Here is a 286,951-nt window from a genome sequence, read left to right as displayed (position 1 = left end):
GAAGGGGAATGGAACGGGGGAGGGGAGGAATGGGGAGGACGAGGGGGCTGTGTGGGGAGGGGGAATGGAACGGGGGAGGGGAGGAATGGGGGAGGACGAGGGGGCTGTGTGGGAAGGGGGAATGGAAGGTGGGAGGGGAGGAATAGGGGAGGACGAGGGGGCTGTGTGGGGAGGGGGAATGGAATAGGGGAGGGGAGGAATGGAGGAGCACGGGGGGGCTGTGTGGGGAGGGGGAATGGAACTGGAGAGGGGAGGAATGGGGGAGGACGAGGGGGCTGTGTGGGGAGGGGGAATGGAACGGGGGAGGGGAGGAATGGGGGAGCACGGGGGCTGTGTGGGGAAGGGGAATGGAACGGGGGAGGAGAGGAATGGGGAGGACGAGGGGGCTGTGTGGGGAGGAGAAATGGAATAGGGGAAGGGAGGAATGGGGGAGGATGAGGGGGCTGTGTGGGGAGGGGGAATGGAACGGGGGAGGGGAGGAATGGGGGAGCACGGGGGGCTGTGTGGGGAGGGGAAAGGGAACGGGGGAGGGGAGGAATGGGGGAGCACGGGGGGCTGTGTGGGGAGGGGGAATGGAACGGGGATGTGACAAATGGGGGAGCACAGGGGGCTGTGTGGGGAGGGGGAATGGAACGGGGGAGGGGAGGAATGGAGGAGCACGGGGGGGCTGTGTGGGGAGGGGGGATGGAACGGGGGAAGGGAGGAATGGGGAGGACGACGGGGCTGTGTGGGGAGGGGGAATGGAATAGGGGTGGGGAGGAATGGGGGAGGATGAGGGGGCTGTGTGGGGAGGGGGACTGGAACGGGGGAGGGGACAAATGGGGGAGGACGAGCGGGCTGTGTGGGGAGGGGGAATGGAACTGGAGAGGGGAGGAATGGGGGAGGATGAGGGGGCTGTGTGGGGAGGGGGAATGGAACGGGGGAGGGGAGGAATGGGGGAGGACGAGGGGGCTGTGTGGGGAAGGGGGAATGGAATAGGGGAAGGGAGGAATGGGGGAGGACGAGGGGGCTGTGTGGGGAGGGGGAATGGAACGGGGGAGGGGAGGAATGGGGGAGCACGGGGGGCTGTGTGGGGAGGGGGAAGGGAATGGGGGAGGGGAGGAATGGGGGAGCACGGGGGGCTGTGTGGGGAAGGGGAATGGAACGGGGGAGGGGAGGAATGGGGAGGACGAGGGGGCTGTGTGGGGAGGAGGAATGGAATAGGGGTGGGGAGGAATGGGGAGGACGAGGGGGCTGTGTGGGGAGGAGGAATGGAATAGGGGTGGGGAGGAATGGGGGAGGACGAGGGGGCTGTGTGGGGAGGGGGAATGGAACGGGGGAGGGGAGGAATGGGGGAGGACGAGGGGGCTGTGTGGGGAAGGGGGAATGGAATAGGGGAAGGGAGGAATGGGGGAGGACGAGGGGGCTGTGTGGGGAGGAGGAATGGAATAGGGGTGGGGAGGAATGGGGGAGGATGAGGGGGCTGTGTGGGGAAGGGGAATGGAATAGGGGTGGGGAGGAATGGGGGAGCACGGGGGGCTGTGTGGGGAAGGGGAATGGAATAGGGGTGGGGAGGAATGGGGAGGACGAGGGGGCTGTGTGGGGAGGGGGAATGGAACGGGGGAGGGGAGGAATGGGGGAGCACAGGGGGGCTGTGTGGGCAGGGGGAATGGAATAGGGGTGGGGAGGAATGGCGGCGCACAGGGGGCTTTGTGTGGAGTGGGAATGGCATGGGGAAAGTGCCAGGGGATAGCGTGTCGTGACAGGCCGAGCGCTCTCCCTGCCACCTGGCACTCGGGTCACCTTGTCCTCCTGCCGGCTTTGGGCCCAGAGACTCGCATTCTGCTGCTCTTCTGCTCTCCTATTTCCACACTTAGGGGGATTGGCTGGCGTTTCACTTGTTTGCGTTAATTCTTCCTGCTCATAGGGCTGACTCCAGCACCCGCCCTGCCGGTGGAGGGGACACGCTGGCCGCCAGGGCTGGGGCTGGAGGGACGATGGGAGATTTGATGCGATCCCTGCACAGTGCCCAGAGGTAAGTGAAAGTCCAGCACCTTTGGGGGAAAGAGCATCTACAGCCCAGGGCCCCGCAGAGCACCAGCCATGCAATCTCGCTCAGGGGCAGCCAGCAATGACCGCGGCGAGACAGGCTTGGAGCCTGACACCATCTCGCTTGGCAACGCGACGAAGCCTTTGCCAACAGTTCTGGGAGGTGCACTGCAGGAAAATGAGCCAGTGGCAATTCCTGGCACTTCTGTTTGGGCCCGGATCCTTGGGGACCAGCCTGCATGGCTGGGTTGGGCAGTGCTGGAGTCTCCATGCTGCAGCTGCCAAATGGAAACAGCTCAATGGAGCACTCGGCAGCCAGGCTCCAGCCTGAGTCCGTGCCTGTTCTGTGGTTCAGCCTTTTTCCAGGCCCTATCCCTCCTGAGAGGTTCCCCAGTGCTTCTCCCAGAATATCCCGCTCCCGCTGCAGATACACGACCCGTCACACAGCGCTGCATGGTGCTCGATTGGCTGGGATCAGCACATGGGATGGTGGGAGCACCTCCAGGCAGGCGGCAGGTGCCAGGCATCTGCACCAGTTACTGGGGATCCGGACACTCGTTTTATGCTCGTTTAGTTTAGAAATAAAAAGGCTTCTTTTGAGAACTTAGAATTTGCCCAAGTTGTCCCAGGCCTTTGGCTTCCTGTGGCTTGAAGGATCCTGATATAGACACAACATTTGAAGCATCTGTGCACAGCAAGGGGACCTGCTGAGCCCGTCTGATGCTCCATCTCCTCCCATGGGCAGGCAACACAGATCACAGCCACCAACTGATCCCTCAGAGTTGCCTAGGCCCCTGGACAGCCAGGGTGCCACCACTCGCGATAGGTTTTTCTTAAAGTTCCAGCTCCTGGAGTCAGGTGATTATGGGAGACTCCACTGCCATTTAAAACAAACAAGAGAAAGTCCTCATGAGTGCAGAGAAAAGCCAGAAAACACAACCCCAATATCATGTCAGGAGGCAAAGGAAGAGAACAGTTAAAAATATAAATCTCATTACTTTGAAGCCACCGTCCCAGCCAGCACTGATTGGCCCTGTCCCGCTGGAGGATGCTCCCAGCCACAGGCCTGGGGATTTGATTGAGTGGATTCACGTGAACCACACTGGTGCTGTGACAAGCTGTCACGGAGTGTGGGGGAGACAAGGCCCTGCACCCCCGGCTTCCTGCGACTCAGCATGACTCTCAGCCAGCCAGTAAAACAGAAGGTTTATTTACACGACAGGAACACAGTCCAAGTCAGGCCTTGCAGATACAGACAACAGGGCCCCCTTTAGTTAGGTCCATCTGGGGGCCCCAGAGAGGCCTGAGCCCTGTCTGGGCTCCCCTCCATTTCCCCAGCCAGCGCCAAACTGAAACTCCCTCCAGCCTCTCACTCAGCCTCCCCTGGCTCCTCCCCCAGCCTTTGTCCATTTTCCCTGGGCAGAGGTGTCACCTGGCCTCCAACCCCCTTCCTGAGTTCTCATGTTACGTGCTCAGGTACCCTCCCTCAAGGAAAGTCTCCCATCCCCAAAGCAGCCAGTCCCAGCAACACTCCCCACTCAGTGTTCAAAGAAAACATTAAGAACATTCCCACTTCATCACATCAGCCCTCTGCAAAAGCCTCCAGACCTTTTCCAACACGGCCTTTGATGGGGCTTGGCAAGAGGTCCAGCAAGATCGGCCACATTCCTGGCCTTGCACGCAGAGCCCCAACCTCAGAGGGTGGTCATGTCCCTGCCCACGTCCCCAGAGCATCCGGAACCTGCCTCACTCACTCCCCTCTCTACAAAGCAGACTTACCCCGTGCCTCAGCTGAGCGAGCTCCTGCTGGCTGCCTGGCCCAGCTCTGTCTAGCGGGCTTTGCCAGTGCCCCTGTGTCACAGACTCACAGATCGTGCCCACTCTTGGCCCTGTGCGGTCTGTGGGGGGTGCCCCTTTTAGTGAGACAGCCCTTCTCGGGGGTCCACTCTCTCTTGGGGTCAGGCCCCTCCACCTCCTGGAGCCGCACCTCTCTGAGCCTCAGCACGTCTGTCTCTGCCGTGGGCCCCCTCAGGGAGTCCTCGCACTCTGGACGTCCAGGCCTCCACCTCTGAAGGGGTTGATGCCCCCCGCCCACCCCGTCCTCTAGACCGGAGTGACTCTCAGCCAGCGTAACACAGGAGGTTTATTGAGAGTTGATCACAGCACAGGAAACTCTCAGGGCCTCAGGCCTGGCCTCCCTCAGCCCAGCACATCCCAGTCTCCCCTGCAGCCAGGTGGGCTCTGCCTGCTCCCCCTCTCCAACCCCAAGCCCCCCTGCTTCCCAGCTGGGCCTCCGATACCCCCGGCCCCAAGCCCCATTTCTGTCCATTGTCTTCTCTCCAGGGAAACAGGGTCGTAAACAGGAAGGCCTGGGTCTCCTCTCCTCTCAGCTCTCCTCTGGCTGAAACCAGCTGGTCAGGTCACCGGGTCCTCTCTCTGCAGCCCATTGTCCTCCCACTGGCCAGATCCGCTTGTGTCTCCTGGGCTGGGGTCCTGAGTCCCTCTCCAGTCCTCTGTAACAACAAACTCCCTCTTCCCTCATCTCGTTAAACCAGTAACACCCAGGTACATTGAGTCCCACACCCTGTGCATGCAAACCCTGGAAAAGACAGAACCCCCCCTCCAAAAAAACCCCACTTCATCACATCCTGTCAGGCTCTCACATCCTGCAGATTAAGATAGATTTATTTAAAGTCCTTTTCACCCCATTAGATTTCTCTGGATTAACCTTGATCTTAGTAATAGATGCTATAAATGTAAGTCCCGCTCAGGGGGATTTTAGCCATATGTTCTTGGAAGGCAGTGAGTAGATAAATTCTTAGAGAAGGTCTTACTGAGTGATTAGAAAGATTTAACCTCTTCAGGGCTGGGCATCAAAGCTGTCATGTCTCAGGAACCTGCCTGCCCGGCTGCAGGACTCAACTCTGGGGCTGCCTCAGAGACCCATATCCATTCCAGCAGCCAGGGGTTAGCATGCCAGGTGTCCCCTCTTCGACCAAGCACACCCCTCTGCGGTGTCAGGTCAGACAGTCACCAGGGCGCTCGAGCGTCCCTCACCTGCCCTCTGTGCTACAGAAGCCAGGAGCCGTGATGAACGGACTGGTTACAGTCTGGAACAGGGGTGGCCAGCCTGAGCCAGAGAAGGAGCCAGAATTGACCAATATTACAGTAACATGTCAGCAGCCCTCAGTCAGCTCCCCCACAGCTCCCAGCACCTCCCGCCCCCCAGCAGCCCCACTGATCAGCGCCTCCCCCTCCCTCCCTGCACCTCCCAATCAGCTGTTTCCTGGCATGCTGGAGGCTCTGGGGGAGAGGGGGAGGAACGAGGGTACAGCAGGCTCAGGGGAGGGGGCAGGAAGGGCTGGAGTGGGGGCCAGGCCTGTGGCAGAGCCAGGGGTTGAGCAGTGAGCACCTCCCGGCACATTGGAAAGTTGGCACCTGTAGCTCCAGCCCCAGAATCGGTGCCCAGACAAGGAGCCTCATATTAACCTCTGAAGAGCTGCATGAGGCTCTGGTGCCCCGGGTTGGCCACCCCTGGTCTGGAAGAACCAAGAGTGGCGTGAGCTCCTAGGCAGCATCTCCCGCGCCAGGCTGGTGCAGTCAGTCGTGCTAGGAGACCCAGGGGGGATGGGCATGTGCTGCTGATCAGAACGACCCACTAGCCCTTCCCAAGCCCTGTGCCTGACCCAGGGATGCTGACGCGTGGAAGAGATGAGCAGCCCCAGCGTGTCTTTGCTCCAAGTGTCATATGGCGCTTTACGCTCCCCACCCAAGCCCAGGGAGTGCAGCTCTGCTTTCAGCCAGGGGAACGGGACTGCAGCGGAGCTAGACAGGAAGCTCTTCCCACCCCTGGGAGCAGGGGCAGTGTGACGACCCCCACAATGGGGTCCAGCATGGGAATGCAGACAGACGAGCAGATGAAACAGGCTCTGCAAGGTCCCACTTACACACAAACCACCGTCATGCTGATTGCACAGCCCTCTGCTGGGTCGATCAGCCCTAGGCCAATCAGAGCTGCAACTCACAGGGCAGCGTGGACAGGACCCTGGAGTTCTCAACTAACCCTGCTGAGAAGAGGCAGCAAAGAGCCCAGTTCTGCTACTCTGCCACTTCCACCAGCCTCTCCGGATGGAACGAGATGGGTCCGGATTTTCCTGGGCCCCCTCGGCAGCCCGGCAGTTCAACGAGATGGAGGTATTGGAACCAAAGGTTGAGCCAATGTTCCCCTGAAGGACAGGGCGTCTAAGAACACCGATGCCTGCACAACTGCCCTCCCCTCCCCGTGACGGGAACCGGGGCAGGGCTGTGGAGACGCCCAGGCCCGGGCCCCATCCCGGTTAGCCCTTCAGGATGCCACAGCACTAGTAGGTGTTGGGTCCTCTATTGCCTGCCGCAGGCACTCTTTGCCACCCTGCCATTGCAAATCACGTCTGGGAGCACGCGGTCACAGGACAGCAGGGCTACGTGGCCGTCACCAAGCTGTCTGGGCTGCCCCTGCTGGCTCACCAGACTGCTGTGAGCTGCTGGATCCCCGAGTCTGAATAGGACCCAGCCGTGCCCCCGGCTTGGGGTGCCCAGTGGCACCAGGGAGTGAGATCCTCTGTCTAGCATGAGTGCAAGCAGCCATTGGTCAGCCCTCGCCCCAGGACTGAGCCCTGAACACGCCACCCAAGGTGTAACCCTGCCGGCTTCCACTTCCCAGGGCCACGTGGTCACACAGCACAGCGCATCCACAACTCCGACCCATCATGACACACATCTCTCCCACACTAACAAATCCTGAGCACCTGTCTCTGGGTCAATCGCCAAGCTGGGGCTCCCTGCCCCGGCAGCTGCGAGACTTCTTCCAAAACACAGCACCTCTGCCCCAGGTCAGCTTGTGGCGTTGACCTGGCCAGTCAATGCCTGCTATCTCCTTTCCCTGCCCAAAGAGCCCATCTCTCTCTGGGGCCTCCCCGTGTCCATCCTATTACAACCTTTTGCTGTGGCCACTTGTCTTTGTCCCGCTTGGGTAACTTCATTCCTACTCTCCCCGCTTCCCCCCTTCCCCTCCCACAGGAGGAGGAAGCAGCTTCTCTCAGCTCCAGCAAACACTTTGTCCTAGGGTGCTTCTGGCTGAATAGCCTGTGCTGAGTTCTACCAATCCCATTCCATTGTCCTGGCCTGGCAGAGACACTGCCCTGCCCCCCAGGGTGGATACACACAACTCACAACCTCCTAACATCAACCAGGGAGCACTGGGATCAGCTAGTCTGACCTCCTGGCTCACATAGGCCAGGGCACTGCCCCACAGTGATTCCCGGAGCAGAGCTTTTAACAAAACTTCCAGTGCTGAGTACAAATTCCAGTGATGGCAAATCCAGCCTGACCTTGGTACACGTCCAACGGGTAATTATTCTCTTCATTAAACCCATACACCTTATTTCCCATCTGAATTTGCTTAGCTTCAACTTCCAGCCATTGGATGGTGTTAGCCTTTCCTCTGCTAGACAGAAGAGCTCATGACAAACCGTTTGCTCCCCAGGTAATCGTGCAGTTAGAACCTCAAATCACCCATTACCAGGGAGCAGTCGTTGAGCCAGAGAGAAACCAGTGTAAGTGCTCCAGGGCTCGTCTCCGGCGGCTCCCTGTCTCCCAGCTCCTTTGGCCCTTTCACAGCAAGGAATGCAGTGAATGTTAGCTAAGGGGGCCCTGGCTGCAGACCCCACTGCTGGCAGGCGCTGATCCCCCCTTGGGGCAGGGAGCACTGACAGTTTCCACTCCTCTCTGGGGAAGCTGAGGCTGCGCCACTCATGCCACTGGGCAGGGAGCAGAAACCCAGGAGAAGCCAGGGATCTGCCTAGGCTGAAACCCTTGTTTCCCAGCCCCGGAGTGCAGCTGCTAGGCAGGAGCAGCCCACACCAAAGCCTGGGTCCCTTCGGGCCAAGCCTGTCTAAGGGGGGGGCCTGCGGACAGGTCCTGTGTGGGCAGCCTGTGTCACCACCCCCCACAGCAGAGGCAGGTGTGTCGGGCACTCCCCTGTTGGGAAGGTAGGTTCACCTGGGGAGTGCTGCAGGGAGGGGCTCATTGACAGGTCAGCTTGGCTGAAATGTAGTTCCACAGGGACTGGGGGCTGGCTGAGTACTGGCTACCCCCATCCCCACGTGAAGACAGTTAATCACTGATTTGTTTCCTGTGTCTCTGGTGCTGACTTTCTGCCATCTGTCTTTGTAACCGAGCTCTGACTTTGCACCTGAGTGCGCGACGCTCACAGCAATTTCCTCACAAATCCCTCAGGATCACAAGTGCCCCAAACTGGATGATTAGTATCAAGCATCTGAGCTCTGCCTAGTATGTCCTGGACTGACTCTTCAGCGCGGAGAGGCCGTCTGGCTCTGAGCGCTGCCCTCGATTTGTGGCCAGGGTGCGCACCAGAGCTCCCTGCTTCGCCCACCACCAGGGAGAACAAAGTCTCTCCGATGGTGCTCGGCTGCGTTATTCGCTCAGCACTTGATGGCACCGAAACAGTTAATGCTCTGAGTGATGATGGGAAAATCACGGAGCTACTGGGAGGGGAGAAAAGAAGGGGAATATCTGTGATAACTGCAGCATGGGAAGCAGCATCTCCCCCAAATGCACACATGTGCACAAGCACACACAGAAGGGAGCATGTCAAAGCATGTCGGCTCTTTTCCCCGGCCCTTCCCCTGCTGCTGCTTTCAGTAAATGACTAGAAGCTCAGGCCGTTGCTAGGGACCAGGTGGCCCCTAGCCCTTGTCTGAGAATCCCCAGCAAGTTCCCCGCCGCTCACAGCTAACGCCAGAGAGACAAGGTGGGGCATGGCATTTAGTAGCGTAGTGAAGGCTGGGGAGAGAGACGAGCTGCCAGATACATAGAGAAGAGTAAGCTCGAAATTTCCTCTCTCCCCACAGCAGAACCGGATCCAGTAACTGCCATGTCCAGGGGCAGCTCCAGGCCCCAGCATGCCAAGCGCGTGCTTGGGGTGGCATGCTGTGGGGGGCGCTCTGCCGGTCGCTGGGAGGGCGGCAGGCAGGCAGCCTTCAGCAGCATGCCTGCAGAGGCTCTGCTGGTCCTGCGGCTCTGATGGACCTCTCGCAGGTGTGCCTGAGGAGGGTCCGCTGGTCCCACGGCTCCACCAAAGCTGCGGGACATGCCTGCGGGAGGCATGCCTGCGGGAGGTCCACCGGAGCCGCGGGACTGGCGACCGGCAGAGCACCCCCCGTGGCATGCCGCCATGCTTGGGGCGGCAACATGTCTAGAGCCGCCCCTGGCCATGTCAGCCCCCCTGCCCCATCTCTCTGATATCCAGGGACCCACTCTGCATGCAGCCAATACCAGAGTCTCATGTGCTGAGCTCAGCTGTCAGGTTAGGCTGGGGAGCGATGGTGGAGTGAGAATCCATTCAGACAGGGGGCAGGGGACTACACTGAACAGTAAGGAAAAGAGAAGGCATGGAGTGATCCGTCCTGGGGAGTCACCGGGTCTGAATTCTCAGGCTAGTTTGTTAACACACTGACACCCAGGAAGTAACTGGGTTTTTGCTGCTGATCTGCTGCAGAAATGCTCACAGATCTGAGTCCATGGTAAGGCCTGGGGCCACTAGTTTTCCACTCTTCTGCTCCTGTTCATCACTGGGTGCTTTGCAGGACCCAGCAGAGAAAGGTTTTGTGGGGTGCAAGGCTGAGCACAGTAATGCTTTGGCCAGGAACTCGGCTCTGGGAGAGTCAGACACATCCAGCCTGTTACAGCTCCCTGCTCCTTTCTAGAGCCTGCAAAATCCTCTCCCCAGCCCAGCCTCATGCCAGGCTGGAGTGACAGGGCTCCCGGCAGTTCACCCACTGTTGCTTTTGGGGGGATTCCACGGCACAGTTCAGCACAGCCAGTAGCCTGTGGGTCTCAGGCCAGTTCTGCAGAGGTTTTTATTTTCTCTGAGCTCAGCTGGGTGCTCTGAGCTTTTCTCCCTTGGTACCTGGTTCCCACATAGCTCGAGGCAGCTCTGTGCCACACTCCTAGGTTCACTGCAGTATCGTTTTACTGTATCACTGACCTTGCCATTGCTTTGTCCCTTGCTGATTCAGCCTGCTGTGGCCTTAGTATATTAGCCGCTCCATTTAGATTAGTATTTGCATTTCCAACTTTTAATCTGGTGCTTCAGACCCAGCGAGCTTTGCACAGCTTGGCTTTGCATGGCAGGAGCTCTTGGTATCATAGGTGCAGGAACTAGGGGTGCTGGAGGTGCAGGCACACCCCCTGGCTTGAGGTGGTTCCATCATATCCAGGCTTTACAGTTTGGGTCAATGGCTCGCAGCACAAATTGTTCCAGATCCCTGCCTGGTATGTCCTGTTGCAAAGGGCTCTCACTGAGCAGGATTGGGGGGATGCCAAGAGCTTGGGAGCACTGGCTGCTGTAAGGCTGTCCCTGTGGGGACACTGGGCTGGCACCAAGTGGCCAGTCCCTGCAGAGCTAAGGCATCTGGCCAGTCAGTCACCCACCCCAGGGCTTGCCAAACCAAGGGGATGGCATTGGCACTTCATGGTGCAAGGGCTGCTGGCTGGCTCAACACACCCTGTATGCAGAAGGGGGTACTTAGCGCATCAGTCTGCATGGTTATAAGATGCACACAAGGGAATAAAATGCAACACCTCATAAAAAGACTCTTTACAAAGTGTCCAACTGCAGAGACTGAGCCAGCCCCTCTGGGCCTGGTGTGCAGAGCCTGGCCATGCAGCTAGCCTGTCTCTGTCCCAACCCCAGGCACTGCACTGGCTCTCAGGCAGGGGCCTGCTGTGCAGACCAGCAGGAGAAAGGCAGGAGAAAGAATTCAGTGCAAGGGATACAGGGCACTGGGAGAGTCCAGGCAATGGAGACCTCACTGCCCTGCTTGCCTGGGTGCCAAGAGTAGATAATGGGGAGAACAGACCCAGCAGCTGCTATGCCCATTGGGGAGCCCCCTTTGTCAGTGGCCACAGGTGCTGCTATGAGCTTCTGGTGCAGGACCATGCTGGTTCCTCCCAGGAGCCTGGGCCCTCGGGCGCATACAGGATGGTACAGAGCTCGGGGGCCGGGGGGAGTCAGAAAAGGGCAACAAGAATGATCAAGGCTGGAAAATCTCTGCTATGGGGGGGAGATTGGGATTGGTACCTTTGTGAGGGGGTGGAGCTGAGGGGGCAGGATACCAGTCTATCCAGTCCTTGATGGGGCAGAGCAGTAAGAAAGGGGGCATCCGTTCTCCCTGTCCCCCAGCACAGAAACCAGGGAACGGCCACTGACAAGGTTTGATTCACCTGTGGAACTCACCCTTTGCAAGTCTCCAGACGGTCTCTGCAATCCTCCCCGCTGGTGTCTCTCTGGTCACCACGATGTGATCCCTCTGCTCCTGCAGTGCAAACTGACTCTCCTCTGTGCCCGCTGCCAGCCCTCAGGCTGCCCCAGCCACCTCTGCTCTACACTGCATGTCTGCATGGCAGACTAGGTGTCTGCAGCGCCTGTTTCTGAGCTCTCCAGGCCCCTTGGGGCTAGTCCTCTGGCTGCACTGGCACTTGGCCCTCCTCCCAGCTTGGTCTCCTGGCCTAGCACTGTGTCCTGGAACATTTGCAAAACACCCCACAAGAGAGGATGTGATTTCACTCTCACTTGCTTTGCTGGGCTGGGCACGTGTTCAGGCAGAGGACGGCAAGCCAGGCAACAGAGTGCCATGGGATCTGTGCTCTCTGGGACGCCCCCTGAAAGGGACTAGAGAGTCACCTGCTGAATGAACAGGATGTGGGCAGGAGGCAACGGCAGAGCCATGCACATTTCCATGGTTTCGTCAATGAGCGTCATTCTGGTCCTGACTGCCCAAGCTGCCCCACATGGGGACCGTGCACCTGGCAGCATATGGACTGCGAGCATGTGAGTCAGTGAGATTCCTCGCATGGTGCTGAGGCTGGGAAAGGCTGCCCCAGTCAACACTATGCCACACCCCTGTGGGGGAACTGTACCAGCGGGGAGCTCTTGGCAGGCTGGGCTTCTGCGACGCACTGACAGCACAGTGGGGAAAGTGGCACAGAATCAGGAGCGTGAGGCCTGGCCACGGCTTGTTGGCGCCAGGCTCCTATGGTGGCACCAACTCATTTAATCCCACCGTGACGTCTAAAGGTCTCTGCTGAGCTCCCCTTACCCTCTTGAGACCAAGATCCTGCAATGAAATGTGCAGAGAATGTTGCCTGCTGCCATGAGCTGTCACCTCGGATTCTGCTGAATATTTAAAACTGCTCTGAATCCAAAGTGACAAATCCATCATTGACCATCTGCCACTCTTCCTGGTTAGCCCGCAGCACTTCCTGGCATTTCCAGCTCGGCCCTGACACGAGCCAGTAGCTCCAAGATGAAAGGAATCAGCATCAGCAGCCTGACAGGGCGCTGCAGCCCTCTGCAGCCCCCAGCCTTCTTAGCATTGCTCTCCTACAAGGGTCAGCCCACCTTCACAGAGATCTGTGAGGTGTCTTTCCCGGCTTGCCTGGCAATGACTCTCAGCTGCATCTCAGCTGGCCGGGAGGAGCTCTCAGGGCACCGGGTGCAATGCACAGAGACGCTCTCCGCACAGGGAGAAGGGTATTCCCAGGACAGGGCTCTTGCCCATGTCCCAGCACAGGTGGGGCTCAGGGCCAAGCATGAGGCCAGTGGGACGGTCCCTCTGGGCTCCAAGGCAGTCTGAAGATGGGGATTCAGGCCGGACTCTTTCCCGATAACCTGCCCCAGCTGCACGAAGGGATGTTCAGGACCCAGGGGCGAGCCAACTGCACCATTGGAAGAGGGGCGAATGGGGAGGCCCAGCTCCGAGTGCTGAGGCTGAACAGGGAGCAGCAAGAAGGAGAAGGCCAGGTCTGGGCTAGCTGCCCCTCGTGGATCAGAGACACCACAAGCAGCAGCAGGGTCTGGCCCCCAAAGCTGGTCAGGGACGCCAAGGCAGTGCGTGGAGCCTTGGTGACCCACAGAGATTCTCGTCTGTCTGACAGAAAAGTGCTGCTGAATTTGTGCTGCTCCGATCACAATGCACCTTCCATGGTGTCTCCACCCACCAGGCTCCCCTGAGCATCGGAGCCGCAGTCCCAGCTCTGCTGCTGCACCAACCCTCTGGGACATTGCTGTCACTTTGATTCACTTGCTTCCTAAATGGACTGGAAGGAGTGGTGCTCGCTCACCCGGGAGGAGACGTCTGCTGCACGACCACTGGGTCCCAGCTTCTCTCCACTGTTAATTGGGTGGGGCGGGGGCTCTTTCCCAGGGGATCCATCCCCACTCTCTAGGCCCATGGGACAGCCTCACTCTGCAGACCCACAGACCCCTCTGTTCCCTGGCGGTTTAGGGTGAGAGTGCAGGGAGGCTGCAGCAGATGAGGTGAGAAGGACTTGTCTTGCACCAGCATGGCCTGAGAATAGAATAAAAAATACAGCCCCAGCCTCTCCCATCTGAAATCGCTAAAAGGAGTGGGACAGGAGTGCTGGCTGGTGTGGGGTGGGCTCCCAGCTACTTCAGTCCCAGCTTCTCCCAGCAGGGGGTGTTGTGGGGAGCGGGGCAGGAGCACTGCTGGTGGCGGGGAGCTCCCAGCTGGTGGGGACTCCTGGCTGTGCAGGGTGGGACAGGAGTGCTGGCTGGTGGGGGGATTCCCGGCTGGTGGGGAGTCCTGGAAACTCGAAGAACATGGAGGCCGTTGGTAAATCTGTGCTGTGAAGAGCTGCAGAACTGTACCTGGGGTGGTGAGCGGCTCCTGCATGCCCCCGGCAGAGCTATCCCTGGGAAAGGCCCAGGGTCCTGGTCCAGGGCGATGAACACCTGGGCTGCCCCATGTGCTTATTTGCTGTGGGGCACCTCTGCCTGCAGAGACCATCACAGCCGTCCCTTGCTCTCCGACAGTCAGCAAGTGGCAGTTGCTACATGGGAGTTGGCAGAATCCAGAGGCCACAGTCGCTGCTTGCTCTGTGTCCAGACTTAACACTGGTGGCAACGGGGCTCTGCCTGGAGATGGCGGCAGATGGTGCTGGCAGAGGCTGTCCCCTGTGTCCAGCGGGCTGGGGCTTCCCCTTTCTCGGGGAAGCAGGTCAGGAGGGGAGGGAGCCTGGAGGGTCTGTTCTGGCAGCATAGTCCCTCTATCAGTTCACACCTGAAGTTCACACTACCTGAGTATCTGGCACAGATCTGCAATTTCCAGTCAGACTGCTGCTTGAGCTAATTGTGCTGCAATTGCTGAGCTGTGTTCCCTCCTGTTCGACTGAGAATTGGGGTCCTTTCACTTGTTTTTTTGGCCAGAAGAGAAATCCCTCATCTGGACTCACAGCTCAGCCCCCAGCCCATCTTGACTAATGTAAACTCCAGGCAGAGGCAGCATTCATGACTGTCCCTTTGCTCACAGGCTCCCGCAGAGGCAGCCTCTCACCCTGATCCTCTGTGCTGTAAAGCCACTCGTCCGTCTGGGGGGAAGCCAGAGAGAATTGTTTCCTAGCCCCTACGTGTGTGTGAGGGGCTGCTGGGGCGGAGAGACTGGGAAATATAGCAACCACCCACAAAAAGCCCTTCCAGGAGCCAGTGCAAATAGAGGGCAGTGAGGGAGATCTGGGCCCAGAGGGGCAGTGCCAGAGGATGTGCCAGCAGCAGGCAGTCTAACCCATCCAAGCCCTGCTGCTAGCACATGCAGGGCTTGCCAAGCACCTGATGGCCGCTTCATCAGCAGAGTGACAGCCCTGGCTGCCCAACGCCACCGTGAAGGCAGGTTAGATGACACCTGTCAGGTATATGACTGGGGGAGGCCACATTGCCAAAGCAGGTCATTGTGCAGACGGACCCCATGTGTAGAGAGGCTGGCTGCACATATTCCCTGGCCAGTTTGGGACCTGTTCAGCAGAGTCCAAAGCTGACATGGCACGTCAAACCCTGGCAGCCGAACTGTCACACGAGCAAACCGTCCCAAACGACTTTAGCCCAAGCACTGGCCTCAGCCCATACGCCCCAGACTGGAGACGGGAGCCTGCAGCCAGAACAACGCAGATGCAGCAAGCTCAGCCAGGAATGTGAGAGGTCCCCTGCTGTGACTCGGGAAGGGACTCGGGTGTATTTACATTGGTTTCCATTTCACTAGAGAAAAATGTTCCCTGCCCCAGAATGGAAGGGGTCAATGGATACTCAGGTTCTGATGAGCTGGGCAGACCCAGGCAGACAAGGGCTGGACTCAGGTGCTCCTCTCCAGGTGGCTCAGTTGCCTCCTTGCTCCTGCTTTGCTCATCTCCTGATTAAAGAGAAACTTGCACAAATGGAGCCCAGCGTGGGGCACTTGGCTCCTGGAGAGCCTGGGGCATGAGCCTCCCACCAGGAACATGATGCTGATGGAAGAGGCAGTGGCGAGCACAAAGTGAAAGAAATGACCATTCTCATTTTAATTCAAAGGAGAACACGCTAGAGAAGGGGACAGGGCTGGCTCCCAGACAACTCCCTGTCCCTCCAGCATGCTGACACTGCAGGAGCATCATGTCCTCAGCACTATTAAACACTGCCAGCCCAAGTCGTTTTCCAGCTCCCGGGCCGGCCTGTATTCCCACAGGACAGGATGCCAAGGGGCATTGGACAAAAGGAGGAATCTGGCTTAAAGGGAACCCTGCTCTATAGAGAGACTGAGGCACAGGCTACACCCAGAGAGAACAGCCTGCGCACACACCTCTCCCTGCGCTCCTGGGTCTGCATGGACTGAGATCCCTGCTCCAAGGGCAAGGACTGTCATGCAGCCCCCACCCCTAGCGGCACCATGGTGGTCCCAGTGCATCTATTGCATGCTGCCCTGCACTTCTGATGGGAGCAGGTGTCATCTGCCCCAGCTCTGAGCATCCCAAATGCCTGGAGAATCCCAGCTGGCAGCATGCGTCTCTGTGGCCAGGGGAGGAAAAGGGCTGGGCCAAGCCAGGCTGATACTAGTGTCATAAACAGCTAAGGGTTAATGTTCTTTTACCTGTAAAGGGTTAACACAGGGAACCAAACACCTGACCAGAGGACCAATCAGGAAACAAGACTTTTTCAAATCTGGGTGGAGGGAAGTTTTGGGTGTGAGTCCTTTGTTCTTGGTTTTTCTCCTCTCTCGGCTCTGAGAGTGATTTTTCTATCTCCAGGCTTTCTAATCTTCTGTTTCCAAGTTGTAAGTACAAGGATAGTAAGACAATAGGTTTATATTGTTTTCTTTTGTATTTACATGTGTGTAGTTGCTGAAATGTGTTAAATTGTATTCTTTTTGGATAAGGCTGTCATAACATTTTTTTCCAGATCTGGACCGTAGTGTCCAAAATATGGGTGTTAGCATGAAAACCTCCAAGCTAAGTTACCAGCTTGGACCTGGTAATTGCTGCCACCAGCCAGGAATTATACAGTGCCTAGCTCACTGTGGTCTCCCCAAAATCTTCCCTGGGGGACCCCAAGACTCCTTGAGCCTCACAACAAAGGGGAATAAACTATTTCCCTTCCCTCTCCTCCCCTCCAGGTGTTCCCTCCCTGGGTTCCTGGAGAGATATATAGAAGCAAGCTCCGTGAATCTAAACAAAGGGATTTTACCCTCCCTGTTTCCAGTCCTGGAAACACAAGTACCGAGAGAGCTAATCTCTCTTCCCCCTCACCCAGAGGGTATGCAAAGTCAGGCTTAGTAAATCTAACACAAAGAGATTTTCCCCCTGACTTCTTCCTCCCACCAATTCCCTGGTGAGCTGCAGACTCAATTCCCTGGAGTCCCCACTAAAGAAAAACTCCAACAGGTCTTAAAAAGAAAGCTTTATATAAAAAGAATGAAGAAAAAAAGGACATAAAAGGATCTCTGTAATAAGGTGACAATATACAGGGTCAATTGCTTAAAGGAAAAAAATGAATAAACAGCCTTATCCAAAAAGAATACAATTGAACCACACCGACAAGAAACCCTACAACTGAGGGCAACCAAAGACCCCACCTACAACCCAAGGAAAGCCACAGGCACCCTATTCTTGCACCTCACCAGTCTCCAGTAACTCACCTCGACCCAGTGACCAGTCAGCTGGAAGATGCTTTAAGTGTAATGAACTAGGACATATCAAGGCCAACTGTCCAAAGAACACCATGCGAGTGCAATTCATTACACCACCATCACACCAAAGATCCCCAGGCCCAGATGCCTCTCAAATACACTTGGAGCGAAGGGAAAATTTGAGAGTGGGTGGAAAGAAGGTTACTGCATGGAGAGACACGGGGGCACAAGTGTCAGCTATCCACCAATCCTTCGTAGACCCCAAATTCATCAACCCAAAGGCCACAGTTACAATTTACCCCTTCATGTCACAAGCTGTAGACTTGCCTACAGCTCAACTGCCTGTCCAGTACAAAGGCTGGTCAGGAATGTGGACTTTTGCAGTTTATGACAATTATTCCATCCCCATGCTACTGGGGGAAGACTTGGCCAACCAGGTGAAGCGGGCCAAGAGAGTGGGAATGGTTACACGTAGCCAAACCAGGCAAGCTTCCAGACCCATTCCTGTTCCTGAGCCGTCCACAGAGGCCCCGTCTGTGTTACCAGAGACCCAGACAGAGGTAGTGGACCTGGATTCCATGCCTACCACTGAAACAGCCACAGCACCTCCAGTCCCAGGCCCGGAACTGGAACAGCAACCAGCACCAGCAAGTGCAACCACATCTTCAACCTCAACGCCAGAGGGCGCCAGCAAGCCAGAACTGGCAGAAGCAAAAGACAGCCATACCCAAAAGGCTCAGCCAGAGCCTGAAATACCCTCAGGTGCACCAGCGGAGAGCGGTTCACCAGCAACGGAAACAACCCCATCACCTACATCGCTTCCAGAGGGACCAAGCCCAAGTCCACAGTCTGAGGAAGAACTGGTGACCCCAGCCTCAAGGGAACAGTTCCAGACTGAGCAGGAAGCAGATGACAGCCTTCAGAAAGCTTGGGCGGCGGCACGGAGCACCCCACCGCCTCTCAGCTCTTCTAATCGATCCCGGTTTGTTATAGACCAAGGACTTTTATACAAGGAAATTCTTTCTGGTGGACACCAGGAAGACTGGCATCTGCAAAAACAGTTGGTGGTTCCAACTAAGTACCGGGGGAAGCTCTTAAGCTTAGCCCATGATCATCCCAGTGGCCATGCTGGGGTGAACAGAACCAAGGACCGCTTGGGGAAGTCCTTCCACTGGGAGGGGATGGGCAAGGACGTTGCCAAGTATGTCCGGTCTTGTGAGGTATGCCAAAGAGTGGGAAAACCCCAAGACCAGGTCAAGGCCCCTCTCCAGCCACTCCCCATAATTGAGGTCCCATTTCAGCGAGTAGCTGTGGATATTCTGGGTCCTTTCCCAAAAAAGACGCCCAGAGGAAAGCAGTACGTACTGACTTTCGTGGACTTTGCTACCCGATGGCCAGAAGCAGTAGCTCTAGGCAACACCAGGGCTAACACTGTGTGTCAGGCTCTAACAGACATTTTTGCCAGGGTAGGTTGGCCCTCCGACATCCTTACAGATTCAGGATCTAATTTCCTAGCAGGGACCATGTAAAAATTGTGGGAAACTCATGGGGTGAACCACTTGGTTGCCACCCCGTACCACCATCAAACCAATGGCCTGGTGGAAAGGTTTAATGGAACTTTGGGGGCCATGATATGTAAATTCGTCAACGAACACTCCAATAATTGGGACCTAGTGTTGCAGCAGTTGCTGTTTGCCTACAGGGCTGTACCACATCCCAGTTTAGGGTTTTCACCATTTGAACTTGTGTATGGCCACAAGGTTAAGGGGCCATTACAGTTGGTGAAGCAGCAATGGGAGGGGTTTACGCTTCTCCAGGAACTAACATTCTGGACTTTGTAAGCAACCTACAAAGCACCCTCCAACACTCTTTAGCCCTTGCTAAAGAAAACCTAAAGGATGCTCAGGAAGAGCAAAAGGCCTGGTATGACAAACATACCAGAGAGCGTTCCTTCAAGGTAGGAGACCAGGTTATGGTCTTGAAGGCGCAACAGGCCCATAAGATGGAAGCATCATGGAAAGGGCCATTCACAGTCCAAGAGCGCCTGGGAACTGTGAACTACCTCATAGCATTTCCCAATTCCTCACTAAAGCCCAGAGTGTACCATATTAATTCTCTCAAGCCTTTCTATTCCAGAGACTTACAGGTTTGTCAGTTTACAGTCCAGGGAGATGATGCTGAGTGGCCTGAAGGTGTCTACTACGACGGGAAAAAAGACGGTGGCGTGGAAGAGGTGAACCTCTCCACAACCCTGGAACGTCTGCAGTGGCAACAAATCAAGGAGCTGTGCACTAGCTTCGCCCCATTGTTCTCAGCCACCCCAGGACGGACTGAACGGGCATACCACCCATTGATACAGGTAATGCTCACCCAATTAGAACACAACCATACCGGGTTTCTCCTCATGCCCAAGCTGCTATAGAACGGGAGATCCAAAACATGCTACAGATGGGTATAATTCGCCCATCTACCACTGGAACGAGATCCAGACCTGCAACCAGAACGGTGCCGGGAGGTCGACCGAGAGCTCGAGGCTCGGGGAGAGGCTACAGGAGTCAAGGTACCTGTCGCGGTGCCGGGAGTCGGAACGGTGCCGATAGTGGGTCAGCAAACGGGATACCGACCGGTGCGGCGAGTGCGACCAGTACCGATGAGGAAAACAGCACCGGGACTGCAAGTGGTGTCGGGTGTGCCGACGGGACCTGGAGTGTCTGCGGGACCGTGATCATGAACGGTGCCACTCTGCTGTGCTGACAGAGGACGGTCATATGAAGAGACTGTATTACCCGCACCGGCGGTGCCAGGGTCAGGCAGCATCGACTCTGTCCTGGCAATGAGATCCCTCGCCGTTGGTAATGTCTCCGGCGTGGGGGGAACAGCAGGCTCAACCACAGTGCATACTGGGGAGCTGTCAGGCACCGGATTCGACGGCCCTCGTGGGACTGGGATCGATGGTACCGAGGTCGTCAGAGCTTCGGTAGGTGTCGGTGCCGGGCGATCCGACCTAGACGAGCTCTCTGGCTGCGGTGCCGTCGGCACGGAAGCAGCAGGAGCAATAAGCTCAACCACGGCGCGTGCCGGGGAGCCGTCAGGCACCGGATTTGACGGCCCTTGTGGGACTGGAATCGACGGTGCCGACGTTGTCGGTGCCTCAGAGGTGTCGGTACCGGGCGATCTGACTTAGACGAGCTCTCTGGCTGCGGTGCCGTTGGCACGGAAGCAGCAGGAGCATGGGGCTCAACCACGGCGCGTGCCGGGGAGCCGTCAGGCACCGGATTCGATGGCCCTTGTGGGACCGGGATCGACGGTGCCGACATCGTCGGTGCCTCAGCAGGTGTCGGTGCCGGGCGATCCGACTTAGACCAGCTCTCTGGCTGCGGTGCTGTTGGCACAGAAGCAGTGGGAGCAGTAAGCTCTACCACGGCACATGCTGGGGAGCTGTCAGGCACTGGATTCAATGGCCCTGGGGGACTGGAATCGACGGTGCCGATGTCATCGGTGCCTCTGCAGGTGTCGGTGCCGGGCAATCCGACTTAGATGAGCTCTCTGGCTGCGATGCAAGTGGCACGGAAGCAGCAGGAGCAGGGGGCTCAACCACGGCGCGTGCCGGGGAGCCGTCAGGCACCAGCAGGAATCGTAGGCTTTCTCGACCTCGGAGGAAGGGCGCGGTGCCAAGTCGACTTCGGTGCCGGCGACGGCCGGTGCCAAAAGGCCTTGGCGGTACCGGCGGGGTCTGGTGCCGAGGAGGCGCTTCTGCCAGCCGCTTGATCATCGCTCGGCGCCAAAGGTGGAGGGGTAAGTGAAAGTCCTGCTCCTTTTTGTTCTCGGCTTAAAAGCCTTGCAAATGGGGCACTTCGCTGTCAAGTGTGATTCCCTGAGGCACTTCAAACAGGAGTCGTGTGGATCTCCCTTCGGCATCAGCTTCTGGCAGGCTGAGCCCATTTTAAAAGCCGGTGAGCCGTGCATGGGCTCCGGCACCGGGTTCATGGAAGGGGCTACTTCCTGAACCCCGCTAACTTATTACTAAACTAACTATGTTAGCAAAGAAAAAACGTATAACTATACAAACATATATATAAAAGGATTATAACTGCATAACTATATACGAGAACTACGAGTAGCTAGGGAAGTGGAGGTCAGCTAAGCTGCGCTCCACTGTTCCAACGACCGACACGGGCGGTAAGAAGGAACTGAGGAGTGGGTGGGCTGGCAGGGGTATATATCGAGCACCATGACGGCGCCACTCTAGGGGGCGACCTGCTGGCCCACTGAGTTGGTAGGGTAAAAGTTTTCCAACGAATGTGCACACGCGGCGCACACACCTAACTGGAATGGATATGAGCAATCACTCGAAGAAGAACACCACCATACCGGGTGTCTCCTCATGCCCGAGCTGCTATAGAACGGAAGATCCAAAACATGCTACAGATGGGTATAATTCGCCCTTCTACCAGTGCATGGGCATCTCCAGTGGTTCTGGTACCCAAACTAGATGGGGAAATACGCTTTTGCATGGACTACCGTAAGCTAAATGTGGTAACTCGTCCGGACAACGATCCAATGCCTCACACCGATGAGCTATTGGAGAAGTTGGGACATGCCCAGTTCATCTCTACAATAGACTTAACCAAGGGGTACTGGCAAGTACGGCTAGACGAACCTGTCAAGGAAAGGTCAGCATTCGTCACCCATGCGGGGGTGTATGAATTTAATGTCCTTCCTTTCGGGCTTTGAAATGCACCCGCCACCTTCCAGAGGCTGGTAGATGGTCTACTAGCAGGACTGGGAGAATATGCAGTTGCCTACCTCGATGATGTGGCCATTTTTTCAGACTCCTGGCCCGAACACCTACTACACCTGGAAAAGGTCTTTGAGCGCATCAGGCAGGCCGGACTAACTGTTAAGGCCAAAAAGTGTCAAATAGGCCAAAACAGAGTGACTTACCTGGGGCACCAGGTGGGTCGAGGAACCATAAATCTCCTACAGGCCAAGGTGGATGCTATCCAAAAGTGGCCTGTCCCAAAGTCAAAGAAACAGGTCCAATCCTTCTTAGGCTTGGCCGGGTACTACAGGCGATTTCTACCACACTACAGCCAAATCGCTGCCCCACTGACCGACCTGACCAAAAAGACCCAGCCAAATGCAGTTAAGTGGACTGATGAGTGTCAAAAGGCCTTTACCCAACTTAAGGCGACGCTCATGTCTGACCCTGCGCTAATGGCCCCGGACTTTGACAAGCCATTCCTAGCAACCACGGATGCATCTGAGCGTGGTATAGGAGCAGTTCTCATGCAGGAAGCAATGGATCACAACTTCCATCCTGTCGTGTTTCTCAGCAAGAAACTGTCTGAGAGGGAAAGTCACTGGTCAGTCAGTGAAAAGGAATGCTATGCCATTGTGTATGCCCTTGAAAAGCTACGCCCATATGTTTGGGGACGGCGGTTCCAGCTACAAACTGACCATGCTGCGCTAAAGTGGCTTCATACTGCCAAGGGGAACAAGAAATTTCTTCATTGGAGTTTAGCTCTCCAAGATTTTGATTTTGGAATTCAGCACATCTCAGGAGCTTCTAACAAAGTAGCTGATGCTCTCTCCGGTGAGAGTTTCCCAGAATCCAGTAGTTAAAAAGTGTTCTTAAAATGTAAAAGTCTGTTAGTTATATACTTAGTGCTATATGTAAAGGTGCATGTGTTGTATTAATCTGTTTATTTTAAAGTTCTAGGAGGAAATCGCCACCAGTGAGGTTCCCCACTGTCTGCAATTTGGGGGGCGTGTCATAAACAGCTAAGGGTTAATGTTCTTTTACCTGTAAAGGGTTAACACAGGGAACCAAACACCTGACCAGAGGACCAATCAGGAAACAAGACTTTTTCAAATCTGGGTGGAGGGAAATTTTGGGTGTGAGCCCTTTGTTCTTGTTTTTTCTCTTCTCTCGGCTCTGAGAGTGATTTTTCTATCTCCAGGCTTTCTAATCTTCTGTTTCCAAGTTGTAAGTACAAGGATAGTAAGACAATAGGTTTATATTGTTTTCTTTTGTATTTACATGTGTGTAGTTGCTGGAATGTGTTAAATTGTATTCTTTTTGGATAAGGCTGTTTATTCATTTTTTTCCTTTAAGCAATTGACCCTGTATATTGTCACCTTATTACAGAGATCCTTTTATGTCCTTTTTTTCATTCTTTTTATATAAAGCTTTCTTTTTAAGACCTGTTGGAGTTTTTCTTTAGTGGGGACTCCAGGGAATTGAGTCTGCAGCTCACCAGGGAATTGGTGGGAGGAAGAAGTCAGGGGGAAAATCTCTCTGTGTTAGATTTACTAAGCCTGACTTTGCATACCCTCTGGGGGAGGGGGAAGAGAGATTAGCTCTCTCGGTACTTGTGTTTCCAGGACTGGAAACAGGGAGGGTAGAATCCCTTTGTTTAGATTCACGGAGCTTGCTTCTGTATATCTCTCCAGGAACCCAGGGAGGGAACACCTGGAGGGGAGGAGGGGGAAGGGAAATAGTTTATTCCCCTTTGTTGTGAGGCTCAAGGAGTCTTGGGGTCCCCCAGGGAAGGTTTTGGGGAGACCACAGTGAGCTAGGCACTGTATAATTCCTGGCTGGTGGTAGCAATTACCAGGTCCAAGCTGGTAACTAAGCTTGGAGGTTTTCATGCTAACACCCATATTTTGGACGCTAAGGTCCAGATCTGGAAAAAAATGTTATGACAACTAGCCACCTCTAGGCAAACCAGCGCAGAGATAAATGGAACAGCATGAGTGGCTCCAAAGCAGGGAGCTGTGTGAGCAAATGCCCATACGTAACCATTCATCCATGCACTTGCCAGCCATGCAGAGTTTGTAGGTGCAATTCAGATACCTAGTTCCTGGTTTCCTGATTCTGAAAATGTAGTCAAGCCACTGAAGCAGGGACAAGGGCCACTCCCGCACAGGTGCACACACACAAACTCACTCACAGAGACACACACGCTGATGTGCACACACACTGATGCATAGAAAAGACGGTTACTCACCTTTGTAACTGTTGTTCTTCGAGATGTGTTGCTCATATCCATTCCAGTTAGGTGTGCGCGCGTCACGTGCACGTTTGTCGGAAGATCTTTACCCCAGCAACACTCGGTGGGTCGCCCCCTGGAGTGGCGCCGCTATGGTGCTGGATATATACCCCTGCCGGACCAACTGCCCCTCAATTCCTTCTTGCCGGCTACTCTGACAGTGGGGAAGGAGGGCGGGTTTGGAATGGATATGAGCAACACATCTCAAAGAACAACAGTTACAAAGGTGAGTAACCGTCTTTTCTTCTTCGAGTGCTTGCTCATGTCCATTCCAGTTAGGTGATTCCCAAGCCTTACCTAGGTGGTGGGGTAGGAGTGAGACATTGCAGAATGCAAAACTGCTGAGCCAAAGGCTGCATCATCTCTGGACTGTTGAACCAATGCGTAATGTGCGGCAAAGGTGTGAATCGATGAGCAGGTCGCTGCCCGACATATTTCCTGCATGGGGACATGGGCCAGGAAGGCGGCGGATGAAGCTTGCGCCCAAGTAGAATGGGCGGTGAGGTGGCTAGCTGGAATGTGAGCCAATTCATAGCATGTGCGGATGCAGGATGTTACCCAAGATGAAATTTGTTGGGAAGAAACTAGTAGGCATTTCATCCGGTCTGCGACAGCTACAAAGAACTGAGGTGACCTTCGGAAGGGTTTGGTTCTCTCGATATAAAAGGCTAGAGCCCTGCGTACATCCAGGGCGTGTAGCTGCTGTTCCCGACGCGATGGGGGCGGCTTCAGGAAGAAGACTGGGAGGAAGATGTCTTGATTGACATGAAAGGCAGACACCACCTTAGGGAGGAAAGAGGGGCATGGTCGTAGCTGTACCTTGTCCTTATGGAATACCGTGTATGGGGGGTCCGCTGTCAAAGCCCGAAGCTCAGATACTCGTCTCGCCGAAGTAATAGCGACGAGGAAGGCTGTCTTCCAGGAAAGGTACAGCAGTGAGCAGGTAGCCAGTGGTTCGATGAGAGCACCCATAAGCTTGGCTAGCACCAGGTTTAGATCCCAGGTAGGTGTCGGGCGTCTAACTTCAGGATACAAACGTTCCAATCCCTTGAGGAACCTTGAAACTATAGGGTTAGAGAAGATTGATCGGTCATTTTCCCCTGGGTGGAAGGCGGAAATGGCTGCCAGATGCACCTTTATGGAAGAGACTGCTAGGCCCTGCTCTTTTAGGGACCAGAGGTAGTCCAGGACAGTGGGAACGGACACCTGTCTGGAGACTAAGTTATGCTGAGTGCACCGACAGGAGAAATGCTTCCACTTGGCGAGATATGTCATCCTAGTGGAAGGCTTCCTACTGCCCAACAGCACCTGTTGGACCGAGACAGAGCAACGCAGCTCAGACTGGCTCACCCACACAGCAACCACGCTGTGAGATGAAGGGACTGCAGGTCTGCATGGTGAAGCCTGCCAAAGTCCTGTGTTATGAGGTTCGGCCAGAGTGGCAGGGGAATCAGGTCTGCCACCGAGAGGTAGAACAACATGGTGTACCACTGCTGCCTCGGCCACGCTGGAGCAATCAGGATCAGGTGGGCGCTGTCCCTGCGGAGCTTGACTAGGACTCTGTGGACGAGTGGAAACGGAGGGAAGGCATAAAGTAGGTGCCTCTTCCACGGGATCAGGGATGTATCTGAAAGGGAGCCCGGGGAGCGTCCCTGGAAGGAGCAGAACACCGGCATTTCCTGTTCTCTCGGGAGGCAAAGAGGTCTATGTGGGGAAAGCCCACTTCCGGAAAACAGAATGGATGATGTCTTGGCAAACTGACCACTCGTGAGACAGGAAGGACCTGCTGAAGTGATCCACCAGAGTGTTCTGGACTCCTGGGAGAAAAGACGCTACCAATTCAATCAAGTGGGCTATGCGAAAGTTCCAAAGGTGGACGGCTTCTTGACAAAGGAGGGAGGAGCCCTGCTTCTTTTATGTAAAACGTGGCCGTTGTGTTGTCCGTGAACACTGATACACAACGGCCTTGGAGATGGTCTCGAAACACCTGGCATGCTATACGGACTGCTCTCAGCTCCCACACATTGATGTGTAAGGCCAGTTCTTGGGACGACCAGAGGCCTTGAGTGCGAAGGCCCCCGAGGTGGGCACCCCAACCCAGAGATGACGCGTCCGTGGTTAGGGCCATCGAGGGTTGTGGTGGGTGGAATGGCATCCCTGCACAGACTAGTGGGGTCTAGCCACTAGGTTAGGGAGCCCAGAATGTTCCTGGGGATAGCGAGCACCGAGTCCAGGCTGTCTCTGAGTGGTTGATATACTGAAGCAAGCCAGGTTTGGAAGGGACTGAGGCATAGCCAGGCATGCTTGGTCACTAGGCTGATGCAGGTGCGCACCGACGTTATCAGGAAGGTTTGAAGACTTCGGATTATTGAAGCCATTGCCTGAAAATGCGACTGTGGAAGGCAGGCTCTTGCCAGATTGGAGTCCAGAACCGCTCCAATGAAGTCTATTCTCTGCGTGGGTGTGAGAGTAGACTTTTCTGTGTTGATCATGAGGCCTAGGCTCCCGAAGAGGTCTCTGACGATGCGCAGGTGCTGTGATACTTACAACTGGGAAGTCCCTCGAATGAGCCAATCATCGAGATACGGGTAGACGTTTACTCGACAATGCCGGAGGGAGGCAGTGACTACAGCCATGCATTTTGTGAAGACACGCGGAACTGTAGAAAGGCCAAACGGAAGTACAGTGAACTGAAAGTGTTGGTGGTTGACCACGAAACGGAAGTACCGTCTGCATGGTGGATAAATTGCGATGTAGAAATATGCGTCCAGTCTCCCAGATCCAGGGACGGAATAATGGTCTCCAGGGATACCATGCGGAACTTCTGCTTTATCATGAATTTGTTGAGTTCTCGCAGGTCTAGGATCGGTTGTAGACCTCCTTTTGCCTTGGGGATTACGAAGTAGCAGGAATAAAACCTCTTTCCTCTCATGTCCTTTTGCACCTCCTCTATGGCTCCCATGGCTAGGAGCGACTGGACCTCTTGTAAGAGGAATTGCTCGTGAGAGGGGTCCCTGAAGAGGGACGCGTCGGGAGGGTGGGAAGGAAGGGTTGAAGCAAACTGGAGGTGGTATCCCGCTTCCACCGTGCGCAGGACCCAACGATCTGAAGTTAGTTTGGACCAGGCAGAGAGGAATTGGGAGAGGCGGTTGAAAAAGGGAGGAGAAGGATCTGGTAGGGTAACTGATGGGCCGTCCTCAGGTGTCCCATCAAAAGTTTTGCTTGGGCCCCGCTGGTGGTTTAAGGGGTGCCTGATTTTGAGCTCCTTGAGGGCCAGACTGTCTCCGATGAATCCCCCTGCCATGCCTTCTGGTAACGTCCTGATGCGGCCTAGGCTGGGCATAAGGACGGTGTAGCTGGGGCCGGAAGGTCCTACGTTGGGTCACTGGCGTGTGCATACCCAGCGAGCGCATTATAATGCCATTGTCCTTCAGACTTTGCAGCCTGGGGTCAGTCTCGTCTGAGAAAAGGCCCTGGCCTTCGAAGGGTAAATCCTGAAGAGTTTGTTGCAATTCAGGGGGAAGGCCTGAAACCTGGAGCCAGGAGATACGCCTCATCGTCACTCGTGACGCCGGAGTTCTGGCTGCAGAGTCTGCTGCATCCAGGGAGGCCTGGAGGGAGGTTCTCGCTACCTTTTTACCCTCCTCAAGTATGGCCGTGAATTCTTGACGGGACTCCTGGGGAAGAAGCTCCATAAACTTCCCCAAGGACACCCAAGTGTTAAAGTTATAACTGCTTAGGAGGGCTTGTTGGTTCACCACCCTAAGTGGGAGGCCCCCAGCCGAGTATATTTTGCGACCTAGGAGGTCCATGCGCCTAGCCTCCTTTGACTTAGGAGCCGGGGCTTGCTGGCCATGACGCTCCCTTTTGTTCACCGATTGGACAACTAGAGAGCAAGGAGGTGGGTGAGTGTAGAGATATTCATACCCCTTTGAGGGGACCATATATTTTCTCTCTACTCCCCTTGCTGTAGGTGGAATTGAAGCTGGGGATTGCCAAATGGTGTCCGCATTAGCCTGTATGGTGTGGATGAACGAAAGAGCGACTCTAGTAGGTGCATCAGCCAATAAGATGTCCACGACCGGGTCCTCTATTTCAGGGACCTCCTCCACCTGCAAGTTCAAATTCTGAGCCACTCGCCTCAAAAGGTCTTGATGGGCCCTGAGGTCAATTGGTGGAGGGCCTGAGGAGGATGTCGCCACCACCACCTCATCAGGCGAGGAGGAGGAGGAGAGGCCCGGGACCAAAGGGTCCTGTGGTGGCTTCTGTACTTGAGGGGCGTCATCTGCATCCGGTGGAACCTCGGCGACTGCAGATGGTATTGGAGCCTCATCTGTGCCCGTGGAGGGGGGGGGCGGCTTACTGTTGCCTCTGGTACCCAGTGTTCTGACGGGGCCAACCGTTGAACCACTGATGGTGCACCTTGCCTTTGGTGGTATGCCCACGGTGTCCAGAAGGACCAGTGATGAGGCCCTCACTCGTGGCTCTGTCTCTCTGGGAATATATGGCTGGGGACGTCAGAGTCACACTCCTGATGATAGGATGTGCTACCAGCCTGCGATGACACTGATGTGTGTCTGGAAGGCCACGGCAGTGCCGATAGGCCCTGGGAGGGCACCACTGTTCTCGATGCTCGAGCCCGGGGCGGTACTGGGGAGCGGTACCGGGAGCTATAGCGGTACCGCGAGCGAGACCGGGACCTTCTACCATATTGGTGCCAGGAGGTCGACCGAGATCTTGAGTCCCTTCGTCTGGAGCGACTGAGGGATACACAGTGCTGAGATAGGTGCCGTGAGTTGGATCGCTACCAGGAGTATCTGTCAGGTGAACGAGATGTCGAACGGTGCCGCGAGTGCGACCGGTACCACGATGGAGAGCAGTAACAGTGCAATTGAGAGTGTCTGCGAGACCGGGATCTTGAATGACATCTCTCTGGTGGACCAACGGAAGGAGGCCTTACCAGGGCCGGCTTGCCGATGGATTGTATGACCTGCACCGGCGGTGCCGGGGGTTGAGGCCGTGTTGACTCCATCATTGTGATGAGCTTCCTTGCCGTAGAGAAAGTCTCTGGCGTAGAAGGGAGGGCAAGCTCAACCACAGCATGAGCCGGAGAGCTGTCAGGCACTGGACTCAACGGCCGTTGGGGTCCAAAATCGATGGTGCTGCGCTTGGCGGAGCTGCAATCTGCGGTGCCACAGACGATGGTGCCACGGCAGATGGCGGTGCCGGAGGAACCACCTTGGAAAAGCGCTTCTTCCGTGGAGCTGAAGTTGGAGCACTATGTTACTTCCCGGGTCTCAGGGACAGGGAGTGGTGCCGAGCAGATGTCGGTGCCGGTAAGGGTCAGTGCCGGGACTCCTTCTCAGTACCGGAGCGGTCCAGGGCCGAAGGGGCGCTCCTGACCAAAGCAGTCTGTTGGGCGCTTGGTGCCGATGCTGCAGGACGAAGTGCCGACTCCATGAGGAGCTGCTTCAGTCGAAAGTCCTGCTCCTTCTTCGTCCTTGGTTTAAACGACCTGCAGATGCGACACTTATCAGCAAGGTGGGATTCCCCATGGCACTTGACGCAGGAGTCATGGGGATCCCCTATTGGCATCGGCTTTTGGCACGCCGAGCACGGTTTGAATCCCGGTGCCTTGGGCATGGGCCTGCACGGGGGAGGAGGAAAGGGGCTAATCCCCGATCCCCCCTTAAACTATGTACACTAACTATGAATAGAAGTACTAACACTAACTATAACTACAAGAACTCGAACTATACACACAGTAAACAGCAAAAAACTATGAGTAGCTAGGGATATGGAGATAGCAAAGCCGCGCTCCACCGTTCCAATGACCGTCACGCGCGGTAAGAAGGAACTGAAGGGCGGTTGGGCCGGCAGGAGTATATATCCAGCGCCATAATGGTGCCACTCCAGAGGGGCGCCCTGCCGGCCCACCAAGTGTTGCTAGAGTAAAAATCTTCGACGAATGTTCACGCGGCACGCGCACACCTAATTGGAATTGATATGAGCAAGCACTCGAAGAAGAACCATAGAATCTCAGAGTTGGAAGGGACCTCAGGAGCTCATCTGGTCCAATCCCCTGCTCAAACCATGACCAATCTCCAACTAAATCATCCCAGCCAGGGCTTTGTCAAGCCTGACCTTAAAAACCTCGAAGGAAGGAGATTCCACCACCTTCCTAGGTAACCCATTCCGGTGCTTCACCACCCTCCTAGTGAAAAAGTTTTTCCTAATATCCAACCTAAACCTCCCGCACTGCAACTTGAGACCATTGCTCCTTGTTCTGTCATCTGGTACCACTGAGAACAGTCTGGATCCACCCCCTTTGGAACCCCGTGCACACTCAGAGACACTGATGCACACACAGACATACACTGACGCATGCATACACACTGATACACTCACAGAGTCACATACACACACATTGAGATACTCACACATGAACATGGAGATACTGGCACTCTCCCACTCAGCCTGGCGGGGGTGCCCAGGGCCCATGCAGGGCTTAGAGAAATGCAGAGAGGGGCACAACTTCCTCAGAACTTAACCCAAACGAATTCTAAAAGAGGGAGGCAGGGAAGGGTCCTCTCAGACCCTTTCTTCCTCCTCACTCCACTTCTGTGGCTGGCAGGGGGCATGTAATCAGCACTAATCAGTTACTTAAATAATTGCTGAGCCCCCCTGCAGGGAAATTATGGCTAAAGTGCACCCAGAGCTGCAGTGTAACACAGGCAGCAGGTGATTTAAAGACAGTTTCCAAGAGTGAGGCAGGGGGTAAGCCGTGGGGAGCTGCATCTCACAGGAGATAGATAGAGAGATAGACAGACAGACAGACAGACAGGGGGTGTATGGGGCTAGATTAGATAGATAGATAATTTATTTTTAAATGGTCAAAATCAGAATGAAATGTTTTGACTCAGCTGAAATGAAATGCGTCAATCAACCCAATATATTCTCCCCAGGAATCAGGGAATTTCCCACGAAGCAGAGAAAGCAGTTCCTGCCCAGCTCCAGACATGTGTGTCTAGGCATGTGCGGGGCGTTGCATCCTCACTATCATGTCTATTGGATTCCCCAGGAGAACGAGTCTGGGAGTGTCACTGCTCAGAGCTGCTGTGTGACACCTTTGGGGTCTAGTGCCATGTGTGGCCATTTGGAGCACGCTCTGGAGGGCTGGCTGTATCAGCAACTGATCTAGGGCATGGTGTATAAGGAGTTCCTACCTCCCCCAGCCCCACCCAGGCTGTCCCAGCAGGATGCTCTAGAAAGCAGCCTTGAAGAAGCACCCCAATTTTCAGACATGTAGATGGGCGCTGGCTCATTCCTGCACACCCAAGTTCTCTCCAACAGACCGGAGTTCCAGTAAATCCCCCGCGTAATCACGCTGACAGCTATCACACTGGAAATAAATAGCTAAAGTGACTCTAGGTACATGCATAAATACTTCAGCTTTGTGCTGTACCCCATTGCTCTGCTCATCTGTAGCTGTAATGCACATTTAATAAGTACTTATTCATTGCATGGCTCACCCTAATACAGGAGTGCAGAGTACTTTGCTGAGTAAGCAGGAAAACAGCTTGGGCTGTAATAAAAAGGGAGGGAAGGGAGTTAAAAGAAAATTTACCAGGTAATTAATTATCAGGCTTTGAACAGCCATACTTTTTTATTAAACAAATATGCAAATATGGTTTAAATGGCTGTGTTAGTGCTTGGGTTATTTTGCTGCATGACAATTAATCTGTAATAAGGCAACTACTTTTCTCCTCTGTGCACGTGTGCATGTTGTGAGCGATTGGGTCTCTGTGTTTGAGTGCATGTCTGTGTGTCTGTGAGTGCAAGTTGGTGACTGTGAGTGCATATCTCTGTGAGTGTGAATGCGTGACTGAGTGTGTGTGTGTGTGTGCATGTCTCTGTGTGAGTGCATGTCATGGTGTGAGTGTGCAACTGAGTGTGAGTGCACATCTCTGAGTGTGAGTGTGCATCTGTGAGTGTGAGCACATCGGAGCGTGAGTGTGCACCTCTGAGTGAGTGCATATCTGTTGAGTGCTCTGTGGGCACGAGTGTGTGTGCACAAGTGCATGTGCATGCCCAGTACACTAGTCTCACCACTCTGCTGTGCTCAGTTGCTGTCTGTTGTGTCCACTGCTTTACTTCTGCCGATTTGCTGCGTGCATCATTTGCCCAGATCAATCTGGGGATCAGCACAATGCTGGCCTGGAGAGGCAGGGCTGGAAGAAGGCTGGACAGATGCTGCCAGTGCCCCGCCATGCAGAACCCTGCCTCTGAGGCTGGGCAGGGTGACAAGAGCATGTCACACTGATGCACCATACTGGCTGCCAGGCCATATATGTCGCCCCTGTCCAGCTATGGAGAAGGACCCATTGTGCCCAGTGCTTTAGCGACATTGAGCACAAAGCCAGCCCCTGCCCAGACAGCTCACAATCCCAAAGACAATAGGTGGGTACAACTGGCAGAGAGGAACATGAGGACACGACCCTGGCTGGCAAGCGAGGGAGTGGCCCCTGCCCCTGCTAGCCCCTGTGCAGCGCTGTGCAGGTGTCAGGGCCAATGGACATTTTAGGGCAAGAGTTGATGGACAATGAGGCGGCTCTGCAGAGGTTTGTGGAAGCTGCTTCCACAGTGAGGGTAGTGAGGGTTAAGATCCTAGCCTGGTAGCAGGAGACCTGGGCTGGATTCCTGGCTATGACACATCCTCCCTGTGAGCTTGGGCCAGGCACTGGATCTCTTTGGGCCTCATCTCCCGCCCTGTACCCCAGGGCGAATGATCTACCTGCCTCTGCCCTATCTGTTCGAACTGGCCGCCCTGGGTGCAGGGCCCCTCTAGTGCTGTGCAGCGCCTGGCGTGACAGGGCTCCAGTCCCGGCTGCTGCCATGATAAAACGATAACGATGGATGGTGGTGGCTGTACCTGAGTGAGGGGAGGAGACTTTGCTTCCTCTGGATGGAGACAGTGCTGAGTACACGGTGAGGGGCTCCTTTGCAATGCTGAGGAGAATACAAGGCAAGGCTTTAGAACAGCACTTTCTGGAGGTGGGGGGCCCTTCAGTGCTGGATGAGCGGCCACAGGCCCATCTCGGGGGGTAGCTGCAGGTAACTGGGGCTCGCACTATGCCAGTACCAGGTTTAAAGCAAACAGAGTGAAACAAAGGCTACTGGCCGGGGCCACAGAAAAACACACAGAGATGCTGGCAGCAGAGAGATCATCTCCCCATTAGTTCTAATTAGCATGTGGTTGAGAGACAAGAAGAGTTTAAATTAGGAAGACATCTCAATGGGTCCCAACTGTGTTAGTGCTGCGCTCATAGAACAGCCTGACAGCTGCAATTTAATACACGCCTAGGATGTCAAGGAGCGTGCTGGCATGTGTGCGTGTGGTGTGTGCATGTGCATGTTTGTGCGTATGTGTGGTGAGAGTGCCTCTATGCGTGGCATGAGTGTGCGTGGTGCATGTGCAAATTGTGGGGAGTAGCAGTGAACCAGCACGAATTCCCTGACCTGGCACGGGAGATTCGGGCTCTCCAGAAGCTGAGCAATGCTGTCCAGGGAAGGGTCTAGGGAGGGAGGCCTGGAGCCGTACTATTAGCACAGCCAGACACACGCTGAAGACCCCTCAGCACCGGGATGGTGGGGAAGCACCTGCCTATTGCCATGGGAGGAATGACAGGACTTGCACTTGGCTCTGGAGCGAGCCAGTGTTGGCCAGGCTGAGCCATGTGCTGTGACGAGGTGGGACTCGTGGGCTCCGAATGACCAACCTAGGAATTGCAATGGGAATTGGCACAAGCAGGTCAGCATCTGAAGTCCCAAGCACAGACTCTGGCCTGGTGTCTGCGCCCTGGGAATATCCCCCTCCCCGCCCCTCACCCCAGGTGCCTTCAGCACCCCCCGTAGCTCCTTCAGTGTGTGGCATGGTGCGGGCGCCGCCTTCCCTGCCATCCAGACTGGCAGCAGAGGAGCAAAATGGAGAGGGACAGGGGCCTGTCCACACTGCTCTGTCAGGGCACCTGGCTATGGATTGTGTGCGTCTCCGGGCCCAGCTACAGCAGGCCGCATGCAGGCTGCAGGGGAGCATTTTAACACTGCCCTACAGCCAGGTCAAACCCTTGGCTCAATCTCCACTACAGACTGTGACGGTGTCATGAGTTGGTATAAAAGGGGAGGGCAAGAAGAGCTCAGCTGAGCTGGGTAGGCATAAAGACCTGTCCAGTCAGCTTCTAGCTCCAGGCCTTGGTAGCAGCCTCCTGCCGGCAGCCTCCAAACATGACCCAGAGCCCCACAAAAGGGCAGGTGCAGAAAGGGGCAAAGCGAGCCACCCTGCAGCAGCCACAGCCCCCACTTCCCTGAAGGGACAGGAGTAACAAACACCAAACAGCCTCCCAGGGCACAGGGGGATCACTGTAGACTGACAGCCCAGCAGGAGCGGCTGTGCAGCATCTCACAGTCTTAGCCAGGTCACGTGCGCTGGCCAAGCTGACAAAGTGCCTCCAGCATCGGTATGAAATACAAATTGCACGAGGAGTGGTGTCTTCCAGGGAGACCCAGGAGCGGTCATGGACTCCCCAGAGGAGACGCCTCAGGTACCAGCAGCCTCACAGTGTACATCTACACTGCACATGGGAGCAAGGCCCAGGCCTGAGCTCCATCCCAAGTCAGGGCGATGAGCACTGTCTGCACAGCAACGCTCAGCACGCCAGCGGGTCCTTCCATCTCACGGCTCCTGGCACTGCCCCGCTATCCTCAGGCCCCAAGCGTGTCTACGCTGTGCAGTCCAGAGCCCGGGTCGGCTGACGCAGGCTCGCAGAGCTCAATCCAGTGTAGAGACTAGGGCAGGAGCCCAGGCGCTGAGACCATCTCCCCTCACGGGGTCTCAGCCACAGCCCCATCTCAGCTGACCTGGACCAGTCGCAGTGCAGACATACCCTGAAGCACAGCCTGAAAACTGGCCCCAGATCTCTGGCGTTCCAACCACAGCTTTAGCCAGTAGAGCATCGCCTACCCCCCGTTTCCTGTGCTCCCACCCCAGTGTGCAAGGGAACAGAGGGGCTGCAGGTCCTTTGGGGTCACTGATAAGTGTCTCAGGGAACGTGGTGGGGGCACCAGCATGACCCTGCTCAGCCTGCAGAAGGTCCTTGGTAGGAGGATGCTGATGGATCCCTCTGCAGCGCTGCAGAGGGACCGACATCCACGAGGGAGGCTGCAGTAAACCTTCAGCGAGCGCCTGTGGAAGGGAGAGGGAGCTCTCACCATCCAGGGCTCTAGGAGAGGGAGACCGTGGTTATGGATTAATCAGCTTCGCACCAGGTGATGCCGGAGCCACATGCAGGACACAAACCCCTGCTCCAGGGAGGGCTGCACTTGCTGGCGTACGAAGGAAACGTGTAGGCAGGGGCCTGTTCTGAGGACGCGTCTGAGTGTGTTCAGCTCTTAAGGATTTTATTCACTACGCTCACAAGGTCAATGTTCCTGCCCCTCTGCCAGCGAGTGCTGAGCATTGGGTGCGAGCCGAGAGCATGCACAGGACGGGAGCGCTGGGGGGCAGGCAGGGCTTTGTCCCGGAGCCCAAGCTGGGCAAGGGCACAGAGCGCTGGGGGAGCTGTGCACAATACCCTGAGTCGCTGCTGCACCCTCCCTGACCTGCCTTTCTTGTGCCAAGGTGTGCTCTGCTCCTGGCTGGCCAGGACCACCCCCTGCCCCCAGCAGAGACAGGGGCTGGCCCGCATCTCCCTCAGAGCAGGCCGAGTGAGCCATTATCTGGCTGGCTGCTCTCACTGGTCAGGCTGTAGGACGACCCTGGCATCATTTGGAGACGTGTGCAATATCCCTGTGCTGGGGCCGACGGGTCCTACCTCTCCCACTTAAGGGAGTGAACCCAGGGCTGCAGGAGGGGAAGGGGGACACGCTGGCCTAAGGGTTCAGGATAACATGGCAGATAAATAAACAAGCTGGCAGCCTGGGGCACAGCACTGGGCTCCCTCCCTTCGCTGTGCCTGAGCCCGGTGCGGGAAGGGTCAGCCGCCTTTGCCCACCTCCCTGGAGAAGGAGAGAGCTGAGCGCACAGACCTACTGCTTTCATTATTTATAGGTACCATGGGCAGAACATGTTCGAATGACATTTGCACTAGAACCTGGCAGCGCAGATCAGTGCTGAGCCAAAAGGAACATGTCAGAGACTTTATGGCTGGTTAAAACGGTGTCAATCACAGCGGTACACTCCCCTCCTCACCCCCACCCCTCGGCACACTCCCTCTGCCCTGCAGAGAGCCCGCCCGCAGCCCCACGGTAACAGATTGATAGGCAAACCCACTGACATCCAGTCGTAAGTCATCAGGCTGTTTTATGGGTAAATCACAAGTAATAAGCTTTCCCACTAGAATTAGAATGACATCCTGGAAAATTATGTTCTGGTTTAACAGAGGATGACGGAAAAGCAATGGGCTCCCGCAGAGAGGAGTCGCTGTCCTCTCTGCCCAAGATCCTGTCACCTGCAGACTCAGTGTGGGAGGAGCAGCTCCGTGCCAGACCGAGGGCAGTGAGGAGGGACATGGCTCTCCTGTCTGTCCAGCCAGCCAGCAACGCCTACCTTTCAATAGCCCCCCGACACCCAGGCTCCATCAGTGCAGAAGCTCCATGTTTATCCTTCAGCCACAGGGCAATGCAACCCAGGGTGCATGGAGTGAGGAGGGACATGGCTCTCCTGTCTGTCCAGCCAGCCAGCAACGCCTACCTTTCAATAGCCCCCCGACACCCAGGCTCCATCAGTGCAGAAGCTCCATGTTTATCCTTCAGCCACAGGGCAATGCAACCCAGGGTGCATGGAGTGAGGAGGGCACCTGCTCCAGATAGAAGTACAGAGCAGACATCAGGTCAGGAGGTGCTCCACTGGCCTGTGCCCTGGCCAGCCCAGTTGGGGTCCCCAGAGCAAACCAGGGAGCTTCCTGCTTTACTGCGTGCGCTAATCCTGAGGCACACACAGCCCTTCATTCTGTGGGAGCGTGGCCTTGCTTAGGGCCCCTTTCTGCAAACCTTGGAGCCAAGGGGGTGATGCACAATTGACTGTGCATGGGTGAAATTCAAGTCCCGTGTGTCCATGGGGTTTACATGGAGCACAGGCCTTGTCCTGCCTCCTACATAAGGGAGAATTTCTCCCCAGGTAAAAGCTACTCATGTGAGTGCAGGATGCAGAACTGGGTCCTAAACTCACAGGCCAAGCCAGGGCCCAGCTCCCCACTTGGTGCTGAGAGCTCCCATCTGAGCCCATTGTTGATGCTGGCAGAGAGAGACCCCCCGAGCTGTTATCCTCCTGCCCAACCTGGGGAGGCCAGTGCTTTATGCTTTAGTACCTTCCCAGGCTCCATAGAAGGATTTCTTCCCTACCCTGCCTGACAGCTTCTTATTCAACTCGGGCAGCTTGCGGCAGGCTCTGGAGTGCGCTGGTTCTGGGCAGCCTGTGGATCAGAGCAAGGTTCATTGCTGCACCTGCAGGAAACATGTGTCATTGGGTCCATCTTATTCCTCTTTCCTAACCTCATAATTTTGTGATCCATCTTCCTTCCAGCTTCTGCTGACAAAGGCTCAGCAGAATATATCTCCCCTCCCAGCTCCATCTGGAGGCAGCACAGGCCTCCAAATGAACAGGCAGAAGATGCATGATGTCAGTCCTAGCATTGATAATTCCTGCCACTTTGAGTAGGAGAATCCAGCATACAGAGCCCATGACTCCTGAAATGTCTCCATCTCTCCTGCACATTTGACAGTGCTCGCTGCTCTGGGATTTAAATCTAATTGATCCTAGTCTGTCTCTTACCATCTCTGCTTCTAGAATGTCATTTTCTTCAGAAAATGCTCCTTTGCAATTTACTGTGAATTGCAAATGAAATGCAAGCAACCACATATTGATCGGAGCCCAGGAAAAGCACTAGAGCCACTGGGACTAGATTAACTTTTTCTGGAAAATGGTTTCATGGTTATTTAAAGAGATTAATCACTTAATTCCAGGTCATTTACCACCATTCCTTTCCATGTGCTCCAGCCAGGTTCCCGTCCAAAGCATGGCCTGGGACGGGTCTTTCTCTGTACAGCTCTTTCTGCTGGCGTGAGCTCTGCAGCTGATGGGAGTCCAGAAAAAGAGAATAAAGCCCTGACTGTTTATGTGGAATAGCAGCAAAGAATCCCGTAGCACCTTATAGACTAACAGACATTTTGGAGCATGAGCTTTCGTGGGTGAATACCCACTTTGTCGGATGCATCTGACGAAGTTAGTATTCACCCACGAAAGCTCATGCTCCAAAATGTCTGTTAGTCTATAAGGTGCTACAGGATTCTTTGCTGCTTTTACAGATCCAGACTAACATGGCTACCCCTCTGATATGTGGAATAACAGAGCCTCCCCCTCCAATCCCTGCTGTCACAAGGTATAGCCGCCTGGCCTGGCCAGGAGGGTATTGCACTGAAATGGGGAGGTTACAATACATTACTCACCACTCAGAAGAAAGACTTGTGATTAACCTGAAGGGCAACACTTAGGAAGTGGCCCCCATTGTGAGCACACAGCTTTGCACATGCCTTTTGGGGCACTAAGAGCTGCAAGCACAGGTGACAGAATTCACACCCCAAACCTAGCTGGGACATGTCAACTCTAGCACATGGGCCTGCAGGTTTATAGATGGGAAGGGTCGGGGGGGGGGAGAGAGCCCACATCACACCCACCTCCTTAGTCAATGATGCCTTGAGATCCAATGCCTCTATCACCTTCATGTTGGCGTGAGCACCATGCTCACTGTCTTCACCACACAGGAGGGAGGCCGGGGGCATATTTACTGGACGCATCTCTCTGGGCTATGCATTGAGGATGACCTTGTTTCTCAGCGCAACGCCACTGCAGTTACACTGTGTAAATCCAGTGTCAAGAGACTCCATGGCCAACTTCCCTCTAGAAATTCCTTCTTTGTGCTTTACGAGAGCATGCACCAGAACATTTAGTGCTTTCCATCCCAGGTGGTGGTCACCATAGCCTGCCTGGCCAGTCACCTCCCGTCGTGCTGTGGTTCATGGGACAATGGAACAGAGCGGCACATCCACCTGGTTTCCCGCAGAACAATGGTTTCTTTCTGAAATATTTCAAAGCATTTTTTTCTTTGAGGAGAAAGTATAGAAGTCAAATGGCTCCTGAGGTAGAATACATTACAAATGTCAACACAATCTGTGCTACATTACGGCTAAATGTGATAATCTTAACGCCTGGCTTCTTACTGTCAGTGGCACGGAAGTCTGATGGATTGACAAACAGCCAGAAGGACATGCAGCCCTAGCTGATAAGGGCTCTCTCCAGGGAAATCACAGCTTTTTTAAGATGTTGGCAGCTACAAGCAACTACCTTTTATATTTAAAAGGATTACAAGCATTGATTGCACTTCCTGGGGTGAGGTTGTTGGGGGTTTTCTGGTCACCTTTCTGCACCAAAGTGAAGCCTGTGTAGCTAACTGAGCCTTTCCAACAATTATTTTGAAATAACGACGGTGTGTCATGTTGACGGTAATGAGTATTTTTAACGCCTTATTTCTGTGCAGTCTGAAGGGATTTCAAGTCAGAGGTGAGTGACTCCTGACCAGAAATGAAGCTGCAATTGGCTGATTCAGTGGGGGTTGTTAAGATAAGTTCCTGTCTGCATCCTAAAAGACTTGCCCATACCGGTATTGCCCTGGCCTCTTCCTTTGTCAGTCAGTGTTAAAGGCATTCTGAACTATATGCATTTCCTCACCTTTTGGGGGCGAAGCCAGACTTTCAGGCACCTGCTCCCCTACTTGGTGTAAACTTTGCTTGTACCAATCAGAAACGAACACACACAGTTTTTGGGCCCCGTCCTCTATGACACTTCTATGATGTCATAGTGGGTATTTTAGGCTGGTCTGCCATGTGCAGGCAGAAGAGGAGAAAGAAAAACGAATCCTGTGTACCTTGCGCACACCAGTAACCGAGCCTGATCACCTCGAAGCCTCTCTCAGCTCACGTGTTTTAAGCAGAGTTTCTACGTTTGCCGGTCGTTATGAGTTGGTTTGTATTCGTAAGTATTGGTTATTACTAAATGCTGCATCCGTGTTTATAAATATTGTTTACTGCATCTTTGTTTATAAATATTGTTTGATAGTAAATACTTTAGCCATTGTATGTTTTAAGTTCCATTAATCCTATTAGCTAATCATACGCTGCTCCCCTACCCCTTGTAACTATCCCCAATAAAACTTTTAATTAATTAATTTTAGTTGTGTGTGTGCCTGCAGTTTGCATCGTGACCCATACCCTCCTTGCATCCCTTACCTATATAGTCTCTTGCCACGTGCAGCCTGGTAAATAACAGGTCTGCATTTTTCTTTCGCCCCTAAAAGTACGTGGCAATCTACAGGGGTAAGTCAGGGTGGATCGTTCTGTTAGGGAGGCGTGCTTCCCCTGGTGAGGATGGGATTAGAACCTCGCCAGCTGCCATGGTTAAAGGGATGTGTTCCACTCAGAAGACCTTGGAGTCTTCTCCTTGAAATGAACATCTGGGTGAAGCGGAGCTCACCAGCACAGCTCTGCTATAGCAGTAAGACAGGGCAAAGCAAAAATACACATCTGTGTAAAGCCAAGTGCAGCCTGAGTCATTAACAATTCCTGTGCCATGAGCTGTTAGTTCTGCTTAGTGATGAATGGAAAACGTCAGTGGATAGCAGCTGGATGTGCTAACCACTATCTGGGAACAACGGGCGAGAACTTGGAAACAGCCATTTGCCACATAGCATGGGCCAGTAGATGTGGCCAAGGGTGGGGAGTCAAGAGCCATGGACTGTCACCAGCGCTGTCCCAGACTTGCTGTCTGGCCTTGTGGGAGTTGGTTCCCCTCTCTGGGTTGCAGGTTGCAGCGTGAGGATGCTGAACTCTCTCCTCTGCATGTGCCCAGTGATCTCCGGGGGAATGGCCGGAGCACTGCGTGCTACGTTTGCCAGAGGCATGTCGTTACTTAACTGCAACAGATGCATAACCCCGATAATCTCGCACTCTAGTGGCTTTTCCAGTTCCCTGGAAACTCTAACAGCTCTGCCGGCCCTGCCTTTCCCTCAAAGGCTCCTGGAGGGTCAGTAAACACTTGATTCTAGACAGCGGTTTCCCATCAGGAGCAGGGTGAGGCTCTTTGGAGCAGCAGAGTGAGGAAGCTGGAGACAATTTCTCTCTCACTGCAAGGGGGGCGGGGGGGGGGGATTTGCTGATGGAGCCAGGTGCAGAATGGCTGCCTAAGCCTGCTCAGTCTCTCTGCAGGAGTGGTGGGTCCCCGCAGGTTAGACAGGCAGCTGTTTGCATTCCTATCTCTGCAATACAGTCTGCTTTTCGGCTCAGATTCTTCCAAAAGCTCCTCAACAGCATCCATGAGCTAATTAGCTGCTGGGTGAGGCACACAGTGGAATGCTGTTCATTTAACTCCCCCAGCATGCTGGGAGCGTGGCTTGCCTGTTGGTCGGTCTGTGAATTCCGAGTACAGAGACCATAACAGCCTCCAGGCAGCAGACCAAGAATTAGCAGAAGCATTGTTCAACTACGACTGTACTCGATGCTGCTCTGCAGGATCTACCGTGTAGACACCTTTGGCATATTGGAGGTTGAATCTCCCAGATGCAGTGAGGATACAAGAATGGCTGTGACAATAAGACTAACGATAATGACACGCTCCTTGTGCAGTAACACTTCAGCGTAGCATGTGCAGCAGAGTAGGTGCACTCTGCAGATCCAAGTCCACCCAATGGTTACTTTCCATTGCCATTCTGCTGCAGGGCTGACTCCCTTTGCCACCGGGCTTGCACGGCAGCGTGTGCAGGAGATACACTCATGGAGCAGAGGCTGACATCCCAGCAGTGCACAGCACAGCCCAGGTCAGTGCCTGTTTTCCCAGGCTGCAGGCTCCGTACCTGCTAGTAACAGGAAGCTGTGACTTCCAGTCCTGACGGCACAGCTATTAATGAGCATTCAGCAAGGCGCAGGATGGAGTTTAATGGCAGTAAGTGACTGCCCAGGAGCAAGGTTTCAAGGCCAAATAAAATTTAATGATTTTGTTTCTCTCTGTGAATTCTCTGGGTATGGCGGTTCCTGGAGTAGTACCAGCTGCCTGGGACCTTCCCTGGAACTCAGGTTCAGCGGTTTCTGCTGCGGAATCCTAGCTCTGTATGGTGGAGAAATGGACAGGGATGCCTTTGACTGCTCGGAATCAGTTTAGTGTGCACAGTGAGAATGGCAGATAGGCCTCCCTGTGAGCCAGTCCCTGGTGATCCAATGCTCTGAAATGTGGAAGTTGCTCTGAGGAAAAGGCATAAATAAAATCCACTTGGAATGTTACGTCTAAATGTTCTCTGCCTAGACCATCTCCACAGCCCAAGGCTGCAGCCCACGTTCTGAGAGCTAGCAGCCTAGATGCTAAACTGAATACCTGCAAGGGATAAGATGAGAGCCTGGATGCTGGATGAAGCAGCGATTCGGCAGCTGAAGGAAGTGTGGGGCCCGGACCGTAACTGAAGTAGTTGTGATGCAGTAGGGACTGTCTGTGTGGGGAGTGGGAGAGCAGGGGAGGACTTTAGGGGATGGACGATGCCAGAGCCTGTAACCTGAGCTAGGTAAGGGAGGGGGAAGGTCAACACCTTTGCCCGGGAAGGGGACAAAGGAAGGGAGTGGCAGGAGGGAAGCAGTTTTGAGTCTGGGCTTGGGGCTGGATGGGCGGAATTCAGGGTATCCTGGCTAGGATCCAAGCACCCTGAAAGCCCAGAAGGACTCGATGGAGGGGTCCTGACTGTGCCTGCAAGCTCTGCTGTAACCTGTGTTCCTGTTGTCCAATAAACCTTCTGTTTTACTGGCTGGCCGAGAGTCACTGTGGGTCCCAGGAAGAGGAGTGCAGGGCCGGACTCCCCCACACTCCGTGACAACTGGTGTCAGCGGTGGGATATACTGCACCCTGTGGATGACGCTTCCTGTAGTAAGTGACTGGGGAGCAGTAAAACGAAGGGGTGATTAACCCCTGGGAGTGTGTGCCCAGTGAGAAGGACTTTGCAGTAACAGGGTCCCCCGGGGGATTGCAGCGAGCGGTCCCAGGGGTGGAGGAGGCTGCAGCTCGACCCTGGCAGAGAGGTGGTGACCTCACGAAGGGCTGGTGCACTAGGGGTCCCCCTGAAAACCGTGGGGAGCGGTGAGCACCCCGGCTGTGAGCGCCCAGCAGGAAGATGTATGCCAAGCGGCGCAAGTGTGACCTGCTGGAGCTATGCAAGCGGAGGGGGTTGCGCCCGGGGAGATGCACCAAGGACCAGCTGATTGCCCAGCTGGAGCAGGGAGACCGCATGAATGAACGGAGCCCTGTCTCTGAGGGAAGCAGCCGAGCAGATGCAGCGCAGGCACCAGTGTCTGTCCCCGCTGGGAGTGGACAGCCAGCGGACGAGGGCTTCCCGAGACCCCCCCCTCCTAGGCGTAGGGGAAGGGCGGGGAGGAGCCCAGTGTATACCGAGGGCACCGTGACCCCCCCGGCCAGCAGAGGATCCTCCCGGCGAAGCCCACCCCCCAGCAGGGGATCCTTCCGGCGACGCTCGGCATCCGTGGAGCGGATGCGGCTGGAATATGAAAGGGAGCTGAGACGGGAGGAGCTCGAGTTAAAGAGGCAAAAGCTGGAGGAGAAGGCGAAACAATGTGAACATGAGGAGAATCAGCGTAAACATGAGCGGGAGGAGAAGGAGAAACAGCGTAAACATGAGCTGGACCTGGCCCAGCTGAGGAGCAGTGAGGCCCTGGCTGCAGTGAGTGAGGGGGGACCCAAGCCTACAAAGAGCTTTGATAAGCACTTGCTGCCCCGGCGTAAGGAGGGGGAGGACATAGATACCTTCCTGGCGGCCTTTGAGAATGCCTGCGAGCTGCACAGGGTTGACCCTGCAGACAGGGTCGCAGTTCTCACCCCCTTACTAGACTCCACAGCCGTGGAGGTGTACAGCCGACTGAAAGGGGCGGAGGCAGGGGACTACGAACTGTTCAAACAGGCCCTGCTCCGCGAGTTTGGGCTGACTCCTGAGATGTACCGGAAAAAGTTCCGGAGCCAGCGTAAAACCCGTGAGGTCACATACCTACAACTGGTCAACTGGGAACAGGGGTCTGCCCGCAAGTGGACAGCTGGGGCCCAAACTAAAGAGGACCTGCTTGACCTATTCATACTGGAGCACCTGTACGAGCAGTGCCCGTCTGACTTGAGGCTGTGGTTGATGTGTGAGGAACTGGGAATGTTCTTAATGTTTTCTCTGAATACTGTGTTGGTGCCTCAGTGTCCCCACGGCAGTTCTTAAGTAAGAGCCAGTGCACCTAAATGCCTGACCCTCTGTCTCCTAGCAACTGATGGCCTGGGCCCCTCCCCTGCAAAGGTGCCAGCTGAAGGTGTTGGAGACAAAGGGATCAGGTGCCCTCCTGGCCCGGGAAAGGGGCTGAGCAGAGAGGAGGGGCTGGGAGGGGTTGTTAGTCTGGAGCTGGCTGGGGTCGAGGGTGGAGGGCAGACCTGGGGGTCTGGCTCACTGCCCCCCAGAATGGACCCAGCCGAGGGGTCCGGTTCGCTGTATCTACAAGCTCTGTTTTAGACCCTGTTCCTGTCATCGAATAAACCTCTGTTTTACTGGCTGGCTGAGAGTCACGTCTGACTGCGAAGTGGGGGTGCAGAACCCGGTGGCTTCCCCAGGACCCCGCTGGGGTGGACTCGCTGTGGGAAGCGCACGGAGGGGCAGAGGATGCTGAATGCTCCAAGGAGAGACCCAGGAGGTGAAGCTGTGTGAGCTTCTTGCCCTGAACAAGTCTGCTCCAAGGTAGAGGAGGCTCCCCAAAGTCCTGACTGGCTTGGTGGGGAGCAGTTCCAGAGCATCGCCCGGTGACTCCGTGACAACTGGTGGCAGCGGCGGGACGTACTGAATGGCACTGCTTGCAGTAAGTGACTGGGGAGCAGTAAAACAAAGGAGGGATAATGAGGACCAGGCGTGCTGAAGGCTCAGAGAGGGACGGTTTCAGGGGGCGGTTAACCTCTGGAAGTGTGTGACCAGCGAGAAGGACTGTTGGAGTAAGGGGGTCCCCCTGAGGACTGCAGCGAGCAGTCTCGGGGCGGAGGAGCTTGCCGCTCGACCCTGGGAGAGAGAAGGATTTTGCAGTAGCAGGGTTCCCCGGGGGATTGCAGGAGCAGTCCCAGGGGCGGAGGAGTCTGCAGCTCGACCCTGGCAAAGAGGGGGTGATCACGAGAAGGGCTGGCACACCAGGGGTTCTTCCTGGAAACCATGGGGGAGCCAAGAGCACACAGGCCTGTGAGTCCAGAGCCACTTGGGAACGATGAAGTGATGGCCTATCACCATCTCCTTGAGAAGGACATTGTGTTCCTGTGCACAAAGAGAGGGTTACGCATGGGAAAATTCACCAAGGCACAGTTAATCGTGCAGTTGGAGGAGAAGCACCGCTCTGAGGAGCAGATTCCTGGCCCAGATGGGGCTACAAGAGGATATGAGAGCAGCTGGAGCATCAGCCAGGCATCCCCGGGAGTCTGGTCCCCAATCAGACGAGGGTCTTCACGATTGGGTTCCCCATCAGGAGATTGGAGACAGATGGGATGGGAGCAGAGCCCAAGAGAGCGAGAGGATCATGAGAGAAAGGAAGAGCCCGAGGAAAAGCTGCAGGAGAAGCAGCAGCAGCATGGACTGGTGATGGTGGAGCAGAGAGACATAGGGGGCTGCCCAGGGGTCAGTGGGGAAACACGCCTGCGAGGGCGAGACCCTGGGACAGAGAGAACTGTGGTGGTGCAGCCCCAGATGCTGAGGGACTGGGGGACCTGGGTGAAGTTCCCTGGGGTGAGGCCCCTCGCCCTGCCTATGGCCCAGATCCCTGTGCAGACCCAGGAGGTGTCGGGCTGGCTGGTGGTTGGGGTTCTCCAGGATATCGGCTGGGAGGCCCTGTTGGGGGGTGACTGTCTCCCCATGGGACAGGATCCAGGCCCCGCTCCTGTAACGGCCGAGGGTTTGAATTCAAATCCAGGGAACCAATTGGCTAGGGTTGAAATGGTCAGTGAAAATGCAAATAACCTGGCTGGCAGTGGGGAGGGGCTGCTGGGCTCAGGATACCTGCCTACCTGTAACCAGCCCCCTGGGGCTGAGTGGGAGGGAGAGATGCTCTCCGCCCCCCTGCACACCGGAGAGGGGGCTCACGCTGGCTCTGATGCTGTGACCAGAGCAGAGAGCTCGCTGCCTGCCCCCACTGGGACAGCAAGGGCAGTGCTGAGCACGAGGGGAGCTGAGACCCCAGCTGAGTGGGGGGACACCCAGGCAGGGCAGGTCAGCTGCCAACCAGGTTTGCCTGGTCCAGACGTGCTGCTGGGAAGTGATTACACAGCAGGGAGGTTGCTATCAGGGACAGGGCTCAGGGGGGCTGTGACCCCAGGCCCAGCCAGCGAGAGGGAGCAGGTCCCACTCCCTGCCCCAGCTGCTGAATCCCAGACTGAGCTGCAAAAGGATCCCTCCTTGGAGAAGCTGAGAGAACTTGCTGGTCACAGCGCTGCAAACCTCCTTGGGGAAGGCTGCAGGGACAGAGTCCTGCAGGAGGAGGGATTCCTGTACCGGGAATGGGCTCCCCAAGGGGAAGTAGAACTGGGGGGAATCGGGAGGCAGCTAGTGGTGCCCCAGGAATCCACAGGGTTCTTCCCTTTCGAGCTGCTGGATGGGAGGAGAGTGAGGGGACCCCTGAACCTGAAGAGGGAGGATTGGATGAAGAAGGGGGAAGACCCCGGGGGGATCTCTTCCCTGAGATGGGAGCCAATCTCCCCATCAGGTGTTCCCCATTCAGAGTCACTGGGAAAGCAGCCCAGAACCTGGAGAGAGAGGTCAAGGACCTGCTGGCTTTAGATGGGATCCAGCCATTTTACAGCCCATGGGCCTCACCCGTGGGGCTGATCCCCAAGCGAGACAGGATGATCTGGTTTTATGGGGGCTCTCAGAAGCTTAAAGCCATCACAGCGTCCGATGCCGACCCCATGGCTAGGCCGGGGGAGATTCTAGACAAGCTGAGAGGGATGGAGAACTTGGCCCTGGCAGAGACTGATAACATGTGCATCTTTAGCCAGACCTGGGAGGAACAGGTGTCCCAGGTGAAGAGGGGGCTGGGCTGCCTCAAGGAGGTGGGACTGACGGTAAAAGCTGGAAAGTGCAAGGGGGGACGGCAGAGGTGTTGTGTCTGGGCCACAAAGTGGGAAGCGGCTGCCCAAGCCCAGAGCTGGCCAAGGCCAAGATGGGGGCTCTTAACCAAGAGAGCCCAAATCACAGACCAGAGGGCTGGGAAAAAGCCCAATCCCAGCTTGAACCCCAGGGGTATTGGGGTGGCAAAGGGTGTGGGCTGCATAAACCTTCCCACATGTGGCCTGCAAGTGCCATCAAGCACGCCCGACCTAAGGGAGGGCGTGAGACTGGACTGTCCTGGTGTAACTCACACCAAGGAATGGGAGAGAAGCTGGGGCATCCATGGGAAAGTTGGTGGGTTCAAACTTCCCTAGGTCACTGGCTGGAGTGACCTCGCTCAGTTCGGTCTCGAAGGGGGGAGAGATGTGAGGAACTGGGAATGTTCTTAATGTTTTCTCTGAATACTGTGTTGGTGCCTCAGTGTCCCCATGGCAGTTCTTAAGTATCTGGCAGAGCAAAGGGCCAGTGCACCTAAATGCCTGGCACTCTGTCTCCTAGCAACTGATGGCCTGGGCCCCTCCCCTGCAAAGGTGCCAGCTGAAGGTGTTGGAGACAAAGGGATCAGGTGACCTCCTGGCCCGGGAAAGGAGCTGAGGAGAGAGGAGGGCCTGGGAGGGGTTGTTAGTCTGGAGCTGGCTGGGGTCGAGGGTGGAGGGCAGACCTGGGGGTCTGGCTCACTGCCCCCCAGAATGGACCCAGCCGAGGGGTCCGGTTCGCTGTATCTACAAGCTCTGTTTTAGACCCTGTTCCTGTCATCGAATAAACCTCTGTTTTACTGGCTGGCTGAGAGTCACGTCTGACTGCGAAGTGGGGGTGCAGAACCCGGTGGCTTCCCCAGGACCCCGCTGGGGTGGACTCGCTGTGGGAAGCGCACGGAGGGGCAGAGGATGCTGAATGCTCCAAGGAGAGACCCAGGAGGTGAAGCTGTGTGAGCTTCTTGCCCTGAACAAGTCTGCTCCAAGGTAGAGGAGGCTCCCCTAAGTCCTGACTGGCTTGGTGGGGAGCAGTTCCAGAGCATCGCCCGGTGACTCCGTGACATGATGGACCAGAAGCCGGAGAACCCACAGCATGCAGGCCAGCTGGCCGACCAATTTGTGGACAGTCGGGCAGGGGATGGCAGGGAGGAGTCTCGAAGGAGCAGGCCTGCCTCAACGCAGAGAGTCATCATGGGACCTCCCAAAGGGGGCCTATGGAGAACCCCCCCAAAAGGGGACATCTAGCATCAGGTCCCTCTGACCCACTCAAGGGGACCCACGAGACATGGGCTGCTATCGCTGTGGCCAACGAGGTCAGATACGGGCCCAGTGCCCCAAGCTCAGGGACAGACCAAGCAGACCCAACCCGCAGAGGGTGGACTGGGTAAAAACCCAATCAGAGGAGTGGCTACATTCCCAGGGAAGGGGGGCTGGCAACATACCACCTGTGGATGCTCCAGGCTCCGGGTTTTTAATTTACCGGGTGGGCGCGGGGCTGCCCCTCCGGAAAGAGTGCATTGTTTCCCTGGAGGTAGTTGGGAGGAAGGTCACTGGGTACTGGGACATGGGCGCAGAGGTGACGCTGGCCCGGCCGGAGGTGGTGGCCTCAGATCGGATGGTGCCCGACACCTACCTGACCCTGATGGGTGTGGGCGGGACCCCATTCAAGGTGCCCGTGGCAAGGGTACACCTGAAATGGGGGGCCAAGGAGGGCTCCAAGGATATGGGGGTACACCGATATTTGCCCACTGACGTGTTAATGGGAGGGGACCTTGAGGACTGGCCTAGTAACACCCAGAGTGCCCTGGTCATGACTCGTAGTCAGAGTCGGCAAAGGGCACTGCACCCCGACAACGGGGAAGGTACTCGACCCGAGGTGCAGGACCCTAACCCAGGGAGCGGGAAACGCCCAGGGGCACGGTTCAGAGAGACTGTGGCCTCAGACCCAGCCAGCAAGAGAGAGCCGGTCCCCATCCCTGTCCCAGTTGCTGAGTTCCAGGCCGAGCTGCAGAAAGATCCCTCCTTGCGGAAGCACAGGGACCGGGCTGACCTTAGTGCGGTACAGACCATGAGGAGAGGTTGCAAGGAGAGGTTCCTGTGGGAGAAGGGGTTCCTGTACCGAGAATGGGCTCCCCCAGGGGAAGTAGAGTCATGGGGGATCAGGAGGCAGCTGGTGGTTCCCCAGAAGCTTTGCCACAAGCTGCTGTATCTGGCCCATGACATCCCTCTCGCAGGGCACCAGGGAATCTGGCGCACCAGGCAGAGGCTGCTACAGAACTTTTACTGGCCTGGGGTCTTTACCCATGTCCGACAGTACTGCCAATCCTGTGACCCCTGCCAGAGGGTGGGGAAGGCCCGGGACAAGGGGAAAGCGGGCCTTTACCCATCATAGAAGAACCTTTCCAGAAAGTAGCCATGGACATAGTGGGACCCCTCAGCAAGACAACCCGGTCAGGGAAGAAATACGTCCTGGTGGTGGTGGATTTTGCCACTCGCTACCCCGAGGCGGTGGCCTTGTCCTCTATCGAAGCAGACACAGTGGCAGATGCGCTGCTGACAATTTTCAGCCGGGTGGGGTTCCCCAAGGAGGTCTTAACGGACCAGGGGTCCAACTTCATGTCGGCCCTGCTCTGGTCCTTATGGCAGAAATGTGGGGTCCAGCACAACTGGGCCTCAGCATATCACCCCCAGTCCAACAGGCTGGTAGAAAGGTTCAACGGGATGCTGAAGATGATGCTAAAAACATTTATGAACCAGCACCCGCAGGATTGGGACAAGTACTTACCTCACCTGCTGTTCGCGTACAGGGAGGTACCACAGGAATCTACCAGGTTTTCACCTTTCGAACTGTTGTATGGAAGGCGGGTAAGGGGGCCCCTAGACCTGATGAGGGACGAATGGGAGGGGAAGGCCGCTCCCGAGGGAGAGTCAGTGGTGGAGTATGTCCTGACCTTCCAGGAAAGACTGGCCGAGCTCATGGGCCTGGCCAGGGAGAATCTGGCCCGAGCCCAGAGGAGGCAGAAGGTCTGGTATGACCGCACAGCACGAGCCCGTGCCTTCGCCACCGGGGATCAGGTGATGGTTCTCATCCCCGTGAGGAGAAACAAACTCCAGGCCGCCTGGGAAGGGCCCTTCAAGGTTGTCAAGCAACTGAATGAGGTAAACTATGTGGTGGAGCTGTCAAACCGGGCACATCACCGCCGGGTGTACCATGTGAACATGATGAAACCATACTATGACAGGGAGAATGTGGTGTTGGCTGTGTGTGGACATTGGGAGGGGCAGGGAGATGCCCCCTTAGTGGATCTATTCCCTGGGACAAAAGCTGGTTGCCCCCTGGAGGCGATTCCCCTCCCTGATCAACTGACCCCGGGCCAGCAAGCTGAGATCAGAGGGGTGCTGCATCTGTACCGACAGCTGTTTTCCAACCAGCCTGGACGCACTAATTTGACTGTCCACCGGGTGGAGACAGGGTCACATGCCCCTATAAGATGCTCCCTTTTTCGGGTCACTGGTAAAACTGCCCAGGATCTTGAAAGAGATGTCAGGGACATGCTGGCTTTGGGGGTGATCCAGCCGTCTTCCAGCCCTTGGGCCTCGCCAGTGGTGCTGGTCCCCAAGAAGGATGGGTCAATCCGGTTCTGTGTGGACTATTGAAAGCTCAGGGCCATCACCGTATCTGATGCCTACACCATACCCAGGCCTGACGAGCTCCTAGACAAGCTGGGAGGTGCTCGGTACCTCACCACTATGGATCTTACCAAAGGCTACTGGCAAGTGCCGCTGGACGCAGATGCCAGGCTGAAATCGGCCTTTACCACCCCTCTGGGGCTCTATGAGTTTCTGACCCTGCCCTTCGGCCTCAAGAAAGCACCGGCCACCTTCCAGCGCCTGGTGGATCAGCTACTGAGGGGGATGGAGAGTTTTGCCGTGGCGTATATTGACGACATCTGCGTCTTCAGCCAGACCTGGGAGGACCACATGTCCCAGGTTAAACAAGTCCTAGACCGACTCCAAGAGGCTGGGTTAACAGTAAAGGCTGAGAAGTGCAAGGTGGGGATGGCTGAAGTATCTTACCTGGGCCATCGGGTGGGGAGCGGCTGCCTGAAGCCGGAACCAGCCAAGGTGGAGGTGATCAGAGACTGGCCTGCTCCCCAAACCAAAAAGCAGCTCCAGGCCTTTATTGGGATGGCGGGGTACTATCGAAGGTTCGTGCCCCACTTTAGTGCCATAGCCGGCCCCATCACTGAACTGTGCAAAAAGGGGAAGCCAGACAAGGTGATCTGGACTGAGCAGTGCCAGGAGGCTTTCCAGGTGCTGAAGGAGGCTCTGGTTAGTGGCCCAGTTCTGGCAAACCCAGATTTTGACAAACCCTTTATGGTGTTCACCGATGCCTCAGACACGGGACTGGGGGCGGTGTTAATGCAGGAGGATGAAAAGGGGGAGAGACACCCCATCGTGTACCTGAGTAAGAAGCTGCTACCCCGGGAACAAAGCTACGTGGCCATCGAGAAGGAATGCCTGGCCATGGTGTGGGCCCTTAAGAAGCTAGAGCCATATCTCTTTGGGCGACACTTCACCGTGTACACCGACCACTCTCCCCTGACCTGGCTGCACCAGATGAAAGGAGCCAACGCCAAGCTCCTGAGGTGGAGCCTGCTCCTGCAGGACTATGACATGGACGTGGTCCATGTGAAGGGAAGTGCCAAACTGAGAGCGGATGCGTTGTCCCGGAGGGGGGGCCCTGAACTTCCCCAGGTCACTGGGCAGAGTGACCCTGCTCAGTTCCGTCTCGAAGGGGGGAGAGATGTGATGCAGTAGGGACTGTCTGTGTGGGGAGTGGGAGAGCAGGGGAGGACTTTAGGGGATGGACGATACAGGGCCTGTAACCTGAGCTAGGTAAGGGAGGGGAAAGGTCAACACCTTTGCCCGGGAAGGGGACAAAGGAAGGGAGTGGCAGGAAGGAAGCAGTTGGAGTTTGGGCTTGGGGCTGTGTGGGCGGAATTCAGGGGATCCTAGCTAGGATCCAAGCACCCTGAAAGCCCAGAAGGACTCGGTGGAGGGGTCCTGACTGTGCCTGCAAGCTCTGCTGTAACCTGTGTTCCTGTTGTCCAATAAACCTTCTGTTTTACTGGCTGGCTGAGAGTCACTGTGGGTCCCAGGAAGAGGGGTGCAGGGCCGGACTCCCCCACACTCCGTGACAGTAGTTATGGCTGAAAAGCGCTAGGGAGCCCAGATACTAGTGGAGGATAATACAGTTAGAGCAGCAATACTCAGACTGCAGCTCGCGAGCGGCAAATGGCTGTTTGATGTGTCTCCTGCAGCTCTTTGCAGCACATGAGGTTAGAACACTGTGTGATTTAATTATTAACCAGTCTAAGTTATTAACCAGTCAGGAAGTTTTTACTGAGTTATTAACAAACTGTAGTTAATAAACAATAAGACTTGGTCAGCCAAGTTCCCTCTAATTTGCACAGCCATGAGGAAGCTTATTAAACACTGCGCAGGTGCTAAGGGCTGTGGCAGGGAGAAATGCCTCTCTCCCAGCCCCAGAGCCTCTCCCCCGGCTGCAGCAGGTCCAGGGCTGGTCTGGGTCAAGGCCAGGGAACAGGCGTCCCTCTCCCCACCGGCCCCAGACCTGCCGTAGCTGTGGGGAGAGGTGCCTATCCTGCAGCCCAGCCCCAGAGCTGCTGCGAGGAAAGACTGCTGGGGGGAGGCCTCTCTCCCCACTGTAGCACCATGGCAGCCTGCACCCCAAACCCCTCATCCCCGGCCCCACCACAAGGCCTGCACCCCTAGCCGAAGCCTCACCCCCACCCCAACCCTCTGCCCCAGCCCTGAACCCCCACCCCCACTCCGAATCCGTCGGTTCCACCCCCACCACATAACAAAATTCATTCTGCACATGGGTGGGAAAACTTAGGGGGAACACTGTTGGTCAATCATTTTGCTGTGGGAATTTTATATATAAATAGTAAATGAAACAAGGAATTCACACACCTGTAGCTCTCTTGAACCACCGAGGTCTGAGTGTCACAGAGTTAAAGGACTCTTAGGCCTGGAAGCAGCCCCGCTGGAGGCTACAGGGAGGAAGCGGGTGTTGTTTTTTCTGAGTAGCTTATTACCAGACCTATCATTTCCTTCCCCATTTGTAAGGCCCAGCTCAAACTCTGGTTACCAGAGATGTATTTTCCTCCTGGGGTGTATAGACATCGCAATCTTTTTTTCATTTTCCCTTAATGATCCCAGCAGATCACATCCATCTTTTGTAAATAACTCTCTAGAGGAGGTTTGGACACCTTGCCTTCTGGAATTCAACATGGTACCAACATTATGCATAATGTGCGATCGTTACAGGTGATTCTGCTGCAGCATCTGCACTGATGGCTGGGGCAGGGAGCTGGGTGGTGCTCTGCTGCAGCGCCCTGACTTTACTGGACATCTGGAACACAAAGACAATGAACATGGCAGAGCTGGTGTCACAATGAGTTAGCTGCAAACACTATGGTTCTCCAGGCCTGCAAACCTCCTCTGTGCTTCACCTACACGGAGCAGGCAGTGCTATTCACTGCCCAGAGGAACACAGTGTCTCCTTAGCCCCTGCCTTGGTTGTTGTTGGTGACTGAGCGCCGGAGAAATCTGTACTTAGCTGTCTGGAACCCACCGCATTCAAAAATGGGAAAGGGGCAGAGCCCCAACTGGGGCAAGTCGGCCGCAGCGAGCCAATGGGGCCAGATCCCCAGCTGGCGTCCATCAGCCTCAGCTCCACTGGAGCCAATGGGGCCAGATCCCCAGCTGGTGTCCATCAATCAGCTGCAGCTCCACTGGAGCCAGTGCAGCAGAACATCTACCAGTCTTCGACAAAACAGGCTTCAAATAAAGTCGGCATCAGTGGAGCTGCGAGGCATTACCTCAGCTGAGAAGCAGGGCCGCCACAGGCTTCCTTCAAGACAGGTCAAAAAAACGAGTGTTTCAGAGTTACCAGAATGGTGACAACAGCAGCTTGATTTTCAAACACCCTTCGGACTATGAGCGTGCACAGGAATTTGGATCTTCAGAGATACCCACTCTGCATGCACCCACACAAATTCCCCTCTCTACACACATGCAAATAATTCCCTGCTCTACACACACACACACACACACACACACACACACACACACACACACACACACACACACACACAATTCCCCACTCTAAACACACACACACCATGCCCCACTCTGCAGGCACTCCCGGGATTTGCAGAAACTGACATTTTTGGCTATTTTAGGGGGTAGCATAGGCCCAGTCTGATACTGGCCCTGGGTATTGTCTGTGCACTGGAGACTGACTGGCCCTTTGTGAGGGCGCTGCCCTCTGACATCTAGAAAACACTGCAGAGTTTGAGGAGCACTTCACACTCCCCGTTTTTAGCAAAGTCAGCTGCCTCGCGTCGCTAGCCCCAGAGGAGGGGCAGGTTTGGGCTCTGGTGAAGCGTCAGTCTATGAAAATAGTCAAATGAGAAGGAAATAAGGCTTCTCTTGAAGACCCTCCGCCCTCCGCCAGGAGTCTCACTGCTGTTGAATTGTCCAAGCAAGAAGAAATAAAAAAAAGATGAGAGGAAACCAGTGTAGAATCTTCCAAGCCTGGCCTGTATTGTGGGAGGAGGGCTGGCATGAGAGCCCAGGGTGCACCTCAGCTGTGGTGTTGGAATCACAGCTCCTCCTTTTGCAAGCAGAGGGTCTGGTATCTTGCTGGGAATTTGATGTTCTGCTTATTCATCCACAATGTCAAAAACAAAATCCTCTGCACGTGTCTTGGCCTGGGCCTGTTTCTGTGCTGGCAGCTGAAACTGGCTTCTGGGAGTCCTGCATCCAGGATGTGAAGCCCCTTACAGCTAAGCGCCTCGGTTAAACACAAGAGACAGGATGGCATGTAGGAAACATCCATAGCTCTGTGCAAGACATAGGAATCGGCCACCAAGTCTGTAACTGTGCACACGTGCAGCTGGGAGCCTAATGTGCTCCAACATTTGCTGCGATTGTGCCGTTACCAGTGCTGCATGGACAAATGCCCAGTATAGTCTGATTGTTGCACATGCAATCACCATAACGGCAAGTGCAAATTTGTGATGCATCCACTGGGGCCATCCTATCGCCTAAGGTGAGCAAGGTGCACGTACCTGTTCCTGGCACATCCTGGAATCCCTTCTTTGGTTAAGCGTCGTGCTATCTGCTGTCTTAAACGTCCATCAGGAAGTGGATGATCTTGGGAACAAGATGGTGGGGGATGACTGGAGAGTAAAAGGGTCACATGAATGAATGATCCTACCAGATCCAATGAGAGATTGTTTCAGAGCAGGGACTTGGGGGCTGAGTCTGCCAGGCACCTGGTATGTTTGTGGCCAAGCTGAATTACTGAGAATGAACAGTGCGGATTGCACCTGGCTCCTCCTAGGCAAGAGGTAACTCTGGAAATGATCAGGCCAGAATGGAAGGATTTAGACTACAAATAGTTCTGGACTATGTTCAGGTGTCCAATGCCCTTTGCCTGGTGGGGCTCTGCTCTGGGCTGGAGTCTATCCAGACCTACTTGCACTGGAGGGGAAGATACATCTCTCTTGTGGCATCAGAGCAAGCTGCAACCTCTCTGCAGGTCTGGAGGAATTGGCCAGTCAGGGATGATGGCTTGTGCTTCATTTCGGGGGACTCAGAGAAAGTACCAAGTTCTCACTGGACTCATGTATCAGTCACTATGGAAGCCAGGACATATTTTTCTCCTTGCAGCCCCTTACCGAGATCAGACCCCCACTGCGCCAGGCCCAGACTCTGACCCTGACCGAGATCAGGTCCCCGCTGTGCCGGGCGCTGCCCAGACCCCGACCGAGATCAGGGCCTCGCTGTGCCGGGCGCTGCCCAGACCCCGACCGAGATCACGTCCCCACTGTGCCGGGCGCTGCCCAGACCCCGACCGAGATCACGTCCCCGCTGTGCCGGGCGCTGCCCAGACCCCGACCGAGATCACGTCCCCGCTGTGCCGGGCGCTGCCCAGACCCCGACCGAGATCACGTCCCCGCTGTGCCGGGCGCTGCTCAGACCCCGACTGAGATCACGTCCCCGCTGTGCCGGGCGCTGCCCAGACCCCGACCGAGATCAGGGCCCCGCTGTGCCGGGCGCTGCCCAGACCCCGACCGAGATCACATCCCCACTGTGCCGGGCGCTGCCCAGACCCCGACTGAGATCACATCCCCGCTGTGCCGGGTGCTGCCCAGACCCTGACCGAGATCACATCCCCGCTGTGCCGGGCGCTGCTCAGACCCCGACCGAGATCACGTCCCCGCTGTGCCGGGCGCTGCCCAGACCCCGACCGAGATCAGGGCCCCGCTGTGCCGGGCGCTGCCCAGACCCCGACCGAGATCAGGGCCCCGTCATGGCGGGCACTGCCCAGACCCCGACCGAGATCAGGGCCCCGTCATGGCGGGCACTGCCCAGACCCCGACCGAGATCATGTCCCCGCTGTGCCGGGCGCTGCCCAGACCCCGACCGAGATCACGTCCCCGCTGTGCCGGGCGCTGCCCAGACCCCGACCGAGATCACGTCCCCGCTGTGCCGGGCGCTGCTCAGACCCCGACTGAGATCACGTCCCCGCTGTGCCGGGCGCTGCTCAGACCCCGACCGAGATCACGTCCCCGCTGTGCCGGGCGCTGCCCAGACCCCGACCGAGATCAGGGCCCCGCTGTGCCGGGCGCTGCCCAGACCCCGACCGAGATCACATCCCCACTGTGCCGGGCTGCTGCCCAGACCCCTGACTGAGATCACATCCCCGCTGTGCCGGGTGCTGCCCAGACCCTGACCGAGATCACATCCCCGCTGTGCCGGGCGCTGCCCAGACCCCGACCGAGATCACGTCCCCGCTGTGCCGGGCGCTGCCCAGACCCCGACCGAGATCAGGGCCCCGTCATGTGCGGGCAGCTGCCCAGACCCCGACCTGAGATCAGGGCCCCGTCATGGCGGGCACTGCCCAGACCCCGACCGAGATCAGGGCCCCGTCATGGCGGGCACTGCCCAGACCCCGACCGAGATCATGTCCCCGCTGTGCCGGGCGCTGCCCAGACCCCGACCGAGATCACGTCCCCGCTGTGCCGGGCGCTGCCCAGACCCCGACCGAGATCACGTCCCCGCTGTGCCGGGCGCTGCCCAGACCCCGACCGAGATCAGGGCCCCGCTGTGCCGGGCGCTGCCCAGACCCCGACTGAGATCACGTCCCCGCTGTGCCGGGCGCTGCCCAGACCCCGACCGAGATCAGGGCCCCGCTGTGCCGGGCGCTGCCCAGACCCCGACCGAGATCACATCCCCGCTGTGCCGGGTGCTGCCCAGACCCTGACCGAGATCACATCCCCGCTGTGCCGGGCGCTGCCCAGACCCCGACCGAGATCACGTCCCCGCTGTGCCGGGCGCTGCCCAGACCCCGACCGAGATCAGGGCCCCGCTGTGCCGGGCGCTGCCCAGACCCCGACCGAGATCAGGGCCCCGTCATGGCGGGCACTGCCCAGACCCCGACCGAGATCAGGGCCCCGTCATGGCGGGCACTGCCCAGACCCCGACCGAGATCATGTCCCCGCTGTGCCGGGCGCTGCCCAGACCCCGACCGAGATCACGTCCCCGCTGTGCCGGGCGCTGCCCAGACCCCGACCGAGATCAGGGCCCCGCTGTGCCGGGCGCTGCTCAGACCCCGACTGAGATCACGTCCCCGCTGTGCCGGGCGCTGCCCAGACCCCGACCGAGATCAGGGCCCCGCTGTGCCGGGCGCTGCCCAGACCCCGACTGAGATCACATCCCCGCTGTGCCGGGTGCTGCCCAGACCCTGACCGAGATCACATCCCCGCTGTGCCGGGCGCTGCTCAGACCCCGACCGAGATCACGTCCCCGCTGTGCCGGGCGCTGCCCAGACCCCGACCGAGATCAGGGCCCCGCTGTGCCGGGCGCTGCCCAGACCCCGACCGAGATCAGGGCCCCGTCATGGCGGGCACTGCCCAGACCCCGACCGAAATCAGGGCCCCGTCATGGCGGGCACTGCCCAGACCCCGACCGAGATCATGTCCCCGCTGTGCCGGGCGCTGCCCAGACCCCGACCGAGATCACGTCCCCGCTGTGCCGGGCGCTGCCCAGACCCCGACCAAGATCACGTCCCCGCTGTGCCGGGCGCTGCCCAGACCCCGACCAAGATCAGGGCCCCGCTGTGCCGGGCGCTGCCCAGACCCCGACCGAGATCACGTCCCCGCTGTGCCGGGCGCTGCCCAGACCCCGACCGAGATCACGTCCCCGCTGTGCCGGGCGCTGCCCAGACCCCGACCGAGATCAGGGCCCCGTCATGGCGGGCACTGCCCAGACCCCGACCGAGATCAGGGCCCCGTCATGCTGGGTACTGCAGACACACAATGAGAATGCTTGACACAGAGATTACTATCAAAGCAGACAAAGGCAGGAGATTTACACCCCATCGTACAGACAGGCTCTGGGCCCAGTGAGAATCAGTGACTGGCAAAGTCACACACGAATTCATTGGCCAGGAACTGAACCCCGCTCTCCCAAGCTCAGCCGAGTGCCTTAACCACCAGGGCATCCTGCATGATCTTCCCTCTTTGGATTCCTGTTCCACTAATGGCATCACACTTGTTTGTGATTCTGTTTCCTACTTGCTCCATCTTTGGTTCGGATGCAACTTGAAATGCTGAGCTGAAGCTGTACACAGACAGGGGCTTTTCCCCTATGGTGTCTTTAAATGGGAGCAATTTTATGGGGAGGTTTAATTTCTACCCACGTTATCTGGTGACCTATATAGATGCCACCACAGAATTTAATGCATTCTCTCTCTGTGGGCCGTCCAGTTGCTGTGTGTTGCATCAGACTTTTTATGAAGATCTGACTGTTGCATCCCCTCACTGCAGGCAGGTGCTCTCTTTGCTGGACCTAGTGTGAAAAGGTCGAGCTCACCTGCCACCAGCTTGCTGCTCACGCCCTAATCTCTGGTGCTAATAAAAGCACTGCTGTTGGATTTATCCTGAACCAAAATGAACCATCATCTATCTGCACCATTTCAGTGTAAAACAGCCCTTTAAAAAGACCCGGACAGTTCTGCCCCAGCTAATAAATGAATACAGCAGCATTTCTATGATGCCGGGTGTGTGTGTGTGTGTGATGGGGTGTACAAACCCCACGCTGGAGAACAAGGGGTTAGGAAACAGTTCTGGGTCCAGGCGGCCCCACCAGGTGCAGCCACACCTGGAAAGCCTGCACAAGTTGGAAGTAGGGTTTAAAAGGCCCTGGAAGGGAGCGATTTGTTGCTCTGACCTGGTGGGGTGGGGGCAAAGGGCTGCCCATGAACTCATTGACTGAGACTGGACCACAAAGACCTTAGCAAATCTACAAGGAGAGGCAGGTGACTGATTTGAGATTCTTGATTTGAGATTCTTGGACTTACTCTGTGGGTAAAAAGGAGACTTGGGTAGGAAGGGGTCCCGGAGAGCAGCTGCTTAGCATTCCATGGTGCAGAGGATAGCTGGCCACCTCTGGGCCTTGGACCACAGTCCGGTGGAGCAGGTGGGGGTCTGGGCCCCCCTACCCTCTCCAAGAAGATGTGACAACAACAGGGGCTCCACTTTCATGGAGAAACCAGCAGGGGAAGACCCTGATCGGTCAAGGGCCCAGGCCCCAAAGACTCTGTGTGAAAGGGAAGGACTAGAAAGTCGGGGTGAGGGAGCGCTGAAGAACAGTATACACTGTATTTCAGGGGTGGGCAAACTATGGCCCGCGGGTCACATCCAACCCATCAGACCATTTAATGTGACCCTCAGCTCCCGCCAGGGAGTGAGGTTGGGGGTTTGCCCTGCTCCAGCCAGGGAGCAGCGTCGGGGGCCTGCCCTGCTCTGGGCGGCTCCCAGGAAGCAGCCGGCATGACCCCCCTCTGACTCCTATGTAGTACACGGAGGTATGTCCAGGTGGCTCTGCGCGCTGCCCTGTCAGCGGGTGCCGCCCCCGCAACTCCCATTGGCCATGTTTCCCAGCCAGTGGGAGCTGCAGGGGTGGCGCCTGCGGATAGGGCAGCGTGCAGAGCCACCTGGTTGCACCTCGGAGCTGGAGGATGGACACGCTTCCAGGAGCTGCATGCGGTAGGCACCGCCCGGAACCTGCATTCCTGATCCCCCTCCTGCCCTCTGAAACCCTTGATCCCAGCCCAGAGCCCCCTCCTGTACCCCCAACCCCTCATCCCCAGCCCCACCTCAGACATTTTTAGGTTCTGATCTTACAGAGATCCTCTGCTTGGACCCATCTGTCTCTGTAGAATCTCACTGGGACTCTGCACAGGTGAATTCCTTTGCATGGTCAGGTGCCAATGGTGGAATTTTTACACATTCAGCATTTTAGGGGTGTCCTTCCTGCACCAGTGCAGGGCACACTGTGTTGTCATCATTTGTTCAAATTAAGACAGAAAACTCAACCTTTTTCTGAGGAACAAAAACAGCGGTTTTTTTCATGCCAAGTGCCTGCGACAGGGGGGCAGGAACCTGTTGCGGCGGACACAGCAAGGTGCTTCAGTTCCACACTCTCTCATTGCTCAGGCACAGCAGAAGGATTTTGCTCAAACTTTCCAAACAAACTCACCTCTGGATGGCAGGGCCGGCTCCAGCATTTTTGCTGCCCCAAGTGGCGCAAAAAAAAAAAAAAAAGCCACGATCGGCGGCACTTCGGCAGCAGCTCTACCACTGCCGCTTCATTCTTCGGTGGCAATTCAGCGGCAGGTCCTTCCCTCCGAGAGGGACTGAGGGACCTGCCACCGAACTGCGGCTGAAGAGCCGGACATGGCACTCCTTTCCGTTGGCCGCCCCAGACACCTCCTTCCTGCGCTGGTGCCTGGAGCTGGCCCAGCTGGATGGCGCCTGGGAAGCTCATCCACTGAGCTCTGATGGTGAAAATGATACATGCATCTCCATGGCTGCACAGATCCATCCTGCTCCAATACCTCGGGTGCAACGTAGTAATAATACCTAGTACTTACGTGCCACGTTTCACCCCAAAGCGGCTCATGCACATGGCCAGGCAAGCAAAGGAGGCATAGTGCAGTACACAGAACAGAGGGGAAATGGTCCACATGCTCCACTGCAGGCACAACTGGCAACTTCAAAACGTGGGCCCCCTTGCGTGCACTCACAAAACCAATTGCAGGTGGAAATCACGTCCCTGTACACTCAATTGCTGGCTTGTGCCCACAGCCAGGTCAGAAGTACAAACATGCACATTTGTCTCTGAGGCTCAAAAAGTGAAAGAATAAATTACTCCAAGGACAAGCAGGCGGCCCAGTGGAAATGCACTCCATGAAGCAACAGACCATTCATTGTCTCCCGGTGTCACAGTGGCTCCTGTGGAGCAGCAAGGCCGACAGACGTGCGCTATAGGCTATTCACAACACACGCTGAATACCTGCTGTCACTCCAATGCAACAGGGCTTCCTCCTCCCAAAAAGCTGGAGTGAGACAGGTGCATTTTATCATCATCACTCGACCTTTTTCTGGGAGAAACTTTTTCTGAGGAGCATTTTAATAAAAAGCTGGAAATATCCAGTCAAGCAATGGCCTGTCGCTGGGAATCTGTAGAGAGAGCAAACTGATTCTGCAGACTGCTCTCTGCTGCAGCATGGCCTGGGCTTGGTGTGTCCATAGTTTGCATGACAGGATTTCTCTCCTGCTTGCTGGGTGCCCTGCCCCCCTTGGTGAGAAGACGGTTACTCACCTTTGTAACTGTTGTTCTTCGAGATGTGTTGCTCATATCCATTCCAGTTAGGTGTACGCGCCGCGCGTGCACATTCGTCGGAAAACTTTTACCCTAGCCACTCAGTGGGCCGGCAGGTCGCCCCCTAGAGTGGCGCCACCATGGCGCTCCATATATACTCCTGCCGGCCCACCCGCTCCTCAGTTCCTTCTTGCCGGCTACTCCGACAGTGGGGAAGGAGGGCGGGTGCGGAATGGATATGAGCAACACATCTCGAAGAACAACAGTTACAAAGGTGAGTAACCGTCTTTTCTTCTTCGAGTGATTGCTCATATCCATTCCAGTTAGGTGAATCCCAAGCCTTACAAAGGCGGTGGGGTCGGAGTGAAATATGGCAGAATAAAACTGCCGAGCCAGAGGCTACAGCCTCCCTTGACTGCTGAACCAGGGCATACTGCGAAGCAAAGGTAAGGACCGAGGACCAATGGAGCTTCGCGACAGGTCTCGTGGGTAGAAACACGAGCCAGCAAGGCGGCAGATGAAGCCTGAGCCCTGGTAGAATGCACGGTGATGTGGCTTGGTGAAATATGAGCCAAATCAGAACAAGTGGGGATGTCCGCCATCACCCAAGATGAGATCCTCTGAGAGGAAAACAAGCAAGCCCTCCCTTTGGCCCGCTACCGGGGCAGAGCTGGGGCACCTTAGGAAATGATTCAGTCAGCACAAGATAATGCGAGCACTCCACAGATGTCCAAGGAGTGCAAAGGTTATGCCCATTGCGTTGAGCTGTGGGTAACATGAAAGGCCAAAACACCTTAGGGAGGAAAGCCGGGTGCGGTCACAACTGCACCTTGTCTTTGTGGAACCTTCGTAAGAGCTCTGATCTCAGAGACCCGTCTGGCCAAGACTAGGTTGAGGCCCCAGGGCGGGGCTGGGCGGCGCACCCGAGGGTGCAAGCGCTCCAAGCCCTTGAGGGACCTCGAACCCATAGAGCGTGGGACACTGAACGTCCATCTTAGCCTGCTGGAAGGTAGGGACGGCTGCTGAGCGTATCCTCAGCGATGATACCGCCAGATCCTGCCGCTAAAGGCCAGAGGCATGCCAGAAAGAGGGGATCGAGACCTCAGCAGGAGCAAGATCGAGCGTACTGCAGCTGTAAAGGAAACGCTTCCACCTGGCTCGGTACGTTGACCAGGTGGAAGGCTGCCTGTCACCCCAACTCAGGTACGCAGGAGCCACCGTGAGGCGAAGAGGCTGCAGGTCCGAGTGACGAAGCCTGTCATTGCCCTGAGTGATGAGGTCTGGGCTGACAGGCCGAGCAACGTGGTATGTCAGTGCTGCCTGGACCACTCTGGAGTGATCATGATGACGCACGCTCCGCCCCTGCGGAATTTGAGCAGGACGTAACGAACCAGTGGGAACAGCGGGAAGGCATAATGCAGTTGGCCGTTCCACGGTATCAGGAATGCGTCCAAGATCGATTCCGAGGAGAGACCTTGGAAGGAGCAGGACACCTGGCATTTCCTGCACTCGCGGTGAGCGAACAGGTCTGTGTGAGAAACCATTTCCACTTCCGGAAAGCGGGACGCCTCACATGGGGCAGAGTGATGACTCGTAAGACAGGAAAGACCTGCTGAGTCAAAGAGATAAGACGTTCCGAACGCCTGGGAGAAAGGACGTCGCCAGCTCCATCGAGCGGGCCATGCAAAAGACCCGGAAATGGATGGCCTCCTGACAAAAAAGGGGGGAGGACTATGTCCCCCCTGAATGCTTATGAAGCACCTGGCCATTGTGTTGGCTGTAAACACCGAGATACAACGGCCTCGCAGCTGCCGCTGGAACCCCTGGCACGCCAGGCGGACTACTCTGATTTTTGGGGCATTAATGAGGAATGCCAGCTCTCTAGAAGACCGAAGGCCTTAAGCTCGGAGGTGACCATGAGCACCCGAGCAGAGAGATGATGCGTCCGCCGTCAGGGGCAGTGAGGGCTGGGGCGGATGAAACCGCATCCTGTCCACACCAAGGAGGGGGTTAGCCACCACTCTAGGGAGCCTAAGGCGTTCGAGGGAACGGTGACTACCATGACCATTGGCTCCCTGTCCAAGCGGTACGCCGAGGTGGGCCAGACTTGGAGAGGACGGAGGCGGAGCTTGGCGTGTTTGGTTACAAACTTGCGGGCAACCATGGACCCAGGAGACTGAGACAAGAACGAGCTGAGGTCGTTGGGAAAGCCTTCAGACCTCAGATGATTGATGCCATCGCCTAAAACCGCAGTTGCGATAAGCAGGCTCCGGCTAGGCAGGAGACCAAGATAGCCCCTAGGAAGCCCAACCTCTGCGTGGGAACCAGAGTGGATTGCTCTATAGTAATCATCAGGCCTTGATCTGTGAATAAGACCGTGACGATGCCCACGGCTGAGTGGGTTGTGTGTCAGAGTCTCCTCGGATAAGCGAATCGTCCCAATACGGAAAAACGCATATCCGACATAGCTACGGTAGGCGGCGACTATGGCCGTAAACCGGGAGTATTCACCGCTGGCTATAAAGCGGAGGCATCTCCCATGCGGAGGGAAGATGGCATTGCAAAAGTACGCGTCCTTCCTATCCAGGGCGGCATAGTAGCCCCCCGGAGGCAAGGATGGAATAATGGTTCCCAGGGATACCATGCAGAACTTCAACCTTATCCCAAACCGGTTGAGTCCATGCAGGACCAGGAAGGTCTGACCTGTGGTCGAGTGGGGGACTAGGGCATAACGGGAGTAAAACCGCTAGCCCCTTTTGTCCGCTGAAGGGGGACAGGGCTGGAGCAATTTTAAGGTGGTACCTATGCTCCATCGTGCGCAGGACCCAGCGACCTAAAAGTAACTGGGGCCATGCCAGGAGAAAGCGGGATCAGGATCCCGTCCTGCGACTGGTACACCGCCCTCCGGTGAACCTTGGAAGGTCCGTCTTTGGTCCCAGTGGTAATTGCGAGGGACCTCGACTTTGGCTTTTTAGGGGGCCTGACGTTTGTCTGCGACCACCTTGGCCTTGCCGTTTTCCAGAGTTCTGCCTCTGGCTAGGCACAGAGTATGGCGGCTGGGGCCATAAAGGCCTGCGTTTGGTCGCAGGCGTATACATGCTGAGACGCATTAGGACCCTATTGTCCAGCAGGCTTCGCAGTCTGGGGCTGTCTCTGCCGCGAAGATGCCTTTACCAACAAAGGGTAAATCCTTTCCCCCGTCCTCCAAGACGGCAGCGAACTCTAGGTGGGAGGTTCGAGGGAGAAACTCCTCCACCCAGGTGCTATAAGTATCGCAGCTAAGCAAGGCTTGTTGCTTCGCACCCCAGAGGTGCAGGGCCCCTGCAGAATACACCTTGCATTCGCCAAGGCTCTTTCCGCTTCGGGGCTGGCGCCCGCTGGCCATGATATCAGGATCGTGGTCCTGAGCATAAAATCCGCGCATATGGGGTGACACGGATGCGTGTCCGGACGGCCATGGAGGTACTAAAAGAGGGCACGGGCCGAGTCCCTGACTCACTCGGACCTTGCCCAACTCGGCACCGGGGACCGGCATCGGGAGGCGTATCGGTACCTGGAACGAGATCCAGACCCGCAACCAGAACGGTGTCGGGAGGTCGACCGAGATCTCGAGGCTCGGAGAAGAGCTACAGGAGTCAAGGTACCTGCCCCGGTGCCAGATGTCGGAACGGTGCCGATAGCGGGTCGGCGAACGGGATACCGACCGGTGCAGTGAGTGTGACCCGTACCGAGGAAAACAGTACCGGGACTGCCAGTGGTGTCCGGTGTGCCGACAGGACTTGGCGCGTCTGCGGGACCGTGATCATAGACGGTGCCGTTCTGCTGTACTGACAGGGGACAGTCCCTTGAAGAGACTGTATTACCCGTACCGGCGGTGCCCGGGTCAGGCAGCACTGACTCCGTCATGGCACTGAGAGCCCTCGCCGTTGGTAACATCTCCGGCGCGCAGGGAACAGCAGGCTCAACCACAGTGCGTACTGGGGAGCTGTCAGGCACCGGATTCGACGGCCCTCGTGGGGCCGGGATCCATGGTACCGAGGTCATCAGAGCTTCGGTAGGTGCCGGTGCCGGGAGAACCGAGTTAGATAAGCCGTCTGGCTGGGGTGCCGTCAGCACTGAAGCAGCGGGAGTAATACGCTCAACCACGGCGCGTGCCGGGGAGCCGTCGGACACCGGATTCTACGGCCCGTGCGGGACCGGGATCGACGGTGCCGAAGCAGGTGTCGGTGCCGGGCGATCCAACGTAGACGAGCTCTGGCTGCGGTGCCGTTGGCACGGAAGCAGCCGGAGCAATACGCTCAACCACGGCGCGTGCCGGGGAGCCGTCAGGCACCGGATTCTACGGCCCGTGTGGGACCGGGATCGACGGTGCCGACGCCATCGGTGCCGCAGCAGGTGTCGGTGCCGGGCGATCCGACGTAGACGAGCTCTGGCTGCGGTGCCGTTGGCACGGAAGCAGCCGGAGCAATACGCTCAACCACGGCGCGTGCCGGGGAGCCGTCAGGCACCGGATACTATGGCCCTTGCGGGACCGGGATCGACGGTGCCGACGTCATCGGTGCCGCAGCAGGTGTCGGTGCCGGGCGATCCGACGTAGACGAGCTCTGGCTGCGGTGCCGTTGGCACGGAAGCAGCCGGAGCAATACGCTCAACCACGGCGCGTGCCGGGGAGCCGTCAGGCACCGGATTCTACGGCCCGTGTGGGACCGGGATCGACGGTGCCGACGCCATCGGTGCCGCAGCAGGTGTCGGTGCCGGGCGATCCGACGTAGACGAGCCCTCAGGCTGCGGTGCCGTTGGCACGGAAGCAGCCGGAGCAAACGCTCAACCACGGCGCGTGCCGGGGAGCCGTCAGGCACCGGATTCCACGGCCCTTGTGGGACCGGGATCGACGGTGACGACGTCATCGGTGCCGTAGCAGGCGTCGGCGCCGGGCGATCCGACTAGACGAGCTCTCTGGCTGCGGTGCCGCTGGCACGGAAGCAGCAGGAGCAATACGCTCAACCACGGCGCGTGCCGGGGAGCCGTCAGGCACCGGATTCTACGGCCCTTATGGGACCGGGATCGACGGTGACGACGTCATCGGTGCCGTAGTAGGTGTCAGCGCATGGCGATCCGACTAGACGAGCTCTCTGGCTGCGGTGCCGCTGGCACGGAAGCAGCAGGAGCAATACGCTCAACCACGGCGCGTGCCGGGGAGCCGTCAGGCACCGGATTCTACGGCCCTCGTGGGACCGGGATCGACGGTGCCGACGTCGTCGGCGCCGGGCGAGCCATCTTAGACGAGCTGTCTAGCTGTGGTGCAGCTGACACAGAAGCAGCAGGAGCAGTAAGCTCTACCACGGCGCGAGCCGGGGAGCTGCCAGGCACCGGATTCCCCGGTCCTGGGGGACTGGAATCGACGGAGCCGAAGTCATCGGTGCCTCTGCAGGCCGGATAACGCAACTGAGGCGAGCTCTCTGGCTGCGATGCAGGTGGCACGGAAGTAGCGGGAGCAGGGGGCTCAACCACGGCGCGTGCCGGGGAGCCGCCAGGCACCAGCAGAAATCGTAGACTCTCTCGACCTCGGAAGAAGGGAACGGTGCCGAGTCGACATCGGTGCCGGCGACGGTCGGTGCCGGAAGGCCCTGGTGGTACCGGCGGGGTCCGGTGCCGAGGAGGCGCTTCTGCCCGCCGCTTGAACATCGCTCCGCGTCCAAGGTGGAGGGGCAAGTGAAAGTCCCGCACCTTTTTGTTCTCGGCTTAAAAGCCTTGCAAATGGGGCACTTATCTGTCAAGTGTGATTCTTCAAACAGGAGTCATGTAGATCTCTCTTCGGCCGCGGCTTCTGGTAAGCCGGGCCCCTTTTGAAAATCTGGTGAGCCATGCATGGCTCCGGCACTGGGCTCATGGAAGGGCTACTTCCTGAACCCCGCTAACTAAACTAACCATGTTAGCAAAGGAAAAACGTATAACCATACAAATATATATATATAAAAGTGTTATAACTGCATAATTATATACGAGAAAACGAGTAGCTAGGGAAGTGGAGGTCAGCTAAGCCGCGCTCCACTGTTCCAACGACCGACACGGGCGGTAAGAAGGAACTGAGGAGCGGGTGGGCCGGCAGGAGTATATATGGAGCGCCATGGTGGCGCCACTCTAGGGGGCGACCTGCCGGCCCACTGAGTGGCTAGGGTAAAAGTTTTCCGACGAATGTGCACGCGCGGCGCGTACACCTAACTGGAATGGATATGAGCAATCACTCGAAGAAGAACTGTCATTTACTAAGACCACATTAAAAATACCGTACAAGAAAAGGAAACGAAACAAGATAAACTAAATCAGACTTGGGCTAGATGACAAGGAAATAATTTATTTCCAGGTTCTAAAAAGACCTTGACAATATAACAAGGATGAGAAAATCAACCTCCTGATTTTGTTTGGATAGAGGGAAAAAAGCAAAGTGACGCCATCAAACACCCAAACAGTCTGCCAGCTCCTTCCTGTAGGGGGTGCTCATGAGCACGGTGTGGTGTGGGAGTGAAGCCAGCAGGGTTGCCTGGGCACCTCCCAACCTGATACCAGACAGGAGCTGAGCTGGGCTGCTCCAGACCATTGCATTTTCAGATGGAATTAAAAATAAAAATGCAGAAGAGGTTGTGTGTGTTGGGGAGGGGTTGGCTGGTTCAGGATGCATAAGTGGAAGCCAGTTTGGTAATTCAGAATACATACCCTGTAAAACTGCATCCTCTGCTTAGACAATCCCTGGCAATTGCATGAGGCCCTTCCTAAAGCAAAGACCAGTTCAGCAGGGGATTGGGCAGAGTGGTTCATTGTCCCAGAGGGAAAACACAAAAAAGTTCCTGAGGAAAGAGAGGCCTTTCTCCATTCTCTTACTCCTGGATTGGTGGCATTGTCTGGGAGTGACTGAGCGTGCTCAAAGGCGATGCTTTGGGGGCAGGAGGAACAGCTACCGAGTAAAGCCTGTCTGACTGCCTGGTAAACAAAACAGGCCATTTATCTGGCTGCTTCTCTAAAATCAGTGGGGAAAAATCACAGTAAAGGACTAACAAGACAATGTGTGGCATCCAGGACATGAGAGACTTGCACAGATACCAAGATAGGGGCAGCTCCTCCAGCCTTTGTAGCCATACTGAGACCCAGAGAGATGAGCAACTCTGCTTGTTCAAAGTTTAAATGCTGAATTCCGGCTGGCTTGGGAGTCTCCCAAAAACACCTGAGCTGGGGACTCAGATGCTCAATAGCATGTGAGCCTTGAGTGGCTGCACCAGGGGAGGGGGAACCTGTTGTTGCAGGAACAACAGGCAGAGACTATTATTTTTCTAACATGTCCTTCTAGCCCCCTCCATACCACAGCATGGGGCTTTCTCTGCAGCTCAGAGCAATACAAGCTACTGGAAAACAGAACACAATATGAAATGAACATGCACATACATTTATATTCAAATACGGTCTCCAAAGAATTGGCAACTGGGATAGAAAACACTATGGCTAGGCTAAGGGGACAAACCCAATGACTATGACAAGCCTTGGCAGGCCTTATCAGTTATGTATCAATTACAACATTGATTTTTCCCATATCAGCAGATAAGCTGCTGTAGCCAGCACTACACAAGAAGCTGCTTGTGTGCCCTGCTGAACAGGACTCCGAAACGTTAGCTGGGATTTACTCGGAGAATGTCACTGATCTGAAGACATCCCTGCGATACCCAGCATGTCCCTCAAATGCCATTTCAAGGACCATGGCATTCGGACAGCCTCTGCTTTACACCTCATTGACCCCAGTTCTCACCGTCCAGCACTGCTCTTTGCCAGGCAGCTCCGAATTAATCATCCTATGTTTCCTGGTACTACATTGTGCTCATACTTTGACCACCCCCTTGGGGACCGATGGCTCACACTGTCAGGTAAGTTTTCCTAAAGCCCCCTGCTCGCCCTGAAATATAAACAGAACTCTTCGGCCAGCAGTTTCTGTGGAAACCTGAAGGGACTTTCACTCTAGGGCAAACTTGCAACAACAGCAACAACAAAAAGCTGGGTTTGGGGGATAGCGTGGCTTGGCTTTGCTGATGGCGCGTGGTGTCTGGCACCTCCACAAGGCCTGCTCCCAGAGCTGGGGTGGACTTGTCATCAAAGGCTGTGATCAACTGACTGACATTCAGTGGCTGAGGTGAAATGAGTCGTTAGTGTTGTCAGGCCCGTGCCTGCTGGAAAGCGCATCCACCTCGCACCCACAAATGCAGCTGGCACTACTTGCCACTCTTGTTGGTTGCAGACTGTGGCTCCAGAACTGAATAGGGCAAGGAGGCTCACTCCCTCCTCAGCCATCCAGGCTACCTCATTTGGGGATGCTGCAGCAGGCCGGCTGAAGTGCTGTGCCTGTGAGAGTGTACACAGCAACCCATACGAACATGAGACATCAGGCCCTGGGGCTGACTGAGAACTTCCCACACAAAGCGCTGTCCTCTAGGGATGCGTTGCATTCCCTCTACTGTTACCTCTACGACATGGGCTCGAGAGCTTCCTCCTTCACATTTCAGCATCACTGCCCACAGTCCAGCCACAGTCATAATCCTGTATTAGGGATATCACAGTTTGTTGCCATGGGGATCATTGGGATGCCAGAGCCTCAGAACAATGACTTCACTGTGCATTAAGCAGGAGGGGTAGATGTTGGCATAAACACAAATATCTGTGATACATGGCAAAAATGGATAGGAAAATTCTAATAAAAACCATGAGGTGAAACCCAAGCCCAGAAGCAAAGTATGTTTGACCCTAATGTAAAAACCTCTCTTTAAAAGGACCTGACCTAGGAACTAGCACCCAGGACCTCCAAAACTCAGCAAACGTAAACTGCTCCGCTGAGTGTAAGCAGCTGGGATTATGCACAGAAACACCAGCTTGCCACAGCTAGAGGGACTGAAATACAAGGAAAGTCTGTAAATATAAGGGGGAGAAAACAGAACAAAAGTTAAAAGCTGGTTTCGTTCTGCAAGGAAAGCTCTTAAAAATCAAAGCACATCAAATGCTCTGAATCAAGTGACAAAAACAATTTAGACAACAAAAGGCTTCTCTTTCTTTCTTCCTCTCCTTAACTGGGCTCATTGGACTGATCGATTTAAATGATAATTTGTGGGGGAAAATCCCGTCCGAATTTTCTTGAATTAGATTTTCTCTTTCTTAAATTAACATGGAATGCTTTAATGGAGATTGCTATGAAAGCGATTAGGATGGTAACAACAGCTCCTTTGGGCACTTCAGCCTCGCTGTGTGTGTGCTACAGAGCCTCTAATGAGAGGCGGATAACGAAGAGCACATCATAAAGCCATCACTCGCCCTGTCCAAAATGGTCCTTGATGCCTCTCCTTCCATGCCAGGGTGTGTAGTGCAGGGACTCTGCTATCTAGATGACATATTGTCCTTATTGTTTGACCTGAGCTTGCTTCCGCAGCAGCCCTCGAAGACATGGGAAGCCTGGAGAATCCCCTAGTCCGTAAATCATTGTCTCCGTCTCATTGTGGGTTTTTGGTTAATTGTGGCTAGGATTCTTCGCTCTCCTCCTCACCTTTACGCCCGGTGTAGAGAGCCGCCAGCTGCCGGAAGTGTGGCCCCCAGCTGCTCAGATAGGAGAAGTCCTGTTCTGAGCTGGTGGACCAGGTGTTGATGGAGCTCAAGGACGGGAGAGAGGAGTCTGAGCCCTCGAAGGCGTAGGTTTGGAACGAGTCGTATGGTGGGACAGACAGATCCTCATCTGCCTGATCCACCTTCCTGCTGATGTAGTCTCTGAACATGGAGAAGTCCAGGTCTGGGTTCTGGAACCACTGTGGGAGGGCATGGAGCTCGGAGGGCAGGTTACTAGTCATGCCCCCATCTCCCGGCCCTCCCCCGCCGTCGCTGCCTTTGAGCTCACTGAAGTCATAGAGGCTGCGTAGGGCCGACATGTCGTAGGCCTCAGTGTCCTGCTCCCCACCCCCCTCATCATTGTACTTGATGACATTGTCCCTCATGTCCTCATCCTCCTCTGATGTCAGGTGGCTCTTGTGGTGTCGCTTCAGAGTGAGGATTAGGAGAACCAGCACTGGAGAGGGAAAGAGCCGTCAGTGGGGCAGTACGCCCGGGAGACGAACTAGGGGAGAGGGCAGAGCGTGAGCGTGAACGACTCCCTCTCTGGCAGTGAAGGTGCTGCCTGCATTCAGGGCTGGTGTGCAGGGCAAGGGACATGGCGCTCAAATGGCCCTTCATGGCGGAAGAACATGCCCCAGGGAGGGAAAGCCAGAGCTGCAGCCCTCTTGGCTGGTGGGAATTGGCATCACTGGCCAGTTCGCCAGTCGAGGGCCAGGCCCATAGCAATGACATTCCCTGGGTCCCCAGTGGGGGACAGTGCAGGCTGGAGCTAGTGCTGGTCTCTGGGCTGTGTTCCAGGGAACTGGGGCAGCCACATTCTCCGTGCTGCACAGCCACCAGGGCACTCACCCCCCAGGAGGGGAAAGTGCAACAAAGACGGAAGGATGGGTTCTGAGAGAGACAAGGAGGAAAAGGGGAGCAGGGCATGGCAGCAGCAGAATGGCTGGAGGGTGATTCTGGAGCAGATGGCACAGAGTGGGAGCAGCAAGATGCAGATCAGTCCTGGATTATCAACTATTTGAAACGAATGTAAAGTGCACCCTGTGGAAAGGGTTTTCTAAAGAGAGACTTTTCCAGCAACGCCTGGGGTCCTGCAAGTTCCCTGACAATGCTCAGCCAGCAGGGACACCGCAGGGTGGGAAGTGACTCTGTTGATCATCTCCGTTATTTTAAACATGAGCTCCTCCCTTGACATGTGCGAACAGGCCTATGTGTGCAGGCCTCCTTCTGCCTATAACCCAGTCTGTGCCTGCCCAGACCCAGGAGCCGGCCCAAACAAGGGAGGAGGAACGCTGTGTGGAGGGATCATCCTGCCCAATGTAAACACTGCCACCCCCAGAACAGGTCTCAGGAGCCGATGACACTCCCAGGCATGGAGCCTAACACTGAGGGAACAACTGATCAATCTGACCAACAGGAGAGACGGGGGCTCCTATGTATCAGAGTCATGACATGGACTCGGACAACAATCATATTCCTTGTTTATTTAGACCTTAACGCTGACCCACCTCCACAAGGCCTTTCACTGGACAATGTCTTGCTGTGTCCAAGCCTCCTGTCACTGTTACCTTCCCTGGCTTCCTCTGTGTGCTTGGGACCCTGCTTGTCTTCAGTTAGACTGTGAGCAACTCAGGGCAGGGCTCAGCTCTGGGCGCCATTGCAACAGAAACACTGTCCTTTCTCTGCATAAGGAGCTCTCTGCGATGCCAGTGTTAAAAAAACAGCTAGCACAACACTCCAGCTTTTGCCTGCGTACCATGTGGTGATGCAGGATGCTGGTCCATCTGCAGGTGGCTTGGGACACTTCCATAAACCAAGTTCTGGAGGCTCTCAGCCTGTTCCCTGGCAGAGGCCAGCCTGGGAGTTGGCATGGAATCAGGGCCACCCAGAGGATTCAGGGGGTCTGGGGTCTTCGGTGGCGGGGGGCCCCCACTGCCAAATAGCCGCCGAAGACCCGGCACTTCAGCAGCGGGTCCCAGAGTGGAAGGACCTCCCACTGCAGGTCTTCGGGGCACTTCGGCGGCAGGTCCCGAAGCGGAAGGACCTCCCACCGCCGAAGACTCGGAGCGGAAGAAGCTCCAGGAGCCCGGGCCCCGCAAGAGTTTTCCAGGGCCCCTGGAGCGAGTGAAGGACCCCACTCCAGGGGCCCCGAAAAATTCTTGTGGGGGCCCCTGTGGGGCCTGGGACAAATTGCCCCACTTGCCGCTCCCCTCGCCCCCCAGGCGGCCCTGCATGGAATGGGCTCCATGCAGGCTTCTCTGGATGGAGGGGTTCCTGTCTGAAATCAGCTCTGTCAGGCTTCTCCCTGCAGGACAGGTGAATTTACTGCAACTCCCGCTCTGCAGAAAACTATCAAGAGGTCAGGTGGCAAAGGTGAGAAGCTGCTGTCGGAGCGGGACATTCCAGCCCAGAGACAGCTGCACTCACTGATGTGTATGCAAGAGGATGGCAGAAAGAGAAGCGAGATGTAGCGGAGGGTGGAGGGAGGAGAGGAAGAGCATGGCTAAAGAGAGGCAGGCTGGGACACTCACCGATCAGGATGAGGATGCAAACCAAGAGTGCAATGAGTGCTCCGGGGCTCAGCGTTGCTGACATGACATAGGCGGTGCTGTTACAGGACTGGATGGCTCCTGTGCTGTCACAACCACACACCCGGATGGTCAGAGTCCCCGTGCTGCTCAGGGCAGGAGGCCCACTGTCCACCACCAGAATGGGAAGGAAGTAAATGTCCTGCTCCTGGCGGTTAAATCCCACTCTCTGCGTGTGCACCGCGGCTGTGTTGTCTGGAAAGGGCAAGAAACCGACAGGCAGTGTCACCGCCAGTGCCCACAGACAGCTTCACCAAACAGCCCGGCACCCTACTGCCAGCATGAGACAAGCATGCCATCCCAACCGCCCTCCTCACCATGCTGCTCCTCCCACACTTCATCTGGCTCTGCCATTGGAAAAATCAGCAATGCCTCTAATCCACCTGTGGGCCTGATATGCATTCTCAAACATGCAGAGCAGGTGCCTATGCACCTAGCATGCACCCAGCATGCACACTCCCGCAGGAGCTGGCCTCTTCAGACTGCACTGAAAATACAGCCTAGGAGTCTGGTTTGCCTGAATTCCCACACAAGCCCAGTGGCCTGTGGCAGTCTGGCACCCTAAACCAAGTGCATGGCACAAAAGTGAGACTAATGGTGACAGAGGGAGATGGGAGGCAGAAGCAGCACATGGTTATCAAACACTCAGGTAAATAACACAAGGAAAGCAGAGGAAGCACAAATATTTTCAGAAAACCTTCTGATCGCTCCAGTGTCCATGACAAGGTTCTCATGGAGCAAGTTACCAGGCCTCAGACACTGAGAGGGGATCAAAGATACAGCTCCTGGGCCAACTGGCTTCAGTCCCTTAGCCAGGCAGGACTCGGGGGAGGACAGGTGCAATGTGAAACAACGTTTTCCTTGTCCCCATGTGTCAACATGCACCTGGAGCCATGGGCCAGGCCTATTGAGAGATTCCAAGGGCAACAGGGGCCATTGTAATCGCCTAATCTGACCTTCTGCATAACACAGGCCACAGAACTTCCCCAGAACAATTTCTAGACCTGACCTAGGTCTTAGTCTGAGGTTCGAGAGTGCTTCAAGGCCACCTCCGAGCTTCCTAAGGGGCAGGAGGAACTCTTCGTAAGCTTCCAGCCAGTCATGTTTTCTGCCACCCCAGCCTCAAGGTGCTTTAACAATATTTAAAGAATACAATCCATACTGAGGAGAACAGAGAGTAACAACCAACCCCCAGGCAAACAGCAGCCATCCGTTGTAATGCCAGCTGCTTCCTGGGCACTGACACTGGCCTGGAAACTGGGAGAGTGATTCTGGCTCATGAGCCAAGCTATCTGGAGCAACAGGACTGGGGAAGGGGGAATGAGGGATGGCATGGCTGCCTTTCCCCACTTCTGGACAGTCCTCACCATGGGAAAGCAGAAGAGAAGAAATACAGGAGGAGGACCTGCACTACCAATGGAAGAATTGTAACCAAATGTCAGAAGTGGCTGCTGAATCTGCCTGCCCTCTTTACTGAAATGTAAATGGTCCACTGATAGCAGGGTGGCCTGCTGCATGCAAACTCCCTCCCTATCCCAGCTGATGTTTGCTGGCCTGAGTCCTTTCTGTATCAATCAGCTTTTTGATTGGCAAAGACATCTGCTCTAATTGTGGCTGTTGTGTCGCCTGCCAATATGGAAACAGGCATGTGGACTGGGAGCTGTGCGGTATGAGAAGTCACTGACGGGGTAGCATCTGTGCGAGTCAGGGACAATGTGCTGGCCATGCAAGAACCAGGAAGTCAGGAGTCCATGGAGCTTGGTGTTGTTCCTGCTTTGAGCAGGGGGTTGGACTAGGTGACCTCTGAGGTCTCTTCCAACCCTGATAGTCTATGATTCTATGAGCGGTGGGCATGGGAAAGGCCTATGACCAGGAGATCGGGACAGGCTTTAGAAAAGTTGTGAAAGAGCAAGAGGAGCACAACGGAAACAAACCAACAGGCAGAGAACATTATGGCGAGGGCAGAACCCACTAGCAGCCAGGGGTCGATTTCCGTCCTGATCCAGCGATGCAATGGGGCCAGAAACAAGAGAATATGGCCCCATGGGAACTGCCTCAGAGTTCTTGGGTTGCACAGAGCTGGTCTAGTGGCTCTATCGCTCCCCCTTGGCAGGCCTGGGAGTAGTTGGGGAAAATGAGGCATGGCAGGACTGTCTCAATGCCCCAGCTCTTCTTGGGATCCTGGAGTAGGCCCTTGATTAGGTAGAGGCTGGAGAAGCCAAGGCTGCTCTAACTTACATCAGGGACTATTGGCGCCACAAAGGGGGAACAAAGTCCTGTGCTGAGCAGTTTGGTCACACGCAAGAACTGGGGACAGGGCTCACTCTGCCACTGTCCTGATGTGTGTCAAAGCCATCACTTAGTCACACACACGTTGGCCTGAACACTTTCTGGCAAGGTCCCTGTTTTCCAGGACTTGGTCTCCTGAGTGAGACTCTGCAGCAGACTGAGGTACATTATGAGGTTTTTATTGACTAAATACACGAATGCTGGAAGTAGTCAGCACAGCTTCCCTTCTGGCACTTCTTGGGATATTCTGCTCCTCTCTCGTCACTTCCCTACTGAGGGCGGGTGACTTTTATAGCCTTCTTCCACCACTCGTGCTCATACTCCTGCCTGTTGCGCAGGCTGGTCGCCCCCGTGGTCGTCTTCCATCGACAATAACTGCAAGAGCCAGCTTACCGATCTAGCTCTCGCGTCTCATTGCCTAGCCTCACATCCCCCAACTGGTTCTTAACTGGAGCAACCTGCACTAGGCTCCTTACAACCTCATTTCATTTCCTGTCACAGTGCCAACTACTCGACCATGTCAACATCCTCATTTCCATTGCGGAGACATACTGATTTCCTTTCCTGGGGGTGCCCAAGTCGCAGTTCAGTACATTATGATGGGCTGAATTACAGCTTTATGTACTTTGCCTTTTAACTTTATTGGTATCCTTTTGCCACAGAGAACTGGGGTCTGCTCCCACCACGCAGCTATCACTCAGAAGGACACCATCAGCAGCAACCATTGACCCCAGAATTTAAATACTTTCATACTTCTAGGCAATTGGCCTGTGATGTCCTCTATGGTGAGTCCTCCTCCTGCAGTTAGCACAGCCTGTCTTACCAGCCTTGAGTCTAAGCCCAGCTCACTCACAACTACGTTGCCACTGTTCAAAGTTGGCCTGTAGGGTCTCTCAATCTTCCGCACGTAACTCTGAGTCCTCAGTGAACAGCATGTTCCCAAGCAGCTAGCTCCCTTCCTATCTTCTCGTTTATCACCTCCATGACAGGCACAAACTAAAAGGGGCGCAATGCTGACCTGAGCTCCAGTACTTACTGGAAAGTTTCTCCTGTAGCCCCCGTTAGTTGGCCAGTCCCACCATTGTACATATCCGGGGTCATACAAAAGGACCTTCTGGCACACTGGCTCTTGCAAACTCCACCAGGCTGGTTTGTTGGTACACAATCATACGCCTTTTCCAGGCCCACAAAGACCACACCCAGCTGCTGTCTCTTTTCTCTGAACTTCTCCATGAGTATTTGCAGCACAAATTCGGCATCAGATGTCCTCCTTCCTGACATGAATCCATATGGACTGATCCAAATTTAAACGATTCCACAGAGACGCTTTTCAACAGCCTTCTACCACACCTTCATAGCATGTGACATCAGCTTAAGTGAGGGATCATAAACACACAGTGTAATATCTCCTTTATGTTTAAAAACAGGCAACACAAAGCTTTGATGTCATTCACCTGGCGTTTTCCCTTTCTTCAGGGAGATTGCTCCCCTGTTATCAGTTTGCCACAGTTCTCTGTATTACCAGCGGATAACTGCACCGCAGACATTGTCAGGGGAGCCAGAGGCTTTGGCACCTGGGCAGGGGGCAGTTGGGATTTCCAGCACATGGGAAACAGGAAAAAGGCATCTCCTCTTCTCCTTAGGACACAGAACCTGCTTTAAGAGCTCACTCTCACTCAGAATGCGAAACACAGGGCAACAGATTAGCTATAGCACATGCCATAATGCTGACATTATTCTGAACTCAGACATGGCCAACATTCACAGGAATTCCTTTGAATAGACACTACACAAACAGATACTGGTTTTTTAACCATGTTTCAACGTGTTAGAATTTCCCCTAGGATATGTTGTCAATGTGTCCATGCGAGTGCCAAGCTGGGTGATGCCTCTCTGCAATTGAGCCCCACGAGCCTGCATCAGTGGCCGTGGCAGAGCAACCGAGTCTTTCACTGTGGTGTAGACGCACCCTTTATGACTCACGTGCCATGAGCTTTGTCATTCTCAAGTTGTTGCTCTTGTGGGATGGCCAGCCTCAAGGTATGTTACACTGCAATGGGGCTGGCCTGGGTCAGCTGGCTCAGGCTGCAGGGCTATTAAATTGCAGTGTAGATCTTGAAATTCAGGCTGGAGCTGGGGTCTGAGGTCACATGGGGGGAGCGTGTCTCAGAGCCTGGAGCTCCAACTTGAGCTCGAATGCCTACACTGCTATTTTGTAGCCCCACAGATCAAACACCAGGAGCCCTGTGTGATGAAGTGGGGCTGTTCTTAATGTTTCCTCTGAATACCATGTGGGTGCCTCCGTTTCTGGCCGACCCTCTGTCCCCTGGCAACTAATGGCCCGGGGCCTTCCCCTCTGCAAGGGGATGCTAAAGGTGTGGGAGAACAAAGAGGTCAGGTGACCTCCTGGCCCAGGAAAGGAACTCAGCAGAGAAGGAGAGGCTGGAGGGGGTTTCAGTTTAGAGCTGGCTGGGGACAAGGAGTGAGTGCAGACAGGGTTATCTGCCTCGCTGGGGCCCAGAATGGACCCGGCTGAGGGGTCCGGTTCTCTGTACCTACAAGCTCTGTTTTAGACCCTGTTCCTGTCATCTAATAAACCTCTGTGTTACTGGCTGGCTGAGAGTCATGTCTGACTGCAAAGTGGTGGTGCAGGACCCTCTGGCTTCCCCAGGACCCTGCTGGGGTAGGCTCACTGTGGGAAGCGCATGGAGGGGCAGAGGATGCTGAATGCTCCAAGGAGAGACCCAGGAAGGTGAAGCCGTGTGAGTTTCTTGTCCTGACTGGCTTTGTGGGGAGCAGTTCCAGAGCATCACCCGGGGACTCTGTGACACCCTGTCTCGTGACCAGGGCTCTGAGACTTGGTGCCGCAGCTTTTACTACAGTGTAGACGCACCCTCAGTTTCTGGGGTTGCCTGATAAAACATCTTGCATGAATGGGATGGAAAACGACATTTTTTAGAGGCGGGGGATGCTGTGAGAGGAAGCAGCAGCCTGTCTATAAGAGTAAATGCTGAGGAGCTGCCATGAGCTGTGAAGTTTTGTTTATTGTTATGCGAACCACTTGCATACAGGTAATAAGATCGTTAGCTTCCTGCTGCTGCCTCAGCTGGCTGTGATGTAGCAGGAGAAAGGGAGGTATAAACAATATTAACATCACTGTCATAGCAAGGGGCTAGGACCCCATCTCTGCCCTGTTTAGCTAGACACCAAGTTAGGTGTTTGGACACTTTGAAGTAACAGGATGGAGAAGCACGCTGTTATATTAATTTTAATAGAACACTTGCCAGTCCATGGGAAACTCAGAAGTTCTGCCCATCTGGACCCAATGGACATTATCAGGGGTTTGGGACATACCAGCAGGGAATATGCATAAGCCTACTAATAAGCCTGAGAACTTGGGGCAGAGAAATCTTGGCTGGGTCTGACCCTGGCCCCTGTCTGGGGCTTTCTGCTCACAGCCCGATCTGGGTGAGGGATGGTGCCAGGCCAGCTCTCGCTCCGAGATGTTTCTCAGATAGGAGTTCTGTACTTTGGCGCTGTTCCAGGGTCTCAGGCAGACACCTATTTAGCTCTTTGTAAATATGTACTTAGCACCAATTCCTAGCGTTTTTTGGGAAGCACATCAGAACGCTGACAACACCCATTTTGTTTACAGTCAGCTCCAGCTCACGTTAGAGAAAGACCTGCTACAACACACCGATTTCAAAATGATTTGTATAAATACAAAATACTCACTAGAAATACGTGAGTCCCTCAGTGAAAGGCAGCTACTAACTTCAGCTCTGATACTGATGGAACGACACATGCAGCACTTTGAATCACTACGTCCATCCAACATTACCCCCCACCCACCCCCTCAGAAGGCAAAGAGGAAGCATTTTGATTGTCCTGTCCACAAAGTCAAAACAAAAGCAGCCAACAACATTTAAATATTTCAGAGAGGCACAGCCCATAGAGGTGTTGGAGACCTTCCACAGACACACATAACTCAATGGCAGAGAGTGATACAAAATTAAAAGACGAATACAAAACTCTTTATTTCAAACTGCCAAACACAACATTTTCTCTCCCTGAGCAGGGCCAAGCAAGCACCGGATCCAGAGTGGAGACCCACACAGATCTTCACGGCTATAACAAAAGCAGAAAAGGCCTGGTAGTTTATTTAGCTCATCACCAAGCCAATGCTGGTCTATTGGTTAGACAGTCTGAGAGCTTCAACGTTAGGCACTTTTCCCAGATATTCAGCCTCCATTTCCCTTTGCTCAGTTTAATCCCATAACTAACCCCACATCCCCTCCTTCTCTCCTTGCTTGATGTTTACATCCTTCAGTAATTTGTAGACTGTTCTCCTGGCCCCTCTCCTCAGCTGTTGCATAGCCAAATAGTCACATGTATCCCTCTGTCTTCACAGGTCAGTCCTCTCCTCTGGCCCCATCGTCATTATCTTTGTAATGGCTCTTCTCTGAGCATCCTCACATTTCCTAATTCCATTGTAGAACTGAGATGCCTTGAGCAGAGGGCAGTATTCTCTCAGCAGGCACCATCCTACCAGTGCTGTGCCACAGATGATCATTGTGAATGTAGTCCCAAAGCCACCACAGGGTCAAAATTATCTTCTTGGTCCACAGCTTTTCAACTTTGAGGTGACAATGGGGTTATCTGTATGGTGAAGTATTTGGGGCTCTTCCATGCTTGCATGTGTTTGCTGCCTGGCACATGCTAGGCAGTAACTCTTGTATGCATCATCCTCTGCTTGTGAAGCCCACAAACCATTTTTTTCCCTTGCTACCGTCTTACATTTCAAGCACTTCCCTTCTGTGCGACATACTGCCCTCCTACTAATCACCTGGGCGATTACTTCCTACATACGCCACATCACTTTTCCAGAGAGAGTCCCCTGTTATTTCCTGCCCATGTCTCGCTCGCCTTGAGGACCAGACTAATAAAACAGGGCCCAAACCTGCGTGAACGAAGTGTCCAGAACTCAGCCCTTGTTACTGGTACAGAACAGGAAAGCTTGGGAACACGAGCTAGTGACAGTGATGCCCATGTCCTAACCAGTATAGTAAAACAGTTCAGTCTCTCTGAGTCTTTCTGCAAACAGACTCTGCTGATAGCAGCAATAGCTCTTTTTTCATAAGTCAAACGAAAATAGGAGAAAAAAGAAAGCAGATGAGAGCAATCAAATCTCCGGGTTGGATTTTCAGATCCTCGCTCCTCCTGCACTTGCTGGGCCAGAATAAGCATCTGTCTTCCCCTTCTCCATCAGCTCTTCCACAGCTTTAGCATCCCAGGACATGCAGACTTTTTATTGTATATAACTCCCAGTTCAGTGGGCAACCATACTGCAGTTGTAGCTTCCCTCTGCCTTAAAGGTTTCTCTGAAAGGAATACAATTCCCTTCTCTGACTTCCGTGGCAGGGCTCAGGTCTGGTGGGAAAGAATTCTTGTTGTTTGCATTTTACTTCTTCCTTACCCAAAATTCTCTGAGCTTCAGGCATCATTACTGCTCTGGCTCCACTGCCTTCTTCTTTGTCTGGGTGGGAATGAAGTGCTCCCTTTTCCTCTCTGTCAGATCCGTTTCTACATCATGCAGAGTGGGTAACAGAATCTCCACGGGAGCTGGAGTATGTGTTACCTCTATCCTCAGGCACTCCTAGAATCCTGATTGTTAAGATTTCCAAGTCTTCCATCACCCATTATGTTGCTCTTAATTAGACCTTTAGAGAGTTGAGACATCTGCTTGTCTAGCCCCTAAGCTTTGGAGTTGGCAGGCTCCATGTGTCACTCCGTATTATCTACCAGACTTTCCAGGCTGCTGAGATGAGATTCCATCTACTATCCCTTCCAATGCAGTTAGTATTTCTTGGAGGACATGATTTTTGGCCATAATTGTCTCAAATGCTTTTCTAATCAATTTGCTCAGGTCAGGCACAGCCAGCAGAGGAGAGGCAGGAGTCCTAGGATGGTGCTACATCTGGAAGGCCACAGACTGTACGGGGCAGAAAGTCGTCTTTTTCCATTCAATATTTGCCTTTAGGCATCTCAACTGTTGTTCCGCTTCCTTCTGGACATAGCCACCCACTGGCTGTGATGCTGCGAGGGGTGTAGAACAATGCCGCATAGCTGGAAAGGTTCACTTCAAAGCTTCATCTTTCAACATAGCGCTAGCAGATGATGCTAAGAGTGAAGCAGGCTCAGTCTGCGATGTTAGAAGAAGAGGGCCCATGTGGCTTTGTCAGGATGGACTCTGAAAGTCCTGTGGGATAGGAGCTTGTATGGGGACTGGATAAGAACAACACAACAAAGAAGCTAGCACAGAATGTGAGTAAGCGCTCAATGAGCTCCACCTCAATTTGCGGTTTTGCAGATCAGCAGTAAAGTGAGTGAGTGAGCGCCCTGAAAACACTCAGGAAGAGCAGCAGCAAAGCAGGGTGACCCCTGCGGATACAAACGAGGGAACCATTACCAAAGCCCCTGGCTCTCACAGACAGGATAAGTGGTAAGTCAGCAAAAGCAAATGCCTCCCTACTGGCTCTCGCTTTAGGCCTTTTCTTTCTCTGATCAAGAGGAGCATCAGCATTTCTGGAAGGCAACCAGGGCTCAGCCAGGGGGAGGCTGGGTCAATCGTAGCAAGAGAGTGGGTGTGGCAGAGTGTGGGTGTAGGAAGCAGTGAGTGTGGAGAGGGCAGGGGGAGTGGGAATATTAATCAGGGTCCTTATTTAAAAGGCACCTTGGCGGGTCTTGTCTGGGGGCCGGGCCACACGCCTTGGGAAGGGGGAGAAGGAACAGGTCCTGCAGAAAGGCCTGGCCCCTGGGTGGGGCAGGCTGTGTCTGTGCGGACTTGGCTCTTCTCTCACCTTTTTATTCACACCCTTGTAGATCAAGCTCATGGCTGGCTGGGCCCCTGTGAGATTCCAGACCAGCCCTAGAATCTGGGCCCCAAGCAGGGAGCCCCTCGGTGACTTTTCAGCTCCAGGGCTGAAGCATGGAGGGCAGGAGACTGTCTCTCCCCTCTGCTTTCAGTGACCACCAGTGAGGCCCAGCACCCTGGAGCCTCCAGGGAGGGTGGCAGAGGAAGGAGGGGCTTTGCCTGCTGTTCCAGCTGCTGGTGGATTAGCAACCCGGATTCAGTACTAGGGATTCAGTGAATGCCAGCTCTGGAGCATGGGATGGTGGGGCTGGCTGAGCTCATTTCCCATATGAAAGTGGGGCCTAAGGTAAAACGTTGGAGCTTCTGTGCTTTCTGGTTTGTGTTTCTGGTGCTGCAGAACAAGGACAGCGGGTCCTTTCAGTGGCTGCGCTGCAATGATGACGTCCCAGGGCGTTTCAAATTCCTTCTAGCACAGCATGGCTCAGAGTAGCCTCTTCTCTCCAGTCTGCTGCCACCCCACTGCACTTGCTCCATATGTTGGGAGGTGCAGGTGGTTACTGTGGGCGACTTGGGGCTGCACGTGCAGCGGTATCACATCTGAGCAGGGAACTTATCATCCCTCTCTGTGAAGGGCCTGCGAAATGGCCCCATGATCTTGCGTTCAGGACTGGGCACCTCAGCTCCAGAATGATGCTGATTAACTGGAAGGTTCAGAGAAAAGTAACAAAAATACCAGGAGGGCTGGAGGGGCCGAATAAGGATGAAAGAGGAACATGGCTGAGCGTGCCTCGCAGAGCCAGCTAATGCAAACCGGCAGCTCTGCTCAGAGCATAAACGTGCCTGTGGGGGAGCGGCATTGGGAACTGTTCAGAGTGGGACAAAGGGGTGTAAACTAGGAGCAAAGGGTGACAGCAGCAAAGGAAAATGGAGCCTGAGGCGACGTCATGTCTACAATGTGCGGCTGCCCCACAGCACAGACTATGGGGGGAGGGGTCAATTACACAGCACACCAAAGCGCTGAGCTCTAGCTCGGCCATGTGGATGCTGCGGGCACAAACTAAATGGTACCTTCTTCGCGTTAACGTCACCCTGGTTCAAACAGTGTCACACTTCGGTGTGCCCGGCACTTCACACCCTGTCGGCTGCACTGTGGCGCGGCATGGACATAGACAGACTCAGAGACTCCATTTTCCTTTCCTTTACGTCAGCCCTTTGCTCCTGGTTCATAGAATCATAGAACCACAGAATCTCAGGGTTGGAAGGGACCTCAGGAGGTATCTAGTCCAATCCCCTGCTCAAAGCAGGACCAATCCCCAACTAAATCATCCCAGCCAGGGCTTTGTCAAGCCTGACCTAAAAAACCTCTAAGGAAGGAGATTCTACCACCTCCCTAGGGAACCCATTCCAGTGCTTCACCACCCTCCTAGTGAAATAGTTTACACCCTCTTGTCCCACTGGCCCCATAGGCCACACTGTGGCACAGTGTAGACAAGCCCTGTGTGTCAGAGACCCCCCCGAGAAGAAGTGCCATCACTTGGGCCATTGAATGCAGTGCTGGAGAGAGCTCTAGAGAATGGACTGTGTGGTGCAGCTCCGCCTGGCCCCCGGGGGACAGGATGGCAGGGACAGACCCTGGCCTCTGAGGGACAGACTGGGCTGGGCTTTTGTCATTTTGACTCTCTGAGTCCTGCCTGGTTGGGCACTCTCCCATCCACGGTCACTGGCTGTACTGTCTCCTGCATGTCCTCTCTCCTCTGCTGGATGCTGTCTGGGGTCACTGATCATTAGCCATGCCCATTTGGGGACCTTGGCCAAATCACTGTCCTGGCTAACTAGAGACAGAAACCTCCTGCCTGAATGCCCCGGGGGAGCTGGCTCTGGGGATGGCAGGAGGAGGCCCAGGAGCCATCATGCTGCCATAGGCAAGATGGTTCAGGGGTGCCTGGAGACACCATTTCCTGCAGCACTCCGGCTCCCAAAAGCCTCCTGACAATTGTGGCGTGTATGTAAGAGGATGGACTGAGCCATGACCTCATCTCTGTGGGAGGCATGGTGACCGACTCCCCTTAAGCACTCAAGGGAGTGCAGGAGTATGCCCGGTCTGCTCCAGGGACTGGTTTCTAGGCTGGGAAAGGGGCTCTCCGCCCTCACAACACAGTATGCTGCCTCCTCTCCTGGCCGGTGTGCAGTGGTTGTGAGCAAAGCTATTGGCCCAGCCCCACTCCCCTCTGCAAAGCCCATGTAAATAGTCCCATGGGGGGAGGTTCAGCTAGGAGGGCACAGTCACCCCTCCAGAGCACACCCATGCAGGAGCGGGCCAAGAGAGATGCCTAACTGTGGATCCGAAGGGCAGACTGTCCCATCTCTCTGGGCCTGCCCCAAGAACCGCTGTCTCTGGAGCCTCCACAGGGTGCACTCTGGGTAGTCGGAACCTGCCTGCATTAACTCTCAGCATCCTGCTCCTCTCTGCACAGTGGGTCTTTGCTGCTCAGCTGCCATGCCTGCCTGCAGAAGTGGGGGCAGGATCCGGGCCATTAATTTTTAAAAGGAAATAAATGTTCACTCTGGGCCATTCTGTTTCCCCTGGTATTTTGCCATCTTCTGCAGAGTGTAATTTTAACTGGGTTAGATGCTACGGCTCAGTGGCCACCTTCCACCCCTCCCCTATTAGGTTTAGGCATATCCCCGCAGTTCTCAGCTCTCACACATCTCTGTAGGATCCCTGGAAGCTTCTCTCAGCTATTAGAATAGAGGCATGCCGATCCCCTCTTGCAGCTAGGGACAACACCTTTGCATTCTGCCGCTAGTGGGACAATTTGGCATTTGGTGTGTGCAAACAAATGTCACTTTCTAATAGCTGAAAATCTAATGCTCTTCTGACCACAGCCTCCTAATCCCATCCAGTTCCTCATCAAAATCCCACTGTCTCTGCCAGGAGCCTCTCTGCTCATCCTGACAAACTCTTACACAGGGTCAAAGATGGAGAACATTTCCTGGGAGGATTTTGGTCCCTGTCATGCTGAGAGGATGAGTTACGCTCCTGATGTTGCTTTCTGCTGCCTAACAGGAAGTGAGAGAAGTAGGTGCAAAAAGATTTAACCAAGAGCTTAGTGAATCCATCTGTGCTGACATCCATCAGTGTCACTCCTTGGCTGCAGAAGCAATATTTATAAATCACGTTTCAAAATGGCTACAAATTTGTACAAAGAAACAGATGGGCTAGTGGGTAGCAGTTTGTCACCACTGATATTTATATAGAGAAGGAGACAGAGTGCAAGAGGGGCCGAGCCTGAGAGAGAGACGGCAAGGAGGGGGGAGAGAAACTGAAGGAGGCTATAGCAAGGGAATGAGCAGGACCTGAAGGGAACCAAAGAAGAGAGTGCTGGGGAAATTAGATTGGTGGGGGCGGGGTGAAGAGGGGGAATTGGACAGAAGCAAAAGAGGGGAGACGGAGTGAAAGAGTGCAGTAATAATACATCCTCCAGCAGCCTCCGGTTCTTATTATCTAATAAGCCATTGCTCAGCGACGCATCCGTCAGGGTCTTCAGCAGCCCTCCGAACAAGCCCTGCAATTAAAGCTTGTTTCCAACCAAGGCAGAGAGGTGCTGGGTGATGCTGGCTTTTACTCCTTGCTTAGTGAGATGCCACAAGGAAAGTTTCGGGGATCACTAGCACGGAAGATTAATTTGCTCCAGCAGAGTGAGCCTCATGGTGCTCTCTGAGGAATCAGTAACTCCTTGCAGTACCAGAGCAGAGAGTCTGGAGAAGGAGCCATGTGCAAGCAAGCACAGGGCTGCCTGAACCCCTGGGTTCCTCTTGGTTTGAAGCCCGTTGGTGGAGAAGCCCAGAGCAACATGAACATGGAGCACAAATGCCCACACACTGTCTGGGGGAAGAGGGCGGCTTTTGCCAAGCTCTGATTATCTGAAATGTTTATACGCATGAAAATGAGGTTGGAAAATCACTAATGCAGGAAAGGGCCACAGTGGATGCTGGGAGCTACAGAGCAACCTCCTGTCAGGCAATGCGCTTGGAGAAGTGTAACCTGACTGGGTCAAACAGCCCTGGCTCCCGTGGGGGAGAATCCTGCCTCCCAGGCCTGTCAGAACATTTGGAAGACATTAATGAAGTAACAGACACAGGTGAATATAATTTACTTGGAGTTCAAAAAGTTTTTGATAAGGTCCCTCAGAAGAGGCTATGAAGGAGAACAACACAGGGCATGGGGCAAAATCTTAAGGAGGATTAAAAGCTGGTTAGATGATAAACACACAAAAAGACTCCATGAATAGCTGCCCCAAGAGTGGAGAGAGGTTAATTGAGGGTCACCTCGGGTCAGTAATTGGACCAGAGTTATTTAACATACAGTGAAGAGACATTCATTTCTCCACAGTTAAGAGTGAAGCTTTTAATTGCAACCTGGATTTTGATGCTCTGAACTAGGCCAAAACCAAACCAATCTGCCTGAAATGTCATAGACAGGATTTTAGGAGGGGATAGAGTTCTTCTGGAAGGCAAACTGGATCAAGTTATGGGGAGATGAAGGCTGCGAAAAGGGAGGTGGTTTCATTTTTTGAAAACTTCCTTTACCTTTTGTTTTGTCTCCCTCCAACATGGTGCCTTTGGCTAGTGGGCAAGCTTCAGGAGGTAAACGGAAGGTACATGTTTAGTAGAAGGGTTTTAAGATGCCCCCAGCCACTTGGGATCCTAGCTGAGCCTGCAGTGTGGCAGGTATCCCTCAGATCCACTTACAATTCGCAGTTGGACTCAGCAGAAATGTTAGTCAACCAATAGGAAACTTGATCTGATATCAGGCAGCACCCTCCACCACTCCAGAGGGCATCTCCCCAGGCAAACACAGGGACCTGAAGCTCATAGTGTTTAATGCCAAATCAACAGTAAATAAGACTGTGATTATCAACAAGATTCCAGATCTGCTGAGACCAGGTCCAACAACATTACAGCCCTGCTGGCCCTTGCCCATCCCACCCCCATGCTACTCAGTGCATTAGAACCAGAGATGAACACTCAGAATAGCAGAAGGCAGGATGTGTAGGCAGCAACCCTAATATTTCAGCTCACCCCAAAGGCAGCATGGGATCTCTTGGGCCCATGCATCTACCGTCTTTGTGAGGCCAGAAACTCTGACGCTGGGGTTCTGCTGTGCACAGGCCCCTGAAGGGTTGAATTTCCTAACAGAGATAGCAGGCAATGACTCTGGGGCAAACCTCCTCGATTTAATGAGACACATCAGTGCCCACAGACAGCACCTCTGGGCCCCTGAATGGAGAACTCATGTCTGCTCTTTTCACCGTGAGAGTCTCTCCAGTAGTACCAGACCTACCTATGTTTGACCATGAGATGCCACTGGAGCAGCTCAGACAACTAGCAGGAGCAAGTAGCAACATGTGATGGCTCTACTCCTCCTTTACGCACCATACTCAGGTCATATCAGGCAGCTGCACCCACCCCTACAGCTCTCACCTTCAGAGACTCACTAGCCTTTCGTCCGGTCTCTGCTAAATGCTGGAAGCTGCTGAGCTCACACAGCTTGAACAGACAGAGGATAGCATGTCTGCTGAAAACATTATTCTGACAGTCTGTAAAGCAAGGGGGCAGTCTGGGTCATGTCATCTGAGTCCTGAGAAGGGCAGTGGAGGGTTAGCCAAATGGCAAGATTGAACAGGTGGCAAGGTGCTTGAGTGCCGGAGTTATTTGGCCTGCAGTAGAGGAGAGTTAGCAGGGACTGACGGACAGATTCTGAATCATCAGCTGACCAAGCCCTCCAAAGAGATACTTGCTGAGATTAAGTGAAAGAGCAGAACAGTCAGACCCAATGAAAGGAAATGCTTCTTAGTGACCGTAGAGGGAGCGGGTGGAACCCATGCCACAGAAGGCCCCTTGAGTCAGTTACTCTGGCAGACTATGAATAGTGTTGAGAGGTTTGTAGGCTAAGAGCAGGTTAACACTAGCTTTGCCAGTGTAGCTATTCTGATTTACTACCACAGCAAAGCACTCCTAGTGTGGACACAGCTGCACTTTTGCCAGTAAAGCCTACTCCAGTCCCCCAAGCAAAATCAGCTACACTGGTAAAAGCACAGTTTTGCTAGTATAAATGCAAGAGGTGTTGCCAGCACCGCTCTGTCGCTCAGGGACCACATCTCTTCATACCCCAGTCAACAGAGCTATGACAGCAGAAGTTTGCAGTGTAGACCTGGCTGTACACTAAGGCTTTGTCCACACTACACAGCTTTTAGTGACACAGCTGTGTCGCTAAAAGTCGGGAAGTGTAAACGCTGCCAACAAAATACGTCCATCCCCTAGGAACCGAGTTTGCGTTGTCAACAGGAGAGCACTCCTGCTGAAAACGAGCCCTTTACACTGCCACTTGCCATGGCAAAACTATTGTCTTTCAGGGGAGGGCGGGGCTTTTTTAAGCACCTGTGAACGACAAAAGTGTTGTCGTTCAACTGGCAGTGTAGACCAAGCCTCAGTGTGAAAAGTTCGGTTTCAGGGCACACCCTGACATGCTGCAGGCAAAAGCAGAGCTTTTCCTGCCAGCTCTGAACAATTGGCCAGGCATGTTGAAGTTGTTTCCACCTCCCTCTGAAGTACTGACAATAGCAGCCAGTGCCAGAGGTACTATAACAGACTGGACAGACTGACAGGGTAGTGTGAGCTAGTAACTCCTTATGCTCCAAAAAGCAATAGACTGACATGTCTTAGGCCATGTCAACACTACGAGCTGACAGCAGCACAGCTCACTTGTGTAGTCACTCTATGCTGATGGGAGAGCGTCTCCTGCCGACATAGCACTGTCCTCAGCAGTGCTTCCGTCGGTGTCACTCGTGTGTATTTTTTCTAGGGCTGTCGACTAATCGCAGTTAACTCATGCAAGTAACTCGAAAAAATCATGATTAATCGCAATTTTAATCGCACTTTTAAACTGTTAAACAATAGTATACCAACTGAAATGTATTTAACATTTTGGATGTTTTTCTGCATTTTCATAAATACTGCATTCTGTGTTGCAATTGACATCAAAGTGTATATTATTTTTTACTACAAATATTTGTACTGTAAAAATGATAAAAAATAGTTTTTCAATTCACCTCATACAAGTACTGAAGTGCAATCCCTTTGTCGTGAAAGTGCAATTTACAAATGTAGATTTTTTTGTTACATAACTGCACTCAAAAACAAAACAATATAAAACTTTAGAGCCTACAAGTCCACTCAGTCCTACTTCTTGTTCAGCCAATCGCTAAGACAAACGAGTTTGTTTACATTTACAGTAGGTAATACTGCCCTCTTCTTATTTACAATGTCACCAGAAAGTGAGAACAGGCACTTGCATGGTGGCATTGCAAGGTATTTACGTGTCAGATATGCTAAACATTCGTATGCCCCTTCATGCTTTGGCCACCATTCCGGAGGACATGCTTCCATGCTGATGATGCTCGTTAAAAAAATAATTCATTAATTAAATTAGTGACTGAACTCCTTGGGGAGAGAATTGTATGTCCCCTGCTCTGTTTTACCCACATTCTGCCATATATTTCATGTTATAGCAGTCTCAGATGATGACCCAGCACATGTTCATTTTAAGAACACTTTCACTGCAGATTTGCTAAAACGCAGAGAAGGTACCAATGTGAAATTTCTAAAGATAGTTACAGCTCTCCACCCAACGTTTACGAATCTGAGGTGCCTTCAAAAATCTGAGAGGAAGGAAGTGTGGGGCATGCTTTCAGAAATCGTAAAAGAGCAATACTCCGATGCAGAAACCACAGAACCCGAACCACCAAAAAAGAAAATCAACCTTCTGTTGGTGGCATCTGACTCAGATGATGAAAATGAACAGGTGTTGGTCCGCACTGCTTTGGATTGCTATCAAGCAGAACCTGTCATCAGCATGGACGCATGTCCTCTGGAATGGTGGTTGAAGCACAAAGGGACATATGAATCTTAAGCGCACCTGGCACGTAAATATCTTGCAACGCCAGCTACAACAGTGCCATGAGAACATCTGATCTCATTTTCAAGTGACATTGTAAACAAGAAGTGGACTGGGGGCAGCATTATCTTCTGTAAATGTAAACAAACTTGTTTGTCTGAGCGATTGGCTGAACAAAAAGTAGGACTGAGTGGACTTGCAGGCTCTAAAATTTAACATTGTTTTATTTTTGAATGCAGTTTTTTTTTTACATAATTCCATATTTGTAAGTTCCAGTTTCATGATAAAGAGATAGCTCTACAATACTTGTATTAGGTGAATTGAAAAATACTATTTCTTTTGTTTTTACAGTGCAAATACTTGTAATAAATAAATATAAAGTGAGCACTATACACTTTGTACTCTGTGTTGTAACTGAAATCAAAATATTTGAAAATATAGAAAACATCCAAAAATATTTAAACAAATGGTATTCTATTATTAACAGTGCAATTAATCGCGCGATTTATCACAATTAATTCTTTTAATTGCTTGATGGCTCTAGCTTTTTCATGTCCCTGAGTGACACAAGTTATACCGACAAAAGTGGTAGTGTACATACAGCCTAGACCCAATGTGTGAGTGAAGCCCCCAGCCTCCCAGTGCATCTTTTCCAGGGGCATGGCCTGCTATTCTGCTCAGCGTGTCTCTGCTCCGGGTAGGGGGCTGCTTCACTGCGTGTGGGGGAAATCAAATATACATCATGGTGAGGCTGTGCCCCCTCTGCAGGACTGAGAAAGGAAAACAGGCCCTCCCACTGTCAGAGCCACAGAGCACCTAACAGGGGCTGAGAGACTGCTGGCTAGGAAGGAGCGAGGTGCAGCCTGCAGCAGCCAGACACAAAGCAGCTGGTGAGAGCTCCTGCTATTTGCTAGCAAAGAATTCTGGTGGGACAGGCTCCTAGGAAGGGCCGGTGGGGCTCACGCAGCTGCTCGGGAAGGGCTGGTTCCACATCAATCAGAGGTGAAAGGTCTTGTGGGGGAACAGTCCGGGGAGCCTGCTGCATCACACAGCACTTCCCATGGTGACCAGCCTTTCTTGCTCCCCGTTCTTGGCACAGGTCCCAGGCCATGCAGCCACCAACAGGAGAGGAAGGAAGAATAGGGCAGAAGGGAGTGGAAAGAAGGATGAAAGTGGAAAGAAGGATGACTCACCCTGGATATCCAGCAGAGAAAAGTGGTGGTTGTTGGTGGCTTCCAAGGCCAGTGTGAAGTAGAAGCGATGGCCACTCTGAGGCTCATCACGATCCACGACACTTATTGTCTGAATTAGCTACAGGAAGAAAGCAGTAGTCAGAGCTGCTTCCCTGGGGCTGATGGAGAGGTCTCTGCCTCGGGGCGTCTCACAGCACTGGGAATGGGCAGCATCTCCCTCAAGAGAGATGGAAAACCTTTTCCAATGCCATCAGATTCACCTATTCAGCATCTTCCATGCATCTGCAGCTGGGCAGGAAGGGAATGGCATTGCTCCCACCCCCACCCCCATCCCCGGGAACATAACAGCACCCTCCTCTTCCTGAAGGGTCAGCTCTCCTGGAGGGAGAGGCAACCGCAGCTCCACAAGCAGTGGCTGCCAGAGTAATTTTGAGATGAAAATTGCCCCCCAACGTCACACACTATCAGGGTGGAAGTTCTGTCTCAACCTGAGCAGTCAGAGAACAGTGCCAACTCCTTAACCCTGAGGCGGGCCTCACCACAGGCCTCACAGCTGCATGCGCTTCCCAGATACACAGACATCCGGTCAGGATGTGCCAGGCCTAATGCAGACGTTTCACCTGCAAACACTGCACGTGGCAAAATGCTGACTGGGACCCGGGCGTTCTGATTACCTGGCCGGGTTTGGCATCTTCACATACCGCAGCCTCGTATGGCATGGCCAGCACGGGTGGATTGTCGTTCACATCCAGGATTCGGATATGCAGAGATGCTCTAGACATCTGAGAACGATTGTCTGAAACAAAATAAACACACAATGTCATTGGTGAGCGTCCTCTGCCAGCAGCAGTGAACTTATCCCATCTCTTTGTTCTGTCGGCAACCCCTGTGGTCAGTGCCCTAAGTATTTATTTGATTTCTAACCACAACCATCAACACACCTTCCAGCTGCCTGGTACACAGATTAGCTCAAGTGTGATGCAAACATTTCCCCCACAACTCAGCAGCATCTATACAGACTCCCTCAGCAACACCAGCCGAATTTCCAGGTGTGAAACTCAACTGTTGAGGACTGCAGCTAACAAGGTGCCTCTCTCAGCAAGTTCTAGCTTTTATGGTGCATGTGAATTCCAGTGGCAAGAACCTGCCACTGATCCGATAGTGAAGATTTACCCCCTGGCCAACTCCCACAAGCTTCACTCTTCAGACTGACAGATGTGGGCATAGGAAGAGGGGATCTGTGAGACTCAACCATCAAGGGCTGAAGGCATCACCTCAGTGAAACTTCAGTAAAGATGAAATGAAAGCGCAGTTGGAACGGGAGAGAGCTACAAATCAATACAAAGATCGTGGCATTAACAAACCCCATAACATGTGTCACATTCAGTCTCTTCCCTTCCTGTGGCTCCCCACTTCCCAGCCCATGCCTGGACATTCATTAGAATGCCAGGTTCTTGGCCCCAGGGCTCCTGTGTTCACTGCTGGTGAGGCATCCAGTTCAGTTTGAGCTCTACAGGAATGATGGGTTTGTAGATAATCGCTGGCACCTGGAATCTTTCCTAGGTGTGACCTGCCAGGCAGTGTAGAGCACCGGGCACAGTAAAGTAAAAATAAAGTAAATAATTGGAGATATACCTATCTCCCAGAACTGGAAGGGACCTTGAAAGGTCACTGAGTCCAGCCCCCTGCCTTCACTAGCAGGACCAATTCTTGCCCCAGATCCCTAAGTGGCCCCCTCAAAGATTGAATTCACAACTCTGGGTTTAGCAGGCCAATGCTCAAACCACTGAGCTATCTCTCCCCAACGCTGCACCCACAGGTAATGTGTCTGCATGAGTGTGCCCGATCAGAAGGATATGGCGGAGGAGGAGAAGAAGGGAAAGTGCACTTCCACATGGTGTCGAGAGATTACACCTAGGTCTCAGAGATAACCTCTATGACAGTTACATCCCACTGGAACCAGGAAGCTGTTAATTGTTAACGGGAGGCTTGTGAGTACAGGAGGTATGTCCTTTATGGGAGCCAGACTTGGACTATGGAACTCACTGCCTGTCACGGAGTCCCTGAGCGATGCTCTGGAACTGCTCCCCATAAAGCCAGTCAGGACTCTGGGGAGCCTCCTCTCCCTTGGAGCAGACTTGTTCAGGGCAAGAAGCTCACATGGCTTCACCTCCTGGGTCTCTCCTTGGAGCATTCAGCATCCTCTGCCCCTCCGTGCGCTTTCCACAGCGAGTCCGCCCAGGCGGGGTCCTGGGGAAGCCACAGGGTCCTGCACGCACCCCCACTTCGCTTTGCAGTCAGATGTGACTCTTAGCCAGCCAGTAAAACAGAAGTTTATTAGATGACAGGAACAGGGTCTAAAACAGAGCTTGTAGGTACAGAGAATGGGACCCCTCAGCCAGGTCCATTCTGGGGCCCAGCAAGGCAGACAACCCCATCTACCCTCACTTCCCGTCCCCAGCCAGCTTCAAACTGAAACCCCCTCCAGCTCCTCCTCCTCTGGGCTTTGTCTCTTTCCCAGGCCAGGAGGTCACCTGATTTCTTTGTTCACCTTTAGCCACCCCCTTGCAGGGGGAAGGGCCCTGGCCATTTGTTGCCAGGATACAGAGTGTCGGCCATTTATGCACACTGGAGACTTAAGAAATGCATAAGGGAAACTGAGGCACCCACACAGATTCAGAGGAAACATTAAGAACAGCCCGACTTCGTCACACTGCCACAAGAGATAAGAGTCTCACCAGGTCTGGAGCTAAACGCAAAACTCAGCTCTGGGATTCAGTTTTCCTCCAATAAGCTTGTCCCATAGATACACACATGCACTGTTAAAATCAGTGCTATAAACCAGTCAAGCTGTGCTCCCAACAGACTGGCAAGTGGGAAACAGAGGTTGCCAACATTAATTCTATTTTTAAATCTTTGGAGGGCCCCAGATATGACGACAATGGGAGCTATGTACATCCTGGATAGAGAGATTCTAAGGCAGTCCAAGGGCCAGCTCGCTGCCCTCATCTAGCACAGGGCTTTGAGGCACTGATGACTGAGGCAGAGTCTGAGAGAAGAGAATGCAAACTCCTGGCAGAGGCATTCCTCCCCATTCCATTCAGGCTGGGCAGAGCCCAGGAGTGGCGAACCCCATTGGCAAGAGCTGAGCAGATGCCCTCACTCAGATTTCACCAGTTCCTCAAGCTTCTCCCCCTGCCAAAAAGCATCACACCTCTGCCTTATCTGGCTGGTATTTAAGCCAACTGGCTTTCATCCAGGCCCCTCTCTCAGTCTGGAGAGGATTGGAGGAAACAGCATTGCCCAGCTCTAGGGAAAGGGACCCCCCAGTGTGCAGCAGACACCGCAGCCCACCGCAGCTCACAGCTGTTCCAGAGGGTTGAAAGTAAATGCTGAAGCAAAGAAGGGCAGAAAAGGCCTTTCCACTTCCCACTCACTCAGCACTGGGGTCTCCAGGGCATGCCAGGTTAAGGGGAGGACTCAGTCTCTCTCTCCCAGAGACATCACTCTTCCTCTCAAGGAAAGAAGGGGAGTGTTATGTAAAAATTCTTCCAGAGCAACAAAACCTGGGGCAATTCCCACCTTACGGAGAGAAACCCCGACACACAAGTGGGAAGATCTATCAGATCGGCTTCACTCGGCCCTGGTCAGCATTAGTCATTTCAAGAGCTGATGCTCCAGGCCCTGAGGCTATAATGCCCATGTCAGAACAGGGATGCAGAGACAGGGAACAGGGCTCAGCTGCATTTCAGGTTGGCAATAAGTCTCCAGGGGTTCTTTGGTTCTGCCCCCTCAGAGACCTGCCCCGTGTCTGACCCTAGTGTGTTGAATACTGTGTGCAGATGTGATCACCCCATCTCAAAAATGATATATTGGAATTGGAAAGGTTCAGAAAAGGGCAACAAAAATGATTACGGATATGGAATGGCTTCCATATGAGGAGAGATTAATAAGGGTGGGATTTTTCAGCTTGGAAAAGAGACGACTAAAGGGGGATAAGATAGAGGTCTATACAATCATGACTGGTGTGGAGAAGGAAATAAGGAAGTGTTGTTCACTCCTTCTCATAACATAAGAACTAGAGGTCACCAAATGTAAGGTGACCAGATAGCAAGTGTGAAAAATTGGGTCGGGGATGGGGGGTAATTGGCACCTACATAAGAAAAAGCCCCAAATATCGGGACTGTCCCTATAAAATTGGGACATCTGGTCACCCTTAATGAAATGAATAGGCAGCAGGTTTAAAAACAAACAAAAGGAAGTATGTCTTCACACAACACACAGTCAGTCTGTGGAACCCTTTGCCAGAGGATGCCGTGAAGGCCAAGACTATGAACTAGGTAAATTCATGGAGAATAGGTCCATCAATGGCTATTGGACAGGGATGGTGTCCCTAGCCTCGGTCTGCCAGAGGCTGTGAATGAGCAACAGGTGATGGGTCACTTGATGATTACTGGTTCTGTTCATTCCCTCTGAAGCACATGGCACCAGCCACTGTCAGAAGACAGGAAACTGGGCTAGATGGCCTTTGGTTGACCAGTCTGGCTGTTCTTATGTTGCTGTTCTGAGCCCCTCCCGAGTCAGGGTTGGCTGAGCTGGTGCAGCCATGCAGCACTCCTCAAATGCCACATTGAACCTTTCCAGCTGTGCCAAGCCCCGGGCACTGCTAGGAAGCAGGGCACAGACTCAAACTGGCTGCGAGTTCTGCACATAGATTTCCCCAACCTATTACCAAGAGACCACTGCTCAGGGTCTCTGACAGCCTAAACATGGAGTCACAGGCAGGCCCCTTGGATTCTCTGGTCTATCTTGTCACTTAGGCAGCCTACTGTTGTGATAGCTGGTTGCTTGCACCACAAATTACAGCAATATTCAGGTTGCTTTTAGCCCCAAACGGCCAGTCACTTACCCCAGGTCAGCTGCACACCACACACTCATAGCCAACCCTATAATAAACTAAATACAGATCTATTATATAGCAAAAGGAAATAAGAGAGTTATTTTCAAGTGTAAAGCAGGTCAACAAACACATAAATGAGTTACAACCTCACGTTTCAAAAGATAAGCTTAGTACCAATGCAGACACAAGAACGAATGGGTATAAACTGGACACTAGGAAGTTTAGACTTGAAATCAGACAAAGGTTTCTAACCATTAGAGGAGTGAAGTTCTGGAACAGCCTTCCAAGGGGAGTAGTGGAGGCAAAAGAAATATCTGGCTTTAAGATTAAGCTTGATAAGTTTATGGAAGGGATGGTATGATGGGATAGCTTAATTTTGGCAACTGATCTTTGATTACCAGCAGATAAGTATGCCCAGTGGTCGGTGATGGGATGTTGGATGGGATGGGATCTGAGTTACTGCAGAGAATTCTTTCCTGAGTGCTGGCTGGTGAGTCTTGCCCACATGCTCAGGGTTTAGCTGATCGCCATATTTGGGGTCGGGAAGGAATTTTCCTCCGGGGCAGATTGGCAGAGGCCCTGGAAGTTTTTCGCCTTCCCCTGCAGCGTGGGGTATGGGTCACTTGCTGGTGGATTCTCTGCAGCTTGAGGTCTTCAGACCACAACTGGAAGACTTCAATAACTCAGGCATAGGTTAGAGGTTTGTTATAGAAGTGGATGGGTAGGGTTCTGTGGCCTGCTTTGTGCAGGAGGTCAGACTAGATGATCACATTGGTCCCTTCTGACCCTAAAGTCTATGAATCTATGAGTCTATGAATCTATAATAGAAGCTTCTATAATAAGCAGGCTCTAGATGTCATTTAGGGCTAACCCAGGCTGAGCACAGGGGATCTCTTGCTTATTATGCCTTAGAAATCTTGTCTGCAGAGTCCAAGAAGCAATGAGATCCAGTTCCTCTTTGTTAGGGGGTTTTTATTCCCTTCCTCCCTTCTGTTCTGAGCTGCAACTCAGCTGATGGGAGGAATTCACTTGCGACTCCTCTTCATGAGATGTGGGGGGGGGAGAGAGGGAAAGGGGAGAGTAAACAGTTCGTGTCCTCTCTAATGTTCCACTTCAGTCCATCTGGTATTGCTGGGCCTTCCCTGTCGGGCAGGACATAACATCTGCTGGAGACCAGCATTTCACACTGGTTAATGTCCCTCTCCTACCTGGAGAGTTACAATTACAATGGCTCACAATACAAATGCTCAATCACTACCTTACACGATGGGATGTTATAAGTGAAATTAATGCAGGCAGCCAGCCCCAGCCTTCAATGCAGTCTAAACACTAAACTCATTCTTCTACTTCCAACCCCTATTCTAACAATACTAACACCAGGTGAGCCGGACTGACTCCACCCATGTATTTATCAGGGTTCAGTTGAGACATGGGGAGCTTGACCTGAGCTGGCACCTGGTCTACCAGCATCACAAGCCCATCTTGGTGTCCCCCTGTTCCTGCTGCTACTATATACATATTCTAATATGACTGCATTATCCATGGCTTTGTACAGCCTGAGCCAACCCTCTCATTCCAGGATGAGCAAACAAAACCTCCTGGCTCCCCCGGAGCCTAGACAGCAGCTCTGCGCCTTGCTGCACCAGGCAGCTCCTGAACTTACTTCTGCCTGATAAGCTGTGTGAGCTTTATACATGTGGGATGTAGCTTGTAGGTAGCTTGGGAGCTCTGATTTGCTCCTTCTTGTTTCTGCCTCATGGCACGCACCGTAAAGGTACATTAATCCCTCTTTATAATATTATAAATCACTCCTGAAGGCCTAATGCCTTCCGAAGTGCCTCACATGCTTCCAGAAATGAAAAACCCTCATTCTCTGGCTCCTTTGTTCCCCCAGAAGTTATAGCTCTGGAGAGGCCCAGCATGGGAGGGAGCACTGCTTGTTGTTAAAGCAGGAGCCTGCTGCCTGTTTGTTGATAAAATTAACTCTGGTCTGTGAGTCAGGTGGAGTTGTACCCGGGGGAGAGAAGTATGAGCAATGCTCCATAATTATCTGAGAACCCAAACCCTCTCCCCAGAGCCCACCTTGGCCCCCCTCTCTGCTCTCCTGTTATCGCTTCCCTCACCCAGACCTGCTGCTTTGGTGATTAGATGGTGTTTTGTGGGGAAGGAGGCAGAAGTCGTGACTAAAAGCCTGGAACAATTTGTTATTTTTAAGAGCACGTTAGTGCAGCGAAATAAACTGCAATTGCTTTTAGGAAGAAAGGAAGCTAAAGGCAGCAGGGCAGGGAGGGAGCTGGGAGGCAGAAAATCTGAGGGGGTGGTAAAGAGGTGTGTCCGTCCGGTTCCATCTGAAGGGGTAAATGAGCGAGTAAGTGAGAGGGGTTTGATTCCAGCAAGTGATATGGTGAGAGTGTTTTATCTCCTTCCCCAGCAGCCTGGCTCGTCTTGCAGAAAGATGGATAACCTTTCCCTGAAGTTTGATTCTAAAGTAAGCTGGCATTGCCCTGAAGGTGATATACAGAGAAGGAGATGAGAAAAGGCAGAAAGAAAGGATGAGAGGAGGAAGAGAAAGGGGGAAGAGAGACACTCAGATCTTTCCTTGTCTCCCTCCTAACCTTACCCTGACTCCCATCACCCATTCAGAGCACACACAATTAGTGGGCAATACAGCATTCATTATCATGACTATTCTTAATCATTCTTATGTATTTTTACAGTGCTAGAGATACCATAAGAAAAAGACAGATGTGTGCCCCAAGGAGCCAGATCTTAACCCAGGATATTTAAATCTTTCCAAACCAGTCAGAAGACAGCATGTTTCCTACTATGCCATCCTTATGGAACTAGCTTGCAGCCCTTTAGCTGAGATTGCAATCAGCGTATGCTGATATTTAGAGTCAGAGAGAACAGCACGAACCCCTCCTATCATCACAGCCTCAAAGTCAAGGAGTCTGAGGAAATATACTATGAATGGGTGGTGGAGATATCCATGTGCTAAGATACATTTATTGAGCACATGTGACGGTCTCACCTGCACTTTGCCTGCGGACTAGTCTCCCCCAGAGCTGTCAATAACATTCTATGCCTGTGAGCAGCTTCAAAGACATATCATTAACAAAAAATCACCTGCCACACAAAGGTCTCCTCCCTGCCCCTCAACTCCCCCTCCCAAATCACCCTAAATCACTGAAGCTTGAGACCCTGGGTCTGATACCTCAAGAAATCTTGCCCACATACTCAGGGTTTGACTGATTGCCATATTTGGGGTCGGGAAGGAATTTTCTGGGGCAGATTGGCAGAGGCCCTGGAGGTTTTTCACCTTCCTCTGCAGCATGGGTCATGGGTCATGGGTCACTTGCTGGAGGATTCTCTGCTGCTTGAGGTCTTCAAACCCAAAATTTGAGGACTTCAGTAACTCAGACATAGGTTAGGGGGTTGTTACAGGAGTGGGCGAGTGAGATTCTGTGGCCTGCATTGTGCAGGAGGTCAGACTAGATGATCATAACGGTCCCTTCTGATCTTAAAGTCCATGAGTCTATAAGAAACGCTGGGGCTAGAAATGGGAGCATCATCTTATAGACTCATAGACTCATAGATCTAGGACTGGAAGGGACCTCGAGAGGTCATCGAGTCCAGTCCCCTGCCCTCATGGCAGGACCAAATACTGTCTAAACCATCCCTAATAGACATTTATCTAACCTATTCTTAAATATCTCCAGAGATGGAGATTCCACAACTTCCCTAGGCAATCTATTCCAGTGTTTAACTACCCTGACAGTTAGGACCTTTTTCCTAATGTCCAACCTAAATCTCCCTTGCTGCAGTTTAAGCCCATTGCTTCTTGTTCTATCATTGGAGGCTAAGGTGAACAAGTTTTCTCCCTCCTCCTGATGACACCCTTTTAGATACCTGAAAACTGCTATCATGTCCCCTCTCAGTCTTCTCTTTTCCAAGCTAAACAAATCCAATTCCTTCAGCCTTCCTTCATAGGTCATGTTCTCAAGACCTTTAATCATTCTCGTTGCTCTTCTCTGGACCCTCTCCAATTTCTCCACATCTTTCTTGAAATGCGGTGCCCAGAACTGGACACTATACTCCAGTTGAGGCCTAACCAGCGCAGAGTAAAGCGGAAGAATGACTTCTCATGTTTTGTTTACAACACACCTGTTAATGCATCCCAGAATCACGTTTGCTTTTTTTGCAACAGTATCACACTGTTGACTCATATGAAGCTTGTGGTCCACTATGACCCCTAGATCTCTTTCTGCCATACTCCTTCCTAGACAATCTCTTCCCATTCTGTATGTGTAAAACTGATTGTTCCTTCCTAAGTGGAGCACTTTGCATTTATCTTTATTGAACTTCATCCTGTTTACCTCCGACCATTTCTCCAATTTGTCCAGATCATTTTGAATTATGACCCTGTCCTCCAAAGCAGTTGCAATCCCTCCCAGTTTGGTATCGTCTGCAAACTTAATAAGTGTACTTCCTATGCCAACATCTAAATCGTTGATGAAGATATTGAACAGAACCGGTCCCAAAACAGACCCCTGCGGAACCCCACTTGTTATACCTTTCCAGCAGGATTGGGAGCCATTAATAACTACTCTCTGAGTACGGTTATCCAGCCAGTTATGCACCCACCTTATAGTAGCCCCATCTAAATTGTACTTTCCTAGTTTATCTATAAGAATATCATGCGAGACCGTATCAAATGCCTTACTAAAGTCTAGGTATATCACATCCACCACTTCTCCCTTATCCACAAGGCTCGTTATCCTATCAAAGAAAGCTATCAGATTAGTCTGACATGATTTGTTCTTTACAAATCCATGCTGGCTATTCCCTATCACCTTACCACCTTCCAAGTGTTTGCAGATGATGATCTTTGGGGACCCTTGCACAGGACACATGGTATTTCTTTTCTTTTTGGCCCTGCTGCATCACTTCCTGCTGGGCCTTTGAATAGAACATTGTAATATATTTTTAAAAAGCTGTTTAAGGGTCACTAAAATGTATTCTTTACAAAACTCTCCTCTCCCTCCGAGGCACCTGGTTTTACGGGGGGGGGGAGGGGGAGGAATATAAAAAGCAGCTTCAATAGATTTTTTAAAACCTCTCCTGATATGTATTTTCTGTAACTTATGGGGTAAGTAGAACCAACAATGGTCTGGGGTGGGTGGGATCGAGATGTTACTGCAGTGCATGTGTAATGAACTGCAAGATTCACTCCTCTTAAGTACTCCAAACCTCACGCACCAGCGCCCAAAAGAGCTTTGCAGTACCCCTTGCCCCCATGTGTACATGCAGAATGACACGCACACACAGAGACATGTGCAGACATGCCCACAAAGGCATAGCCACGTGCTAATGTGCATACAGCTGCATGCACACACAGACCCACAGGCAGAAAGAACCACATTTTCATGATATTAGCTAGACCGTCAATCTGAGCAAGAGAAGGCAGAGAAGTATGACATCATCAAACAGAGCCTGACAGAAAACAAAAATAGCAGTTGGTCCTCAGTGGCCAGGACTGAGGGGGAGAGTGTGATCAGTTTGAAGAGAGCATCATCTTTCACTGCTGCAACTCTACTCTGTATTCCAGCTCAGCTGACTGACATGCAAATTAGTTTAATTATTTCTTCTTCTAAAATAAATTATATTTTGCAGTGGCTGCAATATGTTGTGTCAGGCAAAATTACATTCAATATTTTTAAACTAATTGAAGTCAGCCTTGAGAAAACCTGACTGACAGCAGCAAGGAAACTAGGCTGCTACCTAAACGGTTTCCTAAATTAAAATTAAACATGCTGCTTTTCTGCATTTCCTCCAGGAGTCTGAATGCCATTAATCTGAAAAGATTGAGGAAGGAGATGGTAAAACCACACAGAGCAAGAGTGAGATGATCGAAGCACAGCAGTGCAGGGAAGGAATTGTGGACCTGTGATTGGCAGTTGCCTTTGCCAACCTGGGCAGAAGTATTTCCAGATCCACTTGAGTCTATTACAGTTCCAGCAGAAGTGCTCTGCAACAATATTTGCCTTCAGCAGAAGTGCACTGAAAGTGCATTCCTTCCCTGCCCCAGATAAATCGTTGGAGACCCAGGACAGGCAAGGTATTACTTTGCGTTGTGCACTTTTAACATGGGTTGCTGTCTTCCACGGCCCCATTGAGATCCAGTGCTCATGCAATGGAAAAGACTGGATGGAACATACATTAAACAGGGACTGCCTGTCACACTGACTAAGGCACACAGAACCCAGTTCTAAAGCATGGCCCCAATTCCTCCAGCACGATGGTGCTGAATTCTGAGGCACGTTTTGACATTTCTTCTCAGCTTCAAGTAAATTCCAAAATAAAGAGTTTTTTCAGTTATGAAAATAACCCAATCAGGGCACTTTTCCTGGTGTTATTTATTTAGATGCTAAATTATAATTATTCCATGCTGTCCCTGGTTCTCAATGTGCAGCAGATTCTTGTACTTATAGTAACTGTGCAGGCTGTTGTTGACGGAAGCTGGAAGTTTTGGTACCTGAGGCTTTTGGCACTGATGAGAAGATGCATCTCCTCTTTTCTTACTGCTGGCAGAAGAGGAAGTGATATGAGGTTTTTGTTGATGTTGGCTTGAACTCTTAGTTCCACAGCCCAGAAATCCTGGACAGCAACCAGCTGCCCCACAGGTCCCCAGCACATCCAGCAGCAGTGGATAAACATGCTAGTTGGACTTTTCTAATTAAAATGATCCCCACTAACAATATTTTTTACACTAAAACTGCCACCATTAGACTTCGGATTCAACCCACCAATGAATTGAAATATTTAATATTCACACTGCTATCATGATTTGAGGAAACGCTCTTCTCAGCGCTGGCTAAGCCTCAGCTGGAGTACTGTATCCAGTTTGGTCGCTGCTGTATTCAAAGGATGTAGACAAACTGGACAGGATCCAGAGGCAAGTGACAAAGATGATCAAAGGGATGGAATGCAAGTGATAGGCGCAAACGCCAAAGGAACTGAGTATGTTTAGTTTGGAAAAGAGGAGAGTAAGGGGAGGACATGATAGCAGTCTTCAACTGATGGAAGACCAACAAATTCTGAAATGTGTTTCCCTGGGAATGCCACTACATGACCGATGGTCATTTGGTTGCCAAAAAGTTTCAGTGACGCGAGAGGATTGCCAGTGATGGACATAGACTCAGTGTACAGCCAGGCCACCTTAAGGATCGAGCTAGAGCTTCATGCAGGCAGCGCTCAGTCTGCAAGGAGGCTACATCCCTGTGCGATTTGCCCTCATCCAGATGATGCACGGTGTTTTAGAATCCTTTGCAAAGTCTGTGCATGTCACTGTCATGTGCCCCATACAAGAAAATCTGCGCACCAGAAGGTTCACACCTTTGGTGGAATACTGGGGAATGTGCAAGAGCTGTTGGGTAGGCTTGGGGCAGACAGCATTAGTTTCAGGGTGCAGGCAACTAGTTGCAGGGTCCCGACTGCCAAGAGGGGTGTCAGTACCTGGAGATGTGCTGAGAGGTCTGGAGCCTGGAACAGTGTCTAAACTCTGCCCTGCCCCAGCCAGATAGGAGCTTGTGAGATTTAGCATTTGGATCCCTCCAAGCAGTCTAAAGAGTGTCCCATGGGGGAAGCTCAGCTAGATCTGTGATAACTTCCACCTCCAGGCTCAGGCATTGGTAGTTACAGTCAGGCCATGCTCTGAACGTTTCTCTGCAACCGTTTGTCTTTGTTCTTTTAAAGGAAGTTCCGCTCCTGCAGCACATCTCTGAAGACACAGATTCTGCAGCCAGTTCTGTCACCCCTGAATCTCAGGAAACACTGGGCCTCTCATCATGCTGAGTAGTCCTGGATGATCTAATATGTCTTTTCTGCAACAATGAACATAAGAACAGCTGTACTGGGTCAGACCAAAGGTCCATCTAGCCCAGTATCTGTCTACCGACAGTGACCAATGCCAGGTGCCCCAGAGGGAGTGAACCTAACAGACAATGATCAAGTGATCACTCTCCTGCCATCCATCTCCATCGTCTGACAAACAGAGGCTAGTGACACCGTTCTTTACCCATCCTGGCTAATAGCCATTTATGGACTTAACCACCATGAATTTATCCAGTTTTCTTTTAAACATTGTTATAGTCCTAGCCTTCACAACCTCCTCAGGTAAGGAGTTCCACAGTTTGACTGTGCGCTGAGTGAAGAACAACTTCCTTTTATTTGTTTTAAACCTGCTGCCTATTAATTTCATCTGGTGACCCCTAGTTCTTGTATTATGGGAATAAGTAAATAACTTTTCCTTATCCACTTTCTCAACATCACTGATGGTTTTATATACTTCTATCATATCCCCCTTTAGTCTCCTCTTTTCCAGGCTGAAGAGTCAAAGCCTCTTTAATCTTTCCTCATATGGGACTCTCTCCAAACCCCTAATCATTTTAGTTGCCCTTTTCTGAACCTTTTCTAGTGTCAGAATTATCTTTTTTGAGGTGAGGAGACCACATCTGTACACAGTATTCAAGATGTGGGGGTACCATGAATTTATATAAGGGCAATAATATATTCTCAGTCTTATTCTCTATCCCCTTTTTAATGATTCCTAACATCCTATTTGCTTTTTTGACTGCCTCTGCACACTGCGTGGACATCTTCAGAGAACTATCCACGATGACTCCAAGATCTTTTTCCTGACTCGATGTAGCTAAATTAGCCCCCATCATATTGTATGTATAGTTGGGGTTATTTTTTCCAATGTGCATTACTTTACATTTATCCACATTACATTTCATTTGCCATTTTGTTGTCCAATCACTTAGTTTTGTGAGATCTTTTTGAAGTTCTTTACAATCTGCTTTAGTCTTAACTATCTTGAGTAGTTTAGTATCATCTGCAAACTTTGTCACGTCCCTGTTTACCCCTTTCTCCAGATTATTTATGAATAAATTGAATAGGATTGGTCCTAGGACTGACCCTTGGGGAACACCACTAGTTACCCCTCTCCATTCTGAAAATTTACCATTAATTCCTACCCTCTGTTCCCTGTCTTTTAACCAGTTCTCAGTCCATGAAAGGACCTTCCCTTTTATCCCATGACAGCTTAGTTTACGTAAGAGTCTTTGGTGAGGGACCTTGTCAAAGACTTTCTGGAAATCTAAGTACACCATGTCCACTGGATCCCCCTTGTCCACATTTGTTGACCCCTTCAAAGAACTCTAATAGATTAGTAAGACACAATTTCCCTTTACAGAAACCATGTTGACTATTGCTCAACAGTTTATGTTTTTCTATGTGTCTGACAATTTTATTCTTAACTATTGTTTCAACTAATTTGCCCACTACTGACGTTAGACTTACCGGTCTGTAACTGCTGGGATCACCGCTACAGCCCTTTTTAAATATTGGCGTTACATTAGCTAACTTCCAGTCATTGGGTACCGAAGCTGGTTTAAAGGACAGGTTACAAACCTTAGTTAATAGTTCCGCAACTTCACATTTGAGTTCTTTCAGAACTCTTGGGTGAATGCCATCTGGTCCCAGTGACTTGTTAATGTTGAGTTTATCGATTCATTCCAAAACCTCCTCTAGTGACACTTCAATCTGTGACAGTTCCTCAGATTTGTCACCTACAAAGGTTGGCTCAGGTTTGGGAATCTCTCTAACATCCTCAGCTGCGAAGACTGAAGCAAAGAATCCATTTAGTTTCTCTGCAATGACTTTATCGTCTTTAAGCGCTCCTTTTGTATTTCGATTGTCAAGGGGCCCCACTGGTTGTTTAGCAGGCTTCCTGCTTCTGATGTACTTAAAAAACATTTTGTTATTACTTTTGGAGTTTTTGGCTAGCCGTTCTTCAAACTCCTCTTTGGCTTTTCTTATTACAGTCTTGCACTTAATTTGGCAGTATTTGTGCTCCTTTCTATTTGCCTCACTAGGATCTGACTTCCACTTTTTAAAGGATGTCTTTTTATCTCTCACTGCTTCTTTTACATGGTTGTTAAGCCACGGTGGCTCTTTTTTAGTTCTTTTACTGTGTTTCTTAATTTGGGGTATACATTGAAGTAGGGCCTCTATTATGATGTTTTTAAAAAACGACCATGCAGCTTGCAGGGATTTCACTTTAGTCACTGCACCTTTTAACTTTTGTTTAACTAACCCCCTTATTTTTGTATAGTTCCCCCTTTTGAAATTAAATGCCACAGTGTTGGGCTGTTGAGGTGTTCTTCCCACCACAGGGATGTTAAATGTTATTATATTATGGTCATTAATTGCAAGCAGTCCTGCTATAGTTACCTCTTGGACCAGCTCCTGTGCTCCACTCAGGATTAAATCTAGAGTTGCCTCTCCCCTTGTGGGTTCCCGTACCAGCTGCTCCATGAAGCAGTCATTTAAAGTATCGAGAAATTTTATCTCTGCATTTCGTCCTGAAGTGAAATTTTCCCAGCCAATGTGGAGATAATTGAAATCCCCCACTATTATTGGGTTCTTAATTTTGATAGCCTCTCTAATTTCCCTTAGCATTTCATCATCACTATTACTGTCCTGGTCAGGTGGTCGATAATAGATCCCTAATGTTATATTTTTATTAGAGCTTGATTTTTCTATCCATAGAGATTCTATGAAACATGTGGATTCGCTTAAGATTTTTACTTCATATGAATCTACATTTTCTTTCACGGATAGTGCCACTCCTCCCCCTGCATGACCTGTTCTGTCCTTCTGATATATTTTGTACCCTGGAATGATTGTGTCCCATTGATTGCTCTCAGTCCACCAGGTTTCTGTGATGCTTGTTACATCAATATCCTCCTTTATCACAAGGCACTCTAGTTCACCCAACTTATTATTTAGACTTCTAGCATTTGTGTACAAGCACTTTAAAAACTTGTCCCTGTTTATTTGTCTGCCAATGCTGAAATGGTGACATCACTATCATTTCCATAGCAACTGATTTTGAAATAAACCCAGGATTATTGTGTCACCGGAGAAACCAGATACATGAGGGAGCAACTCTTATTCCACCCATAATCTCAGTGGATTAGGAAGAGCAAAATGACATACAGCAGAATTTTAGGGCTGAATATTTGGCCTGCCAGTGTGTGCACAAGAGGGGTGCTAGAACAAGTGAGTGCGTAAGTGCGTACCCATTTTTCACAAGTGCAGACATGAGTGCAACTGCCTGACTATGCAGGCAAATGGCTGCTTGCACATTCACATTTGCAGGTACAAGCAAATGCAGGTGTCCTAAATAGGGGCACCTAAAATCAGAGTCCGGAGCTGAAAACGTGGCTCCGTAGTGAGTGGAAGCAGCATGTGAGACCAAGTAATGTATAAATGGCTCTTACCTCCCCTGAGTCCTGCCCTAGCTCAGCGGCATGAGAGTAATTAAATTGCATCCAAACACAATGCTCTGATTAAAGCTGGTCTCCAGCAGGAAGATTTATCATCTCAATTACCAGCAGTGGACACAGCAGTCAAGTCCTCCTCATTTTACATGAGCAGAGAGGAAAGCAGGAAGAGAATCACAAATATTAGCCTAAGGAAGGTAAACAGCTTGTGTGTGAAATGAAGATTTATCTCAGCAAACACTTGGCCAGATTTGCTGAACAATCCCCAGGTTTGCTGGTTGGCTGCACAGTTACCAAGGCCCAAATATTCTGCCCATTGCCAATTGGCATAGACAGGCCACCCTGGAACAGGGACTTTTTGCTTCTTTCTGGAAGAGAGATTCTGACTCTATTGTCTTCACCTCAGATAGTGCATATTCTTGGAGAGTTATGGGTGTGACCTTAGGCCCGTTCCTGCTTTTCCTGCTATTCCCCTGATGTGAATGTACCATTTGTGAGGAACTGTAACCGAGGCGCGGCCCCGGCCACATAGAGTGCTCAGGGAATCCCACAGGTGAACATGTATGGTGGTTCATTTGTAGTGCAGTATCACTTAAAGTCCCAGTCGGGATCAGGGCCCCATATCAATGCATGGAGAGTTCCTGCCTCAAGTTCCTCGCAATCTAGACAAGCCAGACAATGGGTCAGGGTTAGGGAGCTGGGGGGGCAGGAGGGTGCTGGCAAACATCACATTAGTGCCGTGCATTCAGTTTTTAATTTATCGTTGCTGGTGGTAATGGCAACTGTTTGATCTAAGAGCAGGAAATGGAGAAGGGGGAAAAGGGAGTGCAGGGAGACAGGTACAGGACTGAGGAGGGAGATAGTTAGGTCAAACAGACTGTAAGCAGACATGGAGAGCCCAGGGGGTCAGAAAAGCCACCACTACCCCAGGTCCTGAGTGGAAGGGGGATGGGGAGTCCCTTGGTTCCCTGGGCTGAGTGACTAGCATGGGGAGCTATGGACCTGATCCAGGGCAGAAGGGGGAGCTGTATGGATTTGTCTCCTCTCTGGACGTCTTGTGATGTCTTTAGTACAAAGCACTTGCTTATGAAAAATGGGGAAATACTCTGCCACCTGTTTGTACTGAGCCCCACTTCCTCACAACCCTCTCCCCTCGGCGCCAAGCCTCAGCGCAGGGCAGCCATGGCCCCCTCCTCTCGGCACCAACCCAAGCACAGGGCGGCCACGGCCCCCTCCCCTCGGCGCCAAGCCCCAGCACTGCTCTTGGTTCAGCCTGACATCTGTTATAAGGCCACATGCTGAAATTCCTTGTGTCACTTTGAAGCCTTACCTTTACAACTGCCCTTTCCATCAGAGAATTCAGACATAAATTGTCCTTTAAATTCAATATTGGCCATTAATATTTCATGATTACAAACCGTTAAGGGTAATGTCACTGGCAGGAACGTCTGGACAGTTAAAATGGATGAATCAGAACTTACTGACGGGGAGAAGTCAGAATACTAAAGAATCTCCCCAGCTTTTAAAGTAATCCAGTCTGACAGGCCTCCCTGCTGGAGGGAAACGGCAGCATTTACTGACTTGTTCTGAAATCCTAGCTGCTGTGTATAAATATTTTCCTTCTGATTCTTGTCACTTCAAGTTTGCTGTAGAAGCTGAGTTGTTCTGCACAACTAGCATCCTCTCCACTGGCCACCGCTAACACAACTTCATTTCCATGCCCTCAGGAGGCACATGCCCCTGCTCTGGTAACAATCTGTGCCAGCTGAATGCATTAAAGGTGTCTAGACACACAGCGGTGCAGGGCTGGGAAGACCAGCCTGGGCCCAGCCAGTGCTCACCACAAGGCCACAGTGGTGCAGCTTTCCCACGAACATACAGCTCACAACAGCCAGTGGAAATAAAAACTCACTGTAACTAGAGACAGGACTGAGCCAAAACCCTAGGTTCAGATGTCTCGGGACCATAGGGCTGCTCCAATCTGGGTCCAGTCTTTGTAGCTCTGGACCCCTCTCATTGCAATGACTGCAGCAGAGGTGGGGTTGGAAACAACAGAAGTGACACATGCTCGAGGATGCACACTGAGTCCCTCTGTGCCTAGGCATCTCAGCCCCAGAGCCAGGAAGGCAGGGCAAGGACAGGATTAATGCTAAGTGAAGTCCTGGCCTGCATCAGACCCAACAACGTGTCACCATGCAGCTTGGCAAGCGTGTGCACATCTTCCTTGACAAAAAATAACCCACAAAGACGTCCCTAAAGATGTCTCCTAAGCAAGACCTAGGCAAACTCCCCTGCTCAGATCAGACCTAGGCAGGTGCCCCTACCTGCACACACTGAGTGCAGAGAGAAAATTCCTTAGCTGAGACCTCTCTCTCATTTCAAAGGCACCCAGTGGACTGGAATGGAGCCGGGTGCTAACTGTGATGGTGGAAAGTGGAACGTGACCTGGTCTGCGTCTGGCCTGGAGATGCTGGTGTCTGTTACCATTCTGAGACATTAGACACGTGAGCGGAAGCGTTTGAAGATTGTGTTCGTGTTCTCTGTATTCCCCACTGTTCTGCTGCTTCTTGAAGCCTCTATCATTCTCAATGCTTGTGTGGAATGTGGAGGGAACCCAAGGCCTTACACCCGAGTCAAAAGGGTCAGATCCATTATCTTACAGGGAACAACCTGCTTAGCTCCACAGAATGAGACAAGGGCCTGAACATGCATTACAGAGAGTGGCAGCGCACTGAGGATAATCTTGCCAGTTTCCTATCCAGCAGCAGAACACCTGTGGTTTATCAAAGCTCTTTTTGCTATTATTTATTTTCTTTTCATTCCCCATGAGGAGTTTGTTCAAAGCCTCTGCAAGGCAGGACCAAGAGTTTGTTCTTTTCTGTCTTTAACTGAAGTAAAAAAGATGAACAGAACTTCTGCTGGGAAATTATTCTGCCTGAGTCAGGGCTTTGGCTGCTTAGCAATGTGCCAGCTATTTGTTCCATGTCGCTATGTTTTGGCGGAAGTGCAGATACCCGAAAAATCCTCTCAGATAAACAAACATGAAACCTGCACGTCTGCTAATGCATTTCCTCCTCGCTTTCCCCAGCTGGATGAGAGGGTTCTTCAGCAACTACAAATGAAGACTGGAAGGGCATCGCTGCCCTACGGAAAGAAAAGGCTATCACATGAGGATTGTATGTTAAGCTTCTAGAAGTAGCTTATTGAAAAAGAGGACAATGGAGTATGGAGAACAGGCAGGCTCCATCTACTGCCACAGGCCCTTCCTGTTAGTCCCCCAGGTCACTGCTACAGTCTGGCTATCAGCTCTGAATTCCTAGGCAGACGGAGTTCTCAGGCACAAGCTCCCTTTTCCACAATAGCCTTTAGGGAATCCAGTAGTTCCCTATCTCACAGCTACTTGGTTCTGCAAACCTCTACCCTTTAGGCGTCTCTCCTTCTTTCTCTTCTTCCTCTCAATCTTTCAGTCCCCGCCCTGAGTCTGGCTCTCGCCAATTCATTTGTATTCACACATAAGGCAGGTGCCCCTTTCTACTTGCCTTAGTGCTGAATATTTACTTCACCAACAAAAACGCCTTTCACTTAGCAGAACAGCACGTGCTGGCCCTCTTGGGGAGAAGCAGGAGAGCAACGTCAAGGGGCACGTTCAGAAATCCACTCTGTCGGCTATTGGCTCTTCCCTACTTTGTCTGCAGCCCTCCCAGCCCTAGTGAGGGAGCTCAAAGATTCATCAGAAGCAAAAGCTAACGTGACTGCTTGGGATTTTGTTTTCCCATTGTCTTTTTGAAGTTTAGAAGAGCAGTTTTTATAACATCATTTTCATCCTTCTGAGAAAGTGCATAGTATGGGAAGGGCAGAACCAGACAAACAGTAGGAAAGGGAATTAGCAGAGTGCAGGCATAAACATGGGGAGAAACAGGAGAAAAATCATCAGTAACAACCCCCCACAGGCCCCTTTCGAAAGATAAAAGCAAATCTAGCAGCGTCTTCAAACTTCCAAGTCCTTGAAGTTTGTCCATCGTCCACCCATCCATCTACCCATGTACTTAGATGTCCCACAGTATCTGACACTTCCCAAGTATTTACAAAACAGAAATTACACTGAGAATTTCTCTTGCTTCCTTCCCAGCCCACAGGAGAGAGAGCCTGATCGGTGGTTAATGGGTTTCTTTATACATGAGTAAGGGGTACAGTGGTCTGTGTGTGCAGAAATTATTGAGGGAAAAACAGTCACAGAGCTGAGTTTTGCATTTAGTGAAGCTCTTCTGCTGCTCTGGATCTGGAGGCAAGTGTTCTCCCTGTGAGCACAGCCTCGGGAAGGGCAATTCTCTGAGCTCATTGAAGCTGCCTCAGCTTCCTTGCTGCTTATTCCCAGTGTTTAATGAAGCCTTTGGAATCACCGAGGCTCTCACCCAGTGGTGCCAAGCAGAGAAATAACCTTGATGAAGCACAGACAGCATGGCTGCTGCATCACCGCAGCTGAGAGCAGATACCTGCTATAGCACAGAGAGCTGGGCCAAGACACAGAGCAGAGACAGCCTGCACAACTGTCTGGAAAAAAGGAAGAAGAGTGCAAGTGATGGGCCTTTCTGTCCATTTGTCGTATTTCATCTGTCAATCTGTCTGTCACTGTCATGGCCCTTTCCAGACACAATGCCCCAAATCTATTTGTTTTTATAAAATAACTGTTTGATGTAACACAGGACAAGCTGCTTCTGCTATTGGCCCGGCTCCTGTGTGTGTGAATGGGAGGTACATGGGTAGGAGGTGTAGATCACAAAATACCTAGCGGTGCAGGTGCAGGGGCCAGATTGAATTTTAAGTTACTGCAGAGTCCTCACAATGTAATTTTACTTCCCCATGGATGGCTGTGAGTGCTGCACATGTCTGAGGAGAGAGGCAGAGGCGGCCACGTCCCCAAGACCCAGGCAGTGAATCCAGAAACAGGATGGCATCTGAACTGAAGAGGAAACACATTATATAAACATGGGCTCTTAGCAGCCCCAGAGGTGTCTCATCAGGTGTGAAAGCAGCAAATGAGCAGCGTAGGGATGGCTGGTGGGGCTGCTGGGTAGATAACACGGCTTTTGATTAGTATTCATCAAAGGTACCATCCGACCACAGCTCCACTTCTCAGCACGAGACAGGAGGAGTATTTTTAGATTGTCTGGGGAGATGTTAGATTTCCCTTCCTGCATCTTCTCTTATATCACCTCTAGTTAATGCCTGCTTCCTTGAGGTGGTCACCTCTGCACCAGTGAGTGATACCCACCCCTCTCCAGAACTCTCCCCCTCACCTGCTTCCATTGCCAGGACCGTGATGTTGTGCCACCCTGCCGTCTCCCGATCCAGGACTTTGACTGTCACAATGGTGCCTGTGTTTGCATCAATGTCAAAGATCCTCTCCAGATCGGTGTTGTGATCGATGGCATATCTGAGCACAAAGCAGGAGAGAGCCATGAGGGACTAGGGAGGGACTAGCAAGACCTGCACTGACTCTCAGCCAGGTTGATTAGGCCCTGTTACAATCACTTCCCCTGTGACACTAACCTGTTCTCTGTCTGGCCTCTATCTCCAGGGACATAGGTAGTCCCATTACTATCTGACTGGAGGCCCTAGAGTTAAAGTGAGGGTACACGGGGGAAGGTTGTACCAAGAGTGCAAACTCCTTCCTTTGGAGAAGCAGGGACTACGGACAAGGGGAAACGTCTGTTCTGACTGTAACGCATCAGCTCAACACATTCATCCAATTGTAGAAATGTAGGACTGCGAAGGACCTCAACAGGTCACCTAGTCTAGTCCCCTAGCTACGGACACAGGACTAAGTATTATCTAGACCATCCCTGCCAGGGGTTTCTCTAACCTGCTCTTAAACACCTACAGCGACGGAGATTCCACAACCTGCCTGGGCAATTTGTTCCAGCACTTAACCACCCTGACAATTAGGAAGTTTTTCCTAATGTCCAACCTAAACCGCCCTTACTGCAATATAAGTCCATTGCTTCTTGTCCTGTCCTCAGTGGATAAGGAGAACAATTTATCACCCTCGTCTTTATAACAATCTTTGAGGTATGTGAAGATGGTTATCATATCCCCCCCTCAGTCTTCTCTTCTCCAGACTAAACAAACTCAAGTTTTTCAATCTTTTCTCATAGGTCATGTTTTTTAGACCTTTAATCATTTTTGTTGCTCTTCTCTGGACTTTCTTCAATTTGTCTACATCTTTCCTGAAGTGTGGTGCTCAGAACTGCACACAATACTCCAGCTGAGGTCTAATCAGTGCTGAGTAGAGCGGAAGAATTGCTCCTCATGTCTTGCTTTCAACATTCCTGCTAATATAGCTCAGAATGATGTTCACTTTTTTCTGCAACCGTATCACATTGTTGACTCATATTTAGTTTATGATCCACTATAACCCCCAGATCCTTTTCTGCAGTACTCCTTCCTAGGCAGTCCTTTCTCATTCTGTATTTGTGCAATTGATTATTCCTTCCCAAGTGGAATACTTTGCTTTTGTCCTTATTGAATTTCATACTGTTTATTTCTGACCATTTCTCCAGGTTGTCAAGATCATTCTGAATTCTAATCCTGTCCTCGGAAGCGCTCACGACCCCTCCCAGCTTGGTATCGCCCACGAACTTTATAAGTGTACTCTCTGTGCCATTACTCAAATCATTGATAAAGATACTGAACTGAACCGGACCCAGGACAGATCCCTGGTGGACACCACTAGATATGCCCTTCCAGTTTGACTGTGAACCATTGACAACTACCCTCTGAGTACGATTTTCCAGCCAGTTGTGCACCCACCTCACAGTAGCTCCATCTAGGCTGTATTGCCCTCGTTTGTTTCTGAGGTCATGAGACTGTAACAAAAACCTTACTGAAGTCGAGATATATCACACCTACTGCTGCCCACCCCCACCCCCACCCCCACCGCCCCATCCACAAGGCTTGGTACTCTGTCAGAGAAGGATATTAGGTTGGTTTGACATGATTTGTTCTTGACAAATCCACGTTGACTGTTACTTATCCCCTTATTTTCTTCTAGGTGCTTTCAAACTGATTGATTATTTGCTCCATTATCTTTCTGGGTACTGAAGTTAAGCTTTCTGGTCTATAATCACCTGGGTTGTCCTTATTCCCATTTTTATGGCTAGGTACTACAATTGCCGTTTTCCAGTCCTCTGGTACCTCTCCCCTCCTCTATGAGTTCGCAAAGATAATCGCTAATGGCTCCGAGAGCTATTCAAGGCAATAATGAAGCCATGAGTAACTCCCAGACCAGCACAACTGCACAGGAATGGATCCCCGGTTAGCAGCTCTCACCACTCGGGAATCTCTCTTTGGCTGCACTCATCTAAGTCAGGGTTACTGCAGGTCAGGAGCACTGTACAGTAGCAGAGCTGCATGGGGATAGGAGCCAAGGACAGCAATAGTGTAAATGTAAGTGCAGTCATAAAAATTAAAGGTGGCAAGGTCCAATTTGATCCCAGATCATGCATCCCTGAGGTCCACAAGCAAGGACCACAACCACTGTGAATGGTGCTAATGCAAACACCTAAACAGACAAACAGAAGATTGGCCCTTGACATTCCCTGTATTTTCCTATTTTATGTTGTCTAGTTTTAAAGAACTCAAATGAAAACTCGCCTGGTTTCCTGCAGGTGTCTATCCCACCATTTCTCAGGCCGCTGGCTGTTAGGAAGGGTTTTTACTGTTCAGTCTAACTTTCCCTTTTATTTCCGTCTTATCCTGTTTCTGAGAGTCCCATCCCTTGATACTGCCCCAATCAATCTTGCCCTGGTTCTTTAAGAAGGTGGATCGACCCCTGTGTCTCCCCTGCACAGCTAGCTCATGAATCAAGCCTCCCAGCACCCTGAGCACTCAGTTGTCCCTGTGAACCTTTTACAGGGACTTTCACTGAGCACAAGCTAGGGGAGCAATGAGACGGGGTAAGATTGGGATCCAGCCTCTTTCCAAATTCCTTCCTTTTCCAGTAGGCAGCCAAAGGGGCTGGGGAAGGAGGATGCTGCCGAGACAACAGCACTGTCCTATCAGAGGCAGGCCATGCCTCATGCCTGCTAGGCAGCAGCCCGGCAGCATGGCTGAATCTGGGAAGGTGTGGTCCTGTGGGGCTGGTGCCAGTGACGTGGAGCAGCCCAGTGCCAGGTATCTGATGGTTACAAAGAGCAAGAGAGACAGTATCACAGACCTAGCTGCTCCAAAGGCCAAAAGGGACCCACGACACGTCTCTTCACCAAGCAAGCCCTAGAGAGCCACTCCCCAAAGCTCTCCCAGCTGGGAGCTTCCCCGACAGGCCACTTCCACAGGGCGGGAGCCAGCACAGAGCCATAATCAAACCACACAGCGTAGAGGACAGCGCCCACAAGCAGGGTTCACATGCCAGAGAGAGTCCCGCTGCAACTGTCCAGCGTGTCAGGGAAGGGCACTTCCTGCCAGCCTAGCCCCCGAGCTGGATGCCCCTTGCCCAGAGCCTCAGCACAATACAAAATAGGACCATACAAATAGGAATCCTTTTCATTTCTCTGCCATCTTCCATCCGTGCAGCCTCACGTGCTTTAACAAAGAGGGGAGTTTAGCCTCATAATCCCTCTCCATATCCCAAGGCAATAGTGAAACAGTAGGCACCGTTATCCCCATTCTACACAGGGGTTACATGTCCTGTCCCAGATGTCGCAGAGTATGGGGGTGTCAAGGCCCTGTAGCCCTGGCCTCCTGCGATTCACCATCACTCTCAGCCAGCCAGTAAAACAGAAGGTTTATTTGGACGACAGAAACACAGTCCAAGACAGGTCTTGCAGGTACAGACAACAGGACCTCCTCAGTTAGGTACATCTGGGGGGCCAAGGAGGTCAGAGCCCCATCTGGGCTCCCCTCCATTCTCCCAGCCAGCTCCAAACTGAAACTCCCTCCAGCTGTCTCCCTCTGCCTTTTGTCCAGTTTCCAGGGCGGAGGTGTCACCTGGCCTCCAACCACCTTCCTGGGTTCTCACGTTACGTGCTCAGGTATCCTCCCTCAAGGAAAATCTCCCATCCCTCATGTAGACAGTCCCAGCAAAACTCCCCTGCAACCTTCCCAGGCCAACACTCCCCACTCAGCATTCAAAGACCACATTAAGAACATTCCCAGTTCGTCACACCTCTCCCCACTTCGAGACTGAACTGAGCAATGTCACTTCAGCCAGTGACCTGGGGAAGTTCGAACCCACCAATGTTCACATGGATGCCCCAGCATCCCCCTCCTTCGTGGGGGAGAATTATCCCAGGCCCTTCCAGTTTCATGCCCCCCTTTAGGTCAGGTGTGCTCGATGGCACTTGTAGTCCGCATGTGGGAAAGCTTATGCGGCCCGTGCCCTTTTTCCACCCCAATAGCCCTGTGGTTCAAACTGAGATGGGGTCTTCTCCCAGCGTTCCAGTCTGGAGGGCTGTGATTCGGGCTCTCTTGGTTAAGAGCCCCCCTTTTGACCTTGGCCACCCTCTGGAAAGGCTCCTCTATGATGGGCAAGGGTCCTAATGCCATTTTCCCCTTGTCCCGGGCCTTCTTCACCCTCTGGCAGGGGTCACAGGAGCAGCAGTACTGTCAGACAGTGGTAAAGACCCCAGGCCAGTAAAAGTTCTGTAGCAGCCTCTGTTGGATACGCCAGATTCCCTGGTGCCCTGAGAGGGGGATGTCACGGGCCAAGTATAGCAGCTGGCAGCGACACTTCCAGGGTACCACCAGCTGTCTCCTGATTCCCCAAGACTCCATTTCCCCTGGGAGAGCCCATTCTCGGTACAGGAACCCCTTCTCCCACGGGAAACCTTTCCGGCAACCTCCCTCCATGGTCTGTACCACACTGAGGTTGGCCAGGTCCCTTATCTTCCACAAGGAGCGATCTTTCTGCAACTCAGCCTGCAGCTTAGCAGCTGGGACAGGGATGGGGACCTGCTCTCTCTCGCCGGCTGGGTCTGAAGCCGCAGCCTCCCTGAGCCGTGTTCCTGGGCACTCCCTCCCCACCATGTCAGGGTCCTGCACCTCAGGGAAGGTACTCCCTTAGGTTAGGGCGCAGTGTCCCTTGCCAGCTTTGGCTATGGGTCATGACCCTGGGGGTTGTTTGGCCAGTCCTCCAAGTCCTCCCCCATTAACACCTCAGTGAGCAAGTGGTGCACCCCAACTTCCTTGGGGCCTTCCTTGGCCCCCCAATTCAGGTGTACTCTCACTACGGGCACCTTGAATGGGGTCCCGCCCACCCCCGTCAGGGTCAGATAGGTGTTAGGCGTCACCTCATTTGGAGATACCACCTGGAGCCAGGCCAGAGTCACCTCAGTGCCCGTGTCCCAGCATCCATTGACCTTCCTCCCACCCACCTCCAGGGGAACAAGGCACTCACTCTGCAGGGACAGCCCCACGCCCACCCTGTAAACAGAGAACCTTCAGTCTGAAGCATCCAACCCTGCAGAGGAGCTGGCCTGGGGCCCTCCTCCCTCCTGAGCTGGTGGAAAGCTGCCAGCCACCCTTGCCTGGGAAGCTTGCCTCTCGTCCAGCTGGGTCTCTATCAAGTTAACCCTCTGTGGGTTCGGTCTGCTCAATCTGTCCTTCAGCTTGGGGCACTGGGTCCGTATGTGACAATTGGCCCTCTTGAGCCGGTCAGTTGGTCCTGACACCGGATGTTCCCCTTGGGAGGGGGTTCTCCATGTTTCCCCTATGGGAGGTTGCAGGATCACTCTGTTTCTGCATCATGGCGGGTCTGTTCCTTTGGGACTCCTCCCTGCTACCCCTTGACCGTCTCTTCACAAACTCATCGGCTAACCACCCTGCATGTCACGGGTTCTCTGGCTTTTTGTCCACAACCACAGCCTCAGGTTGGATGGGCACCGCTCACACAGTTGCTTTAGTACGATCAGTTTAACCGGGGTCTTCTTTCGTCTGGGCCCCATCGGCCCACTTGCTGGCGTATCCCTCCATGCGGATGGCTAGCTGCAGATATGAGACCTCAGGGGTTTTATACTGACCCCGGAACCTTTCCCGGTACATCTCAGGAGTCAGCTCAAACTCGCATAGCAGGGCCTTTTAGAATAGCTCATAGTCCCCTCTCTCCGCCCCTTCCAGTGGGCAGTACAATGCCACGGCCTTGGGGTCCAGCAAGGGGGTGAGAACCCAGAGCCTGTCTGCAGGATCAACCTGGTGCAGCTCGCCGTCTGTCTCAAAGGCATCCAGCAAGTCATCCATGTCCTCCCGCTCCTTACGCTGGGCCAGGATGCACTTATCAAAGCTCCGCACATCCTGGGTCCCCTCTCACTCACCGCTCATGACCAACTCCAGCTCATGCTGCCTCTGCCTCTGTCTCTCTTCGTGCTGTTTCTGCTTCTTTTTCTCTTCAAGTTCATGCTGTCTCTGTTTTTCCCATTCTGCTCGCTCCTCCATCAGTTCCTGCTGCCTCAACTCCAGCTCTTTCAGCCTTAATTCCTTCTCCAATTGCAGCCACCTCAACTCCAGCGATGGGGAGCTCCGCCGGGAGGATCCCCTGCTGGCCAGGATTGTCACGGTGCCCTCGGTATTCGCTGGGCTCCTCTCAGCCCTTCCCTTAGGCACAGGAAGGAGAGGTCTTGGGAAGGTCTCCTCTCAGCAGCCGGCTGACCACTCTCAGCTGGGACAGACACTGGTGCCTGCCCTGCATCTGCCAGGCTGCTTCCCTCAGAGACAGGGATCAGTTCATTTGAGTGATCTCCCTCCTCCAGCTGGGCAATCAGCTGTTCATTGGTGAGCCTCCCACTGCACAGCCCCCTCTGCCTGCACAGCTCGACCAAGTCATTCTTAAGGCGCTTAGCATACCTATTCCTGCCGGTCACTCATATGCCTGTGTGCTCACTGCCCCTCACAGTTTCCAAGGAGCACCCCTAGTGTGACAGCCCTTCTCAAGGTCACCACCACTTTGCCAGGGTTGAACTGCAGACTCCTCTGCCCCTGGGACCGCTTGCTGCAATCCCCCAGGGGAACTGTTACTGCAAAAGTCCTTCTCGCTGACACACACACTCCCAGGGGTCAATTGTCCCCTGAAACCATCCGCGCTGACTCTTCAGCACGACTGGTCCCTGTCAATCCCCCTTCGTTTTACTGCTCCCCAGTCACTTACTGCAGGAAGTGACATCCACAGGGTGCAGTAGATCCCACCTCTGCCACCAGTTGTCATGGAGTGTGGGGGAGTCAAGGCCCTGCAGCCCCGGCCTTCTGCGATTCACCATCACTCTCAGCCAGCCAGTAAAACAGAAGGTTTATTTAGATGACAGGAACACAGTCCAAGACAGATCTTGCAGGTACAGACAACAGGGCCCCCTTTAGTTAGGTCCATCTGGGGGGCCAGGGAGGTCAGAGCCCCGTTGGGAGGCCAGAGCCCCATCTGGGCTCCCCTCCATTCTCCCAGCCAGCTCCAAACTGAAACTCCCCCAGCCTCTCACTCCACTCCCCCCGGCTCCTCCCCTACCCTTTCTCCAGTGTCCCAGGCAGAGGTGTCACCTGGCCTCCAACCCCTCCTTGGGTTCTCATGTTACGTGCTCAGGTATCCTCCCTCAAGGAAAGTCTCCCATCCCCAATGCAGACAGTCTCAGCAAAACTCCTCTACAACCTTGCCAGGCCAACACTCCCCACTCAGCATTCAAAGACCACATTAAGAACATTCCCAGTTTATCACACCAGGTCACAAAGCCAGTCTGTGGTTGAGCAGGGGGAGAACCCAGCCCTCCACTTTAACCACAGCTGGGATCTGTGCCCCTAGTCTCCCAGCACAGCATAATTTTTCCAATAACCATTTACTCGCAACCAAGCACGTTCGCATTAAATCACTGCACAATCGGACTGCAAGCTTTTCGGGGGCAGGGGCTGGTTCTGCAGTGCCAGCACGGCACAGCCCCAACTGACTGAGCCTCGGAGCACAGACACAACACAAATAATAAACTACAATAACACCACCAGATAAGAATTAGAAATCCAAGAGGCCAGCAAACCATCAGTAATACAATATAATTGTATTGTGTACAGTGTCTTTCATATGCAAGGCATCCCAAAGCGTTTTAAAGAATTAAATAATCCAAGACAACAAAAAGTACAAGGGATAAATTACCGAAAGGAGGGTGGTGAATAAATTAAAGCATTCAGGCCAATAACAGGGAAAGATAAACTGAGAGGCAGAGACAAGGGACCTGAGAGATGAAATGAACGGACAGCTGATGAAATAGGAAGGCACAGGAAGGCCATGACAGATGGCAGGGGCTGCAGAGGAGAAGAATCCAGGTGACTGCACGTGGATGAATTGTGGGGAGAAGATTCCTAGACCATGAGCTCTTCAGGGCAGGGATTGTTTTCCTATTTGTTTGTGCCCTGCCCAAAACAACCAGGCCCTGATGCAGCTGGAAGCCTCCAAGCAGCAATATCAATATTAGTAACCACACAGAGACAAAACCCAGGAGCTCCACCAGAGAGTTTTCAGACAAGGAAGGTGGTTCCCAGTGTGATCTCAAGGCCACAGATTCCTCTACTCACATACCAGCCTTGTTTAGCCACAGCTCAGCCATGGGACTAACCTCCTCAAGGATCATCAATGAACCTGCAGGTAACATTGGTGCATATCTGTCAGGCTAAGGTGCTTACAGAGCACCTTCCCACACAAGATTTTAGCTGCATGGTTTTCATTAAAACCAACACCCGCCCTTGGCTAAACCGCTATCCTGGTGCACAAATACCATGGGAAACTGCAAAATACAGAGAGGCAGACACACAGTAGCTTGAAAATTAAAGGACAAAACTCTCCAAAATCATCACCCATATATATGCACATGCCAATATATGTTCTGCCCATACAGTAACCTCCCCTGCCCACCTTTGCACCAGCAGAACGTAGTATGTGTCAGGAGACTGTGACCCAAAGCTGGCATGTAAAATTAAAAAGGTTGCAGAGGAGGTTTTAAACTATGGGCTGGGGGAAAACCAACACATGCAGAGGAGCACATGATTCGGACAAAGATGTTCCTTAGGGGAGGGTCTATTAATGTGGATTCTCTATGTCCTAGTAAAAAGGAGGAGACAGAAGTTGATAAAGTACAGGTAGGAACTGAAGAGAAACAGTCAAATGAAAAAGAGTCCCATTCAGTTACATTACATGAAGGTAGACAACTAAATATTGACAAATTTGATGAGTGATTATACAAATGCTAGAAGTCTAGGTAATAACATGGGTGAATTCAAGTGTCTGGTATTAAATGAAGATATAACAGGCATCACAGAAACTTGGTGGAACGATGATAATCAATTGGACATGGTAATATCAGGGTACAAAATATATAGGAATGACAGAGTAGGTCGTGCTGATGTGGCACTATATTCAAAAGAAAGCATAGAGCCAAATACAGTAAAAATCTCCAGTGAGACAAACTGCGTCACAGAACCTCTATGGATAGAAATTCTAATAAGAGTAGAGCAGTAGGGATATACTACCAGTCACCCGACCAAGATGGTGATGATGATTGCGAAATGCTCGGGGACATTAGAGAGCCTATAAAACTAGAAAACTCAGTAATAATAGGGGATTTCAGTGATCCCCATATAGACTGGGTACATGTCACCTCATGATAGGCTCCAGAGATAAATTTTCTAGACATGATTAATGACTGGTTCTTGGAGCAGCTAGTCCTGGAACCCACAAAGGGAGAGGCAATTCCTGACTTAGTTGTAAGTGTAGTACAGGATCTGGTCCAAGAAGTGAACATAGCTGAACTGCTCGATAAAATCATAATGCAATAAATTTAACATATGGGGGGGGCAGGAGGAGGGAGAGAGATACCAAAGAAACCCACCACAGTAGCATTCAACTTCAAGAAGGGGAACCACACAAAAATGAGGAAGCTAGTTAAACAGAAATTAAAAAGAGTAGTCACAAAAGTGAAATCCCTGCAAGCTGCATGGAAACTTAAAAAACCCCCACCATATTAGAGGCTCAAATTAAATGTATACCCCAAATTAAAAAAAATAATACTAAGACCAAAAAATGCCACCATGGCTAAACAACAGCGTAAAAGAAGCAGTTAGAGGCAAAAAGGTATCCTGTAAACACTGGATGTCAAATCCTACTGAGAAAAATAGAAAGGAGCAAATACTGTGGCAAATCGAGCATACAAATATAATTAGGCAGGGCAAAAAAGAATTTGGAGAGCAACTAGCAAAAGACACAAAAACTAAGAGCGAAAAAAAAACGGTTAAGTACATCTGAAGCAGGAATACTCCAAACAATGGGTGGGGCCACTGGATGATCAAGAAGCTAAAGGATCACGCTAAGGTAAATTGCAGAGAAGCTAGATGAATTCTTTGCATTGGTCTTCACTGCAGAGGATGTGAGGAGATTCCCACACCTCAGCCATTATTTTAGGTAACCTATCACTAAATTAGCCTCTGTACTGGATGACTGGGGGATAGCTAATGTGATGCCAATTTTTAAAAAAAGGCTCCAGAGGCAATCCTGGCAATTACTGGCCGGTAAGCCTAACTTCAGTACCAGACAAATTGGTTGACACTATAGTAAAGAACAGAATCATCAGACACATAGATGAACACAGTATGTTGGGGAAGAGTCAAAGTGGCTTTGTAAAGGGAAATAATGCTTCAACAATTTTTTATAATTCTTTGAGGGGGTCAACAAGCATGTGGACAAGGGTGATCCAGTGGATATAGTATATTTGGACTTTCAGAAAGTCCCTCACCAAAGCCTCTGAAGCAAACTACGCAGTCATAGGATAAGAGGGAAGGTCCTCTCATGGATCAGTAATTGGTTAAAAGACAAAAAGAAGGAGGAGTCACAAATACTCCTCCTTCTTTTTGCTGATACAGACGAACATGGCTACCACTCTAAACCTGGTTAAAAGACAAGAAACAAAGGATAAGAATAAATGGTCAGTTTTCGGAATGGAGAGAGATAAATAGTGGGGTCCTGCAGGGCTCTGTATCGGGACCTGTGCTGTTCAACATGCTCATAAGTGATCTGGAAAAAGGGGTAAACAGTGAGGTGGCAAAGTTTGCAGATGCTACAAAATTACTCAAAATGGTTAAGTCCAGAGCAGACTGTCAAGGGTTACAAAGGGACCTCACAAAATTGGGTAACTGGGCAACAAAATAGGAGATGAAATTAAATGGTGGTAAATGCAAAGTGAGGAACATTGGAAAACATGATGCCAACTACACATACAAAATGATGGGATCTAAATTAGCTGTTACCAAATAAGAAAGAGATTTGGAGTCATTGTGGATAGTTTTCACATCCACTCAATGTGCAGCGGCAGTCAAAAAAGCGAACAGAATGTTAGGAACATTGGGACAGGAATAGACAATAAGGAAGTAAATATCCTAATGCCACTATATAAATCTATGGTAGACCGACACCTTGAATACTGAGTGCTGTTCTGGTCACCCCATCTCGAAAAAGACATAGAAATTGAAAAAGGGCAACAAAAATGATAAGGGGTATGGAACAACTTCTGTATGAGAAGAGATTAATAAGACTGAGAGTGCTGATTTTGGAAAAGAGATGACTAAGGGGATATATGATAGAGGTCTATAAAATCATGAATGGTGTGGAGAAGGTGAATAGGAAGTGTTATTTATCCCTTCGCATAACATAGGAACCAGGGGTCACCAAATGAAATTAATAGGCAGCAGGTTTAAAACAAATAAAAGGAAGTATTTTTTCAAACAGCGCATAGTCAACCTATGGAATTCATTGCCAGGGGATGTTGTGGAGGTCAAAAGTATAATGGGGTTAAAAAAAGAACTAGATAAATTCCTGGAGGATAGGTTCCATCAATGGCTATTAGCCAAGATGGTCAGGGATGCAACCCAATGCTCTGGGCATCTCTGAGCCTCTGACTGCCAGAAGCTGGGACTGGACGACAGGAGGTGGATCATGCAATAACTGCCTGTTCTATTAATTCCCTCTGAAGTATCTGGCATTGGCCACTGTCAAAAGACAGGATACTGAGCTAGATGGACCACTGGTCTGATCCAGTATGGCCATTCTCATGTTCATAGACAGATGCTGATAATCTAAAAGAGCCATCGCAGCAAGTGGGCAGGACCCTGGTATGTCCTCATGTGGGATATGCTCCCATTTTCTGCCTTAGTTCCCAATGGAAGGACAGATCATGCCAAGGGCATTACCTTTTCCTTGATCCTCAGATATCTTCAGAGAGGCCTCTAACACCAACCTGGCCTGGATAGCAGCCTCCAGCACTCATTTGCCACTCTGTGCTTATTTGTTGCCAAAAAGGCAATTGCAAGGAAACGGGTGTCCAAACCAGCAAAAATCTCTCAGATGGAGACTGTCCTGCTGGAAGGAATAATAGAAACTGGTGCAAAAAATGTCAGTTCCTTCTGAAGGGTTAATCAAAATATTTACATAAGCATTCCATTATTCTTCCACATCCCCTCGCCTCTAGCACATCTCTCTCTTCTTCTCCAGTCCATATGTGGTTAGAGATGGAGATGGTACTTCATTCTCTTCTCCATATGTCTGCCTATTTCTGTGGTCGACATGAGATGTACACATCTGTTTTGTTTGTTCTCTTGTCTTTGCTGCATAAATAAAACACTTCTTTAATAAAAATAATTGGGGAGGAAAATCCAATCACCATGGAGAGAGAAACCCCTGAGTTTAGAAGCATCTGCCATCCACTGACTCTGTGAGAAGCCAGAGTGCAGGTATGAGTACAACTCTCTGCTGAGCCTCTCTTCTCACACTTGTAACTGCTTTGCTTGTGAGTGTATTTTAAATCATGTTTACTTTGTCTTTTAAGGATTGATTGTCCTTATCAAGCTCTGCAATAATTCCAGTCCCTTTACCATTTTGTTCCTCTCCCACAGAATCCAGTGGGAGGAGCTGGATTTCTGAGGAGCCCACGTGTCCAGCTCTCTACAGTGTGACAGGATTGAGTTTATTTTTCCTGGGTCTCAGCCTTGGATCTCTCCAGTCCTAGTAATTCTACAAAGCACCCTCAGCAAAAGACGGTTACTCACCTTGTAACTGTTGTTCTTCGAGATGTGTTGCTCATACCCATTCCAGTTAGGTGTGCGCGCGCCGCGTGCACGTTCGTCAGAAGATTTTTACCCTAGTAACACTCGGTGGGCCGGCTGGGTCGCCCCCTGGAGTGGCGCTGCTATGGTGCCGAATACATACCCCTGCCGGCCCAACTGCCCCTCAGTTCCTTCTTGTCAGCTACTCCGACAGAGGGGAAGGAGGGCGGGTTTGGAATGGATATGAGCCAACACATCTCAAAGAACAACAGTTACAAGGTGAGTAACCATCTTTACTTCTTTGTGTGCTTGCTCATATCGATTCCAATTAGGTGATTCCCAAGCCTTACCTAGGCGGTGGGTTCGGAGTGAGACGTTGCAAAATGCAAAACTGCTGAGCCAAAGGCTGCATCGTCTCTGGACTGCTGAACCAATGCGCAGTGTGAGCCAAAGGTGTGAATGGAAGACCAGGTAGCAGCACGACAGATTTCTTGGATGGGGACATGGGCCAGGAAAGCAGCAGACGAGGCTTGCGCCCGTGTAGAATGGGCAGTGAGATGGCTAGCCAGAATGTGAGCCAATTCATAGCATGTTCGGATGCAGGATGTCACCCAAGATGAAATTCTTTGGGAAGAGACCGGCATGCCTTTCATCCGGTCTGCCATGGCTACAAAGAGCTGGGGTGACCTTCGGAAGGGTTTGGTTCTCTCGATATAAAAGGCAAGAGCCCTGCGGACATCCAAGGTATGTAGTTGTTGTTCCCGAAGCAATGAATGTGGCTTCGGGAAAAAAACTGGGAGAAAGATGTCTTGATTAGCATGGAAAGCGGACACCACCTTAGGCAGGAATGCTGGGTGTGGTCGCAGCTGTACCTTGTCCTTATGGAATACTGTATACGGGGGATCCACTGTCAAGGCTCGAAGCTCTGATACTCATCTTGCCGAGGTGATAGTGACAAGGAAGGCTGTCTTCCAGGAGAGGTACAGCAGAAAGCAGGTGGCTAGAAGCTCGAAAGGGGAACCCATGAGTTTGGCTAGCACCAGGTTGAGATCCCAGGTGGGGGTCGGGCGTCTGACTTGGGGGTACAACCGCTCCAACCCCTTAAGGAACCTGGAAACTATGAGGTGAGAAAAGATTGAGCTGCCATTTTCCCCCGGGTGGAAGGCTGAAATAGCTGCGAGATGCACCCTTATAGAAGAGACCGCCAGGCCCTGCTCTTTGAGGGACTATAGGTAACCCAGGACAATGGGAACAGAAACCTATCCAGGGATTAAGTTACTCTGAGCACACCAGTGGGAGAAATGCTTCCACTTGGCAAGATATGTCATCCTCGTGGAAGGCTTCCTGCTGCCCACTAGCACCTGTTGTATCGAGACGGAACAATGCAATTCCGACTGGCTCAACCACATAGCAGCCATGCTGTCAGATGAAGGGACTGCAGGTCCAGATGGTGAAGCCTGCCGAAGTCCTGTGTTATGAGGTCCGGCCAGAGTGGCAAGGGGATCGGGTCTGCCATGGAGAGGTCAAACAACAGGGTGAACCAACGTTGCCTCGGCCATGCTGGGGCAATGAGGATCAGGTGGGCTCTGTCCCTGCGGAGTTTGAGTAGGACTCTGTGGACAAGCGGAAACGGCGGGAAGGCATGAAGTAGGTGCCTCTCCCACGGGATCAGAAATGCATCTGAGAGGGAGCCCGGGGAGCGTCCTTAGAAGGAGCAGAACACCTGGCATTTCCTGTTCTCTCGAGAGGCAAAGAGGTCTATGTGGGGAAAGCCCCACCTCCGGAAAACAGAATGGATAAAGTCCGGGCATATCGACCACTCGTGAGACAGGAAGGATCTGCTGAGGTGATCTGCCAGAGTGTTCTGGACTCCTGGGAGAAAAGACGCTACCAAATTGATAGAGTGGGCTATGCAAAATTCCCAGACGTCGATGGCTTCTACACAGAGGAGTGAGGGGCGTGCTCCGCCCTGCTTGTTTATGTAAAACATGGCCGTTGTGTTGTCTGTGAATACTGATAAACCACGGCCTTGGAGATGGTCCTGAAACATCTGGCAGGCTAGATGGACTGCTCTCAGTTCCCTCAGGTTGATGTGCAGGGACAGCTCTTGGGGCGACCAGAGGCCTTGAGTGTGTTGACTCCTGAGATGGGCACCCCAACCCAGAGATGATGTGTCTGTAGTTAGGGCTACCAAGGGTTGTGGTGGATGGAAAGGCATCCCTGCGCAGACAAGAGAGGGGTCTAACCACCAAGTGAGGGAGTCGATAACCTTCCTGACGACAGGGAGCACGGAATCCAGACTGTCTCTGTGAGGACGGTATAATGACGTCAGCCAGGTTTGGAAGGGACGAAGACGTAGCCTGGCGTACTTGGTCACGAATGTGCAGGAGGCCATGTGACCTACCAGGCTGAGGCAAGACCGCACTGACGTTGTCGGAAAGGATTGAAGACTGTGAATTAATGAAGCCATTGCTTGAAAACGAGACCAGGGGAGGCAGGCTCTGGCCAAAGTACAGTCCAGAACGGCTCCGATGAAGTCTATTCTCTGCGTGGACGTGAGAGTAGACGTTCCTGTGTTGATCATGAGACCTAAGCTGCCGAAGAGGTCTCTGACGATGCATAGGTACTGCGATACTTGTAAGTGAGAAGTCCCTCGAATAAGCTAATCGTCGCAATATGAGAAGACGTGTATTTGACGACGCCAGAGGGAGGTGGCTACTACAGCCATGCATTTGGTGAAGACCCTTGGAGCTGTAGAAAGGCCAAAGAGAAGTACCGTGAACTGAAAGTGTTGGTGGTTGACCACAAAACGGAGGTACTGTCTGTGTGGTGGATAGATGGCGATGTGGAAATAAGCGTCCTTCATATCGAGGGCAGCATACCAGTCTCCCGGATCCAGGGATGGGATGATGGTCCCCAGGGATACCATGCGGAACTTCTTTATCAGGAATTTGTTGAGTTCTTGCAGGTCTAGGATTGGTCGCAGACCTCCCTTTGCCTTGGGGATTAAAAAGTAACGGGAATAGAACCCCTTGCCCCTCATGTCTTTTGGTACCGCCTCTATGGCTCCCAGCTTTAGGAGCGCCTGGACCTCTTGCTAGAGGAATTGCTCGTGAGAGGGATCCCTAAAGAGGGACGGGTAGGGAGGGTGAGAGGGGTTGACACAAACTGTAGATGGTATCCCGTTTCCACTGTGTGAAGGACCCAGTGATTGGAGGTCAGTTGGGACCAGGTAGGGAGGAAATGGGAGACGCGGCTGAAAAAAGAGGGAGAAGGATCTGGTAGGATAACTGGTGGGCCATCCTCGGGCGTCCCGTCAAAAGTTTTGCTTAAGCCCCGCTGGTGGTTTAGGAGGCACTTGACTTTGGGATCGTTGAGGGCCAGACTGTCTGCGCCGATTCCCCCTGCCGCGCCGTCTGGTAGCATCCTGATGTGGCCTAGACTGGTTGTACGGGCGGTATGGGTGGGTCTGGAAGGACCTTCGCTGGGTCACTGGCATGTGCATACCCAGTGAGGGCATAATGACATGGGGGGAGGGATAGCTCAGTGGTTTGAGCATTGGCCTGCTAAACCCAGGGTTGTGAGTTCAATCCTTGAGGGGGCCACTTAGGGATCTGGGGCATGCATCAGTACTTGGTCCTGCTAGTGAAGGCAGGGGACTAGACTCAATGACCTTTCAAGGTCCCTTCCAGTGTAAGGAGATAGGATATCTCCATTTTAAAAAAAAAAAAAAATTGTCCTTGAGGCTTTGCAGCCTGGGGTCAGTTTTGTCTGAGAAGAGGCCCTGTCCCTCGAAAGGTAAATCCTAAATGGTCTACTGCAATTCAGGGGGAAAGCCTGAAGCCTGGAGCCAGGAAACACGCCTCATCATCACTCCAGTTGCCAGAGTTATGGCTGCCGAGTCTGCAGCATCCAGAGAGGACTGGAGCGAGGTTCTTGCCACCCTCTTCAAGCAGGGCCATAAACTCTGGACGGGAGTCCTAGGGAAGAAGCTCCGTAAACTTCTCTACTGACACCTAGGTGTTAAAATTGTACCGACTTAGGAGGGCCTGCTGATTTGCCATCCTAAGCTGAAGGCCCCCAGCCGAGTATATTTTGCGGCCTAGGAAGTCCATACGTCTAGCCTCCTTCGCCCTAGGAGCTGATGCTTGCTGACCGTGACGCTCCCGTTTGTTCACCGATTGGACAACCAGAGAGCAGGGAGGTGGATGAGTGTAGAGGTATTCGTACCCCTTTGAAGGGACCATATATTTCCTCTCTACTCCCCTAGCTGTAGGTGGAATTGAAGCTGGGGACTGCCAAATGGTGTCGGCACTGGCTTGTGTAGTGCGGATGAACGGGAGCGCCACTCTGGTAGGTGCATCAGCTGATAAGATGTCCAGGACTGGGTCCTCTATCTCAGTGACCTCCTCCACCTGCAAATTCATATTCTGGGCCAGCCACTTCAGAAGGTCTTGATGGGCCCTGAGATTGATTGGCGGAGGGCCTGAGGAGGATGTTCCTGCTACTGCCTCATCAGGTGAGGAAGAGGAGGAGAGGCCCAGGACCAATGGGTCCTGGGGTGGGTCGTGTACAGGAGGAGCATCAGCTGCATCAGGTGGAGCCTCTGTGCCCACCGATGGAACTGGACCTTCATCCGTCTCTGTAGGGGGAGGGGGAGGCTCACTGTCGCCTCTGGTACCCGGTGTTCTGAGGGGGCCGAGCGTTGAGCCACTGACGGGGCACCTTGGGCCTGGTGGTATGCCCATGGTGTCCAGAAGAACCAGTGATGAGGCCCTTGTTCGTGGCCTTGTCTCTCTGGATAGTGGCTGGGTACGTCAGAGTCAGCCTCCGGATGGTATGATGCACTTCCAGCCTGAGACGATACTGAAGCATGTCTCGAAGGTCATGGTGGTGCCGAGAGGCCCTGTGAGGACGGCACTGTTCTGGACGCTCGATCTCGGGGCGGTACTGGGGAGCGGTACTGGGGGCTATGGCAGTGCCGCAATCGAGACCAGGACCTTCTACCATAACGGTGCCAGGAGGTCGACCGGGATCTCGAGCCCCATCGCCTGGAGCGACTGCGGGATACACGGTACCGAGATCGGTGCCGAGAGGCCGATCGGTACTGGGAGTATCTATCCGGTGAGTGTGATGCCAAGCGGCCCCGCGAGTGCGACCGGTACCGCATAGAGAGCGGTGCTGGGACTGCGAGCGGCCCCAGGAGCGGGAGCGACGTGATCAAGAGCGTCTGCGAGAAAGCGATCTGGAACGACGTCTCTCTGGCGGGTCGACGGACGGAGGCCTTACCAGGGCCCGCTTGCCGATGGATTGAACAACCCACACCGCCGGTGCTGGGGGTTGAGAACATATCGGCTCCGTCATCGAAATGAGCTCCCTTCCCGTAGAGAAGGTCTCCGGCGTAGAAGGGAGAACAAGCTCAACCACAGCAGGAGGCGGGGAGCTGTCTGGCACCGGACTCAACCGCCCTTGTGGGACCAGAATCGACGGTGCCGTCCCAGGTGGAGCAGCTATCTGTTGTGCCGCAGCGGAAGACGGTGCCCAGCAAATCATCTTCGACGAGCACTCCTTCTGGGAGGCTGAAGTTGTAGCAGCATGTCATTTCCCAGTCGGGGAAAGGGAGCGGTGCCGAGGAGTCAGTGCCGGTAAAGGTCGGTGCCGAGAGTCCTTCTCGCTACCGGGGCAATCCAGAGCCGAAGGCGCGCTCCTTACTGACGCAGTCTGTTGGGTGCTCGGTACCGATGCTGCAGGACGAAGTGCCGACTCCATGAGGAGCTGCTTCAGTTGAAAGTCCCGCTCCTTCTTTGTCCTTGGTTTAAAGGACTTGCAAATGCGGCACTTGTCAACGAGGTGGGATTCCCCATGGCACTTGAGGCAGGAGTTGTGGGGATCCCCTATTGGCATCGGCTTCTGGCACGCCGAGCACGGTTTGAATCCCGGTGCCTTGGGCATGGGCCCGCACCAGGGCGGAGAAAAGGGGCTAATCCCCGATACCCTTTTCAACTATGCAACAAAAACTCAAACTATAAACACAGTGAGGAGTAGAGAACTACCAGTAGCTAGGCATGTGGAGGTCAGCAAAGCCGCGCTCCACAGTTCCAACGACCGACATGGGCGGTAAGAAGGAACTGAGGGGAGGCTGGGCCGGCAGGGGTATATATTCGGCACCATAGCTGTGCCACTCCAGGGGGCGCCCAGCTGGCCCACCGAGTGTTGCTAGGGTAAAAATCTTCGATGAACGTGCACGTGGCGCGCGCACACCTAACTGGAATGGATGTGAGCAAGCACTCGAAGAAGAACTGTTCTACTGCCTTAAATAACCTGGGAGCTCTCGGATACCCTGATTCTTACTGCCAGTTCTAGGATGAGTCACTTAATGTCTGTACAGCTTGTTGAAGACAAAAAGCCCGATCTAAGTGCTAGGTGATGGTGGTGTTATTGCTATTTAACCTAAATTCTCCTCCCCTCTTGCAGCTTGAATCCACTCCGTCTCATTCTGTCCTTGTTGGTTAGATAGAGTTACTGATCTTTCTCCTCTTCATAACATTCCTTTCTGTAGTTGGAGACTGTGAGTTTCCCCTCAGAGCACCCCCTACTGAACTCCCAACCCCACTTTCTGCAACACCTGAGTTTTTCTTCGGGCTCTTCTTCCAAATAGCAAAAAGTCCTGATCCTGCTTCACTTGTGGGAACTGGCCAGTCACAGCCTGAAGTGAGCTGGCTGGAGATGTAGCAAAAGGGACGCCAGGCAAGATGCCGAGCGGACTGCTTATGTCTAGAGAAAAGAAGGCTTCGCTCCACAGTCAGTGCTGAATCCAGAGCATCTGCATGGTGCTAAGTGGTCTTGGGGTGAGATGTAAAGTCGAGGCCCTGACCGTTAATGATCCCGCAGCATGTTTTCAATAGATGGGATGTTAACCCCAGCACTGTGGGCAATTCTCAACTGGAGTAAATGCTAGGGATGGGTGAACTGAACAGCAGGGACTTGGTGTAAACAAGAGAGGCGTGCCACTGGCAAGGTAGTGTGGTCAGGTAAACTACACACAAATACACCTTGCTGGCTGCATCACCATCACACAAGAGCCATAACACAGACACACGCAGCTACACATGTGCACACACACGCATCGCTAATGTGACATCTGTGCTCCTCTCACACTGAGGCGCCAGTGTGGTTAAGGGCAGCTTGCCCCACTGGAATGTGCTGTGGGATTGTGGTTCTGGAATGCTCAGGCTGAATCGAGGCCAGACAGCGACAGGATGTGAAGTTCTCTTTTCACCCCGGGGCCACGTCCATTCAGACAGCTGCCTGCCCTGTGCTGTTCCTACGTGTCCAGAGTTGAGATCAACAGGGAGAAAAGGTTCAGGACCACACAGCCCAGCCCAGAATTTCTAATGACCAGAAACTGCCAATTATGCTGAATTGATGCAGCATTTTTTTGTCACGTGGATCTTTGTCCACTGGGCACTGAGCTATAGCCACCAAACTCACCTGACATTACAAGCAAAGCATGACCCCTTCCTCCCAGTGTCTGGGCACCTGCATGTGATGCTGCAGTCCAACCCCACTGAGCTGATCAGGCCCATGTTCTCCACATTTCCTGGACTCTGGGATGTTCCTTGCTCCTCCGCCTGAAGCCTGAGCAGTGTTTGATATTCGGGACTTTATGCTGTCGCAGTCCCTGGTTCTGATTGGAATGCAGCCCTTGTCATTCATTTTCCTCTCTCCTGCTGGCATCGCCTGTTGTTTGGATGTTACAAGTGGCTGTTTCATTTAGACAGCTTTCTTGGTGCTCATCTTTCTGCATTTCTCAAGCAGGTTGTTTCATTCCTCCCCTGACCGCAATGAGGAGCACATTTGCTACCGTGTCTGTTGGCTTTTGTTAATGGTGGTTTTGTTAATGGGAAGCTTTTCAAACCCTATGAAAAGCTTTTTGTGATGTTTGTTTTTTTCTCTTCTCTCTTTTGTGCTGTGGCAAGTTGTAGTTCTTGCTGTGTTGTTGGAGTATATAAAATGCCCGTGTCCAACACTTGTCTCTGGATTTGGTGAATGCCAAACAAAAATATCTCTGAAAACCTTAAACCCCAAGCAACATCTTACCAGTGCTGATAAAGCCTGGATCGCAGGCAATCAGAACACAGGCTCTCGCTGCAGAGAGAGAAACAAAAGGCTCCCATACAAACAAGCTCACGTACACAGACAGTCTATCAATGCATTACCTAACACAATGGCGCGTCTGAGAAAAATCACACTGTGCACAGGAAATACAGCAGGAGCCGAAAAGCCAACTGGAAACAGAAAACTCCCATCTAAAAATGTCCCAGCCCATGCCTTTGTCAGACAGTGAACAAGAGCTGGAATGAAATTAAAAGCTCTTTCCCTTTAGATAAAGATTCCCTGCCATGTCCTGATGGGGTTTATGCTGCTTTTTAACCCTCCTTTCTGGCACAGCCACCTACATATGGACACACACAGGTTGCAGCTGTTTTTCACTGAGTGATGCCAGTCAAGCTGCCTAGGCTCTCATCTCCCATTGACATGAGAGGGGATGGCAGAGCCCACTTGGTGTGCTGTGGAGACCCACCTAGATGGCTGTGGAATCTAAATATACTCTTGGGCATCAGAATCCTGTCATTGCTGTAGGGCTTCGTGGAAGAGTGACCGCTTGCATTGGAGTGGCACTGAACTAGCAGCCTGGAGCCAGCCAGTGCCACACAAACTCACCATGGTACAGATGCAGAGATCCAATCTCAGCCTGCTACAGAGAGTGCTATGGGATCACTCTCCTCCTGCAGCCAGCTCTCCAAGGACGGGGGCTATTCAGAACTAGCCCGCTGGGAAGCTGAACCTGTCTAAGTCCCAGGTCAGTGAAGGTGTTTCTGCAGAATGGCACCAGGGTGAGTTCTGAGTCACCAGGATTACCCGAAGGTGCCTTGCCTGGTGCCAGCTGCTGGGAGCGAGGCAGGCATTCCATGGGGGACAGGGACCTGTTGGGTTGCTAATTCTGTCTGTAGAGAGAGGGCCCCGGCAGAGTCCAGAGAGTCATCCTGGCAGAGTTGGGAGGGAAGGATTAATTAACTCTCCAAGAGAATGATGAAACTCCTCTCTCCGCGCAGCTCTGGCACAGCCTTCACCAGCAAACTCTGTTCACCTGGGAAAGCCCAGACTGCAGCTCCTTCCCTTCATTCTCTCTATCCCCCTGGCCTCTGCATAGGCAGGGAGTTCCACAGCTTGGGGCAGGCTGCTGGCTTTTGAGGCGGTAGCATTTGGATGGATGTCAGCAGGCACTGGGGTCTGAAGTCATCCTGAAGCCTGACTTCAAATGTAGCATGAAAAAACAGAGTTTGCAGGGCTCCATCCTGTAACAAACCATCTGAGGGAATCTCTTGAGCTTGGGGAATGGGTTTGTTCCAGGGTGAAGTGGGCATGTTGGGGGCATGAATGACTTTCATTGTGATGCCTCATGGAAAGGAGGGCAGTGAGTACCCAGGCTGCCTCCATGTTGTGTCTGACTTGGACAACATTCCATGTACCAGATGGCGTCTCCCAGGAATCTGGAGGAAATCTCACAGCCCAGGCACAAAACCTGCTGCATGCACGTTGGGTTTATGGAACTGTGCTAGATATCCGTGCCTGCTGCTGCTCATTCCCATTGTCGTTGGAGGCATGAGCTGCCATGAGGAAGCGCCTCAGGAGTTATTCGGCCAGCCTGATGGAGTTGGGAAGTGATACGGCTCCACTCTGGGACTCTTTCCCCTCCTGTGCCTTTAATGCATGAGGTTCTTTGCGAGGGTGACAAACAGATGGAGGTCACATGGGTTTTGGCAGAGAACAGGAAGCCACAGAGATGGCCAGCCCTGTTAGAGGCTATGAACTGGCCAACAGGGGAAAGAAAGGGCCCTCCCCTCTGTGCTTCCAGTCTCTCCCAGCAGCATGGGGCAGAGCTGGGGTCCTGTCAGCTTTTCACAGGTAGGTGTACATGCAGGGTCTCACATCAGCTGCCCTGCACTGCCCCAAAATGAGGGAATAGAATTCACTCACCCATGTAACCAAACCTGCCAAGTTCATGAGCCAAACCCCATAACCAGCCCAGAGAACATCATGGCATGCCCAGGCACAGCGGCTCTTCAGCTCTTCGCATGACCAATGGGCTGTAGCAGCAGAGTCTAGGGACAAGCACTTTTGGCAGGTGGAAGGGACCACCTGGGGCTGAGGGCACCCGTGCCAGATATACTCTGGCTCTTCCTTTTCTGTTCCCCAAAGCTAGGCACTGGGAGCTTGGTACCAGTGGGAACTGGAAATGCTGATGAGGCCAATCTCAGCTCAGCTGCCTCCTGGGTTCCTTGGGATTCCTCACCTCCGGGGCAGAGTGTTTGTTCCCCTTCACTGCAAGGTGAGACTGCAGCTCCTCTGCCTTGTACATGGCACCAGGAAAGCCCAGCACACAAAGCAGAGTCAGGGGCAGGGGAGCCTCTTTCCTCTTTCTTTCTAGTAGCAAAGGATCAGACAGGTAAAGGGGATCCACCAAACTGCTGTGCCAGCAGAGAGGACTCAGCACTGACTTCGGTGGGCCTAGGATCGAACCCTGGAGTGCTGTCAGGACCAGTTGCTCTCCTCTGTGTCCAAGATGAAGAACAGATGCTGTGAGTCTAGTTGGAAGCTAATGCGAGGTGACGTCCTGCCGACAAGTGTGTCACCTCCTGGCGCGGCACCAGGAGGGTTAATATGTTAATGTTTGTGCAGCACTTGGAAGCCATGAAGAATTAAGTAAATGTTGAGGATTGTTACATTACTCGGGTGGCCAGAGGATGGAAGAGCAACAGAGGAATGGAGGCTCATGGGAAGGGGACATGCCATCTATTATGCTGCTAGGCACTGAAAAACCACAACCAGTGGACAGCCAGGTATGTAGGCCGGCAGAGTGCCCCAAGGGAGCATGACAGGACTCTGAGGAGCTGTCTGCCTAGGGGTTGCTGGAGGGAGAATTCGTAACTGAATGCATCAGGCATGACACGAGAATACACATTCTGATTTGTGGGGCTGAGGCCAGGGGATTTGGGTACCTCGGAGTCCCACTGGCCAAGCACTTGAGGCTGGACATGTGGTCACCTGATGAAATAAATAGGCAGCAAGTTTAAAGCAAACAAAAGGAAGTACCGGTACTTCACAAAATGCACAGTCAGCTGTCAAACTCATTATCGGGGGTGTTCTGAAGGCCAAAAGTAAAAATGGGTTAAAAAACTATTAGATAAGTTCCTGGAGGATAGGTCCATCAATGGCTATTAGCCAAAATTGTTAGGGACACAACCCCATTCTCTGGGTATTCCTTAACCTCTGACTGCCAGAAGCTGGGACTTGATGACAGGGGATCACTCAATAATTGCCCAGTTTTGTTCATTCCCTCTGAAGCATCAGGCACTAGCCACTGTCAGACACAAGATATTGGGCTAGGTGGACCATTGGTCTGACCCAGTGTGGCTGTTATGATGTTCTTATGTAATCAACTTTCCAGCAGCTTGGACTGGCAAATCATGGAACTGAGCTGGCCTCTTAAAAACAATGCATATACTGATAATATACTAATGCTGTTTAACACTGTGACGGGTTGAATAGCCTTCTAAAGGGAGCAGTGGAGGCAAAAGACATATCTGGCTTCATGGCTAAGCTTGATAAGTTCATGGAGGGGGTGGTATGATGGGATAGCCTAATTTTGGCAATTAATTGATCTTTGACTATTAGATGTAAATATGCCCAATGGCCTGTGATGGGACACTAGACAGGGTGGGATCTGAGTTACTACAGAGAATTCTTTCCTGGGTGCTGGCTGGTGAGTCTTGTCCACATGCTCAGAGTTTAGCTGATCATCATATTTGGGGTCGGGAAGGAAATTTCCTCCAGGGCAGATTGGCAGAGACCCTGGGGGGTTTTCGCCTTCTTCTGCCGCGTGGGGCACGGGTCACTTGCTGGAAGATTCTCTGCACCTTGAAGTCTTTAAACCACAAGTTGAGGACTTCAATAGCTCAGACATAGGTCAGAGGTTTGTTACAGGAGTAAGTGGGTGAGATTCTGTGGCCTGCGTTGTGCAGGAGGTCAGACTAGAAGATCATAATGGTCCTTTCTGACCTTAAAGTCTATAAGCCTATGAGATGTGGCTCTGTCTGGAGTGTGTTGTGCTGCTGTAACACCAGAGACACTTCTCCTGTTTCTCTCTGGTCCAAGCGCCCCTTCCCAAACATCGCCATCTCTCTCAACGGTCAGAAAGGCTCCTTCCTCTGCATTCACTTGTTCTTTCCGCAAATAATGCATCACTCCCCCACAGGGAAGCAGCACAAGAAGCAAGCGAGAGAGAGCAATTCCATCCCTAAGGCCCATTTCCTACCATTAAAGACCAGGAAATAAAATCTACATTCTGCAGCACTGCTAGCAAAGCCCCAGTAAGGCAGCAGATATGCACACGCAGTATGTGAGGAGAGAACGTGCACAGTATGTGTGTCTACACTGCAATCAGAGGTGTGACTGCAGCTCGGTTCAGCACATCCATGCTAACGTCAATCTAGCTAGTATGGCTACATAGCAGTGGAGACATGCATGGCCCCTGGTACAGTCCAGCAATGTAAATATGTCCCCAGCGTTCTGGCTTGGCTTGTACAGCCTACCCGGGGGCCCACACTGCCCCACCTTCACTGCTCTTTTTAGCCATGCTAGTTCAATTAAAGCTAGCATGGGGGTGCCTACACGAGCTGCAGTCACACCTCTGACCACAGCGTAGACACACCCTTGGGCCTACAGCATATCTGAGCTAAGGCTGCCCGGCACAGCGTACACGTGTCTGAGGCACAGCACGTACTTCGTGCACACACAGAGTCTATGCAGAGCTTGTTTGTGTGTGTATGTGCAGCTGTGTGTGTGTACTCTGGGAGTCTGAGTCATGTACCCTCTGTGGCTGATCCCAATAACTCCCCCCAGCAGGGCTCTCTCCCTGGCTGCCTTCCTAGCCCAACACTCTGTGCTGACTGCAGGAACTTGGCGGGCGGTGAGGGCGTTGTGGCGGTACCTGTTAAATCAGCTTAACTTCTATACCCCGAAAGATAATGGAGCAAATAATTACGCAATCAATTTGCAAACATCTAGAAGATAACAAGGTGATAAGTAACAGTCAGTATGGATTTGTCAAAAACAAATTGTGTCAAACCGATCTGATAGCTTCCTTTGACAGGGTAACAAGCCTTGTGGACGGGGGGAAGTGGTAGATGTGGTATATCTTGACTTTAGTAAGGTTTTTGATACTGTCTTGCATGACTTGCTCATAAATAAACTAGAGAAATCAAATGCAACCTAGATGGAGCAGTACACCATAAGCTGGGGGCAAAATTGGTTGGAAAACTGTTCCCAGAGAGTTGTTATCAGTGGTTCACAGTCATTCTGCAAGCACATAATGAGTGAGGTCCCGCAGGGATCAGTTCTGGGTCCTGTTCTGTTCAATATCTTCATCAATGATCTAGATAACAGCATACAGAGTACACTTACAAAGTTCCTGGATGATACCAATCTGGGAGGGGCTGCAAGTGCTTTGAGGATAGGATTGAAATTCAAAATGATCTGGCCAAACTGGAGAAATGGTCTGAAGTAAATAAGATGAAATTCAATAAGGACAAGTGCAAAGTGCTCCATTCAGGAAGGAACAATCAGTTGCACACATACAAAATGGGCAATGACTGCCTAGGAAGGATACTGAGGAAAGGGATCTGGGGGTCAGAGTGGATCACAAGCTAAATGAGTCAAAGTGTAACACTGTTGCAAAAAAAGCGAACTTCATTCTTGGCTATATCAGCAGGAGTGTTGTAAGCAAGAAGAGAAGTGATTCTTCTGCTCTACTCTGCTCTGATTAGGCCTCAACTGGAGTATTGTGTCCAGTTCTGGATGCCACATTTCAGGAAGGATGTGGACAAATTGGAGAGAGTCCAGAAAAGAGCAACAAAAAATGATTAATCGTCTAGAAAACATGACCTATGAGGGAAGACTGAAGAAATTGGGTTTGTTTAATCTGGAAAAGAGAGGACTGAGAGGGGACACGATAACAGTTTTCTTGTAAAAGGTTGTTATAAGGAAGATGAAGAAAAATTGTTTTTCTTAACCTCTGAGGCTAGGACAAGAAGCAATGGGCTTAAATTGCAGCAAGGGAGGTTTAGGTTGGACATTAGGAAAAACTTCCTAACTGTCAGAGTGGTTAAATGCTGAAATAAATTGCTTAGGGAGGTGGTGGAATCTCCATCACTGGAGACCTTTAAGAGCAGGCTACATAATTAGTCCTGCCACGAGTGCAGGGGACTGGACTAGATGGCCTCTCGAGGTCCCTTCCAGTTCTATGATTCTATGTTTAAAGTTTCCTGTGGGGATTCCTACATGGTTCTATGTTAATTCGAAGGTCCAGTGTGAGGCTTTGGGATGCTCCCTCCCCACCAAACAGCCAGGCACAGTTCATTCCCCATCACCTTGCTGTGGCCCTGAGCAGGCCTGTTAGAACATTATCTCTCTGTGTCATTCGCTGATTATATTCACAGGCTGTCATCAGCTATTTCCCCTTCCATACTGTGCGCTCCTCCCCGGAGTCCCTGCTCCTATTCTCTGCCCTGTTCTCTGTCATCAGGAACAGCTCCAGGATCCAAGGCCACAATGCGTTGGCTCCAGGCTACTCCTGGGTCAGCTATGCTGGTCTCCTTTCCAGCAAACGGCAATGCTCCATTTCCAGCGAGCAGCTGTGTATAGAGACCTGCAGCACAAAGATTCCAGACACCACAACACCCAGCCTTCCAAGGGAATCTCCCACAAGCCCAGGATGTTTTCTGTACATCAGCTTTTCATTGCCACTGCTCACCACTCAGGGCAGTTGGCAGAGCCATAAGGCTGCTTTTGTGCCGAAGGTAATGAGAGTTTAACTCTCAATTTCATTAGCCACAAATGATTGGAAACGGGAAACGTCCTGTGCAGATCAGCTGCTGCGCAGAGTGTGTCCCTGCCCAAACATCAACTCCATTGGTCTCTGATCCCTCCCGTGAACCCAGTCCCTGCCTCTGGCTCCAACTGCACGCCCCACAGCAAACACCACACTGTACATCTGTCTGTCTTCTTCACTGCCTACCCATCATCTCTGGTCACTCGCTAGCATGTTCTCCGGGCTGCCCTGCTGTCATTCACACGTATGTATGAACATTGCCCATTCCCCTTTTCTGGCATTCCTTTGCCACTGAAACTCCCATCATTTGCCAATGACATATCTGTCACTCACATGGCTTGTGCCCTCACCTATCTGCTATTTGCACACTGGCTCTGTCACTCACCTGCCAGACGCCTGCCCCGTGTCACCCATTCGCACCCAGCGCTGTCACTTTCTGCTGCATGTCCCTCTCCTGTCACTCAGCCTCCCACCCAAATCCCTTCTCAGGCACCCGCCGGGCCCTGTGTCGCTCACAGGCCCATTGCCTGGTGGAAGAGAACATGAAGCTAGGAAAGTTGATTTTACCGGACAGGGTTGTTTGCAGCATCGGGGTCCAGGGCAGTGACCACTCCCACCACAGAGCCAACATAGGCATCCTCCTGGACTTCCATCAGGTCGGAGGGGGGCCGGAACTCTGGGGGCTCATCCACATCCAGCACAGAGACCCGCACAATGGTTTGATCTCGGAACGTGCCCAGATCCACAAACCTTGGGTCCACAAACTTGTTCAGGGCCTCCACCACCACAGTGTGAACCATCTTGGCCTCATAGTCAAGGGGCTGAGACAACAGGACAGGGTTAGCGATTCACCATCTGACGGTTCCTTTCCACCTCTGTTGTATTCACTACTGCTGCTTTGGGTTAGACCCCACCAGGGCTCCTGGGAGGCCAGGACTGGAGAAGCCCAGAGCCTCAGCTCCTGCCATGCTCCCTACAACATCTCCTGCTGGGTAGGGCATGCATAGCTGGGAGTTCTCCTGCCCTCCCCCACTCTACATTCAGGTAAGCCCTGATGTAGGAACTCAGAATGCCCTGAGAAGGCTGTGTGCACCATGGGGGCGAGTGACTGATTTTCAATGGTGTAGTGATCATTAATCACCCTGTGATTATTTTTACAGCAGAGGTGACTGGAATGCAATGGTCTTGGTGAGCACTCATTCTTTCCTGCCTGCACCAAGTGTTTTTGCCATAAAAAGCAGACACACTCCACATACGATTGGTCAGGCTCAGGCATTCCGTGGGCATATTGCTCTCTAATAGGTGCTATCAATAACGGGGATTAGTGTTAGCCCCCTCCGCTGCACACCTCGCTTCTGCGCATGGCAGCATTCACCCCTACGGATTTGTCTGAAAGTCTCTCTCTGTAAATTCTGTGCTCACAAATGTCTGTGTCTCTTAGCGTCTGTGGGCAGCAACTTCCTCAGCTGGTGTCCTGCCTGCCTTGCCTTTCTTCGGCCCTCTCTTTCCAATCTTTGCTTCTCCCTTTCTCTCTCCTGACACTTCTCCTGCTCCCTGCTAGCTGGAGGCCGGGTCTGAGGCTTCCAACTTCTCTAAGATGCTGTTAAACCAGCTCTTGGAGGAGCAATTCCCCAGCCTCTGAAACACACCAGCACCAGAAGGTATCATCAAAAGGGAAGGGCTCTGTCCCACTCAGAGTCCTGCCCTGCCCTCCCCAACCTACCACCTCTGCCTCCACTCACACCTCCTCCTGGCGCCGTTCCTCTGGGTTTACCTTCTGCACGGTGATGATCGCCTCCTGGGTGTTGCTATCTGTGGTGACTTTAAACATCTGCACCCCCTCCTCATCTTTGATCTGGTACATCATGTCTGTGTTCTCCCCCACATCCGAGTCCTCCGCCTTCACTCTCCCGATCGCAGTGCCCACAAGGGCAGTCTCCACAATGCTGAACTGGTACATCTCTGCCAAGGGGGAAGAGAGGGGCTTGGGGTCACAGCATGGTCTCCGCTGACTCTGATCCCTGGGCTCTCTGTAGGCAATGTACAGACACTCCCTGGGGGCACCTCCACTAGGCGAGTGTACCAGCCTCCAGGCAGAATGTCAGCAACCCTATTGAGTACACCTGGCTGGTCCCTGGTCCGGTGTGGCTCAGCTCCCGCACACACAGATTGCAGAGTTTTGTCCTGTCTAGTGTGCAACGTCCCATTTATCCTTGTTAGCCACGCCAGAGTCTGGGCTTCGTTGGGGGCACATGTGAGGCCCTGCTGGAACCCCTGAGGACGCCCCATTTCCTAAACCTCTGTGCAAGGCATGTTGGCTTTTCCTGCGAAAGGAAAGCAAACAACCCCACTCTGGGTGAAGGAAGCTGGTGTGGGGCACTAAGGAGCATCCCAGTCTCTAGAAGTCTGGCAGCCACACCAGGCTGTCTCAGAACCAGCTGCAGGGATGTCAGCCAGTCCAGGGCCAGTGCTGAGGTCTCTGTGGGCACAGCATTAGCACAGCCCCGTTTCCCACTGCTAATGTCTGGAATACAAATGCGCTCAGAGGGCTGAGCTCCCTCCAGCCGCAGCTCAGAACCCTTTGCAGCTCCACCCCAGACTGCCAGCCAAGCGCTGCAGAGCCCATCAGCTGGTGTGCGAGGCAGAGACCGAGCCGGCAGCTCTTCAGTGACAGGATTTCTGTCCCGATGGTGGGACTCAACTGCAGGTCACAGAGCTTTGGCAATGGCTTGGGAGCTAGAGATCAGCTCAGTCACACCCCACATGCATGCGGTGTGCAAGCAGGGACTGGTGGACTGCCAGGTAGCAAGGAAGGGCCTGAGGCTCATTCAAGCCAGCGTCTGAGGTCTGAGTCAGCACCTAACATTTGTGCGAGATGGCGGGAAGAGACAGGCTGACCTGCCAATGGAGTTTGGGAGTTACTCTCCCTCTTCCAGTGCCTACAGGCCCAGGGAGGGAGACAGAGACAGACAGCTACGCCTACTCCTCATACCTACAGTCCTGCAGCCCCACTGACTCCCCCAGGGTTTGCTGGCTGTCACTGGGACACCCCTCCTGCTTCGGTTAATGAGCAGGGCTGGGATCTGCAGAGCACTTGGAGTATTAAACCCACTACACAACGACCGCAGGCTGGGGCAGGAGCAGCCGGGACTCCTGCACATGTCACCAGTCAGATCCCCCTCTGCCACCACCACTGCCCTGTGGAATAAGAGAAACCTGCAGAGACCTGACTATGCACCGTGGCCTGTACTCTTCTACACCCAAAGTCACCAGCGTCAGAGAGCGTCTCTGCACTGCCCGCCAGTCCAAGGTGGGCAGGTTGCAGGGCCAGTAGGGAGAGATGACACTGACTCCAGAAGAATTCTAATAAACAAATGGGTCTGCACTAAAACTCAGCATTGACTGGCTCCCCCACTCCATGTCACTTGCCCTCTTAGACTGCAAGCTCTCGGGACAGGGTCCAGATCTCTGGGTCTGTGAAACACCTAGCACAAGGGGGCAATGTTACTGACTAGGTCTCTAGCTGCTACCCCAAAGCAAAGTCAGCAACAACAACGCTGCACAGCAGTGGCTGGCTCAGCAACAGGCTGCCTGCAAGACCCCCGGGATGGGGAACAGTGACTCTTACTCTGTGGGAATCGTGGAGGGTTGTCGTTGACATCTGTGATCACAATTGTCACTGTGGTAGATCCAGACAGGCCACCAAGCTGCCCTGCCATGTCCGTGGCTCGGATCACCACTTCATATCGGTCCTGAGTTTCTCTGTCCAGATTCGCCACTGCCGTCCGGATCACACCTGGAAAAGGCCAAAGGGAAAGTAGTGAGTGTGAATGCTGGGGTGGCCCATTAGCCCATGGAGCACCCTTCTCACTGCCACCCTTCCCTGGGGGCAGGTCATGGAATACTGTAGGCCAGGCTCCAGGCCAGAGCATGGTCACAGGCAGGAGCCCCTCACCTGCACTTGCCAGCAGGAGTCTGCCTCCTCATGCTTATGGACTCGGAAAAGGTTGTAACAGCAGGGTCAGCTGAGGGAGGAGCATTAGCAGAGCAACAACTTAGGCTGGGCCTGGAAGAGCTAGGGAGACATGGGCATCGCCCTGCAGCAGTCTGTCAGCTGCACAAGCAAACATCTCCAGCCACCCTGGCAGCGGTGGGAGGGCCGGGTCATTTCGTAGGAAACAAGATGTTTCATGTGCCTGCTGCAGAGGCAAACGTGGGCGGGGGCTTGGCCACACCAGCTGGGTTTGTCGTTGTTTGTTTCACCAGGAGAAGCTAAGCACCAGCTGTTTTATTATAATACACAAAAATAAAGATGTTTAATACGAAACAGTGAAAGGCCCCAAGAACAGGCCCAGAACCCAGCTAAACAAACAGCCCCGGAACATGCACGGAAAGGGGTGTGTGAATGGTGCTGCCCAACCAAGCACAGATCTGTCCCGGGCCCAGGACAGCATTACCACAAATCCACCTGCTGTCACTTATACTTGGAGTGTAAGCTATATGGGGCAGAGCCCAGCTCTGTGTTCCATGCTTGTCCAGTGCCTTGTGCCATAGGGCTCCTAGGTACTACCATAGAACAAATACCTAGCACTGCCAGGGATGTGGCAAGCCCAGAGTAGGTGCCAAGGGCACTCTGAGACCAGCAGGAGTAACTCCCATGAAGTCAGTGCCAGCCTGAACCTGGTTTGAAGCCTAGAGCCCTGTGTCTGCACAACAGACCTATGTTGGTGTAACTACATTGCTCGGCATGTGAAAAATCCACAACCCTGAGAGATGCAGTTACACCGACATAGCCCTCCCACCCAGTGTAGACAGCCCCATGTCAGCAGACATAGCTACCACGTCTCGGGGAGGTGAATTAACTATGTCACGGGGGAAGTTCCTCCACTGGCGTACGAATTACCTCACTTCAGCAGTGCAGCTGCATTGCTGCAGCCGCGCAGATGCAGTGTTATAAGTGTAGACCTGCCCTTACTCAGGAGCCTGCAGTGAGAGACCTGCAGGGGATCAGGCTATTTAGCCCTATCTTCCCCCTTTCTGGCCCTGACCTGCTCACACTGTCTGCTCCTCAAGAGGCACAGGGTTCCAGCACCTCATATGCCCTTGTCCACCTCACCCCTAAGGCCAGGCTTGAGATCGGGGCAGCCCAGGAGAGTAAAGAAGCAGAGTCCTGAGGAGCCAGAAACGTCCTAGGACACTGCTCAGAACCGCAAGTTGAAGGATGCCAGGAGGAGCCACTGAACAGTGAGAAGCAGCCATTTTTCTCTCTTTCTCTGATGACATTTGCAGGCGCTGAAGGAGCTGGCGATGCTGTTCTGGAGACATTTAACTCGCCTCGCTTTCTGAAACTAGCAATTATTCCAGTGATTATCATCGTTAGGATTTATTATGAAGACATCACCATTGTCTCCAACCCCTGCAGCTCCCTCACTCTCACAGACAGGCACAATTTCACCCACCTCCCCACGGACTCTGTTATTTCAGTTCTCTAATTACCCCGGACATTCTAAGCAGTGCTTTCGCTGCCTTCAATCTGATGAATCAAAGGGAGGATCCGATTTGCCTACCTTACCTCAAGCAGGTTCCCACGCACTCCCATCAATCCAGCATCTCCTTTCCTGTGCACTAAAAACTGACTCACGGACAGCTCTGTAAGCTCCTTCCTCTCCCTGGGGTTCATGCCTCCTGGCAACTGCACAGGGGTGGGGTGGAGGACAGAGAGCTGAGGGCAGTTCCAGCCTTTATACCAGAAAGACCTTTCTACAGCGGACTGGGAATAGCTCCAGCTGAACTGGATGCGGCCCCCTCTCAGTCCTCTCCATCGCAGAGAAGTTCAATTTCTGCCACCATTACTCCCGAGGGGCTCAGTCTCTCCCCGTGTCTCCCTGGACATCTCCCTGTGTCAGCCCCATGGCTGCAGACTCCCTTTCTCGCTTTGTGTCCGTTTGGAAAGAATTGTCTCCCTGTGAGAGTCGCTCCCAATGCAGTCTGTATGGGCTGCTGCCATTCCCACTGCCAGAGGGCGTGGATGCAGGAGGATGGAGACCTTTAGAGGATGCTCTTCCTCACATCCCGTCATGCCCCTCCGGGAGATTTGGGGGTTGCATTTTTAAAGAGCACTGGAAGAAACAAGGAACCAGTGGGAGGGACCCCTCTCGGGTGAGCCCTTGGCAGGCTGATCCAGGGAGCTGAGGGGCCGGCAGGCTGGTTGGCAGCATTTACAGTCAGACCCATTCATCCGGCTCTGAATATTAAACTGTTATTTCTGGGGAAGCACCATCACATTCACATTTCAGCAATTCTGTTAATTAAAGGGGTATGAAGTGTTTTATAATGAAAACGATTCTTGTCAGCACAATAGCACTGAATTGGGATGAGACAGAAAAGCTCCTGCATTCAGCGTAGTTGTAATGGTTTAACTGAGACACTTAACGATACATGTCACGACACCCCCTTGCAGTGTGACACCCGGCCCAGCCGCCCTCCCCAACACCCCCACACAGTACAGTACCCAGCCCAGCCGCGCCCCGCGATAGCCCCTTGCAGCGTGGTACCTGGCCCAGTCACACCCCACGATGCCCCCTTGCAGTGTGACCCTTGGCCCAGCTGCCCCCCAACACCCTCCCACAGCTCAGTACCCGACCCAGTCGCCCTCTCCGACACCCCCAGTGCGGTACCGAGCCCAGCCACACCCCAACGCCCCCCCACAGCGCAATCCCCAGCCCAGCTGCACCCCCCAACGCCAACCCACAGCATGATCTCCAGCCCAGCTGCACCCCATGACACCCCCCCCCACAGCATTATCCCCAGCAAGGCCGCATGGGATCAGTGCATCCCAGTAGGAAGCAAACCCCGAGGCCCAGGGTGGCACTGGCTGGGATACAGCTTGTGTCACGGAGTGTGGGGGAGTCAAGGCCCGCACCCCCTACTTCCTGCGATTCTCTCAGCCAGCAAAACAGGTTTATTAGATGACAGGAATATAGTCCCAAACAGAGCTTGTAGGTACAACCAGGACCCCCCAGCCAGGTCCCTCTGGGGGGCAAGGATCTTAGACCCCAGACTTGGGGTTCCCTGCCTCTTCCCAGCCAGCCCAAAACTGAAACCAAACCCCCCTCCAGCTGGCTCTCCCCCTCCTTCTCTTTGTCCAGTTTCCCGGGCAAAGGTGTCGACTCCTCCCACCCCCCTCCTAGCTCAGGTTACAGGCTCAGGTACCATCCTTCACCCCCTACTCTCTTCTCCCCCATGCAGACAGCCCCAGTAATACTAAACGACATTCCCAGGTCAGTCCACCCTGCTCCCTGCTGCGTCACAGCTTATCAGCGCATCACAGCTCTCTGGGCGGGTGCAGGACCATTCTGTGACTTTGGTGGGCCTGTGCAGACCCCATCCTGTGGAATACTGGTGCTGCTGCTTCTGGCCCAATTCACACATTTCCATGAACCTCCAGAATGTTTCTGTCTAAGGTCTGCTTTAGCTCAATCAGAAGCTCCGGGCTGGCTGCAGGAATCCCTGGGCGAGGGTCTGTGGCCTGTGTGGTCCCAGAAGTCAGACGGGATGATCAGAATGGTCTTTCTAGCCTTAAACTCTATGACTCTCTGAGAAGTTTTGGCTCTTGGTTTGACTTTTTTTGGGTCATAGTCCCACTTGGCTGTGGCTTGAAACAAACCCACCTGCTCCTCACCAGCTCCCGCAGGGCCACACGGGGAGTGAGACGTTATTCCAGCCTGTAACCTGCTCTGAGGCCCTCAGCTGAATGGTGCTGGGAAAGTACAGAAGGGCATTAACTAACACATGACTCACAACTGGGAAAGGGCCGGTCCCACTCAGAGAGAGTGGGAAGCTCCTACTCCTGATTCCAGCCTGCTGCGGCTTGGTGGAAGGAGCCGACATGTTCCCCCACCCCTACCCTGAGGAACACACCTTCCTGGGCACTGGACATGCACAGCCGAGTTCCTGGAGGATATAAAGGAGCCAGGGTTCAGCCGCAGGAGGCTGGCCCCAGCAGCTTCCTCCTCAGGCCCAAAGATCTGCTGCTCTCCCAACCAGGAGAACAGCAAGACAATCCGTCCTGCCCAAAGACTTCCAGCCACGCCACTCTCTGACAAGAACCCCCTTCCATCCAGCTGTGTCTTTTCAGTTTGTGTCAGTGTCTATTACAGCTGAATAATGCAGCCATGTAACAACATACCCTCCGGTGCAGGCTGCACATGGCTTTCCAGCAGGAGCCAGATTAATCACAGAGAATAATTACAATGTTACAGGACACTTACACAGCCACACAAACGTCATCAAACTGGCTCAATGGCAGACGCTCTTTGGGCAATAAAACCAAAGCAGGACAAGTTCTCGGCAGGTAAATGCCTCCCAGGAATCCAACCCTGCAGGTTATTCGTTTTCGATTCTTCCATCTTAGGGAGCTATGAGTCCACATCCCAGGGCTCCTACCCAAGGGAACATGACAGAGACTACCCTGCACCCACTATAGCGCCCTGCCAGAGAGGACAGCTTGGGCAGGGCCCGCCCCAGTGACCCGATCAGTGCTTTAGCAAGCCTAGGTGTGTAGTCCAGGTGATTACCCAGGAACAAACCTGAACAGACTTCAATGGGAAGGTTTCTTCCAGGTACACACACCTGTCTGTACAGGGTATTGAAGTGCCAAAGTATTTACCAACTTTAACCATGTCCCCTTCTGGGAAGGCATGAGGCACCACCTGATTTCTGTGCCCCAAGCCTGATGCATTGTGGGGGAGCATCAGAGCCAGCCATCCTCAGCCCTTCAGCACTCTTCACTGTTCCCCAGCCTCCCAGCCCATCAGCACCTCCCCGCTGCTGCCCCATGCCTGGTGGGCACTGGGTGAGCTCTGTGCCTGTCTGCTCCCACACGCAGGCTGCGCCTCAGTGCAGACGGACTGGGGATACTGAGCAAACGGCATGGTTCTCTCCTGGTGATGCCACCTCGACAGCAGGGCTGACCGGCGTCTTGCAAAGCTGAGTCCCTGAGGTGCCATTTTTACACACTCAGAGCCAGTGTGCAGGGCTGCCGCGGCTGGGGTGGGAACACAGCATTGCCCTGGAACCCAGCCTCACCACCAGGGCCGTCCAGAGGATTCAGGGGGCCTGGGGCAAAGTGGGGGAGCTGTGGCACTTCTATTCACCTGACGGTGGTCTGGGTCTTCGGCAACATTTCGGCGGCAGGGGGCCCTTCAGTCGCTCCGCATCTTCGGCAGCACTGAAGGGCCCCCCATTGTCGAAATGCCGCTGAAGTCCCGGACCGCTGCTGGGCCAGGGCTCACAAATTGCCCCACTTGCCCCCCCTCTGGGTGGCCCTGCTCAGCACAGGCAGGAGCCTGAGAGAAGAGAGGTGCAGGCAGCCTGCTGCTCGCCTGGTTCTGACCTCTCCCAGCCCTGACAGCGACATGGCTGGCCCTGGAATCTCCTTTGGTCACAATGACAGTGTCCGACTCTGCCCCCAGCAGAGGCAGACAGACTGGCTCGCAGCAACATCCCATGCTCAGGAATAACTCCTGGAAAATGCAGCCACGTTGACAGGGTGGCTTTTCTCTTAACGTGGGGATCCAACGCCCAGCAGGGCACCCCCCACGGGGTTACTCTCCCCTCAGCCCTGAGAGACTTCCCTCACGCTCCTCCCTGACAAGCCCTGCGCTCCCCTTACCACCTGCCCCTGCATTCAGAACTCTGCCTTCCAGCCCGAATGAGGGCTGAGATGGTGCCTGGGCCTCATGCTGGCCTCTGCATGGGGAATTCACACTTGCCCTCCCCCACTGAAGAAAAGCCAGGCCAGGGCCCGGCTGTACTTTCTTGTGCTCTCGGCCAAGGCCTGCTCCAAGGGAGGTCATCGAGCATTTGCCAAGGGGCCTTTTCTGTCCTGCTTTTCCTCTGCCCTTTGAGCCCAGGAGCCAAGATGCAAAGGCCACCACTGAGGAGGGGTGGGTAGCCCTGGTGCATTCAGTGGCCTCTCCTGTGGGTCCTTTATCTGTTTCAATGAGCAACCAGGATGAAGGACCTGTGCTCCCAGGTATGGGGCACACGGCCACAATTCAAACTGCAGGCACATAATGGGGAAGCCAGAAACATGCGCCCTCTCCAAGCCAGGAAACAAGGAAATAACCAGCCAGAGGTTAAAGAAAATCCAAGCCTTACTCCAACCCCTCTCCTAGCCCAGCCCATCCTGCACCACTCCCCATTAGTCAAAATCTCGGGAAGGGAGAAGGTGCTGAAAATCTATAGGTCTGGACTATCTAGGGGGAAGGGGGAGGGAATCCAGCACAACTGAAGCAGCCCTACAATAACACACAGCCAGGCAGCCCGACGCTGGGGAGCAGTCCTACAATAACACAGCAGCAAGGGTAGCCTGGCGCTGGGGAGCAGCCCTACAATAACACACAGCCAGGGCAGCCCGGCGCCGGGGAGCAGCCCTACAATAACAGAGCAGCGAGGGCAGCCCGGCACTGGGGAGTAGCCCTACAATAACACAGCAGTGAGGGCAGCCTGGCGCTGGGGAGCAGCCCTACAATAACAGAGCAGCTAGGGCAGCCCGGCGCTGGGGAGCAGCCCTACAATAACACACAGCCAGGGCAACCCGGCGCTGGGGAGAAGCCCTACAATAACACACAGCCAGGGCAGCCCGGCGCTGGGGAGCAGCCCTACAATAACAGGGCAGCGAGGGCAGCCCGGCGCTGGGGAGCAGCCCTACAATAACAGAGCAGCGAGGGCAGCCCGGTGCTGGGGAGCAGCCCTACAATATAACACACAGCAAGGGCAGCCCGGCGCTGGGGAGCAGCCCTACAATAACAGAGCAGCGAGGGCAGCCCGGCACCGGGGAGCAGACGCACAATAACACAGCAGTGAGGGCAGCCCGGCGCTGGGGAGCAGCCCTACAATAACAGAGCAGCGAGGGCAGCCCGGCACCGGGGAGCAACCGCACAATAACACAGCAGCGAGGGCAGCCCGGCGCTGGGGAACAGCCCTACAATAACACAGCAGAGAGGGCAGCCCAGCGCTGGGGAGCAGCCCTACAATAACACAGCAGCGAGGGCAGCCCAGCGCTGGGGAGCAGCCCTACAATAACACACAGCCAGGGCAACCCGGCGCTGGGGAGCAGCCCTACAATAACAGAGCAGCCACGGCAGCCCGGCGCTGGGGAGCAGCCCTACAATAACACACAGCCAGGCAGCCCGGCGCTGGGGAGCAGTCCTACAATAACACAGCAGCGAGGGTAGCCTGGCGCCGGGGAGCAGCCCTACAATAACACACAGCGAGAGCAGCCCGGCACCGGGGAGCAGCCCTACAATAACACACAGCCAGGGCAGCCCGGCGCTGGGGAGAAGCCCTACAATAACACACAGCGAGGGCAGCCCGGCACTGGGGGGCAGCCCTACAATAACACAGCAGCCACGGCAGCCCAGCGCTGGGGAGCAGCCGTACAATAACACACAGCCAGGGCAGCCCGGCGCTGGGGAGCAGCCCTACAATAACACACAGCCAGGGCAGCCCGGCACCGGGGAGCAGCCCTTCAATAACAGAGCAGCGAGGGCAGCCTGGCGCTGGGGAGCAGCCCTACAATAACACACAGCGAGGGCAGCCTGGCGCTGGGGAGAAGCCCTACAATAAAACACAGCGAGGGCAGCCCGGCACCGGGGAGCAGCCCTACAATAACACACAGCAAGAGCAGCCCGGCACCGGGGAGCAGCCCTACAATAACACACAGCGAGGGCAGCCCGGCGCTGGGGAGCAGCCCTACAATAACACAGTAGCGAGGGCAGCCTGGTGCCGGGGAGCAGCCCTACAATAACACACAGCGAGGGCAGCCTGGTGCCTGGGAGCAGCCCTACAATAACACACAGCCAGGGCAGCCCGGCGCTGGGGAGCAGCCCTACAATAACACACAGCGAGAGCAGCCCGGCACCGGGGAGCAGCCCTACAATAACACACAGCCAGGGCAGCCCGGCGCTGGGGAGCAGCCCTACAATAACACACAGCGAGGGCAGCCTAGTGCTGGGGAGCAGCCCTACAATAACACACAGCGAGGGCAGCCCGGCGCTGGGGAGCAGCCCTACAATAACACAGCAGCGAGGGTAGCCCGGCGCTGGGGAGCAGCCCTACAATAACACACAGCGAGGGCAGCCCGGCGCTGGGGAGCAGCCCTACAATAACACACAGCGAGGGCAGCCCGGCGCCGGGGAGCAGCCCTACAATAACACACAGCGAGAGCAGCCCGGCACCGGGGAGCAGCCCTACAATAACACACAGCGAGAGCAGCCCGGCGCTGGGGAGCAGCCCTACAATAACACACAGCCAGGGCAGCCCGGCGCTGGGGAGCAGCCCTACAATAACACACAGCGAGGGCAGCCCGGCGCCGGGGAGCAGCCCTACAATAACACACAGTGAGAGCAGCCCGGCGCCGGGGAGCAGCCCTACAATAACAGAGCAGCGAGGGCAGCCCGGCGCTGGGGAGCAGCCCTACAAAAACACACAGCGAGGGCAGCCCGGCACCGGGGAGCAGCCCTACAATAACACACAGCGAGAGCAGCCCGGCGCTGGGGAGCAGCCCTACAATAACACACAGCCAGGGCAGCCCGGCGCTGGGGAGCAGCCCTACAATAACACAGCACCGAGGGCAGCCCGGCGCTGGGGAGCAGCCGTACAATAACACACAGCGAGGGTAGCCCGGCGCCGGGGAGCAGCCCTACAATAACACACAGCGAGGGCAGCCTGGTGCTGGGGAGCAGCCGCACAATAACACAGCAGCGAGGGCAGCCCGGCGCTGGGGAGCAGCCCTACAATAACACACAGCGAGGGCAGCCCGGCACCGGGGAGCAGTCCTACAATAACACACAGCGAGGGCAGCCCGGCGCTGGGGAGCAGCCCTACAATAACACACAGCGAGGGCAGCCCGGCACCGGGGAGCAGCCCTACAATAACACACAGCCAGGGCAGCCCGGCACTGGGGAGCAGCCCTACAATAACACAGCAGCGAGGGCAGCCCGACGCTGGGGAGCAGCCCTACAATAACACAGCAGCCACGGCAGCCCGGCGCTGGGGAGCAGCCGTACAATAACACACAGCGAGGGTAGCCCGGCGCCGGGGAGCAGCCCTACAATAACACACAGCGAGGGCAGCCTGGTGCTGGGGAGCAGCCCTACAATAACACACAGCGAGAGCAGCCCGGCACCGGGGAGCAGCCCTACAATAACACACAGCGAGGGCAGCCCGGCGCCAGGGAGCAGCCCTACAATAACACACAGCCAGGGCAGCCCGGCGCTGGGGAGGAGCCCTACAATAACACAGCAGCCACGGCAGCCTGGCGCTGGCGAGCAGCCCTACAATAACACACAGCGAGGGCAGCCCGGTGCTGGGGAACAGCCCTACAATAACACACAGCGAGGGGAGCCCGGCACCGGGGAGCAGCCCTACAATAACACACAGCCAGGGCAGCCCGGCGCTGTGGAGCAGCCCTACGATAACACACAGCGAGGGCAGCCCGGCACCGGGGAGCAGCCCTACAATAACACACAGCGAGGGGAGCCCGGCACCGGGGAGCAGCCCTACAATAACACACAGCGAGGGGAGCCCGGCACCGGGGAGCAGCCCTACAATAACACACAGCCAGGGCAGCCCGGCGCTGGGGAGCAGCCCTACAATAACACACAGCGAGGGTAGCCCGGCGCTGGGGAGCAGCCCTACAATAACACACAGCGAGGGCAGCCCGGGGCCGGGGAGCAGCCCTACAATAACACACAGCCAGGGCAGCCCGGCGCTGGGGAGCAGCCCTACAATAACACACAGCGAGGGCAGCCCGGCACCGGGGAGCAGCCCTACAATAACACACAGCGAGGGCAGCCCGGCGCCGGGGAGCAGCCCTACAATAACACAGCAGCCACGGCAGCCCGGCGCTAGGGAGCAGCCCCACAATAACACACAGCGAGAGCAGCCCGGCGCCGGGGAGCAGCCCTACAATAACACACAGCGAGGGCAGCCCGGCGCTGGGGAGCAGCCGTACAATAACACACAGCGAGGGCAGCCTGGTGCCGGGGAGCAGCCCTACAATAACACAGCAGCGAGGGCAGCCCGGCGCTGGGGAGCAGTCCTACAATAACACAGTAGCGAGGGCAGCCCGGCACTGGGGAACAGCCCTACAATAACACACAGCCAGGGCAGCCTGGCGCCGGGGAGCAGCCCTACAATAACAGAACAGCCACGGCAGCCCGGCGCTGGGGAGCAGCCCTACAATAACACACAGCCAGGCAGCCCGGCGCTGGCGAGCAATCCTACAATAACACACAGCGAGAGCAGCCCGGCACCGGGGAGCAGCCCTACAATAACACACAGCGAGAGCAGCCCGGCACCGGGGAGCAGCCCTACAATAACACACAGCGAGGACAGCCTGGCACTGGGGGGCAGCCCTACAATAACACAGCAGCCACGGCAGCCCAGCGCTGGGGAGCAGCCGTACAATAACACAGCAGCCACGGCAGCCCGGCGCCGGGGAGCAGCCCTACAATAACACACAGCGAGGGCAGCCCGGCGCTGGGGAGCAGCCCTACAATAACACACAGCGAGGGCAGCCTGGTGCCGGGGAGCAGCCCTACAATAACACAGCAGCGAGGGCAGCCCGGCGCTGGGGAGAAGCCCTACAATAACACAGTAGCGAGGGCAGCCCGGCACTGGGGAACAGCCCTACAATAACACACAGCGAGGGCAGCCCGGCGCCGGGGAGCAGCCCTACAATAACACACAGCCAGGGCAGCCCGGCACCGGGGAGCAGCCCTACAATAACAGAGCAGCGAGGGCAGCCCGGCGCTGGGGAGCAGCCCTACAATAACACACAGCGAGGGCAGCCCGGCGCCGGGGAGCAGCCCTACAATAACACACAGCGAGAGCAGCCCGGCACCGGGGAGCAGCCCTACAATAACACACAGCGAGAGCAGCCCGGCGCTGGGGAGCAGCCCTACAATAACACACAGCCAGGGCAGCCCGGCGCTGGGGAGCAGCCCTACAATAACACACAGCGAGGGCAGCCCGGCGCTGGGGAGCAGCCCTACAATAACACACAGCGAGAGCAGCCCGGCGCCGGGGAGCAGCCCTACAATAACAGAGCAGCGAGGGCAGCCCGGCGCTGGGGAGCAGCCCTACAAAAACACACAGCGAGGGCAGCCTGGTGCTGGGGAGCAGCCCTACAATAACACACAGCGAGAGCAGCCCGGCACCGGGGAGCAGCCCTACAATAACACACAGCGAGGGCAGCCCGGCGCCAGGGAGCAGCCCTACAATAACACACAGCCAGGGCAGCCCGGCGCTGGGGAGGAGCCCTACAATAACACAGCAGCCACAGCAGCCTGGCGCTGGGGAGCAGCCCTACAATAACACACAGCGAGGGCAGCCCGGTGCTGGGGAACAGCCCTACAATAACACACAGCGAGGGGAGCCCGGCACCGGGGAGCAGCCCTACAATAACACACAGCCAGGGCAGCCCGGCGCTGGGGAGCAGCCCTACGATAACACACAGCGAGGGCAGCCCGGCACCGGGGAGCAGCCCTACAATAACACACAGCGAGGGGAGCCCGGCACCGGGGAGCAGCCCTACAATAACACACAGCCAGGGCAGCCCGGCGCTGGGGAGCAGCCCTACAATAACACACAGCGAGGGTAGCCCGGCGCTGGGGAGAAGCCCTACAATAAAACACAGCGAGGGCAGCCCGGCGCTGGGGAGCAGCCCTACAATAACACACAGCGAGGGCAGCCCGGCACCGGGGAGCAGCCCTACAATAACAGAGCAGCGAGGGCAGCCCGGCGCTGGGGAGCAGCCCTACAAAAACACACAGCGAGGGCAGCCCGGCACCGGGGAGCAGCCCTACAATAACACACAGCGAGAGCAGCCCGGCGCTGGGGAGCAGCCCTACAATAACACACAGCCAGGGCAGCCCGGCGCTGGGGAGCAGCCCTACAATAACACAGCAGCGAGGGCAGCCCGGCGCTGGGGAGCAGCCCTACGATAACACACAGCGAGGGCAGCCTGGTGCTGGGGAGCAGCCGCACAATAACACAGCAGCGAGGGCAGCCCGGCGCTGGGGAGCAGCCCTACAATAACACACAGCGAGGGCAGCCCGGCACCGGGGAGCAGTCCTACAATAACACACAGCGAGGGCAGCCCGGCGCTGGGGAGCAGCCCTACAATAACACACAGCGAGGGCAGCCCGGCACCGGGGAGCAGCCCTACAATAACACACAGCCAGGGCAGCCCGGCGCTGGGGAGCAACCCTACAATAACACAGCAGCGAGGGCAGCCCGACGCTGGGGAGCAGCCCTACAATAACACAGCAGCCACGGCAGCCCGGCGCTGGGGAGCAGCCGTACAATAACACACAGCGAGGGTAGCCCGGCGCCGGGGAGCAGCCCTACAATAACACACAGCGAGGGCAGCCTGGTGCTGGGGAGCAGCCCTACAATAACACACAGCGAGAGCAGCCCGGCACCGGGGAGCAGCCCTACAATAACACACAGCGAGGGCAGCCCGGCGCCAGGGAGCAGCCCTACAATAACACACAGCCAGGGCAGCCCGGCGCTGGGGAGGAGCCCTACAATAACACAGCAGCCACAGCAGCCTGGCGCTGGGGAGCAGCCCAACAATAACACACAGCGAGGGCAGCCCGGTGCTGGGGAACAGCCCTACAATAACACACAGCGAGGGGAGCCCGGCACCGGGGAGCAGCCCTACAATAACACACAGCCAGGGCAGCCCGGCGCTGGGGAGCAGCCCTACGATAACACACAGCGAGGGCAGCCCGGCACCGGGGAGCAGCCCTACAATAACACACAGCGAGGGGAGCCCGGCACCGGGGAGCAGCCCTACAATAACACACAGCCAGGGCAGCCCGGCGCTGGGGAGCAGCCCTACAATAACACACAGCGAGGGTAGCCCGGCGCTGGGGAGAAGCCCTACAATAAAACACAGCGAGGGCAGCCCGGCGCTGGGGAGCAGCCCTACAATAACACACAGCGAGGGCAGCCCGGCACCGGGGAGCAGCCCTACAATAACACACAGCGAGGGCAGCCCGGCGCCGGGGAGCAGCCCTACAATAACACAGCAGCCACGGCAGCCCGGCGCTAGGGAGCAGCCCTACAATAACACACAGCGAGAGCAGCCCGGCGCCGGGGAGCAGCCCTACAATAACACACAGCGAGGGCAGCCCGGCGCTGGGGAGCAGCCCTACAATAACACACAGCGAGGGCAGCCTGGTGCCGGGGAGCAGCCCTACAATAACACAGCAGCGAGGGCAGCCCGGCGCTGGGGAGCAGTCCTACAATAACACAGTAGCGAGGGCAGCCCGGCACTGGGGAACAGCCCTACAATAACACACAGCCAGGGCAGCCTGGCGCCGGGGAGCAGCCCTACAATAACAGAGCAGCCACGGCAGCCCGGCGCTGGGGAGCAGCCCTACAATAACACACAGCCAGGCAGCCCGGCGCTGGCGAGCAGTCCTACAATAACACACAGCGAGAGCAGCCCGGCACCGGGGAGCAGCCCTACAATAACACACAGCGAGAGCAGCCCGGCACCGGGGAACAGCCCTACAATAACACACAGCGAGGGCAGCCTGGCACTGGGGGGCAGCCCTACAATAACACAGCAGCCACGGCAGCCCAGCGCTGGGGAGCAGCCGTACAATAACACAGCAGCCACGGCAGCCCGGCGCCGGGGAGCAGCCCTACAATAACACACAGCGAGGGCAGCCCGGCGCTGGGGAGCAGCCCTACAATAACACACAGCGAGGGCAGCCTGGTGCCGGGGAGCAGCCCTACAATAACACAGCAGCGAGGGCAGCCCGGCGCTGGGGAGAAGCCCTACAATAACACAGTAGCGAGGGCAGCCCGGCACTGGGGAACAGCCCTACAATAACACACAGCGAGGGCAGCCCGGCGCCGGGGAGCAGCCCTACAATAACACACAGCCAGGGCAGCCCGGCACCGGGGAGCAGCCCTACAATAACAGAGCAGCGAGGGCAGCCCGGCGCTGGGGAGCAGCCCTACAATAACACACAGCGAGGGCAGCCCGGCACCGGGGAGCAGCCCTACAATAACACACAGCGAGGGCAGCCCGGCGCTGGGGAGAAGCCCTACAATAACACAGCAGCCACGGCAGCCCGGCGCTTGGGAGCAGCCCTACAATAACACACAGCGAGAGCAGCCTGGCACCGGGGAGCAGCCCTACAATAACACACAGCGAGGGCAGCCCAGCACCGGGGAGCAGCCCTACAATAACAGAGCAGCGAGGGCAGCCCGGCGCTGGGGAGCAGCCCTACAAAGACACACAGCCAGGGCAGCCCGGCGCTGGGGAGCAGCCCTACAATAACACACAGCGAGGGCAGCCTGGCGCCGGGGAGCAGCCCTACAATAACACACAGCGAGGGCAGCCTGGCGCCGGGGAGCAGCCCTACAATAACACACAGCCAGGGCAGCCCGGCGCTGGGGAGCAGCCCTACAATAACACACAGCGAGAGCAGCCCGGCGCTGGGGAGCAGCCCTACAATAACACACAGCGAGGGCAGCCCGACGCTGGGGAGCAGCCCTACAATAACACACAGCCAGGGCAGCCCGGCGCCGGGGAGCAGCCCTACAATAACACACAGCGAGAGCAGCCCGGCGCCGGGGAGCAGCCCTACAATAACACACAGCGAGGGCAGCCCGGCACCGGGGAGCAGCCCTACAATAACACACAGCGAGGGCAGCCCGGCGCTGGGGAGCAGCCCTACAATAACACACAGCGAGGGCAGCCTGGTGCCGGGGAGCAGCCCTACAATAACACAGCAGCGAGGGCAGCCCGGCGCTGGGGAGAAGCCCTACAATAACACAGCAGCCACGGCAGCCCGGCGCTTGGGAGCAGCCCTACAATAACACACAGCGAGAGCAGCCTGGCACCGGGGAGCAGCTCTACAATAACACACAGCGAGGGCAGCCCGGCGCTGGGGAGCAGCCCTACAATAACACACAGCCAGGGCAGCCCGGCGCTGGGGAGCAGCCCTACAATAACACACAGCCAGGGCAGCCCGGCGCTGGGGAGCAGCCCTACAATAAAACACAGCGAGGGCAGCCCGGCGCTGGGGAGCAGCCCTACAATAACACACAGCGAGGGCAGCCCGGCGCTGGGGAGCAGCCCTACAATAACACACAGCGAGGGCAGCCCGGCGCTGGGGAGCAGCCCTACAATAACACACAGCGAGAGCAGCCTTGTGCCGGGGAGCAGCCCTACAATAACACACAGCGAGAGCAGCCCGGCGCTGGGGAGCAGCCCTACAATAACACACAGCCAGGGCAGCCCGGCGCTGGGGAGCAGCCCTACAATAACACACAGCGAGAGCAGCCCGGCGCTGGGGAGCAGCCCTACAATAACACACAGCCAGGGCAGTCCGGCGCTGGGGAGCAGCCCTACAATAACACAGCAGCGAGGGCAGCCCGGCGCTGGGGAGCAGCCCTACAATAACACAGCAGCCACGGCAGCCCGGCGCTGGGGAGCAGCCGTACAATAACACACAGCGAGGGTAGCCCGGCGCCGGGGAGCAGCCCTACAATAACACACAGCGAGGGCAGCCTGGTGCTGGGGAGCAGCCCTACAATAACACACAGCGAGAGCAGCCCGGCACCGGGGAGCAGCCCTACAATAACACACAGCGAGGGCAGCCCAGTGCTGGGGAGCAGCCCTACAATAACACACAGCGAGGGCAGCCCGGCGCCAGGGAGCAGCCCTACAATAACACACAGCCAGGGCAGCCCGGCGCTGGGGAGGAGCCCTACAATAACACAGCAGCCACGGCAGCCTGGCGCTGGGGAGGAGCCCTACAATAACACACAGCGAGGGCAGCCCGGTGCTGGGGAACAGCCCTACAATAACACACAGCGAGGGGAGCCCGGCACCGGGGAGCAGCCCTACAATAACACACAGCCAGGGCAGCCCGGCGCTGGGGAGCAGCCCTACGATAACACACAGCGAGGGCAGCCCGGCACCGGGGAGCAGCCCTACAATAACACACAGCGAGGGGAGCCCGGCACCGGGGAGCAGCCCTACAATAACACACAGCCAGGGCAGCCCGGCGCTGGGGAGCAGCCCTACAATAACACACAGCGAGGGCAGCCCGGCGCCGGGGAGCAGCCCTACAATAACACACAGCCAGAGCAGCCCTAGAATAACACACAGCGAGGGCAGCCCGGCACCGGGGAGCAGCCCTACAATAACACACAGCGAGGGCAGCCCGGCGCCGGGGAGCAGCCCTACAGTAACACACAGCCAGGGCAGCCCGGCACCGGGGAGCAGCCCTACAATAACACAGCAGCCACAGCAGCCCGGCGCTAGGGAGCAGCCCTACAATAACACACAGCGAGAGCAGCCCGGCGCCGGGGAGCAGCCCTACAATAACACACAGCGAGAGCAGCCCGGCGCCGGGGAGCAGCCCTACAATAACACACAGCGAGGGCAGCCCGGCGCTGGGGAGCAGCCCTACAATAACACACAGCGAGGGCAGCCTGGTGCCGGGGAGCAGCCCTACAATAACACAGCAGCGAGGGCAGCCCGGCGCTGGGGAGAAGCCCTACAATAACACAGTAGCGAGGGCAGCCCGGCACTGGGGAACAGCCCTACAATAACACACAGCCAGGGCAGCCTGGCGCCGGGGAGCAGCCCTACAATAACAGAGCAGCCACGGCAGCCCGGCGCTGGGGAGCAGCCCTACAATAACACACAGCCAGGCAGCCCGGCGCTGGCGAGCAGTCCTACAATAACACACAGCGAGAGCAGCCCGGCACCGGGGAGCAGCCCTACAATAACACACAGCGAGAGCAGCCCGGCACCAGGGAGCAGCCCTACAATAACACACAGCGAGGGCAGCCTGGCACTGGGGGGCAGCCCTACAATAACACAGCAGCCACGGCAGCCCAGCGCTGGGGAGCAGCCGTACAATAACACAGCAGCCACGGCAGCCCGGCGCCGGGGAGCAGCCCTACAATAACACACAGCGAGGGCAGCCTGGTGCCGGGGAGCAGCCCTACAATAACACAGCAGCGATGGCAGCCCGGCGCTGGGGAGAAGCCCTACAATAACACAGTAGCGAGGGCAGCCCGGCACTGGGGAACAGCCCTACAATAACACACAGCGAGGGCAGCCCGGCGCTGGGGAGCAGCCCTACAATAACACACAGCCAGGGCAGCCCGGCACCAGGGAGCAGCCCTACAATAACAGAGCAGCGAGGGCAGCCCGGCGCTGGGGAGCAGCCCTACAATAACACACAGCGAGGGCAGCCCGGCACCGGGGAGCAGCCCTACAATAACACACAGCGAGGGCAGCCCGGCGCTGGGGAGAAGCCCTACAATAACACAGCAGCCACGGCAGCCCGGCGCTTGGGAGCAGCCCTACAATAACACACAGCGAGAGCAGCCTGGCTCCGGGGAGCAGCCCTACAATAACACACAGCGAGGGCAGCCCAGCACCGGGGAGCAGCCCTACAATAACAGAGCAGCGAGGGCAGCCCGGCGCTGGGGAGCAGCCCTACAATAACACACAGCCAGGGCAGCCCGGCGCTGGGGAGCAGCCCTACAATAACACACAGCGAGGGCAGCCTGGCGCCGGGGAGCAGCCCTACAATAACACACAGCGAGGGCAGCCTGGCGCCGGGGAGCAGCCCTACAATAACACACAGCCAGGGCAGCCCGGCGCTGGGGAGCAGCCCTACAATAACACACAGCGAGAGCAGCCCGGCGCTGGGGAGCAGCCCTACAATAACACACAGCGAGGGCAGCCTGGTGCCGGGGAGCAGCCCTACAATAACACAGCAGCGAGGGCAGCCCGGCGCCGGGGAGCAGCCCTACAATAACACACAGCGAGAGCAGCCCGGCGCCGGGGAGCAGCCCTACAATAACACACAGCGAGGGCAGCCCGGCACCGGGGAGCAGCCCTACAATAACACACAGCGAGGGCAGCCCGGCGCTGGGGAGCAGCCCTACAATAACACACAGCGAGGGCAGCCTGGTGCCGGGGAGCAGCCCTACAATAACACAGCAGCGAGGGCAGCCCGGCGCTGGGGAGAAGCCCTACAATAACACAGCAGCCACGGCAGCCCGGCGCTTGGGAGCAGCCCTACAATAACACACAGCGAGAGCAGCCTGGCACCGGGGAGCAGCCCTACAATAACACACAGCGAGGGCAGCCCAGCACCGGGGAGCAGCCCTACAATAACACACAGCCAGGGCAGCCCGGCGCTGGGGAGCAGCCCTACAATAACACACAGCGAGGGCAGCCCGGCGCTGGGGAGCAGCCCTACAATAACACACAGCGAGGGCAGCCCGGCGCTGGGGAGCAGCCCTACAATAACACACAGCGAGAGCAGCCCGGCGCTGGGGAGCAGCCCTACAATAACACACAGCGAGAGCAGCCTGGTGCCGGGGAGCAGCCCTACAATAACACACAGCGAGGGCAGCCTGGTGCCGGGGAGCAGCCCTACAATAACACACAGCCAGGGCAGCCCGGCGCTGGGGAGCAGCCCTACAATAACACACAGCGAGGGCAGCCCGGCGCTGGGGAGCAGCCCTACAATAACACACAGCGAGGGCAGCCCGGCTCTGGGGAGCAGCCCTAGAATAACACACAGCGAGGGCAGCCCGGCGCTGGGGAGCAGCCCTACAATAACACACAGCGAGGGCAGCCCGGCGCTGGGGAGCAGCCCTACAATAACACAGTAGCGAGGGCAGCCCGGCACTGGGGAACAGCCCTACAATAACACACAGCGAGGGCAGCCTGGCGCCGGGGAGCAGCCCTACAATAACACACAGCCAGGGCAGCCCGGCGCTGGGGAGCAGCCCTACAATAACACACAGCCAGGGCAGCCCGGCGCTGGGGAGCAGCCCTACAATAACACACAGCGAGGGCAGCCCGACGCTGGGGAGCAGCCCTACAATAACACACAGCCAGGGCAGCCCGGCGCTGGGGAGCAGCCCTACAATAACACACAGCCAGGGCAGCCCGGCGCTGGGGAACAGCCCTACAATAACACACAGCGAGGGCAGCCCGGCGCTGGGGAGCAGCCCTACAATAACACACAGCGAGGGCAGCCCGGCGCTGGGGAGCAGCCCTACAATAACACACAGCCAGGGCAGCCCGGCGCTGGGGAGTAGCCCTACAATAACACACAGCCAGGGCAGCCTGGTGCCGGGGAGCAGCCCTACAATAACAGAGCAGCGAGGGCAGCCTGGTGCCGGGGAGCAGCCCTACAATAACACACAGCCAGGGCAGCCCGGCGCTGGGGAACAGCCCTACAATAACAGAGCAGCGAGGGCAGCCTGGTGCCGGGGAGCAGCCCTACAATAACACACAGCGAGGGCAGCCCGGCGCTGGGGAGCAGCCCTACAATAACACACAGCCAGGGCAGCCCGGCGCTGGGGAGCAGCCCTACAATAACACACAGCCAGGGCAGCCTGGTGCCGGGGAGCAGCCCTACAATAACAGAGCAGCGAGGGCAGCCTGGTGCCGGGGAGCAGCCCTACAATAACACACAGCCAGGGCAGCCCGGCGCTGGGGAGCAGCCCTACAATAACACAACTGTGTGCACAACGGATGGAGGAAATACACTTAAGGGTCAAACTTTCAAGGGTTAACAGCTCTGAACCTGGAGAGCTGATCCTTTATCTATGGAAGGAAAATGATGCAATTGCTGAGAGTGTCTCTCCAGCTTCATTTCCTGTCCATATTGCTGGATATTCCCCCACCCCCAAAGAGACAGAAATCGCTATAATGGATGTGAGAAACGGGGACAAGGCGCAGAGAGGAGCCAGTAGCAGGGGAGAAGATAGTGTGTGGGAGACGTGGGGCAGGCGACCAGCAGGGCACAGGGACGTGTGCACCACAGACATGCCAGGCTATGTTCCATGTTGCTGTCCCTCTCCCCCAAGGTGACCTCTGACATCCTCTACACAGGGCCCAGGATCACCTGCATTTCCCTAGTTCAGCAGGCTTGGACCCATCCCCAGCCCTGGCTCAGGAGCCCTAGGAGGGAAGGGAGGCGAATGGGACAGGCTCAGGAAACCTGGGCAAGATGCCACTAAGGAATTGTTCACCCTGCCACTTATACCTGTGCAACTTATCTCGCTCGGGGGTGGGAATAAGCCATCCCGAGCGACGTAGTTAAAGAAACCTGGCACGCGGCAGGGATGCGGGACAGCGCTCCGAGCGGTGGGAGCTGCCAGGACGCAGGACGGCTGCTGCTGCCGATGACGGGATAAGGAGATTCAAAAGGGAGAGCTGCACACAAAGTGGCCACTCTTCCTGCCAGCCACTTAGGGCCTGTGCCCCAAGAGGCCACCTAGCAGCCAAGCTGTAATAGACAGGCCCAGAGGACTTAGTCCCAGGGGAGGCGAGGGGCAGCCTATGACAGCACAAAATGAAGCTAAATCCCAAATCCCTCTTGACATCAAATATTAATTTCCACTTTACACGAGTAAATACGCCCTCAGTCCCCACAGACCAAACACACAATTTGTCCCAAACCAACTTTAAAGGCACAGCGTCTCTTAAAGGAGAGAGAATCACACCAACACAAAACAGAGGAATCTCCTTGGAAGCAGCTCACGCCTGGGGACATGGGATCACCCCAGTTCAAAGCTGCCTGTCCCTGCCCAGGGCGCAGGCGGATAATCCCGAGACAGCACGCGCCGTTTCAGGCTGATAGAAAGAGTAGCCATGCAGGTCAGTGCAATCCTGTGAGCACAGGCAGATACAACCCGACACACATCTGCATGCACACAGAAGTGCTGACAGCACAGGGCCCCAAAAGGAGCGTCTCTGTTTAACTGTGTCCCCAGCCCAAGGGGCACAAATCCTGTGACTCGTTTGCATCTGTATGGTTCAGAGACAGCAAATTCCCTGTCGCCCACGGGTCCCTGTCCCTGCAAGCCCCGTGCTCGCAGGGCTGTCACAATGGCCTCCACACCACAGGGCTGCAGGGTTACTGGGGAACAACAAACATGCAAACTGCAAGAAAAGACCTGGGGCTGGGCTGGGCCAGCTTCCTCAGGTCTACAGGGATCAGGCTGCGGGGCTACACGGTTGCAGCATAGACATTTGGGCTCTGACTGAAACCTGGGCTCTGAGACTTGGTGCAGGGGGCTGTTTATCACACGGCAGGTGTACCCCTGGGGTACTGCAAAGAGGAACCCTGGGTGTCCAAAGTGCTCATTGCTCAGCTTCCGGATAATTAGCAGGGGTCTGGATCCCCTGACAGATGAAGACACAGCTTTGATGGGCAGCTTTGGAGGGTGCAGTGAACTCAGGGAAGGAATCTCCACTGGGTGCAGAATGATGTGCAGATTCCTGCCTGCAAAGGAAAGCACAAGCTTGATTCTCATCCCTGCCAAATCCATCCCTAGCCAGCTCTCTGTGACTGACCCAGAAGCAGGCATTGTCTGCAGTATTGTAGCTTGTCAATCCCACCCACTGCTACAGGCTGGGGACCGACTGGCTAAGCTGCAGTTCTGCAGAAAAGGACCTGGGGATTACAGTGGACGAGAAGCTGGATAGGAGTCAGCAGTGTGCCCTTGCTGCCAAGAAGGCTAACGGCATATTGGGCTGCATTAGTAGGAGCATTGCCAACAGACAGAGGGAAGTGATTATTCCCCTCTATTAAGCACTGGAGAGGCCACATCTGGAGTACTGCATCCAGTTTTGGTTCCCTGATTACAGAAGGGATGTGGACAAATTGGAGAGAGGCCAGCGGAGGGCAATGAAAATGATCAGGGGGCTGGGGCACATGTCTTACAAGGAGAGGCTGAGGGAACTGGACTTGTTCAGGCTTTGTCTACACTGCCAATTGAACAACAAAACTTTTGTCATTCACAGATGCTTCAAGAACAACCCCTCCCCCCCCCAAAAAAAAAGATCTGACAAAAGTTTTTCCACGGCAAGTGACAGTGTAAACAGCTCATTGTCAGCAGGAGCAGGAGGTGGAAGCATTTTGTCGGCAAAAGTGTCGACAAACAGCGTTTCCACTGCCCAACTTCTAGCGACACCGACAGGAATTTTAACAGCCTGGCTGGCGGTGTTGACCAGAGCCGTCACGACCCAGTGCCTTACATTCCATGACCCAGTACTGGGTCACAACCCACGTTTGAAACCCATTGACCTAGGGAGATGGTAGAATCTCCATCCTTACAGGTTTTTAAGGGCCAGCTTGACAAAGCCCTGGCTGGGATGATTTAGTTGGGGATTGGTCCTGCTTTGAGCAGGGGGTTGGACTAGATACCTCCTGAGGTCTCTTCCAACCCTGAGATTCTATGATTCTATAGTTAGAGAGACAAGGTGGATGAGGTCCTATCTTGCTGGCTCTCTTTTAACTTTTCCCAACTGCATGAGGTACACCACATGTTGTAACAGGCATGTGTAAACCCATGGGTCTTGAAAGGTGAATTGTGGGGAGTGCTGATCATTGCAGAGCCTGCTAGATCAACAGATGCAAAACCTTCAGACATATCTTCATGGCTAAAATGATTAACCGCCCACAACACATCTTGGGGACCCATGGGTCCCACACATGCCAATCACAACATGTGGTATTCCTCATGCAGTGCACTGAATGCTGTAACTACCACCATGCCAGTCAACCAGACAGTCACTGCGCACTCGAATGAACTCACGCAAGAAAACAATAAAAGACAGTAACACCCTGTCACCTATGGGGGAACACATCTCCCAAAGCGTTCACTCTTTATCTGACCTCTCAGTCCCCGTCCTCGAAGGAATCCTGCACGACGCTGGGAGCTTAAATTCATAACTTTGCTAGACACTAAAAATCCCAGACTGAACACAGACACTGGATTTATGACTATTACAACAATCTATAACCCACTAACAACACTCCCCACCTTCCCACTCTGACTGAAAAGGTGTTAACAGGCCACTACACTCTGAATGGTCCCTGGAAATATGTGTCGACTATTCATGCTAAACAATCTGTTCCCCCTTGTGTTTAGCTGTGCTGCTAGAGTCCCTGTCCCAGACCTGCAGAAGCAGGGGCGGCTCTAGGCATTTTGCCGCCCCAAGCATGGCAGGAAGGCTGCCTTCGGCGACTTGCCTGCGGAGGGTCCGCTGGTCCCACGGCTTCAGAGGACTGCCCTTCGCGGGACCAGCAGACCCTCCGCAGGTAAGCTGCTGAAGGCAGCCTGCCTGCCGCTCTTGTGGCACCGGCAGAGAGCCCCCCCACAGCTTGCCGCCCCAAGCACGCGCTTGGCGTGCTGGGGCCTGGAGCCGCCCCTGTGCAGAAGAGCTCCGTGCAGTGCTCCTGGGTGTCTCTCTCACCAACAATCAAAGAAATTACCTCCCCTCCCTTGCTCCCAGCAGCAGGAAAACACTCGCTGGAGTGTCTGTACTACTGTTAGGTGGGGGCAGGGTGCATGAAGCTGGGATAAGGAAAGACCAATGTGCACTGGCCTCTGTGTCCAGATTGACAGAGCCTAGGTTCATCCCCCACATGGGCCCTTTCATTTCTCAGCCTGTTCATCTCGCTTAAGGTGACCAGACAGCAAATGTGAAAAATCAGGACTGGGGGAGAGGAGTAATAGGAGCCTATACAAGAAAAAGACCCCAAAATCGGGACATCTGGTCACCCTAGTCTCACTCCATGGCCAGCCTGCATCTCCCCACCCCCTCTCTGTTTGCAAGGAAATGCTCCCTCCTGGCACTAGGAATGACAAGAACCTGGAGCTTGAGCCCTCAGGGACAGCAAGTGCTAAAATCTCACTGCCAATGGCTGAAATTACTGTTTACAAACAGCCGCATCAGAATAAAAGGCTCCCTGAGCACCTGCTAGGGAAGCAATTCTAGGCAGGGCTAGCGCTGCACAGACATGCTGTTAAAGAGTGTTTCCTTGTGCTGCTCCTGCTCCATTGTGCCTTGCTGTTACTAGGGCCTTGGCTACACTGGCACTTTACAGCGCTGCAACTTTCTCGCTCAGGGGTGTGCAAAAAACACCCCCCTGAGCGCGGCAAGATACAGCGCTGGAAAGCGCCAGTGTAAACAGTGCCGCAGCGCCGGGAGCGCGGCTTCCAGTGCCTCAAGCTACACCCGTAAGGGATGTGGTTTACGTGCAGCGCTGGGAGAGCTCTCCCCCAGCGCTGGTGCTGCGACCACACTCACACTTCAAAGCGCTGCTGCGGCAGCACTCCCGGGGCAGCGCTTTGAAGTTTCGAGTGTAGCCAAGCCCTCTGTCCCCTGGCTGTTCACCACCCAGCACAGCACAACATCCCGGGTCACTGAGCTGGCAGCGACGCGCAGTGGCCGTGACGAGGAGGAAAGACACCCTTGACGCTCTACCAGAAAGTCACTCTCAGAACCCAGATGGAATGGCCAATGGGCCTGGCTCTTTATATACTAATTACTCAGACTCATGTTCGAGTCTTCACCCAAAGCCTCCTAGAAAGCTTTACACGCTCTACAGCGCCACCACTTCAGCCGCTACCAAAATGGGATGTTTTCAAAGCTGTTGTTGGAAATGGCACCTGCAAGCTTTGTGCACGCAGAACACCAGCTCTGTGCCTTTTTAACAGGCCTTACAGTCCTTGAACATGCAGGGTGGAGCCCTGGCCTGAGCACACAAAACTTGCAGGCACAGTTTCAACGCATGGATGAAACTTGGCTCCTACAAGACACAGGTGGTGGTGCATTGTTGTTCTTATAAAACTCCTACAAGACACAGGTGGTGCATTGTTGTTCTTATAAAACTAAGTGGCATTCTAAACATCAGTCGCCCTCTGTCTACCTCCAGCTAACAGCACAGAAACCAGGGCCTGCTCTCAGGTGTGGCCCAGAGCTCCCTCCTTTACTCACCATTCCACAAGTCCTGCATTCCAGTGGAAACCATGGGGACACTGAGTCATGAGCTAACCCAGCAGGGCCCAGGTGTGTACCATGCTCCATATGGCCCTTGCACTCAGCATTGGCTGTTTAGTCACTCCTGTTCCCAGAACAGACTTCAGAAGGCAGCAGATCACTAATATCCATGCACACTGGAGATGCAGCATTCAGCTTGGTTAGCAAGTAATGCCCAGGAAGTAGTATTATTTATAGTGTGCATTATAGTAGGACACAGTGTGCTAGGGACAATCACACACATGGGGTACAGCTACACTGCAGCTGGGATGTATAATTCCCAGGTCAGACAGACGTACACATGCTAAAAATAGCAGTGTGGCTGCAGCAGCTCCAACTAGCTACCCAGGCACAATGCCGTCGGAGATCCTAGCTACACACTCAGGCAGCTAACCCAGCCACTGTGGCCACACTGCTATTTCTCACTCAGAGCTAGTGCTTGTGCATCCACCCAAGCTGCTAATTACCTCTCCCAGCTGCAGTGAAGCTATACCCATAATGAGACCCATTCTCTTCCCCTGGTGCTCAAAGTCTGATCAGCTGCTGAATGCTTCAGCTGGAAATGGGCAGGAACACCGAGCACATCCAGAAACCACCATGCACCTTGTACATCCTGTACCTGAATGTGCAAGCACACCCCCACGTGCACACTGGCTCGGATACCTCCACACACCTTCACAAGAAGGTCTCCCACGGGCAGAAGGAGAAAGAGCCCCTTGTGATGAGCGACAAGGAAGAGACATGGAATCTGAACAATGTGTGTGAGTGTGTGCGCGTGAGCGCATTTGTTCGTGGGGTGTGCGGTGTGCGTTTGCTCCTGTGGGTGCATGAGTACAACAAACAGCAGAGAAGCAAGTCAAAGCACAAAGGGGTTCTTCATTGTCATGTATTGTAGGAACTACAAGAAGCCATATTGTATGAACAGTGGCTGCCCAGGGCACTAGCCCTTCTATTATCATTCGTTGGATTCCTGGCTCTTGATTACAGGGTTTGTACCTTAAAATCTGCTATTCCCCACGAAGCCTCTTCCCTCCCCCATAATCATTAACATTAATGGGACTTCCACCATCAGAAGGAGATGCCAATGCACACCCCACTAGCTCCTGGAGACAAGATACTTCACAGCACCACTTGTTAGGGGTTTAGGACAGATGCGTTTTATAATGGGCTTTATTCTAAGTTATTAAGAAATGGAGCAGCTTCCGCTGTTCGTTCATTAAACATTAATAGAACATTTATAAACTGATCCTTAATTTAAAGTGTTACCTTTAATCAAAGCCAGGGTGATAGCGATGCAGCCATTGGTAAAGTCCCTCTGGTAGGATTTAAACCTCGCACATTGCGATTTTTTGGCCCCTAAGGTACATTACTGCTCGGGGTACAGTGCACAGAAGCTGCTGCTGCTGCTGCCAGTGAGTACAAGCAGGAAAGACAACTGCAGTCTGCCCCGAAAAACATGGACCTGTTACTGGGTGGCACATGGCTCTCTCCAGCCTCGCCTGCTCTGAAAGCAAGGCAGTGAGGAGGGTACAAATGCTTGTCTAGACAGGCAGCCTCCACCCTTCATCCTGGCTCCAATATTCCAAGCTCCTAGCTCGTGTCAGAACTGCTGACAGCGGCCCGACGACTGGCCTGTCAGTCCCTTCCTCTCTGCCTAGCAGAGGGACACTCACCTGTTTTACTGTCCACTGTGAAGTGCTGCTCCCCTTCCAGCACACTGTACACCACCCTGGCACTACTGCCGTACGTGGGGTCATCGGCATCTGATGCCATCACCTGCATCACGGACGTGCCTGCACAAAACAGGGCAGAAACAACAACAAAAACAAGACTGAACCAGCTGGGCAGAACCAAGGATTACGAACCTATGCTGGGATAACACCGCCACCCCCAGTGGGACAGGTTACAGGGGAGAGGGCTGGCTATTCCCTTCTCTAGGAGCCACTGGCAGATTGTGCCCAGTTCTGGTGTTCACAACTCAAGGCGGCTGATAAACTGGAGGGGGGCAGAGAAGAGTTGTGAGAATGACAAAGGATTAGAAAACGTCTCATAGTGAGAGACTCAAGGAACTTAATCTGGTTTGCTAATCAAAGAGAAGATTACTGGATGCCTTGATTACAGCCAATAAGGACCTAACGGGAACAGAAATTTGATGGGGGGGTGGTCTCCCGTCTAGCAGACAAAAGCCTAATATGATCCAATGGCTGGAAGTTGAATCTAGACAAATTCAGACTGGAAAAGAGGCGTAAATGCTTAAAATGAAGATAATTAACCATTGGACCAACTTCCCAAAAGTCTTGGTGGATTCTCCCATCCCTGACCATTTTAAAATCCAGACTGGATGTGTTTCTGAGAAATCTGCTCTGGTTCACACGGGAATTAACTTGTGACCGTCCTGCTGCCTGTTATCTCAGGGCCCCTGTGCCAGGACAGTGCTCCTACTTGGCCAATGAGGAGGATGGGGCAGCACCTGGGGCCTATAAAAAGGACCAGGGCAAAACAGAGACAGGGGGAGAGCTGCAAGACTGGGAGTCAGGAGCTGGCAGAATCTGTCTGGGACCTGGGGGAGACCGAGCTGAAGACAGGAGAACAGCAAGAAGGGTTTGCTGGCTGGTGTCCCCAAACCAGATGGCCCAGGTGGAGGAGGAGCAGCAGAGAGAGATGCCTACTGGCTCTAAGCCAGAGTCAAAGCCAAGGACCAGAAAGGGCCAAAGGCAGGGGAGCAGTGGAGGAGCTGACCTGCTGACGTCTCCAGTGCAAGACAGCTGGACCTAGAAGAACCCTGAGGGGGCCGGGGGAGTGAGAGGATGCTCCTCTGGTTCCGAGGAGCTGCCAGCAGAGTGGGGATTGCCCTAGAAAGAGTAGGGTGCCACTCTCGCTGGCAGGACTGGAGTTGCTGTCCTGGTAAAAGACAGGAGAGCCGTGGCCTACGGAGGAACTCCAGGGCTGCATGTTGCATGTGCTGTTTGGACTATGCCATGGAAATTCTGGACTATGGTTGAGATACTTCTGTTATGATTTATGTGCATGGGACTTTCATAATGATGCCCTCCAGGGCTATATTTATACTTGAAAGGTACTTACGATTATTTCTGGGGGTTCCGAAGGAGGGAACCTGGGGCAGGCATGGCCCTCCAGGCAGGAGCTATGTCTGCAAGAGGTCTCCTCTGGCCTTGGGATCTCTGAGCTGAGGGAATGTTCTCCTCTCCGTGCGTAAGGCCAAGAGGGGCTGGGCTGTGGGAGGGCTCTGAGACTGGTAATGGGATGTGATACCTTTCACCACTAGACCCCTGGGCTAAGCCCAGCAGAAGGTGGGAGCTGTTGGACACTCTTCCCAGATGGGGTGACTGTTCCGTGTGGGTCTCCCCCTGGTTTCTAGGGGAACAGGCATCACCATCCCATCTGCCCCTTTCTTGGCAATACTGCCAGGATCGAAGGGGCCATGGAGACTGGGCCCCTCCCTCAGCCTAAGGGGGCCCCCCAGAGCAAGTGTAAGAAGAACATGGCTGCTGCCTAGCTATGTCCTGGGGCTAAGTATGGGCTTCAAACCTAGGGCTGCTGCTACAGCATCTTCCACAGCAGGCCACTTGCCTTAGCACAGAGACGTGCAGGGGGAGCAGAACTGCCATCCTGCCTGCTCCCTCCCTCTCTCCGACTCAGACACGCCAGCAGCGTCCTCATGCACCACATGTAGCTGGGCCGGAGGAGTGTAAATTGGATAAAAGTCCATCAAATGGTTGCAATTAAGTTATTGATTTCCAACGCTGTTTCATTAACCAGGGTTCTTCACTCTGACTGTCCCTGTGATGGCTCTAATTTGACATCATGTTCAATTTGACAAAAGCAGGACCCCAGGACGTGAGAACTGGGGGCCAGGGAGGGAAGGGCGGGAGGGCGATGGAGGCAAGCACAGAGAAGGAGGGAAGATGTTCCTCCTGCCTGGAGAAATCCCCGGGGAAGGCAATAGTTGATATAGCAGCGCAAGGCCACCCAGCAAACCTACAGCAGAGAACGCGGGGACCAACTGTCATGGAGTGTGGGGAGTCCAGTTCTGCACCCCTCTTCCTGGGACCCACAGTGACTCTCGGCCAGCCAGTAAAACAGAAGGTTTATTGGACAACAGGAACACAGGTTACAGCAGAGCTTGCAGGCACAGTCAGGACCCCTCCACCGAGTCCTTCTGGGCTTTTAGGGTGCTTGGATCCTAGCTAGGATACCCTGAATTTCGCCCACACAGCCCCAAGCGCAAACTCAAACTGCTTTCCTTCTGCCACTTCCTTCCTTTGTCCCCCTTCCCAGGCAGAGGTGTTGACCTTTCCCCTCCCTTACCTAGCTCAGGTTACAGGCTCCGGTATCGTCCATCCCCTAAAGTCCTCCCCTGCTCTCCCATTCCCCACACAGACAGCCCCTACTCCATCACACCAACATACACTCATACAGAAACCAAGGTGCTTCCATGCTGGACCAGACCAGCGCTGCAGTGCAACTACCCTAACCCCCTCCTCCCACTGGCAGGCTGGAGCCCACACCAGGAGGGGAAAAGATATGAATTGATCACAGACATCGTGACGGGTTCAGTCACAGGGATCCCCTTGTGACTGTCACCTGATGTACTGAAATGACCTCTGATCCCATTTTCCCTGCCAGCTTGGGACTCCAGAACCCTTTCTTGTTGAGCCAGACATGCTAGCCTGCTGCAACACAGACTCAGGGATCTGGACCACACCACCAAAGCTGCAGACTTTAACCAAAAACAGCTCAGCAGGTCACTTATCTCCAGCACCCTGACAACCAGTTCCCAATGGGATTCAAACCCCAAATAAATCCGTTTTACTCTGTATAAAGCTTATACAGGGTAAATTCGTAAATTGTCTGCCCTCTATAACACTGATAGAGTGATGTGGACAGCTGTTTGCTCCCCCAGGTATTAATCATGTACTCTGGGTTTACTAATAAACAAAAGTGATTTTATTAAGCATAAAAAGTAGGATTTAAGTGATTACAAGTAATAACAAACAGAACAAAGTAAGTCATCAAGAAAAATAAAGCAAAAACACACAAGTCTAAGCCTAATACATTAAGAAACTGATTACAGGTAATATCTCACCTTCAGAGATGTTCCAATAAGCTTCTTTCACAGACTAGACTCCTTCCTAGTCTGGGCCCCATCCTTTCCCCTGGTACAATCCTTGTTAGCTCCAACAGGCGCCTTAGGTGGTAAGCAGGGGTTTTCTCATGACTGGCCACCTCTTTTGTCCTGCTCCACCTTTTATAGCTTTGGCACAAGGCAGAAATCTTTTGTCTCTCTCTGGGTCCCCATCCCTCCTTCTACATGGAAAAGTACCAGATTTAGGATGATTTCATTATCAGGTGACATGGTCCCATGTCACTGTAAGACCCCTAGTCTCCATTCCCCATGGGCTGGCCCACTCATACACAGGAAGGCTTTCAAGTCACTAAGGCCATTTACAACTGATTGTTTCTGGAGCACCCTTAATGGCCTCCACTTAACATGTTTACATCAGTGATACAAGTTTATATCTTATTTCCCTGTCTCCAGATACAGAAATAATACAGGCAAACAAATAGGATGAACGCACTTAGCAGATTACAAGCTTTCTAATGACACCATACAAGGGGTATTTAGCATAAAGCGTATTCCAGTGATGTCATATTCATAAGCATATTTCCATAAAGCATGTGGAGTGCAATGTCCCAGACATATGATATCCAATTAACCTGGGGAACTCCCTGTCACTCTTGTGGCTAAGGGCTATGTAGGGCTCAGAGAAGACTGACCATTTATATGGATAATGAAGACATCTAGTTACTTGAGGCGGGTTAAAGAAAAGAGAGGAATCTAACCTCTCCTACTCCAAGGCCTCAGGGCGAGGCAGAGACACCCCACAGCTGCGTATGCCATTACAGCCTGCTTCAGTGACTCCAGCTGCCTTCCCTGGGCACTGGGCTGGCGTTTTACTTCCACACAAGGCAGTTTCACTTCCTGTGACGGATCTGGAGCTGGCTGATGTCAGGGATAGGAGACTGGATTGGATGGACCATGGTTCTGATCTGGCAATCCTTATGTTCCTGTGATGCCACATGCTTAACTCAACAATAACCACAAAACATTGGCTCTAGCTGAACCTATGTGAGGAATAGACGCACTCAGGTCTCCTGGCTATTCGGTGTGCAATCAATGCCTGTCCGGGCAGTGTAGAGACCCAGATTCCAAATACTGTGTGTCATAAACAGATAGCTAAGGGTTAACATCTCTTTCACCTGGAAAGAAGTAACCTGAACCACCTGACCAGAGGACCAATCAGGAAATAAGACTTTTTCAAATCTGGGTGGAGGGAACTTTGTGTGGGAGTCCTTTGTTCTTGGGTCTTCTGCCTGTACACTCTCGGCTATGAGGAGTGAATTTTTCTATTTCCTGCTTTCTAATCTTCTGTTTCCAAGTTGTGAGTACAAAGATGGTTTGTTGTTTTGTATTTACATGTCTATAGTTGCTGGAGTGCTTTGAATTGTATTCTTTTTGAATAAGGCTGTTTATTCAATATTCTTTTAAGAAAATGACCCTGTATTTGTCACCTTAATACAGAGAGACCATTTTTATGTATTTTTCTTTCTTTTTATATAAAGCTTTCTTTTAAGACCTGTTGGAGTTTTTCTTTAGTGGGGAACTCCAGGGAATTGAGTCTGCAGCTCACCAGGGAATTGGTGGGAGGAAGAAGTCAGGGGGAAATCTGTGTGTGTTAGATTTACTAGCCTGACTTTGCATTCCCTCTGGGTGAAGAGGGAAGTGCTTGTGTTTCCAGGACTGGAAATAGAGAGGGTGGACTCCCTCTGTTTAGATTCACGGAGTTTGCTTCTGTGTATCTCTCCAGGAACACCTGGAGGGGGGAAGGGAAAAGGTTTATTTCCCTTTGTTGTGAGACTCAAGGGATTTGGGTCTTGGGGTCCCCAGGGAAGGTTTTTGGGGGGACCAGAGTGCCCCAAAACACTCTAATTTTTTGGGTGGTGGCAGCTTTACCAGGTCCAAGCTGGTAACTAAGCTTGGAGGTTTTCATGCTAACCTCCGTATTTTGGACGCTAAGGTCCAAATCTGGGACTAGGTTTATGATACTGTGACCTGGCAAAGAACCCAAATCCCCATAAATACTTCATCCAACACCCTGGAGCAACGACAGATCTGGCTAACAAAAGGCCTGAATGAGTGAAACACATCAGTGATGCCCTGGTTATAACAGAGAAAAGTGAATGGAAAGCCACCCAGGTGTGAAGTAACTCACTGACAGAAATGCCCACCCAGCTGGTGACAGTGCCAAAGCCCAAGCCCCCGGGGGCAGAGTCCAGAGGCCATTCCAGCCACCCTGGGCCATTCAAGCCCTGATCCTGCCAGGAGTCATAAGCCCATGGAGTTAGCAGGGCAGCTTTCACTCCTATTTACACAGATCTGCCCCTTCCTGCTGTCCCTGGAAGAAATGAACAGTTACGTAGCCACATTAATTGGTCTGAGGCCCCCTCCTCAGAGCCGTAGCAATGCCAATAAGCCAGGAATTCCCACCATCAGCTCTCAGAGATGGGCTGGTTTGAGCCAGCTTATTTATGCTTTGCTGTCTGCAGTAGTTACCGTATATCCCTACCAGGCATGTCCAGGCTACACTGAGGTGATACTAGTTTGCTGTCTAGCTTAATGAGTGAGTGCTTAGAAACCTCGCAATAACATTTCCATGACAGGCTCTCTCTGTGCCTCCCATCCACGCTCCTCCATCTGGCTCTCCCCTGCCCATCACCCAAACGCTCTGTGTAATATTCGCTCCCTCCTCCTCTTTCCACCCACCCCTGCACCAGTGCCTCCCACTTCACACTCCTGCATCTTCCCATGATAACACCTGACCCTTCCAACAACAGGCATAAAAACACCAGAACAGCAATTGTGTGGGATGGAGAGAAATTCAGATCATAAATGAGAAATGTCCCATTTAATGAGGGTCCATTACAGGCCCTGCAGAGTAGAGCATTCAGCATCAAGGCCCCCAATTACTCCGCCATGCTGCATTCAGGAGACACGCTGGAGTCTGCGGCAAAGACACGATGATCCCCAAGAGTGACACGCCTATGCAACCACTGCACCCAGGGCTCTGCTGTCCCATGGGAAGACACCACCCATGGCAGCACCATCCCACCACTGACCCACAGGAACACATTGTCCACGGCAGTGCCACCTGGACACTGACCAGTGGGAACACTACTCGCACGCCGGCACCACGCTGATCCCCTGAGAGAACAGAGCTGGCTGGACACGCAGCTTGGTCTGGCCAAGGAATCTTCTTTACAAGCTGGAGGAGGTTAGAACATCCCTGGCAGCAGGGCTTGGAGCAGAGCAGAGTCATTTGCTCCAGTTATCCCTGCTCATGACATCACAGGGCTGGACGTGTCATGATAGAGAGGAGACGACAGGCAAGTGTCTAATAACCCCCCTGCATGTGCAGGTAGCTCTCCTCCTGCGGCGCCAGCTATACGTCCGGGTTAATGCATGTGCTCCTGCTTCCTGGAACCCAGAGACACTGGGCACTTTCCATCCAGGACTAAACCCTGCGAGTGAGAGCTGCACATTTCCCAGAGCCAGGCCTTGCTGCACTCATGAGTCTGTCCAGCTGTCTGACTAGCCAGACATTTATGTGAGCGCCTTGCACAACAGGTCAGCCCCAATGTGCCGGAGCAGGAAGCATTGCGGATTTGACCTGGGAATGTCGCAGGGGGGTTACATTGGGGATGGGGGACTTCCCTTGAAGGAAGCTCCCTGAGCTGTAACCTGAGCCGGGGGGGTTGGGAGAAGTGACACCTTCTGCCTGGGAGACTGAACAAAGGAGAGGAGCAGCAGGGGGAGGGGAGAGAGCTGCTGGAGGAGATTCTGTTTTCAGTCTTGGGCTGGGAGCTGCAACGCAGGGAACCCCAAGCTCGGGTCTAAGCTCCCTGAACCCCCCAGAAGGACTTGATTGAGGGGTCCTGGTTGTACCTACACGCTCTGCTTGGGACTGTGTTTCTGTCATCTAACAACCCTTCTGTTTTACTGGCTGGCTGAGAGTCACGGTGAATCTCAGGAAGAGGGGTGCAGGGCCCTGACTTCCCCACACTCCGTGACACCCAGCACGTGATGTAACAGTGACCCTGCCCTGAAGAGAGGCTGCTTTGTATGTCCTTGGGTTTAAGTCCCAGTAAACTGAGAGGTCTAGTATTCTGCCCTGGTGACACAGGGCTCTGGCCATTCCTAGCTCTCCTGGGAGGCTGCATGCTCTAACAGTCACCCCCTGTTGCTGAGCGCTCAACTGCTGCAGACAATCACAGCTGCCTCTTGGTTGGGGGAGAGACAGTCCCTCGGCTACAGGCCTGGGTCCAGCCCATGGAGAGCTTGACGATCAAGACTAGGACCTGCAACTGATGCAATGACGAAGCTGTGCAGTGCTGAGCACCCATGGCAATGCACTCCTGACAGCCTCATGCTGCCAGTTTACACTGAGCAGGAGCAGTTCATGGAACCAGCTGTCAGTGGGCACAATACCTCTGCTGGGAGCAGCTGTCCTGAGGAGAACAAACCTGCTGCTCATTCCACTGCAATGTGCAGGGTGTTTCACAGAGTCCTAAATGGCCTCCATGACACCAGCCAGGTAGAGAGCACTAAACCCATGTCACAGATGAGGAAACTGAGACACAAACATGTAATGCTGCCGCTCATGATCACACACACACACACACACACACACACACACACACACAAACACAGAGTCAGGAACAGAGCCCAGGAGTCCTGACTCCAACCCTTCTGCTCTAACCACTGCTCCCACAGCCCTCCCGCAGCCAGGAACAGGGCCCAGGAATCCTGACACTGACCCCTCTGCTCTTAGCACTACATCCACTGCCCTCTTCTAAGCAATAGCGCTCAATCCCAAAGCAGAGGAGCACCCGCTGCAAGTACATCTTGTCCTCCTACTTTTAGTTCGTTTCTGGCATCTGCCTTTGCCATAAAAAAACAATAAATAAAATCTGAACATCCATCATGGGCTGCATAACCCACAGCCCATCACGAACCCTGAACTCATAGCCAGAGAGATAATTAGACACGTAAAATGAGATAAAGACCCAAGTTCCTTCCCTGGCCAGCTCACACTGGGGAATCAGAGGAAACCAACAACTGTACATAAAAATTAACGAATCAGACAGGATCTGTGTCTCTCGCTTTCTTGGCTGCAAAGGTGCAAGTCTGCCACCGCAGACTGGAGAGACTGTGTGCTTCCCGTTCAGAGCCCGGGCTGGGGGACCCCTCTTTGTCAGAACCCTGGGCAGGGCCCATTCTACAATGGCATTCTTCTACTAGATCCTTTCACCTTGGTTCTGTTCTGGAACAACAGACCTCGCAATGGCACCAGAGGAATAAACACCCTCCCCACACGACGTCTTTACAAAGTGAGCGCTTGCCCAGGTGGCCATGCTCCTTGGGGGCTGGCTGTGGAAGGGTACCCAGCAGCCCCCAGAAAGTGCTGTCGGAGTCACTGCCCCAGCACCAAGAGCAATCTCTGTAGAGCTGTGTGGGGAGATAACACAGCCCCTAATTCTGAAGCCATGAAATGCTGCAGCACAATTAATCTTCCTGCTCTGGCCTGCAGGAAGCCAGTATTAGAAACTTGAGGAGGGTCTCCTCTTAGCACCCAGCTGGCAGAGGAATTGTGTCCAGTTCTGCTGGAGGAAATCAGTGCAGATTAACGTGCAGTGTCTCCAGCAAAGGGATTCTCAGGGCTGTTCCCGCCGAGCCCCGCAAGTGAAGGGTCAGCTACCAAGCCCTCCTTCAGGGAGCTGCAGGTCACCACCTCCCATCAAGCCAGGCTGTTGCGCACTTGTTGCCCAGCCACAGGCAATTCCCATGCTTGCCCCTGTCACACTGGTGCCCGTGAGAGACATGAAGCTGCTTGAGGCACCTTCCTGCAGCAATGCAATCAGCTGTAACCTGAGAGAGGCACGTCTGCATCCACAGCCACCCTTAAGGGAGCAGCTTGGAAACGGACTACAGCCCCAGAGGACAGCAGCAGTCTGGGAGGCACAGGCCAGGGAAACTGCCACTTGGCTGCTGCCTGGCAGCTTCTCCACTTCCTGCCCGGCTGCGTGGCTGGTGCCGTAGAGCGCTGTGCACCACTGCTGTAAGCCAGGAGGGAGGGTTCTGGCTGGCTGAAGAAGAGGCTAGGACCAGTCTGTGCGGCTCATGCCTGGCAGCTGTTGGCAGAGCTTGTGGTGAGGGGGAGGCATAAGGAAAATCCTTTCCCCCATGACCTGGGGCGGGGCTGAGCTCTCTAGCGGCCCAGCCAATCCCCGCCCCTGCAGTGCTCGCCCAGCTCTGCCCCCTTCCCCAAATCACCTGTTCTTCCTGCCCGCACTGGCAGTGAGCAGGGATGGGAGAGTCTCCAAAGCACCTGCCCTCAGGCTCCCAGGCGCTCGCCCTTCCCCTAGATCCTCCACTCTTGGGACGTGCCTGGCGTTTAGCGCAGGGACTGCAGCGTGTCTCAGAGCCCAGTTCTGGGCTTAACACGCATACCTCCCTGCCTATCCTGCCTCCTCTGGACCTTCCTCTCTCAGCACTCCTGGGAGCCTGCGACCCCCGTTCGCAGCACACGCTGGACCTGACGCCACTGACTATGCCACTCGCTCTGGCGGCATTTAGCTACAATGAAAGTCAACAGGCAACGGAAAGCAAACAAGCCCCGCTCAGAACCCACAAGGACCCGACAGGCTGGAAAAGGACCTGCACATGCCAGTCCAGATGCCAGCCGAGGGTGAATGCATCAGATCCATGCAGAATGCAGAGTGCCCCACACCCACGGCCCCGAGCCCTTCCCTCTCAGCCCCGTCCTGACTATGACCAGCTCAAAGGGATGCACTCGCGATAGCCCAGCTCCTGGCACAGGCTAGTTCCCATCACCACAGGAGCGTTGCGCCTTGCTCCTGCCATGGCAGGGTGGGAAGGAAGGCCCTGCGCAGGTGAGGACAGGCTCCAGCACAAGGAATCCCTGCAGGACTCTGCCCCGCCATGCAAAGGCCACAGAGCCCCCCTCCCCACACCCCTTTCCCAGTGTAGTAGCTGCTGCGTCCCACTCAGAGGTGACATTGTGATGCAGTAGGGACTGTTTGTGTGGGGGTGAGAGAGCCAGGGAGGACTTTAGGTGAGGGACCAGGACCTAGGCCTGTAACCTGAGCTAGGTAGTGGGGGAGGGGTGTCAGCACCTTTTGCCCGGGAAGCTGGACAAAGGAAGGGGCCGGCTGGAGGGGAGTTAGTTCAGTTTCGGTTTTGGGCTGTGTCATAAACAGATAGCTAAGGGTTAATGTCTCTTTCACCTGAAGCACCTGACCAGAGGACCAATCAGAAAACCGGATTTTTTCAACTTTGGGTGGAGGGAATTGTGTGTCTGGGGTCTTTGTTTTCTGGCTGCCTGCTTTCTCTGAGCTTTGGAGAAGTAGTTCTGTTTTCTAATCTTCTGTTTCTAAGTGTAAGGACAAAGAGATCAGATAGTAAGTTATATGGTTTCTTTTCTTTGGTATTTGCATGAATATAAGTGCTGGAGTGCTTTGATTTGTATTCTTTTTGAATAAGGCTGTTTATTCAATATTCTTTTAAGCAATTGCCCTGTATTGTGTCACCTTAACACAGAGAGAACATTTGTATGTATTTTTCTTTCTTTTTTTATAAAGCTTTCTTTTAAGACCTGTTGGAGTTTTTCTTTACTTCAGGGAAATTGAGTCTGTACTCACCAGGGAATTGGTGGGAGGAAGAAATCAGGGGAGATCGGTGTGTGTTGAATTGGCTAGCCTGATTTTGAATTCCCTCTGGGGGAATAGGAAAGGTCTTTTGTTTCCAGGATTGGGAACAGAGAGGGGGAGTCACTCTGTGTAGTTTCACAGAGCTTGTGTCTGGGTATCTCTCCAGGAGCACCTGGAGGGGGGAAGGGAAAAAGGATTATTTCCCTTTGTTGTGAGACTCAAGGGATTTGGGTCTTGGGGTCCCCAGGGAAGGTTTTTCAGGGGGACCAGAGTGCCCCAAAACACTCTAATTTTTTGGGTGGTGGCAGCAAGTACCAGGTCCAAGCTGGTAACTAAGCTTGGAGGTTTTCATGCTAACCCCCATATTTTGGACGCTAAGGTCCAAATCTGGGACTAAGGTTATAACAGGCTGGGTGGTTGGAATTCAGGGTATCCTAAGCTGGGATCCAAGCACCCTGAACCCCCAGAAGGACTCGACTGAGGGGTCCTGACTGTGCCTGCAAGCTCTGCTGTAACCTGCGTTCCTGTTGTCCAATAAACCTTCTGTTTTACTGGCTGGCTAAGTGTCACTGTGGGTCCCAGGAAGAGGGGAGCAGGGCCAGACTTCCCCACACTCCATGACAGACATGTAGGGGGGACATGAGGGGGCAAGTGCCTCCACAGATTGGCCTTCTCTCCATGTGCCCCCCTCCACCACCCCCAGCACGTTTGGCCACTCTCCCTGGCAGTCAGTCAGGGATCAGGACGGAGCCGCTTCCTACCTGACAACCTGGTTGGGAGGCAGCAGCGGCCCGCTCCCTGATCAGGGGCAGAGCATGCTGGGCCCGGGCAGGGCAGGGAGTAGTCCGCTGACCCCCAGCTGCTGGGGACAGAGATCCAGCAAGCTGGAAACGTGCTGGAGAGGGGCAGGGGGAGAGGTGGCTCTGTCTGCAGGGTCCCGCCCCGGGATGGCCTCTTTGGGCACCAGCCACTGAACATGGAGCCACACGGCACACAACGTCCTTCTCCCAGCTTGGACCATGTGAGCTCTCTAAGCTCTTGGCTACTTTGGGCAACCTGGATCGAGCCCCTGAGTACCCCAGCACAGACCTAACAGAGCTTTTTCACACCACCCAGCACTCAGGGAGCCATCACCTGATACACCCTGCCTTGCTAACCAGCACCCAGCCTCCCATCTTCCATTTCTCAGCATGCTAGCCACAGAGCCACCTCAGACACGACTAACCCCTGCCATCGGGGCACCAGAGCACAGACAGTGCTGCTCATGCTGACAGACAGCAGCTGATCCCACAGGCCCTGGCATGCTGTTGACCCATCAGAGACCTGGCAGGGGCCAGAGCAACCACATTCAGCTGGTTTAGTTCTTCCCATTAGGCTGATCCCGGAGTGCAGCACAGTTCATTGCTCCCAGACACTATGGAGTCCCTGGAGGGTCAGCCCCCAGCTCCACATCATCTTCCTTTTCTTGCCACCCACACTATGTCTCAGCTGGCCTGATGCATGGCACAGACCAGCCCCCACAAAGCAGCACCTGGCTCTAGCCAAGATGACAGCTGGGCTGATGGAAGAGGGAGCAGACCTGCATGCTGGCTGCCACGTCAGTTTCAGCCCCTTGCTCATTTTGGATGCCCAAGTAGCTGCAGCTGATATAAACACTTCATAGCCCAGCATAGAGCATGCCCAGCATGAAAACACGGACTTCAGAACACCAGCTGATCAAGAATGGCAGCACATCTCAGTAACACAGCCTCCACACCCCAAGCACCCAGCGCCTACTCCCTGCCCATCTCAGCAACACAGCCCCCGTCCTGAGCACCCAGCGCCTGCTCCCTGCCCATCTCAGCAACACAGCCCCCGTCCCGAGCACCCAGCGCCTGCTCCCTGCCCATCTCAGCAACACAGCCCCCGTCCCGAGCACCCAGCGCCTGCTCCCTGCCCATCTCAGCAACACAGTCCCTGCCCCAAGCACCCAGCGCCTGCTCCCTGCCCACCTCAGCAACACAGCCCTCTCCCCAAGCAATGAGTGCCTGCTCCCTGCCCAACTCAGCAATGCAGCCCCCTCTCCCACTCCCCGCCCTGAGGGCCCAGTGCCTGCTCCCTGCCCAACTCAGCAATGCAGCCCCCTCTCCCACTCCCCGCCCTGAGGGCCCAGTGCCTGCTCCCTGCCCAACTCAGCAATGCAGCCCCCTCTCCCACTCCCCGCCCTGAGGGCCCAGTGCCTGCTCCCTGTCCAGCCTTGCTGCAGAATATCATCTCGCAGTCTCGGCAACATAATCATCACAATTCTGTGTGGAAAAGGCCCATGCTACCTGACTGGCCTCCCTTTTCTACCTAGCCAAGACCTCCCATACCAGCCCCAGGAACCATCTGCCCCAAGCGGGAGACTCCTGGGACCGACCTACAGCAGGGTCTCAGCTGCCAGCCCTGCCTGCTGTGACGGCTGCTCTCCCAGGGCACTGTGCATCAATCCTGAGTGGCAGCACCACAGTCACAGCTGGGCAGGGAAGAAGGGAGATGAAATCTAATGTCCTGATTCAGGGAGCAGAAGGAAGCTTCGGCCAGGAGCAGGGTTGCCACTGGCCCAACAGAGCTGTGAGGTGCTCAAGTGCATGTTAGGCCATGGCTACACTCACACTTTACAGCGCTGCAACTTTTGCGCTCAGGGGGGTGAAAAAACACCCCCCTGAGCGCTGCAAGATACAGCGCTGTAAAGCCTCAGTGTAATCAGGGCAGCAGCGCTGGGAGCGCGGCTCCCCACGCTGCAAGCTACACCCGTAAGGGATGTGGTTTACGTGCAGCGCTGGGAGAGCTCTCTCCCACCGCTGGCGCTCCGACCACACTCACACTTCAAAGCACTGCTGCGTCAAGTGCAGCCATACCCTTAGAAAGAGACAGAGTCTGGCAGAGACACACTGAGAGCATCTTCTTCATCACAGCTCACAAACAGCCCTGGCACCTAATGAGAAAGGCAGAACGAAAGTCTCTGTAACGGTGGTGATAAAGTGCCCCTTCCCGGGCAGGGACCGTCATGGTCCACCCCTCTTGGCTAGTCTCAAGGCCTGCTGCTGAACTCCATGGTCCCATGAACAATGGGCATGGCATGCACTTCATGGCTACCCCGAGTCTTTCCCCACACTGCATCCATTCACAAGCTACAATTCTGGCCCCAAATAGCAGCCAAGGCCTCTGGCTCTCCACTCTGGTCACACAGGGCAGAGGGTTGGCGCAGACGGGGTCTGGCCCCTTTAACTGCTCGCAGAGCTGCACTTTGGTTTTTCATGTGAAGTTCTTTGGTCAGCCCCAGAACAGCTGTGGATTATTCTCACTCTATAAAACAGAGAGGGAGACTGTGTCCTGATGGCAGAATTTACTGGGCAGAGCTGTCTACAGATGTGGCACTCGCAGGGCCCAGGCCTGGGCACAGCAGCAGCCACCACCAAGATTTTTTAAATTTTCTCTCTTCTTGCTCCAACAGGTGAAGCGGCTAGTGCCTCCCAGGAGCAAGTGGGCAGCATGTCAGGGAAGGAAACAAACCCCAGTGCTGAAAGATTATCGGAGCAGAAACAAGCCTCCTGCATCCCCAAGAATGGCCTGTTTTGGTAGAATGCAGAGCCCGGCCCAGAGAGAATTTCACTGCTGCTCCGGCCACACGCAGGCAGGAACTAACCCAGCTGCAGATGGATCTCGCAATGAAATGCTACAAAACAGAGCAGCCTACAGAGGGCACTTAGAGAAAGACTTCTACAGGACAGGTCCATGGGAACAGGGGACAGCCTCCAGACACGCATGGGTTCCGGGCGTCCTGGACATGCTGACAGGTACAGAAGAGGGGAAAGTTTTCCCCAAAGCAGCATGGGAGCCCCATGAACATGTCCCTGCACCACCAGCAGAGAGCACTCAGGACACTCGCTCTCTGAAAAAGATTCCAGAGTCTGCAGTTTGTCCCCGGCCCAGAGATCCCAGCGCTGAACTAGGGTCTGTGTCCACTCTGCTCCGGCGTGCAGAGCCCTGGATCCTGGCTGCTCCCAGCTCAAGAGCTTCCAGACAACCTCCAATGTTCTGAGCACTTTCTATTAAAAATTCAGAGCCACCTGTTGGATGGCCTGTAAACACTGATTGCACCTCAAACAAATCCCTTTTCTCCGCTTTCAGTGGGGAGATTAAACAATTTCTCTTGGCAATAATCACTTCTGCAGCCAGCTGACTTTGGGCTAAAGGCAGGGCCTGACCCAAGCTTTGTCTGTACAGCCAAATCGTCTCTAATCTGGCCTGATGAGACTTGCTGCTACCCAGGGAAATGAGGAGGAAAATGAAATGGAGGAGGGAAACATGGTCCCTGAGTCACAAGATGCCTATTTCACCAGGGTCTCTTTGCCAGGGGCTGATCCTGCAAGGTGCCACGCACATGTGCACAGCCTCTGATGATGCCAGGATTGGGCCCTTGGACTCTGGCTCTGTGGGATTTGTCTTTGGCCTGGGGGCATAAGGCAGCTGTTAATCAGCCCTAGGGGAGCTTGGAAAGGGAGCCCAAAACTGAGCTGATTTTATCATTTGCTAATATCAGGGAATTCCCATGGTTTCCAGACACCTGGCTGGTTCCCCACAGGGTCTGTCCTGCCTTCTCAGCACACCCCAGGCCTCTTCACCAGGGATTTGCCTCTGCCCAAAGTGCAGAGCTGCACCTGCAGTAGGGCCTTGCTCACAGGCTGGGGCTAGAGCTGCTGAGAGGTTTGAGTCAGTGGAGAACGGCCCTTCCATCCCGTTCTCAAGAGCATCTCAGCAAAAGAGTTTCTCTGTGAGAGGCAGAGCATGGTAGTGGGACTGCTGCAAGGTCTGCTGGCTGGTCCCCAGGGCACTGGAGACTGGTCAGGAATGGGATCTATTCACACTTACCCCTGGTGTGCGAGTCTCATTCCCTTGTCCCTGAGATGGCAGGGAAAGCAGCAGAAGTGGCTTTATAAGTAACGTATCAGAGGGGTAGCCGTGTTAGTCTGGATCTGTAAAAGCAGCAAAGAATCCTGTGGCACCTTATAGACTAACAGACGTTTTGGAGCATGAGCTTTCGTGGGTGAATATCCACTTCTTCAGATGCATCAGATCTGAAGAAGTGGATATTCACCCACGAAAACTCATGCTCCAAAACGTCTGTTAGTCTATAAGGTGCCACAGGATTCTTTGCTGCTTTTATAAGTAACAACGCTCCGCACTGTGCCATCTGCCTTACCCTCCTCTGCCCATGATGTGATGATTGCAGCCGCTGCCCACCCCAACAAGGGGCAGACAGTGGTGCCTGCCAGCCTGCAGCATTCCATCAAAGTTTTTTTCATCCATGTGCAGAATGAATTTTCTTATGTGCACCATATTGAGGTAATGTGCGGATGTGCGCCACCAGTAGAAACAAAAAACCTAGACAAAATATATATTTTTTAAAAGTTACTATAGGGATAATTACTCCAGCCAGGGCAAGTTGGGCATTTTAGAACTCACTGCTCAAAGAATTAAATTTAAGTGTAAGAGAGAAATCAAAATTTTGAAATGCACAGACCAGTCAAAAAACTAAAACACCACACTTTGAAAGAAGTATCAAGTAAGAACAACGATACAAGTATGTGTTGGGAGGTGAGTGTATAAGACAGTGAGTGAGTGTGCGTATGTGAGACAGACACATCGTGTGTGTGTGTGAGAGAGAGAGAGCGAAAGAGTGCAACATGTGCTGCCCCCTTAAGTACGCTGCCCTTTTAAGTAGATCGGCACTCAGCAGTCTGAAGCCTGTGTGTTCAGACACAGCAACAGCTGCCAGCAAGCTCCCTCCGTCCTGAGCCCTGTCCTGTGTGTCCCCTCTCCCGCTCTGTAGAGATGGGGTACAGGGGTGGGGGACACCCTGACATCAGTGCGTACACACACACAGCAAGCAGGAAGTCCTGGGAGCAGCTGGCAAGGGGCTCCAAAGCAGAGGGCAGGGACATCTGAAGTACGTGGCACTTGACAGCCTGCTGGGTGGCGGCCCAGCCTCGCAGCTTAGAGGGAACTTAGGCTCCAAGCACAGACAGCAAGTAGCCCTGTTCTGAGCTGTGAGAGTTCAGCACACCCTTAGCAGCAGCAGCCTCAGCACTCACCCAACTACGCAGCATCTTCCCTGAGAAGGCCCTGTATCCCCCTGGGTGCTTGCAGGACCCTGAGCACAATGCCAGCCAGAGCCTAGTGGGTAAGTTCTGTGCCCCATCCCCTCTAACCCAGCTCCCTGCAGAAGTCTCTGACTGCCCCACACAGCTGCACTCTAAGCTCCCGAGCAGTGTGGCGTGGTGGGAACCCAGAAGGCCTTGGCCTGGTGGGTGAGTCCTCGCAGCTCCCCATGTCTCAGGCACCCCAGTGAAATGGCTAAATAAGAAACTGGTGGCATGCAAGGAGTCAGCTCCCTCTGGAAAGCCCCTGCTGCCCGGTGCCTGTGGCCAGTCTTGGGGTGCTGAATGAGATTGTAAGGTAATTTCCACCTGCGGCAGCAGTGTCCCAACACCCTGCACCCAGCACTGGCCAAGACACTTCCCATATGCTTGGAGGGAGCCCTGGGTCCTGAGTGTGTACAGCCGGGCTCTGGAGGCTGAGCTCCAGGGTGCTTCTGATTCAGGAGGAGAAACTCCCTCTCCCCTGATCTTTAACCCCTACTGCCGCCAGACTCCCCTTCCCCCACCCCAGGTCTGTCTGGCACATTCTCTTGGGCAGCTGGCGCCTCTCCCAGCCCATCACATCCCTGCTGCCTGATCCTGGGCCGAGTGCAGAGCTGGCTTTGTGTAACCGCCCTCAGTGCCTCAGAAATAGTTTGCTTAAATCTCCATTGTTTGCAATTCCCTTAGATGCTGGGAAATCAGGTGCCTTTCCCTCTCAATCAGTCCTCTTCCTTTATTCAAATACTGTCCCTTGATCTGCTCCCAGGGTTGCAGGAGCCCATCTGACCATGTTTGCTTAACTGCTTTCTGTGCACCAGGAACATGCCCCGTCCCTGGGGCGCTCTAGGCCGGGGCTGCAGCTGGGGACCTGGCAGGGAGCTGCCCAGGCTTTCTGCAGGCGTCACTTAATGTGAGGATTTCTCAGCTGGCCGATCCTGGCTTGGCCGGCAGGAGGAGCCAGTAAGAGCACAAGTAGGGCTGAGTTGCACCCCCCTGACACACACACACCATACACACGACACCCCCATGCAGTGCCTGGGCCCAGCTGCCCCCCACACTCCAGTTACCCGGCCCTCTGTGCAGTGCCTGGGCTGAGCTGCACTCCCACACACACTCCAGTTACCTGGCCTCCCATGCAGTGCCCAGGCAGAGTTGCCCCGTGATGAAGTGGGAATGTTCTTGATGTGTTATTTGAATACTGAGTGGAGAGTGTTGGCCTGGGAAGGCGGCAGGGGAGTTGTGCTGGGACGGCCTGCTTGGGGAAGGGAGCATACCTGAGCATGTAAGCTGAGAACCCAGGAGGGGGTTGGAGGCCAGGTGACACTTCTGCCCGGGAAACTGGACAAAGGACACAAAGGCTGGGGGAGGAGCTGGGAAACGGCCAGAAAGGAGGGGGCTGAAGGGAGTTTTCAGGTTTGGAGCTGGCTGGAAAATAATGAGGGGTGCCCCGACTAACAGGGCAGTGGCCTCCCTGGGGCCCGCAGAAGGACCTAACTAAAGAAGGTCCTGCTGTCTGTATCGGCAAAACCTGTTTTGGACTGTGTTCCTGTCATCTAAATAAACCTTCTGTTTTACTGGCTGGCTGAGAGTCATGATGAGTCACAGGAAGCGGGGGGTGCAGGGCCTTGACTCCCCCACACTCCGTGACACCCCACACTCCAGTTATCCGGCTCCCTGTACAGGACCGGCTCCAGGCCCCAGCGCGCCAAGCGCGTGCTTGGGGCGGCATGCTGCGGGGGCCACTCTTCCGGTCGCCGGGAGGACGGCAGGTGGCTCCGGTGGACCTCCCGCAGGCGTCCCTGCAGAGGGTCCGCTGGTCCCGCGGCTCCGGTGGAGCATCCACAGGCACACCTGCGGGAGGTCCGCCGGAGCCACGGGACCGACGAGCGGCAGAGCATCGCCCGCGGCATGCCACCGTGCTTGGGGCGGCGAAATGGCTAGAGCCGGTCCTGTGCTGCTCCCCTATAATCCCCCCAACCCTCCCCCAAGTGCAGTGGCCTGGGTGGAGCTGCTCCCCCATAAGCACCCCCCCAAGTGCAGTGGCCCAGGTGGAGCTGCTTCCCAGTGTCACTGGCTTGGCAGAAGCAGGACCCAACACTGTTGCCGGTGGTGTAGTACACGGGACGGTTGTCTCTCCAGCACCTGAGCCCTATGTACAGCTCTCGGAAGGAAGCCAGGGTGCTGGATGGCCTGGGGCCTAAGGGCATCAGCAGAAGTTCTCTGTGGCTGTCTGGATGGACTCTCCAGATCTCTGCCCCAGCTGCTGTGGGGGACTTTGTGCAGCTGTGCTGGTCGCCTCTGCCAAACAGGGAGCTCTAGCTTGGGGTCAGCTGGGACATACGGCCAACACTGCTGCAGCAGGGCTCTGTTCTGCTCTCCAGCACAGGGCAGCTGCAGATGAGGAGGAAGCACCCGCCCTGACATTTCAGAGTTTTGGCCTTGAGGCCCAGAGTGGTTTCCCCACAGTCTCTGCTTCCCTTTGGGGCTGGCCAGGCTGATGGAGGCCCCACGGTGAAGGGGAAGCCACGAGGAAACCAGCTCACACTCACTAATTTGGGGCTGCCGTGGGTTAGCAGGACAGAGGCTGTCAGTCAGCGCTGGCTCCTGGCTGTCAGGTCCCTGCCTCTGGAGCAACACAGCAGAGGCACGTCTGACGCTGCTCCAAACACTTCTCTTTACTTTTCACTTCTGAGGATTTTAATTTGCAGGAATCACCTCCTTTCATGTTCTGAAACCGAGTTTCTTTCTCCTTCTGATCTCCAATTTTGCACAGACACTGTCTCCTTTGATACATCTTGTTCACATCAGCCTGTGATCAGGCATCTCTGTAATTGTTAGTGATTTTCAAAGCACGGGGCTCCTGGTCTAACACCTAGAGTCGAGAATACCGCTCTTTTTAAACGTTGCTCAGGTAAACTATGTTAATTTCATTGCTTCTCCCTTTTGGGAAGGAGGGGGCAAGTCTCCCCCTCGCTGCTGGCATCCTGCCTTCCATTTGTACAGGAGCCTGGGTCTGCGACTGATAGTGGTCTTGGCCAAAGGAGGAGAGGGTTCCTGACAGGGGCTGAAACCATGTGTCAGGAGGAATTCAGTCAGCAGCAGCCTCTCTATTGTAATGATTTCTGCACATCTGTACATGTGCTGGAGGCCATCACAGAGCTCTGAATGATCAGAGCATCCAGGAAACACAGCAAGAGACTGACCTTCCGGCTTCCTGCCAGGCCCTAAGGAGAGCCCTTCCCTTGCTGCACTTAACTCCTTGGGCGCTCACAGGAACCAGGCCTGGGCCCCTTTTTCCAGGGCCCTGCCTGTCACACCCCGAGATGGGAAAACCTGCTGGAGCCCGACCTGTGCCACATGATCCCTGAGCTGCCAGACTCCTTGGGGGCTCTTCCCACTCTCCTGCCTTCTCCTCAGTTCTGCTCACTGCTGGTCCTCTCACTCTCTCCTTCCTTTGCACCCGTCACTCTCCCCTTTTCATCCCCTGCGGCTGTCAAGCAGGATCTGCCTTACCATTTGATGTCGGGCAGGCTTGGGCAGGCTCTGTCTTTTGCCTTGAGACGCCTTTGGAGAGCAGAGATTTGCAGTGCCATTGCCTGGGATACCTCCCCTCTCACAGCCTGCCAACCCCGAGCCTGCTGCCCACCGCAGTCAACCCAGGCCCCTGGCCTGACACAGACAGGGAGCAGCACGATACCCAGAAAGAAGGAAAAGGGTGACTGGATTCTAGGGCTCAGCAGAATGCACTACCAGCATGAAGTAGGGACAAAGGGCCGACGCCCTGCTGCTGCCCCATTGCACGTCCCCGCCCCCACCTTACATCCAACACTCAGGGCTTGTCTACATCACAAAGTTGCAGCGCTGGTGAGGGGGTTACAGTGCTGCAACTTAGGAGGTGTACACATCTGCAGGGCACCACCAGCGCTGCAACTCCCTGTTTGCAGCGCTGGCCGTACTCCCGTTTTGTCTCGGGTGTAGAGGATCCAGCGCTGGTGATCCAGCGCTGGTAATCAAGTGTAGACACTTACCAGCGCTTTTCTTGACCTCCGTGGAATAAGCAGGTATCGCAGCATACCTGAGGAAGCCTCTCTGGTAATCAAGCAGGTCTCCTTCCCCGGTTTGCTCTCATGTTCCCCGAACCCCCGAGCAAGCAGGTCTCCTTCCCTGCGGTTTGCAGGGGGGTTCGGGGAACGCGAGAGCAAACCGCAGGGAAGCAGGTCTCCTTCCCCAGTTTGCTCTCGCGTTCCCCGAACCCCCGAGCAAGCAGGTCTCATAGACTCATAGACTCATAGACTCATAGGTCAGAAGGGACCAATCTGATCATCTAGTCTGACCTCCTGCACAAGGCAGGCCACAGAACCCCACCCATCCAATTTTATAACAACCCCTATCCCAGGACCAAGTTATTGAAATCCTCAATGCTCCTCGGGGCCTCACCCACATCCCAAGCAGCCAACTTCAGACAGTCCCCCACTTTTCCCAGCTCCAGTCCCCAAAGCTCCCGCAGAGCCATGTCTGAACATGGAGCCCCCCAACATCCCCAACCCCTAGTCCTCACCCCCCAATACACCCCAAAGCTCCCGCAGAGCCATATCTGAACATGGAGCCCCCAACATTCGCCTCCTTCCCTGCGGTTTGCAGGGAGGTTCGGGGAACGCGAGAGCAAACTGCGGGGAAGCAGGTCTCCTTCCCCGGTTTGCTCTCGCGTTCCCCGAACCCCCATGCAAGCAGGTCTCCTTCCCCGGTTTGCTCTCGCGTTCCCCGAACCCCCGTGCAAGCAGGTCTCCTTCCCTGCGGTTTGCAGGGGGGTTCGGGGAACGCGAGAGCAAACCGCGGGGAAGCAGGTCTCCTTCCCCGGTTTGCTCTCGTGTTCCCCGAACCCCCGAGCAAGCAGGTCTCCTTCCCTGCGGTTTGCAGGGGGGTTCGGGGAACGCGAGAGCAAACCGCGGGGAAGCAGGTCTCCTTCCCCGGTTTGCTCTCACGTTCCCCGAACCCCCGTGCAAGGTCTCCTTCCCTGCGGTTTGCAGGGGGGTTCGGGGAACGCGAGAGCAAACCGCGGGGAAGCAGGTCTCCTTCCCCGGTTTGCTCTCGCGTTCCCCGAACCCCCGTGCAAGCAGGTCTCCTTCCCTGCGGTTTGCTCTCGCGTTCCCCGAACCCCCCTTGAAGCCGCCCAACAGCGCTGCAGTGTGGCCACATCTAACACCACTTGCAGCGCTGGTTGCTGTAAGTGTGGCCACTCTGCAGCGCTAGCCCTATACAGCTGTACTAATACAGCTGTAACAACCAGCGCTGCAAAATTGTAGATGTAGACATACCCTCAGTAAAGCACAATAACCACCTGCCCAGTGCGACACTATCCTGCCCTCTCCCCACGCTCTGGGAAACCTCCCTGCACAGACCCTGCTCTGGTGCACAGCATTCCAGACCCGACAACGTGCTACCACAGGAGCAGAGGCAGTGTGGTGTGTGAGGTGCTAGGCTTCACTTAGGAAATGACAGGGATGAGTTTACACGTCTGAGCCAATCAGCTGAAGTTTTCTTCCATTACGTAACAATTGTACTTAGTTCAACACCACTGCCGGCCTCTGCTCAGCGGGCGTGTGTGACCAGAGCTGCTGGGAGAGGGGCTGCAGGCCAGGGCTGTGGGGTGGGTAGGAATGGAACAGGACAGGGGCTCGGATCAGGACTGATATGCAGTAGCAGAGCTGGAGGAGGGATGCCAGGGCAGCACAGATATAGTGGGGGATGCTGCAGGTCCAGCAGGTCAGGACCAGCACAGCTGGGGGATGGGACTTGGCAATGCAACAGCAGGGGGGCTGCAGATCAGGACTGTGTGGGGAACCCAGAATGGAAAGGCAGGAGGACCATGGGTTGGGACTGAGGGACATACCAACACAGGAGAAATTTGCACTAGTGAACACACTCGTGCACAATGAACAGGCCCTGACCAACAGAGTAATTCAGGGGGACAGAGGTTATGGGCCCATTTCTGTGTTCCACAGGCATCAGTGGGAGTTCTGCCTGAGTGAGGAGTGCAGGATGGGGCCCTGCAGAGGAAATAAACATTCTGCCCTCTCCTGGCTTCATTCTAAGTTCCCATGGTTCATGGACCTCCCAGGTGGGGAGGCCATGCAAACATAATGCCAGACGCAGGCTCCACCCCCACACTCCAGTTCGAGGCAGAGCCTCCTTCCAGTGGCCACTCATCTCAGCTGCATACCTGCACCAGCGCACCCAGACCTGCCAGGCCTGCCAGGCCAGCAGTGCCAGGGAGCGGCTCGCCATACAGCTGCTAGACAGGACCAAAGGGAGTGAGCAAACAATCTGCAAGGTGCAGGGCAGAGGCGAGGAAGAGACGCCCTAGTCTCCAGCAGCAGCACGTTCCAGGGTCTGGGCCATGGCCATGGGTCATTACATTCACTTCTTGGAGCCCAGAGACAGCCAGGTTCATGGAAACTAAAAACTGCAGGGGCTGAGCCTGCAACGGAAGGTGGGCACCCAACCTGGTACCACCCAGCCCCTGCCCAGTGAGCCGTCGTTACAGGGGAACAGGTAAGGCAGTAATGATCCCACAGGCCTCCAAGCGTCAAGACAATAGCTTAGCTAAACTAATCAAGGCAAAAGCCTTAGCATAGTAGGTAACCAAGAGTAACTCTAGAGCATAGGGCATCGCAAGTTAACATGCTGCAAGGACCTAGCTGCTGACAGGTTACCACAAGGGGCAGGTTTATCTCAGCCTGGGATAGTTTTAGTTAGAGACATTGGCAGATGTCCGACCACACGAGAGCCATGGAAGCTATTGGATATGTATGCTAATGAACTTGAGGTAAAGAGATTAATAACCTATGGGACAAGAACACCCCCCGAATTAGTACAGTGAGGAACTACAAATACAGGGAAGGACCGAGCCCCTCCTGAATACGTATTAGGCCTGGCAGTGTCACTAGAACTATATCCCACCCACGTGCCTGGGATGCCAGGATAATGCTCACTGGCGATGGTGCTGATGGTGAGGAGAACTAACACATCAGGTTACTCTGCAAGGGCCGGCTCAGCTCGTTCTGTGCTATCTCTGCCTTTCTGGCTGGGCTTGAAACTTTGCTAATAATGTTAATAAAAGTGTGAGTGTTGCAACCATGTACGTCAGGGTTCCCAATTAAACAGGAATTCTAGTAATACTGCCCCGATCTTGGGATGAGAACCAATCAAACCTCCGAGTGTTAACTGGGAATTTTTAAGTAATCAATATAATTAATAGACCAGGCAACGGCAGCCAGGCACTAACAGATGGGGGAGGTGGAATTCCAGGGGTAGGGACAGCTGGGAGCATAGGTGCCACAGACACAGTCAGAGGCAAGGAGACCTGGCGATAAATATCAGTCTCAATATGATCCTAACCAGCAGCAGACCCTGCCTCAAGCAAGGCCTGGGGCCCCTCCCCAGTGCGTGAGAGCAACAGAGACCAGCATGGGTGGAGGAAAGCTGAGGCAGAACTGGGGAAACTTCAGACGGGGAAGCAGGGGCTTGGCACCCAGCTCAGCCCACTCCCATTGCACAGGCTCACGGGGAGCCCACGTGCTCCTCCAGCTGGCCGTCAGCACTGAGGATTTACTCAAATGTTTCCCTAAACTGCTTTATTTATTTCCCCTCTTGGCTCCAGTCGCGGCTGGAATCCCTGGATTTATGACAAGTGATTCTGTGCTGGGCAAGACTCTAGTTTGACAGCTGTGGGTGAAGGACGGAAGCAGGGGCTGCCAGCTCCTTGCCCCCATCACCTTGTGCTCAGCGCGGGTGCAGGGCACCTACCTATGGGGGACAGCTCGGCCACGCTGCCAATGTAGGGCCCCTCCAGGAAACGGGGCTCGCTGTCGTTGATGTCCTGCACCTTGATGATGAACTCAGACTCAGGCTCCAGCAGCTGGTTGGTCTGGCGGTCCCGGGCCTGCGCCCGCAGCGTGTAGAACGTCTTCTGCTCCCTGTCCAGGCGCTCGGTGGCATGGATGTCGCCTGTGACCTCGTCAATCAGGAAGATTGTTCCTGCGCCCTCCCCGGAGATGGTGTACTTGATGGACCCGTCCCCCTCATCCGAGTCCGAGTGGATCTGCAGAGGAAGGACAGAGGGCGAGGGTTGGTGCTGAGAGAGAGCAACTGGCTGGAGCCACAGCCGCCACGCTTGCTGCGAGAGCCAAGTCAGTGAGGAGACCCCGGCAAGAGAGGAGCAGTAGCTGGGCCCATGGAGTGGGAGGGGCTAGAGCAGGAGTCTGGGGTGGGGAGGGCAGGCAGAGCAGGGACCTGGTGGCTGCATGGTTTTCACTGCCAAGAGTTAGTCCAGATCAGCCTGTCCCTCTTGGAAGGGAACAGCAAGCGATGCACTTGTCCTGGGCTGGGACCTGGAAGACCTGGGTTCAATTCCTGGCTCTGCCACTGCTTTGCTGTGTGACCTTGGTCCTGTCACCAGATCTCTGCTCCGCTCTCTTCTAACACAGAACTGAGAGAATAATTTTGTGCAGCTCAGACCTCCCGTCACACAGGCCAAAGCAGCCCCCGAAGACAGAGTGATTGACATTACAGGAGTTACAACTGGAACAAAGCCACCCCAAAGCTTGTGAGGCTCAGACATCCGCATGGGCGGCATCAAGTCACTGCATGCAGCTCTGTGATGTGTGTAAACGCCAGCTCACTGCCCTTCCAAACCCAAGCCAGCTGCCCCGCTACTCTGGTGTGCACGTTCTGGCTCTCGAAACCAATGGCTGCCAGCCCTCCCACACAGTGACAGCTTCATGCCCACCCAGCATCCTGGCAGGGATATGAGCCCTGAATTCAGCACCAGAAACACCCCCCGAGGAAAGCAGCTTGTGTAGCCAAGAATTTCCTCTTCGTTTTCTAATTAAGATGCTATTTGGAATGAGGGAGCGAAAGGGTAAACAGCAGCTCCCTTTGCCCTGCAGCTGCCTGGAATCCAGGCCAGGCGTCCGGAGATAATTTTATTGGTGGCATTAAACTGAGTTATGAGGTTTTTACAATCCAGCCACTTATGAGAAATCTATTAACAGTAACTGGACAGGCAGAATGCATCTCTGAGGAGAGCAGTGCGGGCATTAATTGGGGCAATCCATAATGGACAGGCCCCCAGAAAGGTTTCATCAGATGCATTCATTTACGCCCCACAATTTCTGCTGAGAATCAGCAAAGTTGCCAAAAAAAGAAGCTGTCCATTAATCGGCTAATGAAATATGAAAATGTTTATGGGCCATTCAATCTTCCAAACTGCAGTTCTATAATCCACCTTCAAGACATATAGTTCCACCAGCAAGAATTTATACCAGGACTTGCTTCTTTTTATGATGCCTTCATTATATTTATCTTTCAGATACAATTTATATATTTATTTCGTGAATAAGATGCCCACACATTGGACAATTCAACGTACTTTACATGCTATTCATACATTATCATCTATGTCAAATACACACTCCCACCCTGCATTGCCAGGAAATATACTCACCTGCCCAGCATCACCTAAAAATACACCCAGTTGCCCAGCATCGCCTGGGAAATACACCTGGCCAAACAACATCATGCAGGAAATACAGCCATCTGCCTGGTATTACCTAGGAATTACCCCTGCGTGACTGTCAATACCTGGAAAATACACCCCTGTCAAGCCAACAGATACACCTGTTTTCTCAGGTATCCCTAGGAAACACCCACTCACCTGGCCCCACTTGAGAAACACACCCAGACACCCCTTTGCAGCTGGGTGCCCTAACAGCAGGGTTCTGGCCCCACATCCCCTCTCAGGTCCCTAATGGCTCCATGTCGGGTTTGCTTGACTCCGTAACACCCATCCTTGGGGCTGGTTCATTGCAAAACTCTTGTGCAAACAGTCGCTAACAGAAATCCCCAGACAGCCCACTGATCACTCCAGTGCACATTGTCCTTACAATCCCATGACAGCCAGTCCATCGACATAGCACATACCACACTCCGGCACCTTCCAACCCACCCGGGTCTTCATTGGTCCTCTCCTGTCCTGCCACGAGAGTCACACCAGAGCCCCTCCAGCTGAAGTGCAACTCCATTCTTCCTAACAGGAGGCCTCACAGCCTCTCCAGTGGAAGGGCAAACTCACCTTCCCTCACTCCCCCAGTTCTGCCATCCTCTCACCTCAGACTGGCCAGAGATTCTCTTGGCCCTCAGCCCTCTTCGGCTCTCTGGCTCCAGCTCTCCTTCATGGAGACCTCCAAGGGTTAGCCCATCTGCTGTTCCCATCTACAGCCGTCTCCGGTCCCGGGCCCGCCAGCTTGGACGTCAGTAGGCAACTCCCACTGCTGGGAGGGAGTTGCCTACTGACATCCGTTGGTCCTCTCCTGTCCAGCTTTCACCCTAGAAGTCAGCGTGGCGTCCCTCCTCCCTCTGACTCTCCCTGATGCTTTCTAGCTCCAGGCACTCCACACCCTCTCAACTGGCTTCATTTAAAGAGGCCAGCCACTCTGGTACATACACTTTCAGTTGCCTGGGCAGTCTCCCTGCCCTGCGGGAATTGCAGTCATAAGGTAGTCACCCAGCTGGCTTGCAGAGGAACGACCCTGCCTGCTCTGCATCACATCCTTCTGCCCCATGTCAACTCTTGCCAGAGACTGAAACACCCCGGCAGGGGCTGTATCTGTTCCATAAAGTGCAGGGACCACATACACAAATGTGCATTTCTGTGCTCATAACAACAGCAACAAGATTCATGATGGTGGAATCTCCATTCTTAGAGGTTTTTAAGGCCTGGCTTGACAAAGTTCTGGCTGGGATGATTTAGGTGGTGATGATCCTACTTTGAGCAGGGGGTTGGACTAGATGACCTCCTGAGGTCTCTTCCAACCCTACTATTCTATGATTCTAATTATCAGCCAGGAGACAAACCTGCCCGTCCAGCCCCTTTGCCCAGCAAACAGTCCAAACTAGCAGCATATCCCTGCTTCACATCTGCTTAACACTGACTCTGTGCTCAGAGCAGATGCTAACAGCCCTGAAACCTGGAAAGCCAGGAAGAAAAACAGAGCCCGCACTCCGGGGGCTGGAAAGATAGATTTACAAGGGAAGATTAATGAGCTAAATCTGCATCACTTGGCTAAACAGTGATTAACGGGGGAGCAGGATAACTGTCTGCAGGTGTCTGAGGGAAGACAGCAAAGAGGGTTAGAGAAGGAGCAGGGAGTGCTTTGGGTGTGAAAGTGAGTCTGCATTTACACCCCTAACCTGGTGTACAATCACCAAGATTGTATGCACCAGCATAGGGTTTGGGCACACACATGACCAGTCGGACGCCAGAGCAGTTCTGAAACTTGGGCCACAATATGGATATGCAGGTTTTCAAAGCACAAAAATGCAGCCACCTGATTTCTCGGGTTGTCTCTCGGAGACACCAGTCAGTGAACCTGGTGCATAGCACTAACATGGGCTCTGAGCTGGACACCTGCAGCAGCTTCCCCCAGATCATTTGCCCCATGGCCTATGCCTATACTGCAATTAAACACCTGTGGCTGGCCCCGTCAGCTGACTCAGGCCCAGGGCTAATTGCAGTGTAGGCATTTGGTCCTAGGCTGGAGCCTGGGATCTGGGACTGATTAAACAGCCCTGTGGCCCAAACCTCACAAACTCACGTTAGCTGACGGGCCAGGCGCAGGTGTTTAATCGCAATGTAGATGCACCCATGCTGCATTTGGCTTCTTACAGTCCATTTAAATGTTGGGATGGATTTTGGTGACCCGTCCTCACAGGTGTGAGGGTTGAATGGTACCAGTGTGGAGGCAGATTTGGGTAAGCATCTTCTGCATAGTTCTGCCAGTGCACCCTAGCCCTACCACCAGCTCCTATGGCATTCCCAGAGCCCCTCATATCCTGCAAACCCCCTCCATATTAAGCTGCAGCGCCCCCAGCTGTGCAGCCTGGTCCCCTACCCACTCACCCAGAGTTCTGCCAAGGCATCACAGTCCCTGTCTTTGCCCCTACTCCCACCCCAGCTCTACCAATACATCCAGTTCTGCAGCGATACACACTGTTGCTCATTCCTGGCCTGCCTTCCTTGCCACCGCAGCCCCATCAGCACAGAAACCAAATATGGTGACAAGCTGCAGGGTGGCTCTGGTGAGTGGTGCCACAGGGAAAAACTCCTCACCTTGTGCTGTGGCCAGGGCACACCCACCCCAAAAGTCCCCAAGGCCTCTCCAGGAGTGCATGACCAATGAGCAAAGCCACCCTCTCCCAAGCCGATCTGGAGAACAAACCTTGCACTGGGTTTGCTTTGTAGATGGCTCAAGAGTGGCTGTGACAGTGCAGACTGCCAGAGGGTGCTGAGGCAGAGACAGCAGCCATTCCACAGTGCAAATAGCCACGGGGACAACCACCGTTTCCCTCCTATGTCCAGTCCTCCAGAGACCCCACTGGCCTGGCTCCCATCTCAGCTGTGACAGGGTAAATTGGAAGCCAATGGAGTTACTCCAGACTTACACTGGGATGAGATCAGAATACACATCTGCATCATAAACCCCTGAAACCTGCCCCTTCCGGGGGCAACAGGCCTCTCTGCGCTTAGTCCCAACTTCTAGGCACACTGGGAGCAGGTGACTCCAGGGCAAACATAAGGGGAGGACTTTAGGGGATGGACGATGCCAGGGCCTGTAACCTGAGCTAGGTAAGGGAGGGGAAAGGTCAACACCTTTGTCCGGGAAGGGGACAAAGGAAGGGAGTGGCAGGAGGGAAGCAGTTTGAGTTTGGGCTTGGGGCTGTGTGGGCGGAATTCAGGGTATCCTAGGCTAGGATCCAAGCACCCTGAAAGCCCAGAAGGACTCGGTGGAGGGGTCCTGACTGTGCCTGCAAGCTCTGCTGTAACCTGTGTTCCTGTTGTCCAATAAACCTTCTGTTTTACTGGCTGGCTGAGAGTCACTGTGGGTCCCAGGAAGAGGGGTGCAGGACCGGACTCCCCCATACTCCGTGACAACTGGTGGCAGTGGCGAGAGATACTGCACCCCGTGGACGGCGCTTCCTGCAGTAAGTGACTGGGGAGCAGTAAAACGAAGGGGTGGTTAACCCCTGGGAGTGTGTGCCCAGTGAGAAGGACTTTGCAGTAACAGGGTCCCCCGCGGGATTGCAGCGAGCGGTCCCAGGGGCGGAGGAGTCTGCAGCTCGACCCTGGCAGAGAGGTGGTGACCTCAAGAAGGGCTGGTGCACTGGGGGTCTCCCTGGAAACCGTGGGGAGCAGCGAGCACCCCGGCCTGTGAGTGCCCAGCAGGAAGATGTATGCCAAGCGGCGCAAGTGTGACCTGGTGGAGCTGTGCAAGCAGAGGGGGCTGCGCCCGGGGAGACGCACCAAGGACCAGCTGATTGCCCAGCTGGAGGAGGGAGATCACTTGAATGAACGGAGCCCTGTTTCTGAGGGAAGCAGCCGGGCAGATGCAGCGCAGGCACCAGTGTCTGTCCCCGCTGGGAGTGGTCAGCCGGGGGACGAGGGCTTCCCGAGACCCCCTCTTCCTGTGCCTAGGAGAAAGGTGGGGAGGAGTCCAGTGTATACCGAGGGCACCGTGACCCCCCCGGCCAGCAGGGGATCCTCCCGGCGAAGCTCACCCCCCAGCAGGGGATCCTCCCAGCGACGCTCGGCATCCGTGGAGCGGATGCGGCTGGAATATGAAAGGGAGCTGAGATGGGAGGAGCTCGAGTTAAAGAGGCAAAAGCTGGAGGAGAAGGCGAAACAGCGTAAACATGAGCGGGAGGAGAAGGAGAAACAGCGTAAACATGAGCTGGAGCTGGCCCAGCTGAGGAGCAGTGAGGCCCCGGCTGCGGTGAGTGAGGGGGGACCCAAGCCTACAAAGAGCTTTGATAAGCACTTGCTGCCCCGTCGTAAGGAGGGGGAGGACATAGATACCTTCCTGACGACCTTTGAGAATGCCTGCGAGCTGCACAGGGTTGACCCTGCAGACAGGATCGCAGTTCTCACCCCCTTACTGGACTCCACAGCCGTGGAGGTGTACAGCCGACTGAAAGGGGCGGAGGCAGGGGACTACGAACTGTTCAAACAGGCCCTGCTCCGCGAGTTTGGGCTGACTCCTGAGATGTACCGGAAAAAGTTCCGGAGCCAGCGTAAAACCCGTGAGGTCACATACCTACAACTGGTCAACCGGGCGCAGGGGTATGCCCGCAAGTGGACAGCTGGGGCCCAAACTAAAGAGGACCTGCTTGACCTATTCATACTGGAGCACCTGTACGAGCAGTGCCCGTCCGACTTGAGGCTGTGGTTGATGGACCAGACGCCGGAGAACCCACAGCACGCAGGCCAGCTGGCCGACCAATTTTTGGACAGTCAGGCAGGGGATGGCAGGGAGGAGTCTCGAAGGAGCAGGCCTGCCTCAACGCAGAGAGAAAGTCATCATGGGACCTCCCAAAGGGGGCCTATGGAGAACCCCCCCAAAAGGGGAACATCCAGCGTCAGGTCCCTCCGACCCACTCAAGGGGACCCACGAGACATGGGCTGCTATCGCTGTGGCCAACGAGGTCACATACGGGCCCAGTGCCCCAAGCTCAGGGACAGACCAAGCAGACCCAACCCGCAGAGGGTGGACTGGGTAAACACCCAATCGGAGGAGGGGCTACATTCCCAGGAAAGGGGGGCTGGCAACATACCACCTGTGGATGCTCCAGGCTCCGGGTTTTTGGTTTACCAGGTGGGCACGGGGCTGCCCCTCCGGAAAAAGTGCATTGTTTCCCTGGAGATAGATGGGAGGAAGGTCACTGGGTACTGGGACACGGGCGCAGAGGTGACGCTGGCCTGGCCCGAGGTGGTGGCCTCAGATCGGATGGTGCCCGACACCTACCTGACCCTGATGGGTGTGGGTGGGACCCCATTCAAGGTGCCCGTGGCAAGGGTACACCTGAAATGGGGGGCTAAGGAGGGCCCCAAGGATGTGGGGGTACACCGATATTTGCCCACTGACGTGTTAATGGGAGGGGACCTTGAGGACTGGCCTAGTAACACCCAGAGTGCCCTGGTCGTGACTCGTAGTCAGAGTCGGCAAAGGGCACTGCACCCCGACAACGGGGAAGGTACTCGACCCGAGGTGCAGGACCCTAACCCAGGGAGCGGGGAACGCCTAGGGGCACGGGTCAGAGAGGCTGCGGCCTCAGACCCAGCCAGCAAGAGAGAGCCGGTCCCCATCCCTGTCCCAGCTGCTGAGTTCCAGGCCGAGTTGCAGAAAGATCCCTCCTTGTGCAAGCACAGGGACCGGGCTGACCTTAGTGCAGTACAGACCATGAGGAGAGGTTGCAAGGAGAGGTTCCTGTGGGAGGAGGGGTTCCTGTACCGAGAATGGGCTCCCCCAGGGGAAGTAGAGTCATGGGGGATCAGGAGGCAGCTGGTGGTTCCCCAGAAGTTTTGTCACAAGCTGTTGTACCTGGCCCATGACATCTCTCTCGCAGGGCACCAGGGAATCCGGCGCACCAGGCAGAGGCTGCTACAGAACTTTTATTGGCCTGGGGTCTTTACCCATGTCCGACAGTACTGCCAATCCTGTGACCCCTGCCAGAGGGTGGGGAAGGCCCGGGACAAGGGGAAAGTGGCTTTGAGGCCTTTACCCATCATAGAAGAACCTTTCCAGAAGGTGGCCATGGACATAGTGGGACCCTTCAGCAAGATGACCCGGTCAAGGAAGAAATACATCCTGGTGGTGGTGGATTTTGCCACTCGCTACCCCGAGGCGGTGGCCTTGTCCTCTTTCGAAGCAGACACAGTGGCAGATGCGCTGCTGACAATTTTCAGCCGGGTGGGGTTCCCCAAGGAGGTCTTAACGGACCAGGGGTCCAACTTCATGTCGGCCCTGCTCCGGTCCTTATGGTAGAAATGTGGGGTCCAGCACAACTGGGCCTCAGCGTATCACCCCCAGTCCAACGGGCTGGTAGAAAGGTTCAACGGGACGCTGAAGATGATGCTAAAAACATTTATGAACCAGCACCTGCAGGATTGGGACAAGTACTTACCTCACCTGCTGTTCGCGTACAGGGAGGTACCCCAGGAATCTACCGGGTTTTCACCTTTCGAACTGTTGTATGGAAGGCGGGTAAGGGGGCCCCTAGACCTGATGAGGGACGAATGGGAGGGGAAGGCAGCTCCCGAGGGAGAGTCAGTGGTGGAGTATGTCCTGACCTTCCAGGAAAGACTGGCCGAGCTCATGGGCCTGGCCAGGGAGAATCTGGCCCGAGCCCAGAGGAGGCAGAAGGTCTGGTATGATCGCACGGCACGAGCCCGTGCCTTCGCCACCGGGGATCAGGTGATGGTTCTCATCCCCGTGAGGAGAAACAAATTCCAGGCCGCCTGGGAAGGGCCCTTCAAGGTTATCAAGCAACTGAATGAGGTAAACTATGTGGTGGAGCTGTCAAACTGGGCACATCACCGTCGGGTGTACCATGTGAACATGATGAAACCATACTATGACAGGGGGAATGTGGTGTTGGCCGTGTGTGGACATTGGGAGGGGCAGGGAGATGCCCCCTTAGTAGATCTATAGCCTGGGACAAAAGCTGGTTCCCCCCTGGAGGCGATTCCCCTCTCTGATCAACTGACCCCGGGCCAGCACGCTGAGATCAGAGGGGTGCTGCATCTATACCGACAGCTGTTTTCCAACCAGCCTGGACGCACTAATTTGACTGTCCACCGGGTGGAGACCGGGTCACATCCCCCTATAAGATGCTCCCCTTTTCGGGTCACTAGTAAAACTGCCCAGGATCTAGAAAGAGAGGTCAGGGACATGCTGGCTTTGGGGGTGATCCAGCCATCTTCCAGCCCTTGGGCCTCGCCAGTGGTGCTGGTCCCCAAGAAGGATGGGTCAATCCGGTTCTGTGTGGACTATTGAAAGCTCAATGCCATCACCGTATCTGATGCCTACCCTATGCCCAGGCCTGACTAGCTCCTAGACAAGCTGGGAGGTGCTCGGTACCTCACCACTATGGATCTTACCAAAGGCTACTGGCAAGTGCCGCTGGACGCAGATGCCAGGCTGAAATCGGCCCTTATCACCCCTCTGGGGCTCTACGAGTTTCTGACCCTGCCCTTCGGCCTCAAGGAAGCGCCGGCCACCTTCCAGCGCCTGGTGGATCAGCTACTGAGGGGGATGGAGAGTTTTGCCGTGGCGTATATTGACGACATCTGCGTCTTCAGCCAGACCTGGGAGGACCATGTGTCCCAGGTTAAACAAGTCCTGGACCGACTCCGAAAGGCTGGGTTAACAGTAAAGGCTGAGAAGTGCAAGGTGGGGATGGCTGAAGTATCTTACCTGGGCCATCGGGTGGGGAGCGGCTGCCTGAAGCCGGAACCAAGCAAGGTGGAGGTGATCAGAGACTGGCCTGCTCCCCAAACCAAAAAGCAGGTCCAGGCCTTTATTGGGATGGCGGGGTGTGACGAACTGGGAAAGTTCTTAATGTTTTCTCTGAATACTGTATTGGTGCCTCAGTGTCCCCATGGCAGTTCTTAAGTATCTGGCAGAGCAATGGCCAGTGCACCTAAATGCCTGACACTCTGTCTCCTAGCAACTGATGGCCTGGGCCCCTCCTCTGCAAAGGTGCCACCTGAAGGTGTTGGAGACAAAGGGATCAGGTGACCTCCTGGCCCGGGAAAGGGGCTGAGGAGAGAGGAGGGGCTGGGAGGGGTTGTTAGTCTGGAGCTGGCTGGGGTCGAGTGAAGTGCAGACCTGGGGGTCTGGCTCACTGACCCCCAGAATGGACCCAGCCGAGGGGTCCGGTTCGCTGTATCTACAAGCTCTGTTTTAGACCCTGTTCCTGTCATCGAATAAACCTCTGTGTTACTGGCTGGCTGAGAGTCACGTCTGACTGCAAAGTGGGGGTGCAGAACCCGGTGGCTTCCCCAGGACCCCGCTGGGGTGGACTCACTGTGGGAAGCGCACGGAGGGGCAGAGGATGCTGAATGCTCCAAGGAGAGACCCAGGAGGTGAAGACGTGTGAGCTTCTTGCCCTGAACAAGTCTGCTCCAAGGGAGAGGAGGCTCCCCAAAGTCCTGACTGGCTTGGTGGGGTGCAGTTCCAGAGCATCGCCCGGTGACTCCGTGACACGGGGTACTATCGAAGGTTCGTGCCCCACTTTAGTGCCATAGCCGGCCCCATCACTGAACTGTGCAAAAAGGGGAAGCCAGATAAGGTGATCTGGACTGAGCAGTGCCAGGAGGCTTTCCGGGCGCTGAAGGAGGCTCTGGTTAGTGGCCCAGTTCTGGCAAACCCAGATTTTGACAAACCCTTTATGGTGTTCACCGATGCCTCAGACACGGGACTGGGGGCAGTGTTAATGCAGGAGGATGAAAAGGGGGAGAGACACCTCATCGTGTACCTGAGTAAGAAGCTGCTACCCTGGGAACAAAGCTACTCGGCCATCGAGAAGGAATGCCTGGCCATGGTGTGGGCCCTTAAGAAGCTAGAGCCATATCTCTTTGGGCGACACTTCACCGTGTACTCCGACCACTCTCCCCTGACCTGGCTGCACCAGATGAAAGGAGCCAACGCCAAGCTCCTGAGGTGGAGCCTGCTCCTGCAGGACTATGACATGGACGTGGTCCATGTGAAGGGAAGTGCCAACCTGACAGCAGATGCGTTGTCCCGGAGAGGGGGCCTTGAACTTCCCCAGGTCACTGGGCAGAGTGACCCTGCTCAGTTCGGTCTCGAAGGGGGGAGAGATGTGATGCAGTAGGGAAGTCTGTGTGGGGAGTGGGAGAGCAGGGGAGGACTTTAGGGGATGGACGATGCCAGAGCCTGTAACCTGAGCTAGGTAAGGGAGGGGAAAGGTCAACACCTTTGCCCGGGAAGAGGGACAAAGGAAGGGAGTGGCAGGAGGGAAGCAGTTTGAGTTTGGGATTGGGGCTGGATGGGCGGAATTCAGGGGATCCTAGCTAGGATCCAAGCACCCTGAAAGCCCAGAAGGACTCAGTGGAGGGGTCCTGACTGTGCCTACAAGCTCTGCTGTAACCTGTGTTCCTGTTGTCCAATAAACCTTCTGTTTTACTGGCTGGCTAAGAGTCACTGTGAGTCCCAGGAAGAGGGGTGCAGGACCGGACTCCCCCACACTCCGTGACAAGTGCAATGACCCCTTCACTCCTGGGCATGCTCTTCACCCAGGATGGGGGAAGGAAGCCCCACATTCAGCCATGGAGTCGCCCCTTATTCCTAGTGATGAGGTGTTTCTGGGCAATGCCTCTTGGAAAAGATGAAAATCTTTCATCTGTTCAGATTGTTAAAAAGGGGAATTATTTCCCTGCTCTAAAGGGCTAACACTGTGATTTTACAAGGCCATTAATTACCACCTACTAATTAAATCAAAATTAAATGTGAACAGAGGTGCATTTTCCTTATTAAAAATTATTTAAAAAAAAGCACAGCTACACAAATAAAAACTACTCTGGGATTGAAAAATAAAGAAAATCAAATAAAAACTGGCCATAATGAAGGCATGCTCTGTGTTTGCTCCAGCTCATAAAGCCTTAGTTCATCAATTTTCTTTAAATATTAGCAACTTAATTAAATCTGCTTTTTTCCCTTTAATCCCCTCTTCTATCTAAAATAGATCTGTCCACATGCAGAAGTTTGTAACTAGTGCTGACCCCATAATTCTATTTAAAAAACCCAAAGAAATCCACATCAAACTGACAGAAGCCTCGGGGGAAATTACAGTTCAGAAAAAGGATTAGCAGGAGAATCCAGATTGTACGGAAATGTTATTGGCCCTCAGAGGAACACGTGTAGAGGTGTGAGAGGCTGGCCAAGCCTTTCCCAGCAGGTAGCACTGCTGGGAACTGGGTAGATGCCTCACATAGGGGGAGCTCCCAGCAGCTCCTATACCTGCCTATCCCCACCACACATTCTCCAGGGAGAAACGCAGGAACATTGACCACAGGAGGCTCACAGCTACTCCATAAAGGCTCACAGCTACTCCATTTAACTGCTATGGAGCAGTTAAAACACCAGGACCAGGAAGAGATCATAACTGGTTTCATTCTGCCCAGCCTCTCCTGGCAGGGGCGCTGTGGGGAGCAGGGCAGGAGTGCGGGCTGCAGGAGGCTGAACAGCAGCTGTAGGGGACAGCAGGCCTTTGAGAGAGATTTACAGGGAATTGTTCTCTGTGTGGCCTGGCTGTTCACTCCGGGCTGGCAGGTGATGTGGAAAGGGGATGTAAAATGGGCCAGTTTTAGGTTCCTGAGTTCATTTTGGAAATGAGGCTGTTGCTAGGCTACCTCTGGTATTCGACAAGGCCTGATGCTTCAAGTCACTCCCCAGGGGAGCTGTCAATTAACTGTAACTGCATCCAGCATCTTCATGGAGGAGAACACTTCCTGAGCGTCTGCAAAAACGGGCACAGAGGATTGTTTCAAACTTAAGTGGAACCTCACTCGTGGTCCTGTCCACGTGGCATCCCCCAGACTCACAGCCCTGAAGCATACGTGCCCCAAGCACAGCAAAGCCATCAGAATTGGCTCACAGCACGCTTCTCTGCCCCAGCTGACAGGGGGGATGCCCCTACAACACAGTCTCCACGCTGCCTCACTGCACCTGCATCAGAGCATGCTGTGCGATGGAGATGCTTGCTCACTGTGCTGGAACAGGGAGTGGAGGAGAAGGCCCTGGGATGGCCTAACCACAGAGCACTGAGGAAAGCACCAGCCACACAGGTCACATGGGCAGGGCCGGGGGCCATCCACACTGTACAAATACTGGGTGCCAGCCTGGGTGCTGGAGGACAAGCACATGCCAGCCCCAGCTTCTGGCAGCGGCAACATGCAGTTAGCTACCACAGTTACTGTCTCACTGAACTTTCACACCACACCCCTCACCAGAGGTTCGGAGCATCTCCATGGTGCCAGGTCTAACAGCAGCATTCATCAGCTAGCGGAGAGAGAAACGCTAAGGGAAAGAGAAGATATAAATGGCATGAACTGAGTCACCTCTGAGGTTAGCAGACTGTCACTCCTCTGGGCAACAGCCACTGTGCAAGGCCCTGCACTTGGCTCTCAGGTGGACACAGGACTGGCTCTGTGGACCCTATGCACTGACACCAGCTTCTCCTTCCACCCTGTCCTGCCTCCCCACCCCATCATCAGTCTCAAACCCAACGGCAGGGTTTGCAGCTGGCCGAGTCTCCCTGGGTGCTGTACAGAGCCCAGTGCAACACAGCCTGATCTTGACTGGGCTCGAGCGGAATATCAATACGAGGAAAGCAAATGGCATTCCCCTGGGTGCCCCAGTAATTCCCATCACCCCGGACTCCTGCCCAGGCACCACCCAGGAGTGCTGGCTCTGCACCTGGGACATAGGACCCAGACCCCAGCCTTCTGCCTATAACAAAGTGACTCTGCACTTGTAATATTTGCTTTTGCCCTAAGAACCACCCCCTAGTCCCTCCTGGCACATTCATATGCAAATAGACGCATATTAAGTGCATTCCATGCAAATCTTTTGTGCAAATTGGAGTCATATTATGTTAATACAGCAACACCTTTACTCTGGGGTAACTAATTGGGCAGAGGAACAGGGGGGGGGGGGGGCGGAAGGGGCTGTTTTCTGAGCCAGCCGCAATCTGCACAGACCAGGAACCGGAAAACAGAAGCACAGTCCTGATGGGCGATCTGGCTGGTAAGTTTGAGCTTAGCCTTCCCAGGACTGGGAGCAAGCCAGCGGTGAGAGTCTGAAAGCCAAGGCGCAAGAGGACGACTTGGGGAATGCAGTGCCATGGACCTGGGGGTGGGGGAGGGGAGGATCCAGGGCCATTGAGCTATGGAGGGGTGCGGGGAGGGGGGGAGGATGCAGTGCCATGGCGCTATCCTGTGGGGGAGGGGATGCAGTGCCATGGAACTACCCCTGGAGAGGAATGCAGTGCAGGGGGATGCAAGGCCCCTGTGCCTGTCGCTGGGAAGTGAAAAGGGACCTCCTGGCTGGAGTGATGATTATGCTCCCTTCAGGGCAGTGCCGTTGCCCCTCCCACCTTGGTGTTCCCAGGGAGGAGGGCTCTGGATGGGATGGTAACTTGCTCTCTGGCTGTCCCCCATACACACACCCAGCAGGAACAGCTGAGAGTCCCAGGGCCCAGCCTGGCCCTGCTGTGCAATCCCTTTCCACAGAACCCATCCCCCACCCCATCCCCAGCTCCCTGGCCCTGCACATCCAGCTTCCCAGTGAGGGTATTTGGGACATGCCTCCAGCAGAGTCCAGCACCACCACTGGACAGCGCACTGCACCCTGTATGTCGAGGCGCTCCCCAGGGCATTGCCCCCCACTTCCCCTTCCCCTCATCCCCTCCCACTGGGGCACCGCCAGCCCCACTTCTCATTGCCCCCCAAGGACACTGCCAGCCCCCCTTCCCATCGCCCCACCAGGGGCACCGCCAGCCCCCATTCCCATCGCTCCTGAAGGACACTGCCAGGCCCCCTTCCCATCGCCCCACCGGGGGCACTGCCAGGCCCCCTTCCCATCGCCCCACCGGGGGCACTGCCAGCCCCCATTCCCATCGCTCCCCAAGGACACTGCCAGGCCTCCTTCCCATCGCCCCACCGGGGGCACTGCCAGCCCCCATTCCCATCGCTCCCCAAGGACACTGCCAGCCCCCCTTCCCATCGCCCCACAGGGGCACCGTTAGGTCCCCCCACTTCCCATCACCCCCCAAGGACACCACCAGCCCCCCTTCCCATCACCGCACTGGGGGAACTATCAGCCCCCCACTTCCTGTCACCGCCCCGGACACCACCAGCCCCCCTTCCCATCACCCCCCTGGGACACTGCCAGCCTACCCCTCCCCCTAGTGTCCCCTGGCTGCTGCCAGTTTGCCTCCTCCCCTCCCCATGTGCCCACATAGCACTGGAGGTGGCAGCTGTCCATCTAGGGGGTATTCCCTGCTCTGGATTTTCTCTGAACCCACTGGCCCTACTGAAGCTCCATCAAACAATGACTGTGTCTAAAACTGCCTGACCCTGAGGGCTCCTAATCCACCTGAGCAGCCTTCCCACCCCATCCAACAATGCTCCTGGCCTTCAGTGCAGCCCCTCCCCCAGCAAGGGCCTTTCCTCCCGTGTGGCAGGGGCATCCGCTGTGCCTGGCCATGCTCCTGGCCTAGCTCCAGCCCCTTCCCCTCCCAGCGACACACCTGGGCCTTGCAGAGACATACCAAGGTCACTTTACCTTTCCCACGTAGAGCGGCTCCGTGCCCGTGTACTCCTCAACCACAAAGAACTGGTTCCACACCCAGCCGCGCTTCACACGTCCACCTGCCAGCAGCATGCTGTCCCCTGACTGCTCCAGGCCCGGCCCCCCGGCCTCCGTGTGCATGGCCAGGGCCCCCAGCTGCTCCAGGCCTGGCCCCCCGGCCTCCGTGTGCATGACCAGGGCCCCCGGCTGCTCCAGGCCTGGCCCCTCTGCCTCCATGTGCATGGCCAGGGCCCCCGGCTGCTCCAGGCCTGGCCCCTCTGCCTCCGTGTGCATGGCCAGGGCCCCCGGCTGCTCCAGGCCTGGCCCCTCTGCCTCCGTGTGCATGGCCAGGGCCCCCGGCTGCTCCAGGCCTGGCCCCTCTGCCTCCGTGTGCATGGCCAGGGCGCCCGGCTGCTCCAGGCCTGGCCCCTCGGCCTCTGTGTGCATGGCCAGAGCCCCCAGCTGCTCCAGGGTACAGAGCAGCAGAAGTACGGTCCATGAGAAGCCTGGCAGCGCCATCACCACTGTGCACTGGGAGGCTGCATGGAGAGTGGCTTTCAGAGAGGACGCTGACATCCTTTGGGGAGCTGACACCACCACTGTGGGGCTCACCAGCCCGGATGGGGCAGCTTCCCCATCCCCGCCAAACCTCGCTCCAGACAGTCAGGCTCCTCAGGGTGCTACCTCTGCTCAGGCCCCAGGCATGCTGCTGACAGCAACAAGTGACCAGCGTCCTCGGCTCCTGGCATCGGGCTGAACAAGGCGAGAACAGTCAAGCTTTCTGCCTGGAAGAGGCTACAGCCTGGGCCCCCTCAGAGACTCCGTGTGGCCAGACGACTAGTGCTTTCCCATCAGCGCTTGCATGCCCCATTCACCAGCGACCCAGGGCTGCGATGCTCCGTGGCTGGGCTGGTGGCTGCAGTTCCTTGGGAGCCAGGGGTCAAAAGACCATTTATCCCCCCCCTGCTCTCCTCACATCCCACCCTGGGGATACTTCAGCAAGCAGAGAGGGGGGCTCTGCTGCCTGTGGCAGGGCTCTCCTGGAGGGGCAGAGAAGGCTGCACCTGTAGTTTGCAGGACAGCTGAGCGAGCACCTTTGCATCGAGTTTCATGAGAGATCTTAACAGGAGCAGCCTGTTGTGGCCAAGACGAGCGCTCACTCACTCCAGAAACAGGCCCTGTGCTATCAGGCTACAGATCCAGCTGTGGCAGGCCCTGGTGCAGGGCTGCTCAGGCTGAGGACATTTGTATTCTCCATCTTCACGGTAGTTGCACTCCAGTTTCTAGAGGAGAACCCTTCACCAAGCTGCTGCTGGTCACTCCATCCTCTGCCAGTTCACTCTGGTGAGCACAGGGCAACTGACAACATCTCTGGGAACCTGAAAGAGGCCGACATGTTAGTGACAACGCCTGGGCTGAGCACTGCACTCCCCGCTCTGAGTGCCACCCCTCGCCTGGCTGCCCCTTATGCTCCCTTCATCTCCTGTGCTCTCTGCCTGGCTCTTTTCCTCCCCTACTCTCTCTCCCTCTTCGTGGTGCTGCTGCCCCCTCCCCTGGTGCCACGTGTGGGAGCCTGGCATTGCAGGAGCTGCTAGAGCCAGGGACATTGGGAAGAGGAGGAGGAGGAGGGTGGCAGAGCTCTGGTGCTTTCATCTCTATGGAAATTCCTGTATTTAGCAAGGATCCGGAGAACAGCAACAGCTCAAACCAGTAAGGCGGCAGCTGCACAGCGCGCCTCCCCCTCACACTGCTTCTTGGATCCAAGTGAGAATGTGTACAGTTACTCAGGGTGATCAGATGGCGTCGGGAGGGCCCCACAGGCAAACTCTCCCAGCAGCGGCTGTTGGTCTAGGGCTGAGGGGTATAGGTTTTGCGTGACACCCTGTGTATGCAGCTCAGCACCCTAATGAGTGCGTGCTTTGGACAACACCGTCCTGAGCCAGGACTGGAGCTCAAGGGAGACGGGCTCCGCGTCTTAGCCTCTCCAGCCCCTCTCACCAGCCTCACCCTTTGATATTCTCAGACTGGGAAGGAGCTGCCAGCCCCGAATTTGGGTCTGTGGGAGCCAGAGCAAGCTTCCCTGAGCTCCAGATCAACAGTGGTTGAGGAGAGGAGTCCAGAGAATACTCAGTACCAACTTCCCAGCCGGGTCTGACCTTGTCCCAGACACAGACAGACAAGCCTGGGCAGGAGATTTGTGACCTGCCACCAGGACAGAAACATGCTCTGTGTAACAGGGACCAGTTCAGACAGTTTGCGCTAAGCCTCGCCGTGCCATGGGTGGATGGACAGGCACCTCTCTGTCCCCTAGAGACGACAGAGGGGCAGGGCAGGGGGCATCCTGGACCGTGTCCCTTACGAATCAGACCAGGATCTCCCCAGAGTACAGGAGTCACACAGCTGCCTGGAGAAGGGCTCCTCAAAGCCCACCCACTGCCAGATGCTACAAAGCCAAGGTCGGCGGCAGCTGACAAGTCCCTCGCATGCACTCAGCTCCCTGCCCTCCTGGGCCAGGATCACAGGCCTGACTAGCTTGATGCACACAGCATGCCAGCTCGCTGCAGCATTGCTTTGGTATTTCCCTGCCCCCTCACACCACAGCACACAGGGCGTTCACGTGGCAGAGACACGGAGCATCACTCAGTTCCTGAGTCCTACGCAGCACACAGGAGTCATGCACACGCCAGCAGGCTCACACACAGGCCTGCTACAGCATATACACATATGCCCTGTCTGACATGCACAGGGGCCAGTGCACTCTCACCCACACACAAACTGCACTGTGGGAACCTGATATTCTGAGGAACACAGGATCTCTGCTGCACTTTGAGGAGTCAGGAATTATTGTTCAGCCTCATTAATGCTTCACCCAGAGGTCCCACCGCCTGGGCCCATTCCTCAGCAGACAGGGCTGTAGCAAGGCCTCTTGTCACTGAGAAATCTCCCCTCTCACTGCACGTGCTAGTGGATACTCACTAGTAAATGCAAAGAATGATCACCCATGCACTAGGCATGAGAGGGCAAGAGCGAAGGGCATGCCCCAGCCATCCTGGCTCACTCATTCGTAGCGTGTGACAGGGGGTCTTGGAGTCACTTGTGCCAATTAGGCAGGTTTCCCTGCAATCAAACAATATGAAAGACATTTTAAAGCAGGAAACTGTTTCTAGGAGGCAGGGAGGGATGAGTGGGTAGAGCTGCTGGAGAGTGCAGGGCTGAGAATGTCGGCCACCAGCCCACAATCACTTGGGCTGAACCCTCTGTCAGCCAGTCTGACTGCACCCTCCATCGCTTGGCATCAAAAGCACTGCTGTGCTAGGTCATTGGGATGCATCTAGCCCCATCCCCAGATGGCCAAAGCCAGCTGCTCCCGGGGAGCACAAAGCCCTGTAACGAATAATAATGCACACACAAAACCACACGTAAAACATGTGTGCGCTATGGTGTGCACATAACATACTGTACAAAACATCCATGACAATGGCCAGTGTAATACAGTTATGCCTGACTGGAAAGTCTTTGCTATTGCGGAGCTTTCATCTCCAGTTCAGACCACTCTAGTCCGGCCCTGCTGGGCAATGACCAGGGCTGACAAATCTCACTAAGTCCAGGGTTTTACAGATTCTGCAAACCGGTCTGAGTGCCTGAATTGTCTTTCCTGCCAACACACTCCTCCCAGCAGCGATCCAGCTAAAACAGATTTTCTAGCTAGAGGTCGGCCTCAGCTCTGCCCTGGGGAGAGACGAGCCCCCAGGCCAAGGGTGGGGCCTTTCCATGGGAATCTCAACCCATCCCTGTTCTATTCTCTCCTCAGCCCAATACAAACCCAAGAATGTTCCAGCCCCACTGAAAAGGTTCAAACCCACCAGGCTCCCATCCCATGACTGCTCTGGGTGGGCGTGAAATAAGCTGATGGGTCTCAGGCCAGTTGCTAGAAAACACTCACCCCTTGCGCCCCAGAGCCTGTCCTGCTCCTCGGCTCTCAGCCCGAAGGTGGGGCAAAGCTCACTCTATTTCCGCCTGTGCTGAGCCTGCCTGGGGACAAGCAAAGGGCATCCATCTCTGGAGCCGTCAGTGCTAAGTTGTTGTTATTACACAACACTTCTGCGCTGCAGCGACACCTGTAGCCATAACACAGATGGGCTGCACTCAGGAAATGCAACTACTAGAATCAGAACTTAACAAAGGGTCCATTCTGGTCCTGTCTCCAGGCCTGTCACAATACTAAGTACACTGTGGGAAGCAACCATCAGAGCTCAGATTTCTCACCCTATGTCCATCACCAGAACCCTGCCCGCTCAGCCACGCTCAGGTTCACCAGAAGTCTCCACAGGGAAAACACACAACACTCCTGGTCTGGGAAATGACTAGAGGCAGCAGAGAAAGGACATTAGCCAATTTCACCTGACAGGCACATTTGTGTGTTCCTACGGGACATATTTGTGTCCAAGAAACAAGGTATGGCCCTTGCAGCAGGAGCACGCATGGTGTGACGAAGTGGGACTATTCTTAATGTTTCCTCTGAATACTGTGTGGTTGCCTCAGTTTCCCCTATGCATTTCTTAAGTCTCCAGTGTGCATAAATGAATGACACTCTGTATCCTGCCAACAAATGGCTGGGGCACTTCCCCCGGCAAGGGAATAGCTAAAGGTGAACAAAGAGATCAGGTGACCTGGCTTGGGAAAGAGACAAAGGCCAGAAAGGAGGGACTGGAGGGGGGTTTTCAGTTTGGAGCTGGCTGGATATGAGTGAGTGCAGACGGGGTGGTCTGCCTCGCTGGGCCCCAGAATGGACCCGGCTGAGGGGTCCTGTTCTCTGTACCTACAAGCTCTGTTTTAGACCGTGTTCCTGTCATCTAATAAACCTCTGTTTTACTGGCTGGCTGAGAGTCAATGTCTGACTGCAAAGTGGGGGTGCAGGACCCTGTGGCTTCCCCAGGACCCTGCCTGGGCGGACCCGCTGTGGGAAGCACATGGAGGGGCATATGCTGAATGCTCCAAGGAGAGACCCAGGAGGTGAAGCCATGTGAGCTTCTTGCTCTGGAGACAGTCTGCTCCAAGGGAGAGGAGGCTCCCCAGAGTCCTGACTGGCTTTGTGGGGAGCAGTCCAGAGCATCGCCCGGGGACTCTGTGACACATGGCATTCACAGTGGGTTCAGACTGGTGCACGGCCAGGGGCAGAGTGCCACAGAGTGGAGGAAAAGTCTCCCATGGTGGGAGATGTGGAAAGGAAGAAAAACACCCACCCTCAATTCACTGCTAATTTAATAGCGCTTGACTCCTCCATTTGCTCCGCCTCTCAGGACACTGCCAGTCTGATCCACTTGCAGCCCTTGGCCTTGTGGCCACAGAAATGCAGAGAGCTGGAGGGACGTCTGCAGGAGCAGATCTGTGGGAACTGGAGATAAACATACAGAGTGAGGCCACTCCAACTGCTCAGACTTCATTCCACTGTTCTCACCCTTACAATCACGCATTTGGATTGTGCTATTCAGAGCCGTCACTAGGCATAAGCAGACTGAACAATTGCTTAGGGCCCTGAGCAGCTCAAGGGGCCCTCATATTTGCTTTTTATTATGTGTGACGGAGGGAATATTCCTGCTTAGGGTCCCCAGTGAGCTACCACTGCCTCCGGTGCTACATAAGGGCTGGGCTTGGGTCAATGGTCTGTTATCTGCACACGTCCCCCACACCCTCCTCTCCAGCTTATCCCTGCCTTGCAGGCTCCCCCAGCCTGCTTCAGGGGCAGCTGCTTTCTCTTCCTCTCCCCTTCCCGTAGCCTCTTGGTGCTGCATCCAAAACTGTTGTGCCAAGACATGAAGTCCTCTGCTGAGGGCAGGGACCAGGGAGACCCAACACACAAGGGGCAGAGGCGGGCGACAGCATTTATTTCCCAGTGATATTGATGACCTTTCATTACTGACTTGGGGCACTTCTCTCTGCCACACATGAGCTGTGGGCCATAAATAAATAACTGATGAGAGCTGCTGCCGCCAGAACCAGCCAGCAGTGCAGCGCCCCGACATGACGGCCTATGGGGCTCACAGGCAGACACACATGCTGGCTGACTCTAGCTCATGCTCACACACCCCCTAGTTCAGAATCCAAGTGAAACGCCACCTTTGCTGATGTTCCTCAGTCCTAGCTTCCCAATTATCAGCGTGACTTGTGCCCCTCCCTGAGAGGGCTCGCTCGGCTTGTCGGTATGTATTTGGCAGAGCCATACTGTACATCATGTTGACAGTGGAAATTACATCCTGAGCTTATGTTTTACACTCTGCCCTGTCAGAACTCACCGCAGCCCAGTGATCAGGACAAATTGAATAGCATCCCGCCCGTGTCAATATTTATTTCATTTTACAAATGCAGCCGATGCAGGAAAAAGGGAGGGGGGCACAAACACCAGCACACACAAAGGAACAGCCTAACCGCTAATACATTATGCAGCCTGACGAAGCCCTACATAACACGGACATGCGCTCAGGTGCTACAGTATGGAGAGATATGACTGCAGTCCTCCAGAGACCTGTGCAGGGGCCCAGAGAGAACAGAAAGGGGAAGGCTTTGTCTCCAGGCTGCTAGGAAACTGTAAACAGATTCCTGTAGGAATACACACACTCCAAACCCTGATACATGCACACATCTACACACATGCAAACGTCCACACAGACCTCAACTGCATTCAGACATTCCACACACACACCATACACAAAACCTACATGCACAAACTTGCAGCCCTACCTGCATACATACACTTGGGAGTAAGTTCTGCAGTTGCGGGTCTCTTCACACCAAACAACCATCTTCCAGCTCTCAGAAGCATCACCTGGGGCCTCACTAGCTCCATCTTCCCTGAAAAGCAGGATACGAATGGTTTCTACACACCCACACCCCTTCCTGACAGCTGGAAATCAATTACTTGTGCCCCATTAGGCTGCCAATGGATTACTCTGCCTGGGCTGTTCAGAATCACAGCACCATCTGGCAGGTCAGGCACCCAGAAGGGGTGAGCTTGCACTGGAGAGGGCTTAGGGTAGGAGTGGGCAAACTTCTTGGCCCGAGGGCCACATGGGAATAGAAATTGTATGGAGGGCCATGAATGCTTACAAAATTGGGGCTGGGGTGCAGGATGGGGTGAGGGCTCTGGTTGGGGTGCGGGCTCTGGGCTGGGGCCAGAAATGAAGAGTTCAGAGTGCAGGAGGGGGCTCTGGGTTTGGGGTACAGGATGGTGCTCTGGGCTGGGATTGAGGGGTTTGGAGGGCAGGAGAGGGCTCAGGGCTCAGGCAGGGGGTTGGGACGCTGGGGGAGGCTCAGGGGTGCAGGCTCCAGGTAGTGCTTACCTCAAATGACTCCCGAAAGCAACTGCATGTCCCTTCTCTGGTTCCTACACAGAGGCGCGACCAGGCAGCTCTGCACTTTGCCATGTCTGCAGGCACCACCCCTGTAGCTCCCACTGGCTGCGGCTCCTGGCCAATGGGAGCTGCAGGGGCGGTGCTTGGGGTGGGGGCAGCGTGCACAGCATAGCTCCCTGGCTCCCCTACACGAAGGAGCCGGAGGAGGGCCGTGTCGCTGTTTCCAGGAGCCATGTGGAGCGGCCCCTGACATTGCTCCTCTGCTGGAGCACCAGAGCAGGGCAAGCCCCAGACCCCACTCCCCAGCGGGAGCTCAAGGGCTGGATTAAAATGGCTAGTGGGCCGGATCCAGCCCACAAGTCGTAGTTTTGCCCACCCCTGGCTTAGGGAAACTCCAGGTGTCTGGGCTCCAGGGTATCTTCCTAGCCCTTGCCTATTGGGTGTCCTCCATTTTCATCCTGCAGGTCCCAGGTAGCCGCAGCACTCCCTGTCAGCCTCAACACTGAGCACAGAAGGCATACGGTAGGGGCACAAGAGGAGACAGCAGCCTGGGAGCAAAACGAGCATCTGGAGTGGGGACAGGGGTCAGGGACACAGAGAGATGGAGGCAGGGAATAGAAAAACCCACCCAACCAGAAGCAGCACTTCCCACTGGCAACAAGCAGTTAGTGCTGCCTACGACATCCAGGGCCAGATGGAGCCACCCTCGAATGTGCAAGTATGAATGGTAGAGGAAGAGGGCTGGGCCCTGCGGTGGGCCCCTGAGGGGAGGACCTCAGTGGACAGGGTCAGCCTGTGCGGGACCCAAGAGGCAGGCAGGGCAGAGCAGGCCAGTCCCCAAAAGGGGTGACGCAGGTGCCGTGTAAGCTCCCTTGCCACTAGGCTCTGAGCCTGCCCCGGAAACCACCAGCAAGGGCTTAGCTCAGAGTCTCGCCCCTCTGCTGGCCTCAGGGAAGGTCCATTGCCAGGTGACCAGCACTGCCTGGTGCCCAGGTTGGTGCCCCAGCTGCCAGGCTGGGCTCTGTTCCAGACCTCTCCCTCCCTAGGTCAGTGAGAGAGGTGGAGTGCCTTGCTCAGAAGTGGGAGGGAATAGCTACCTCCATGGGACACCCAAGGCTGGGGAGACAGGGCAGGGTGTCGGCAAGCGGAATGGTCCCACTTGCCTCCGCTCTGATGTGTGCAATGGAGAGTGGCAGAGCAGCAGGTGCACGAGGCACAGTGGGACATGGATTTAACCAGAGGCCACAGCTGAGCAGGGGCATGAGCCCACCCCAGATCTGCAACTCGCCACATGAGGAGAGTCAAAGCCAGGGGACCCCACAGTTCAGAGAAGGGGGGCTCAGAGAGGGTAGGCAGGGGCTGTTTAAATGTTCCCAAATTTCCCACCATCACTCCAGCTCAGACAGTTCCCTGTAGCCTACCACTGCCATGCACCACTGATACATGAGGGAAGATCCAGGCTGGGCAGGCTACTCCTGGCCTAGCCCTGGCTGGGTCCCAGGCCTCAGGAGGCTGATAGTAAAGTAAATGCCTGTTTATTTCAAGAGATGCCTCACTCTGCCCTGTGGCTTCATTCTCTACTCCAGCCAGCCAGATGCTCCTGCTGCTCATCCCACAGTCCAGGGGCACCGGTAGCCTGCCCCAGGCAGTAGGGATTTTGCACCAGGCTTCACTGTGTTCTAATGCCCCGCATCTCCCATCATTCCCAGGCAGGGGGCTCCTTCTGCAGCTGGATGCAGGGGCAGCTGACACCTGGGGTCCTAGTCTCAGAGTGTCCTGTGAGCTGAGCAGCTGCCAGGATGTGTGCCAAAACAGCACAATGCACCCAAGGAAGAATTCTGAGGCTGTCTGCAGTGCCTGTGCATAAGGGGAGCTGGCCCCATGGGCTGACATTCACCTGGGGGTGAAGCTCACGCCAGGGCTCGTGGGAGCTGCAGTCTGCTCCTCTCCATGCAGCTAACATTGAACAACACCAAACTAGGGGTCCAGGCCAGACCTGCGGTGGGCACATTGAGCTTATTTGGGGAACAGATTGGTCATGATCCTGGAAGGCCCAAAGAAAGGAGAGTCAGGATATAGGGAGAGCCCAGGGCATGCTGCATTGCCCCTGCGGCGCCTCCCACATGGAAATCTTGTGTTGAGTTTGTGGCCTGAGCCACACAGGTCACACTAGATAGGCACAATGGTCCTCCTGTCCTGAATCTCATCACAGCCCACTCTGAGCGCTCTTTGAGGCAGGGACTGCCTCTTCCTTAGTGTCTGTGCAGCGCCCAGCTCCCTGCCTCTGGGTACTACCAACAAATAACCATAATGCCCAGGCCTGCCAAGCCTGGAGCCAGGGCCTACCCTGCCTTGCTGGCTGCATCAGTGCTGAAGCAACGGGGGAAATGCCGAAGCAGTGCTCCCAACCACAGAGGAAACCCAGCTACTCCTGGACTGCGTTCCTGACAAGTGCATTAGTGCAGGATATCCCACTTAATACCTCAGCGAGACCACCTGCCTAGCATCTCATCTCCGTGAGTCAGTGCAGCCCTGAGAGCTTGGCCTCACACAGAGGCCTCACCCATCCCACTGAGATGGGCCAAAAAGCCTGTGATTATTCCACCAACAAATTCCTCTTTCATATTGTCAACAGTGCAGTAAATTACAGTGCCATGTAACTGTCTCAGCTTCTTAAACAAGATTCAATTCCATTTAACTCTCCCCTTCCTGGGGAAAGGAGCAAACTAGCTAGAATTTGTTTCCCAGTGTCTGTTGTATACGGACTGTGTAATCGTGGCAAGGTTCTCAGGAAACTTTATTATGGCACATCACCTCCAAGCTCCTCCATTGGTTGGGAACCCAGAGTCTTAACTGCTCCAGAATTCAATTTATCTCCTGACTATTGCGAGACAAGCAGGAATGACTAACACGCTATTCCTTTCATGTATTATTGCCTCCAATTCTGGGGCAAGAGTGGGGTGGGAGCAGAGAGGAGAATTTGCTGAATGTAAGATACTATCAGCACCAGGCTAGGGCCAGACAGAGTGCAAGAAAATTGTGTGCCAGCTTCCTACACACAGCTCTGGCAATACGCCTCAACTCTGATCTGCGGCACCCATGCTAGGTCACTTCTTAGCAACAGCTGCTGCCTGTGCAAAACTGTGGGGTCCTTTTGTGCTAAGGAGAAATGTTCACTAGGGACTGGGATGAGGCATGCAACTCATTCCTATGTGTCCCCTGGGACTGCAGTCTGAAGAGGTGAAAGACCAATAGTGAACACACTGTCTCACCACACTTTTTGCCCCCCAGAAGAGCTGCTGCTCCAGAATGCCTGTGTGGTGAACACGACATACTCCCTGCTGTATACTCATTTCCTGCTCTCTGCAGACATGCAGCATCGCTGCCTGAGAGGGCCATTCGCATAGGAAGAATGGGTGTCCCCAGCACGGAGCATGCACACATGTTGCACCTTATTATTTCTTTGAGGGCAGGGAGAACATCAGGCCCCTGTCAGCCCTACGTGAACCAGGGCCCTCCTCTGAAATCAATGGAGTTGCACCATGTCATACCAGGGCTGCATTTGACCCAAAGACTCTAGCTTTGCAAGTTCTCAGCCCACAGCAAATCACATCAGTGATCTGCTATTTAGGGTTCACTCCAACTCCCAGATCACAGACTTCTCTGGAGAAACTAGGCTGGACAAAGCACTAGGAAGTATATGGTACAATTCAGAGCAACTGTGGCCCAGCTCTGACTGATGACAACATCATCCCTCTCCCCACCCTTGGTCTCTCCCTGCTGTGCCAGGTGAGCGCTAGCAACCCAGGCCAGTGCTGCAGTTAGGTAGGACCCTCTCTCATGAGATGCATTTGTTCAGCAACCACTCTCTGATTCACAGCATCTTTTGTAGAACCTGAACGTAGTCTAGCGATCAAGCAATAAGAAATGGCTGAAGATATTGGTCTGGATAAGAGATAGTGCAGCAGAGTATACAAATTCTGGAGATAAATAGCCAAGAGAGCTGCACCCTTTTTTTAAAGGCATATTTAATTGATTTTTAATTTTACTTACCCAATGAAAGCACTTTTGTATCCAGACTGGCATCCTCATGAACACTATTCCCACCTGCAATAACGCTAACGTATCACAGCAAAGCACCAGGCGCCACTGGCTTCCAACAACAGGAGCACCTCTCAGGATCAGGCTGAGACAGTAGAAGGAAGAGGTAGGAGGTTCCTTAAGGTCTAGCAAATGCCCAGCCCTGACCCATAGCACACGACACAGGCAGAGGGTATTGATAATAGGAAGTTCCCTCACTAATCTCCCCCTAGCTTCTGGTTTAATAAACACAGGGACAGAAAGCCCATTACACTTATTAGAATTTCAATTTTTCTTGTCCTTGAAGTAAATCTGTGAGTTTCCTCTTTCTGGTTTCTTGGAATTACTCTCCCAGCAGGGGACTTCTGCCTCTGCCTGTCTTCTTAGCTGGACTGGAAAGCAGGGTTCAGGTAAAACTGCTTTTCCAAAAGAACCTTCCAACAACTTGCGCTCAGGCCAGCATGACTAAGAATCTATTTTCCTTCTTCGTTTCAAGTTGCCTTAATTTGAAGTTTTAAATATTGTCGCCTTTGATGTTTTCTGGAGAAATTCCAACAAAAAGGGTGCAGCGATTGCTGAGATGGGAGCTCTTGAGCTCTTCAGCCCTTTCAGCAGTTCTCCTTCAGTGCTACCTTCTGCTTTCCAACCACGTTGGGAGGAAGTGCTATTTATTAAAACCTTCACACAACCACTGGTTAGGAAAAGTAAGTTCAAAGTTTAGAGATTTTCTCCTCCAAATCTTTTCTGGTCCAAGTTTCAAAGAAATTTTAATTGCAAAGAAAATCTTAAAGTCTCCCTTAGGGGAGAAGATTTTACAGTCATAACGATCTCGCTCTTCAGTCATTCTTTTCCAAATATGGAATTTTCATGCTTTGTCTACGTGGATACAATGCTTTAATTGGCCTCTTAAAATGTAGGTTCTGATGGGAGGTGAAATCGTGAATTCCTGCAGATCTGGATATTTTCATGGTGCCACCTGACCCAGAACTTGGAGAAACTTCCTCCTAATCCCACAGAGCCCATGAATGACACAAAGGCCTTGCCAGTGCCTGGTGCTAAAGGCAGTCAGGAGAATGCCTTGGCTAGAAGCATCACTGTGAATGGTTCCTGGACAGATAAGTCAAGCCCTAGTCCCAGCTGAGTGAATAGGACCTCTGCCACTGACTTCACAGGTGCCAGGATTTGGCCCATAGACATTATAGATAGCAAAGACCTATCCACCTGGGTAGGCAATGGCATGTCCTCCATCACCCAGGTTTTGTGCAGCCTAGTTTTAAGTCCTTGGTGCCGGGGCTCCCAGTCTTGCCCTGGGACAACTCTGCCACCATCCAAGAGGTCAAACAGTCAGGACAGCTGTTCTGCTATGCAACCTCCATTCTCCCTCTCTCAGTCTCATCACGTTCGGAAGGCTCCTCTTCCCCTCGCTGCTCACACAGCGCAGTACAGATTTAGCTCTGCTCATTTCCTTGCGTCATCCTCTCCTGGTCCTTAATCATTGTTGCTGCTCTTCTTGGAACTCGCTTGTCCAGACAGTAATGAGCAAGGCATCCAATGCATTGTCCCAGGGGAGCAGTACAGAGAGACTATTGCTCCTGTTTTCCGGTGCTGGTGCCTATGTCTCTCATGCACCAGTGTCCATGTCCATGTCTGTGCTGAGCAACTTGCTCCAGCTCCAGTTCATCTCCACCAGCGCAAGCTCTACCATAAAGGTGCTGGCAGGCACTGGAGTTTCCACCACTGTCTTGTCTAACCCAGCTCAAAGCAAAGTGGACAACACTGAACCTTAAACATCTGCAGCACCAGTGACTTGTCTGCACTAGAGTTCACACCATCAGAGCCAGACTGTGCCAGTGCAATGGTGCGAAGTATGGACAAGGCCAAAGAGCAAAGAACCTAGTTCACATCCCAGCTGATGCCTCAATGGGTCCCTTGGGAAGTGACCTCAGGCTCTGGTGGCCAGCCCTCATTGGCTGCAACATCGATAGCATCTCTTTGTGAGGGCCTGAGGAATCAGCAGGCAGGGCTGGATGGGAAGAGTCCCAAGCAGAGGCAGGAGGCTCCCTGAGTCCTAATGGTGAGCTGGGGAGTAACAGCTATACATCCATACCTGCCAAATTGGTTGGAACCATAATTAAAACCAGAACAAAACAGATTGTGAGCAGATACAAATTGCTCTAATCTGTTAAGAGTTCTTGTCAGTGAAGTAGTGGATCAAGGAGAACCAAGTGACAATGTTTTTAGACTTTCAAAAGACATTTGACAAGGTCTCACACAAGAGGCTACTGAGGCTAAATTGTTATAGGGGAGAGGCAAAGTATTGGCACAGACCAATCCACCTAGAAGACAGAAAGCAAAGGGCAGGGAGAAATGGTCACTTTTTGTCATGTCAGAAAGTTAAAGTGGGGCTACAAGGTGCCGTGCTAGCACCTGTGTTGTTTAACATATTTATAAGTGATCTGGAAAGAAAGTGAGCAGGGAAGGGCCAAATTCCACAGATGACACAAAGTTATGTAGTCAGGACTAGAGAGACCTGTGAAGAACTGAGAGAGACCAAACATAGCCAAGGAAATGGACGACACAGTGGCAAATGGAATTCCGTGTCAATAAATACCAAGTAATGAACACTGGATGGGACGGAAGCTGGGTGCCATTGCAGACAGCAATGGAGACCTCTGTTCAATGCGCAGCTGCAGGCAAGAGGGTGTGCCAAGAATGAGGTGCAGAATAACGCAGAGAATGGTATGGATCCTGTAGGCAGCACTGGGCCTCCCATCACACACAAAGTGGCCCAGAGTTCAGGGAGGTCAGAGAAGGGCGACAAGAACAATCAAGGCTGAGAAATATCTGCTTTGGGGAGAGCTGGCAGAGATTGGGATTGGTACCTTCGAGATGGGACAGATGAAAAGGGGCAGAAGTCCATGCAATCCTGGGTGGGGCAGAGCAGTTATAAAGGGGGCATCTGTTCTCCCTGTCCCAGAGCACAGGTACCAGGGAACGGTCAGTGAAACTGACAAGTGGGGAATTCAAAACTGAAAAAATATTTCCTTTATCGCACATCATGTAATTAGCCTGCCACTCTCTGCCACTGTATGCTGCTGAAGCTGAGAATTTAGCTAGATTCCAAAAGGGATTAGATGTTAATGGATAAGAATACCCAGAGTTTGCATAATTAACAGCACCACAAATTCTGGCAAGGATATTAAACCTCATGCTTCGTGGCTTACACCCACCTAACTATTAGAGACCAAGGCGAGACCCAATGTGGGAGCAGATTACACCACATCTGCTACAGTGGGGTTCTTAAACCTTCTTCTGAAGCACTTGATGCTGCCACTGTCAGAGACTGGACATTAGGCTAGATGGACTTGGGATCTGAGTCACTCTCTCCATGGCTACCTACGCTGGAGGGGAGGGAAGGAGGAGTAAAGACTTTGCTGCCCTGATTCAGCCCAAAGAGGTTTCAGGTGTTTATCTACACAGCAACGGGCAGCTCACAGCAACATTCACATGCATGGGTCAGGGCTTCCTGTTCCTCCCTGTCTTCCCCCTTGTCCATCCCACTGCTCCAGCTTCTGCACAATGCCGCAGGAATTAAACAGGGATTTGCAAGATCACAGAGTTCTGATTTAAAAGGTGAAATTTCGCCAGCAAGGCCCCACCTGCTCCGACCCCTCTGGGGGATCAAAGGCAGCCCAGCAGCTAAAGAGTGAGAGCAGGGGCCTCACTAACAGCAAATTCTCTTTGCTCAAGGTTCCTGGGCTTTAAAGATTTCTCTGTTAAGGATGAAGGTGGCTTTAGGTTCCCAAAAGGAGGCCAATGAGATCCCAGTGACTGATCAGTGCAACCTCTCTGTGATGTGCTTCCACAATCCCATAAATCAATAGGGTTTCTCCATTCTCCCAGCCAGTGGCAGAGAGAAGGCAAGGGAGGATGAGCTCCTGGAGTGCCAAAGAAGAGCCAGGAGCCACGCAGCCCTATCCCACCCCTTTGTGCCATCTAGCACACTGCTGTCAGGACTATAAAATGGCAAGTGAACATTAGAGGAGGGCAAAAGAGCTAGAGGGCCATGCCTAGCGAGGAGAAAGGCGCTGCTTTCTCGGAGCTTCCAGGGGAACACATGCCCCTGCTACAACCCTGGACCTGCAGGGAGCACGTGGGGCAGAAGGCACCTGCATACTGGGACAGGGTTGGGTATCCATTTACAGCTTTGCATTCCTCAGTGCCCAGCACTCCATCCCCGCCCCCCAGATGTATGGGGATGGCTTGCACAGAAACCAAGGGAGAAATCTGGCCTTTCAGCAGCAGCTGACCTTCTAGCTGTCACCATCACTGACTTGCATGTTCAGCGTAACTAGGGTGACCAAATGTCCTGATTCTATAGGGACAGTCCCGATATTTGGGCCTTTTTCTCATATAGGCTCCTATTACCCCCCACCTCTTGTTCCAATTTTTCACACTTGCTATCTGGTCACCCTAAGCACAACAGTCTCGCATTCAGCATCACCCATGAGGAGTCGGCTCCCTTTGGGCCACTGCAGTTCCTGCCTTCAGCCACCCCCTCATGGGCTTCACTCCCGGCCCCAGTACTAAGGTGAACAGCAAGTACACAGCTGATACATGGAGTGTCATCATTGGAATCTGCCACTAACATCACAAGGGGGCTGAATGGTAGGGAGGGGCAGGGCAGCTGACACCTCTGCCAGCAACTGTTTCTGGCCATCTGAAGACTAAGGGCTTGTCTACACCGGCAATTTACAGCGCTGCAACTTTCTCGCTCAAGGATGTGAAAAAGCACTCCGAGCGCAGCAAGTTTCGGTGCTGTAAAGTGCCAGTGTAGACAGTGCCCCAGCGCTGGGAGCCACACCTCTCGTGGAGGTGGGCTTTTTAGAGTGCTGGAAGAGCTCTCTCCCAGCTCTGCACCACGACCACACAGGACATTAAAGCGACTGTAGACTAACCCTACGGCAGACACCACTGCATCAGCACCATTAGGATCTGGCTGGGCTATTACTTGGCTATCACTAGTCTGGTGAACAGTCCCCTAGCCGAGTCCCAGCAGCCTCCTCCCTCTGCTGTTGCCAGTTCCCATGCACAGTGCTCCTAGGTGACTCAGCCTCAGGCTTGGAGCAGGACAGCAGTGGTGTCAGAGCCTCTTAAGCCTCCATGCTGCAGAATTCCTCCAAAGACTATCCCCCAGGTTGGAGGGATGGGACACCCAGAGTTTAGAGATGGGGAGGGGCAGACACTGATGGAGGCACTGGAACAGATGCAAACTGCTGTGGGAACATAAAGTGACCCATTGCAGTCAGGAAGGAGACCTTGCGGCTCAGCAGCTAAAGCTTTATTCAGAGGCTGAAGAACAGACCTTCCTTCAGAGCCAACCGATTCCAAAAGCCCAAGGCATACGGAGCTCAGGATCATAAGATGCACTCCTCCCAATCCATATGCCCGCCCCGCACTAAAGGAGTGGCCAGGGGACCCCACAACAGGGCAAGGAAGGGGAAAAGAGCCTTCACCCTGAGCTCTCTTAAACATCCTCTGCCAGTGGAGCTGGGCAGTGCTGGGCCAGCCCCACCTCCTGCTGCCCACAATCCTTTGCTGTCTGGGGATGCTTTCCTTCTCAACATTTCCCCCATCCACATAAAGCCATTTCCCAGATGGTCTGGGTGTAATGGCAGAAATAAGTAAGCGGAAAGAAAACGTGCCAGCTCTGGGCTGACTGGAATCAGGGCAAGCAGAATGAAGGCTGACGGCCAGGATAAATAAATATCCTCACAGGAGTTAAGGGACAGATTAAAATAAAAACACAAAATGGAATTCTTACCTCTTGACAAATGCAGAGGGAATTGGGTTCTTTTAATCAAATGTTTGGCAGATGTATGAATTATTTATAATTCAATATTGTGTGGTTAAATGGAAAATTGAAGATGTTCACAGCTTTCTTGTATGCAGCTCCCCACCTCCCATGAAAATTCCCCCAAATTCCTACGGAGAATAACAAGTGGGTATTACAAAGCTGGCTGGGTTCAAAGCAAGTTCCCTCAATCTACTGCTCAGGTTTCAAGGTCAGACTCACTCAATCCTCTGCTTTAAATAAATATTACAGCAGGCACACAGCACTCCTGAAGAGGTCTTGCTGCTGCTGACTCTTCTTCCCCATACATTTCAGTGCTCTCAGAAATCTAGCTCCTGGAAATCACTCTCAATCCCTATGACAGGAGATAAGTGACCTGTTTTTCTACTGCATATTGTCACGGAGTCCCCGGGCGATGCTCTGGAACTGCTCCCCACCAAGCCAGGCAGGACTTTGGGGAGCCTCCTCTCCCTTGGATCAGACTTGTTCAGGGCAAGAAGCTCACATGTCTTCACCTCCTGGGTCTCTCCTTGGAGCATTCAGCATCCTCTGCCCCTTCGTGCGCTTCCCAAACCGAGCCCAACCAGGTGGGGTCCTGGGGAAGCCAGAGGGTCCTGCACCCCCACTTTGCAGTCAGACGCGATTCTCAGCCAGCCAGCAAACCAGACCCTCGGCCGGGTCCACTCTGGGGGCAGTGTGCCAGACACCCACGTCTGCCCTCAGCCAGCTCCAGACTAAAAACCCCTTCCAGCCCCTCCTCTCTGCTCAGCTCCTTTCCCAGGACACGAGGTCACCTGACCTCTTTGTCTCCAACACCTTCAGCTGGCACCTTTGCAGGGGAGGGGCCCAGGCCATCAGTTGCTAGGAGACAGAGTGCCAGGCATTTAGGTGCACTGGCCCTTTGCTCTGCCAGATGCTTAAGAACTGCCATGGGGACACTGAGGCACCAACACAGTATTCAGAGAAAACATTAAGAACATTCCTAGTTCATCACATCTCTCCCCCTTCGAGACCGAACTGAGCGAGGTCACTCCAGCCAGTGACCTGGGGAAGTGCGAACCCACCAACGTTCCCATGGATGCCCCAGCATCTCTCTCATTCGTTGGTGTGAGTTACACCAGAACCAGCCCAGTCTCACGCCCTCCCTTAGGTTGAGTGTGCTTGATGGCCCTTGCAGGCCGCATGTGGGAAGGTTTATGCGGCTTGAACCCTTTTGCTACCCCAGTACCCCTGGAGTTCAAACTGGGACAGGGTCTTCTCCTAGCACTCCGGGCTACGATTCAGGCTCTCTTGGTTAAGAGCCCCCATCTTGGCCTTGGCCAGCCCTGGGCTTGGGCAGCCGCTCCCCACCTTGTGCCCCAGATACAACACCTCTGCCGTCCCCACCTTACACTTTCCAGCTTTTACCGTCAGTCCCACCTCCTTGAGGCAGCCCAGCCCCCTCTTCACCTGGGACACCTGTTCCTCCCACATCTGGCTAAAGATGCACGTTATCTGTGTTTGCCAGGTCCAAGTTCTCCATCGCCCTCTGCTTGTCGAGAATCTCCCCAAGCCTAGTCATGGGGTCAGCATCGGACACCGTGATGGCTTTAAGCTTCTGATAGCCCCCATAAAACCAGATCATCCTGTCTCCCTTGGGGATCAGCCCCACGGGTGAGGTCCATGGGCTGTAAAACAGCTGGATCACATTTAAGGCCAGCAGGTCCTCGATCTCTCTCTCCAGGTTCTGGGCCCCTTTCCCAGTGACTCTGAATGGGGAACACCTGATAGGGAGATTGCCTCCCACCTCAGGGAAGAGATCCCCCGGGAGTCTTCCCCCTTCTCCTCCCAATCCTTCCCTTTCAGGTGCAGGGGTCCCCTCACTCTCCTCCCATCCAGCAGCTCGAAAGGGAAGAACCCTGTGGATTCCTGGGGCACCACCAGCTGCCTCCCAATTCCCCCTAGTTCTACTTCCCCTTGGGAAGCCCATTCCCGGTACAGGAATCCCTTCTCCTGCAGGACTCTGTCCCTGCAGCCTTCCCCAAGGGGGTTTGCAGCGCTGTGGCCAGCAAGTTCCCTCAGCTTCTCCAAGGAGGGATCCCTCTGCAGCTCGGTCTGGGATTCAGCTGCTGGGGCAGGGAGTGGGACCTGCCCCCTCTTGCTGGCTGGGCCTGGGGTCACAGCCCCCCTGAGCCCTGGCCCTGGTAGCTCCCTCCCTGCTGTGTAATCACTTCCCAGCAGCACATCTGGACCAGGCAAACCTGTTTGGCAGCTGACCTGCCCTGCCCGGGTGTCCCCCCACTCAGCTGGGGTCTCAGCTCCCCCCATGCTCAGCACTGCCCTTGCTGTCCCAGTGGGGGCAGGCAGCGAGCTCTCTGCTCTGGTCACAGCATCAGAGCCAGCGTGAACCCCCTCTCCGGTGTGCAGGGGGGCGGGGACAATCTCTCCCTCCCTCTCAGTCCCAGGGGGCTGGTTACAGGTAGGCAGGTATCCTGAGCCCAGCAGCCCCTGCCGCCTGCCAGTCAGGTCATTTGCATTTTCACTGACCATTTCTATCCTAGTCAATTGATTCCCTGGATTTGAATTCAAACCCTCGGCCGTTACAGGAGCGGGGCCTGGATCCTGTCCCAAAGAGACACAGTCACCCCTCAACAGGGCCTCCCAGCCGATATCCTGGAGAACTACCAGCCAGCCCGACCCCTCCTGGGTCTGCACAGGGATCTGGGCCATAGGCAGAGCGAGAGGCTTCAACCTGGGGACCTTCACCCAGGTCCCACAGCCCCTCAGCATCTGCAGCTGCACCACCCCAGTTCTCCCTGTCCCAGGGTCTCGCCATCCCAGGCGTGTTTCCCCACTGACCCCTGGGAAGCCTCCTATGTTTCTCTGCTCCACCATTGCCAGTCCATACTGCTGCTGCTTCTCCTGCAGTTTTTCCTCAGGCTCTTGCTCTCTCTCATGGTCCTCTCGCTCTCTCGGACTCTGCTCCCATCCCATCCGTCTCAGATCCTCTGATGGGGAACCCGATCGTGAAGACTCTCGTCTGGTTGGGGACCAGACTCTCGAGGATGTCTGGCTGCTGTTCCAGCTGCTCCCAGATCCTCTTGTAGTCCCATCTGGGTCAGGAATCTGCTCCTCAGAGCGGTCCTCTTCCTCCAACTGCACGATCAACTGTGCCTTGGTGAACTTCCTGTCACGCAGTGTGGGGAGTCTGGCCCTGCACCCCTCTTCCTGGGACCCACAGTGACTCTTAGCCAGCCAGTAAAACAGAAGGTTTATTGGACAACAGGAACACAGGTTACACCAGGGCTTGCAGGCACAGTCAGGACCCCTCCATCGAGTCCTTCTGGGCTTTCAGGGTGCTTGGATCCTAGCTAGGATCCCCTGAATTCCGCCCACACAGCCCCAAGCCCAAACTCAAACTGCTTCCCTCCTGCCACTCCCTTCCTTTGTCCCCTTCCCGGGCAAAGGTGTTGACCTTTCCCCTCCCTTACCTAGCTCAGGTTACAGGCCCTGGCATCGTCCATCCCCTAAAGTCCTCCCCTGCTGTCCCACTCCCCACACAGACAGTCCCTACTGCATCACACTTCCCCATGCGTAACCCTCTCTTTGTGCACAGGATCACAATGTCCTTCTCAAGGAGATGGTGATAGGTCATCACTTCACCGTTCCCAAGTGGCTCTGGACTCACAGGCCTGTGTGCTCTTGGCTCCCCCATGGTTTCCAGGAAGAACCCCTGGTGTGCCAGCCCTTCTCGTGATCACCACCTCTTTGCCAGGGTCGAGCTGCAGACTCCTCCGCCCCTGGGACTGCTCCTGCAATCCCCCAGGGAACCCTGCTACTGCAAAATCCTTCTCTCTCCCAGGGTCGAGCGGCAAGCTCCTCCGCCCCTGAGACTGCTTGCTGCAGTCCTCAGGGGGACCCCCTTACTCCAACAGTCCTTCTCGCTGGTCGCACACTCCCAGAGGTTAACCGCCCCCTGAAACCGTCCCACTCTGAGCCTTCAGCACGCCTGGTCCTCATTATCCCTCCTTTGTTTTACTGCTCCCCAGTCACTTACTGCAAGCAGCGCCATTCACGGGGTGCAGTACATCCCACCGCTACCACCAGTTGTCACGGAGTCACCGGGCAATGCTCTGGAACTGCTTCCCACAAAGCCAGGTAGGACTTCGGGGAGCTTCCTCTCCCTCGGAGCAGACTTGTTCAAGGCAAGAAGCTCACACGGCTTCACCTCCTGGGTCTCTCCTTGGAGCATTCAGCATCCTCTGCCCCTCCATGCGCTTCCCACAGCGAGCCCACCCAGGCAGGGTCCTGGGGAAACCACAGGGTCCTGCACCCCCACTTTGCAGTCAGACATGACTCTCAGCCAGCCAGTAAAACAGAAGTTTATTCGATGACAGGAACAGGGTCTAAAACAGAGCTTGTAGGTACAGCGAACCGGACCCCTCGGCTGGGTCCATTCTGGGGGCAGTGAGCCAGACCCCCACGTCTGCACTTCACTCCTCGACCCCAGCCAGCTCTAGACTAACAACTTGTGATGGAGTAGGGGCTGTCTGCATGAGAGATGGGAGAGCCGGGGATGTCTTTAGGTGAGGGACAGGATCTTTAAGCCTGTAACCTCAGCCAGGTGGGGGGAGGGGCTTAGCACCTGGTCCTGGGAAGCTGGACAAAGGAATCGGCTGGCTGCAGGAGGGGCAGTTCAGTTTCGGTTTCGGGCTGGATGAGGGGAATTCAGGGGATCCTATGCTGGACCCAGGCACCCTGAAACTCCAGAAGGACTCGACTGAGGGGTCCTGACTGTGCCTGCAAGCTCTGCTGTAACCTGCATTCCTATTGTCCAATAAACCTTCTGTTTTACTGGCTGGCTGAGAGTCACTGTGGGTCCCAGGAAGAGGGGTGCAGGACCAGACCCCCCCACATACTCTGTGACAACTGGTGGCAGCGGCGGGAGATACTGCACCCCGTGGACGACGCTTCCTGCAGTAAGTGACTGGGGAGCAGTAAAACGAAGGGGTGATTAACCCCTGGGAGTGTGTGCCCAGTGAGAAGGACTTTGCAGTAACAGGGTCCCCCGCAGGATTGCAGCGAGCGGTCCCGGGGCGGAGGAGGCTGCAGCTCGACCCTGGCAGAGAGGTGGAGACCTCAAGGAGGGCTGGTGCACTGGGGGTCTCCCTGGAAACCGTGGGGAGCGGCGAGCACCCCGGCCTGTGAGTGGCCAGCAGGAAGATGTATGCCAAGAGGCGCAAGTGCGACCTGCTGGAGCTGTGCAAGCAGAGGGGGCTGCACAGTGGGAGACTCACGAAAGACCAGCTAATTGCCCAGCTGGAGGAGGGAGATCACTTGAATGAACGGAGCCCTGTTTCTGAGGAAAGCAGCCAGGCAGATGCAGCGCAGGCACCAGTGTCTGTCCCAGCTGGGAGTGGTCAGCCGGCGGCTGAGGGCTTCCCGAGACCCTCCCTTCCTATGCCTAGGAAAAGGGCGGTGAGGAGCCCAGCGAATACTGAGGGCCCCGTGACACGCCCCAGCAGGGGATCCTCCCGGCGGCGCTCAGCATCCATGGAGCGGATGCGGCTGGAATATGACAGGGAGCTGAGACGGGAAGAGCTCGAGTTATGAAGGCAAGAACTGAAGGAACAGGAGATCCAGCGTAAACAAGAGGAGAAACAGCGTAAACATGAGCTGGAGCTGGCCCGGCTGGCGAGCAATGGAGCCCCAGCTGCGGTGAGTGAGGGGGGACCCAAGCCTACAAAGAGCTTTGTTAAAGGCTTGCTGGCCCGGCGTAAGGTGGGGGAGGACATAGATACTTTCCTGACGGCCTTTGAGAATGCCTGTGAGCTATACAGGGTTGACCCTGCAGACAGGATCTCATTTCTCACCCCCTTACTGGACTCCACAGCCGTGGAGGCGTACAGCCGACTGAAAGGGGCGGAGGCAGGGGACTACAAACTGTTCAAATAGGCCCTGCTTCACGAGTTTGGGCTGACTCCTGAGATGTACCGGAAAAGGTTCCAGAGTCAGCGTAAAACCCGTGAGGTCACATACCTACAACTGGTCAGCCAGGCACAGGGGTATGCCCGCAAGTGGACGGCTGGGGCCCAAACTAAAGAGGACCTGCTTGACCTATTCATACTGGAGCACCTGTACGAGCAGTGCCCGTCCGACCTGAGGCTGTGGTTGATGGACCAGAAGCCGGAGAACCCGCAGCACGCAGGCCAGCTGGCCGACCAATTTGTGGACAGTCGAGCAGGAGACAACAGGGAGGAGTTTCGAAGGAGCAGGCCTGCCTCAACACAGAGAGAGAGCCACCATGGGACCTCCCAGCGGGGGCCTATGGAGAATCCCCACCAAAGGGAAACATCCCATGTCAGGTCCATCCGATCCACTCGAGGGGACTCGCGAGACATGGGCTTCTATCACTGTGGCCAACAAGGCGACATACGGGCCCAATGCCCCAAGCTCAGGGACAGACTGAGCAGACCCAACCTGCAGAGGGTGGACTGGGTAAAGACCCAGCCGGAGGAGGGGCAACGTTCCCAGGAAAAGGGGGCTGGCAACATGCCACCTGTGAAGGAGGGAGGAGGTCCCCGGGTCAGCTCCTCTGAGGGGCTGGATGATCCAGGCTCTGGGTTTTTGGTTTACCGGGTGGGCGCAGGGCTGCCCCTGCGGACAGAGTGCTTTGTTGCCTGGAGGTAGATGGGAGGAAGGTCACTGGGTACTGGGACACGGGCGCAGAGGTGACGCTGGCCCAGCCCGAGGTGGTGGCCTCAGATCGGATGGTGCCCGACACCTACCTGACCCTGATGGACATGGGCAGGACCCCATTCCAGGTGCCCGTGACGAGGGTACACCTGAAGTGGGGGGCCAAGGAGGGCCCCAAGGACGTCGGGGTACACCCACATTTGCCCATGGACGTGGTAATGGGAGGGGACCTTGAGGACTGGCCTAGTAACACCCAGAGTGCCCTGGTCGTGACTCGCAGTCAGAGTCAGCAAAGGGCACTGCGCCCCAACAACGGGGAAGGGACTCTGCCCAAGGCACAGGACCCTAACCTGGTGGGGAGGGAATGCCCAGGGACATGGCTCAGAGAGGCTGCGGCCTCAGACCCAGCCAGTGAGAGAGAGCAGGTCCCCATCCCTGTCCCAGCTGCTGAGTTCCAGGCCGAGTTGCAGAAAGATCCCTCCATGCGGAAGCACAGGGACCGGGCTAACCTCAGTGCGGTACAGACCATGAGGAGAGGTTGCAAGGAGAGGTTCCTGTGGGAGAAGGGGTTCCTGTACCGAGAATGGGCTCCCCCAGGGGAAGTAGAGTCATGGGGGATCAGAAGGCAGCTGGTGGTTCCCCAGAAGTTTCGTCACAAGCTGCTGTACCTGGCCCATGACATCCCTCTCGCAGGGCACCAGGGAATCTGGCGCACCAGGCAGAGGCTGCTACAGAACTTTTACTGGCCTGGGGTCTTTACCCAGGTTCGACAGTACTGCCAATCCTGTGACCCCTGCCAGAGGGTGGGGAAGGCCCGGGACAAGGGGAAAGCGGCTTTGAGGCCTTTACCCATCATAGAAGAACCTTTCCAGAAGGGCGCCATGGACATAGTGGGACCCTTCAGCAAGATGACCCGGTCAGGGAAGAAATACATCCTGGTGGTGGTGGATTTTGCCACTCGCTACCCCGAGGCGGTGGCCTTGTCCTCTATCGAAGCAGACACAGTGGCAGATGCGCTGCTGACAATTTTCAGCCGGGTGGGGTTCCCCAAGGAGGTCTTAACGGATCAGGGGTCCAACATCATGTCGGCCCTGCTCCGGTCCTTATGGCAGAAATGTGGGGTCCAGCACAACTGGGCCTCAGCGTATCACCCCCAGTCCAACGGGCTGGTAGAAAGGTTCAACGGGACGCTGAAGATGATGCTAAAAACATTTATGAACCAGCACCCGCAGGATTGGGAAAAGTACTTACCTCACCTGCTGTTCGCGTACAGGGAGGTACCCCAGGAATCTACCGGGTTCTCACCTTTTGAACTGTTGTATGGAAGGCGGGTAAGGGGGCCCCTAGACCTGATGAGGGACGAATGGGAGGGGAAGGCCGCTCCCGAGGGAGAGTCAGTGGTGGAGTATGTCCTGACCTTCCGGGAAAGACTGGCCGAGCTCATGGGCCTGGCCAGGGAAAATCTGGCCCGAGCCCAGAGGAGGCAGAAGGTCTGGTATGACCGCACAGCACAGGTCCGTGCCTTCGCCACCGGGGATCAGGTGATGGTTCTTATCCCCGTGAGGAGAAACAAACTCCAGGCCGCCTGGGAAGGGCCCTTCAAGGTTATCAAGCAACTGAATGAGGTAAACTATGTGGCGAAGCTGTCAAACCGGGCACATCACCGTCGGGTGTACCATGTGAACATGATGAAACCATACTATGACAGGGGGAATGTCGTGTTGGCCGTGTGTGGACATTGGGAGGGGCAGGGAGATGCCCCCTTAGTAGATCTATTCCCTGGGACAAAAGCTGGTTCCCCCCTGGAGGCGATTCCCCTCTCTGATCAACTGACCCCGGGCCAGCACGTTGAGATCAGGGGGGTGCTGCATCTATACCGACAGCTGTTTTCCAACCAGCCTGGACGCACTAATTTGACTGTCCACCGGGTGGAGACCGGGTCACATCCCCCTATAAGATGCTCCCCTTTTCGGGTCACTGGTAAAACTGCCCAGGATCTTGAAAGAGGGGTCAGGGACATGCTGGCTTTGGGGGTGATCCAGGCGTCTTCCAGCCCTTGGGCCTCGCCAGTGGTGCTGGTCCCCAAGAAGGATGGGTCAATCCGGTTCTGTGTGGACTATCGAAAGCTCAATGCCATCACCGTATCTGATACCTACCCTATGCCCAGGCCTGACGAGCTCCTAGACAAGCTGGGAGGTGCTCGGTACCTCACCACTATGGATCTTACCAAAGGCTACTGGCAAGTGCTGCTGGACGCAGATGCCAGGCTGAAATCGGCCTTTATCACCCCTCTGGGGCTCTACGAGTTTCTGATCCTGCCCTTCGGCCTCAAGGGAGCACCGGCCACCTTCCAGCGCCTGGTGGATCAGCTACTGAGGGGGATGGAGAGTTTTGCCGTGGCGTATATTGACGACATCTGCGTCTTCAGCCAGACCTGGGAGGACCACATGTCCCAGGTTAAACAAGTCCTGGACCGACTCCGAAAGGCTGGGTTAACAGTAAAGGCTGAGAAGTGCAAGGTGGGGATGGCTGAAGTATCTTACCTGGGCCATCGAGTGGGGAGCGGCTGCCTGAAGCCGGAACCAGCCAAGGTGGAGGTGATCAGAGATTGGCCTGCTCCCCAAACCAAAAAGCAGGTCCAGGCCTTTATTGGGATGACGTGGAACTATTGAAGATTCGTGCCCCACTTTAGTGCCATAGCCGGCCCCATCACTGAACTGTGCAAAAAGGGGAAGCCAGACAAGGTGATCTGGACTGAGCAGTGCCAGCAGGCTCTCCGGGCGCTGAAGGAGGCTCTGGTTAGTGGCCCAGTTCTGGCAAACCCAGATTTTGACAAACCCTTTATGGTGTTCACCGATGCCTCAGACACGGGACTGGGGGCGGTGTTAATGCAGGAGGATGAAAAGGGGGAGAGACACCCCATCGTGGACCTGAGTAAGAAGCTGCTACCCTGGGAACAAAGCTACGCGGCCATCGAGAAGGAATGCCTGGCCATGGTGTGGGCCCTTAAGAAACTAGAGCCATATCACTTTGGGCGACACTTCACCGTGTACACCGACCACTCTCCCCTGACCTGGCTGCACCAGATGAAAGGAGCCAACACCAAGCTCCTGAGGTGGAGCCTGCTCCTGCAGGACTATGACATGGACGTGGTCGATGTGAAGGGAAGTGCCAACCTGATAACGGACTCGTTGTCCCGGAGGGGGAGCCCTGAACTTCCCCAGGTCACTGGGCAGAGTGACCCCGCTCAGTTCAGTCTTGAAGGGGGGAGAGACAGTTGTCACGGAGTGTGGGGGGTGTCCGGTCCTGCACCCCTCTTCCTGGGACCCACAGTGACTCTCAGCCAGCCCGTAAAACAGAAGGTTTATTGGACAACAGGAATGCAGGCTACAGCAGAGCTTGGAGGCACAGTCAGGACCCCTCAATCGAGTCCTTCTGGAGTTTCAGGGTGCCTGGGTCCAGCATAGGATCCCCTGAATTCCCCTCATCCAGCCCAAATCCGAAACTGAACTGCCCCTCCTCCAGCTGGCCGATTTCTTTGTCCAGCTTCCCAGGCCAAGGTGCTAACCCCCTCCCCTCTACCTGGCTCAGGTTACAGGCTTAAAGATCCTGTCCCTCACCTAAAGACATCCCCGGCTCTCCCATCCCCCATGCAGACAGCCCCTACTCCATCACACAACTCCCTCCAGCCCCTCCTCCTCTGCTCTGTTTCTTTCCCGGGCCACGAGGTCACCTGATCTCTTTGTCTCCAACACCTTCAGTTGGCACCTTTGCAGAGGAGGGGCCCAGACCATCAGTTGCTAGGAGACAGAGGGTCAGGCATTTAGGTGCACTGGCCCTTTGCTCTGCCAGATACTTAAGAACTGCCATGGGGACACAGAGGCACCAACACAGTATTCAGAGAAAACATTAAGAACATTCCTAGTTCATCACAGCTCCTCCTGCATTTTTTCTGCAAACAGGTTATATTTTTTTAGGTAATTTTTGTCTGAACAATTTCTTGGTCTGTAGCTCATTTGTGAGCAGTACAAGAGTTCCATATTTGGTAACCAGGCTGTTCTGATTGGACCCCAGGTCAGATGGTATCTGGTCTGTTACCTGACTGTATGAGCAGAACTCATGATCTGGTGTAATGAGATGGCTGGAATTCATCTACCTTGAGCAGTCCTGCCAAGTTTAAGAACATCGTAACAGCCATACTGGGTCAAACCAATGGTCCATCTAGTCCAGTATGCTGTCTTCCGACAGTGGCCAATGCCAGGTGCCCCAGAGGGAAGGAGCAGAACAGGGAATCACCAAGTGATCCATCCCCTGTCGCCCATTCCCAGCTTCTGGAAAACAGAGGTTAGGTACACCATCCCTGGCCATCCTGGATGATAGCCATTGGTGGATCTATCCTCCATAAATTTATATAGTTCTTTATTGAATCTTGTTATAGTCTTGACCTTCACAACATCCTCTGAAAGTGTACCACAGGGTGACTGTGCATTGTGTGAAGAAATACTTCTTTTTGTTTGCTGTTGCAGTGTTGCCAGCAGCCCCTTGCTGACAGGGCTCAAATTCATGTGCCTGTTCATAAAAATGCTTGTGCAATATTGGTCAAACTCTGCTTACAGCTTTGGCACCATAAAGCCAAGGAGGGGACTGGTGAAATTTGTGACCTGCTGGGTCAGTCCAGTGGTGTGTGTGAGGGCTGAGCAGCCCAGGTAAAGCAGGGAGCAGCCTCCTTGTTGCTTAGTGTCATCAGGAGTTCTAGTCGTTGCCAGGAGAGCAGCTCTTCCATGAGTGACATTGCAGAGTTGGCAAAAGAGCGTTGCTGGAGCTGCTACGCTTTTGGGAGTCTCATCTTTGCAGGAGTTCTACCCATCAGGGAAAGTCCTGTTAATTGCAGCATCTCTTAGAGAATTCACATTTCATTCCAGTTCTGGGTATGAAACTGTTGCAAAGTTCAGCAAAGTGCATCCAAGTTCATGTAGTCTGTACTCCAAGGGGTCGCCTCCTTGAGGCGGTTGTTCATAGAGCCACCAGCAGCAGTGAGGGAGCAGGCCTGGCAGTCCCTCTGTTCAGGAACAGAGGAAGGTCTGTCTCCCTTAGGTGACATTCACACCTGATGGATTGGCTTGATGCTGAGCCCTGGGACGTGATGTTCCGACCCTCGGGGTGACCAGCTCCGGTGCTGATGTTCCAGGACGGCAGGTTGTGATGAGGGATTTGATAAGCCCAGGGATGGTATGTTTTGGCATAATATCATTGCAGAGCTAATTTTCATATCTGTTATCCTATCTTGTTTCTAATTCTTATTTAATGAGTTCCCCTGAAAATAAGAAAATCATTGGAACAATTTTCTTAAGTGTGAAAGATTAGACTGAAATCGGCATTAAAGGGACTAATTACCTCCATTCTTCCACCATTCTGATGGCTATTTGCTATTGCAGATTACTAATTCAGCTGCATTGGGGAAGTCACTTGCCTCTGCCTGGCTCTGCTCCTTTTTCTTTCCCTTTCAGTCACAGGACATCAGAAAGTCAGTGTTTTCTCCTGGCACAGGACCATACAGAGCAACCTTCTTGGACTTTGTAGAGGTGCAGACTCACCCCTGCGACGCCTCCTGCTGGTGACTTCCGGGAATTAGCTCGTTCCATCTCCGGGGTGCCCTCTGCAGGCCAGTGATCTGCCTGTCCTCTCTCTGGCCCCCGTGTCCCTCCCAGGACCCGGTGCCCCTGTTATCTGGGCTGCTGTCCCCTGGCAGTAACCCCCCCCCCCCCAGTTCTGGGTCTCCCCCTCCCAGGGGAACCCCCACCCACTATCCCCACTTTGTCTCAGTCTTGGCTACTGCCCGTCATCACTTAGCCCCCATTCCCTGGGGCAGACTGCAGTGTATCAGCCACTCATCACAGGCAAAGGGGTTTGGACCTGCTGCCTCTGCCTACCCCTGGCCTGCCCCTTTGCAACCCCAATATCCAGTTGGCCTTACCGTAGGCCTGCAGCCTCGGGGGTTTCCAGGCCAGAGCTCTCCAGCTCCTCTTGCCTTCTCCCAGCCCTGTTCCACCTTAGGTACCCAAGTATGCTCCCTTGCAGCCAGGCCCTTCTCCCTCTAAAGGCAGAGAGAGAGTGAGACTGCTTCAGCCCAGCAGTTCCTTTATAGGGCCAGCTGAGTCCATTTGGGGAGTGGCCACAGCTGCAGCTGTTTCCCCGCTCAGCCTTGGGCTGTTCTCCAAGCCTGCCAGCCCTCTCCCAGGGCTGGTTCCAACCCTGTCAGGGCTGGAGCGGATCATTACCCCGCTACACACCTGTTGAAAAGGTACGTCCTCAAAGCTGCAAGAGTGAATCCCATGTGGCTGGGCCTGGGGCATTGCCCAGGGGGGTCTCGCCCACGTTTTGCCACTTACAGCATTTAGGTCCTTGCCTGCTGGCTTCCCTTAGCCAATGTATTTTGAACGAGTTTTCCAGGGTGTGCATTTTGCTTTAACATGGATAACCCTATGCTCACTCCGAATCTCCTTCGCTCCCCCTGACAGTGCATCACCGTAGAGGACTCTCTGGTATCATATGTGTGATGAACTAGGAATGTTCTTAATGTTTTCTCTGAATACCGTGTTGGTGCCTCAGTGTCCCCATGGCAGTTCTTAAGTATCTGGCAGAGCAAAGGGCCAGTGCACCTAAATGCCTGGCACTCTGTCTCCTAGCAACTGATGGCCTGGGCCCCTCCTCTGCAAAGGTGCCAATTGAAGGTGTTGGAGATAAAGAGATCAGGTAACCTCGTGTCCCGGGAAAGGAACGGAGCAGAGGAGGAGGGGCTGGAGGGGGTTGTTAGTCTGGAGCTGGCTGGGGTCGAGGAGTGAAGTGCAGATGTGGGGGGTCTGGCTCACTGCCTCCCAGAATGGACGGGCTGAGGAGTCCGGTTCTCTGTATCTACAATCTCTGTTTTAGACCCTGTTCCTGTCATCGAATAAACCTCTGTGTTTCTGGCCGGCTGAGAGTCACGTCTGACTGCAAAGTGGGGGTGCAGGACACGGTGGCTTCCCCAGGACCCCGCTGGGGCGGGCTCACTGTGGGAAGCGCACGGAGGGGCAGAGGATGCTGAATGCTCCAAGGAGAGACCCAGGAGGTGAAGACGTGTGAGCTTCTTGCCCTGAACAAGTCTGCTCCAAGGGAGAGGAGGCTCCCCAAAGTCCTACCTGGCTTTGTGGGGAGCAGTTCCAGAGCATCGCCCAGTGACTCTGTGACAGGAGCCAATAGCCCATGAATCCATAAGGCCTTTAATTCTAATTATGCATTTAGTATTTACAAGACACTTGCCTCGTTCTACTAATTACTGTTATTACTAGGTGTGGGTGGCACCCACAAGATGCGGGGCACTGTAGAGAGTCTGCCCCTGCTTTGATGAGCTTCCACTTGAAAACTGGCAACTCTCGATACACCTATCTCTAACCAGTAGTCGTATCACAGGGCTTCTCACTTCACTGCAGTAAAGGGAGAGGCAGCAGAGATCGCTGGGGACTGGTCAGCACCTTCCATCCCGCTGCACACCTACTTAAACAGCGGAGCTCAGAATCTGCACCTGAACGTGAATCTTCCCGACAGGGACCCACTCAGAATGGTGGAGAAAATGCACTGCCGCAGGCCTCTCCCCTCAGCAGCCCCCAGGGACACGACGTCTGCCCTGCTGCTGCAGGCCTGTCTCCTCAGCAGGCCCCGGGGACACCCCATCTGCCCTGATGCTGCAGGCCTCTCCCCTCAGCAGCCCCCGGGGACACCCCGACTGCCTTGCTGCCGCACGCCTCTCCCCTCAGCAGCCCCTGGGGACACCCCGACTGCCTTGCTGCCGCACGCCTCTCCCCTCAGCAGCCCCCGGGGACACCCCGTCTGCCCTGATGCCGCAGGCCTGTCTCCTCAGCAGCCCCCGGGGACACCCCATCTGCCCTGCTGCCGCACGCCTCTCCCCTCAGCAGCCCCCGGGGACACCCCATTTGCCCTGCTGCCGCACGCCTCTCCCCTCAGCAGCCCCCGGGGACACCCCGTCTGCCCTGCTGCCGCACGCCTCTCCCCTCAGCAGCCTCCGGGGACACTTCGTCTGCCCTGCTGCCACAGGCCTCTCCCCCTCAGCAGCCCCCGGGGACACCCCGTCTGCCCTGATGCCGCAGGCTTGTCTTCTCAGCAGCCCCCGGTGTAAGAGCAAAAGGAATTTGTTAACTCTTTGCTTATGGCAATCCTCTGCTTATCATCCCAGTATCATCACAGTTAATCTTTGCACGTATGTAACCCTTCTTAAATGCACGTAGGCAAAATACCTAGGAGGAAGATGTTGAACAGATCCAACTTATCTAAAAAAGGAATTCAAGAAATGTATGGACTAACAGAAGTTTTGCACGTAAAGATGTTTGTAACCTAGTATATAAAGGCTGTTCCAAGCCAGCAAGTTGTGTCTTCTTCTCTGGCACTAGCCAAGAAGAAACACCCGATCAGTTGACCGAGAATAAAAGTTTGGTACCCGTCTTCCTGTCTTCCGTGCCTCCTTGGGGTAATTGAGTAGCTCCAGGGGGGAAACGAGCCTATTTGGCTAACACCGAGGACACCCCATCTGCCCTGCTGGCGCAGGCCTCTTCCCTCAGCAGCCCCCGGGGACACCCCGTCTGCCCTGCTGCCACAGGCCAGTCTCTTCAGCAGCCCCCGGGGACACCACGTCTGCCCTGCTGCCGCAGGCCTGTTTCCTCAACAACCCCTGGGGACACCACGTCTGCCCTGCTGCCGCACGCCTCTCCCCTCAGCAGCCCCCGGGGACACCCCGTCTGCCCTGATGCTGCAGGCCTGTCTCCTCAGCACGACCCGGGGATACCCATCTGCCCTGCTCCTGCAGGCCTCTCCCCTCAGCAGCCCCCAGGGACACCCTATCTGCCCTGCTGCCGCAGGCCTGTCTCCTCAGCAGCCTCCGGGGACACCCCGTCTGCCCTGCTGCCGCACGCCTCTCCCCTCATGTCACGGAGTCACCGGGCGATGCTCTGGAACTGCTCCCCACCAAGCCAGTCAGGACTTTGGGGAGCCTCCTCTCCCTTGGAGCAGACTTGTTCAGGGCAAGAAGCTCACACAGCTTCACCTCCTGGGTCTCTCCTTGGAGCATTCAGCATCCTCTGCCCCACCATGCGCTTCCCACAGCGAGTCCACCCCAGCGGGGTCCTGGGGAAGCCACAGGGTCCTGCACCCCACTTTGCAGTCAGACGTGACTCTCAGCCAGCCAGTAACACAGAGGTTTATTCGATGACAGGAACAGGGTCTAAAACAGAGCTTGTAGGTATAGTGAACCGGACCCCTCGGCCAGGTCCATCCTGGGGGGCAGTGAACCAGACCCCTCACGTCTGCACTTCACTCCTCGACCCCAGCCAGCTCCAGACTAACAACCCCCCCCCAGCCCCTCCTCTCTCCTCAGCCCCTTTCCCGGGCCAGGAGGTCACCTGATCCCTTTGTCTCCAACACCTTCAGCTGGCACCTTTGCAGAGGAGGGGCCCAGGCCATCAGTTGCTAGGAGACAGAGTGTCAGGCATTTAGGTGCACTGGCCCTTTGCTCTGCCAGATACTTAAGAACTGCCATGGGGACACTGAGGCACCAACACAGTACTCAGAGAAAACATTAAGAACATTCCCAGTTCGTCACACCTCAGCCGCCCCCAGGGACACCACGTCTGCCCTGCTCCTGCAGGCCTCTCCCCTCAGCAGCCCCCGGGGACACCCATCTGCCGTGCTGCTGCAGGCCATGTCTCCTCAACAGCCCTCGGGGACACATGTCTACCCTGCTGCCGCAGGCCTCTCCCCTCAGCAGCCCCCGGGGACACCCCATCTGCCCTGCCACTGGGGAGGGAGAAGCTCCACTGGATTTTCCAAATCCTGTCAGACTAATACCAACCCCAATGGCACTGCGCTGGCTACTGAACTATCTGCCCTCTCAGTCTTCGCAAAGCAGGGAATTCCTTCTCTCCACGTTGAGCTCCATTAGTGAAGAAAGAACCATAATGGCGAGTGACTTCTTCTCTCATCCATCTAGCTATTCAGGAGGTTTCTGCCCTCAACACTGCAGCACCCCAGCTCTAAGTTGATGGAGCACAGACCAAAATCTCATCTCCATCGGTGGGGGGTGACGGTCTCCCCTAGTCCACTGGCAGGAAAGACACACAACAGTGCACAAACCAGGCAGAGGAAGATCTGAATGAAGCTAAAGTGATTCTCCCCCACACCCTCCAGATAGGGGCTGGTCCCCTGGGCAGCGAGGGGAAGACCAGGTCCACAGGGACACGCAAAGGCTCTGCATGTAAGTGTAACAGCTACACAAGTTCAAATCTGCAGACCAGGGAAATACCACAAAGAGAAGCTGTTAGCGTCCAACCCGGAAAAATCACATTTTTATCTCCGTCCATGAACAATAAATTCAAGGGCTTGAAAAGAAAAAGAAAAAGGGAAGTAAAGGCCCTAATAAATGCTAGAGGAGCAGGGCGCACATGCCAGCTCCCAGATAATCTAGGCAATAGTTTATTTTTCTCTCCAGTATCATTTTCCCAGCGTGATCTCTACTGTCACAGTACGATGGTTTCACCCCATTAGCCTTGCTTAAAACAGTGATCCCAGGACTCAGAGTCTTATTGCCCACATAAATCAGGAGGCTTTGAATCTGGAGCACCTTTAAATAAACAGCTGATGGAAGTGAAGTTCCGGGATCATTATTAATAGCTTTTCATTTCTGTGTTCGCTGTGCTGTGACATTCTTTCCCAGCAGAAAGCCTCCGCTCCCAACCCCCAGTACATCTGATCCCATGAGTCCTCCAGTCAGAATGAATGACTGTACCTTTGTGTTAATTGCACAGCCCATTCCACAAACTGAATACTAATATTAACTAGCAAGAGGAGAAGAGTTTGCGGAGCGAGAGCCAGGGGACAGTTTGAAGTGACGTGTATGGTTTCCATTCCTGCCCTCTCCTGCACTTGCCATGGAGTGTGCAACACAAAGGGAAGCAGAATTTATCCATCTGTCTGCTTCTAAGGAAGGGGAGATTCCCACTGTTCCAGAATAAGCAGGTGCTTCAATGCACCTAGCCCTCCCACGTGGCTCTGTAAGTTCAGCCTGCCCCAGGGAGAGCCCTTCCATGTGGCTCTTTCCTCCATCTCACCTGCCCCTGCCCAGAAGTTTAATGGGAGAGAAACTGAGGTTCTCTTTAATTCACATCCATCCTGGCTGTGCCTGAAGGGACACCCAGCCTGGGAGAGCCAGCAGCTCCAGAACGGCCCTGCAGTGTTTGTCTGGCAGTGTTCAGTCACTCTACCTGACAGGATCCAATTAATTTTTACCAGAGAGCCTCAGCCAGGGAAGGAATCGATCCCCTCAGCCCCCTGTGGTAATTAGCAGGCTTCCTGGGAGTCACAGGCAGGCACACTGCAACCCAAAGGAGCTGAGAGCTATTAGGAACCACCATCCAAGGGCCTGCAGGCAGCAGTGACAGGCTCCACAGGGAAGAGGCCAAGCAGCTGCCCTCCTACTCCTTCCAAGATGGCCAAGGCCTGCACAGAGCCTGGGCACAGGCGAGTGCTCCGCAAGGGACCCCAGTCAGCCATGCCAGCACCACATGGAGGGGGCACTGACGTGGAGAAGCTTCACTGTCAAACAGGCACGACCCGCCCCTCCTCCTCCTCCCCATCACACCTCAGAATCAGAGCCCTGGAGCCAAATGTGGAGAGGTGCCATGCTGGCAGAATGTTCCTTTCCTGCCACATCCCCATGGACTGTGGCTCAGAGAAGAAACTGCTGCTGCCCTTGGAGTGCGTCTCTGACCCCCCCTTGCCTGGACGGGGGCACAAGGGAGCCTGCATTTGGTTGGCAGCTCCGTGACCCCAAAGAGCCTTGATCATAGATGCAGTGACACTCAGTTACCCAGGACTGACAGGCTGAGGTCAGTGGCACTGGGTCCCCAGTAACAGGTAATTTAGGGCAGAGCTTCCCCTACAGAACTGACTGCGCTCTCTGACTTTTCTCAGGACAGGTACTTATTGCAGCTCTGCAGGGACACTGACCACTCAGGAGGGGACCCAAGGCAGCACACTCCAACCCCCAAGCACACCAGCACCATTTTGATATCACATTACAATATTGTGAGGTCACTTCAGCCCAAAGAGGAGGGCTAGGCAGTTACAAGTACAGCTGCCAACTGGTGCATGAGCCCACTGTCCTCGCATGAGCTCTGCTCTGTGCAGGACGCAAAAGGACTACGGGGAGCAGGTGTCTCCAGGAGCAGGCAGCAACTCTGGGTTAATGGCTTTGCTGCTTGTTCTCTACCAGGCCCAGCTCACAGCAAGATGCTCCATAACCAAGCACTGATGGGGTGTAACAGGCTGACATGGCAGGAAAAGCCAACATGACGTCATCAGAGTAACCTCCCTGTATCTATTGGGTTTCCGGGAAGTGGGCTGGCAAAGCCCGCCCACTGCTAAAGGAACCCCCCCTAGCCTAAGGGGAGGACCCACAGGACCACAGAACCCACTGATTACGGGGGACAGCTAATAGAAGAACAGGGACAGGAGTGTGGTCAAAGGGTCATAAGAAGGGAACCTGGCAGGGACACCGAGCAGAGAACCCCGGACAGCGCCCACTGCTCCTCAAAGGCGTCAAGGGAGCCAGCAGACGCCGCCCAAAGGAACTTTGCCCGGATTCGTGAACAGATCATGGAGCGGAAACAAGCCCCACTGTCACCGGAGTCTCCATCGGCCAACCTCCTCTCCCTGGTGGTGTAGATGGCCTTTTTAGCCAGGGCGAGGAGGAGGTTGACCAGGAGGTCCCGGGACTTCGTGGGACCACGGATAAGGAGTGAGTAGAGAAGGAGGTGAGGGGAAAAGTGCAGCCAGAAACGTAATAGGATGTTAATGGGGAGCCGGTGTAGGGGCTGCAACCTGGCGCACTCCAAGTAGACGTGTGCCAGGGTCTCCCTCATGCCGCAGAAGGGGCAGGTGTCTGGGACAGGGGTAAACCACGCCAAGTACACGCCCGTGCTCACAGCCCCATGAAGGAGCCGCCAACTGATATCCCCGGCGGGCCTCGGGACCAGGGTAGAGTAGATGCTGGCCCACGGGGGCTCCTCACCCTTCAGAGGTGGCAGGAGTCCCGCCACTTTGTATCGGGGCGGGACATGAGAGTGAGGAGGTGAAGGGTGTGGAGCACGAGCATGTAGAGTTGTGTCCTTGGCGCGGATTGAAAACGGACCGGCTGCAGATCGTGCAGCCGGCTTGCGGAGAAGGGGTAGGGGGGCCGGTGGGGTCTACGGGGCAGGGGCCTGATGAAAAGGCCCGGAGGGCTTGGGGTGGGGGGTGGGCGGGGCGTGCCCTCCCGCAGGACCCGATCGAGGTAGGCCTGAGCAGCAGGCGGCAAAGCGGCCTCCACCTCCTGGAGTATGCGCCGGGGAGTACAAGGTCTGGAGAGCCCCATGCGTTGAGCGAGCGTCAGGTGATCCAGCCAGTCTCCCCGGTCGTAGTCCAGGAGGTCTCCGACCCTGGTAGCTTCCACCGGGACCAACCTCTGGCGCACCGCGGGGGACTCCGCCACCTGCACACGGAGCTGGGGATTGTGTAGCAGGGGCTCCGCGAGGAGGTCGGCCCCCTCGGTCGCAGAGAACAGCTTCCAGGTCCGGAGGAGGTCCTGGTAGAAGACCGGCAGCCCGGAGAGGTCTCGCGGAAGACCCCTCGGTTCGAGATAAAGGAGCTGCCGGTCGTATCGGAGCCCTCGGAAGTGGCGCAGGAAGGCGTGCGCCAGGGCTCTCCACGCTGGACTACCCGCACCATAAAGGAGCCTCTGCAGTGCCTGGAGGCGGAAGACGTGGACCTGAGTGCGCAGGCACTTCAGGCCCTGCCCTCCCTCCTCCAGGGGCAGGTGGAGTACCCCTGCAGGGACCCAGTGCAGTCCTGGCCAAAAGAACTCCAGAACCACCCTCCGGAGGTCGGCCAGGAGACCCTGGGGCCGGGACCAGGGTGTTGAGCCGGTACCAGAGCATGGACAGGACCAGTTGGTTGAGGACCAGTGCCTTCCCTCGAAGGGAAAGGCACCGGAGGAGTCCTGTCCATTTCCGGAGCCGCTCCGCCACCCTGCCCTGCAAACTGTGCCAGTTCTCCGGCGGAGACGGATGCGTGGCGGAAAGGTAAACGCCGAGATAGAGCAGCGGACCCGCGCTCCACCGGATGGCCTGAAGCGCGGGTGGGAGGGAGCCTGCCTGCCACCCGTCCCCGACCACCAGGCCAGAGCTCTTGACCCAGTTGACCCGGGCGGAGGAGGCCGCCGAGTACACCGCCTGGCAAGCCTCCACCCGCGCCAAGTCGCCCGGGTCCTGGACCACGAGGAGCACATCGTCGGCGTACGCCGACAGGACCAGCCGCAGCTCCGGCTCCCGAAGCACCAACCCCGTCAACCTCCTGCGGAGGAGACAGAGGAAGGGCTCGATGGCCAGGGCATACAGCTGGCCCGAGAGGGGGCACCCCTGCCGCACTCCCCGCCCGAAGCTGACCGGCTCGGTCAGGGTCCAGTTGAGCCTGACCAGACACTCCGCGGAAGCGTACAGCACCTGGAGAAAACCCACAAACTGGGACCCGAAGCCCAACGCTCGCAGAGTGCCCAGGAGATACCCGTGGTCCACCCTGTCGAACGCCTTCTCCTGATCCAGGGACAGGAGGGCGAACGACAGACCATCCCTGCACCCAAGCTCCAGGAGACCCCGGACCAGATAGAGGTTATCAAAGATGCTACGGCCCGGGACGGTGTAGGTCTGGTCTGGGTGGATCACATCCTCCAGCACGGCCCCCAGCCGCAGCGAGATGGCCTTGGCTATGATTTTGTAGTCCGTGCTGAGGAGCGAGATGGGACGCCAATTCTGTAAATCGCAGAGATCCCCCTTCTTCAGCAATAAGGCGAGCACAGCTCGCCTGCATGAGAGAGAGAGGACCCCTCCCTGCAAGGACTCGGCCCAGGCGCTGGCCAGGTCAGGGTAACCTCCCTGTAGCAGGGTGGTTACTCCGCTCCTGCCCTGAAGGGCTTAAAACAGCCCTGGGGGAAGGTTGTGGCTGTGAGCTGCTAAGCTGGGCTGATTGGGAAGAAGCTGCAGCTGGGTCACGCTCCAGTCAGGCCACAGCTGGCCTGTATAAAAAGGCTGTGAGCCAGGAGCCCAAGCAGTCTTTCTCTGTTTGTAGAGGGAGATGGGCTGGCTGCAGGGGGCTAGAGATAGGGTACTTGAGTGGAGTATGGAAAGGCAGAGGAGCTGGGGAGCTCCAGCCTGGAAAACCCCAGGCTGTTGCCTAGCATTAGGCTAATAGGTACTGGGGGTTGCAGAAGGCAGCCTAGGGGTAGGCAAAGGCAGCAGGTCCAAACCCAACCTTGCCAGTTATGACTAGGCTGATACTGCAGCCCGCCCCAGGGTGCGGGGGCTAGACGATGACTGGCAGTAGCCGTATACTGAGGCAAGGTGGGGATAGTGGGTGGGGGTTCCTTGGGGAAGGGAGACCCTAAGACTGAGGGGTTACTGCCAGGGGGCAGCACCCCAGACAACAGGGCACTGGGTTTGGGAGGGACACAGGGGCCAAAGGACAGGTGGATCACCGGCCTGCAGAGGAGCTGGAAGGAGCTAATTCCCACCGGCAGGAGGCGCCCTGGGGTAAGTCCACTCCTCTACACTCCCCCAAGCAGCATGGAGACTGCAATTCTGGCCCAGCTGTGTCTAGGCTGGGGTCGACAACCTTTCAGCAGTGCTGTGCCGAGTCTTCATTTATTCACTCTAATTTAAGGTTTCGTGTGCCAATAATACATTTTAACCTTTTTAGAAGGTCTCTTTCTATAAGTCTAAAATATATAACTATGGTTGTATGTAAAGTAAATAAGGTTTCAAAATGTTTAAGAAGCTGCATTTAAAATTAAATTAAAATACAGAGCCCCCCAGACCGATGACCAGGACATGGGCAGTGTGAGCGCCACTGAAAATCAGCTCGTGTGCAGCCTTCACCACGCGTGCCATAGATTGCCTACCCCTGGTCTAGGCAAACCCCTTGGAGATCAATAAAGAGAGAGCACAAAATTCAGGGAGGACTTTAAGAGAGAAGAAAGGATTAAACTTTTTTAATTTCTCTGCTGATTTCCTCAAGCTCTTCCCCAGCTGCAGAGTCAGAATCACAGGCAGCTCAATGAACTAGCAGTGCACAGCAGCATCTGTGTGACTAGCTGACCTGGCACAATGGGTCCATGTGCATTATCCTGCAGTCCAGCACACGGTGTCAGAGCACCACTCACCAAGGCCTCCCTACCAAAGGGTGCAAAACTCATCTGCCAGCAGCTTCTCCTTTCATTCATTCCTCGGCTCTGTTTGCAGACTGTTTAGTGTTCAGTGGGCAGTGGCCCCCTAGGACTTTCTAGCTGAGAAAGTACACCTGTGCTCTACATGTGCAAGATCAGACCCAACCTTGTACAGCAGGAAATGCTGCTTTCCTCCCTCCCAGACGCTCAATAGTCCAGCAAAATACCAGCTTTTAGCAGAGAATCAAAGGTGCAAAACTGCGACTGAAAGAATGTTTCTGAAGGTTGAGAGCTGGTGAACAAAGCAATGGAAGAGATCCTCTATGGGGACATCTTCCCTACAAGGGAAGATGTGATTGTAGCATAGATAGGCCTGTCTGTACTAGCTGTAATCTAACTAGCACAGGTAAGATAGCAGTGTAGATGTGGCTAGTAGATTTCTGCACAGGCTAGCAACCCAAGTGTGTACCAAGGGTATGTTGTCTAGACAGCAATAAAGACCCATGGTAGAAAGTCTCAGTGCCTGGGTCAACTGACTCGGGCTCATGGGACTTTGCGCTGCAGGGCTAAAAACTGAGATGATTCATGCTCTGAAACCTGATAAGGGGGCAGGGTCTCCACCCCTGGACTCCAGCCCAAGCCTGAACATCTGCCCTGCAACATGAGCCCCTGTGATGAAGTGGGAATGTTCTTGATAATTTCTCTGAATGCTATGTGAGTGCCTCAGTTTCCCCTGTGTATTTCTTAAGTATCTGGGTGGTGGGATGGACATGTGTGATTATTGCAGAGCCCTAGAGGGTCAGTTTGATGCTGTCTGCACAGAGAATGGCTGAGACCCTGTCTCCTGGCAACTGATGGCCTCCCCCCACCCCCTGCAAGGTGACAACTGAAGGTGTTGAACAAAGAGATCGGGTGGTGTCTTGGCCCAGGAGAGAGACAAGGACTGGAGGAGTGCCAGAGGGGGTTTCAGTTTGGAGCTGACTGGGGAAAGAGAGGAAGGCCTAGACCGTGGGCCTGGCCTCCCTGCCCTCAGGATGGACCTCACTTAGGGGTCCAGTTTCCTGTGCCTGTGGGCTCTGTTTTGGGCTGTGTTCCTGCTGTCTAGTGGGCCTTGTTTTACCAGGTGGCTGAGAGTCACATCTGACTGCAGAGTTGGGATGCTGAATGCTCCAAGGTCAGACCCAGGAAGATTGAAGCTGTGTAAGCTTCTTGCCCTGGAGACATGCTCACAGAGAAGAGGTATGCTCCCCCAGAGTCCCGATTGGCTTCATATGGAGTAGTTCCAGAGCATTGCCCCGTGACTCCATGTCATAAACAGAGTTTTAAGGGTTAATGTCTCTTATACCTGTAAAGGGTTACAAGCAGGAAACTGGCCACTTCACCAGAAGACCAATCAGAAGACAAGATACTTTTAAATTCGGGTGGAGGGAAGTTTGGGTGTGAGTTCTTTGTTCTTCTCTCGGACGGTCTGAGAGAGACCAGACATTACTACAGGCTCTCTAAGTCTCTTTTCAAGTAGTAAGTAAAAAACAGGTGGTTTAGGGTTTTTTTTAAATTGTTTTACTCTATTTGCAATTGTGGATCTGGCTGGTTAACTTTTATATCTGTAGTTGCTGGGAATATTTTGATTTGTATTGGTACTGGGGGGAAGGTCTCTTTCTGGTGTCTTTAAGCTATAAGACCCTGTAATATTTACATCTTGAAGTTACAGAGATAATTCTTTACTTTTTCCTTTCTTTTATTAAAAGATTTCTTTTTAGAGAACCTGATTGATTGTTTTTTATCTGTTTCCCTTGTTTTATCCCAGGGGATTGGGATAACTCACCAGGATGGGTGGGGGGACGGGAGGGGGAGAGATAAAATCTCTCTCTCTTTTCCTTGAATCTGTTTGCCTCTTTGTGGAAGGGAAGGGAGATGCTTCTCTGTATGGTGATTTAAGAGGTTAGATGAGTATCTCAGGATAGCCCAGGGAGGGAAGTTCTGAGGGGGGAAAGGTGGGGGAATGAGTTATTTCTCCTTGCTTTAAGAACCCAAGGGTTCTGGGTTCTTGGGGTCCCCAGGGAAGGTTGGGGAGCTCAGAGTGCCCCAAAACACTATATTTTTGGGTGGTGGCAGCCTATCAGATCTAAGCTGGTAATTAAGCTTAGGGAAATTCATGCTAGTATCTCATTTTCTGGACTCTAAGGTTGAAATTTAAGAAAGAATGCTATGACAATATCTTCATATTCAATATATCTTCATCAACGATTTAGATGTTGGCATAGAAAGTATGCTTATTAAGTTTGCGGACGATACCAAACTGGGAGGGATTGCAACTGCTTTGGAGGACAGGGTCAAAATTCAAAATGATCTGGACAAATTGGAGAAATGGTCTGAGGTAAACAGGATGAAGTTCAATAAAGATAAATGCAAAGTGCTCCACTTAGGAAGGAACAATCAGTTTCACACATACAGAATGGGAATAGACTGTCTAGGAAGGAGTATGGCAGAAAGAGATCTAGGGGTCATAGTGGACCACAAGCTTAATATGAGTCAACAGTGTGATACTGTTGCAAAAAAAGCAAACATGATTCTGGGATGCATTAACAGGTGTGTTGTAAACAAGACACGAGAAGTCATTCTTCCGCTTTACTCTGCGCTGGTTAGGCCTCAACTGGAGTATTGTGTCCAGTTCTGGGCACTGCATTTCAAGAAAGATGTGGAGAAATTGGAGAGGGTCCAGAGAAGAGCAACAAGAATGATTAAAGATCTTGAGAACATGACCTATGAAGGAAGGCTGAAGGAATTGGGTTTGTTTAGTTTCGAAAAGAGAAGACTGAGAGGGGACATGATAGCAGTTTTCAGGTATCTAAAAGGGTGTCATCAGGAGGAGGGAGAAAACTTGTTCACCTTAGCCTCCAATGATAGAACAAGAAGCAATGGGCTTAAACTGCAGCAAGGGAGATTTAGGTTGGACATTAGGAAAAAGTTCCTAACTGTCAGGGTAGTCAAACACTGGAATAGATTGCCTAGGGAAGTTGTGGAATCTCCATCGCTGGAGATATTTAAGAGTAGGTTAGATAAATGTCTATCAGGGATGGTCTAGACAGTATTTGGTCCTGCCATGAGGGCAGGGAACTGGACTCGATGACCTCTTGAGGTCCCTTCCAGTCCTAGAGTCTATGAGTCTATGAGACACTCCATGACAGCCCAACAAGCCCAAGTCAGCTGACAGGGCTCTGAGCTTTGCTGTTAGTGAGACTGTTCTTAATGTTTCCTCTGAATACTGTAGGGGTGCCTCAGTTTCCCCATGCATTTCTTAAATCTCTAGGTGGTGGGATAAGGGGGTGCAATTGTTGCAGAGCAAAGGGCCAGTGTGCATAAATGGCCATCACTCTGTCTCCTGGCAACTAAGGACCGGGGGTCTTTCCCCCCTGCAAGGTGATAGCTAAAGGTGTTGGAGAACAAAGGAATCAGGTGACCTCCGACCTGGGAAAGGAACAAAGCCCAGAGGAGGAGGGGCTGGAGAGAGAGTCAGTTTGGAGCTGGCTGGGGATGTGGGGTGAGTGCAGACGGGATTGTCTGGCTCACTGGGCCCCAGAATGGACCCGGCTGATGGGTCCTGTTCTCTGTATCTACAAGCTCTGTTTTAAACCATGTTCCTGTCATCTAATAAACCTCTGTTTTACTGGCTGGCTAAGAGCTACATCTGACTGCGAAGTGGGGGTGCAGGACCCTCTGGCTTCCCCAGGACCACGCCTGGGCGGACTTACGGTGGGAAGCACACAGAGGGGCAGAGGATGCTGAATGCTCCAAGGTCAGACCCAGGAAGGTGGAAGCTGTGTGAGCTTCTTGCCCTGGAGACAGTCTGCTCACAGAGAGGAGACTTCACCAGAGTCCTGACTGGCTTTGTAGGGAGCAATTCCAGAGCACTGCCTGGGGACTCTGTGACAACCGGGCTCTGAGCTTTGCTGTTATAGGGTGTTGTTTGCTGTGTAGACGCCGCAGGCTTGCACTCAGGTGGCTAGCCTGTGCCACCACATCCACACTACTTGGTACCTGGGTGAGCTAGATTTAACTAGCACAGACAGGCCTATCTCTGCTATACACACACCTTCGTTGCAAAGGGAAGGTGCACCCTAGGCGGCTTTAATTGAACTCTTGCTACCAGGCCACCGGTGGGATGAGAAAGGGAGACTGGGAGCTCTGGGACCAGCCACTGCGCCCTACGTAAGTGGCAGACAGACTGAGAGTCCTTAACCACACAGAAAGATCTGAAGCTTTGGTGCTGACTCTGCCACAGAGGATGCCAGGATAGCCATAGGACACGGAGCTAGGCCTAGTGCAGCTCCTGCTGGACAGTGGGTAACAAATCCCTCCGCTGCCCTGTCCAGATGCCAGCGAAGCACGCAGCTCCGCTCCCTCCAACCCACAATCTTTGAAGGGCCTTTGCTGGTGCAGCTGCACAGAGCTGAAACTTCAGGGTTTTGCTTGCAATTCTAAAGTTATCATCAAATAGCTAGAAAGGGACACCGGGAGGGAAGAACCAATGGAGCAGCCTAGAGATCAAAGGCAAGAATGAGCAAGACAGACTGATGTAGTGAGAGGGAGAGCAGGGAAGTAAACACAATGTGTGAGAGAGAACAAAGCCAGGGAGAGTGGGACTGTGTATCACAGAATCATAGAACTGGAAGGGACCCTGAGAAGTCACCCAGTCCAGTCCCTGGCACTCAAGGCAGGACTAAGTATTACCTAGACCAGGGGTCTCAAACTCAATTTACCTTAGGGCCAGTGCCAGTCCTCAAATCCTCCCAGTTGGTCAGTAATGTCACTCATGCTGCCCAGAGCCTGACCCCCAAAACTCTGCCCCCCACCTGCTTAAGGCCTGGGAGGGAGTTTGGGTGGGGGAGGAGGTCTGGGGTGCAGGCTCTGGGATGGCATTTGGGTGCTGGGTGCAGGCTCTGGGATGGGATAGGGGGTGGGGCTGCAGGGATGGGGGTGGGGTTTCAGGCTCAAGGAGGGGGGAGGGGTGCAGGCTCCAGGATGGAGTTTGGGGGTGGGAGGGGGTGTGTGGGAGAGAGGAAGGGGTGCAGGCTCTGGGACAGAGTTTGGGAGCGGGAAGGAGTGTGGGAAAGGGGAGGGAGTGCAAGCTTGGGGAGGGGATTACGGGGTGCAATGCTTACCTGGGCTCCAAGGCAAGGTGGAGGGCCTCCATGCGCTGCTGCCCCCGGCACTGCCCCTGCAGCTTCCCATTGGTCGCAGGGGCACTGGGGTGGGGGCAGCGCACAAAGGCACAGCCCTGCCCCATCCCAGGGCTGCAGGGAGGAGCCCGGGGAACACGTGGCGGGAGGGGAGAGTGCCTGGAGGTGGCAGGCAGGGCCAAGGGAGAGACCCAGCCCCAAAATTGCTGGAGCCCCACAGGCCACATTGGGGAGGTTGCTGGGCTGCAGATGGCCCGCGGGCCGGGAGTTTGAGACCCCTGATCTAGACCATCCCTGACAGGTGTTTGTTCAGCCTGCTCTTAAAAATCCCCAATGATGGAGAGTCCATCACCTCCCTAGGCAATTTATTCCAGTGCTTAGCCACCCTGACAGTTAGGAAATTTTTCCTAATGTCTAACCTAAACTGCCCTTGCTGCAATTTAAGTCCATTGTTTCTTGTCCTGTCCTCAGAGGTTAAGAAGAACATTTTTTCTCCCTCCTCCTTCTAACAACCTTTTATGTACATTAAACTTATTATGTCCCCTCTCAGTCTTCTCTTTTCCGGACTAAACAAACCCAGTTTTTTCAATCTTCCCTCATAGGTCATGTCTTCTAGACCTTGAATCATTTTTATTGCTCTCCTCTGGCCTTTCAGGAAAGATGTGGACAAATTGGAGAAATGTGGTGCCCAGAACTGGACACAATACTCCAGTTGAGGCCTAATCAGGGTGGAATAGAGCGGAAGAATTATTTCTCGTGTCTTGCTTACAACACTCCTGCTAATACATCCCAGAATGATGTTTGCTTTTTTTGCAACAGCGTTACACTGTTGACTCATATTTAGCTTGTGATCCACTCTGACCCCCAGATCCCTTTCCGCAGTATCCTAGGCAGTCGTTTCCAATTTTGTATGTGTGCAACTGATTACTCCACTTAGGAAGGAATACTTTCCATTTGTCCTTATTGAATTTCATCCTATTTACTTCAGACCATTTCTCCAGTTTGGCCAGATCATTCTGAATTTTAATCCTATCCTCCAAAGCACTTGCAACCCCTCCCAGCTTGGTATCACCTGCAAACATTATAAGTCTACTCTCTGTGCCATTATCTAAATCATTGATGAACATACTGAACGCAAGCGGACCCAGAACTGATCCCTGCAGGCCCCTACTCGTTATGCCTTTCCAGCATGACTGTGAACCACAGATAACTACTCTCTGGGAACGATCTTCCAACCAGTTATGCACCCACCTTATAGTGCTCCATCTAAGTTGTATTTCCCTAGTTTGTTTATGACAAGGTCATGCGAAACAGTACCAAAACCCTTACTAAAACCAAGATAAACCACATCTACCACTTCCCCCTTATCTACAAGACGTGCATGTGTGCGCAGGTGCATGTGAAGCGAGTGCATGCGAGTGTGGTGACTGGCAAATGCACAGCCTCCCCAGTTGTGACACAGCCCTGCCACACCTAGATCCACCAGGAGGGCTTGCGGCCCTGCACTGCTTAACGCTGGAGATTGCTGGGGGGAGGGAGGATGGTACCAACATCCTCAATATCTGTTAATACTCCTGAGCTTTATCTACACCAGGGCTTTCTGGCAAAGCTCTCCCCCATTACTAGCTCCAGCACAGGGCTGAAGGGAAGATGGCCAGGCAGGGCTCCTGCTGTGTAAGCCAGCACTCCGAGCACTGTCAGAAACATGGTGGCAGAAAGCTTGGATGCTGCATCTGTGTTAGCGATGCTTCTGCCAAAATCACCAGATAGAGCCAGCATTGAAACGCTAGGCTGAGAGCTCAGCACCAGGGAGGGTGGGGGACAGCTCCAAACACAGTCTCCAGCTGAACCAGAGACTTGTGCACTACACCCTAACCACTCAGGAAGATTTAAAACCTAACCACACACACTCGCGAACAGTCACATCCACACTGAACCTGCCACCCCAAAACCTCCATCCTTCTGAACCACTTTTGGCCCCACTGAACGCAATTACTGCACAGCCCCATGTCATTTACCCACACAAGCTTGATGCTGCCCACGCTGTCTGGCTGGTGCGCTCTGTATGCATGCATGCATACATCTGCACATGGAGCTGGAAGGGGGATTCTCAGTTCCAGGCGACATACCCGCCCTAGCACTCATCCAGCTAGCATGACAAACAGAACACAGCAAAGGCACCACGAGCAGCAGAAGGGGCTAGCTCCCGAGGGCATGCCCATCAGAGACCCCAGGTACACGCTTGGGGCAGTTAGCCCCTGTCATAAACAGATAGCTAAGGGTTAATGTCTCTTTCACCTGGAAATAAGTAACCTGAAACACCTGACCAGAGGACCAATCAGGAAACAAGACTTTTTCAAATCTGGGTGGAGGGAAGTTTGTGTGTGAGTTCTTGGTCTTGAATCTGTGCCTCTCGGCTATGGGAAGGATTTTTCTATTTCCTGCTTTCTAATCTTCTGTTTCCAAGTTGTGAGTACAAAGATAGGTTTGTTTTTTTGTATTTACATGTATGTAGTTGCTGGAATGTGTTAAATTGTATTCTTTTGAATAAGGCTGTTTATTCATATTTCTTTTAAGCAATTGACCCTGTATTTGTCACCTTGATACAGAGAGACCATTTTTATGTATTTTTCTTTCTTTTTACATAAAGCTTTCTTTTTAAGGCCTGTTGGAGTTTTTCTTTAGTGGGGAACTCCAGAGAATTGAGTCAGTGCTCACCAGGGAATTGGTGGGAGGAAGAAGTCAGGGGGAAATCTGTGTGTGTTAGATTTACTAGCCTGACTTTGTATTCCCTCTGGGTGAGGGGAGAAGAGAGATTAGCTCTCGGTACTTCTGTTTTCCAAGGCTGGAAACGGGGAGGGTGGAATCCCTCTGTTTAGATTCACGGAGCTTGCTTGTGTGTGTCTCTCCAGGAACACCTGGAGGGGGGAAGGGAAAAGGTTTATTTCCCTTTGTTGTGAGACTCAAAGAATTTGGGTCTTGGGGTCCCCAGGGAAGGTTTTTTGGGGGGACCAGAGTGCCCCAAAACATTCTAATTTTTTGGGTGGTGGCAGCTTTACCAGGTCCAAGCTGGTAACTAAGCTTGGAGGTTTTCATGCTAACCCCCATATTTTGGATGCTAAGGTCCAAATCTGGGACTAGGTTATGACAGCCCCTCCTGCCTCCCACATTGTCGTGGCTACAGTCTATTTGAAGCACGCTGGCTGGATGAGCGCTAGTACTCCCAGCTGCAAGCATACACTTCCCACACACGCCCCCAGCATCCCACTCGCCCACGTAAGCAGACACGTCTAGCTTGTTCCATCACACACTTCCTTTGCTTCCCTGCTCTCCCTGTCGCTACATCACTGTTTCCTTTGCTAACTCTTCCCTGGGCTGCTCTCCCCTCCCCAGGTGCCTCTCCGGCTGCTATGGTGATACCCTTAGAACTCAAACAAAACACAAGATCTCTGCTCTGTGCAAATGCACCAGCCCAGGCCCTTCAAAGCCCTGCGCACCAGTGGAAGCAGCCACATGCACACTCTGCTGGAGACACAGGACTGTCCCCAGAGGGTTGTTTCAGGCACCCGCTAGCCCCCAACACCATCATGAGGCTCAGTCCTCTCCTCCGTATCGTTCACCATCAGCCGACAGTGCTAGAGCTGCCTCAACCATCAGTGTTCTCCAGACAGCAGCCCCTGGATGCAGAGCAGCTGGCTTCAGCTGAGCCTGGGCAAGCCTGAGGCAGTGCTGCAGAGGGTGTTCCCCTTGATGACATCGCCAGCTGGTCAGCACCTTCGGCTCCTTTAGGAGAGCTCTGGTGCTGCTGCCAACTGCGACGGGCCAGAGGGTCATGTGCCCTCCTCCAGAGCCACATCTGTGACCCCCACACGTGACTGTTACAAGTCAGGCTACCGAGGGGCGACAACAGGTACTAAACACAGCAGCACATCTACTCAGCATCACAGGTCACTGTGAGCACTGAGCCACCATGCTCCACTCCCGGCACTGGCGGCCTGCTCAGGGTCTGTGTCCTGATTTTCACAGCTCTCTGTGGGCTCAGCCCTAACTCACCGAGTGACCATCTCTCCAACCATGACCCCCCATGCCAGCTGTGTTCGGCTAGAGCTATGAGACTGTCACCAGGCAGGAGAGGCTTAAATGCAAAGCTCAGCTCTGAGCCACAGCTTCCCCCGTTAACGTCTGTGCGGACAGACAGCCCCTCCACCCACAAATCCTAGAAATTAAACAAGCCATTTCCCCCATAGGCTGAGAGAGAGAGACAGCAACAGTCATTATTATTTCTATTTATAAACACTTGGGAGGCGCCAGATAGCACAGTGATGGGGCCAGACGAGAATGAGGAGAGAGAATTGCAATACAGCCTCAGAGCATGCATGTGGGAAATGCATGAACTTCCTTGGAGCGTGGGGATAGGCGATCAGTTAAACCCCGAGCATGTAGGCAAGACTCACCAGCCAGTACCGAGGAAAAAATTCTCTGTAGTAACTCAGATCCCACCCCACCTAACATCCCATCACAGACCACTGGGCATACTTACCTGCTGATAATCAAAGATCATCTGCCAAATTAATTGTCAAAATTAGGCTATCCCATCATACCGTTCCCTCCATAAACTTATCAAGCTTAGTCTTAAAGCCAGATATGTCTTTTGCCCCCACTCCTCCCCTTGGAAGGCTGTTCCAGAACTTCACTCCTCTAATGGTTAGAAACCTTTGTCTCATTTCAAGTCTAAACTTCCTAGTGTCCAGTTTATACCCATTTGTTCTTGTGTCCTCATTGGTATTAAGCTTTGTCATAAACAGATAGCTAAGGGTTAATGTTCTTTTACCTGTAAAGGGTTAACACAGGGAACCAAACACCTGACCAGAGGACCAGTCAGGAAACAAGACTTTTTCAAATCTGGGTGGAGGGAAGTTTTGGGTGTGAGTTCTTTAGTCTTTGTCTTGGGTCTGACCCTCTCGGCTCTGAGAGTGATTTTTCTATCTCCTGGCTTTCTAATCTTCTGTTTCCAAGTTGTAAGTACAAGAATAATAAGACAATAGGTTTATATTGTTTTCTTTTGTATTTACATGTGTGTAGTTGCTGGAATGTGTTAAATTGTATTCTTTTTGGATAAGGCTGTTTATTCATTTTTTTCCTTTAAGCAATTGAACCTATATATTGTCAACTTGATACAGAGCCTATTTTTAATGTCCTTTTTTCTTTCTTTTTATATAAAGCTTTCTTTTTAAGACCTGTTGGAGTTCTTCTTTAGTGGGGACTCCAGGGAATTGAGTCTGCAGCTCACCAGGGAATTCGTGGGAGGAAGAAGTCAAGGGGAAAATCTCTTTGTGTTAGATTTACTAAGCCTGACTTTGCATACCCTCCGGGTGAGGGGGAGAGATTAGATCTCTCGGTACTTGTGTTTCCAGGACTGGAAGCAGGGAATCTCCTAGGGTCGTCCAGGGAGGGGAGCCTGGGAGGAAGTAACAAGGAAACAAGGGGAGGGGGTTATTTCCCTTTGTTGTAAGACTCAAGGCATCTGAGTCTGGGGGTCCCCCAGGGAAGGTTTGGGGGAGACCACAGTGAGCTAGGCACTGTATAATTTTTAGCTGGTGGCAGCGGTACCAGGTCCAAGCTGGTAACTAAGCTTGGAGGTTTTCATGCTAACACCCATATTTTGGACGCTAAGGTCCAGATCTGGGAAGAAATGTTATGAAAAGCTTAAATAATTCCTTTCCCTCCCTAATATTAATCCCTTTGATATATTTATAAAGAGTAATCATATCTCCCCTCAGTCTTCTTTTGGTTAGGCTAAACAAGCCAAGCTCTTTGAATCTCCTTTCACAAGACAGGTTTTCCATTCCTCGGATCATCCTAGTAGCCTTTCTCTGAACCTGTTCCAGTTTGAATTCATCCTTCTTAAATATGGGAGATCAGAACTGCACACAGTATTCCAGATGAGGTCTCACCAGTTGTCACGGAGTCACCGGGCGATGCTCTGGAACTGCTCCCCACCAAGCCAGTCAGGACTTTGGGGAGCCTCCTCTCTCTTGGAGCAGACTTGTTCAGGGCAAGAAGCTCACACATCTTCACCTCCTGGGTCTGTCCTTGGAGCATTCAGCATCCTCTGCCCCTCCGTGTGCTTCCCACAGCGAGTCCACCCCAGCGGAGTCCTGGGGAAGCCACCGGGTCCTGCACCCCCACTTTGCAGTCAGACGTGACTCTCAGCCAGCCAGTAACACAGGTTTATTAGATGACAGGAACAGGGTCTAAAACAGAGCTTGTAGGTATAGTGAACCGGACCCCTCGGCCAGGTCCATCCTGGGGGGCAGTGAACCAGACCCCTCACGTCTGCACTTCACTCCTCGACCCCAGCCAGCTCCAGACTAACAACCCCCCCCCCAGCCCCTCCTCTCTCCTCAGCCCCTTTCCCGGGCCAGGAGGTCACCTGATCCCTTTGTCTCCAACACCTTCAGCTGGTACCTTTGCAGAGGAGGGGCCCAGGCCATCAGTTGCTAGGAGACAGAGTGTCAGGCATTTAGGTGCACTGGCCCTTTGCTCTGCCAGATACTTAAGAACTGCCATGGGGACACTGAGGCACCAACACAGTATTCAGAGAAAACATTAAGAACATTCCCAGTTCGTCACATCTCTCCCCCCTTCGAGACCGAACTGAGCCAGGTCACTCCAGCCAGTGACCCGGGAAAGTTCGAACCCGCCAACGTTCCCAGGGATGCCCCAGCATCTCTCCCATTCCTTGGTGTGAGTTACACCAGGACAGTCCAGTCTCACGCCCTCCCTTAGGTCGGGTGTGCTTGATGGCCCTTCCAGGCCGCATGTGGGAAGGTTTATGCGGTTTGAACCCTTTTGCTATCCCCAATACCCCTGGGGTTCAAACTAGGACAGGGTCTTCTCCCAGCACTCTGGGCTGCAATTTGGGCTCTCTTGGTTAAGAGCCCCCATCTTGGCCTTGGTCAGTTCTGGGCTTGGGCAGCTGCTTCCCACTTTGTGGCCCAAACACAACACCTCTGCCGTCCCCCCTTGCACTTTCCAGCTTTTAATGTCAGTCCCACCTCCTTGAGGCAGCCCAGCCCCCTCTTCACCTGGGACACCTGTTTCTCCCAGGTCTGGCTAAAGATGCACATGTTATCAGTGTCTGCCAGGGCCAAGTTCTCCATCGCCCTCTGCTTGTCTAGAATCTCCCCAGGCCTAGGCATGGGGTCGGCATCGGACACTGTGATGGCTTTAAGCTTCTGATAGCCTCCATAAAACCAGATCGGGTGAGGCCCATGGGCTGTAAAACGGCGGGATCCCATCTAAAGCCAGCATGTCCCTGACCTCTCTCTCCAGGATCTGGCTTGCTTTCCCAGTGACTCTGAATGGGGAACACCTGATGGGGAGATTGGCTCACACCTCAGGGAAGAGATCCCCCAGGGGGTCTTCCCCCTTCTCCATCCAATCCTCCCCCTTCAGGTCCAGGGGTCCCCTCACTCTCCTCCCATCCAGCAGCTCCAATGGGAAGAACCCTGTGGATTCCTGGGGCACCATCAGCTGCCTCCCAATTCCCCCTAGTTCTACTTCCCCTTGGGGAGCCCATTCCCAGTACAGGAATCCCTTCTCCTGCAGGACTCTGTCCCTGCAGCCTTCCCCAAGGGGGTTTGCAACGTTGTGGCCAGCAAGTTCCCTCAGCTTCTCCAAGGAGGGATCCTTCTGCAGCTCGATCCGGGATTCAGCTGCTGGGGCAGGGAGTGGGACCTGCTCCCTCTCGCTGGCTGGGCCTGGGGTCACAGCCCCCCTGAGCCCTGTCCCTGGTAGCTCCCTCCCTGCTGTGTAATCACTTCCCAGCAGCACGTCTGGACCAGGCAAACCTGTTTAGCTGCCGAACTGCCGTGCCCGGGTGTTTCCCCACTCAGCTGGGGTCTCAGCTCTCCCCATGCTCAGCACTGCCATTGCTGTCCCAGTGGGGGCAGGCAGCAAACTCTCTGCTACGGTCACGGCATCAACGGCATCAGAGCCAGCGTGAGCCCCCTCTCCGGTGTGCAGGGGGGCGGGGAGCATCTCTCCCTCCCACTCAGCCCCAGGGGGCTGGTTACAGGTAGGCAGGTGTCCTGAGCCCAGCAGCCCCTCCCCCCTGCCAGCCAGGTCATCTGCATTTTCACTGACCATTTCCATCCTAGCCAATTGGTTCCCTGGATTTGAATTCAAACCCTCAGCCGTTATAGGAGCGGGGCCTGGATCCTGTCCCATGGGGAGACAGTCACCCCCCAACAGGGCCTCCCAGCCGATATCCTGGAGAACTACCAGCCAGCCCGACCCCTTCTGGGTCTGCACAGGGATCTGGGCCATAGGCAGGGCGAGGGGCCTCACCCCAGGGAACTTCACCCAGGTCCCACAGTCCCTCAGCATCTGGGGCTGCAACATCACAGTTCTCTCTGTCCCAAGGTCTTGCCCCCGCAGGCGTGTTTCCCCACTGACCCCTGGGCAGCCCCCTATGTCTCTCTGCTCCAGCATCACCAGTCCACGCTGCTGCTGCTTCTCCTGCAGCTTTTCCTCAGGCTCTTGCTCTCTCTCATGGTCCTCTCGCTCTCTCGGGCTCTGCTCCCATGCCATCCGCCTCCGATCCCCTGATGGGGAACCCAATCGTGAAGACCCTCGTCTGATTGGGGACCAGACTCCCGGGGATGCCTGACTGCTGTTCCAGCTGCTCCCAGATCCTCTTGTAGCCCCATCTGGGCCAGGAATCTGCTCCTCAGAGCAGTCCTCCTCCTCCAACTGCACAATTAACTGTGCCTTGGTGAACGTCCCCATGCGTAACGCTCTCTTTGTGCACAGGATCACAATGTCCTTCTTAAGGAGATGGTGATAGGCCATCACTTCACCGTTCCCAAGTGGCTCTGGACTCACAGGTCTGTGTGCTCTTGGCTCCCCCATGGTTTCCAGGAAGAACCCCGGGTGTGCCAGCCCTTCTTGTGATCACCACCTCTTTGCCAGGGTCGAGCTGCAGACTCCTCTGCCCCGGGACTGCTCCTGCCATCCCCAGGGGAACCCTCCTACTGCAAAAATCCTTCTCTCTCCCAGGGTCAAGCAGCAAGCTCCTCCGCCCCTGAGACTGCTCGCTGCAATCCTCAGGGGGACCCTGTTACTCCAACAGTCCTTCTCACTGGTCACACACTCCCAGAGGTTAACTGCCCCCTGAAACCGTCCCTCTCTGAGCCTTCAGCACGCCTGGTCCTCATTATCTCTCCTTTGTTTTACTGCTCCCCAGTCACTTACTGCAAGCAGTGCCATTCACGGGGTGCAGTACGTCCCACCGCTGCACCAGTTGTCACGGAGTCACCAGGCGATGCTCTGGAACTGCTCCCCACCAAGCCGGTCAGGACTTTGGGGAGCCTCCTCTCCCTTGGAGCAGACTTGTTCAGGGCAAGCAGCTCACACAGCTTCACCTCCTGGGTCTCTCCTTGGAGCATTAAGCATCCTCTGCCCCTCCTGCGCTTCCCACAGTGAGCCTGCCTCAGTGGGATCCTGGGGAAGCCACAGGGTCCTGCACCCCCACTTTGCAGTCAGACGTGACTCTCAGCCAGCCAGTAAAACAGAGGTTTATTAGATGACAGGAACAGGGTCTGAAACAGAGCTTGTAGGTATAGCAAACCGGACCCCTCGGCCAGGTCCATTCTGGGGGGCAGTGAACCAGACCCCCCACGTCTGCACTTCACTCCTCGACCCCAGCCAGCTCCAGACTAACAATCCCCCCCAGCCCCTCCTCTCTGCTCAGCTCCTTTCCCGGGACACGAGGTCACTTGATCTCTTTGTCTCCACCACCTTCAGCTGGCACCTTTGCAGGGGAGGGGCCCAGGCCATCAGTTGCTAGGAGACAGAGTGTCAGGCATTTAGGTGCACTGGCCCTTTGCTCTGCCAGATACTTAAGAACTGCCATGGGGACACTGAGGCACCAACACAGTATTCAGAGAAAACATTAAGAACATTCCTAGTTCATCACACTAGTGCCTTGTACAACAGTACTAACACCTCCTTATCTCTACTGGAAATACCTCGCCTGATGCACCTTTTTTAACGGCCATATCACATTGGCGGCTCATAGTCATCCTGTGATCCAGGTCCTTCTCCTCCTCTGTTACTTCCAACTGATGTGTCCCCAATTTATAACCAAAATTCTTGTTATTAATCCCTAAATGCATGACCTTGCACTTTTCACTATTAAATTTCATCCTATCACTATTACTCCAGTTTATAAGGTCATCCAGATCTTCCTGTATGATTTCCCGGTCCTTCTCTGTGTTAGCAATACCCCCCAGCTTTGTGTCATCCGCAAACTTTATTAGCACATTCCCACTTTTTGTGCCAAGGTCAGTAATAAAAAGATGAAATAAGATTGGTCCCAAAACTGATTCCTGAGGAACTCCACTAGTAACCTCCTTCCAGCCTGACAGTTCACCTTTCATGCTCTGCACCTTCCCCTGGCGCTGACCACGCCTACCACACAAACAACACTAACTGCAGCCGGGCCCCCAAACTCTGTCCCACGAGGCAGAGTCAAGCCTGGAAGCTGATGCTTCCCAGGACCAGCATTAGGCAGGTTCCAAAAGTCCTGGAAAATGTGGGTGCAGCAATGGCTGTCGGGCTCTGTGCTGGCAGAACCATGAGGGGTGCCCGGCTGTCAGACCAGGGCAGGAGGTGCTGGACAAGGACTGCAGGGAGAATGCTGACCATGTCCACAAGGATATTTACTGGAAAGAGGCAGCAGCAGTGCTGAGGATAATTCCCATCTCCTCTTGCTCAGCACTCTGTGAAGCAGAGTCTTTTGGAACTTGGGATATGAGCTGATGTCTCCTGTCTTGCAGTGGCCCTAATGTCGTCAGCTCTAACCAAAGCACACTGGCACAGGGACCCAAACCCTGTTCACCAGTTCTGAATTGAAGGTCCAGGGGTCAGTCTCTGCCAGACACCAGCCCCTCTCTAAATGAACCTTTCAATGGCTTATTAGGAGAGAGTTCTTAAGTGCTCCTCTGTCACTGCTCTGCTAGTTTGAGCCAATTCAGAGAGCTTGCACGTAGCTTTCTGCGCCTCAGAAATGCTGAGCAATGCCAAGGGGTGGAAATAGCAGCACGTCTGCCACCACAGCGGCTAGCTCTCTAGACAGAGCTGCAGTTCCGGACTCCACAACTTCGGCTCCAAACTATGCACTCCATCCTGCCTCTGCTAATCCTTCTTCTGGGCTTGGGCAAAGCAAGGCCTGCTCCATATGCTCCGAAAGAGGCGCTCACATCCTATGCACACCACGCCCATGGGGAGCGCTCACACCCCATGTATGACCATGGGGAGCGCTCACATCCCGTGCACACCTGCTCCACGGGGAGCGCTCACACCCCCTGCACGGCCATGGGGAGCACTCACACCCCGTGCACACCTGCTCCACGGGGAGCGCTCACACCCCCTGCACGCCCATGGGGAGCGCTCACACCCCGTGCACACCTGCTCCACGGGGAGCGCTCACACCACCTGCACGGCCATGGGGAGCGCTCACACCCCCTGCACGGCCATGGGGAGCGCTCACACCCCGTGCACACTTGCTCCACGGGGAGTGCTCACACCCCATGCACTGCCACAGCGAGTGCTCACACCTCATGCACACCTACTCCACAGGGAGAGTTCACACCCCAAGCATGGCCACAGGGAGCACTCACACCTCATGCGCACCTGCTCCACAGGGAGCGCTCACACCCCATGCACAGCCACAAGGAGTGCTCACACCTCATGCACACCTGCTCCACAGGGAGCGCTCACACCCCAAGCACGGCCACGGGGAGCGCTCACACCCCATGCATGGCCACGGGGAGCGCTCACGCCCCATGCACACCTGCTCCACAGGGAGCGCTCACATCCAGTGCACACCTGCTCCACAGAGAGCGCTCACACCCCGTGCACGGCCACGAGGAGTGCTCACACATCCTGTGCACCTGCACCACATCCACAAGGAGTGCTCGCACCCCTTGCACGGCCACAGGGAGTGCTCGCACCCCTTGCACGGCCACAGGGAGTGCTCATACCCCGTGCACAGGGAGTGCTCGCACCCCTTGCACGGCCACAGGGAGTGCTCATACCCCGTGCACATTACACACATCCACAGAAGCCAGCATGCACCAGAGCCAGCCTGAAGGACTAGACCAAGCCCAGGCTGTGGTGATAAACCAGGGAAGGGGCACTGGAGTAAGGTGCACACACAGCTTAGTAGGACTGGCACAGCCTTCACCTGGCCTGTTTGAGGGCCAGAACTCAAGTCTCACGTCTGACTGTCCCTTGCAAATTAATACATTAATTGGCATGTCAGCCTGTGTATGAAATGAGGAAAAGCAGCTCCCTCTGCTGGTGCATGGGATGCAGGGAAAGGGCCCAAGGCATCCTTGAAAAATCCAAAACTCACAGCTCCTCAGCAAGAGATTGTGGTGAAGAAATGCAAGAATCTGTCCCGTCAGCTGCAGATGCTGGGTTCCCCCCTGGGGCCATATGGCAAGGCCTGGAGCAAGGGTCCACTCTGTGCCCATGTGCCTGATGAGTACTCAGTTTCTTGAAGCACAGTTGGTCAAGCAGTAGATGGCTGCTGCTGCTGCTGTGCAGGGCACCATGGGGCAGAAAGGCAGCACAGAAGGGCCTTTTATTTTGAATGTCATTGTCACGGAGTCCCCGGGCAATGCTCTCGAACTGCTCCCCACAAAGCCATTCAGGACTTTGGGGAGCCTCCTCTTCCTTGGACCAGACTGTCTTTAGGGCAGGAAGCTCACACGTAGCATTCAGCATGTGCTTCCCACAGCGAGTCCACCCAGGCAGGTTCCTGGGGAAGCCAGAGGGTCCTGCACCCCCATCTTGCAGTCAGATGTGACTCTCAGCCAGCCAGTAAAACAGAGCTTTATTTAGATGACAGGAACACAGTCCAAAACAGGTCTTGCCAGTGCAGACAAGACCCACCCCCTTAGTTAGGTCCATCTGGGGCCCCAGTCTCCTTGGGGCTCCCCTCCATCTTCCAGCCAGCTTCCAAAAACTACCAACCCCCTTCAGGCCCTCCTCTCTGCGCTGTCTCTCTTTTCTGGGCCAGGAGATCACCTGATCTCTCTGTCTCCAACACCTTTAGCATCCCCTTGCGGGGGGGAAGGGCCTGGCCATTAGTTGCCAGGAGACAGAGGGTTGGCCAGAGATGAGGCCCCCCCATAGTATTCAGAGGGAACATTAAAACCAGTCCCACTTCGTCACAGTCATGGATGCAGAAGAGCAGTGAGATCGTGTCCTGGCTCTTCCATCAGGCAATGCTGGAAGATAAGTTTTACCCAGAAAGGCACCATGACCCAATGGAGGAGTTAGAGTGACAGGAAGGATATTTGTAGAAACTTCCCAGACCTGGAGCAGGGAGTCATTCCCAACATTCCTATAGCATCTTTTTAACTACGATGGAACCCGACCTGTTACTTCCCTATGAAATCCAACAGGACATTTTGACAAAAGCCTGTCACAGAGGGATAAAGGGACACGCTCACCATCACAACACCCCGTGCTTCTCTGCTGCTGCTACAACCAATCCCCCGACTCTGACACCAGGAGAGGAAAGAGAAACCTCTTCCCCATTAGTCAGTTTTGTGCACATGGCAAGCATGGCAGGCGCCAGCATCACTGAGGCCCTGCACGCCAGGCAAAGTGTCTCCCTGCTTGTCTGGGAGGCTCACACAGCAACAGGGCATAGAAAGCATTTCTAGATAACTGGAAAACATGACTCAAAACCCAGGAAAACTGGCAGGTGGCTCCAGGAGCATGGGGGCCTGAGAGGAAGCTCAGCAGGGCCAGTTGGGGATATAGGGTCTGACACTATTTTTAACTCATGCTCTGAAACTGGCTCCCCTCCAAGTGCGGCTGGTTTAGATGTGACAGACGCACTCGTCTGGGGGAGGTGCGCATGACAAGGAGGAGAGCTGGGCTACAAGACATCCCCAGGGGGAGGGACGCACTCACAGTTGGGTGCAATCAGCAGTGGCAGGGATCACTGAAAACTAGTGTTGAGGATTTGGGACTCCAGGAAGCAGCTGCTATAGAAACCGGGGCAGATAATCCCTAATGCCATCGCTCAGGTGGCTGGGGAATGCATGCTGCACAAGAGTAAGGGAAATGGGGGTGAAGGAGGGAGAGAGCGCACCCCCCAGCCCGCCTGCTCTGGAGCACACGTACAGGCGGGGGCATTCGCTTCCAAGCTCAGGGCCCCTCAGAATATCGAGGCGCCTCCCTCCCAGTCTGTCCTAGGGAAGAGGTGTGACAGGCCAAGGGCCAGGCCCACAGGGGCGACAGTCTCCCAGGGGTAAGGCAAGAGAAGGGAGAGACCCTCAAGTCAGCATGCTCTTCTGGGCCGGTGACAGACTCAACCCTTGGGCCTGCCTGTCACTATTCACTCAGACCTCCCATGGGCCAGACAGATGGACTCAAACCACCAGAGAGAAGCCAGATGTCCAGCTGCCTCCCCCACCCCGGAACAAGCCTGGAGCCAGGGGCTGCGAGTGGCAGGGAACATGGAGGCCTCTCTCAACACAGGCTTCAGCTGCTTCTCCCTCCCCTGCTCTCCCGGGATCATTCCCCTCCCCACAAGCCTGAGGCCTCCCTTCCAGGCTCCTGTCTCCTAGGGCCACCCCTGGCCCGCTGCCCGCCCCCCAGCTGAGGAACCCAGTTTTTGCAGGCTTTGGCTCCCTTGCCCAGGCCATGCCTATGACAGCCCGGGAGAGGAGGGAGGGGAATGAGGGACTAGTGGGATGAAGCAAGCTGCTTGCCCCTGAGTGGGGCTGACACCGCTCAAGCCCACAGTGAGAGTCCAGGCGGTAGAGCAGAGCTCTGCTGGTTTCTGGCTGATGGAGGTTTATCCCTAGGGGAGAACTGCCAGGCCTTTGTCGGTGCCAAGGGTGCACAGGTCCCACGCTGGGCTCCCTGCGTATCGTCCTGGGATCATGTTGCAAGCCGAGCCTCAGGGAATCTCCACGCTGGTTCATTTTCAGCTCCAGCTGCTGCTGTTGCCATGCTGGAGTACGTGTGTCTGTCTGCATAGGTCTGTCTGTGTACCTCAGTGCACCTGGATCTGCGTGCGTGTCTGTGCCCACGTCTACACACGCCTCTGCTAAAGTCGGGTTGGTTTCTTGGATGCCTGTTACCGGCTGAGCCGTTTCTATGGTGACCCCCTTCATTTCATGTGATTGGCTGGTTTTCAAAGTGCTGAAGGCATGTGGTCATCAGCAACTTCAGGTGAATTGAGGCGCCCAGGTTCCCAGTCACCTACCGTCATTAACTTCACCAGCTGCAGTTAATTAGGGTGAGATTAGCAAAGAGCTCCCAGCACTGACAGTGGAGCCGGCAATGGAGCGAGGCGAAGCTAACCAGAGAAGAGAGTAGGGGGTAGGGGCACCAAATCCCTTTCCTTGAACTCTGTGGATGTGTCGGGCTGCAGGGGAAACGACAGCGAGGGGGCCATGCAGAAAGAGACCAGGCACAGGCAACAGCAATCACCTGGCTCTGCTGCGACAGAATAACCTCGTGCACAGCTCAGCTCGCCAGTAACCCACAGCAATGGCCTCTGGACCTGGTGATCCTCTGTCCAGCCCGGAACCCACCTCAGGCTCATCCCTGCCAATTATCTCTGTTCTCATGATCAAGCCCCAAGTACTTGAGCTCCGTGGTCCTGGAGACACCCCCAGCCCCGCGAGCAGGAGGTTCTCAGCTCTGCCCAGCAGGTGCACAGCCGGCAGGCACTACCCAGGCTCCATCCCATCACCTGTGCACACACTGCTTCCCCAGCAGCAACACTGCTGCCTTCCTGAGCCCAGCCACTGGACTGGGACTCTCACCCGGACCCTTGCCTGGAGCCAGACAATCTCCCACAGAGCGCCAGACCTGTCTGTCCACACCAGCTAGACTTTAGAGATACACAATTGACTTCTGGGTTTGGCTGCACAGGAGCTAAAGTGGAGTCTACCCAGAGACTGGGTTCCTATTGGCTAGAAATTCCTAGGACGGGGACGAAGTAACATGATGTAGCAATGAATGTTGTAGCCTGCACCTGAGTGCAGGCTCCATTTGCAACAGCCCTCTCTCTGGCTGCAACACCAGGCCTGCAGGATGCACTCTACACGATCCAAGAGCAACTCATCCAGCACTTCCGCCTTCAGCCATTGCCTCATGCACGTGGCCCAGGCCGGCTGTAGTGGGGCTGTGCTACTGGGACATGGCAGCACCACCCACTCACGAGCCAATGGCAGGGCAGGGGCAGGATCTCCTGACACAGCATATCCTGCGGGGCAGTGGTCACAGGGGCTGCGGGGCAGTGGTCACCTGTCACCGCCAGGTCTGGCCAGCTAAACTCTGGCAATCGGTGTGATCTGAATCAAGCACAGGGAGTCTGGGAATCTGGATCCAGATAGCATGGGCGCAGGAGGCTTCCCTTGTGTGTTTGTCCTTCTTGCAGATGCTCTTACGGCCCCTGTTACTGCAGGATCTGTGCACCTCGCTGTCTTCAATGTATATATCCCCACAGCCCTATGCAGCCAGGTATCCCCATTGTACAGACGTGGCTGGGGCACAGAGGCTAAGGGATGGGGCCAAGGTCTCATAGGCCGTCTGTGGCAGAGGAGGGAAACTCAGGTTCAATTCCCAAGTCCTAGATTAGTGCTCTGATCAATAGATCATCCCCATCACTGTGACACCCCCAGGGGCGAGCGAATGGTGCTGGCTCTAATACACCAGGGGGCGGGTCAGAGGGGAGGGGATGGCGCTGGCTCACAGATCGGGGGGGGGGTCACAGGGAAGGGGACGGCGCTGGCTCACAGATCATGGGGGAGTGTCAGAGGGGAGGGGACAGCGCTGGCTTACAGATACCGGCGGGGGGGGAGGTCAGAGATGAGGGGATGGCGCTGGATACAGGCGGGAGCGGAAGTCAGAGGCGAGGGAATGGCCCTGGCTCACAGATACCTGGGGGGGACTCGTGGGGGGTGGGCTGCTCTGGCTCACAGGTACTCAGAGGGCTCGTGGGTGGGGGGGCATGCTGGCTTATAGATGCAACAAACACACACTGTAAAAATTGACAGTTGAAACTAAAATTCAGCCTGTGTGTAAGTGCTCTCACCTGGGTGAGAGTCATCCCAAGTCTGGTCCCTGCACGCAGGGAATCCCCCTCACTCTGGCACCTCTCCCCTCTAGGTACTGCCCATGTCTGGAGCTGCTCCCAGCAACAGGCGCTCTGCAGTAACAGCACAGCCCCCATGCCACACAGCCAGCTCCTGAATGCTGCTCCCCACAACTGCAGAGTCTCACAAGGGCACATGTGAGACCCACCCTGGGGCTCTTCGGTGCCTTCTGAGGAGCAGCGTCTCCAAGACGCAGACCTATGGCTTCAGCAGAGGAGGTGGGAGACCCCTCGCTTCCTTCTATGGGGTCCCAGCCAGGCTTGTGGATTGGGGAAGGTCAAAGCTCCCATAGGTGAATTCCTGGTCTTTGCTGCCCATGGTGAAATTCCCCAACCAGAGGGAGAACACTGGGCACATCTCTCCTCTGACATGGAACAGGTGGAAAAACAAAGCTCAGCAGGTGCTGGATGCAGCAGAGAGCCACCCCCCCCCGTGTGGCTGCCCAACCTGCAGGCTGGGGGCATATTAACCAGGATAAACTCCAGCACTGAACAGGGCCACTCAACAATCAGCCTGCTCCCTGCACCTCAGCACAGCGCAGGGCAGAGACTGCCAGAAAGAACCAAACATGGAAGGAGACATACAGACAGCCCAGGGAGAGTCTGGAGCAGCCCCTGTAATCCAGACCCCTGCGGAGAAGATAAAACGACTGGAACATGCTGTCCCTGCACATTTCCCTGGCTCTTTTTACAGGCTTTGCAAATAATAAAAAGTAATGATTAAATGTAACAAAGAATCTAAATCCTGGAGCAAGGGATCTCTGTGGTGACTGCCAATGGGATCAGAGTGTCTTTGGCTTTACATGCCCCAGTCTAGTCCTCGGCAGGGAACTCCAACAACAAATCCAAAGCCCCAGAAGATATAAAATCCCTGCAGGGCTGAGCAGACAGCAAGCACCCGCCCTGCATTAATGTTAACAAGCACCTAGCACCCCGCAAACCAACTTCCCTGCACCCAAGCCGAGACCGGCTGATGGACGGCTCCTTGTGGCTGAACCAAGCAGGCAAAACGCAGGCTTCATGAGTGCTGAGGCAGAGCCAGGGCCAATACAGTCATTAACCCCAAACAAAGTCCAACTGCACAAGAAAACAAAGGGAAACAAAGCCTTCCTGGGGGCAGCTGCCCTGGGTGAAAAATCAAATGCTGCAGGAGGATCCAGAAAGCAAAGGAAGTCACCGACCCTCATCTCCCTCCCACCTCCGGCTCCCTGAGGAGACACCTGGGGCCCAGCCTGTGCAGTTCAGTCAGTCATCCTCCGAAAAAGAAGCAGACCAAGTGCTACTGTCTCCCGACCTGGCTGCACAGCTACAGTGCCTGGCTGCGCTGCCAATGCCAGCTCAGAGCATAGCACAGGACAATGCCATCTAGGACCAAGGACATAAGGCTAGTGCACGCACCCCTCCACAAACAAACCGACCCCAGAGATGGACAGAGATCCACGTAACAGCAAGCTAGTTACACGCTGTATATAGATTGTACAATCCACACACCAATGTAAGGAATCCTACACATACATGTACCCTTGAAAGATTATTCCTTATAAACTGACATAATTAAACTATAATTAAACTTGCACTTGCACAGATATTTATGTGGAGACATTATTACATACATACACAAAATATACTTGCATATATATACATAGTGGGAACTACGCAGGTATAAAACTAACATGATCTCACACTACATACAGAATGTACATGTACAAATATGTAAAGGTCAATACAGGAGAAAAGTAAGTGTGGCCACAACACTCCATCCTTTGACCAATATTTCTAGCCATGTCAAACATGTCAGAATGCAGAAAGTATTATTTGAAAATTCTGTCATTATAATTTAAAGGGACAATGGCAAGTCAAATTTGACCTAAAACTTGGGTTTTCTTCAGAGAAGCTGGAAAAACACTTAATAGCTCCATGCAAATAAAAATACAGAGTCAGTGGACATGAAATGATTTTTCAAACAAGCAAAGATTTCCTCTGGCTCCTTTGCAACCCAAATCCTGCAGATTTGGACTAGTGCCTAAGAAGATAAAAGTGAAATTTACCTGAAACTGATTCTAAATAAAGGTAAAACAAACTAGTCTGTTTTCATTGTCCAAGTGGAAATAAATCCCCAAATAACAAAACAGCATACCTGGTAAATAGCGAGTAGGGCCTGATCCTGAAAATCCTTATTCATCTGAGTGACGATTTGCAGGATTGGGTCTGTAGACATTTTAAATACCCAGTTTTAAGAGCCTCAGGTGTTGTTTGAAACAGAGGTAGGGAATTTTGTTTCTATACATTCTCTCTCACCTGAGGAAGGCCTTTTGACATAGTTTCTGTGACATTTGCTAATTTCATGTAAAAGGAAGTTTTAAAATTGGCCTGATTTTACCAATGACTCCACTGCTGGCAGTTTACAATCCATGTCTCCCACTGCACAGTGTCAGGCACCAAAAGCAAAGAACAAGTGCTTGATTTGTATTGCAGGGGCAAAGCTGGTATTTACTGTATATCAAACGGTGATTTTTTTTTTAAACATATACTACTATGAACTGTTGATAACCCAATGACACTGTCTGGATCACTCTGTTCTCAATCTCACTGAACGCAAGGGAGTGGCACAGCTTGCAAATCAGGGCAGAATTTGGTCTACCTTGGTCAGCTGTGGACTCTCTGCTTCATGCTATAGTCATCAACTTGAGACCATGTCAGCATTTCCAGGGGTTTGTCACAGAGACAGAAAAACAGGGATGGAGCTGGAATTCAGCCAGCAAGGTCTCAGCCCAGAAAGAAACATGCAAGCCTCTCTCGTTCCCTGCTTTTACTGTATATAACGCCAAAGTCAGCCAGTCTGGAGGAACAGCTTATCGGGGAATTTTGAAAACTTATGCAAAATGGCCATGATCTGTAACTCTGAGAAGGATCTGCTGCACTTGCTATCTAGAAAAAGGAGGTAGGGGAGCATCTGCAAGTTTTATGAGAGAAACCTGAGCACAACCTGATGCTGCATCTAAGGTGAGCTTCCTGGAAAATAGAGTCCACAATCTATTAAACCAGAGTCTGCAGGTTTCAAACACTCTGTAAATATCAGGCTCTCATGAGCGACAGAAACTGGTCCTGAGGAAATCGTTTGCATTTGAAATTTCCCCAGAAGAACAGAAATGACAGCTCAGGCTGTACCTGCGAGGCATGCAGAGAGCCGAGTGCAGGGCCACCCAGAGGATTCAGGGGGCCTGGGGCAAAGCAATTTTGGAGGCCCCTTCCATAAAAAAAAAGTTGCGTTATTATAGAATACTATATTCTCATGGGGGGCCCTGTGGGGCCCGGGCCAAACTGCCCCACTTGCCCCCCCGCTCCTCCCCCAGGCGGCCCTGGCCGAATGTTGCTGCTCTCCTTCCCCAGGCCATCCAAGTACCCTCAGAGCAGGAGGGAGCAGCTCACTTCACCCCAAACAGTCTCATACTCTGTCCTGCCTCTCACACTGCGCTGCCTTGTGGTTCACTGGTCTGAACTTCCCACCAGCGCCTAGCCCATGCTTGCTACTATTCACATCACTGGTTCTGTAACAGGCTTTGTTAATTTAAAAAAACACATTAAAAAGGAAGAAAAAAACTAACTTTTAGGAACATTCAGAAGGACATAAGTGAACAAGAGGCAGCATTGGGCTGCCACTCCAACCCCTTGTGGTACCGGGGGATTGCCTGGGTCTCACAAGGTCAGGGCTCCAGGCGGAGGCATGCTAAGTTGTAGGCACTCAGTGCTTTACAGCCTTGGGCCTCAAATGAACAGCAGTAGCTGGACACAGAGGACAAGCAAAACCTTTCCCAGGTGTTTGCTGCTTACAGCACATGCTCCCAGACTGTCTTTGCAGAGATGCCTATTGGGCATTTGGGACCCACATTTTAAAGGAGGAGAGTGCCTGTTTTAGTACAATTATTTTTAGTTTATTAGAAAATGTGGCTCCATTGAGAAAGCCAGAATCCTGAGGACTCTACTGAAAGGAAACAGGGGACACCCTGGTGCATATGGGGTGGCAGTGCTATACAGCAGCCTGCCATTAGCAGGGGCTCCTTGAGAAAGGGCAAATGTACCAATCTCGGGGTGGCTGCTGGCAGCGGCTGAGCTGATCCTGGTCAGGTGAGTAAATAGGTCATTTAACTCTCCACACCTGGACAGGAGCGAAGAACAAACATGACTAAAGGACTCTCAGATGGTTTCTCTTAAAGGTAACATTGGTGTAGGGGTGAACTGCAGCCATCTGAGGGGCCCAGATACTGCAGCGATGGGTGCTTCAGAAATCCCTAGGACTGACACAGAGATGCTTGTGACAATCTCCATTGTACATGCCAATACCTGGAAATGGGGCACTGCCCAGCCACAGGCCAGAGAACAGCTCATTTGCTTTACATTCACTTTGGCTTCCTGAAGTCACTGCCACGGCTCCGGCTGGACTCACTCCCTGACCCCACAGCCTAGGAAGGTGGCAGGGGTCACTGGCCACAGGGCTTTCCAATATCGGATCCCAATGCACGCAGAGCGACAGCCCTTGGCCAAAGCGCACCACCGTGATCCAGCCAAGCCCCGGCTGGGGTGGCCATGGCCCTGCCGCAGCTGTAACCGTGGCAGTAACTCGAGGGGGATGATGTGAAGCAGATGAGTTTGTGCCCAGTGAGAGTCCCTCTGACCCACTGCAGCTTGGGGCACCAGCCTGGCCCCACAGCACGTCAAACAGCGCTCAGGTGAGTCACCTGGAAAAGGGTCACTGAACCTGATTCAGCCCGAGATTCACTGCCACGGCCCCAGGCCCCAAACTTCACGGCTCACAGCACCGCCCCCCCGGGAACCTCCAGGGCCCGAGCCCTGGCCCGCAGCCCCCGCTCTGCCGGCATGGGGGACCCAGCCTGCAGGGGCAGGAAAGTTTGCAGCGAGGAGCGAGCCGGGGAAGCTGGGCTCCTCGCCCCGCTGCTAGGAGGGGGCCTGGCACGGGCGCCCCGGACCCCGCCGCCTGCCCGGGCTGCAGCTCCGGGAGCCGGCGGGCAGCGCTCCCTCTGCGCCGGGAAGCTCCGGCAGCGCCGGTCCCCGCAGCTCCGTCCCCGGCAGCCGCTCTTACCTCGGGCGGCGGCTCCTGCCGGCTCCTCCGGCGCGGGGCTGCGGACGGGGCATGGCCCGGACCCGGGACGAGCCCAGCGGGACCGGCCGGGAGCCGCTCGGCGGCCAGCGCAGCCCGGCTGCTGGTGCCGGCAGAGCGGAGCGGGCTGGAGTGTGACTGGGGCGCCTGGGCGGGGAGAGGCGCCCGCCCAGCTCCGCCCGGCCCCTGCCGGAGACGCGGAGAATGCGGCGCTGGGGGCTCCGGCCCGGGCCTCCCCACCGACCAGCCCCGGCCTGGGGCGCAAGGGGGGGTCCTGTGCCACGCCCTGCACCCCCATCCGCCAGCCCTCCCTCCCCCACACCCCATCCTGGGCTCCCTCCCCCACACGGCCCCCCAATGCACCCCCAACTGCCCTCCCTCCCTCCCCCACACCCCATCCTGGGCTCCCTCCCCCCCCACATGGCTCCCCTATGCACCCCTATCCGCCAGCCCTACCTCCCCCACACGGCCCCCCATGCACCCCCATCCGCCAGCCCTACCTCCCCCACACCCCATCCTGGGCTCCCTCCCCCACATGGCTCCCCTATGCACCCCTATCCACCTGCCCTACCTCCCCCACACGGCCCCCCATGCACCCCCGTCCGCCTGCCCTACCTCCCCCACACCCCATCCTGGGCTCCCTCCCCCACATGGCTCCCCTATGCACCCCTATCCACCTGCCCTACCTCCCCCACACCCCCCCAATGCACCCCCATCGGCCAGCCCTATCTCCCCCACACGGCCCCCAATGCACCCCCAACTGCCCTCCCTCCCCCACACCCCATCCTGGGCTCCCTCCCCCACATGGCTCCCCTATGCACCCCTATCCACCTGCCCTACCTCCCCCACACGGCCCCCCATGCACCCCCATCCGCCAGCCCTCCCTCCCCCACACCCCATCCTGGGCTCCCTCCCCCACATGGCTCCCCTATGCACCCCTATCCACCTGCCCTACCTCTCCCACACGGCCCCCCATGCACCCCCATCCGCCAGCCCTACCTCCCCCACACGGCCCCCCAATGCACCCCCATCCGCCAGCCCTACCTCCCCCACACGGCCCCCCATGCACCCCCATCTGCCAGCCCTACCTCCTCCACACGGCTCCCCAATGCACCCCCATCCGCCAGCCCTCCCTCCCCCACACCCCATCCTGGGCTCCCTCCCCCACATGGCTCCCCTATGCACCCCTATCCGCCTGCCCTACCTCCCCCACACGGCCCCCCAATGCACCCCCATCTGCCCTCCCTCCCCCACACCCCATCCTGGGATCCCTATCCACCTGCCCTACCTCTCCCACACGGCCCCCCATGCACCCCCATCCGCCAGCCCTACCTCCCCCACACGGCCCCCCAATGCACCCCCATCCGCCTGCCCTACCTCCCCCACACGGCCCCCTCATGCACCCCCATCTGCCTGCCCTCTCTCCTCCACACGGCCCCCCAATGTACCCCCATCTGCCCTCCCTCCCCCACACCCCATCCTGGGCTCCCTACCCCACACGGCCCCCCAATGCACCCCATCCGCCTGCCCTACCTCCCCCACACGGCTCCCCAATGCACCCCCATCCGCCTGCCCTACCTCCCCCACACGGCCCCCCATGCACCCCCAACTGCCCTCCCTCCCCCACACCCCATCCTGGGTTCCCTCCCCCACATGGCTCCCCTATGCACCCCTATCCACCTGCCCTACCTCCCCCACACAGCCCTCCAGGCACCCCCATCCGCCAGCCCTACCTCCTCCACACGGCTCCCCAATGCACCCCCATCCGCCAGCCCTACCTCCCCCACACCCCATCCTGGGCTCCCTACCCCACATGGCTCCCCTATGCACCCCTATCCACCTGCCCTACCTCTCCCACACGGCCCCCCAATGCACCCCCATCTGCCCTCCCTCCCCTACACCCCATCCTGGGCTCCCTACACCACACGGCCCCCCATGCACCCCCATCCGCCAGCCCTACCTCCCCCACACCCCATCCTGGGCTCCCTCCCCCACACGGCCCCCCATGCACCCCCATCCGCCAGCCCTACCTCCCCCACACCCCATCCTGGGCTCCCTGCCCCACATGGCTCCCCTATGCACCCCTATCCACCTGCCCTACCTCCCCCACACGGCCCCCCAATGCACCCCCATCCGCCAGCCCTACCTCCCCCACACCCCATCCTGGGCTCCCTCCCCCACATGCCTCCCCTATGCACCCCATCCGCCAGCCCTCCCTCCCCCACACCCCATCCTGGGCTCCCTCCCCCACATGGCTCCCCTATGCACCCCTATCCACCTGCCCTACCTCCCCCACACGGCCCCCCAATGCACCCCCATCTGCCCTCCCTCCCCCACACCCCATCCGCCTGCCCTACCTCCCCCACACGGCCCCCTCATGCACCCCCATCTGCCTGCCCTCTCTCCTCCACACGGCCCCCCAATGCACCCCCATCTGCCCTCCCTCCCCCACACCCCATCCTGGGCTCCCTACCCCACACGGCCCCCCAATGCACCCCATCCGCCTGCCCTACCTCCTTCACACGGCCCCCCAATGCACCCCCATCCGCCTGCCCTCCCTCCCCCACACCCCATCCTGGGATCCCTACCCCACACGGCCCCCCTATGCACCCCCATCTGCCTGCCCTAGCTCCCCCACACGCCATCCAGGGATCCCTCCCCCACATGGCTCCCCTATGCACCCCCATCCACCTGCCCTACCTCCTCCACACAGCCCCCCAATGCACCCCATCCACCTGCCCTACCTGCTCCACACCCCATCCTGGGCTCCCTACCCCACACGGCCCCCCATGCACCTCCATCCACCTGCCCTACCTCCCCCACATGCCATCCAGGGATCCCTCCCCCACATGGCTCCCCTATTTACCCCTATCCACCTGCCCTACCTCCTCCACACGGCCCCCCAATGCACCCCATCTGCCCTCCGTCCCCCACACCCCAACCTGGGCTCCCTACCCCACAGAGCCCCCCTATGCACCCCAATCTGCATGCCCTACCTCCAACACACGGCCCCCCAATACACCCCCATCTGCCCTCCCTCCCCCCCACACCCCATCCTGGGCTCCCTACCCCACACGGCCCACCTATGCACCCCCATCCGCCTCCCCTACATTGCCCACACGCCATCCAGGGATCCCTCCCCCACATGGCTCCCCTATCCACCTCTATCCACCTGCCCTACATCCTCCACACGGCCCCCCAATGCACCCCCATCCGCCTGCCCTATCTCCTCCTCATGGCCCCCCAATGCACCCCCATCTGCCTGCCCTACCTCCTTCCAACCCCTCCTGGGCTCCCTACCCCACACGGCCCCCCAATGCACCCCCATCTGCCCTCCCTCCCCCACACCCCATCCTGGGCTCCCTACCCCACAGGCCCCCCTATGCACCCCCATCCGCCTGCCCTACCTCCCCCACACGCCATCCAGGGATTCCTCCTCCACACGGCCCCCCAATGCACCCCCATCTGTCCTCCCTCCCCCACACCCCATCCTGGGCTCCCTACCCCACACAGCCCCCCTATGCACCCCCATCCGCCTGTCCTACCTCCCCCACACGGCCCCCCAATGCACCCCCATCTGCCTGCCCTATCTCCTCCACATGGCCCCCCAATGCACCCCTGTCCACCTGCCCTACCTCCCCCACACAGCCCCCCAATGCACCCCATCTGCCCGCCCGCCCTCCCCCACACCCCATCCTGGGCTCTCTACCCCACACGGCCCCCCAATGCACCCCCATCCGCCTGCCCTACCTCCCCCACATGCCATCCAGGGACCCCTCCCACACGGCCCCCCAATGCACCCCCATCCGCCTGCCCTATCTCCTCCACACGGCCCCCCAATGCACCCCCGTCCGCCTGTCCTATCTCATCCACACGGCCCCCCAATGCACCCCCATCTGCCCTCCTTCCCCACACGGCCCCCCAATGCACCCCCATCCGCCTGCCCTCCCTCCCCCACATGGCCCCCCATGCACCCCCATCCTGGGATCCCTCCCTCATACGGCCCCCCTATGCACCCCCATCCTGGGATCCCTCCCCCACACCCTATCCTGGGATTCCTCCCCCACATGGCCCCCCTATGTCCCCCTATCCACTCTCCCTCCCCCACACGTCCCCTCAATGCACCCCCATCTGCCCTCCCTCTCCCACACCCCATCTTGGGATCCCTCCCCCACATGGTCCCCCTATGCACCCCCATCTGCCCTCCCTCCCCCCTGGGTACTCCAATCCCCCGCCCTCCCTCCTCCACATGGCCCCCCTATGTACCCCTATCTGCCCTCCCTCCCCACACGTCCCCCCAATGCACCCCCATCCACCTGCCCTCCCTTCCCCACATGGCCCCCCTATGTACCCCCATCCTGGGATCCCTCCCCCATACAACCCCCCTATTCACCCCATCCCGGGATCCCTCCTCCACACCCCATCCTGGGATCCCTCCCCCACATGGCCCCCCAATGCACCCCCATCCCAGAATCCCTCCCCCACACCCCATCTAGGGATCCCTCCCCCACACGGCCCCCCTATGCATCCTCATCTGCCCTTCCTCCCTCCCCACATGGCCCCCAATGCACCCTCAGCCTCCCTCCCTCCCTCCCTCACACGGCCCCACTATGCATCCCCATCCACCTGCCCTCCCTCCCCCACACGACCCCCCTATGCACCGCCATCCTCCCTCCCTTCCCCATACCCCATCCTGGGATCCATCCCTCACACAGACCCCTATACACTCCCAACCTCCCTCCCCCACACTCCATCCCAGTGTTCCCCTTCCTCCCACCACTGCCCCCCTAAGCACCCCCATCGAGTGCCAGCCTGTCACGTTCTCATAGACTCATAGACTCTAGGACTGGAAGGGACCTCGAGAGGTCATCGAGTCCAGTCCCCTGCCCTCATGGCAGGACCAAATACTGTCTAGACCATCCCTAATAGACATTTATCTAACCTACTCTTAAATATCTCCAGAGATGGAGATTCCACAACTTCACTAGGCAATTTATTCCAGTGCTTAACCACCCTGACAGTTAGGAACTTTTTCCTAATGTCCAACCTAAACCTCCCTTGCTGCAGTTTAAGCCCATTGCTTCTTGTTCTATCATTGGAGGCTAAGGTGAACAAGTTTTCTCCCTCCTCCTGATGACACCCTTTTAGATACCTGAAAACTGCTATCAGGTCCCCTCTCAGTCTTCTCTTTTCCAAACTAAACAAACCCAATTCCTTCAGCCTTCCTTCATAGGTCATGTTCTCAAGACCTTTCATCATTCTTGTTGCTCTTCTCTGGACCCTCTCCAATTTCTCCACATCTTTCTTGAAATGCAGTGCCCAGAACTGGACACAATACTCCAGCTGAGGCCTGACCAGCGCAGAGTAAAGCGGAAGAATGACTTCTCGTGTCTTGTTTACAACACACCTGTTAATGCATCCCAGAATCATGTTTGCTTTTTTTGCAACAGTATCACACTGTTGACTCATATTAAGCTTGTGGTCCACTATGACCCCTAGATCTCTTTCTGCCATACTCCTTCCTAGACAGTCTATTCCCATTCTGTATGTGTGAAACTGATTGTTCCTTCCTAGGTGGAGCACTTTGCATTTATCTTTATTGAACTTCATCCTGTTTACCTCAGACCATTTCTCCAACTTGTCCAGATCATTTTGAATTTTGACCCTGTCCTCCAAAGCAGTTGCGATCCCTCCCAGTTTGGTATCGTCCACAAACTTAATAAGCGTACTTTCTATGCCAACATCTAAATCATTGATGAAGATATTGAACAGAACCGGTCCCAAAACAGACCCCTGCGGAACCCCCACTTGTTATACCTTTCCAGCAGGATTGGGAGCCATTAACAACTACTCTCTGAGTATGGTTATCCAGCCAGTTATGCACCCACCTTATAGTAGCCCCATCTAAATTGTACTTTCCTAGTTTATCTATAAGAATATCATGCGAGACCGTATCAAATGCCTTACTAAAGTCTAGGTATATCACATCCACCGCTTCTCCCTTATCCACAAGGCTCGTTATCCTATCAAAGAACGCTATCAGATTAGTTTGACACGATTTGTTCTTTACAAATCCATGCTGGCTATTCCCTATCACCTTACCACCTTCCAAGTGTTTGCAGATGATTTCTTTGATTACCTGCTCCATTATCTTCCCTGGCACAGAAGTTAAACTAACTGGTCTGTAGTTTCCTGGGTTGTTTTTATTTCCCTTTT

General features: G+C 54.3%; 1 protein-coding gene across 9 annotated transcripts; it reads right to left on the bottom strand.

The window, feature by feature from the left end:
* Positions 1–68,468: 68,468 nt before the first annotated feature.
* Positions 68,469–224,506, bottom strand: CDH22 (cadherin 22). 9 transcript variants are annotated; one of them, XM_030533291.1, is made up of 15 exons: positions 224,387–224,506; positions 219,723–219,833; positions 218,228–218,379; positions 215,961–216,101; positions 212,979–214,363; positions 197,584–197,878; positions 172,477–172,596; positions 145,517–145,684; positions 143,663–143,850; positions 142,456–142,709; positions 114,182–114,318; positions 93,308–93,429; positions 92,634–92,751; positions 74,264–74,515; positions 68,469–72,186 (listed from the first exon to the last, which is right to left on the bottom strand). In XM_030533291.1, the coding sequence occupies exons 5-15, from the start codon at positions 213,558–213,560 to the stop codon at positions 71,648–71,650; spliced, it is 2,775 nt and encodes a 924-aa protein (XP_030389151.1). In that variant the 5' UTR covers positions 213,561–214,363; positions 215,961–216,101; positions 218,228–218,379; positions 219,723–219,833; positions 224,387–224,506; the 3' UTR covers positions 68,469–71,647. The 9 variants fall into 9 exon arrangements, with proteins under 9 accessions (XP_030389151.1, XP_030389150.1, XP_030389153.1 ...); XM_030533290.1 differs by lacking the exon at positions 224,387–224,506 and adding an exon at positions 220,322–220,397; XM_030533293.1 differs by lacking the exon at positions 224,387–224,506 and adding an exon at positions 220,322–220,397 and having other exon boundaries at positions 219,735–219,833.
* Positions 224,507–286,951: the final 62,445 nt, after the last annotated feature.

Source organism: Gopherus evgoodei, chromosome 14 (genome assembly GCF_007399415.2).
Source record: "Gopherus evgoodei ecotype Sinaloan lineage chromosome 14, rGopEvg1_v1.p, whole genome shotgun sequence".
Classification (NCBI taxonomy): Eukaryota; Metazoa; Chordata; order Testudines; family Testudinidae; genus Gopherus; species Gopherus evgoodei.
The sequence above is the reverse complement of the archived record's forward strand: the minus strand, read 5'-3'. Positions and strand labels throughout refer to the sequence as shown.

Coding starts and splice junctions, on each gene's coding strand:
- CDH22 (XM_030533291.1), bottom strand. CDS start 213,560: ATGTCAGCGTCCTCTCTGAAAGCCACTCTCCATGCAGCCTCCCAGTGC. Junction 142,710..143,662: donor CGATCATCACCGTGCAGAAG/GTAAACCCAGAG, acceptor CTGTTGTCTCAG/CCCCTTGACTATGAGGCCAA. Junction 74,516..92,633: donor TTCTCTGCTGGATATCCAGG/GTGAGTCATCCT, acceptor TGCCCTTTCCAG/ACAACACAGCCGCGGTGCAC.